At 40.6% G+C, this 271,748-nt stretch overlaps 3 protein-coding genes and 1 long non-coding RNA gene across 9 annotated transcripts; 2 read left to right on the top strand and 2 right to left on the bottom strand.

Annotated features, from left to right (window-relative positions):
* Window positions 1-8,782: 8,782 nt before the first annotated feature.
* LOC146763504 (uncharacterized) lies at window positions 8,783-32,253 on the bottom strand. Its single transcript, XR_014951767.1, has 3 exons — window positions 32,075-32,253; window positions 30,844-31,031; window positions 8,783-30,287 (listed from the first exon to the last, which is right to left on the bottom strand). It is a non-coding gene; the product is annotated as an uncharacterized LOC146763504 (long non-coding RNA).
* Window positions 32,254-107,403: 75,150 nt separating this feature from the next.
* On the bottom strand, window positions 107,404-116,298 carry CCDC71L (coiled-coil domain containing 71 like). Its single transcript, XM_077783635.2, has one exon. It carries the CDS (start codon window positions 116,125-116,127, stop codon window positions 115,279-115,281), a length of 849 nt encoding a protein of 282 aa, XP_077639761.1. The 5' UTR covers window positions 116,128-116,298; the 3' UTR covers window positions 107,404-115,278.
* A 22,080-nt stretch (window positions 116,299-138,378) lies between these two features.
* PIK3CG (phosphatidylinositol-4,5-bisphosphate 3-kinase catalytic subunit gamma) lies at window positions 138,379-171,418 on the top strand. Of its 6 annotated transcripts, XM_085569762.1 has the most exons (12): window positions 138,646-138,743; window positions 143,008-143,246; window positions 144,420-146,435; window positions 150,595-150,660; window positions 150,766-150,991; window positions 154,884-154,987; window positions 157,138-157,284; window positions 158,501-158,591; window positions 161,719-161,849; window positions 162,456-162,567; window positions 164,395-164,552; window positions 169,190-171,418. In XM_085569762.1, the coding sequence occupies exons 3-12, from the start codon at window positions 144,432-144,434 to the stop codon at window positions 169,469-169,471; spliced, it is 3,321 nt and encodes a 1,106-aa protein (XP_085425888.1). In that variant the 5' UTR covers window positions 138,646-138,743; window positions 143,008-143,246; window positions 144,420-144,431; the 3' UTR covers window positions 169,472-171,418. The 6 variants fall into 6 exon arrangements, with proteins under 6 accessions (XP_085425891.1, XP_021390343.2, XP_085425888.1 ...); XM_085569765.1 differs by lacking the exons at window positions 138,646-138,743; window positions 143,008-143,246 and adding an exon at window positions 138,379-138,501; XM_021534668.3 differs by lacking the exon at window positions 143,008-143,246 and having other exon boundaries at window positions 138,588-138,743.
* A 21,837-nt stretch (window positions 171,419-193,255) lies between these two features.
* PRKAR2B (protein kinase cAMP-dependent type II regulatory subunit beta) lies at window positions 193,256-267,886 on the top strand. The gene is made up of 11 exons (XM_021539143.3): window positions 193,256-193,750; window positions 223,270-223,305; window positions 250,188-250,240; window positions 251,323-251,406; window positions 259,783-259,889; window positions 261,148-261,301; window positions 262,489-262,590; window positions 263,175-263,249; window positions 264,002-264,067; window positions 264,199-264,337; window positions 265,665-267,886. The coding sequence occupies exons 1-11, from the start codon at window positions 193,423-193,425 to the stop codon at window positions 265,796-265,798; spliced, it is 1,278 nt and encodes a 425-aa protein (XP_021394818.1). The 5' UTR covers window positions 193,256-193,422; the 3' UTR covers window positions 265,799-267,886.
* Window positions 267,887-271,748: the final 3,862 nt, after the last annotated feature.

Below are 271,748 nucleotides of genomic sequence, written 5' to 3'. Positions count from 1 at the left end.
GGCTCGGTGACGTCACCGCGCGGCCGGCGAGCGCCCTCTGGCTGCGGCCGGGGCGCGCGCTCGGCTGAACGGGCGGCGGGGCCGAGCGGGCGGGGGCGGTGCGCGCGGTGCGCGCGTGCGCGGAGGGGCCGCGGTTTCGGTTCTCGGCGGCCGCGGCTCCGGGAAAGGGGCGGTGGCGCCGGCACAGCCCGACCGCATTCCCGTAACCCAGTCCCGGCCGGACCGAGCTCAGGGCAGCCGCTGAGGTCCCTCTTGCCGGGGCCTGGGGCTGATGCCCGTCGGGAAAGGACCTCCCGGCGTTCCCGAGCACCCACATCTCCATCCACCCCCGCTGCCGACCTACGGCACCGGCTGCCTCCGTGGAAGAACGTGACACTCTGACAGAAAATACTTCTAGCATTCCTTGAATTGCTGTTGATCAGGGATTACATATAAAGTTACACCTGCGTTCCAAAAGCTTTGTTTTATACTCATTGTAACTTTAACCGGTATTCTAATTGGAGTAAATACTTGCGGTTTCCGAACCGTATTTAAAATCTGGTATTTATCGACTGGAGGAGGCAGAGGGGGCTCGGGTGATTCGTCTCTCCACCGGCACCTGACGGGCGGTGTAGCCGGGTGGGCGCCGAGTTCTTCTCGCAGGGCATGGGGGAAAAGTGCGCGGCATCGAGCTGCACGGGGCGGGATCAGGTCGGGCACTGGGGAGGATTCTCCACAGAAACGGGATTAAACATCGGAACGGGCTGCCCAGGGAGGTGGTGGAGTCACCGTCCCTGGAGGAGCTCGAGGACAGACCGGGTGTGGCACTCGGTGCCACGGTCTGGTCGGCACGGTGGCGTTCGGTCAGAGGCTGGGCTTGGTATCTCAAAGGTCTTTTCCAGCCTGATGGGTTCTTTGAGTCCGTGAATTGTTCCGAGGCGAGAGAACACTCTTTTGGTGCAAGTAGTAAATACAGTTCCTGTCACAGCCATGGCTCGTCCACAGCTGGAAGATGGTTGTCTCGCTCTCTGCTAATCAGGCATATGGAAAAATAACTATTAACAGTGCTACTCTAGTGCATTTAAAAAAAAAAAAAAGAAAAAGAAAAAAAAGAAAAAGCTGCTCAGTTAGGCTTTTCTGTAAAACCACTGGTGAATTAAAACTTGAGTTGTTGTTTGATCATATACAAACCCAAAAATTTTATAAACACTGTTTATTAACATGATTCAGGCACACTTGGTTTCACCAGTCAGATTTTAATAGAAATAAGAATGTCCAAAAAAAATTGCAAAGAGTAAGGCTAGGAATGAGATCTAGGTATTTCTGACATCATTCTATATAGATTCTGGTGTATCCATAGCATCCCTGTGAGCCACATTAATTTGATTAACCTTGTGAGTCCCTGTTAACCTCAGCATGCTCTGGTTTTATGCCATTCCATGAGAGAAAAGCACCATTTTTATATATCTAAATATATATACCTTGCCCAGAGAGGCTGTGGGGATTCCCTTGCTGGAGAGATTCAGGAACCATCCAGCCACAATCCTTTGCCATGAGCTCTAGGCTGATCTTGCATGAGCAGGGAGGTTGGACCAGACACCCACTGTGATCCCTTCCAGCTCTACCCATTCTGTGATTCTGGGAAACTACTTTCGTTAGATTTCTCAGGAGGAAAAGGGAACTGGAAAAGGTCTGTGAAGAAGTTGGAAACATTAAGAGACTCCATATATCACGAGTTTCCTGTATGCTTCCCTCTGGCCATCTTGTTTGAGTGCTGGTTTTCAACAAAATCTGCAAATAGCAATGGTAATTGCTGTTATTGCTATTAGCCACAATGAACTTGTACCTAATTATTGTCTTAGACGTTCCATTTGCTTTTCTTCAGTCTCATGGACACAAAGTTATCTTATTATCATAACTTCCTCATCAGAGCAAAAAAAAATTGAAATTTCCATTTTCTTTCTAAGGTTTCTCTGTAACTCTTCCCATTTTTATCTCTGTCTTGTTTGTTGCTGCATAGACAACCCAGTCTGCTCTCTTCCACTGGCAAGACTTATCTAAAAGTGCTTGCTAGTTTAGAAAGCTGCTCTGCTTTTTCCAGATCTCCCTTAAATAAAAAAATATTTTTCTGCAATTTTACAGACTTAACTCTTTTGTAGTTCTTTTTGAGGATTCCTTTTGTGGAGTGTCCCATCAATATGACAACATGATCATGGGATAATTTGAAATTATCTTTATATGCAAATCTCCCCAGTTTTGTCACAAAACTTTCTTCTGTGGTGTCACATCAGAACTTTGCCCCTTAACACATCCTTTATCTGTGTTATTTGTCTTTATCTTTTTCATGGTGAAATCTCTCTGCTGCAAGGGACAAAGCCTAATTTTTTTAAATTCTGCTTCAATATAAAGCTGATTAGTAAAAAGCAAAAGTTATTTTATCAGATCAGTCTTTTATCTAAACTATAGCAAGAAATTGGAAAAGTCAGAAAACTACTACAGGTTTTTTGTTTTGTTTTTGAAGGGCATTTCTCACTACAGAGTTCTGCTGATATATCTTCAAGCCTTCAACAGAATAATTAATGATGATTTGCTTAGACAGAATTTTTGTCAGCATCTTGTTCCTCCTCCTGCTGACTCTTTCTGGCACCTTACATTGTTCCAGATCTTGAATAATGGTTTAATTTAGCTCATATGAACATATCTTAAGCTGTATCTTTACAATAATGAAATATTGTAAAGTTAGGGCATTTCAGAGTATTAATAGAAAATGTTACTATGCTAAAAAGACTACATTAAATCACTATTGGCTAGTGAGGAGAAGATATTTTAATTTGGAAAAAATTAAATACATTTCTTGCTGCTGTAGATGGTGGGAGCACTGTCCCAGTGTTGAAAGAGAAATAATCCTGGGAAACTCAAATGATTTCTGTGCTGTATCTGTCCTCTATTATCTGTAAAACTGACTTTGGACTGTTCAACTGGCTTATTGAAATCAGAATTTTTAATGTGTATGGGGCTTAACTTCTCCCTCCAGAAGGAACCACACCAAGAAATAATGTCCTTCAATTTAAATGCAAGCTCAGCTAAATTGTTTCTCATACCATTTGCCTACAGACAGAGGTGAGGTTCTTCAACGCTTGTCTTCCAGCATTTTTCTTTGGCATGTGAGAGATTTTTAGAGGTACTTGTTTAGATATTTTTAATAAAAAATAAATTCATATTAATCCAGGGACATATTTTGTTCCCCAGGGATTTCTGATAATAAATTATGCTCTGTGTAGCAGAATTCTGCAGTCAGCATTTTATGTATACAAAGTCCATAATGTGGTCCTGTATCTGGAGGAGAACTATCCTGTAAATATGTCCTCAGGTTGATGTCTTAGGAAGTATGCAAGGACAGTCAAATTAAGATGGATATTACACTATATCTTTTCTTCAGTCACTACTGCAAGACTTGTTATTTATTTTTTCTATCTGTGAGAGTCCTGTCACCATTGCACAAGGGATTGCTGTGACTGGAATTTCTGCCCACACCATGATTATGTATAGGGCATTTTCCTCTCTCGTGTTTCTGGTTGTTTTGGTTGTTACTTCTGAGCCTGAACAAATCCCCTGTGCTCCCTTTATCTGGGTGATAATTCCAAGGCATATTGACAGATTCAATGTCAACATTGTTTCTTAATACTGTTGGTTTTCTTTTCAGATATGCTATGCTGGCAAAAGGGCAGAATTTTAAATGTGCTTCTTTGTGCTTTAGGTATTTGTGGTAGTGTTTAAGCTTAAAATTTTTGCAACAGTTCACTTAGTGCCTGATGGCCAGGCTGGTTCAGATGGAGTTTATCAGATATCTGTCACTTGCCACCTTGCTGCGGACAGTTCTTTGCTGTGAAGCTGTAAGGAAAAGAGAGTGGGCCTGTGGACTCTTTCTTCCTCCAAGGCTAAACTCCTTTTATCCTAAAGCTTCTCATCCTACACCATTCTGCAACATCTAGTTGTGTTCTCATAGCATTCCTTCACCTTGGATACCTGTCTGGGACTCCCAAACGAATCAGTGCATAATTGGTTCAAATAATCTCAGCAGATTGAATGTGCTTGAGAATTTCATTCTCATTGCTAAACCATATCCATCAATGTCCTGTTAAATAGTATCCCAATCACAAGGAATCACAAAGAAGTAGATTATTTTTAATAGAAGTGAATAAATAATTCTGGCCTTCACATGTTTGTCAGTTTTTGTGCTTCTGAGCGTGACTCACAGCAAGTCAGCTTTTTTTTGTACCTGCTTAAGAACTACATCTGGCCACTAGGTCTTACCTTTGGAAACCAATGCCTATGTTTCTGCTGGCACCTGGGTTGGTAGACTTCCAGACATGCTGTGAGACTTCTTGCCTTGACTTTTGGAAGAGGTGAATTTTAGATTACGGTGATGGCTTTGTATCACACCACATAAATTGTTATTTCTTGGTATGCATTGCATAACCAGTAATGAGGTGTTTGCATGTTCTTCAAAGAGTAACAGAAGTTCAGTCACTTCATTGCTCAGAGTATTGTAAAGTTGAGATAGCTTGAAATTGCTGTCACACAGATGGGTGAAATGCCACAGGACACCCTGAGGATTCCTGTTACAAATATGCCTTACTGGTTCTGAATTGGCACTGTGGATCCAGCAGTTTACCAGTTTTGGGTGTACTGAGGTGCCCTCTACCAAGAGACACTCAGGTGGACCTGCTGTCTCTTTTTTCCATGCTGGGGTTTCCTCAGGAGTTGGGTGACAAGTAAATGTTGCTCATGGGTATTCGAGTGCATCTGTCTAGCATCAGCTTGGATCAAGAAGCACCCTCCTGAGCAGGAGCTTGCCAAATCACATGTGGCTTTATAAAGTTAACGGTGCAAGTCTTGCATTTCTGGCTGGTTTTTGTTGGTTCAGATATACAGCTGTAAGGCTTGGGTTAGTAAAGATGGTTCTTTATGTCCCAGGTCATATAAAAATGGCAAAACTGCTTCCTGGACTGACACCAGCGACTTGTGGTTTGTGCAGCACTGTACCTGAGCCAGTGAACTTTGTAATTGTAACCTCTGAGCTATACTGAGTGTGTCCCTGACATAATGTGCAACTAAAATAAGCCTCTGCAGCTGGTCAAGTGATGGCTGTGGAGTGTGGGATGCAGTGCAGGAAGGGAGCTGACAGGAATATTAGACTCAGTCACCTGTACTTTGTCCACACACTGAGATTCCCAAACATCCAAACAGCTGAGCTTCTTTTCCTTTTGGATCAAATCAGCACAAAGTATTTTCTCTTCCTCCCAAACCAACTCTCCTCCACTTCATTACAGTGATGAGTATCAGTTTGGTCAAATAGAGTTCATCATAATTAATTCCTCTGGCTTTTATAGGAAAAATAATGAAATATTTCCAATACATTTATTTCAGAATTCAGATATACTTCTAAATTGTTTCTCCAGCAGTGTTTGGCCAATGCAGAACTTGTAATGTTCGTCACAGTGTGAAGATTTTACTGCTGTTCATCTAGAGTTAAGTTTATAATTGAATCCATGTTTACTGCTCTGGAGTAAATGCTGAGTCCTCTGGAGCTGAGACCATTTCTAGTTCTTTGTTTATCACCTGATGTGTGGGCTAATTCCAACCAGAATCCCTGCACTAACACAGTTACAACAGCAACCACAGTGTCTGCAGGGCATAACTGAGCTTCACGTGATGGAGGGATCAGAGACCTGGAGCTAAACTGATCGACTTTTGTTTTGTATTTCACAATACACAGGGTGTATTAGACACGTGAGACAGACACACAGTTGTGTGTCCAGGTGAAAATACAGGGTTTCAACACTTCTGCAGTACATGTAAAGTTCAACCAAGCTGCCACAGTTGTGTTTGAGGATCAAATGCCGCCTGTCCAGTTTATAAATACAGAAGATGACTTTCTAATGATTCAGGCCTCCATTTTCATTCTAGCAAACTGAAGGTTCTATTTTCTTCATTTGATTTGTGAAGAAGAAAAAAACCAACAAAAAATGGAACACCCTAGAAACACCAATTACCCCGAGTTTCTTTTTTTGATGAGTAGACAGCATGGAAGATTATACATATTTACTGATTGCCCAGTTTCTGTAATATTCATGTTGGCTTTTCAGGAGAATACCTGAAGCAAAACAAGATAAATCAACACATTTGTAAAAAGCTCTAGAGGGACAGACTGTGGGCATTTTGCTACAACCCATGAGTTAGAGAAGTTACAGTTTTAAAGTTTATGACATCAACCACTGTCCTCACATGAACTTCACCCTTGAACTGTTTTTTTCCTCTGGGCTTGTGTTAACATGCTCAAACACTTTCTAGTTCAGCCTGATCCTGTAAAATGCAGTGGTACTCTAGTGAGCTGCAACTGAGTTTAGTACACTCAGGATCTTGTGCACTGTGTGTTTAAAGAGAAGGGGGAAAAGAATCTGAATAATTCATTTATGCTCACCAGAAGAATTGAATGGAGGACAAGCTCTACTATACAGACAGTGTTCTGGCCAAAAAAATAACACAAGATTATAAAATTTATATAATTTAAAGAAATGTGATTATTTTCCCCCTGCATCCTTCCTTAAAGGGAACAGTGAGGTTTATCAGGAAAATACCTTGCTCCTGTTGTTCCTGAGGAGAGTGAATATAAATTGAAGAGGATTGGACAGAGCCCCAAGCATTGTCCATTCTCATAACAGTGCACCACAGATTATAGTTTGACTCACAGATAAATCAAGACCATTTCAGTCAACAGGGGTGTTTGTAACGTGTCTGGGGCTGTGATGCTGCATAAGGATGCAGTGCTGTTCTGCTAAGTCATCCCAGCTGCAGGTGAGGAGTCCCAGCACACAGATGCATGATCATTTCTGCTCCTTCAGAGCTGGGGTGTGCAAATTGCTGCTGGACCGAGCCACTCCTTGGGCTCCTTCTGTGCAGAGGGTGAAACACAGTTGTCTAGCAGAGCACTTTTAAAAACAGGGACATCCTCAAGGAAATCTATAGGTTTATATATATATATATATATATATATATATATATATATATATATATATATATATATATATAGTTCCTTATAGCTCCTTAAGGTAAAAATGAAGGGAAAAGGTTTGTCTTTAGAATATTAGCTTAAGCTGATAACAGGCAAAAACTGCCTTGGGTGCTTAAATTTAGGATGTTAGCTGTCTGTTGAATTGAGCAGGATTAAAATTGGTGTGTTTGGTGAGTAATTGCAAAAATGACGAAGTTGTGTCTAAGTAAACTCATTTTCAGAGCTGGAGTCTTTCTCTTTAATGTCTCAAACAAAATTAATCTCTGAAAAAATGTTGCTGGGTTTTTGTAAAGTGGCCTTACACAATATTTGCACTGCGCAGGTCGCTGTGGCTCCCAAGATCTCTGTGGACTGATTTACAGGAAAAGCAGAGTCACTGGAGCAGCGGGCAGTCTCCTAGAGCACTGCCCTGCAATCCTTACGGTGTATGGGGTGTAGGTTTCTTCTCGGCCCCCTTGCAGACCCCCCCACCCTCACGCTCCCCGCAGAGCACGGGCAGCGGGCTGGCAGCAGGGCTGGAGCCCCTCACCGCCCTTTGCTCTGGGGCTGCTGCTCACACACGTGGGCAATTTTCTGCTCCCACTGTCCGCAGGGGGAAAGATTGCAGCTGCATTTTGTGAAGAGCTTAATCCCATTAGTGTGCAAGGAGCGTGGCCTAGGAAAGTGCTCTGGGTGTAAGCAAAGGAACGGGCTGAGGGGAGGCAGGCGCTGGAGCGGCCGGGCTGCGGCCCACACCGAAACAAACGGAGAGGCATCGAGGGCTCCTGGGCTGAACTAACTGGCACCTGAAATGCTGTACAGTTTTCTAGGAATGGCACTTTTGGATTTAGCTCTTTTTCTTTCCATTAAATTCTGGGGCTAAACAAACTGGCTAAACAAACTGGCGCCTGAAATGCGATACAGTGTTTGACTAGCTACGAGAACAATCATATCTATCTATCCTCTGCAACAATACAGTTTTCTAGGAATGGCACTTTTGGATTTAGCTCTTTTTCTTTCCCTTAAATTCGACTTTATGTTGGAATGCATGGAATAGAAACTTCTCTGAGTCCCTCAGAGAGAGAAAGGAATGCAGGGTTTGAATTGGAACCTCTAGAGAAGATTAAATATATTAAGCCACACAGATATGAAATAGAAGTGTAAGTTTTAGTTTTAAGTAAGTAGAAATATATCTTAAGTGCCTTAAGAGACTGTGTTAGCTAGTAAAAGGCCCTAAAACCTAGTTTAAAGGCCAGTAGTGTTATAGATACACATTATAATATTGGCTTTTGCAAATATTAAAATGGATTTTATATGTGTAGTGTTAAAGTAACTTTGTTATAAAAATATAGTTTTTATTTCTGTTGTTGATTAAGCTTAGATGTAGTAGTGAAATAGCTGATATAAGTATGCTTGTGTTAAAATGCCTGCTTGGATGGGATAACATCCAGTGAACATAGGATGAGGACACCTGTACAGATATGCCAACTATCAGCACTCACTGTCTGAAGACAGTGTGGACCAAGGTCCAAAAACTGGAGGTGATAAGAATGGACTAAAACCACAACCAAGGAATAGGCACGCCCTAAAAAGGTAGATCCAAGGAGGAGCCATGCTAAACAATTTTTGGAACTTGTAAACTAGTTTGGGGAAAAGTTTATTATGCATAAAGCTCTATGAATATGCAACAGGCTGATGTAAGGCAAAAGATATTTAAGGGGTATCTCCAAAGGTAACAGTGTGCTCTTGGCTGAGTGCCAAGATGCACCCAGCTGTAATAACCTTTGCATTATGGTCCTTGTCTCCTATTGTCCTTTATTAAACTTTTAACATTTTCTCAGGAGAGTGAACATGTTTCTCACTTTAGCATTGCCTTTCACAAAATTAGCTCCAGACATAACAAAAACATAGCAGAACACTGCTTGCATTTCTAGATAGAGCAGGTAGAACCACTTGTGTAAATAGATAAAATTAGATGTGTAGATTTTCTGTAAGAACTGACATTACTTTTGCACATTAGAATCAAGCCAGGATAGGTTTAGGAAGAATGCTTTAGAATCATGTTTTCAGGTGACTGGCTGATTTATGAATAAAATCTCTGAATTGGGATGCAGAAAAGAAGAAGAGGAAAGAAGAATAAAAAGGTGTGGAAGATACTGCTGGTGCTGCTACTTCTGCTCGGGACTTTGTGCCAGAAAGCTTTAAGTACAGAATTTAATACTCTGAACTCCTTGCCTTCGAGACTGATGTATTCATGCAATAAACAGTTTAGTACAACCAACAACTGCTCTTGTCTCTTTAAAGACCCAAGGCCCATGAAAAACTACAACTTTACTCAAATTTGTCCTAATTTTTATTTAATTCTTTCTAATTAAACATGAAATGGAAACCGTAGATTGGAGCCTACTGTGGCAGGATGAGACAGAGATGAAATTTATACCTCAATTTCAATACAGACAAGACTGATGCATAAATTTAAAAAAAACCCACATTATCTTAAATTATGAGGTTGAAGAGTAGAAAGAAGAGATGCCTGTGCCTATTAGGAGAGAGAGGGCAGCATTCTATGTGACAGCTTGTGCTGCATCAGGAATCAACCTGGCATCCCAGTTTGAGCTATTTGATTTGGATTGCACCTACCTGACAGATACTTGTAGGGTCTGGCTTTGCCCTTTCACTTTGGTGACATTTGGAGAATTTGCTGATATGATAAGTTGCAAATGAACTGAATTACAGCATGGCCCCTGCCCACAGTGTTTCCTCTTTCCCTCACTGATTTACCAAGCTCTCTGACTTCAGTTCCTGCCTGTAGTCTCATTTCTTCAGGATTCTCTTCTCATTTCTCAGCATACTCGAGAAATGAACCAAGTATTGGGACACACCCCTGAAACTCACAGCTGCTTTTAGCTTGTGCTTTCTCTGGATTGTTAGCAGGGTATCTTTTATATTTCTCTCTCTGAAATTTTATGCTGAGATCTCAAAGCTAGGGGAAACAGAAGTGAGATTTTTAGATGGCTTATTTTTAAATGTATAATATTTGTGTCATAACAGCACTAAAACTGGGATAAAACAATAGTCATAGCTAAGTATTACTTCTTAAACAGGAATATGAGATAATCTTCAAGGAAAAAAAAAAGCTGGTATTTATCTTATCAGGTAGCAATTAATAGTCATTCCACAAATATTTGGGGAAATCTGTGGGCCAGTGAACTCATTGAGATAAATAGGTTGTGTCAAATCCTTAGTGTCAGATAAAACATGAACTTTCCATAGCTCTTGTTTATTTTACTATATTGAACCAGGGCCTTCCTTACATTTTAATTTTCCATTCATTTTGTCTTTCTGTTTAATGCATCTATTTTACTGCTGCTGGCAGGAGTTTCTTTCTTCTTGCTGGGGAATCAGACATTATCTGATTTATTTTTCCTGTATATTGGAGGAGATACCTTCTCCAATATTTTACATAGTAATGTTTCCTCTCTATATAAACAGATCATAGTAGTGAAAATTAATGCATATTCCTGTTAAGAGGATTTGTTTCTGTGTCCCTTTATTAGTGTCGATGTATTATCCAGTCACCTAACCTATAATGTCACAAAGAACTGCTATTTTATACCAATTAAAATATTTAAATGTAGAAGACTTTTGAAATTTAAAAAATAATAACTGATAAATATTGTGCAATATTTACTACTCCCAAAAGTCTTTTTTACAGAGAGACTGGAAATCCAACACTGGAAATTTGAGGGGGAAATGTCTGAGTGTATAGTTAAAGCAACAGTGTTCTATTTGATACTGAAATACTGACGAGCCAAACCTTTTCCTCACAAAGGGAAATATTCAGAGGACAATGAGGGTCAACTAACTAGCATGGAGCAATGGAAAAGAGTGGGAGAGAAATGAAAGACTGAAATTTTCCTGAAGACAACAGCAGGGATGTATATGTAGAAGAAATAGTCAGACATCCTTGTTTGTGCAAACGGGGCTGGAGTCATCTTCTGTGCCCTTCCTGTGAGTCACGGCTACAGGCAGGTTTTATGGGGTTCCACTAGATCAGGAAACCCACAGAGGAACTGTGTCCTAATTTATGTGTTGAGGCACACCGTGGCACAGTGGTGTCCTGGCTGTGTTACCCCATTCAGCATCTCTTCTATCACATCAGCTTCCCAATATGACGTGCAAGGCAAGGTTAGGGCAAGGAGAACACCTATGAAGTTCCATATATCCACATCACTCTGAGAGCTCCAGATGCAGTCCGGAGGTGGTATGGCTCCAGATTCAGACTGGGGAATCAGAGGATATTCCTTGAAAGAATGATAGTCTCTAAAAACATAATATTATTTTTAGCTGGTGCACCAGGAAGGGGAAAAGGTGAGCTGAGGTCTTGCAAATCCTGAGTTGATTTATTTTCCAACCATTTCCTGTTGGATCTCAGGTCACTTAAACCATATGTAAACTTATGTAAGAGGCCGGGGGCTAACATAGCAATTTCCATGCAAAATTTGTAATTTACTAATAGAACTTTTTGAGTTTTTGCAGACCCTTTAACTTTTGTTGTTCCTGTCAACCATTTATGGATCTTGGGTACTCCCTTCCTCTTAAGGGTGGGACATCACAAAATTGTTGGAAGGTTTTGCTAAAGGCATAAATGTAGTAAGGTTTTGAAAACATTTTTCTTTAATGAAGACTGATTACATAGATAGATTCCTTGGTAAATGCCTTTTTATGTACTTCACACAGAGTTTTAAAATAGGTTATTATTCCTAGAACTGAAATTTTACATTTTAATATCTCCTATTGTATCCAGATCAGAATTCCAGAGGGAATTGAGATGAAAAGAATTTCTACTCTGTAAGGGTTTTTTATTGTGTTTTTACTATCTTACCAAGCCTTACAGTTTGGGGATTTTTTAAAAAGTAACCATTTTAATCCAGCATTCTGAATAAATTTCCCATCTCTTTATCATAATTGGAACAAAGGTCTTCAGATTATTTTCCACATGTAGTCAAACACTGCTGTATGGCTTTGAAAAATCAATTCAGGCACAATTTCCAAGCATATGAGAAATTTTGATCAATAAGATGGTAATCAAAAAGAATATGTTTTGTACTTCTGTATCTGCCTACCCTCCTAAGATCTTAGAGCTCTTTGAACACTGAAGGAATGAAGAATATAAAATATATTGAGTAGGTAACATTATTTTAATTTAAAAAATTGGGAAGTCAAAGCGTACAAATTTGTAACCATTTTTTAAATGTCCTCTGTGGTTTTTTTAGTCAACAGCTTTGTCCAAGGCTCTGATTCAGAGCAGTTTATAGCCTTTAATTTTGTTTAACCCTTGAATGTTCACGTCCATGTAGTCATCTGGAAGAGTTACTATTTTTTGTTGCTGTGTGTTCCTCATTCTGAGACCCCTCCACTTCGTGTTTCTCCCTGACCTGTGTCATAGCTCAGACAAGGCCCCCAGTCAGCAAGTTTCCTCCAGGGCCCATTGCCATGGGTCCTGCATTTTGCTACTATTTTCTATTATTCTTCCAGGGTGTTTTTGCTATCCTTATTCCTGTTCTTTATCTAGTTTAAGTTTAGGGGATTACTTTTTGTTCTTCCTTATTTTCGAAAAGAGATGTCCCAGACTTCATCCTCCTACAGGAGGAAGATACGGGATTTAGAATTGACATGGTTTATGTGAGGCTGTGCTGAAAGAGGGTCAGGTTTTGCTGCAGTAGTGCTTGAAGGGGGTGCTTGTTAGCAGCATGTTTGTTCAAGATATGGGATACTAAGTCTATGGCTAAGGACTTGTCAGAAATTATCTCACTTCAAATAATCTAGATAAAAGATTTGATCACGAGTTCATGATGGTGCCACAGGTAGTCTGACCTACATGCAAGGCTTGTCATGGTAGAGGGAACCTTGGACTAAGGCTTGGTGTTCCCATCCAAGGTCAAGAACTGTGCTTTAGGTGAAGTCCATCCAATGGAATCAGGAAACTTATTTCTTCCTGCCACCAGCACCCTGCCCTCATGCCATGGTCCTTGGCCACCCAGAAGCCTAACAGTGGTGATTATTTTGCCTTGTGTAGTTGCTTCAACTCTAAGAGAAGGGAGAAGGGGCATGAGTGCAACACTGTGAATGTAAGCATTTCCCAAAGCTGTCCCAGCCACTGTTCCTGCTGTAGGGCAATTACAGGCAGTGGAGTGGGCTAGATTTGTTTAAAGTGGTGTTTCCCTTGTTTGACATCAGCTGGAGAAGACTCCTGCAGAGAAACCAGCTACATCACATCAGTCATTCTGGTTAAGACCATGTTGCAATAATTGTGTTGTGTAGATTATGGTTTCAGTTCTGCAGAAAAGAGCTTGCTCTGAACAGCACCCGCTTTCATTTCCTGTCCCTGGTGTGCTTGGCATCATATTGTTACTGTCAGTGTTATTGCCACTGCATTTATTCTCTGTACATGGGAAAAAACAATACAGCACTGTCTTCCACGTGCTCTTTTTCCTTTTCTAGAGCCTTCTGGGATATAGTGTCCCTTCTCTGTCTTTCACTAACCTTTCCAGGTCACATTGTCATTCTCAAGAGTCCAAGCACTCATCAGCAGAACCTTTCTAAGGGTATGCTGAAAAAAGGGAGAAAGGCTGGAAGAAATAGGTAAAACAAAGCAAGATAGGACCCTCTTAATTCTACACATGAATGAGTTATAGCATGCACAGACAGTTTTAAGTCATCATGAGAGCAGTGTGTGCTGGAGATAACTTCCACTAAAAGCCATTACGACTTACTTTTCCCATCCCTACCAAAACACAGAATCCAAGCGGTGTCACCAGGTCCACGGCGAATGAGGAACAAACTGCAACAGCAATGAGAACTCCACAAAATTTTTATAATTGTAGAATAATTCAGGTTAGAAGGGACCTCAGGAGGACTCAGAGTCATCTATGGGATCAGACTGTGTCCCTCAGGGCTGTATCCAGTTGGGTCTTGAAATCCTCAGAGGACAGAGGCTCCACAACTTCTCTGGACAATCTGTTCTAATGCTTGATTGTTGAGAATTTCTTCATGGTGAAGAAATTTTATCAATGTTCAGACTGATACACCTTTTTAAATTTTAATTTGAGCCCCTTACTTTTTGCTCTTCTGCCATGGATCATTTATACTCTTCTCTTCTCCAGGGAATAGAATCTCAGCCTCTCTAAATGGACCATGAGCAGCAGCTCCTTGATCCTCCTGAACCTACTCCTCATAAGACAATAAGTAAAATCTGCACCAGATCTTTTTCAGCACGTGCCTTGTAACAGGAATACAATCAATCTGGACTCCTTCTACTCCTCAGGTACTAAACAGAGAAGTATTTACACAAGGTTGGACACTCAATCTCATAAAGATTCATTGGGAATGATGGAGATAAGGCTCCATCTGCACTAGTGCTAATTGTTCTTTTATAGCAGGATATTTCTTGCGTGCAGCCATGACAATGCTTTGCTTCCTCTGTGAATGCAGAGGTTCAGGTCCCCTGAAGATGTGGTATGACAGCCTTGTCAGGTAGCAGTCCACAGCTCACAGCTTCTTAACTCACTCCAGGAAAATGCAGTCTCAGACAGATTAAACAGACAGCTGCAGCCCCTCACAAGTTGCACTAACACATTGCCCTTTGCTGCTTCCAAGGCTTTCCAGAAGAATATAATAATTCACATGGACTTTAGCCTAGTCTGTAGGCATACAGTGAAACTAAACAACCCTTCAGTTTCCAGGTTTTATATAAATAATTATGTGCAATGAAGATGTGATTGGGGACTTTAAAGCCAAAAGAAGGTTTAAGGAAAATAAGAAAAAAAGGGAGTGCACAGGGAATGAAGAAGACAGTGTCTATTTAAAATGATCCTTGTGCCATTTTATCTATCAACTTTTGCACAGGAATGCTGAATCAGATTAGATTTTATACAACTACTCCCAAAATAGTTGGATATATGGCAGGTATTTATTGTGTGCCAAAACTCCTGCCAGCCAGTTGTCAGATGTCCTCAAGGAATCTCCACTACCCTGGCCTTGGGACAAGTTGTGCAGCAAAACTTAGCTGTTAAATGTCTGAATTCTGCTTTCATCTGGTGTTTGAGAGGGATGGTTAAAAGCTGAGCATCTTTAAAGGAATTTGAAAAAACAGACATTCATCACTTGGCAGACTGTATCTCAATTTAATGTATCTGACAGACAAATATATCAGCCTGTATCTCAATCTAAAGTATCTGACACACATGGTGTGATAGTAGTTACCCTGGGGTAAACACCAGTAATCTGTGAGTCCCTATGAAAAATCTTTGTGGTGTGATTGTAGAAGTTTGTAACTATCTCGAGTGATGAAATACATATACTATATGTATAAAATATATTTTAAATGCAGTTTTTAAAAAATAAACATATATTGATTCACCTCTCTGTGCCTGAAATAAATTACACATAGGAATTCAGTGGAGCTACTATTGCCATAATAGTAAAAAAGAATGCAGTATGTGGCAAGTTAACTGACCTCTCTATTTTATTTCTGCCTGATGAGGGGGCACAACTTGTGCTAATGATGACATTTTCACAGTCTTCAGCATCTAATATTACAGTAAAATGTATCTATGACTCAAACCCTCTGGCACAGTATATAACTTCCGTTTAACATGAAATGTTTGCCAATGTTTCACTTTCACATTGATATTTATTCTTTTTCCAGGGATGTATCACTCAGATATCCTATGTGTGTGATTAAGGGGATCTTTGGCCATCACATCTGCTGACAGCAGAACTTACTGCCTTAGCAATTGTGTAATAGTACCAGTTTATTTCCACTTTTGATTTACTCAAAGTAGGATTATGGATCAGCATTAAAACAAGTGCCTGGCTACTGTAAACAGTATTCCCTGAGAAGCTGCCATGATTTTCTTCATTTAAAAGCATATTCTGAAAAAAATGTTTTGATTTCGCAGTGCACTTGCTCTGGACAGCAATATCTGAAGGTATTTGAGGGCTTTATAACTGCTACCAGGGTTGACATAATTCTTTATAAATTTAGAGAAATGCAAAAAAAGTTGTCAGAAATTATTTAGATGAATAAATGAGTGAAATGATTTAATTATAGCAATCATTGTGCCTTCATATACATTTGCATTAGTGTGAAAAAAAATTAGGCGTGAGAACTCTCAAGTCAGCCACCAGAAGGAAGAAGGATGGAATACACTCAAATATCCCAGTTTTGCAGGCTGTCCTTACTCACTTAAACCTCTCTTAATCCTCACCCAAAATGGACACAGCTGGTGCAGGCCTTGACAGCTCTTACATGATACAAGGAGATTGCTGTCCCAGCTCAGAGTGTCTCTACACAGAGAAGTTGCTTGAGAAACTTTATGTAGGCTTCGGTGGTCCCAGATTTCTGTTTAAAGAGAGTTGCAGCTACATCAGTCTGACTGTGGGCAGGGCTTTGATATCCATTTGCAATTCTGGCAGATTCCCTGTTACACACACACACACACACACACACACAGCCACACCAGCACTGCAGCACTGAAACTCATCTTAAAGTAAGAATGCTCCTCCACAGGCAGCAAGCTGGCAGGTTTCCTCCTTTGCAATGCTCCCTGAGAGATGGACAGACACACAGCCTCTTTTTAGATCCCCTTCATTTGTCAGAATAAACAAGAAAATGATCTCTGATTATATTTGCCTCTACTTTTGAAGATGCTTGCTACAGTTTCTAAGTGAAGTGAGCCTGCTGCTGCTGGGCAGTTAACCCTCATGTCCATGCTTTTGGGCATGTTCTGTGCTGCTGAGCTGTGCACCTTTCGGATGGAGAGCTATAAAGGTATTTTAGTAACCTTTTCTCATGCAGGCCAATGTTGCAGAGATACTCATTGAGAGAAAGCTTGTTTAAAGTAAAACTTGCAGTCCTGTGCCAACAGGAGTCCCCCACAGAAGTGGCTGTACGAGTCGTGCCACTGTCCTGGTGACCATCCATCCTTGCCACCGTACTGCTGCACTGGGCAGGTGTCACCAGGCTTCATGTGTCACCAATTTGCAGTGTTGGCTTCTCTGGGGTGAGCCCATGCCTTGCTGCCTGCCAAAAATTATTCCAGCCTGCCCTGAAGGAAACCATAGGGTGAGCAAACACACCCGTGAGTGAGCTGTGCCAGAGCAGGGCCATGGGGGGAGAGCAACAAAGGCCATGGCGTGCAGTGGGGTGGAATTGCTCAGGGTGTCAGGAATGACAAGGGCAGCACAGCAGAAACAGAAATGTGGGCTGTCACATGCTCTGCTTCCACCCTCTCACACCACCCATCCCATTGCATGGACTTTTGATGGAACAATTGTGACTGCAGAAAATATGAAGAAGGTGAAACTGGGAAGGAGGAAGGGTGGAGTTTCATATTAAGTGTCTAGATGTTTGTGCTCCTTTTTCTCTTAATATCCAAATCAAGTATCAGAAGCTTGTGTGGTCTGGGAATGATTTAAGTAAAATATCCCAATTCTGGACTGTTTTGTCTGTGACAACTACATACAAAACTGGTTTAAATATCTTAACTGTGTACAAAACACTGTCCTACATGAGTATTTTTTGCATCTGCAGGAACAGTTTGTACTGACTATTTGAGAATGCCATATCTATGTACAACCTGATCACTTCTGCAACCACTAAAGCAGCAGAATCGCATGAGAATGCCAGGGACAATCCACCCGGGATGTTAATCATCACTTACACATTTAGATATAAAAAGGAGATGAGCTGCAGCAGGAGCTACCTGGGGGAATATGTAGAACTGTCAAAAATTCCTATCTGGAGAAGTCCTGAGTGTTGATTACTTAATTATAAAGATGTGTTGAGGAGTTCAGACCTGTTTTCAAGGAAATCTCTTGTCTCAAACCAGCTTTGCTATCTCATCTGTGCTGATGACAAGCTGGGATGTTCCTGGAACACCCAGGGAATTCATTAATTCAGTGTACAGGGTGTGCAGAGGGGCAGAGCCCTGATACCCACCTCTGCCACACTTATAGCTATGGGACAGACTTGAGTTTCACACTTAGAACTTACTCCTGCCACTTCAAGATGTTGTCCTGGTTGTAGGATTTGGAAATCTCTGTTCTTGAATTACTAATTGAAATATTTTTTTCAAATTGAGCACACTTCCAATTCATTCTGGATCATACAACTTCCCCTGAAATATTGCAATATTTTCCAAAGAAATAAATCAATGTTAGCTATTATGTTTTATTTATCCAAACCTATGAATCAGTTCTACTATTTTAGGGGAATAACTAGCCTCTGTCACATTTGTAGCCAGACAGCCTTGTAATGAGTTGTAATTAGGTGTAAATTATTATGGCAACTGTTACATTAACTTTAGGCTTTTCTTCATCTAAGTATTAGTAGATTTCACTGTTTGTATGCAAAATCAGCCAAAGCTGAAAGGGAAAGCAAAGTGGCCTTGCAAAGCCTCTGGATATCACAGTCTGCTAATTTCTTTTGCAAAGGTAAATGATTATTGCCTCGTGACTCTGTTTCTTCTGCTCTCCATGTTCCTAGAGACACTTTATCTTTCCAAAGTGCTGTTTTGCTCCATCCCTAAGAATTGTGCAGGCCTGCCCCAGACCTGCCACATGGTACACTGAGCTGCAGAGGTCCTCCAAACTCTGCTAGACTGTAGTGTTCAGAATCAATAGTTTAAATACAGACCTTGAGAAAGACAGTGGACCTGCCAATATTGCTTCAGGGAGGTGTTTCTGTTACCACACTGCCTTGTGCAGTCTCCCTTTCCTGCAATAAGGAAGAAAAGACTGCCCAAGGGATGAACTCCATGACGGTATCCACAGCAAGTTTAGCCTATGTTTTACTAAATAAACAGCTCTCAAATTGATGCAGGAGGGCTGAATTGGATGATAATGTGACAGGGCATGTTTTAGTACAGAAAAGAGAAGTACAGCCACTCCCAGCAACCCCAACAGTAGAGCTGCAGCAGCTCAGAGGTGCCCTGAAGGGTTGTCCTGCTAGCCAGTGGGTCAGCAGCTGCTGCAATACCTCATCTGGTCTCCTCGAGTTAGGCAGGGAGAAAGAGGAAACCATAGTACTGAGAAAAGGGGTGTGAAACAGTAAGAGAAGTATTTGGTAAAAGCCTGAGGTCAGGGCATCAGTGGGGTTTTCACTTCTGGTTTGAGTTTCTAGGAGCGAAGGTCCGTAACACCCTCTGTGTGTAAGTGAATAGTGCCCAGCTGAGTGTGGCTTCACTCCCAATGAACTCCTGTGAAATACTGATGGATAAATGATATCCAGTTTAATAGCTGGCTGGGAGAATGGAGTGCAGCACTGTTTTGTTTCAACCAGCAATAACCCTGAGCAAATCAGTACCATCTGCTCTCAGCTCAGAGCTTTCCTGATCAGCATAAAATAAAATAAATGCTAAAGTTTCAGAAAATAACAGCTACCCCCAGAATTGTCAGGCTGGCACCATATGTCAGTCTTCCCTTCTAGCAATGCCCCCAGAGCTATGCCCATCATTACTCAGAAGTGACAAGGTCTGGATCTCAGGCCTGAAATGTTCTCACTCACAGCTTTGGTGTTCCAGCAAAAACAGAACAAGAATTTTGTCATGCTATTAAATTATGTTCGGCCTTGCTAACCTCCAGTGATAAATGGCTCCATCTGAATATAATGCTGCCAGCCTCTTTGCATCTATATGAAAAATAGTTATAACATGTCTTAAGGACCTGTCAGGGAAAGAGCTACAGCATTTTTATGCAGGATAACTCCCTGAAGAAGCAGGATGAAATAGAACCACCTCAAAGCTTACAGCAGGAAAAAGCATTAGAGACAGTCCAGTGGAAGATGGGTCCCAGAAGGGCTCAGGGACCCACAGCAAACAAAGAGACTTTGTTTCTGTCACACAGCCATGCCTGCTGAGGGGTGACAAGCCCGTGGAACTGAATCAGGAGCAGGAACAATGAAATGGCATGGAAGAAACCAATTTCTTATTTTTTAAATAGTAACACCCTCTCTCCTACAAGTAAACAGGAGTTGGAGCCAGCCCATGCTGCAGCCACACAGAAACTTGGTGGCGGTGCTGTATTGGGCTTGTGGTCAGTGGGAAGGGGCACCATGGAGCTCAGCATGGGCTGACCTGTCCTGGTAGGAGGCAGGATCATGGAAGCACCTGGGAACCACATGAACTCAGTGGCTGCTGGTTAGACTGACCACAAGCTGTGTCCTCTCCTGGAGCCCTGGGAAATCACAGTCAGAGTTAAGAGTCCATAAGGGTTACACACAAGTTTTTGGGCCTTGAGTCCCTAAGATAGGAATAAATTAAATATTGTTTGAATTCACCAAGAGACACTTCATACTTTTCCTTTACAACAACTCATGGTTTCTCAACACCCTGTTGAGGTTTGTGCTCCACCTGCTCACTTAGGTGATTTGAACATAAAATGGGGCATCTCTTCTTAAAACATATCCTTGCACAAAAGCAAGCTCCAGGCTTGTTCCCTGCCTCTCCCAGAATCTGTCTGCTGGCTGATACTGCTCCTGCCACCAGCTGGGAAACAGAGGGATGTGAGCTGCCATCTCCACATGTGCTTCTGGCTGGCTAGAGCCTGCCCTGGCTGCGTGGACCACGTGCCCACAGGTCTCCCAGCCAGCACAGCCTTTCCCACATTGTCATTCCTGGTGTCCTTCACCAAGCCAGGATGATGCATATTCCAACTGGGAAGGGAGGAGGAATCTGGAGTGTAAAAGAGTGTTCTTTAATGTGCAACCCTACTCAGACACAGTGAGCTGTGTTCAAAGAGGGTATGACATGCTTGTTATTGCAGAATAAATATAATGCTAAGAGGGATTTTCCCCCCAGTAGTCCAATTTTAGATTTTTTTCCTGCACTGTAGGCAGACAACTTTTAAGTGAGAATGATTATTTGTCTCCATGTGATATGGGAAAAAAAGTTGATTTAATCTTGATATAATCCCAGTTCCTTGTCAGGGATCAGTTTCAATCACAAGCACTGGGTTTAGCTGCATGGAGTTTCTGAGTGCCTTCTGATATTCAATAAATCCCCTCATACTGAGCTCAGCACATCAGCAGGAATCCAGTTGGGTTTTACTTCACATCCCAAGAGCACATCCCTTTAAAAGTACACCTTCTCAAAGATGAACTTCTCATTCAGCATTCTACTGTTTCAGTGATCTGAACCCTAAAGTTACATATAATCTTGACATGTCACACTCAGAATCTATTACAATCTGCCAGAGTCTGCCAGTCAGATCTGGGCTGTGTGGTAGCTGGGAGAAGGTGCAGAGGCAGAGATGGCAGAAGGAGGAGCAGCAGCAGAGGTTTGACAGATGATGTGAGGAAAGTCACTGCCTTGCAGCTATGCAAGATTCTCTTCTATGGGAATGAAGGTACTTGTCTCAAAGCAATCCTGAACATAAAACCTGGGTATGCAAAATTAATTGTTGAGGTTTTGGGAGGGTATTTAGACTGCCTTGACTCAATCCTGCAATAAAGTTGCAAAGAATAAGGTCATACTGTCGCTATAGGACACAAGAAAGCACGATGCGAGTAACCTGCTATTTGCAAGGTAAAGAAGAAAGTTTATTTTCTGACTCTAACTTTTATACTTTTCCAAAGGTGACATTGGACTGGAGAGTGAATGGGCCACCTCTCCAAAGACATTGGATAAACTACTAATACATCAAGTTTCTTTACTCCCATAAAGGAATGTAAAACAATATGTTGTGGGAAAGTTTTTTAACAGAATGTAAACTTAGAAAGCTTTAAAAAATCTTAAGAATTAGAGCAACAGTCATACCATATCCATTGCACTTTACTGAAGATATTCTTTTGTGTTTCTTGTTTCTGAGAGTCTGTAGACAATACTTAACACTTTTCTAATGCTGAGGCTACATTTATGCTAGTAGGAAAACCACTGTTCTCTGGCCTGGAGCCCTCCTGGCATGTCCATACAGCCAAACTCCCCACTTGCCAAATCAGAGGCTGCACCCAAACAACCTGCAAGGACCCAGGCTCCTGCCAGCCCGTGCTTTGCTGGGCACATTACAGCCTGTCCAGAGCTCTCCCATGCAGGGGTCTTCCTGATGATTTAGTTGCTGGTGCTCAGGCCTCAGTTCTGGCTCCATTTTTCTCTGGGCTTTAGACTAAAGCCCCAGGTGTTGCATGGAGAAGGCTGCTCTGGTTTGAAAGGAGGTGGTGAGTGGTGGGGTGCCGTGGGGTGGGCTGCCCCCTCTGTGCTCTGCTGTGCTGGCTGCAGCGTGGCCCCTGCTGCCCAGCTGGACTGACAGGCAGGGGAAAGCTGCCTTTGGAGCACCATCACTGCCCCTAAACCACAGCAGGGATGGCAGAGCTTTCCTGGCATAAATGTGTGCAGAGGGAAAATGATTTATGTTAGGAATGGTTTTCCAGGGAGGAAGAGGAAGGATGTGCTGGAGCTGAATGCTTTCTCAATAAAGGCAGAATTGCCCTGAGCTGGACTTCTTACAGGAATTTAGGGAATCATAAGAGAACATGTGGGCATGATGGTGGCAGTATCCCAGCTCAAGTGACTGCACAGACTTGCTCCTTCAGATGGGACAGAGCAGCCACAGACTCCAGTGGCTGGGAGGGAGGAAGGAGAAAGAGAAACCCGTGCAAGGGACTAGATTGTGCAAGGTATTGAAGGTGTCTGTAAAGGAGTATGGAGCAGGACAGGATGGTATGAGGCAGTGTCAGGTTTCAGGAAAGGCAAAAGAAGAGGGTAGATCAAAGGTAATTACTATTTCATCCCCCAACAAAGCTGTATGGTGCTTGGCTCCTTATCTCTGAGTCAAGCCCTACTTCTCCCCTCCCTGTCCTGCCCACTGCTGTCTCCCATTTTTGACTTTTCCTCATCTTCCTCCTCCCCTCATCCAGTCCCTATGCACTGTCTCTATATGTGTTGAGCATTTACTGAATGTGCCAGGCAGTGGCAGCCTGGGGATACCTTGGCAAGAGTGGGGTCTGTAGCCTTCACTAGAGACCACCCAAGCCTTATTTCACTATTGGGCTAATCGTGGTCAGTGTGTGTGCCACGGCATGACACCAGTGCCCTGGAGGAGGATACATAGAATTGGAAGGTCACTGTGCCTGTGCAATGGCCCCCAGCTGGGATTTCCCAGAGTGCCTTCAAGCTTGCAGAGACAAGTGTTTGGCAACTTGTGCTGAGCATGAAAAGGAGCAGGCAGGAGTCAGTTGCAAGGTCTTGACACTTTGGATGTCCTGTGGAGTAATTTGTGAGAGAAGTGGTGGGAATCCATTGTTTAACCATATGCTTCAGACCTCCACTGGGTTTGAGCAAAGCAGCTTTTTTGAAACGGCATAAACTAAAGAGCAATGTCAAAACAAATGGGAACTGTTGAGCATTTTGCAAAGCACTTCCACCAGTGTCATCACCCTTGCTGAGTTCCTTTAGCAGCCACATGCACCCAGTCCTTGCTCTCCCAACTTCTCAGAAAGACCTTACTGATTTTAGAGGTACATGGATGGAAGCCTGCCAAGAGGGTCTTTTTGCCTCATTTTGCAAACCCAGCTTTCAAAATTAGTGGCAGCCACCTTTTAGAGTGTAGAGAAGCTGTGATTAGTTCTCCAACCAGTCAGAGGCTCAGATGAGGGAAGGAAAGCCTTGGGGCCAAGGGGGGCCCATGAATGAACGTATTTCCCAAAATGCATCAAGTTTTGTTTTATCACAGCAAGATTGTGAATTGACATATTTCCCCTCCCAGCACAGAGATGTCTCAAAGGCACACAAAAGGTTTGTGGCAGAAAGTGTTTCTGCTTGGCCATCTGGGCTCCAGTGCCTGAGAGGGGATTTGGCTAACCCTGAGCATGATGCCATCTGCCAGAGCCATCCATTTCTCCTTTGCTATCTGTGTTATACTCTTTTTATGTACCCACAGCAAATGGCAGACCACCTGTGTGTTATATCTTTTTAAAAGAGCCCCCAACTTGTCTGGCTGTGAAATGCAGGATTAGTTGAGAAAAGTTTTCTTCTGGGCAGTGTTATTTTTTAATGACCAAAGCTGAAGTCATACACAGACCCACACCTGTATTTAAATTATGCTGAGGGCATGAACAACTCATACAAGAGCACATGTGACTGATTGTGTATTTTTTTGTAAGCTCAATGTCTGTTTTACTGCAGTACCAAAAACCCACAGTTGAGTTTAGGATGCAATTGTGCTAGGTACTGTATGGATGTGATGAGGGAAAGCTGTTTTACATTGAATACAGCTTGAAAACTGAGGACTGTCTGTAGCTAGAAGTGCCAGTGATTATTCCACTTGGTTCAAATGATTTTGCCTCTCTTTTGAGAATATCTCTCTTTATATTGCAGTGCCAGTCTCATCTCAGCTATCCCAGGCTCCAGAGGGAGATGAAGTGTGTTATTTGTCATGCTGAAGGGAACATAAACTGCATTTCAGCCAAAAGGGCTATTCGAGGGAAATGACACCACCAATAATACACTCTTAGCTGCAGAACAAGCAAACTCACATTGGTACTTGAAATTAAGAGTGAAGCATCTCAAATCACCCAGACTCCTAAGATGGGAGAAACAGCCAAGTCCTGGTTTCTTGCACATGTTTTGCCTGTATCTGTGAGTGAGGACTATCTTTTAGAGTGTTTCCTCTAGAGATAGACAGTTTTGTTTGAAAAAAAAATCAGTGCTTCCAGACATAAATCTTACGTTCATCACAGCTATTGACTGATTCACTTGGTGTGATCGATGGGATAGCAAATGGTGAATGTTTAATGGAGAGCACTCCACAATTGGTCAAGGTGACTGCAAAATATTTAATGTTCTATTGCAATCAAAGTGTTTGGGAACATCCCTTCTTTTGCCCTTGTATTTGTTTTTTCTCCCATCCCTTGCGGTGTGTGTCATAAGAATCTCTATCTGGGCCTTGACCATGGCTTTGGCAGCTCTGATTGTAGTACAGCTTCTCCAGCTATGGGCTTGAATGACAGTAGAATACATATACATTTGGGATTTTTTTCAAGGGAAGGAAAGAAACTAATGATAGTTACTATTGTAATTCAATGTTCCTAGTAACTGGTGCAAAACCATTTTATTCTGTGTCTCTTTAAATGGTAGTAATTGTACTTGTGCAGATGGACTATTTGTATTTATTAAAATGACCCTATCAGAAGAGCAGCTTAAGCACACTTCAGCCATGTGAGCAGAACCATCAAGGTCATGATGAGGCTGTCTTCGGGGAAATACTTCAACCATTCAGAGAAGTCTGCCAAGGAACTTTCACAGCTCTGGAATTGTTTGCCAGCTGCTCATCTGCCTACTCATGTTGTCTTCCTCTCCAGGCCATTGCCCCATACTATCACTTTGTGTCCCTGCCTGCCCAGTGCTTTCCAGAAGTCAGACAACTTCACAGAGAGGGAAGACTCTGTGCCTGCAAGGGAATGGCAGCACTGAGCAAGCCCCAGTGAGTAGTTAGGATATTGTGCAGTCAAGGAGTTGAACTGCCTCTGCCTGCTGAGGAGATGTTATGATATGACATAATTCCCCTCGCCTTGCTGCTTACTTATTAAGCTGTGTTTTGAATCCTGTGGTTTAGACCAGAGACCATATTTTCTAGAGACAGCTGGCTTAGCAAGTAACAAGAAGGTTGGCAAGCTACCATGAGAAGTTGAACAAAAAGGTGATTTTCATTCTCCAAAGGCTGCTGAGCTCACTGCTGATAAGGTGCCAAGCACTTCCTAGCTCATAGATCTGAACTCCAAATTCACAGGCCTCCTGAGGAATTTAGGAGCCACTGTTAAGCCTATTAAATCCCCCTGATGTTTCTAACAACAGCTTAGATTTTACCACTAATAAAATAAAACTCACAGTTCTTCTGGAATTAGTCCATCTTATCTCAACAGCTGAAAGAGAGCTTGGCTAAAAGGATAAAGTCTTTTTTTTCCTCATTCTATCAATGTATTAAGCTATTCTCCTTGCTTCAGTCCAAAATCAGAGTGCTCTGAGGTACTCTTGAGTTCCTGTTTTGGAGTGATTCAGAGAGTTACTGCTGTGGCACTGTGGAACTCATGTCCCAGAGCAGGGGCAGCAGAACTTGTGCAGTGAGGTGCTCGGCCACCCTCTGGGTGTGTTCATGTGAGTGCTGCCACTGGCTCAGGTTAACTGATGAGGGGACAGGGCTCAGGTTAACTGATGAGGGGACAGGCTCCTCTTCAGCTGTTCCCTAGCTGGGAGCTGAGGATTAGAGCAGGCACCTACAAGAGATGTCATAGGAGCGCAGAGTCACAGTATGGATGAGGTTTGAAGGTGCCTCTGAGATAAGTTGGTTCAGCCCTCCTGTTCAGCTCCAGCTGGCATCCCCAAGTCCTTTTCTGTAAAGATACCTTCCAGACAGTTGATCCTCAGCCTGCTCTGCTGCCTAAAGATACTCCTGCTGTGGTGATGGACTTGGTGTCTCATGAAGTTCCTGTCCACCTATTTCTCCAGCCTATGCAGGTCCCTCTGTGTTACAGTGAGCTCATGGGCACTCTATTTCCCCTTCCCCGGGACCCTGTGACTCTGATCAAGATAACCCTGGACCCCTCCTTCCTGCCCCAACGGCGTTGGCAGAGAGCCAGAGAAGCTCCCCCTGTCCAAAGTCTATATAGACCCCTGACATTTCCTGTTCGTCCTCTTTTGCCCCACTCTCCACATGGACATCACAGAATAAAGAGAGCTGAACCAACATATATCGGGGTAAGAGCCTCTTTTGGAAATCTTTGCCTTCTCCTGATATTCCTCCCCTCAAAGCCTCGGATCTCTGGGCTAGCCTGATAATTCAGGGGGCTGAGGGGGGAGAATGTCACCTCTGAATATCAGCAAAATGTCCTGGAGCATCATCCACTTTTCCCAGACTGCTGACAGTGCACTCTTTCCCAACATCCAGGGCATTAATGAAGATATTTGGCAGAATTGACCTCTGGGGTAATCAGCTAGTGAATAGCCTAAGATGGGACTTTGTGCCACTGATCCACACCTCACTGTGCATTTATCTGTCCATACTTCACTGGTTTGTCTAGAAGAGCTTTGGGAGACAGCATCTAAAACCTTGGTAGCATCAAGAAAAACAATGTCCACTTTGCCTTGTTCTTTACTGATGAGATTTGCCATCAAGAACCACAGGCACCAGAGACTTGTGGCAAACACTCTTCCTGACCTGGCAGACACCAATCACAGCATTGCTCACATTGGTCAGCCCTCTAATCCTCACCCATAAACTCTCAGCTGGCTCATTGTACACCCCAGACACAGCTCTATTCAGTGTCCCTGCTCTTTCCCATGAAGGGCAAGACCCCTCCCTGCTTTTCCAGCCTGTCCTTCCTGGAGAGCCAATATCCATCCATGGCAGCACTTCAGGTGGTGAGCTGTCACCATGTCTCACAAATCCTCCTGTGTTATTCCTCCTGTGTGCTCCCCATGCTGTGTGTGCCGGTGTACAGGCACCTCAGAAAGGCAGCCAGTCCTGCTGGTTTCCCAGAAAAGGTGGGAGGTAAATTCCCATAATGCTGCCCTCTCAGTGCTCCCTTATTTCTCTGCATCACTTGTATTACATACTGTATTCCCTGCAGGTTATATGCTGCTGATTGTGAGGTGAGGTCTAGGACTCTTTAAAGACAGCCAGATTTCCTCAGGCTCAAGATTAAATTTCACATTCCCTGGCCCTTAGTCACAGAGGCTGGAGTGGAAGGAGGCTGTGGCATAAGCCATGGGTCTCATCCCAGTGCCATCTTCTGCTGGGGACTGCTCTGCCTGCAGACCATGTTTGCAAAGGCCTGGAGTTATTTCTGACTATGTGTGGTTTCACTGTAATAAACTTCTGTAATGTGATCATATCTGATTGATGCTCTTAGATTGCCTGCCTCATTCTTGGAAGAAATTTTGGCACACTGGTATAGGGGTACCTGAAACTGTCTGAAATTTTGTGACATGTACAGAATGAGGGATGCTCCTGCTGGAAACCAAGTCTGATTTTTGGTAGATAGAAGATGGAGGAGCTGGGTTGTTTCACTGCTCTGCCTTTGGCTTCCTGGTCATGACATTCCTTTACAAGATCAGTGGAGGATAGTAGCAACTTCCTGGGCCCCCACATATGTTGTGAAAAAATATTTACTGAAATCATAATGAGGAGCAATGTGGGATAAGAGTCTAAGAGGAAAATAACCTGTTATGGGTTGTTAAAGTGCAGGAAATAGAACCCTCAAGCAAGAGAGGAAGGATGAGTTTCAACAACAATAGGAACCCTGCCTTGAGGTCAGTTTGAGTCAGAAAAAAAAGTGCTCCCTAGCAAGATGGGATGAAGGATAAAAAGAACTGTTTAAATAAAATTATAAAATATATAAAATAATTGTTCTAGAATAATTGCTGAAATGTGTTTTAGAATAACTTTTTAGCTGACAAGACATGGAGCAGAAATTCAAGGGTTGGCATATGAGAATTCTTCTTTCAGGAGAACTCCTTGTAAAAGTTTCAGAGAAAAATGCATAAAATGTAATTCATGGGATTCTCTGAAAAAAAGTTGGTTTTGCATAAGAGGGTTCAGCTTTTATAATTTTATTTTCCCGTGCTTTGAAAGCTCTAAGCAGTGCTCATTGCAGACAGGTCACTGAAGAGATGTGGGATCACAACAATGGGCTCCACAGCCTGCAGCTATTACAATGGGTTTTTCCTTATTTCCATCCCCAGGAAACAAGATGTTTCTGTTCAATTTTTGCTCCCAAGTCAGTGGATCACTTTGAGGGAATTGCTGCTGCAGATCTCCTGAATAGGAATGTATGCTATGAGACAGTGTTTCATGGGAATGTCTTGGATGTGGGTACAAGATGCATTACTGCACATAAACAGTGTGACTTTGAAGTGTATCAGCTGCTTCTGGGTTACTGTTTATGCCTATAGTCAGCAGTAAAAACAGTAAATTTTGAAGAGTTCTCAGACTCGGTGTCCTTGGAAATGTGAAGCATTAATGTATTATGGAAGTCAGCACTTGTCTTGTCAGGTGAAAAACAGAAACTGAAATTCATTTCTGACCTCTTCTGAGCTATCTTACTGGGTGTATGTGGAAAATCACCTTTATTTCATATTGTTTCCCTGTCCATCATCTCATCGAGGCTTACTGCATGTTAACAGCACATCTGCTGAGAAAGGACACAAAGCTGCTTTTGCAGCAACCAGAGTACAAGAACCTGTGTTTGGTGATCAAGGGCCTTCATTCTACATCTGTATTTAAGAGAGGTAAACACAAAGTGAGCAAATTCTTTGGTGTCTGTTCTGTAGAGCAGAATGTTTCACCAACATCTGGTCTGAGACTGATGGATAGTGGGTATCAATACAGTCACTGTAGACCAACAGATGTATTTTTAATCTCCATAATCTGTCAGACAGAAAGCCCAGTTGAGGACAATAAAAAATGACATGATTACATGAAACTGGACGCACATATTTAATGACAGCAGTAATAAAAATTTTTCTTCTGTTCACTTCCATCCCTTCTCCATCCTCTTCCTAAAAATATGCCAAAGCATTGCCAGTTTTCCATGTGAAATGTTTCCACCAGGAAACCAAATACTGGCTGTCACAGTTTATGTGTTACAAGCTCATCTCCACCAGTTGGTTTAACCAGCATGAGAAATGTCCCTGTTCATGTGGCAAAGGGAAAGTTGCAGGGAACATTGTCTCAGGTAAACTTTCCCCAAACCTACTGTAAAATTAATTTGAAAGGGGTGTGTACATTACATTCTGAGCAGAATTTGACCAACATGAAACACAGAAAAAGCCATAACTGATCAAGATGAATCTCAAGAATGGTTTTCAAACAATACACTGTGATCAGATCAATTTATAAAAATGGAAGCAGAACCTTGGGGACTACAGGAGAGTTTTAATCTTGGTATTTACAGATATTTAGTATTTCTTCCCTAGTTAGAAAGCGGAAAAAACACAGTCATAAAGTACAACAGAAAACCACACTTTCTTTTGGGATTTTGTTTTGCTTTTATTTTTAGAAGTTTGACTGACCTCAAATGTTTTAAGCAAAATGTTGACATGAATATTTTAGGAGCACTGCTTTTTGCTACTGTCAAATCCAGTTGTGCTTCAGGAACTGCAAAGTCATAGGCACCTCTTGCTCTGAAGGAGTAGAGCAGGATTTCATTCCTAGTCTGAGGAACTGGATAACTTATTCTAGCAGCAGTTGGGTAAACAACCTAGGTAATACATAAAGATTATCACAGGCAGAAATGACATGTGGTAAGGCTCTACTAGAGTGTTTGATGGATTCCAGTGTTTCCAAGACTGTTACATTTACATATGCATTATACACTTTTGTACCCATGCAATGTATTCACATGCACACACATGTACTTAGAGACACACAACTCTGCTGTGTTTCCTCTATGCAATACAGATATTTACTTTCTTTGTCTCTGTGCTCCTGGGAGAAGCAACTCCTATGAGAGGAGCTGGTGTTGTTACAGGGTGAATATGTGAATTTTTTGTTAATGTCAATGTAGTAGGGAACTTCTTCTAAATTTCCTTTCCTCTGCTGACCTGTCAGCTGGATAGTTTTCTTGAAAGCTGTGATGTAGCAATTTAACCATCAAGTTATTTACACACAATTGCTAGTATTGAACTGATGACCTTTAAAGGACTATCAGGATGCCTATAAAAGCACATGCACTGAAATTCAGTTGATTATGTAAGCTCTCTTGGGAAATCCTTCATGATTAGTATAAACTCAGCTCACTTCTGATAAAGTCTTACCATCATTTTGGTCCTAAGGAGATCACCCAAACCTTCAATGATGCAGAAAGGTTACAGCCAGTGCTACTTGTAGTTTGAGCTGCTGGATGTGGCTGTTTGAGTCTGCAAAATCCAATTATGAGACCAAAAGAGTAGGGTGGCAAGTACCTCATGATGGCTGCATGGCAGTCCGGGTTGACCATTGGATGCTGTAGTTGTACAAAATACAGTTTTGCACAGATTTCAACAGCAAACCCATTTAGAAAATACTTAATTTTCAACTGATGTTACTCTGAAGATGGTTATGAGCACTTTTTTCCATCCCTGTCACTGTCCCATGTGGAATCTTTCCCCCAGCATGAATAGAGCTTTTACCTACAGCAGTAGCAAAAATTGTATGAAAGTGTGTACATGCAGAAGCAGTTCAAGATCCAATTTCCATGAGGGCTCAAGGACTCACTTGCATTAAGCCAGCTTTGGAACAAAGGCCCTGCAAAACTGCCTTGAAGACTATAAACACAGGATTGTTTTACTTCATACACCTACGTAGCCTCTTAAAGCCAAAGGAATTGCACAGGCTTAAGATCACCATATACACACATAATCTGACAGTCTAGGACCATACAGGGGCTGGTAACCTGATTATGTATTCATACTTGATATAAACATTCAGGAAATCAGACACCTTCTGATCAAGGTCATTTTTCCTGGAGTAGAAATGTGTCATACAATCTCTTCCCTGACCTTACAAAACTCAGTATAGCTCAGTACCAAAGGAGTACCAGGCTTCTGACCCTGGTTTTGAGGGCTTCATGAAGCAGGGGCCTGAATGTGGCCCCTGATTTCTAATTCTCAGAAGAGAAATATTTCAAAATACTTTAAAATCAAATTTTGCTACTTTTTTGTTCATGCACACTGAAATAGCTGAGTCCAAAGCCATATACTACAGGCATGCACATATCCCTCATTATGTTTTCAAATAAATGCACATGCATATGGAAAAGCTAGAGAATAATGCATAAGTAATAGTCATTACATAATGATTTAATCCAGTGATACATCATCGATTGTAGCACACATAGCAAAGTGCTTGGGTTTTCAGTTAATATAACTGAGATAAAATACCTAAGAGCAGTGCTCTTGACATTTGATCAGTGCCATGTTTTGAGTTTCTGGAGAAGCCTTAAAGGTTAGTGCTATATTTCATCCTTCCAAGCTCTGCATTTGAAAGCTCAGTCCCACAAAATATTACCTGGTGCCAAGGAAAGGCAGTCATTTTTAAAATCACATTCTGATATAAGCTGTGTAGAATTCTCGGAATCTTCTTTGCAGACAAACTCATTGTCTTCAAGAATGGCATAAATCAGGGAGGAGAGGAGAGGAGAGGAGAGGAGAGGAGAGGAGAGGAGAGGAGAGGAGAGGAGAGGAGAGGAGAGGAGAGGAGAGGAGAGGAGAGGAGAGGAGAGGAGAGGAGAGGAGAGGAGAGGAGAGGAGAGGAGAGGAGAGGAGAGGAGAGGAGAGGAGAGGAGAGGAGAGGAGAGGAGAGGAGAGGAGAGGAGAGGAGAGGAGAGGAGAGGAGAGGAGAGGAGAGGAGAGGAGAGGAGAGGAGAGGAGAGGAGAGGAGAGGAGAGGAGAGGAGAGGAGAGGAGAGGAGAGGAGAGGAGAGGAGAGGAGAGGAGAGGAGAGGAGAGGAGAGGAGAGGAGAGGAGAAGGAATTTATAAGCCCCGGATTAGAACCTGGCCACCAAAAGAGCAAATGGAAAGAAATCCAACCAGGCAGGGCAGAAGGTGCGGTAAAAGATCATAATTTTCAACCCACAATAATATAGGCTGAGAAGTAGAAAACCAAAACCAAAACCAAACCAAAATACAACAAACAAAACACACACACACAAACCCCCAACAAACAACAAATCAAAACAACAAAGAAAAACAAACCCAAAACACCCAAGGAGATTTAGCATCCCCTGGAGGGAACTCATCGGCTGACTCAAAATATCTGGAGGAGACAGGGACTGGAGGAATAATAGCTTATGGATGAAGGGATACCTGGTTTAAGGCAGCTACTGGGCATTGGGCCAGTGAGGAAACCCTCCTCTGGACCTTGTGTGCACTGTCAGGCCAGCTTCAACCTGGCTGCAGAGGGAAAGATGATGGGAAAGCTGTAAGGGATGTACTCCTTCTCCACACCCTGAGCTGGCCTGGGAAGAGAGCTTAGAGAACAGCACCAAAGTGCAAATAAGCAAACCTGGTCTGCATCCTGGGAAGGGCTAAAAAAAAGAGATTGTGGTGAACAACTGTTGCAGCTGTGGGGTGATTCCTGCCCCAAGCTGGAAGAAACATAAGGGAAGCAGAACAAAAATATCACTTTGGTGATACCTCTAACAGGAAGACTGAGTCCCTGGCCCTAAAACTGAACAGAGTCATGTGAAATGACAGTGGGGGGATATGTGTGTTAGCATCATTTCTGGTGAAACACTGGGGCAAATGGTTCACTAATAGCTGAAGTCTGAGCTGCTGAGAACTGATGGCAAGCCATGTGCTGGCTGGAAACAACAAACTGTCCTACAGGCAACTGTTGTGACTCCTTAGATGACACAGTCCTTGTCCTAAAATGCTGTCCTTCGTGGATTAGAAGAGAACAATACATATGTAGAAATACTAAAAATACCTCTGCCTCCCTCATGCCTGCCTGACAAAAGGACATCTCCAGCAGGTGCACCTACGCAGCAGGCACAGGTCTTGCAGAGAAGACTCTGCTTGCACTGTTCATCCTCACACAGCAAGAGACAGTTAAAAATAGCTTGTACTACACAAACCTCTTAAAACAAGTCAAGGAGGACTTACAAAACCATCTCAGGTGCCTTTTTAAAATATGCAGCTGTGTATGCCTTGTGTTTTGGTCTTTAAACAAGTCAAGAAGTGACTGGAGGACATAATTTATAGTGTGGCTATAAGATACAAAACAAAGCATCAGATGAACCCCAAAACCATGATTCTTAACTCTGCTTCCAAGGTGGATTCAGATAAAAGAGTAGAGATTTTTTGTTTTGTTTTTATTTTATTTTATTTATAAACTTTACCAACTTTATTGCCATCATGTAGTCAATAAATCAAGACAAGGTTCTGAGGCAGTTCACATGTTAATAGTTTTGGGATTTTTTCAAACACAATATAAAATCCTTTGAAGAATAACTCCTGGATTCCATAGAATTGCATTGCAGGAGTAGATATTGCACCCTGCTAAAGAAATCCAAAACAAGGAATGGATGAACATATAAATTTATGAAGATTTAATAGCCTGAGCTGGGAAAGGAAATACTGCTGTATTTGAACATAGAGCCGTAATGAAAGAATAAAGAAGCCAGAAGTCTGTAGAAGCAGCTTGCATTCTCACTGAACCAGACTCTTAATGTCTGTGCCCTTTGAAAGAGGAGTTTCAAGCAATACTGATGACATCTGGTTTGTTCTCATTCCTGAAACTTCTTGCCTGTAACAGCACAGAATAATCAGAAATTCCTTGTGCTCTTGGCTGCTTGCTTTTAAATTAGCATTCCAAGTCAAAATAGAGTTAAACACAGTCACACAGACTGGCAGATTTTTAGTTTTTTGCTCTTCAGTCTAAAATTCTTCAAAGCCTTAGTCTTCTCAAAGGAATAATTAAAAAGAAAAAGTGAGCTTGAAGTGCTAGCAGAGATAGTCCTTGCAGAGGAGAGAAGTCCTGTGTCTGGACTGCTTGTGCAAATCTAGTTCCAAGGTTAGTTTTTAGTCCCAGGAAACCTTGGGATCTTACCACACCAGAAATGCTCCATCCGGGTTAAGCTGCTGTGCACAGAAAGGACAGGATCAAGCAGCTCACAGGACTGCTGACAGCTTTGAACTGGGCAGAATGAGAAGCTTTCATGCCTGAGCTATCAGCTGGGTGTCCTTTAGCAGCTCTGGATTCATACCAGGCTGAAGGTGAAATGTGATGGGCAGGTGTGCAGAGGCTGTACCCTCATACTTGTAGACTCCCTCCTCATACTCACATACATATACATGTGTATGCTTATGTTTGTATAAATACATTGCATTTCTTCACAATTACATTGTTTGTTTATACATGTAATATATAGTATATGTAGTCTGCAGTGTACATGCCTTTTATCTACAGCTCTCCCTATGAGCATGAGTGTCTGTATACACACACACACATAAGCACAGCATTATTTAGTTTTCCAGTTGTACTGGAGTTTCCATGGTCTCACAGGAAGGACACAGTAATGCAGCCAGACATTGTGTGTGCTGCGCAGAACTGCACAGAATCTTCTCAAGAAATGCTTGTTTACAATTTGTCAGGTAAATTATTATGTACAAAGCTGCAAGTACCAGCAGACACAGATTTGGCAGCCCAAGGCAGAAGCAGGTGATAATGACACAGCTTTCTCTTAAAGCAACTCCTGACACATGAGATGCTTCAAAGATTAGAGCATCACATTGTTTTTAATGAAATGAAATGGGAGCATGACGCAACCCACACTGACAAGGGATGAAGCAAAAGAGTGGGTGTGTTCCTTGGCTACTGGCAGTGGGGACTGCACTGATGGCTGGTGCCATGTGCTGGAGCTCAGCACACACAGCCAGATTTGCCAGCCAGCCCTGGGTGCTATTGCTGCCTGCTAGATCTGATCTCTGGTGAGATTCCCATCAAAAAATCACAGTTGGCAGAGTTCCTCCAGGTGAGTGGAGATGACCCTCATGCCAGTTTATGGCCTTCAGCAGCGAGGTTCCAGGCAACCCTTCATCCCAGCTCTACAGCACAGGTGGCTGCCTGCAAATTTACCAGTCATTATTCCCTCTGCAATTCCACTACATAGGCTTTGGGGTTACAATAGTGTTCACAAAGACAAATAAGGAATAGGATTCTATAGTTTATATCTGATATGTTTTAAATACACAATAAAAGTCTGTTCTGTTGCTCAGGTACACACTGAGAGCCACTGAGCCAGCAACGGTGACACAGCAGGTGCCACAAGCACTGGATCTCTCCAGGAGGGACAAGGCTGCCCTGCAGTCACTAGCACAGACTGTGCTCCTCCATAACATTCACCAACATGTTGAACATTGTACAGTATGAAAACATACAGAATTCAGACTTTGAATTTCAGACTTGCATACGTCTGGGCTGTATGATTGCCTCTAACCATCAGGAAGAACAATGAAGGTAATTTCCTTGAGTTTTTACCAAATTCCCTCAAATTAGTCTTTGATTCAGTTCCAGTATCTACAGTTGAATTTGAGGATATCCTTCAGAGAAACATTGATTGGAAACTTCTCCAGGAATGGCAAATGTATGACAAACATAACATCAGCTTCATTGGTGAAAATATTATTTCTTTCTTAAACCTATCTATCAACTCTAAAGTTGTTATATCTTTACCAGTAACATCAAAACCCTTATACAGGGTCTTGTAGACCACTTAGAGAAGAAAATATGTAGACATTGGATCTCCTGTAAGAGGTTCTTCTAGCCTTCAGACAGTATTGGTCGATGCAGAAATTCCTCTGATTTTTTTTATATCTCTCTTGGAGTGTGAAGTCCAGGACTGGACAGCACATTCCAGCTGTACCCATGCCAAATGCAGAGGCAGCAAACCTTACAGAGGTCCTGCTCAGTGGCAAGCAGGGGACTGCATTCAAGAACAGCATTGACCTCAACATCATATTACAATTTCATTACAACTGATTATCTATCAGTAAGTCCTGATCTCTTCCAGAATTACTGCTCTGCCAGACAGAGCACCTTCTTAGGCAAACATGACTTGTGGTTTTCCATTCCTAGATATGTTGTATTGTATTTTACCAAACTGGAATACCTAATATTTTCTTGTGCCAGTATTTTTAACCAATTCCCCCAACATTGTCAAGAACAACTGTTTTCCTCTGGAGCTCTCCTGAAAAGACAAAGATCAAGTGTCAATTTTGTCTTATTTTTTATCTCAGTCTGAATATAAATTAAGATTAAGCAAGCTTCCTTACAAAAATCTAAGTGTATTTCACTAACATAATGTTTATCAACAAAACTTCTCAAACTAATCTATAATTATTTGTAAAATTAAAATGTATTATATTTAATAAACCTAGGTTGCACAACACTAATTCTATTACCTTCCTGTAATTATTTATTAGTGGATCACTCCTTCAGTTCTTCCAATATTGTTGGAGACTCACTGGCTGGTAATTAGGGTACCTGATGCACCAAGCATCCAATAAACTAAGCTCTCACCTAAAGCTCAAAGAAGACACTGCTGAGATTTGAGAAGTGGCACAACTCACACCACATGTGTCAATGTTCTGACCAAGAAAAAAAGTGTAAACTTTTAAGGTCTGGCAGAACTTGTCTGATGCAGCAGGGCAGAACCACAAATTCCCTCTGCAGTGGACAGCAGGAAGGCACCATGGGCTCATTCTTACCAACCCACACTGCCCACAACTCAGAATTCTATTCCAGCCCTCCTCACCATGAAATGCAGCTTTATCCTCCCTCCCTTGCAGACCCCCAAGCCAAAGATCCCATGGCCTGAGATTTCCAAAATCACTGGTTGCATCCTACATACCCTAGGGCTTTTTTCACTGTCAGCCATTCTGGCTAGACTACTGGTCAACCTGGTGGTGTGGCCAGCCACAACCACCACAGCCATTCCTTGCTTTCTCCTACATCCCATAGCCCAGCAGCCACCACTGAAGTTGTAGGCAGAAAAGGCTCCTGGCCTTCCACATGGCCCAGCAAAGAGGCCCCCATGTTCCAGCCACATCCTGGTGGCCTCCCCAGCTTGTGAGACCAGACCTCTGGTCTTGCACGTTCAAAGCTCCTACTGACCAGACTGGGCTGCAGGAGGAGGTCATGGTGATATCCTCACTGTAGGCACACTGCTTTGCACATGTCAATGACTGCAGTCAAATGCCAAGAACCCCGGAACAACTGAGATGCTAATTTTGTCTGACATTGCTTGTTCATACCAAGAATGGTATGGAAATAAAGTAGCAATGGTGGGATGTTGATGCCTCCATTCTGTGTGAGAGAAGTGGTCCCATGGTGATGAGAGGCACAGACTGTGGACCAATGCTCCTTCCTGCTCCCAGGGCAAAGAGCACAGGGTTGAGCAAAGCCCCATGTCTGCCCACTCTGGGTCTCCCTGGCAGAGGAGATCCGTGGGCAGGCTCCATCTGCCACCCAGGCTGTGCTGGGCAGCCCAACATATCCGAGGGTGCATGAAGGAGCAGTGCCATGAGCTGAGGCTGCTCCAACATCTGCATCCCGTGAGCAAGGAGGAGCAGCCTTGGTGGCACTGCACATGGGCATGGAGACAGCAGCAGGGAGGCAAGGACATGGCTCAGTGCAGGACCATGCTGATGAAAGGCAATCCCCACCCATTTTGCTGTCTTTCTCTCTCTCTGTAGGCATACATACCTAAAAGTCAATTAAGAAAAACATATATATGTATATATATTTAGACATATTAAAAAATACCCATATTCATACATAAAAAAAAAAGCACACCCATATTCTTCAGAAACATATACACATGTTCTTTCCCAGAATATAATTGAAATTCTGTTTTCAGTTTTCTGGAACTCCCAGAATTAAATCATGCAGTAAGGGGATAGCATAAAGCTGTAGTCAGAAAGTAGTTTACCTTTTCCATTATTCTTTGATAAATTGAGTGGTGTTTGCTTAAAGGTAATTGTCATTGTTTAACCTCAGCTGGCAACTGATCCCACAAAGCCACTCACACAATCCCTCAGGTGAGATGGGGAAGAGAATTGGAAGAGCAAAACTGAGGAAATTCATGGGTTGAGATATAGACAGTTAATAGGTAAAGCAAAGGTCCTGTGCACTCAAACAAAACAGAGCAAGGAATTAATTCACCACTTCCCATGGGCAGGCAGGCGTTCATCCATTCCCATCATGCATTATAGTAATTGGGGAAGGCAAACAGTATCACTCTTAACATGCCCCTTTCCTGCTTCTTCCCCCAGCTCTACGTGCTGAGCATGCTGCCACATAGTCTGGAATATTCCTTGGATCCATTGGGATCAGCTGTCCTGGCTACATCCCATCAAAACCTTTTGTGCATCCCCAGCCTTCTCGCGGGAGTGGGGGACAGAACAGGCCTTGACTCTAAGTGAGCCCTACTCAGCAATAACAAAGACATCCTCAAATTATCAACAATGTTTCAGGACAAATCTGAAATATAATCTCATACCAGCTATTCTGAAGCAAATTAACTCGACCTCACCCAAAATCAGCACAGTAAGGCTACACCTATTTGCCAAAGAACTAGCTGCAGAAGTGTTGTGAAAAGGTAGAGTCAGAGAAGAGAGTAATAGAAAACTCCCCTTTTCATATTGCTGTGATGCCAGGGAGAATGTTTTCTACCCCACTGCCTTTACTCTGCTTTTAAGAAGTTCTTGGAGCTCAAATAATACTTCTGTGATTTGTACTAGTGTATGAAGGCACCTTGAAGTTCTCTTCTTTGGAGGCTTCATGCTTTTAACTGGAGGGGTGTCCAGGTAGAGGGGGTGGATGCTCTTTGAAGGCATCCCTTAGAACTGAGTGTCCTTGGGTCTGCTCTGACCCTGCAACTCCTCCAGGCCTGAAATAGGAATACAGTCACAGTCCAGAGCAAAAGCAGTCAAATTCTGTATAAGCTGCCAAAAAAATTAACTTGTGATTCTTCTGGGATAATGTCTCTTTGGACTAGAGCTCATTTCCTGAAGAAACTGCCTTCCCTGGGGCCTGGCAAGGAGGATGAGGTGACCAGCTAAACCCTTCACCTGCACAGCACAACACAGCACAGCACAGATGATCCTGGAAATGCTGGGAGAGGATGCCATGGTCCTTGCCTGAAAGGTCTAATCAGGCAGATGACAGACCAGAACCTCAGCAGACTCATGCCAGAAGTCAAACTAAGGGATGTCATGTAGAGGCTGTCCACAGTGTTCAGGCATGGTTTTGGCATGGTCATCCCTGGAGCAGGGAAGCTTTTCTGAGAGGTTTGTGATGTTGGAGGTGAGCTACAGGATCGTTCCTAATGAAAGCCACTCCTTGGCCTATGGTGAGAGCAGTGAGGGTTGCATGTGCATTGGAAATAGGCTTTATGTTCACTTTACAGAATGAAATGTTGTGGTCCTTTTGGTTTCCATTTTCTAGATATTTGCCTTGTCCGTGCCTTTCTCTAATATTGTAGGCACCTTTCTCCAGATAAGCTCTGACGTTGCCTGGGAATTTGATGGGGCTGTGCAGCCCCAGGAAAGCCCCTTCTGGCCAATTTTTCCAACAGGTTGCAGTGGATGAGACAGGGCTACCAGCCCACCAGGGACCCTTCCACTACCGCCTGCTCAGTGCCACACAGATCAACCCAAGCTCCTACACATTGCAGCCAGGCTTGGGAAAGCTTGTCCTTTACTCAGCTGCCCCCAGAAAAATGGCCAATTGATTTGGCCAAGATCTCTTCACCCCAATAACCCTCCTGCTTTTTTGTCTGTACTAACAGGTGGCTTTGCTGGATATAATGCTCAGGGTAAAACACAATTGTATGGGAGGGACCTGGGCCACAAGCAGAAGCACCCCCTTGTGCTCTCCCCTCTTTCCATGGGGGAGCTCAGCTGTCTCTCTCCTGTGCTGCCTCCCCTGCATTCAACATTTTGTGGAAGAAACTGTCTCCTTTGATCTGCTGATCCTTGATCATCTTTGATCATCTAATATAACTAAAGATCCTGAATTAATGCTGCTGTCATCTCACAGGGAGCCCAAGTTCCAGATATTCTGTTTGGTGTGCTGTTGAGATCTCTGATAGCAGCATTTTTGTGACCAGTTAAATACCAACTGTATGTGGAGAGCAGGGTTGATGGGAAGGTGACTGTAGTCCTTGTTGCAAGGATTTGGCTAATTATAGAGGAGCAGCTCCTCTGCTAATGTGAATTGTCACAGCCCTGCTGGAAAGCACAAGCCATGAAAATTCACATCAGCTGAAGACACTTCCCATCACCCAAGAATTTGCTGCAGCTTTGTCTTTCTAATATAAATATTTATGTGGATGGATCTGTCTCCATCTTGCAATTTGACAGTCTATGAATACCTACAGCTTCAGGTCCCCTCCTCACCCCTCTGCCTCATTATAGCTCTTACAGATAGTATTATAAACAGACCTATTGCCTGACTCTAAGATTTTTATTTGAATCTTGATTCCACAACAGGCAAATCATATTTCCATGTGCAACAGTTAACATGTTTCTGAATTGCCTTTGTTATCCTAGTGACTTTTTTTTCAGACATTTTCTGAGGAAGTGCTTGTAAGCATGGATGGGACATGGCATTACAGACCAAGTCAACTAGAGGAATACCTTTGCCCAATATCAGGCTGAGACACACAAATATTGGGGTTTAAATTTTTTGGGGCCTCCAACTGCACTCCCAGTATTCACACAATATATCTAGCATGTACCAAAGGCATTGTGTCTCATTAAATGCAGAAATGCCAAACACCAACCTCTTTTACCTAATTCAGACTTGGTAAATTGAATTCCCTCATGTCCCAAAAGAGGATTTGAAAGTCTATCTTCCAGGAGCCATGTGCTGGCATCTTGTGGGTATATCCTTGTGCTGAAGCTGTCTGATAGCATAACAATGGGTATCAGACATCCCAGGGATGTTAGAGAATCAAGGACACAAGTAGCTGGCACTGATCTGGTGGTCATTGTGCTCCCCCAGGCAGAAGATTCCCAATTTCTTTTCTGTATTTCCCAGGCTGTCCCTCCAAGGTAGCCTATCAAGTTTTGGGATAAAGGAGTAAGAATGGGCAGAAGATGTCAACCCCCCTCTCCCTCCTGGGCAAGCATTTGGACTGGGTCTGGCCAGGATAGAATCAGCTTTCCCCAGAGCAGCCTGTACAGTGTTGTGTTTGATCTGCAGCTAAACCAGTGTTGACAGCCCACCAGGGTTTCAGATATTGCTGAAAATGCTTGCACAGCATCAAGGCTTCCTCATTTCTGCACTCTGCTTTCCCTCAGTGAGTAGGCTGGCAGTGGGCAAGGAGCTGGGAGGGAACAGTGCTAGGACAGCTGGTCTGAACTGATCAAAGGGATATTCCATGCTGTGAAACATTATGCCAGAAACAAAACTGAGGAGGAAGAAGGGGATATTTCAGGTTTCTAAAGGTGCTGTTGCACAGTGAGTGGCTTGACATTGGCCTGTTTGTGGGAGATGGTGAGTGATTTGCTTTGCATTACCTGTGGGGATTTTTATCTTGTTCCTTCACTTATTAAATTGCCTTGATTTCAATCCACAAGTTTTATTGCTTTTGTTTTCCATATTGGAAAGGAACATTTTATGCTGGGATCCATGGGATCCATGGAGTAATGATAAATATTTTCAAGCGCAGGAAAGGACACTTCCAAAGAACAGAAGAACTAAGAGAAAGCAAACCAAGGTCTATGGAAATATGATGTGTTACATTCAAAGTACCATCTAAATTTCCTGCAAAAAGAAATGACAGTGTCATGCATTAAATATAAGTCAGCGCAAAGTAGGAGAGAAAAACAGTGTACAATAGTTCAATTCACTGAATAAAAACATGAAGGCTCAATTTTTATTCTTTATTTCAATGTAATTGTAGAAAGAGAAAATTTATTTTCCTGTGAGAGAAAAAACCCAAACACATTAATGATTCCTTCTTTTCAAAAGGAAGCAGGACAATGCAATGTGACAGGCATAAATGTGTGCAGTGTCTAAGGATTCTAACTTGAAAGATTTCAAAGCAGTGACAACTCAAAACTCACAGTAGTAGTAAAATAACATTCCTGAGATGCTGAGAATAATTGGATTCATATTTAGATTTCAATTAAAATATGACACCAGAGAAACCACTCAGTCAAGAATATCAGTACTTGCCAAGGACAACAACTTCTTTGTCTCATGTGAACATTATCATTTTACCTTAACAGGGCAGGGAGGAAGGGGGTGGTCTGGTGCAAAGGGTGCTAGTATGAAATCTAGATTCAATTCGTCAAAGCTATCCTAGGTGCAGAGTTCTCCTTTGTCCAGACAAGCACTTAAGCTGCAGAACCCAAAAAGCATTTTCTTACCTAAGTCCCTCCAGAACTGCAGTGAGGCCCAGGCAGGAGTCGGGTGCTCCTCACCTGGACACTGAGCAGCTGCCTATCCTCACTCCTTGGTGTTTCCACCTTGGCTAAGCTGCTGGGAAGGCCAGTGCCAGGAAAACCAAGTGTACTCTGGACAGCTGTGAGTTAATCTGAGAGGCTCCTGCTGCTGACATGTCCAGCAGCTACAAGAGCCAAACCATCAGCCCTTGGTTAGACAGCAACCCTGGTATCCCAAGTCACTGGTTGCCTCCAGGGGGTTCCAGCAGTGATGGCTCTGATGGAAGAGAACAACTGGAGCCACCACAACTCATGAGATGACAGGTGACAAACAGCTGAGTTTCCTCAGCACAATCACAGCCAGTCACAGAAAACAGGGTGTCAGCATTTTTTTATTAATTCAAATAAAATTATGTAGTACTGGAGCAGATGTCAGGAAATCAGCTGATCCAACCTCCTGCCCAGTTGCCCTTACAGCACTTCTGAGGAAAAGCTACAGAACATTTTCTTAAATAACTTCCACAAAAGTTACTGTAGGAAGCTCAGTGTGGGCAAGGTGTTTAAAGTGTTGCAGAGAGCAAGAGATCAGGAGTGTGGCTAACTCATGCCCAAGGTGAAGGGGAGATCAACCATTTCAGCCCCCAGGGATGTCCCAGTCACTGACCCACAGCGACATGTGACATGTCAGAAGCTCACCAGTGCAGAGGCAAGCTATGGAGGCATAATAAAAAGTCAGGGAACATGTCACACAAGGACATTCTAGAAAAAGACAACAAAAAGCAGAACTGGGTCCTAGTTGCAGTGCTGCCAGTTATTTCTTGTAATCTTGAGCAGCTCATTCCTATGCTTCAGTTTCTACATCTGCAAACCAAGGCAAATAGCCTCTGCCTACATCAACGTGGACATTTGCCATCATACTGCAAAGAGCTAAGAGTAATTTCATGTCATTAATGTTGTTTAATTCTGTGTTATCCTCAATAACTATGGATTGACAAGATGAGCTCGCAGCCAAAAAACTTTTTTTATATGCTGAATGGCCGTATGTAATAGGACCAGGTGAAATAGCAGCATCTGCTTAACTCACCCTCAACCTTCAGAGGGTGTAAGCTGAACTTTCCTTGTGCAGCATTAAATTGTGGTGCAGTACTGACCACCAATCCCTTTGGGAGCAAATACAGGCCCTGCCTCATCTTGTTAATTAAACTTGGAGCATAGAAACAGCTTCACATGACTTTACCTCCTCCTCTTCTTCAGTCGCCAATAAAAATACCTGCCTGACTTTACTGGTAAAACATTTTCTACCACTGCTGGCAGCCACAAAAGGCTTTTCTCCTTGAATTATAATTGTAATGTACTATTCAAGCATTTAAGCAATGGAGAAAGAGCTAGAAACCTGCAAGAAACCAAATAAAGCCCCACACAGAATACACGACTTTTTATTTTTTTCTTCAAAATTATAAAAGAACTGGCCTAGCCAGTTGGGTTGGCCAAATTATAAATCCCTGTGATATTAAATTACATAGCCATGACACAACTGGATTTGCATAATGGCTTTTTACAAATTTTCAAAACATAGATGATTTTTCCAAATGTAAGCCACAGCAATTTTTTTTTCATGACTAAATTCTTACTCCATAGGAAGGTTGTTCCGCCAAAATACTGGATGTTTCACAGGCAAACACACATCTGGGAGGCTATGGACTATTTTATATTTATGTGCCTAGATATTTTCCCCAACAGATGTGGGATCCCCCTGTGACAAATTTAAGCTTTCTGACAATTGACTTCACTTTTTTTTGCTACTTACCTTGTACCAGTGGGATTTAATGGGCTGCAAGTTGAAAGCTGCTGATTTAAATATCAATCAAATTAATTCTGCAGGAGGATTTTTCATATTGTGAGAGAAAGAGCTCAGCCCCTGCAGATGCAGGGAGGAGGGGAGTGGAGGACTGTGTAGTTATAGTGTAGTTATGGGAGGCTTGTTAGCAGGGTTTCTTTTCCAGAGATCTTCTGGGATGCAAGGCTGAGGGATCACAAGACCCCAAGAGTATCAAATGAAGACTGCACCAGGCAGCCCCAGCCCGACAACAAGCACCCTGCATTAAGCCTTCCTCTGTCCAGGGATTACACCTGAGCTCTGTGGCCACAGGTAGAATTCCCATGTCCCCTATAGACCAGCATCATTCTGCCCATGATTGGACACCTCTGCACCTCTCTTGTGGTGTGTCCTCCTCAGTTGCCCTCTCCTTGCCTCTTGTCCTGGGCACTTTTCCCTTGTCAGAGTGTGAGGAGACAGCCCCCGTCTGCATCTCGTCCCAGCTTAACTCTGGCTCCACAAACAAACCTGCAGTTCGAACTTCATCTGGGATGAAAAATGTGATGTATTGAACACCACTCCCCCATACCACCCCCATGATTTTGCAGATTCTTGGTCTGGGCTGTAACTTTGGGGCAAGTACCACATTAGATGCCTGGCTAGGGGCATGCCCTATATGTGAGGTTTCCAGAAATTAGCTAAATCAAATGGCATACTTGTCCCAAAAAGTGGGACCACTGTCCCCCACTACATCTGGATTTATGCTGGGGCTGCCAAGCAGGAGGTGCAACATGAATGTTCAGTGATAGCTCGTGGGTTTTGACACCAGGGTGGAGCATGGGAGCCACTTCAGGAGAGACCTTCCCTGGGCTGCAGGTCAAAACCACATATTACAGGTTAACAGCTTGAGAGGAGGCCAAAGAATTTGTCTATTCTTCTCTCTGTGTCCCTGTTTCTGCAACTTTTTCTTACATGGTATAGTTCTCAGAGTCCTATATTTCATGCCACAAAAATTTGGGACTGCACAGTTACCAGTCTCTGCAAGTGGGAATTGTATCCTAAAAAAAATTGCCCATGGACCCATATCCTACAGACCGTTAGGCAGCTTAGAAAGCACCAGCCTGCTTGTTGTACAAATTCCAGAAAAGCATTTGGTTGTTGCAGGAAATCTGATTGTTGCACAAATTCCAGGAAAGCATTCCATGAACTAGATACCTTTGGGATTAGCCTATTACAAGTCCTTTCATTGAGGCATGTGATATAAGGCCTGATTTTAGGGTCAGAAGCTTTCAGTCTAAGCTGTACATGCAGTGTTGTGCAAGAGGATCTACAAGGGAAAGAAGCAAACTTCATTGTCAGACACTGACAAGTCTTTTGCTGTCCATTTAATCTGGAAGGTTTTACTTCTGGTTTTGGAATTGTTGCTCAGATCATCTCAAAGATTTTACTAATTTTCTGTGAGCTTTGGTCCTGTAAATATAACTGCTGTCAATTTGTTTGATGTGCCTGTTGCTGCTTAAATCTTTACCTAAATAATGCAGTGTGACTTTTGTTTGGGAGGAGTCACTAAGAACCTTTCAGATCATGCATGATATGAATCACAAGTGAAACCAGAAAATGTGTGGCTGGAGTTAGTTGTGTAACAGCAGAGGGATATTACACAAGTGCCCAAACCTTGGCTGAAGTCAAGCTGGGGACTGGTAAATCAGGAGACACCACTAGCAATGATGGGATGGTCAACAGGTTGTTGTCAGACCTTGCTTACTCATTGACTAAAAGGAGTTGCCAAACTGGTGCAATGCTCTTCCCCTCATCTCAGGCCCTGATTCAGCTGTGGTACAAAGACAAGGACAGGGTTCCAGGCTGTTTTGTTCCACTGTTTGCTGAAGGGCAGTGGCTGGCTGTGGGACAGGGCAGCATTCAGCCATATCTCCTCAGGGGAGTGCCACTGAATCACATCCAACATAATCCTTCACCACTGCTGCAAACTCTTCCTGGAGGCTCTGTCAGCTCAGGCTTGTCTAACCCCCAGGAGAGGCTGCTCCTCCTCAGGCACCCCAAGGCAGTGCTCCCTGCTGTTGGCTGTGTCAGGCTCTGGGATCCCACTTGGGGGACAGCCTGCACACCAGTGCACCCTCCCCACCTCACTGCACACCAGGGCCGGGCTGTGGCACTGAGCCCTGCTGCAGGGCACAGGGATGGGTCAGCCCATGCCAGATGTGCTCTGGGCAAATGTCAGGGCTGGAGGCAGAAGCTCCGGGCACAGTAGTGGAAGCACTTGAGAAGCTCCCTGCTCCCACACCAGAGCCCCACTCAGGCTGCAAGCACCACAACCAAAGGTTTCACCTAGCAGCTATGAGAGACAGTTTAAAATATTATTTTCTTTTAGGTCGTGTCAGCACAGGTTTCTGTGACTCCTGAGGCACTCTATGCTTTGCCACGTGCCTAGGGCAGGAGCCCACCCAGCTGCACCTGCAAGATACATGGATACAGCTCCTTTTTGCTGGGGCTGGCACATCTTCTGCTGTGCTTCCCTTGGGATGAATTGCTTGGAGGCTTTCATTTGTCCCTTTTCACCCCTTGCTGTATGATGTTCAGAGTTTCTATTTTAAGCAGAAGCAGTCCAAATGAATATGTCACAGTTAAGGTGACTCACGCCTCAAGAACGCATTCCTCCAGATTTATAATCTGATTTTTGAAGCCTGAGCAGCCCCACTGCACACTCCAGGCGTGCCTGAGTAACTTGTAATAACCCTCTGTGGAGGTTACGGCAACTTTGTTCAAAGGTATTTCTTTCAGAGCGAGAAAAGTAAAATTGCCCTGGCCAAACAGACATGAGAGCACTGATCAAGGAGGGACAATGCTGCTTTCTGCAAGTAGAGACATTACGGAGCACTGAGCTGAGGCATCTGTGTTTTGCAAGTGCCAGCCCATCAAACACAGTGTGCCAGGGTGCTCCTGGCAGCCCCTGCTGCCTGCCAGCCACCCCCACTATGGGTTTGGGTCTCCATGAACTTCTCAATGTCTCCTTCCACACTGCCATCTTCTACCAGCTTGCACTGAAAGGGTGAGAAAAACTCTACAGCATCCACCAGGTGCTCTGGGAGGTCACTGCCTTAGCCCTGCCATGTCTACCACAGCCTGTTGTCAGTGCTGAAATATTGGTCATCAGCAGGAGGGCTCAGCCTGTGTACACCCTGTGCCTGATTGCAGCAGTGCATCCCAAGTGCTGAGGAGCAGGAGGGCTCCTCTTCTGGTTTGGTAGCCTCTTCCACTTTCTTGGCAGAAGCCTGAGCAATGACAGAGTTGGGTGGCATGACAGGGGATCCAGACCCTATTTTCCTACAACAGCTGCAGAATAATAAAAATGCCAGCATGAATCAGCTGGTGCACAAAGACACTCAGGTCATTTGTGTCAATGAAGCATAACTTTACATCATTTAAAGAATGTCGGCCTAGTGACAACATGCAGGAGTTTGACATCACTGAATTGAATTTCAGTTTTTCCCTGCTAAAGGGCTTTTACAGGTGTCTTAAACCTCCCTTGCAATGTTTGCTGAAAGATGTGCTGAGAAGACAGTGATCTCACAACAAGGGCCAGTGGATCAGCCCATATTCCTGAGCCATAACTCCCACCACTGGGAGCCTGGGGTGTGCCTGTAGGATAACTGGCACATAACATCAGGGCATGGAGCAGGTCTGCAGCCCACAGAGCTGCTGCAGATGCCCTTCGGGAACCTCCCATGTGCAGCCCCCCATGTCCCAGACAGGACAGCTTCTATAAGAGATCAGAGTGCAGGGAAGAATCCTTGTAGAGATCCTGACGGAGGAAACACTGAGCTCAGAAGACTTTGTGACCCATAGAGCACATAGCCTGTGTGTGCACTGGGGCATCCTGCAGCCTCAGGGCAAATTGCACCATCAGGTGTAATACTGTCTGTGGGCATCTCCCATTTGGCACCAGCAATTACATCACCAGCATGGCCTTGCCCTTGTCCAAAAGTGCACCACGAAGTTGTGATGTGAACATTCCACTGTTTGACACAGTAGAAATGAGGAGCAGAGTTGCTATCTTGTAAGAAAATCCTGTAACAGTTCAAATCACCCAATTGATGTAATGCTCTGTGTGGAGGATCTGCACAATGTGCTCCACGTGGGTGCACAGCTTGGGCTCCTGCTGTCTGAAGGAATGTAAGATTTTTATAGTGTTTTCTCCATGTTAGGATTTAACCCCAGCTTAGCTGCATGGCAACTAAGGTAGCATGCGTCTGCTTGCTCCACTTCCCCCTTCATACCCACTTCAGTCTGGTGGAATAGGAGAATCAGAAAAAGGTAAAACTAGTGAGATAAAAACAGTTTAATAATTAAAATAAAACCTAATTATAATAGTGATAAAAAGAGAAAGAAAAAAGAGAAGAAAAGAGAGGAATAAAATCCCAGAAAAAGGAGTGATGAATGTAATTATTCACTACTCCAAGAAGTCATCAGCAGCTCCTGACCAACTCCCACCAATTTATTAACTGATGGGACATGATGTTCTATGATATGGAATATCTCTTTGGCCAGTTCAGATCCCCTGTCCTGGCCACACGTCCTCCCAGCCTCTTGTGCACCTACTCATTGACGCACCATGAGATGCTAAAAAGTCCATGCCTTAGGGCAACACTACTGAGCAACATAAAACATCAGTGTTATCAGCATCATTCTCATACTAAATCTGAAACACAACACTGTACCATATACTAGGAGGAAAACTCTATTGCAGTTGAAACCAAGACACTCTAATAAACAGGATTTTAAATGATACCTTACACAGTCTGCATACCCTTCTTATGGGGTCTGCCATGGACCAGCCCATCCTGGTGCAGAACATCAGGCACTGGCTGTCAGGTTGGTAGGAAGCATCTGCTTTCTTAAATGGTGTTTCCTGGAGTGACAGGCTTTTATATGGAAATTTAACCCAGCATCAGTCATTTTTCCAAGCTGGTGTAGCACTTCTGGTAATAACAGTAGTGTCTGGCATATGCTTGAGCACCATGTTCTGCAGAAATGAAATGAAATGCAGAAATGAAAGTGCCTTTTCTGATTTTCAGGATGGATGAATGTCCTATAGTGACACCAGGTTTTTAAAAAAAGAAAGATGTTATGAGAGGTGATCAATAAAGAAACTCCAGCATTTGGCAAACCACCTTGTTCATAAAGTTTCCAGTGTCCATGTTCTCTACCTTAATGCTGGCCAGGTTATTGCTGATCAATCCCTGTGCTGTTGAATCATTTCCATGCAGAGGTGTTTTATTACTCCACTGCCTACAAAACTCAAAATATGATAAAGCTGATAAATAATAGATGAGATCTTTAGCTGTCATTGGTGATCATTCTCTGGAAGCCAGGAAAGCACTCTGCTGAGTGCCCTTGATTTGTAGCACATAAAAGCTTTGGCTTCAAGGATCTTCAACCAAAATCAGAGCAGCAACTGTAATAATTATGCTCTATGGTTGCTACATTTGCTATCAGCTTCAACTGCTATAATGCAAGAAGTAAGAAAAAACATAATAATATAAAAAAACAAAATGGTCCCTTGAGAATTGTCATTGCACTGAGAATTGTCATTGCACTTGAGAATAGTCATTGCACTGAGATGGTGTAAATGAATTCAAAAAGACACTTCTCTCTGTCAGTTAAGGAGCTTTGTTCCTGACCCTCTAACTAGGACATACTACTCATTGTGCTGTTCATGTTTATAATAGGTCGCCACCATATCGTGGCAGGAGGGAAACAAGGCTGTTGAAAAAAATAACATTGCCAAGTGAAAAAAATTGTTTTACTTCTGTCACTTCTTGCCTGTGCAGTTACAAAACAATTACTCAGAAGACTCTTTCCCTCATTCACCTTGTGTATTGATACAGTGTCAGGACTTAGAGACTATTTCCATTTTCTGTCCCTCTGTGCAGTCAGGGAGTCTACAAGTTTTTCTGGTATCTATCCAGTCCTTCCATCTCATGATAAAGGAAACTCTAAATACAGGGCAGTGTGTGTACCACATTTTGGCAGAGGAACTCAGGACCAGTCAGAGGATCTGGAAGTGACTTTCCTCCTTTTCCTTGTTACTGCTACCCTTTCTGGCACATTGCAACTTTAATCCCCTAAATTTTACAGTAAAATTTTACATCACATATACTAATAAATGTGTGGGAACTAAAAAAGAACAAAATCTCTTAAGGCTGTCCACAGTCTTCATTCCAGAAGAGATGTGTAAGATGTTTCTATGCAGGTTTCAAACATACATGTGTTGGTGCAGCTTTTATTAAAATAATGTTGTTGAGTAATTTCTTAAAGTAAATTTATACAGCAGGTAAGTTAACCGATTCTATATTAGGCAATAGTCATAGCTAAAAAGAGTTGAAAATTTTCTAACAGAATGGTGTGCATGGGTAAACACAGTTGTGTTGAAACCCAGATACCCCAGGAAATAGGATTATTTCAGTGACATTTAATAGGAAAATAATGTAAACACCCTTTTGGATAAGGCTAAAAGTTTTCTTTGGGTGCTGCCAGAATAAAATATTTTTATTTCATAGTCTAATTAAGATATTTCAATAAAAGTGCTCATATTCCAAACATTTTAGCATTCAACATGTAAGATTTTAACACATCAAAATATTTTAAATTGTGTTCTCATTTTGCTTATTTTAATTAGGGTCTTTCCTACCCATAAGACCTGAAGATTCTTGCTCCATGTGCTGAGAGTGAGTTGCCTCTTGTTTGTACCACATAGCTCAACACAGTGCCTGGAAAACTAAGCTGACCCTTTAGTGAGGAACATGCACTAAAAGACTTGAGCTGGAAATTAAACACACATTCATGAGCTGCTTTTTAAAAACCTATCACTGCTTGAGGAACTTCATTCTTTTCCCACAGTCCTAGGCAACATTTCTACTGTAATATCAAAGTGTAAACCCTGGATCAGCCTCTACTTTGCAAAGTTTTACCAGGTAGCTGTTTTGGCTGAGAGTGTAGGAGTGTATCTCAGTCAACATTTTAGAAAATTTTTAGGGGAAAAAGTTGTTGTTTTAGCTGTAAAAAAATTAAAATCCCTTCTGACAGAGTACTGCAGGTGTGTCCTTATTGCTGATTTGGCCTGAGGCCAAACACTGGGGCCCCTCCCTGTCTGTGCCTTACATCACTGAGGCTGGATGAGGACACCAGTTTCTGATGAGGAAATAAGCACTTTCCCGAAGTGGGGCAGAATGACCTTTTCCCAAGGAATCTGAGTGGAACAGTGGTGAGCTCAGCTAAAAGTCTTGGGGAAACTGGTGTTACAGCAGCAGCATAAAAACCCTCTGCTCATATCTGCTGGGGTCTTGGAAACCCAGTGCATGTAGCTAAGACCCTGCAGAGCTGGTCAGATGGGATAAGGCTACAGCCCAGACGTGGGTTTCTGGTCAAACCTTTGTAGTATCCTTCCTTATGATCATCTGTTTTCATGTGACCACTTCTCCAGCCCACTTTGTGTTTCTCCAACTTCATCTAATAGCAACCAGACAGTGGACTCTCTTGCTGTCTAAACTCAATGTGACAATACTGAGAACATTGAGCTCACCATTACATGAAAAAAATGTCAAAAATTTGAAGGCACCAGTCCAGGCAACCAGCCTAAAGCCACAGTGCTACAGAGCTGGGGATATATAACCTCTTCTCCAAGCAAGAGAGGCTGTCCCCAGTTCTTGGAGAGCAGCCAGGCTGCAGAAAAACATGGGTTGAGCTTCTGACAACTGAAGTAAAACCAGGTGGATCTGTTCTCCTCAGCAAGCCCCCTTGGCATGCCTTATCCCATCCTGTTGTGTATGGGCAAGAGGGTGCAGAGCTCCCACCTGAAACCAGGCATGAGCAGGGACTGACTCTTAATCTGTCACTGCCTAGTGAATACTTCTCTGGTTACTTCAAGGCTGTTACAGAGAGGCAAATGATCTCCATGACCTTTCTGCTGAGCAGCAAAGGCCCCAGGAACCTGGGCTCATTCTAAAGTAAATAGCAAACATTTCTGATTTCTCAGATGTCTGTGAAAGTGAAACCATCTCTATTTGGGTGTTCCTCATGGGGGTTTCTTCTCCAAGATCTGTTCCTGGTACAAGAATGTCTCTGTGTCTGTGTGGCTACAGCATGCAGCACCAGCATGTCAAAATCAAATGCAGTTAAGACTAAATCCTTCATTGTGCTTTAATTTACATGAACTTAAATGCCAAGGCCATGCTCATTATCTGACAGGGTCAGAGCAGTAGCTGGGTCCCAGGGAAGCACTTATTGGCAGAGTGAAAAAAGCCCCCCAAAAAAGCCAAAAAAGCCAAAAAGCCAGGGTGCCATAGCACTCTGCAGAAGGGAGGGTGAGGACAATGTGCCTGAACTAAGCAGAGGGCAGGAGACAACAATAATTTGAAACAGGCAGTTTGGGCTCCTTTAGCACCATGTCTCTTCACAGTAAATCCAATGCTACCTCAACCTTTTAATGCATCTTACTGCTAATCAAATAGCACAGTATAGGTCCATCACTGCTCCCACACAACAGAGCTATTTACTTTGAACCAGCAGAAACATAGAGAGCCCCAATGCCCAACTGTTACAGCCTGAATCCTTAGACAAAAGGAGAAAATCAGCCAGAAATTACTGAATAACTTGTTTCTTTGGGGTTTGGTTTTCTTTTTTAAAGTGGCTGGATTGCCTTCATCCTTTCGCTCAGTTCTACAGATTCTTCTGAACTGCAGAGCCAAAAGCCAGCCATGCCAGCCCACATACCACAGGAACAAGAGAGCCACCAAGAGGGTTGTTTTGACAGCAAATCCTGAAATTACAAAAGCAAACACATCAGTTTGCTTTGAAAGGCCCTTAGTGGTGTTTATGCTGAAAAATCAAATGTAGTCAAAACAGCAAGTCTTTCTTAAAACTTCTAAATTGTTCCTTCAGTTATAAGTCACTCAAGGCTTGAAGCAGCAGAAGCATGGATGTCTTGACAGTCCTTGGTAGCTGTGCAAGCTGCAGATGGAAACTGTCCTGCCAATACTACCCAAATATTGGATGGGGCAGAAAAATGAAGGCAGGACACCATTTCCAGAGCTAATGGTGAGTCCCTGTAATTCATAATCAAATTAGGGACTGGGTTGTCTTTGCAAGTGATGGAGTGGGAACATGTCCCTGCCCTCATGTTTCACACATCCAACCTATAGCTTTCATGGGTGATTGGTGGTGGTTGTACAAAGGATGCCCAGTGCACAACAAAAGTGACTCTTTGCCTTTCAAAACACTTCTCTGCCTCCCTCTACCTAGGAACCAGGACTCATTACTAGGTAGAACCTGTATCTTCCTGAGTATAGCCAGGGTTATTTACACTTCCACATTTTTTGTAGAAATACCCTTTATTTTTCACATATTTTACCATACCATTCAATTGGTTCACTCACTAAGTTTTCTGTGTCAAATTGAAATATTCCTGCAGGCTGGATGGCTGGTAGAAAATATCGTTCTCTGCCATGATCAAGCAATCCAGAGGACCAGGATTCAGAGGGTTATTTCCAAACTGGTGTATGCCATCAATACACTGGGAGAATTTAAAAGACTTCTGGGTTGTTACTTGCAAAAATCACTGCAGAAACGTATCAAAAGTTCATTGTAGAAGATGAAACCTATTGAAACAAAGATGTGTTTGCGGCCCATCACTACAAATAAGTAGCCTCAATTAGTCATCTGGGTTTGCATGGGATCTTTTTTGGAGTTTGTTCTACTTGAACATTAAAAAGAAACACACACCACAAGAAAAAAAAAAAAACACAAGAAAATTACCAAATGGTTTACTACCAGGCAGAGAAAACAGAGCTGGGTAACAGCTTCAACACTGCAATAGTATAGAGTGATGGTGGCTTTAAAAAATATATCTGACCATAGTTAAAGGTGCAGTCGGGGAACATCTGTGTAAAAACTTTGTTTAAAGCTGAAAAGACAGCAGAAGGTGACTGGTAACTGTTATAAAGGCTCAGACATGGCCCGCCAGGTGGGTGGGTTACTACATCCCTCCTGGTTCGTACCCCAGGAGGTACCTGTGGAGAACCGTGAACTGAAATATTATGTCCCACAATCCCATTTTTTTTTCTTTCCTTTTTAAAGAAAAAAAAAAAATAAAAAACCACAAACATAAAGAAAACATTGAAAAATCCCCCCAACAAACAGACAAATTAGAGAAGCCACAACTAAACAAAACCCCAGCCGAATAATCAGAACAAACAAGACGCCACACAGCGAGGTGCGTTAGAATGCAGTCACTAGAACTGCGGCTGTTGTGCCCGGGCGCCTGAGGCGGCGACGGCCCCTGCGGCCGCAGGGGGAGCCGGGGGAGCCTTTCCGCCGCCCGCTGCCCGTCTGTGCTGCACCTCACATGCCACCTAGCGGCTTCCCGAGCGGACAGCCCCTGGTTAGGCGGGATTTACGGGATTTACGGGATTTACGGGATTTACGGGATTTACGGGTTACAGGCGCGCCGCCCTGCCGCTGCTCGTACGCCGCAAGCTCGCTGCTGAGGGACGCGGCCCCGGCCAGCGCCGCCTGTCACCCGCCCCTCAGGGCACCCTCGCTCCCCCAGAAATCCCCACCGCCCTGGCCTGTGTTTGCAGCTCTCTCCTGGCTTCTGCCGTGTTCAAAACCCTCACGGAGCCTGCGCCCGTTTGGCTGCTCACCTTACCCCTCTGGGCCACCAAATATCTGGTACAACCTCCTCCTCCAGGAGGTTGTACGTTTAACTTTTAAACATTCGGTGATGACAGACACCGCAAAGTTCATGTTAGTTAAAATCCTAGTTTTAACTAACTAGGGAAAAAAAAAAAGGGGGGGGGAATCAGAAATATTTAAAGAGGTCTTCCTCTTTCTCTCTTTCTAACTTCTTGCAAGGGTCAGGGAGGATTTTATTGTTCAGCTCAGCAGCTGCTCTTTGAGTGCCCTACAGCTGTTTTCCTTCAGACAAAAGGTGTTATACTATAGCCCTTTCAGTTAGGCCATTACTCCAAGAAATGCTAAGTTTTGGTTAAGAGCAATGTTTTGCCTCCAAAAGTGGTAATTTGAATAGTCTCGCTCCTTTCTCAAGGTGGCCTAACCCCTGTGTTAGCTGAATGCCTGTGTCAGCCCCAGCAAAGGGAGACGGTGTCTGCAGAGCAGCTCAGCGGACGCCCCTCAAGGACCAGCACCACGGTCCCTCGGGATAAAGCAAGCTCCAGCCAGGATGCCTGTCAGAGGACACACAGCATGCACTTGCTCTGTGAAAGGAAGAACTTCATCATCACAAAATCAGGGCAATGGCTGTCCAAGTTACTCTGGGCAAAGAAAGGAACTGGACCTGACCCGTGTTATCTCCAGCATTTTCTTTAGGCAGAGGCAGCATTAAAAAAGAAGCTACTTTCCCTAAATATTCTTCCCTAAATATTTCTTGGTTTCCATTTCAAATGCTTGGAAGCAGAATACTTCCTCTTGAAAGTACTTGAAAGTTTTCTCTGCAAGAAATTATTTGATTTTTCTAGGGAAAAAACCCAAACCAAAACAGTTAAAGCAACTCTTTCAACATTTATGAAATGATATACCATTTTTTTTTCTTTCAGACCACTGGAGAAATTACTTTCTTTTGTGAAAGGCCAGTGCTAGGCTTTACCAAAGCCAAAAGTCATTGAGCTATGCTGACACCCCTAAAATAATTTCTCCCCTCATCAGTGTGGTTGGTCCTTATCCTATACATAGTTTAAACCTAAGTGCTGACTTTGGGTGCTATGCATCACCAGACTCTGAGGGCTATGAGACATTGTCCTGCCCTTCAAGCATGGGCTCCTCACCATGGCAAAGGCAATGCAGGTGAAATTACGCCACAAACTGCTGCCCTGTGGTTTGGAGAGCCAGCTTTGCTGTGCAAAAGTCACACAGCTGTCCTTTTCAGTTAATTACCATCCGGGTGATTGTGTCCATGCAGAGGAACCGTGTGGCAAGTACAGCTGGAGCCCCTGGGCATGACAAGGACCATCAGAGCTCCAGAAGCATGAGAGGAGGAAGCAAAACTGACTTTCTGCTGGGTGCTCGAGGAAAGTCAAGGAAATGAGAACAAGGTTGCACTCAGCAGCTAGAGGGCAGGCTCATTTTTCCTTTAAAACTTGGGAATCACTTCCTCACAGCTGCAGTGACTGCCAGAGTATCTAATTGAAGTGGCTAAGGGGTAAGTCAGGCTAATTGGAGAAGTCTTCTTTGTATTAACTAGGGGGAGGGGACACCCAAACTAAAAAAAACCCCAAAAGCACAGATGTACAAACTTGACAGTTGTTTCAAAATGCTTAGCTTCAGCCTGGCAGGCTGATTTCTGACGCAGCAGGGGGAGAGAAATCATGTACAAGACAGGAATATTCCACAGGTGTGGTCTGATTGCAAACACCCCACAAAAAGGACACACTGGCCTTCTAGGCTTCCATAACAGGAAAAAAAATAATTGAAAGGATTTACAAATAGCAGTCATCAAAGCATCCCAGAGAAATAACTTCCTTTTTCTTTTTCTTATTCAGAAAAGGAATGTGAAGCAAGCTAAGAAGTCTCTGCAGAGTATGGTCTCAGGTTAGTTATGTACTCCCTAACACAGATTTTTCCTTTACTTTCTGTGGACATAAGATCTGGGAGCTCAGCCCTTTGCAGGAAATGCAGCTTGAGCAGCTGTCCAGGCACACACCCAGTGCTGCTGGTGTGATGCTGCCACTGTTTAGCACCCACTCAGATGAGCAATTTATATCTTCAAAGGCATTTGAAAAGTCACCTGTCACAGTATTACTGTTTGCATTGGAATCTTCCTTACTGAAGCATAAGGGGAGATTATTACACTCCCTGATGTCACTGATGTCTACCTGTTCATACAAATAAGGACTAGGCCATACTACAGGTGATGCCTGAATATTAACATAATTATGGGGCTTCTGCCAGTGGTGAGATGCCAGGCAGTGCCAGCCTGGTGTGGATGGAGGAGGTAACGCTGTGTTGGACCGGAGGAGGATTTGAAAGCTCCTGGTGGACACCAGCTACCTGCCATTTAGCAGGCAGAAGCTTAAAAAGCAAATATATCTGGAAGCATTGCAGATTTCCCCCCATCTTGCAGCAGTGGTTGCACCTCCCAGTCAAAACCTCATGGGCACCCTTGATGGGCAGCAACATGGGAGAAGCCTACCAGAGAAACAAGGCTTGGTCTGAACCTGAGAACTTCTGTCAGCTGAGCAGCAGCCAGAAAACCAGGAAAGTCCACAGAGGTGGAATCCACTGAAAAATACACCACCCTGTGTGTTTTTGTGCCATGGATGGCTCACTGCATTGGTCTGAAGCATGAGAGCATGGCTTAACATAAACACAGCCCTCAGCAGAGTCTGTTACTGACAAAATGTCTCCTTTCACTGCACTTCCTCCCGCCTATCTCCAAATGCCAAATGCCTAGTGGACATCTGGTGCATAATTTCAATAGAGAAAAGCTTGAAAGATATTTGGATTTGGACAATGAAGGTCCTATAAAGGTCTGAAGAGCCTACATCCTTGGGAACAGAGAAAGCCATGAGAAGTGCTTTGGCTGTTCACCAGCCAAAGGCAGAGGTTTCTCTGAAAATGCACTACTGGAACACAGGAGGAGAAAGAGCTATTTACACACGGCTGTGTCCATGCAGCAGGGATTGGGCAGGCAGAGGTGGAGCTGTCAGGAGACAGCCTGGTGGGAGGGCTGCCCACTGCCCTCTTCTGCCTGCCTTTCTCTTCAGGTTATGCTAATAGCCACATTTCAAGTGACGCTATTAAAAAAAACCCAACCCCCGATGGCAGCAGCCACAGCAGCAGGTTGTGATTCCTTGGCAGGGCTGCACTGACATTTTATCTTCCTCTATGTTGGTATGGCTCAAAGTTGCTTTCCGCCGCCCTCCCCCTTGCCCTTTTTTTTTTTTTTTTTTTTTTCTTTTGAGAGTAGAAAACATTTTCCACATGTGTCATGAAAAGAATGGGAACATTTCATCCTGAATTGAGTGGGAGAAAGAGATGCAAAAGCAGAAGCAGGATTAGAGGGCAGATTTTTCTGCCAGCCATGATAGCCAGCACAAAGCCAGACCTCAGATTTAACAAACACTGTCATTATAAATAGCCCTGGTGCAAGACCACCATGCAGAAACACAGGAAAATTGAGCTAAGCCAGTGCTCAATAAACAAACTTCCAAAATTATGAACCAAATTACAAAAAGTATTATTCTTAAAGGGGAGGGGGTGCAGAGGAGGGAAAACAAAGACATATGAGGGGTTATATTGGTGGGAGAACCTGCCTATGATCTCACCTGGACAATCCCAGTGCCAGCACCTCTGCTCATATTGGCTCTGGGACCCACATAGAGTTAAGCTGCCATGAGAGCTGAGTTGCCTCTTGCTTAAGAGAGGAAATGTTGCATCAACTGCTTCCTTTTCACACATTTACCAAAATCTCTCTTGCCTTGAGTATTATACTCCTTCTTTTGCAGCCTCTCTTGCACAAAGAAGCCCTTGCACAGCCTTTCATATCAGGGACACTGAAACAAGGTTCATGGCTGAAATTTCTGCTATACATTCTCCATTTAATGATATAACTCCGTGCTACCAGAAATACCTCTAACATAGCAGGACACCAGTGCACCTTCCTGTTAGTTCCTCTCTTCTGCCTCACCAGATCTCCATGAAACATCCTCCTTGGTGTGGATCCCACCCCAGGACTGTCCCTCCCTGTGCAGTTGGTAGTGGGGAACAAGGGCTGCTGCCTCTTGGGCACAGGGGGGAGGGTGGGGAGCAACACTGGCAGCAGAAATTATCAGCCCAGAGTGACTGTAAAACTACAACAGAAAATGCATTTACTGTAAATGTACAAATCCGGGAGCAGAAGCTGTGTGTGCTGAAATCTGCTGTTTAAAGGCTGGAATGGTACAAGGGAGAAAGGAACGTGTCTTGTCAAAATGCTTTAAAGCAGCTCCCAAAAAGCCAGCTCCTACATGCAAGTTTATTCATGCCTTTACAACCCAATCTGTCCTTCACCTGCACCAGAAGGAGTACCAGAAGTATCCAGCTCTTGGGCCCTAGAAATTGCTGCCTGGGATCTGCTATTTAAAATGGTCTTCTTTTCTCAACAAAGAGCAAATATGGAATAGCTATTTGCAGTATAAAATCCCATGCAAAGACAAGGTCCTGGTTGTAACCTACTGTAGGGCACATCAGCAAGAGGAGCACCTCCTCTCACTTTCCTCAGCCCAAGCTGAAGGAAATACCCTTCCTGTACTCTTTGCAACATCAGAAGGCCTGCATATAAAATAGCTCTTCTCTACAGCAAAGCCATTCTTGGGAGTGATTCTCACAGTTCCCTCCTACAAACCAAGCTGCTGACAAGTATTTATTAGGATTAATCAATTAACCAGGGCAGATTCAGACCACTATTAAAGGAGACACAAGCCCTCCTTATGTCTCCCACAGCATGTCATCCACAATCTCTCAGCATCCCTCAAAAACACATATCAAATGACAAGAGTAAGACACTCATTTTTAGCAAACTTGTCATTGATTAGCAAAACAATCTTCTGTTCCAAAGGCCTTGGTGGGATTATACATGTAGATCCACAGAAGAGGCATGAGAAAGGTGACAGAGCAATTGCCTTATAATTGTCTCCCAGAAGGCTTAGATGCTGGATGTTTTAGCAAGTCACTGCACAGAATTCCTTATAATAAAGAAGAGGAACTGGTGTCTCCCACAGAGAGGCAGAAGAGGGCCCAGTGGCAGACGCTGGAGTAGACCCATGCTCTCAGTAGCACACTTGTGACCCAGCCTGGCAGGACACCACATGAAAGGAGCTACGTCTTTGTAGTCGGGCTCCTGTTAACAAGAAGCTTCAGAGGCAAAGAGTAAGCTGAGTCCAGCTGAACCACAGTGCCCTGAGACTGTTTACTATTTGTTTAAACCACAGCTCCTTTTAATAAGTCTCGGGCATGTCCTTGCAGGTGACAAATCTCCCGTGGTGGCAGCACACACACAGGTGAAGCACCCTTCAAACCCAGTGCTGTGGAGATTGCTGGGGACATGGCCCGTCTTTGGCTGGGACAGCTGCTCTTACTGCTCATTTCCAGCCATCCTTCACAGTGTACACATATTTCCTCTGTGGTAGGGAGCACTGCTGGGTATGATCAATCATACCCCTGTCTGGCAGGTTGTTAAGGCAGGAAGGTTTTCATTAAGTCAACAAGGGTGTTAATTTATAGCATGTTTGCTACTTCTCTCCAAATACTCTTCCAGATGAGAGCTCACTCCCTCATGCTTGCTGCATGCCGAGGGCAAAGATTAACAAGCATTTTGTTTACCTGAGTGCTTGATGCAGTCCTTCACCTCTCTCACCCTCCACTGTGGGCTCCTAGCCTCTGCTTTTGGGTTTAGCTGCTGCTCAAACTGCAGCAGAAGATTTGTCTGGTTGAAATAAAACATACACATGTGGGGATTTCTCCTAAGAGTTGCTATTTATGCATGTAATGTTGCAAGTGACTCCAAGCATTACAAATGAAAAACCAAATTTTGCAAAAACTCCTGTTTTGACAGTGTGTAAATTATTGCATACCAAGAGCTAATCATTAATGGAATCTGAATCTATGAAAGCAGAACTACTTCTCCACTCACAAATACTGAATTTTGTCAGCTTTTTGGTGCCAAAAACTTTTTCTCAGAGTTGAACAACTAAAGATTTATTATTGGATTAAGGACAAAGTAGTGAATGCAATGAAAAATATATGTATAAATTATCAACACTTGTTTTTTTGGAAACTGCAACCATTTAAATCACATATTCTATAGGAAATTTCAATTAATTGCATCTGATAGGCAAGGTCATTAATTTCTAACAAAGTAGATTGTAGCACAGACTCAATACATTACAAGACATGCTGCATTTTCATATTTGCAGCAAGGACCATGAAAATTATCCAATAAAAGGAGTAGTTTAATCGTAACTCCTTGGCCTGTACTAGTTCAAGTTGGTGGTTTTCTTTTGTAGCATGGTGTCTCTTCATTGTTACAAAACATTAAAGAAAAAATGATACCGCTTAGGTCTGAGATGTATCTCGAGGCTTTTGGACCACAAGAGTCAAAGAGCTGCAAGACAGTGGGGATAGCAGACATAAACAACTTCTGCAGAAAGACTGCATTTCTATGGGCAACATCTCCCCCTCTCTCCTGTTCCCATCAGCTTGGGCCTAGCAACAGGGGATGTACTGAAGAACCATTGGAGAAGCTCATGAGCCTTTGGGGATTTAGCAAAATCACCTTTGGGTGATTTGTGCTCACCTCCGGCTGCACAGAAGATCCTGTCTGACACATGGAACACTCTCTCAGCCTGTGTTAACTCCGAGCTTACACATCTGACATATGCAGAAAGCTGCCCAGGTCTCACTGTTGGGCTCTCACATGGAAAAGGGTCTAATGCACCACACTTTCTGAGCATCTCTGTGTAAGGGAGCCTGGGACACTCTCTTCCTGGACAGACAATTGCTCTTTGAGATGCTGAAGGTGAAGACAAGCCTGAGAAGGAGTAATAACCAAAGTTATTAAAGAGAAAGCTCTCAGCAGCTCTCTGTAGCAGCCCACCAAGCTGCCTATGGGTGTTTAACTCTTGTAAACTTGTAAAATGGTAAATTCATAATCCAAATGCTGACATGCACCAGAACAAGGAAGTAGCTGTGCTGCCATGGAAGGTAGCATGCTGTAACATCACTCACACAACTGGATGATTTCTTTGGTTTTGCTCTTTACTCACACCTTAAACTGAAAATATGGCCTCTCATAAAGTGGAGTTTGAGAAGCAGCATCTGTAACAAGAAAAGCAGCACTGTCTCTAGGGTAAAAGCATTTATGCCCTCTGCAGTGAGAATATGCAGCAGAAGGCTGCTGTTAGAAAGCCCTCTCTGCTCTTTCCTCTGAAGCAGAGCAGAGAGCATGTCTTCCTAAGCAGATAGCTCAGAAAAAACCTGGGCATTGAACAAAAAATGCCTGGATTATGGAAGAGATGCTATCCGTCCTGCTGTGCTATGCAGAGATTGGGAATTGCAGTGGCAGTGCCTCTCTGGTCTGTAAGGTTGTGTTTGAGTGTGGCTATGAGCAGTGATGTCGAGCAACATTCTCAAAATGTGAACAGGCTACAGGAGGTTTGCTCAGACCTACATCACCTCAGATGTTCAGAGATGTGTTCCAAACTGTAGTATGGACCAGTCTGAATGCAGGGAGGAAAATCAGACCAGCCCCATGAGAAAAATCAGTGGAAAAGACCAAGAGATGTTTCTGTATGGAGAAGAAGCAAAGGTTTGCAGCCAGGAACTGAAGTCAGTTGTTGCCACATGCATTTTTTAGAATTTCACAGACCTATTGAAAGTTTTTTATGTAGTGCAGAAAAGATGTAGCAAATTCTGAATGTCATTAAAATTAGCTCAGATTTCCAAATGAACTCTTTGTCTCCCTAACCTTTTCATTAGAGACAGTCCACTTACAAACCTTGAAAACAAGAAAAGATGCAATGTATTACTTTCAACTTTTCAACAGGGAAGCTTGGCCAGGAGGTTAATCTCTGAAAGTCTTGAGCCTGTCTAACATTGCATCCATGGTGGAATTCCATGCTGTTATTACAGCAAGGCTTGACTTTGCTAGGACTTCCAGAGAGTTGAGATGTCTATGGTGTGAAGACTGCATGCCCATACTGTGCTTTTCTGGTGAAAGAAAGCAGTGAAAAAAATGAGAGTTTTCAGGCAGATTATTTCTTACTGAAAAATCAACACAACTGGAAGACCACTGGCTCCTTATGAAGTTCCTTCCATCATAAATCATGCTGAAGTTTGTTGGAAACAGAAGATATTGCAGCCTTATTCACTCTCATTAGGCAATAGGGAAGCACTAACTTCCTTTATGGAATAAACTATCTGGAACAATAGGATACACCATCCAAAAGGAAGGCACATGACACAAGTCTTCTGAGGGAGCCGAGCTGCGCTGGCAAAGCGCTTTGCCGAGTGCTGCCGGGTAGCGCAGACTGCAGGCAGCACTCACTGGAAAAGAGCTTGGAGCTGCAAGCAAAGTGTTTCCTCATGTTAAGCAAAGAAAGCAGTGCCTGTTCTTTGTAAATAAACAGCTAGGTTTTGAAACAATCCAAACTTTCGCTAACCACTAAGATCAAAAAAGGCTAATAAATCCTCTTTTTCCTGTTAACAAAACCCACAAATTTATTTTCTATAACTTTCAAAAAATAAAATGACATCATGAGTAATTTTGGAAATTCTTAAATATTATTTCATTTGCCTGGCAGGAGCATCCAGTCCTCTCTCTCTCTCCCCCTTGCAGCAGAGACAATCTCCCTTCAGACACTGGAGGTTTGGTACAGTCCGCTTTGACATGATTTCAAACACGTGGTAAAGTAGAAATTACAAAAAAAGGAGTATGGCTTTTCTGTATTTTAGGCTGCAGACAACAAATGTGGAGGATGATGGGTCCAAGTGAAAAAATCTGAAGGATATTGTGAGTCTTTGGAGAGATGAAAGAAAGGCAAAGGCAGAGATGTGAGCAGGAGTGGGAAGCCAGAGCAGAGAAATGCAATGTGAGATGAGCAGGGACGTAAAAAACTTATAAAGTACAAATACAAAGTTATTTGTAGGGAATACAAGGGCAGATGGTGATGTCCTCAGGAAGATCTTAAGAGAGAGAATGACCAGCCCAAATAATGGTAAATAAAAGTCTGTGTAGGCAGGTGTAAAGCCATGAATACATTTAAGTAGAAGTAGCTCCATATTCACATATAAATGTTTTCCAAGCTTACTACTGCTAGAAAGGAAGCCTTGGTTGAACTACTGTAGATACTTTCTTGAAAATATAAAATCACTGCTCTGCAATAGTCAAAGAACAAATAAATGTTTGGAATTGCTACATAAGGAAAAGCAAATAAAGTAGAAAGATCACTGTGCTGCTGTATAAATCCATCTTGTATCTGCACCTTGAAAGCTCAGTGCAGTTCTGGGCCCCTGAAAAGGAGAAAGGAGAAGAGATGGAAAAGATTCAGCAAGAGTAACATGTTCAAGGTGAGATTCAAGGTGAGCAAAGGTGTGACAAAACTTCTGTACAAGGAACAGTGCAGGAGAGTAGGACTTCTAAAACTGGAAAATATATGAGATGTGAGACACAGCACAGGGAAAGCTATGATATCATCAATGACACAGAGAGATGGATAGGGATGGAGTGTTGGTTGTGTCTCCAGGGCAGTGAGGGACCAGCTCACAAAGCTGGTAGGAGACAAATTCCAAGCAAACAGAAGGAAGGAGTTTTTCATGCAGCAGGCAGTGGATCTGCTGAGGAGGTCCTTTCCAAAGCACCCTGAGGATGCAAGGACTTACTTGCTCTCTCAAGTGTTTGGAGGGGTCCATGCCACAGGCAAGCCACAGCAGGTTCAGGAAATCCTCTGAGCTGAAAATAGTTGGAAGTAGCAATAACTGATTGATACAAATCTGCTTACAGCCCCTGTTGAAGGCAGAGTAGATGAACGGGTTAGATGATCCAAACCAGCAGAGCTGTTCTTACCTGGAGTGAAAATAGATAACATGGACTCAAAAAAATACAGGGATCCCAAAGGGAGCTAAGGTGGCAGCATGCAGCACAGCAGGAGGTAAAGTCAGGGGTTTAGGTGGAACTAGCACAGTTAAACTGTAGTCCAAAGATGCAGATGAGGAGGCAGAAGAAAAGCTGCAGTTTCAACTTCATCCATGCTTTGACTGAGCCCAGACATGTCCCACTATAATCAGGAGCAAAGCTTCCACTGACTTCAGCAGATCAAGCCCTCGAGACATAAAGACAAGCAGTTAAATGAGGAGTTTCAGGGTCAAAGAATATCTCCAAGATAACAGGAGACGTGGCACAGGTGAGTCTGTACAAGCAGAATGTGCAAATTATCTGTGTTACTTATCTATCAGCCAGATCCAAATAATTTCAGTCCTGATTGAAACCAAGAAAATGTTGAATTCAGAGATATCCCTTTGCAGAGTCTCTGTGATATCCTAAATAATAACTACTATGTAGGTATTGCACACAGCCGTTACTTTTTTCCAAGTCTGATATAATCTAGTAGTGAGATGTTACAGAGTCATGGCCCCAAGGCAAGGTGCAAAGCCCCACAAAAGGCCAAAAGTTACAATTTTCCTTAAGGGTACATGGGTTTAAGAAATATCTAAGTGGAAGGAACCACTATTCATTAGTTACTCAAAGCACTATTCCATCAGCAATAATGAGCAAAATAAATCTGTTTCTTCACAGAACTGAAAACTGTTTCATATTCCAGGGCATATTCCTAAATACCACAATTTTTTTCTCATACAGGCAACACTTATTTGGGTAATGACTTTGAAATAAGCCTCTCCTGTTCTGAGGTTGTGTTTTCCTGAAGGACTGATCTTGATTTGTTTGGTTTACAACTCCTACATGAAGTTTCTCAATAAGTACACACAATGTGGTCAGTATTTTGAGAGAAGAGTCTTTTATTCTTTCAGCTGAAGTAGGCTGCTTTCCTGGAGTGCTGAAAAAAAAAAAAAATTAAGAAGCTGATCTGATTAACTGGGTTAAACTAGAAATGTGCCAAATTGCTCTGCAGACATGGCATAGCTGCTGACCTGCACCGAGACTGGAAATCATTCCAGGCTGTGACATGCCATGTCTGCTCACATCAGCTGTGCACTGGGAAATGCACAATCAAGCAACTTGCTGAAAATGTCCTTCAGCTTAGGGCTCAAAAAAGATTCCTGTAAAACATGTTGCTTATGAGGAAACCAGCCTCTCAGACCCAAGAAATGTAATTTCTCACACAATTTATTAGTATTTCTCAGTTTTCTTCTAGTGTGTCCTGGATAGCATGTACAGATGGACACACAGCCCTTCATGAAGAATTTTACAAATATCTCACCCCACCTGGATCTGTCCTTCAGCTTGATGCCACTAGCCCCCAGCTACTCAAGCTGTTTCTTCTTTGCACTATTGAGATTTTAAAAAGCCACAAACTTGCAGTAGTTTGATTCTGACACTGCAGTTTGACATCTGTGTGTCAACCTTTATATTATGTTTGCTCCCCTGCATGCTTCTCAGACACCCAGTTTGCAAAACTGGGCTTCTCCACATAGACCAGTCCTTGATCCCCTCTATTCAAGGATGCATTTTAGCAGCAGGATTTTACCTCTGTGGATCTCAGCCACCTTTTCAGAATCCATCCTCCTGTTTGTCTTATTTATCATGTCTGCTCCTCTTGCTCATATTCAATAGGGAGGGGAAGCTGGCATGTAAAGACAGATGTTGGAAGAAGAGCAGACCTTCCCCAGTGCAAAGCCTCAGGATTGCTGAAGACATTGCCTAACAGAGCTTTTGTTAACCGTTGGAAGGAGGAGCCTCAGCAGTCATTCAGGCTGCAGCTGGTGAGCATTGTTGGAAGAGTCTCTCCCATCTGTGCCTTCAGTCTATTTTTGTGCTGTCTTCATATCATGCCATCACAACTCAACATGCAGCTGCACCATGGACTGGCCCAGGGAACTGATCTGCCTGAAAACTCACCCAGCTGAAAGGAGGAAAAAAAGGGGAAAACATCTTTTCCAGCCAGCTCAGATCTCTGATCTCATTTGCCACACAGCAGCACTAACATTTGTACCACCACCAGGGAGGTAACCTCTTCCCGCAGCTGTGGTGGCTGCTGCCAAGTCTTCCTCAGGCAGCAACCCAAGCCTTTGCCCTATGGACTTGCTCTTTAGGAATTGAGTTTTCTTAATTTACTCCCACTACTAAGGCAATTCTAGCTTCTATAGACAGGCAGTAACACATGGATGCCCAATATGGGATTTGAAGAGGTCTGGTTAGAAAGCTTACATGGGAAAGGATCTGCAAGAGCTCTCTCCTTGTAAATACAAAGGCAGTAACAGAAAATTTTCTTGGTGTCTTCTTGCTTCACTTTGTGATCTTCTATCCCCTTGGGGAATTTAGGTAAATAGTTTATATAGGCAAAATTTTTTGATAGCTTCCCCCCTCTCCTTCCTCTTCATCAGTGGATGAAAGCAGGATTCCCTCCCTTGAGACCTCTGGTCCCAGGAATTGTTTGACACTACAGTACTTCCCTTCTAGCATGAATTAGAGTGGAAACAAGAAGCTGGTAACATGTGACCCGTTTGCCACACACTTCATCTCTGTTAGCAGATGTGACTTTGTGACTAATACAGTGCTGGGAGGTACTGGGAGGTTGCAGTAAATCCCTCCCTCCAGCATAGTTGTTATCCTCATCAACTCATCACCCATCCAAGTGAGGAAGCCGCAGTTTCAAAGCCTGTCAATTCCTGCAAAATACACAAAATGCTGGACTGGGTCCAGAAATCAGCCACAGGAAGCAGGATTAGTATCAGAAGGTGACAGCAGAAGTCAGACCAGTGCTGCACTGTCCTCATGCCTGGAACTAGGTCCCCATGAAGGTGACAGCCCCCCATAGCCCTTACTGTGCATTCAGCCTTCACCTGTGCCAGGCATCCCATGGCTACAAGACACAGAGCTGGCAGCTGCAATTGCACCATCCCAGTGGTCTGCAGAGCCTTTTCCTGACCTCTGCCCACTGCCTGCAGATAACAAGCCCTGGGCTCCAGCACAGGCAGGATGGCTTCCTATTTGTAGTGTGTGTGTGGATGCCAAGAGCCTTGCAACATCTGAAGTGGCAACTCCCAGTGAAGAAAACTTGTTGCAATCCATTGAAACCACTCTGCTGCTGGTCCAGAGGCCAGGAATTTTTTCCCTCAGGTCTCTGGCCTGGGTGATTCTGTTACAGACTCTCCTGTTGGACACCACAGGCCCTTTACCCTTCTTGCCCCCTCAAACCACCACCAACCCACCAAACATTCTCACGCATAACGCCCCACACGAACACTCCACTCACCAGTCTCTCTCCCTGGGCCTCTTGCCCCTTCCCCAAAACCTGTTCTACCCCTGTCATGCCTCAGCACCATGTCCAGTTCGTGATGATGTGCTTAGCTCAGCTGCCTGGTTGTAGCCACTCTTTAGAGCATTTCTGTTTGCTGTGGCCGTGGGCCAGCACCAGGCTGAGGAAGCACTACAGAGCCCACTTAAAGCTATGGCCCAGTGATCCCTAAAGATAGAAGAAACATATTCAATCATACAGGCATGGAAAAATCAGCAGGCAAGAAAATTAGCAGGCTGTAAATACTGAATTTGGAGCATGTTCTGGGAACTGCATGTGCAACTGGCAGAGGACACACAAGCCTGCAGAAAAAAATAGGGAGATAGGGCTGTACCCTTAGCCTTGAACTTCCAGATAATGCTAATAAGACAAATTTGGAGATAGAAGGAAAAATCCCTACAGGAGAAGTGTGCAGGTGACTGCTTCCTGCTGCAGCACCTGGGCCTCTGGCCACACCCAGCACAGGGACAGCACAGGGCTTAGAGCTATTGCCAACAGCAATAAAATTTTGGTGGGGGTGTACTCCTACCATCCTCACAGTAAAATCTGCCAGTCATCCTGTTTGCTTACCTGTCCTTCCTGCATTTCACTCACAGTGAATTCACTGCCCTTCATTGACTTGTGGCTGTTTTACTGTAGATTTCTTCATTCCTTACTCATCATTGTCATCTTGCAACAACTCTCATGTAATTAGAATGAAAAATCTATGGAAAACTGTAGGTGGAAAGCATACAAACCTTTTAGCTGACAGACTCAAAAGTTAAAAGATACTTATAAAAATTTGAGAAATAAAGATTTTGTCTGAGGATCAGCTTTGTGCTTCTTTCCCATGTGCATGAGAGGGGTATTAGTTTTCCAAAGTTACTGGCTTCTGCTCTGCAAATGTAGCACCCCAGAATTACCTCTGTGTGTGTCCTGTGGGCTCAGCTGGGCTTTCTCCATACTCAACCTGTGCTAGTGCTTCTGCTCTGCTAGCACAGCCTCAGAGCAAACCTGTTCAGATGGTTGATCTGGCTGAAAAATATCTACTGGGTTAAAAACAAAACAAAACAAATAAAAAAACCAAAAACAAAAACAAAAAAAAACCAAGGGAAAAAAACTATGAAAACCTAGCTTTTTGCTGAGTTTCATCCTCTCATCTGATTCAGCACATGGAGAGCAGCTACTTTAGCAGAAGAAGAAAATGCAGGAGCAGCAAAGAGTGATGGAGAGGTGGTGGCAGTGGCCTCACCACTGCCTTTTTCATTGTTGCTGGTGAAGGTGAAGCCACAAGATGGCTCTGGCCCTTGTCAATAGCCTGAGAATGCAATCCAGCTCCTCTCCAAAGCATTGCTTCTTTGTCCTTCCCCTTCCATGCACACTCTCTTGTCCTCCAACAAGTAATCATGAACCAGCATGACCTACATAAATGTTCCTCCTTCATGTGCCTCGCAGCACTGCATGGGATCCTGCTCCCTCCCCTGCCCCTGGGACAGAGGGGCTCCCTCACTCTGTCAGCCAGACATGGGGCTGATGGTTGAGATTCTCTTCTGCTCCCATACATGGGCTGAACAAAGTGGTGAGGCAAGCTGATTCCCCCAGCTCTGCAGGTGGGAAAGGCAGAGATTTTGTGAGTTTCTCTCTGCCCCTGTCTCTCTCCATCTGCCTCTGGGGTCCCACTTTGGGCAGCACCCCTGAACTCATACCCAAGGGATGGAGAACAGAGATGACAGGCAGGGGTAGGAGTTTTCTCTCAGGCAGGGTTGCCTTTGCAAGAGATGTGGTGTTACCTTGGGGATTAGCCAGAGGAACTTGTGCTTCACTAAAGACATGACTAAGAACTTCAGTCATCTCTGAACTCTGTTAACCTCTGAACTTCATCCACCTGCATTCCTAAAGAAAATCTCAGGTCCTTGAGTACCACAGGAATAGTGCTGCAGCCTTCAGTAAGGGCTTATTTCAGCCTTGATTTTGTCTCTATGCAAAACAAGCTTGTGCCACTGCTTCAGGTGTATTAATACACACCACAGCTTTAGGTCACAGATCTACAAACTCCAGCTGGAAATGTGATTTTCCTCTAAAATTAAGACTTCAGCTCCTTTTCTCCAAACAATTCTGTGTATAGCTTTTTGGTTTACAATTAAAATCTCCAGGGGATAGAAAGCCAGGTTCCAAAAGTTTTCCTGAACCACAAACGCACATTTGCCTCATGGAATAAATGTCTTATGCTCTGGCACTGCAAAGACCTCAGTTCCCTCCTCCTGCCATTGTGCTCTGTCTGAGCTATGCAGTGCTGGGTGTGCCACAGTGCTCCTCTCCCGGCAGGAGCTGAGGGAGGCTGCGGGCTCAGTCTGACAAATCAGAGGCTCCATGGGTTGGTTGCTACCTGGAAGGCTTAAGGGAAAGATTATACTGCTCAGCCTAGCACAGGGAGTTGAAACAAAGATGATGAGCAAAGAGTGCCACTGCTGTTAATATTAGTGTTTCATTTGCTCCATTGGACTGTAGTCCCAGGAATGGAGAGGAAGCATCATGCAGTTCTCCTTAGATGAAAGTAAATACAGCCACGATTCAAAACAAACTTAGGGGAAACAAAGTATGTAATGACTGGCAGGAATAAACTTGATAAATGAGCTATTAAAATATTTATTTTATGCAAAGGTCTTTGCCATCCTTGAGCCTTCAGGGTAATTTTTGAGATTATTATTTTAAATGCTAGAGATGAACAAAAATTTCTGGTTGGAGTAGTCTCTTTGTATTATATTCATCAGGCTACATGAGAGCATGATAAAACTGGGTGTTGTCCTTAATGCTGAGCTCCTCCTTTTAGTGCCATTGATGGTTCTCATTATTTGAAGACACTGGAATTTTTTTTTTTTTTTTTTTGGTGGCATATTCAAGGCCAAGGTTTTTCTAAGGGAAATTATCTCCAAAAGTTGAATTATTTTACTATCGAAAATCTTAAGAGTGAGGTCATAGAAAGAGATACTGCTAGCATTTGCACTTTTTTACTGCAAGTCCAAACAGCATTAATTTAGGAATATATCTGTCAGAAATATCATTGTTATGAGATGCAATTTGCTTCTGTAACTCCATTTTTAAACACACACTAATATATTTCAGAATCCATTTTTCTACAGTCTTCAAAAAGATACATTGAAGGGTCCCATACAGCACATTTGACTAGTGTGAGCTACTTTTAAAAGCTCCTGAAACAACATTCCTCCATGATGGATGCTCAGATCCCAGATCTGACCAGGGCCATTCCAGGGTCAATATTAGGATCAAACCATGCTGGCATCACTTCTCCATATTTCCCACAGTTGTTGCTGGACCAGCAGCCATATTTTCACCAGCCTCTAATTCAGGGTATAAGGGAATTCTGGTGTGACAGGCGTGGCACACTTAGCAAGACAGGTCTGGCCAAAGACTCAGAGTATCTGGGGGTGGCTGTGGTGTCAGGGGTGTGACATTATGCTGATAGGATGAAATTGAGAGATAGGTATCTTCCAAACACCCATCTGGAAAGAGATAAAACAGGGTCTCTGCTGAGGAGCCCTGGGCCAGGACACTGAGAACAGCTGCACCCACCCTTCTCACAGTCTTCATGTCTGTCAAAAATCCAAGAGCTGGGACAGCATTTTTGCTCTTGATACTAGTAGTAGTTAAAAAATGCAAGGACATTATGTCAAAACTCTGATGACTGTAACTGGACCTTCTGGAGGTGGGTGGCTGGGAGTTCTTTGGGCTTGCACAGGGATGCACCAGCTATAATCCACATATGGAGGAGCTGGTACAATGCAGACTCCTTCCCACCTCCCAGCTGAGCTGCCAGAACTACAAGGGGTGATGCCCACAGCTTATTCAGCATTTTTTTGAGTTCTCAGGGGTAGGAAGTGCTGAGAGATGAGCCTGTGGGCACAGCTGGCATTTGAGGCAACCAGCCATCACTTTCAGCTTGCCATTCATGTTAAGGAACATCCCACAGGAGTGTACAGAGTGTCTCACACTTGGATCTATGCTGTCTGTGCAAGTATGCTTTCACCAGCTCTCCAGACTTCATCAGAGTTTCACAGTGTTTGCTCTTTCCCTTAAATCTAGTTCATAGAACCACCTGGTGAATATAAACTTCATATAAACATTTTCTGTTTGAAGTAACAAAGGTATAACTCACAGCTCCAACAGCTCTAAAAGGTTAACAATCTCTTGGAAGATATTTTCAGTGCTCATCAGTGTTGTGACAGGTAATTATGGATTTGAAGAGATTTGCAATTTTTTTATAAATACAACTTCAAAAACTTTCTACTGAGACATCTTCAACAAACTGGTCAGCTTCATTTTTAGTTAAGAAATCACATTTACACATGAATTTAAAAGTTTCAAGGAATTACAGGAGGGCTGCCACTACTACTTCAAACATTAAATTTGATAATCTTCTGCCTGAGGAAAAAAGAGGAACTTTGAGGGCTCAGCAAACAGAAAGAGCATATATACTGTCACACTGGCTGTGTTTTATCTCATTCTTTTGAAATTCCTGCCACAAATGTGTTGTTAAATATATTTCTGACTGAGTGGGTCCAAGAACTGGTTTGCCAATCCTGACTGTATGTCAGCTTTTTATCTTAAAATATATAGCCCAATAGTAGCTGATTTAATCTTTTGATATTGTAGTCTGTTGCTGACCAATACATTATCTGATTAGAGAACCTAATAGAGTGTATGTGGAGGACATCCAGTTTACACCTTCTCTTTCTTCTTTCTTTTTTTAAGTACAACAGGCTTTTCAAGATGTACATGTGGTATTTCAGCATACACATTGTGAGAAACAGCTCCAAACCCGGTCTGCCAGCAACACATCCCTCTCTCAGTACCAGCTCCCCTCCCTGTGTGTTCAGGGCAGATTTTTATTTTGAGGAGGCCCCTTCCCAGGCTCAAGTGGGTCAGCATCCTGGGAAGCTTCAGCATAAGTCCTTTCAGGTGTTTCCTGTGAAGGGTGCCATTGCTTTGTCATTGTTATACCAGAGTCTGCTATATATGCTGTATCAGGAATACATTTCATGCCCACTAGGTGATGACTGAAGGTGCTTCCCTTATCAAAATCCACATTTTGTACTGCAGGGTGAATTCCTTCCCACATTCCTTCCTTCCAGATCTGATTTTCAAGGTTAGCCTTCTGCAGAAACGTGAGCTCCACCTTTCCATACGTGCAAAAATGCAGATCCCACAATCACTCATGCAACAGCTCCATTACAGATCTGCACAGATGAGACAGCACCCAGCAACCTCACAGTAAACACAGCTTATTAGACATCCCCAGGACAGCCAGTGCCCTTGTGTCAACTCTGCAAAAGGAGTCCAACTTTAAGGATGTCCAGCTGGAGTACTTTGCACAGAGAAACTATTCAAATCCATGAACACACTGTGCCTGCCTCTTTTGGAAAGCTGGGAACACCCTTTCTACATATGCTGGAGCTGGAAACAGGGATGAACCCAGAACTGCACAACAGTTTCCAACTCCATCAAATATTTTTTCTCTCTTGCATATACATTTTTTTGTGCAAGCCCATATTTCTTCTTCCAAGTTCAAAGAACTTGTATATTCTGCCTTGTCCATGACCATGACTGAATATTCTGCCCTTGACCATGCAGCCTGATTTAAGTTACTTTTAAGTTCAAGTATACATGAGTTTGGAAATCTAGCTCAGATCCTTATCTGGTTAGAAAAACTCCTGACATGAACACATAGTAAAAATTATCTCAGTATATAATAATTATTCTGTGGGCAGATGGGCTTTCCCAGCTGTTGTGCCCCAATCACATTGAGGAGTCCTCCAGAGACCACCTCAAATAACACACAACTCCCTAGTAGGAAAAAAACTCCACAAATGAGGTAGAGGAAGCAATCAAAATTTCCACCTGGACCCCAGCAACCTGCAGCACCCTTAGGGCAGTGCATGGCCACCCGGAGAGCAGCATGCACAGCCTTAGCTGTAACCACTCCTTAGCACAGTTCACATCCCACAGAAAAAGTTACATCCAGTTAGAACAAATGCAAGGGAGAAATTTGGATGTTCTGTAAGGGCAAATTTATGGCTTAACATATAGAACAGGGGATGGATGTCCTGTAAGGGCAAATTTATGGCTTAACATATAGAACAGGGGACTAAAGAGGGCAGCTCAGGGACTGCTGGGTGCTGGCCTTCTCCTTTGCTTCATGGTATTGCTCCATCTGGTTGATAAAAATCCTATTACTCTCAATTAAGTTTGGGGGTTTTTTTTTTGTGGTTTTTTTTTTTTTTGTTTGTTTTTTTTTTTTTCTTTCCCAGTTCTAGGGCCAAAGTCCTGGACACCAGAAAAAGAAACTACTTGAGGTTTTAGGAAAAATTTGTGTCTGTAGCTAACAGAACATTTCAGCACTCAATGGCTACAAGGCCATCCACCCCTGAAAGCTCTGTAAATTCAGCAGGTTTTCTTACCTGCCCACCCCACTAAACTCAGCAGTGTGCCACAGCCCATAATTACAGGGGACAGGTGTTTGGAGGTCAAACAGTGGAGAAAGCCCAGCACAGCAGGGCCTGGGCTATTGGCATGACCGCTGTGTGTGGTGAAAGGCCACTCAACAGAGGGCACACACAGAGAGCACAGATATACTTCTCTCTAGCACTTCCAGACTCTGAAGAGTTTAACATCACAACTTTAATAATGTGCTGGGGCCACTGTTTTTAACCTGAGGGTTGGTTCCTAAGTTTTAAAAGGGAAAAAGCTCATCCTGAAGTCCCATAAATATCATCACACAGCTGGTATCAGGGTGTCAGGAACAGCATCCACAGGCAGTGCTTGCAGCCATCTGAACCCTCTAAAGCATACGTGGCTCTGGGGTTTTTTTCTCACTCAGTATTTCAGGGATACACATTTTTTGACTTATTTTTACCAAGCTTTCACTTCAGACTTTGCTCCTTCCAGCTCTTTCCTTTCTTCTGTCCCTTCCACGCCACCTGTTTCTTTTCCCAGTTTGCTCCTCATCTAGGCAATTCTGTATGCTTAAATAAATCTCCAGGACAAACCTAGGGTTTTACCTGGACCAAATGTTTTAAAATAGACACGTTTCTGGCTCTTTTGACTAAGTCCTGTGTATTGGCATATGGTAAACAGATACTTACCCAACTGTAGCTGAGTTATATTGGATTTGCTCCAGTTAAATCCATATTATCATTTGCTCCTTTACCCTTAGTTTTGCAATGTAATGCTATCTCAGGGAACAACTGAAGCCAGCTGTGGCATTGGAAAGCTGTTATCTCCCAGCCTTGAACTTGGACACTTTGTATTTGGCATCTATCCACACTCACAAGCTACATCCTAGTTCAATTTTCTCACTCTCCACATTAGTTCAGCTTCTAAAATGATTTAGTAACACCCCAGTGTGAACAGTTATAAACCAAGTTCAAAGTGGCTGGTATTGAGTCTGCTTTATATGGGAAAGTATGAACCAAAGTCAGTGTGCTTCCTTATGAGAAAATTTTGTTCATTCATGCAATCAATTTATAAACTCAGCTTGTGTAAGGGGTTGCATTTCTATAGAGCTGTCCTCACATTGGAGAGGAAGAAATGTCAGGTTTCAGGGAAGGATCAGCTGCTGGTCAGACCCATCTTTGCAAATGCAAGCAATCCCCAGCTATGTCTCCATGCTCCAGCCTGGCTGGCAGCTGTTGAGGGGCTTCACCCTTCAGCTTCTTCATTGCAAGGCCACATGTGTCTGTTGAGCCTTGAGTCAGATGAAGCTGCCTAAAACCCACATCAGGGAAGCAAAACATCCCTGGGTAAATTGGGCAGGTTTTTCTGATGTCTTCAGTGGCTGCCAGCCCCTTTCCTTGGGCTTACCCCTTGCTGTTGTGGCCCACTGGTAAAGGGCACAGCAGAGTAAACCTCTGTGCTTGGAGAAGCCTGGTCTCCATGGCAGGAAGGGACTATTCAGAGCCCCGACTGCACTGCCCTACACTCAGGCTTGTGTCTTGCTCCTGTTAGTCCTGATGCTCCTCAGAGCTTAAAAGCAGGGTGCCATATGCTTGAAGAAAATCCATGGGCAGCCTGTAGAAGAACACTCCTGCTTCCCATTAGAGCTGCTTCATAGATTCACCACCCGTCTGCACATTAAGGTTTTGGCTAGTTTTGCTTGTTCCTCCCTGTGAAATGTCATCACTTTGTTTAATTGCAGAAGTAAAGCACTATATTCAAGAGATGAATTATCCTACTGCTGCAAGAAAGTTTGACATTTAGTAGCTGGGAAGATATTTATGACCAAAGTATTTGTTATTCTGAATTATAACATTATTTGTAGAAATTCCCTGTTGGGGAAAGAATAAGCAATGGCACATAGAATGTGCTAAAGCCTCACCAAAATATCATCTTAACTGTTCCTTAAAATGGTGACTTGTACACAAATTATGAAAAACAACTCAGAAACTTACCCAGTTTAGTCCTGGAGCAATGTAAGCCTTTAAAGATAGATTTACAGTGCACTGAAAATCTGATTATGTAAACTATCATAAATGGATTCAGTGTGTTAGAGGCCAACACTAAATCTTCATCTGTTTACTAGAAAAAAAGGCAGTAGGGAGCTATACATTAAAATGAAGATTGATTTCAGAAAGAATAGCAGAAATGAAATATGCTGACATAATGAGTAAGCAGAAAGAAAGAAAGCATAAAATTAACAATCGTCAGCTCTTGCTCCAGGATTGGAACTATAAACTAGAGAATGACATTTATTGTAATGCTAGTCCTTGAGAAGAACTGCAAAAGTTTTGATAGACCTTCTTGAAACTTTTCAGGTACCTGGTTCAAAATCTTTGCTGTAATTATGCCTGGTCATTAAAACTAAAGGAGACATTCCTGCAAAATTCTATGCACAAGCTCCTATCCTTCCTGTCAGGATGCAGCCCCTGGAAGGTATAATGTCAGATGTCAGAAATAAAGATCTGGGGCCTTCTGCTCCACTCTGCTCTTACCTGGCACCTTGGCATTTTTCACCCACAGCCTCAGCCAGCCAGAGTACTTTGTCAGTCTCATCACATTGTAAGACATTATTTTGATGCTATTGGACAGTGCATCATTAGCAGGCAGGGCTGCAGCTTTTCCAAGGTGCAGTGGAGTCAGGAGCAGGGAGGGAAACCCTGTCCTTGGGCACCAGCTGGAGCTGGGAACTTCCACTGTCACTGGGAGGCAAACTGTAGTTCATGGATATCCTTCTGAGACTGTATTCAAAGACTGAGGGACACGTATGAAGGTGAACGACAGTGTCAAGAAGGTTGGATTAAAGAACACCTTGTTCTTAAAGGCCTAGAAGGAATAAAGCCTAAATAAATATGCTTATGAAATGCCACTCAAAAAGATTCATCACAAGTATCTATGATGTAAAAGTAGGTTTTCATGTCCTCTTGCTCAAAGCCAGCATGGCCATAAGTTGGTGGTGTGGCATGGTTCAGAAGTGGAGGCCACTGAGCCTGAGTCTGGCAGTTCTCAGCACAGCAGCATCCACTGGGGTTCACTATGCTTGGGGTACTTTGTTTCATAAATCACATTACATGAGGGTTTTTTGGGTATTCCTCAGTAAATACACCTCCTGTTTGGTTTGGTCCAACTTACAGCAAAGTTACTGTGAATGCTTTTTTACCTAACTGTATAGGCTGTACTTTTATAATGGTATTTAAATTGCCATAATCCTTCTTTATAGTTATTTTCACTGAAATTGATTATAACCCTGAAAGGGTTCATATGTGATTTGATAAATGTTTTTGTTAAAATGTTACGGCTTTTTGTTTGTTGCTAGGCTTTTTTTTCTCTCCCTCTTCCTCCCAAAAGCACTTAATGATATAGTTATATTTTAAAAGTAGCCAGTGGGATTAGAGTTGAGATTAGATACTATCCCTTTACAGGATGTATACATCAAAATAAATAATGGAAAAGAAAACCAGGGAAACCATCCAACAGAGCATTTCAGATCTTGAAAAGAACACATTATCCTGCCTCTTTTCAAACTAGGTCGCTAAAGCTACAGCTTGGCAAATTAGCAATTATTTTTTTGAAAGACCAATCAGTGCTGGTGGGCACCCAGGTACATTGCCTGCAGTGCTGGGCTGCTGCACCAAAGGGGGAATCACATCAAATCAAAAGGTCAAATTAGTCTCCAGTTGGTTTACAGGACAATTTCTGAAGGTTTTCTGACACCTGCTTGTGCTACCTCCTGCCACCACAGAGGACAGCAGACCCTGCCATCTGCAGAACGGGTGTTCCATAGCCCGGGGGGTGCCAGCCTTTTCTGTCCTGGCTCTCCCGGGGTTTTCCCATTGCAGCCTCGGCACTGGAGGACCAGCACAGCTGTATCAGCCCAGAGAACCTGTCCAAAGTGACTGGAGGCTGAAGAGTGTACAGCTTATTCTGATACAAGTATAATTTTTTGACTTTATATTACTTTAGACTAGAAGACTCTTGATTTTAGGGTGGAGCAAAGGGAAAGGCTGCCTAGGGCATCTTATCTCAATGAATGAGATGTTCTTTTATGTGGGTATAAAATAATTTAATTTTGTCCTGTATTTGTCATGCCAATTAATCCAGTGATCTGCTCAAATATTATCTATGCAACAAAAATATAGTAAAAGAGACAGCAATAGTCATGTAGAGAGGGGTAGGAAACAATGTCTGGATAGCAGAGCAGGTTATTATATCACATCTCAAAATGCATATTTCTGACTCACCCGGAGTAGGGTGCATCACCCATCACTGCAGCTTTTCTGCAGCGTAGCCGTCAATGCTAGAGCATGCCTGGCAGGCAGTCTCAGGAGTCAGCAAGGAAACCCACACTTTTACAAAAGGAATCACCTCATGCTAATGCTGATTTTAATCTAGTGAAGGTGAATCAGGCCTGATTTCCTTCCAGTGACTAAAGGAGAGCCCAGAGCAGCCAGCTCTGACACAGATGGGTGCACAGTGGCATCTGCAGTGAGGTGAGATCCTTGGACTGAGCCACTTAATCTGCCTTAAAATGTAATAATGGGATTGATTTTCCCAGATTTTTCTGGATGCACAGAGCAAAATTCAAAGAGGAAGGAAAAAGGAGGAACTAGTGTGAAGAATCTGATGTGACCCGGTACCCCAGAGATTACTCACTCCCATCTCTCTCCCATAGCAAGGAAACAGGCAGATGGGTCACATCACTGTCAGCACATAGACACATCCATTACCTGCAGTGACAAAGTCATGAAACCTCCATTTCTGCTGTAGGTGTATAATTATAGTATGTATAGTATGTGTAATTCAGCCTCCCTTCAGGTATGTGATGAATAAGGTATTAATAAGTGGAAGGACTGGTAAATACTGATCACTCTTCAGTACTGATGAATCAGAAAAGGAAGTTTCTTGGATGTGGCATATAGACAATATGTGGTCTGAAAATGTGAGGGGCAGAATACCAGTGCTGGGTCTTTCAGTGTTTTTTGCTGGAAAACAAGCATGTCTCTTATTACATCCCTACACTTTTAACTGGATTCTTCCAGGCATTGCCTGGAGTTGTAGATTTTCTTCTTTTAAATGTATATCAAAATATCTCAGGGCATGGAAGAACCTGCACAACCTTTTCCAGTCGTATAATTGCTTAGTGTACAAATAGAGTTGTAACAGAAGAATTCTAATGTCTGCATAAATCCAGTTTAGAATTAATCTGATACTTAAAAATACTTTAAGGAGGGTATTAAATTTTCTTTCTTACTCCATTGTAATTAGTGGAAAGGCACAGGGTTGTTAATGGAAGGAAGCAGGTTTGTTTAGATACTTTATTTAAATATTTCTCTCTCCTCATACAGTGTTGTGATTTGGTTAAAACTCTTTTGGTGCTTGTTGTAGTTGTGCAGCAACTGCATATTCTGCCAGCCAAGAACCAGGAGCAGTAAAATGACCCTTTATTTGGGAAAGGCTCATCAGAAAATGTTACTGCTGAATCAAGGATCAGCCAGTGCCGAGTAGAATTTGTGCCATCAAGCCACCTCATTTCCTAGGAAGACACCTGCCATGAGGACCACTCAAGCAGTGAAGCTGGTGACATAATCTCTGCATTTTTAGCAAATGCTGGGAAACACCCATAGCTGGGAGAAAGTAAAGCCACAGTCATAGGCAGGGCTGGATAGAAAGAAATTAAATTGTTTCAGTGTGATTTACTCTTGGCCAATCCCTGTGGGCTGCTATTTTGTATCTGAGTTTTCTTTTCCTCATCACAGTCCAACAGGCAATTTTTTATTCAGCCTTTTAATTACTTTGATCTGATCCATACCAGGTCTTTAAATGTTTACCTCTTTTCCAATCTTCTGCAGCTTCACAAACCCTCCAAGATTACATCAGTACCCCACTAGAGCTTCAGGATGCTGAGACAGTCTGGGTGATGGATACAAGGAACCATGCAGGTCTGTGACAGCACAGAACAGAGATGGTCCAAGGCTTTTTACCAACTTAGCTTGGATCCAGTTAGTCTTAGTAGGAAGTCATATTAGGTGTGGGTTTTTAGATGGACCTAACAAGTTTGAAATTACCCAAACCACCTCCTTTGGGCTGTGCCTAAGCCTGTGATGAATTGTGATGATTCTCCAGGAGCTCAGCAGGGAATATAATGTGGGTACAGGTGTACACAGTTAGCTCACATCCAGATGGGTTTTCAGAAAGAAAACTTTAGCTTTGCCCTGAATGGAAGTAGTTGGACTATTTCCAGACACAACCCAACTCTGGAATATGCAATGCTTTGCATATTCCAGAGTTGCATGTGGTGCTGGTGCTAGTGAGCCATGTCAGACACCAGCTATCTGTGGCCCAGATAGTCTGCAAACTGGGTAATTTAACCACAGATGCCTGAGAGCTGGTTTTTAGCTGCAGACACCTTCATGTTTGCTTCAGCCATGTCCCTAAATACTGTAGAGTGATTTTCATTAGACCCAGTCAAGTTGAAAAAATCTAATTGAAGGAGCATTCCTAATCTCCACCTTATATTCTCATTTCAGTTCTTCCCTTTCAACAGTGCTGTTAATTGCATTAAACATCTGACAGCTGTTAATCATTTAGTGAAGGTGAATGCAGGAAAAAAAGTGATCATGGAAGTCCTGTTAGAATAGGGACTTGCTTTCAAAGGGGTGGTTGTATTGGCCAGATTGTCCAGTCTTACACAGGCAAAAGAAACTGATGTTTGCCTTGAAAACCCTCTGCCTTCTGAATGATTCCTTCTTGGAAAGAGGAAATTTAAACACTGCTCTGCTAAAGCAGTTCAGGACCACGGGACTATCTGTACAAACCATCACTGAAGTCTGAGAAGGAAGGAGGGTACAAAGAAAACAAGAAATGGAACAGCTGTTAAAGCCTGAGCTCACTATTTCCTCAAATTATGCTTTCACCCACAGGTGGAGCAGGAAGCAAAAGCAGCAGACACTAGAAAGAGAAAGCAACTATAAACTCAATGCAAGCTCAATATTTGGTACCTTCCCTGCCTCCCATTCTCTGTCTTTTGTGTCCTGTCTGCTGGTCTTCAGCCCACTCAGCTGTGACAGCACAACAGTTTATAGGACTCTATTTTGAAATAGATTAGGGACCTGATAGAATTTTTAAAAATCCTGCCAAGCAATGTCAGTTGTGTGATGGAAATGAGTGATTGTGAGAAAAACTGAAATGAGCATTGTCCCTGACCACGTGATTTTAAGAAACTGCAGCTCAGCTCCATGACTTGCCAGCTCCACATTGTTCAGATTTACAAAAAGAGCTGCCATTAGAAGCAGGGAATCATCTTTCCTAGGATTTGGTTTTTTAAAATTTGGGTTTTTTAAAATAACTAAGCATAACAACAAATATTGTGGCTATCTTATTCAGTGTTTATGTTTGCCATTTATTGTCATGAAAATGTAATTCAAAGATGGAAAAGGGCTGAGAGGTGAAGGTGCATACATATCAGCAGTTACAGAGTGTAGAACAATAAGGAAGCAAATCACAGCAAAACAAAGCTTTATAAACCAAACAAAGTCATAGGAAAAGCTATACTTTAACAAAAAATAAAAAGCTGCTCTCTGGCAATATACAAAGCTGTACTCCAGAGGAGGTGAGTGCCCGCCCATGTACACGGGCTGTGACTCATGCTAGCAAGACTTTCGGGGCAAATTACACATCTTACGTGTCCTCATGCTCCCAGCCAGGAACCTAAAATGGTGGCACTGCTCCTATTCTTTCTTTTTGTCCGTAGCAGCGGTTGAAATTCTCAGGCTACCTCAATATCACCACCTTTAACAGTACCAAGAACATCCTTCAGCACTCCCTATCCTCCACATCACAAATTTTTAGCACAGACCTTGATGCATTTTGACCAGTGCCAGGTAGCTCTATCCCAACCAGCCTGGGTTGAGTTCAGTACCACTATGGGCCAGGGACTGCTCCCAGAAACAGCTTCCATGTGGCCACCCTATTTTGGAGGGTGAGACAGTTTAATGTTATGGATGCAGGCAGCTCCTTGACAACTGGGCTCAGCATCACCAAATGGCCCCAGGCACATTTAATTTGCTAGTATAGACACAGCTTCAGTTTCTTTGTGCTGCAGTTCCTCTCTCAATCATATTCTAAAACTTTTTTGGTAACATTTTGCTTGTCAGCTGATAGGTATTTTGGACAGCAATTTAAGGACTTAGCAGAATTCCTTGTTGTATTTTCCTAGAATGAGTCCACAGTAAATCTTCAGGTATCCTGAGGCTTTACAGCCACCTCCTACAGAGCTGGAATAGCTACTAGCAACAGACACTCATGCTGAGTATTTTGGTACTGGAAGACACAAATCCTCTGTATTTTTCTTGTCTTGCAAGTACTTGCAAATACTCCTTCTTTTCTTGTACTAAAAGTCCAGAGATTTACCTGAGCTGGCACTTTGATGAAGAAACCAAGCACTTCTTGGCAGCTCAAAGCACAGTGGCAAACCATAATCTTAATTTTCTTATACTCTTCTGTTTTAGGGAGGTGCACTAATGAAACTGTCATTTGGAGACGAGAAACAGGAGTCAGCCCCTAGTGTCCTACAATTTCTGTGTTTATAGGCTCTGCCTGCATTTTGTCCTCAGTGTGTGTATAGCAGTCAGATCTGTTGTATGTTGGAGAGCCAGGCAAATACTAGTGCCCAATTTAACATGCAGCTCATGTGCCTTTAAATAGCAGCGAGAGCCGAGCCAAGCCATCCACTGCAGCAATTTCTGGACATATGTGCAGAGCCCCCCTCCTCCCCTGAGCCCTCCCAGCCTGGAGCTGCGAGCGCACACGAGCTGCGCGGCGAGGCCGGGGATTGGTGCTGCTGCCTGTCACTTCACAGTCACCCCACTGACGTCTCCTCCACACTGTTGACTTGATCCCGTTTCTAGCCAATGTAATTATAACATGGAGAAGCAACAACAGTTAACAATTTAGGTTAAATGTAATTTAATGCCCCGAGATTGCTGCACTTAGATGAGATTTTGCTTCACTTGAACCATGCAGAGAATGTGAAGTGCCTGCATGCTTCTGTTAAAGGAATTCTGGACAAAGGAAAGATTGACACTGCCTTCTTCAGACTCTATTAAATGCTTGAGCGACTTTGGCATGAGTTTCTAATCTGTCATTGCTCTTGGAATTCCACATGTGAGAATGGGACCTGTCTGAAAGCAGAGGTTCCAAATCCATCCTTCTTTGAGGAGGGTGTCCATGTATGTGGATATATTCCCCTTAAAGAAGTAGAGCTCAAAATCCTGTATCATCTCTGAGGGTTTGCTTAGTCCCTTGAAGAGTGTATGCCTAATATTTCACCTGCAGTGCCATTGCATCCATAAACCATGGAAGAGAGCATGAAATATTGCTGTTACAAGGTCTGAAAAATAGTCACATGAGTCTAGAAACTCAAAGAGCCCATCACAGAGTGCTGTTGTGCTACTGGGATGGCTGCCAAGCAAGGCATGCAGATTGCTGTTGCTGAGCTTTTGAAAGATGAGAAAATGACTGTGACTGCTCAGCACAGCAGACGCTCCCCGGAGCACCCAGAGAGGTCAGTCAGCATGGCTGCTACCTTTGGAAGCCAGTTTCTAGGTGAATTGTGCTAGATCCTGGTCTCAGAAGTCAGATCCCCAACATACATTTTAATAGGGATTTCCAGCTCTTTATATCAATCCAAGAGAAGGCTTCCTGACCAGGGATTATAGCTTTAGAGCTCATTTGCCTGCTCTGCAGATGCAGAATGGCCATCATTCTTCCAGCCTTCCAAGCTTCCTCTGCCTGACTAGGAAGTCAAATATTTGTAAGTGAAATTGCCACCTATCCTCTAATTCCTAAGAAACTCAGCAAAAAAATAGCCTCAGCAACCTTTTGTGATTTGGTGACAATGAGCCTTTTGTTAATCTTTAGTACTGAAAGAAAAAGGTTATCATCTGACATGCTCATGTATTTTGATTATTTATGAGCTTGACTTTGTCAGGATCTATTAACTCATATCTCTGTGGTCCTGAGCAGCAGCTTTGATGACAGCACTTGGATATACTGGCGGAAGCTTGTTGGCCTGTTTGCTCACAGCACATTACAAATGGAGAAGCTTCCACCTTCTGGGTCTTAGTGTCAAAAAGTCAGTGCTTACCGTGGTCTCAGTGACTTCTGTAGCTCTCCACGGGCTCAGGAGTAGGTGCATACTGTTTGTAAAGCACTTGGCTCTTGGGTGGCAGGGGACAACTGATTTCCAGGAGCTTGTTGCAAGGGCAGCAGCTCTCCACCATGCTGTCCAAGAGGCTTCAAGACCTGTGGGACTCAGATTCAGTCAAAGAAAGAAACTGAGGATTTCTAGCAGGCAGAGGCCTGGGAAAGAGCTGGAGAAGAATGTAAGTAATTCTTTATCTCTCTTGTTATTCATATTGTTTATAGTTAAGTTCTATCACTGTGTGTCAAGCACTCTGCACCAATGGTTTGAGTTGTTTTCACTTCAGAACCAATGGATTTGGTCCTCACGAAGCTCTGTATAAAAGAGCAGTGTATTGTGAATAAACCGGAGTTTTACTATCAGCAGCCTTCTGGTCAGAGTCTTCTCATTCCCGTCCTGCCTCGACAGTGACAAAGGCCCATTTTTTTGCACCAGCTGGGATCATTACAGTAATTTTCTTGATGGTGTCTTAACAGGAATCTCAGTCTTTGCATGGAGCTTTTTAGCAAAGGGCAGATGCCAGCCTAAGAAACAGCAACTGTAGATGACAATCACAAAAAAGAAGGGTTCTAGCTATAAGTAATAAGTCATGGACTAATCTCACAAAGAAGAAAGCCATTGTGACTGTGACTTAAGGTAAAGATCAGTTTACATGGAGTACTTTCTAGTCTACCCAATCTTTTTTAATTGTCTAGCATTTATAGTCTTCCGAGAGTATCCACAGAAACTTCTCCAGCACTGTCAATAGTTTTCATAGCTCATATAGTTTAATACTTATTAATACTTATCAGTGGGGTTGTACTGCTGTAATATTAGTAAAACCAGAAATGAACATTCAACACTTGGTGATTTACAAATGTCTATCACATTAATACCACTTTTTTTATTCACAGATGTATAAAATTTCATAAACTATATTGTTTGAATGGAGTTCCTGAGTTCATATTTTATGTGTAAAACAGGCAGGTACTTCTGATAGTAGTTCAAAGCAAGAAAGCAAGAAAAATATTACCTTTGAACAAGAGCCTTCTATGTGTCTCTCTGGAAGAACGAGAGTAAACACATTTTATACAATTAGAGCATTTCGTATTTAGATCCATCTCTTTACTCTTAACTGCAGGATTTATAGTGTAGTGACAGATTTAGTGATATAGTTGCACAGATTTAGTGATATGGTTGGATAGGCTATGGAAATGGGTGCTTTTCTGGTTAGAGGTGGTCAGTCAGAGTTGATGGCTCAGTCATGCAATAGGAAGAAAGTATCACAGCACAGCTCCCAACTTCTTCTCTTCAAATGATCTTTCTGTCAAGAAGGACTTGGAATCCCTTTTCAATCACATGGACTAGACCTAGAGACCCATGAGAAACACATTCACGGATATAGCTGAGGATGTGATGGGACTTTCCGAAGAAAGGAAGCAGGAGTGAGTCACTGCAAGCACAAAATCACATAGGGCATAAGGGTAATTCCAACATGGATCATGGACTACTTATATTGTACACTAAATGGATCCCCAGCTGACAAAAGACTGAACCTGGCAATGTAAGGAAGAGAAAAGATCTGGATAATCACATAGGGTGAACTGGACCCTTCCAGCAGCCAGCTACAGTTATAAAGACTCGGCAAGGATAGGAAGTGTACATTCACTCAAGGTGATATAAAGAATGAAACTACAGCAGGGATCAGGGTCTAAAATTCATCTCAAAGGAAAGGAGGAAATCCACCATGACATAATTGCATAAGAAAACACCTGGAGATAAATAATGCTCCTGCGTTATGGAGCTTTGTACAATTATTCTAAACACAAGTCACTAAGTAGATCTGGCTGGTTTCCTTCCCAGAACTTTGTTCATTGGCCATACCTTTATACTACATAATACTAATGAAAAAAAAAAAAATAATAGCAAGTAGTATTACTACACTTCAGTGATTGTAGGAAAGCATTTGACACCAATGGTGTTGTAGCAAGACACCAAAAATTTATGGATTTCTTTGCAAAATTTTTTATATTTTCCAAAACCTTTCTCAGTACACAGATAATCAAATAATTGCTTTGATGTCACTGCCAGCATAGGCAAAGGGACATCATCTCCCTGCAGTGTCTCGTAGTGCTGTGTAACAAATATCTGCACAGAAACTGGAGTCCCAGGGGTGTTTGGCAGTCTTGGTTTGCTGAGGATATCTATTCATCACCAGATGAGATACAACAAAAGACAAACAGCTTAGTCAGAACAGCAAAACAAAAAAGTCTTATAATCAACAGGTCAGAAAACAAAGGCTATGAAAATAAATATGACCTTACGTGGTAGTGCTGTTACAGAAGGAGTAACTGCAAACATTGTTGTCACATTTATTTACGCAGGCATTGTATCTCACAGCCCCTGTGGTGCAGGGCTCAGATGAGCAAGGGAAAGAGTCCTGGTGACAATACAGAGTCTCAATAAATAGTGTTTTCACTGAACTGTAGATGAGGGAGAAGCAAAAGGTTCTTCAAGCACTGTTTGAAAAAATTCCAGTTGGAGATGTATATCAGATGTTCATAATAAAAGCATGGGATAAAGAACAATGACAATTTGAGGTGTTTACAATCACTAGTAGATGACAAAAGTAGAGACAAAGAAGGTAGAATCTGTTGGCTGTATCCTGACCATACTGAACAACAGATTTAGTGATCTGAGGGCCAGGGGAGGCAATGCTGACTTGAGGACAGCTTGCAGGGTGAGAAAGATTAGCAGATGGATAAAATTAAAAGTATTGGTCTATAATAGGATTACTTAGGGGCAACTGACATCTGTGAGGGTTGGATGCTTTGGAGCATCCTTCAGTATGCTGAAGTTTTCTTCATATAGAGACCAAGCATATAGTCTTCCCCCATAGCCAAGACAATGGTTATATTCACAATGTCTACTGTAGGCAACCTGGAGTTTGCTGTTGTGACCAGTTTTTCCTACTTTATGTGCTGCAAGCCTGTAAACCTGCCAATGGTTGCTTTGAATATCTCATTTCCAACCCAACCATGTCTGGTGGTGGGCTGACCCTGGCTGGATGCCAGGTGTCCACCAAGCCAATCAATTACTTTCCCCCTCAGTTGACCAGGGGAGAAAAATAACGAAAGGTTTGTGGGTCAAGATGAGGACAGGGAAAAATCAGTCACTAGTTACTGTCACAGTCAAAACAGACTCAATTTGGCAAATTATTACCAATAAAATCAGAGTAGCATGATGAGAAATAAAACCAGATCTTAAAACATCTTTCCCTTCCATCCCTTCCTTCTTCCTAGGCTTAATTTCTTTCTCAATTTCTCTACCTCCTCTTCCCCCCAGCAGTGCAGGGACAGGGGAAATAGGTGTCAGTACATCACATGTTCTCTCTGTTTTGCTCCTTGTGCTCTTCCCCTGCTCCAGCGTGGGGTCTGTCACATGAGACAATGAGACACAGTCCTGGTCTTTCCCATCGGCTGCAGCTCTTCACGTAGCGCTCCAGCCCTGCGTCCTGTATGGGCTCCTTGTATGGGATGCAGTCCTTCAGGAACAGACTGCTCCAGCAGTTTATGTTTTAGCAACAGAAAAAATTTATTCCTCAAACATTTCAAGGAACTCAGGTCTCTTAGTACTATAACCAAATGGAACCCATTTCCAACAAACAAGAAAGCTTTTTTCTTAACTCATCAAATGTTTACATTGAACTATGTTAAAAGAGTATTCATCATACAAGGATAAAGTCATAGGACAGTAATAGGGATACAGTCACAAGACAGTAATAATTATACCAAGAAGTTTTGCAAGTTCCAGCATGGTTGTTTACATATCTATTTTTAAAAACAAATACCTACTGAAGGTGTGTACATGGTGAGGTATTTATTCCTTCATCTCCTAAGGAATATTAATGTAGACTTTTCTATAGGTACTGTTCAACTCCATTTCAGAGGTGAATCATGGGTCTGGGCCGAAGGCCAATGTACCAGATTCTGTCAGCCTGAGTTCAGTGTGTATTTGCATTTCACCTTTCAGATCTCTATTTCTTGCACTTCCCCAAGAGGAAACATTGTCATTTACATCCCCTCCTACAGCATTTTGGGTCTCTTCTGTTTACTTTGAGCCATGAAAGCAGCCAAATTTTATGATAGCAGAACTTGCCCAGAAGGGGAACTCTGGTCCTGAGGCTCTGATGGATGTGGCCCCTTAGGTTAATACCTTTCTTTTCATTTCACCATGTGTCTGGAAACCTACTGGCACGGGCTGGCCTGCAATAGAGTAGCTATTCTGTGGTTGCTTTTTTGTAATCCCATGGGAATTCAGCAACAGCTTTGTACACTTCCTTTTGGACTACAGATCCGTCCTCATTTACTTTTAGAGATTTCTGCATTGCAATTTGCATATATAATGCACAGTTAATTACTGTTTAAATTAAGCACACAAAAATCAAGATGTGATGATCTGTATTATCAAATCAGGTATAAGATTAACAGCTATTATAAAACAAATAGAATATATAGATAATCTTACCATTCCAGTGGCTCATTTATAGAACCATTAATTCTCTGGGATGCAGAGAACATACGAATGGAGAACAAGTTGCTCATACTAAAAATTCAGTCCTATCCTTTGTCTTCTCTTCCATCAGGCTGCTGCCTAAGCACACTAGAAATTTCCCATTGTTTATGGCAATCTGGTATTTTACACCTAAAATTTTGTCATTTCTTTTGCTTACCTAAATTACTAATAATTTTTAGTAACAATCTTTGCTAGGAAAAAAAATGGGCAAGTCAATAAAAAATTTTAATTTTATTAGCAATTTTTATATTGTTATAGTGTCTGTCTCTCTTTTCTATCCCTGAAGCAAAATAACAGCTAAATAGTACGGTTGTTGTCATATCCTGTCTCCAGCAGGGCTGCAGAAGTCTGTGGTCAGCCCTTTTACATAAATACTTCTCAGGCTGATGCTCAGACCATTCTCTGGGGAAGCAGGGTTTAGGTCCCACATGAAGAAAAGGGGGTTACATGTAAGACTTCTCCTGCCTAAGTAATTACTGATCATAGAGTGTTGTATAAATTGTGGGTACCATCTCTTCAATAAAGAGCCAAAACTACTTGGTACACTTTTCTCATATATACAAATAGTTTGTGAGGAACTAAAACTAAAAGATTTAGGGGCAAATTGGCTATTTGTAGTAAAAAAAGAAAAATTGTGATTTGCAAGCTGCAGCTGTGTCTCGTGTTTTGTATGCCATACTTAGTGATGCATCTGAGAGGAAGTGAAGATATTTTCTAAGAACAAAGTTAATTATTCAGTAGCAGTTCTTAAAGTGATCAAAAAGAAAGGTATAAGAGACTTCAGGGTTTTTTAATACGAAATAGCTGTTCTTTGAGGTACTGATCAAAGTAAAAAGAAAAACAAATTAATTAGGGATTGGTTTCAATACTATGCATAATCTTTTGCTGAGACAGAATGGAATATTTTCCCAAGCAACAGCAGTGCCCATCAAGACAAATTATTTTATTAAAAACAACCCCCATTTGCTTGTTTTAGTATTCAGTATTTTTAAATTTGGGGAAATCCCTAAGTGAATGACCAATTTTTTATCTTTGGGAAGATAAAAACCAAGTGATATCTGAGTGGTTCTTTTATCTAAATGAAATAAGGGTAGGCGCAAGAGTGAAGAAAAAATAAACAAAAAAATAAAGAAAATAATGACAAAAGCAGGAAGCAAGGAAAGGCTTTCAGTAGTATTAATATTATGTGTTTGCTTTGTGTCGACGTTGAAGAGCACAAGCTATGAAGCAATATCCCATTTTATGAGGCACTGTGCAATCACAAAAGAAAAGGATAGGGTGTGCTCCAGGTAACTTACTGTTTAAATATAGAACTGCAGACAACAGGCAAGTATTGAGCAATGGAGGACAAGGACAAGCAGTCCTGCACACCTAATGCCGGATGTGGCTGTACCGAAGGATACTCCAGAGAGACTCAGACAAGGGTTTTGGGGAATTCCCTTGGGCAGTGCTGGCCATGAGCCCACACTAAAAGTTTTTGCTGGAAGATGTGACAAAAGGATGGTGGATAGTGGATGGTGGATGGTGAACATCTTTCAGGCCAGAAGAGAGATGATAAGAAGTGCTGTTTTTGAGGAAGGGCTTGTGAGTGAAGATAAGGTTTATGAAACAGGAAAGGGGGCAATAGAGAGGTCCTAGAAAGGTCATGAGAGCTGGAAACTATTTCTTTGCTCCTGGGTGATGGATGGAGGGCTTACCCAGTTCTGATTCCTTCCTCATGTGAAGGAATATCCATTTTCTTGGGGCGATCAAACAACAAACTTGACATGAAGTTGAAACCTTATTGAAAGGAAGCAAATGGCACAAGAACAGCCATGGATTTTGCTTTCTTGCCAACATATTTGGTCTCTTTCATTCAGCGTAAGACCTGACATTTCCAGTTACCATTCTGTGTATGAACCTGTTACACACAAAGACAGAAATAAAACCAAAATATGGGGCTAACATTGTGCAGCTCCATTTTACATCCAAACAGAAAGAGTTTCCAGGATGAGCTGGCCTCTGGAGCAGTCATCCCATTTGGGATCACTGAGATCCTATTTCTGATCTCCCTCACACCCCACACTGCTCACAGGTCCAGGAATCAGCTCACATGCAAGAGCAGTAGGTTGTCCTTGAGAACTCCTAAAATGAGCACCTCGAAGCTGAAGGCAAGACCTAGCCTGCAGGCTACCTGTTGGGCCTGATTCAGAAGTCCTTTGTGTGGTGTTTTTCCTTCAGAAGGTATTTAGCAAAATTACCTTTACTCTTGTTACATTTATGAAAATGCAGAGGGTGAAAATTTAGGTAATGTGTCCATGTCCACATGGGAATTTCTGGAAGACTTGATAACAGCTCAGTGCTCCCTTGTACCCAGTCCCACCTCTAGAAAATTTCCACAGCAGGTAATCACTTCCAAGAGCAGGAATTGGCTGAACAGCTCTGCTGTCTTGCCTTCAAGTTAGATTTGGATCAACACGGTTATGCCAAAAGAAATTGTTGTCTTTGAAGGCATTCTTTGAAAGGAACATGAAGCAGATGCCTTCATGAAATAGGTCTAATTAATAAAATTATTCAACTGTTTATGTCTGCACATCTCCCTTCAGCTGTGATGGAAAGAAGACCTCAACTGGTAAGTGTTCAGAGTCAATGAGAAGATCAAAGGAGTAGAGGAAAGGTATAACCCCAGGATGGGTCTTCCTACTACCTGTGCTGACATTAATCGTGGTTACGTTTGGCTTTGGCTGGTGCAGTGCTGTCTCCTCTCCCTGTGAGATCTGAGGTGATTGATCTGCTCCTTGGCACTTCAGGTGGGGCAGCCATCCCATGTCCCACCTTGTCAGCTCCCTCTGCAACTGCTAAAGTTTGGAAAGGAAGCATCTGCAGGGCACTGGCATCTCCCTGCTCCAACTCACAAGTAAGTAAACACAAGTGATCAATCCTCCCACTGCTTTAACAGAAAAGGGGTTGCTGCATCTTTCCAGTGCTGGTGTGCAGGAAGACACCAGTTATCTGGTTAAATTGAGCCCAGGGAAGCAGATGGGAAAGAAGGCAGGCAGGAAGGCAGGAAGGCAGGAAGGAAGGCAGGAAGGAAGGCAGGAAGGAAGGCAGGAAGGAAGGAACAGGATATAATTTTGTTTGCAGCCGCCAGGTGGGCTAACTTTAGCTTACATTCATTTTGAGCTATTTTTAGTTGCATATGCATTCTTGGGACAGGGGTGTTCCTAAAACAACTTCACTAAGTATAATAAGAAACCCAGACGGTGAGACACATCAGAGCCCAATGTCTTCTGCTATGTTAGTTCCCTCTCAACCTCTCCCTCTGTCCCCAACCTTCTAAACCCACAACAAAAGCCATTTTTGAGGCTACTCTGCCAGTACTGCAATTTTTCCATGAACAAGGTCACCCTGGTTTATGACTCTGTGTTCGTGTTTCTTTAGACACTGTTCACATGGCATTAACAACCTGGATTTTTTCATGGACTGATAAAAAAAGGTTGAGCCAAGAGCTTCCCTTGGCTGTAGCACCCCTCAGGGTTTGATGCTTGCAGTGAGGCTACATTCTGCATTGCTTTTAAGGTTATCAGAAAATCTCAGGGCTTTCTTCTGCTGTGATTCTTTTAAAGGTTGACAACATTTCCAAGTTTCAGTTGTACAAAAGCCACCCCCCAAGCCAAGGCTGTTGCGAGCGGGCAACATAGCATGTGGAGCGGGTAAAGAAAAGTCTAAGGCAGCATATCAAAGAGCTAATTAAAGGGGACATTGGCCACTAATGAGGTTGTTGTCAAAAGAACAATACATTTATTTGTAGTTTTGTGAAGAATCACCTGTTTAAATTGTTTCATTATAAATGATTATGTACCCCTGTTTACATAGTAATTTTTTTTTCTTAAGACAATCTGCCTTTGAGCAAACAGATAAAACTGTTTTGAGTAATCATAAATCACCCTTCCACCATCCTTCTTTCTCCTATTACAGAGATCCTAACTCTTTCCTCTTTGTTATTAATAGGTTTTTGCTGACTTCTCCCAGTGCCACAGAAATAATAGAGGCATAAAATCCACTGTAAATTACAAAGTCTCTCCCTCGGCCATAAATGGACAATAATCTATTCATGGTAACATCTGTGTAAAGTGGCTTTCAGGAGACTTTTTTTTTTCAGATTCCTCATAATATTTATACATTGAGTGCAGACAAGTATTAAAAAGACCTTGCATCAGCTGTGAGAGTATGCCCTGCTCTAAGCCAGTGCCAGCTGAGTCCCACTGTGGGCAGGCTCAGTGTCAGCCAGGGCAGCAGGAGAGGTGACCCTGAGCTCCACTGATCTGAGAGCCAGGGAGATCAAACCTTCATACCAACAAGTGGAATAACTGGCCAAGAGCTTCTCCCTCTCCAGCCTCCCTGGGTGTGGAGTTTGTAGCTGGGATAAGGGGAGCCTGCAGTAGGTTCAGCAAATGGTGGGAAAGCTTTGGCACTGGGCACATGCACCTAACCCAGGCCAGAAAGGGACAGCAGACACCAAAGCCTCACACATGGTGAGGTGCTTTGCAGGTCTACAGACTCCTGCCCAAAGCAACCCATGGAATGCAACTGTGGGAAATTGTAAAGGTAAGAAGACACTCAAGGGACGTACACCAGCAGTCCTATCCCATTTATGAAAGAGAAAAATAACCATGCCAACACATACACCATGCTTGAAGAGCAATAGCTGTGTTGGGGAACATGGCTGGGTCTTGGAAGGACAGTGCAAGGTCCCTGGTACTGGACAGAGAGACTCCTCAGCAAGCAGGGCTGCTGGTGTGCTCCGTGGGAATTGGAGCCCAGCACCTCTGTGCTGCTGGGAGCCAACAGCCATGGAGAGGAATGAATCCTGTTTCCCTGCTGAGCAGACTGCCTGCTGCCTGTGCAAGGGCTTTCACAGTCTCAGTGCAGAGAGGAAGGCATGGCACAGAGCAAGGTCTAGGATCTCCCTTAATGTCTTCTTTTCTGAAGACCACATTTATACTCAAGCATGTATGTTTGCTGCCCCAAAAGCACCATGAGCTCAGCAAATCACTGACTAATAGAAGTGTTAAGGTTGGAAAAGATCTCTAAGATGATTGACTCCAACTGTTGACCCAGCACCACTAAGTCCACCACTCAACCATGTCCATAAGTGCCATATCTACATGTCTTTTAAATAGCTCCAGCAATGGTGAGTCAACCACTTTTCTGGACAAGGAGAGCTTGACAACCCTTTTGGTGAAGAAATTTTTCCTGCTATCCAATCTAAACTTCCCCTGGCACAACCTGAGGCAGTACCCTCTCATCTTGTCACTTTCTACTTGGGAGAAGAGACCAACACCTACCTTGCTACAACCTCCTTTCTCTTAGTTGTAGAGAGTAATAAGGTCTGCCCTCAGCCTCCTTTTCTCCAGGCAAACACCCCCATCTCCCTGAGCCATTTCTCATCAGACTTGTGCTTTAGAACAAATGAACCAACCCCTGCTGGTAAGAGTTTCTCAGAGGGAGACACCAATCCTCACCAACCAAGTTCTCCCTTAGGCAGTGTCATCTCCTTCAAATATTGCTAACTGCACACTCCAGTCATCTTCCAGCAGCCAGTGGACTTGGTGTGAAAGCTGTGAGGGAGCCCTGTACCTCTCTCATGGTGGCTGCTTATGTTTGATCATCCCAAATAATTAGGCTGCCTTTAAAAAGATCACCCCGTCTAAAATAAACGTCACATGTTTCCCTGGTCTTCAAACTTTACTCCAGTCCTCAGGCCACAAAGCCATTCACCTTATCTCTTTATGCCCCAGCAACTCTTCTGTGGACCACCTTTGGCTATCAGCAGGGAGGGCAGATAACCCCTCATCGCTGCCTGCAGTGTCTGCTTATTTAATTAACAACCACCACCTGCACTGGGCAGCCAGTGGGTGTGAACCTGCCACGTCCCTCCAGAGACAAGAACAGCCCAGGGAGGTGACCCACACCAGTCCCGGGTGATGACACTTTGTGCCTTGTACAAAGAGTGATGGGCAAAGGATTCATCAGCCCAGCCCTTAGGGAGTCACCACGGAGAGGTGGAGTCAAATTCCTGTTGGCAGGAGTGAAATACAGCTCCTTGGAGTGTGGTCTGCGCTCTCCCATGGGGGACAGAGAGAATGCAGTCCTGCTGTAGCAGCAGCAGAAAAAATTCGCCACTTTCTTCCTTGGGCATTCCTTACGAAGACCTGAAATCAGATCTTTTTCTTCACATCAGATGCAGAGAATTTTGTTTCTGCTCTTATTCATTCACCACCAAAGCAAACAGACAAACAAGCAATTTTTTAAAAAGGTAATGGGAAAAGATGAGCTTTGTTTTGGACCACATTGCTTAGGTTTTTTAGGGATTTTTTTAAATTTTGGCCACTGACCCATAAATCAATTTTTCCTATAGCCTCTATATGCTCCTGAGAGCTATGCATCAGCACCCACCCACCACCTGGATAATGAGATCAACTGCTTAATTTAATCAAATTGACAGAAACATGTTCAGACATAACGGGAAGAGGCTTTGTATGAGGATGCATTACCAAACCTCTTTCCTGCTTAATTCCCGCTGCAGTCCACTACTCCAGTTATAATTCTGTAGCTCATGTCCCCACACCCGCCGTGTGCTTCCTCTCAGCTTCTCAGTAACCATTTTTTCCTGGGTTTCTTTCCTTCTCTCTGGGAGCCTAGGAGGAGCTTTAGCAGCCTGCCCAGCTCCACCTCCTTTTCTGCTTGCTGCTTGCTCTCCCTCCTCCCCCTCATCTCCAGGCTTCTCAAAACTCAAGGCTTCTGCTTCCAGTATTTTGATTTCCTTTTCTTCCTCTTATCAGCTTCTCGCTCCATTTGGCATTAAAGCAGCCCCTCCACATCTTTCTTAAGAGCAAGAGTTGCTTTTTCAGTTTTCTCTACTTCTCCCTCACCTTCAACAGCCAAGTGTATCCTTTGCTCAGTGATATTTTCTTCCTGTCTTTTTCCTTTGTCTTCTCCTTTGGTGGAGGTGCTACCCTGCTTCCCTTTTATATCTGCTTATTTACATTCTTTTCTCCAGTTAAAATTATTACATTTGCACCAACAACTGTGAGTGACCAGTCAGACCCACATATTTTCCTTGCTCTCTTCTCCTGCAAGGTCCATGGATATATCAAAAATTAATTAATACTTTTTCCCCTTCCCTTTTTCTTAATGTCTATTAAAATTACTCTAAAATACTTTTCAGTGCCATTTTTAACCATGGTTTTATTTCTGGCTCCTCCACCACCTTGTCTGTCCTCAGACAAAGGCCATTCCATGATTGCAGTAATACTTCTGTAAATTCCTGGTAATTATCATGTTTACTCATCCTCGCTGCTCAGACAGTGTTTCCTTCTTGTTCAGAATAATTGTACATCTTCCTCCCCAACTGCTCGTCTCCCATCTTTGACCACAGCTCTCCTCAGTCAAAATCCTGCCCTGGATTTTGAGTCACTTTCAAGTCATGATCATAGGTGCTGTCCTTGTTTGCAGAGCAGTTCCCACTGCTCTGTGTGCTGCAGCCGCCTGCCAAAGCACTCAGCCCTGGCACAGAGCTGTGCTCAGGGGTCCAAGGATCCCTTTTTGGTATTACAATGCATTTGTAGACAGTCTAGTATAAACACAGGGAAAACTGTGTTTATATTTTCATAAGAAGGTTAAATCTCTCTTTTATCATACCACCTTCTCTTCCATATGTAAATTCAGATAAATGCAGTTTATGGGTTCTTAATTAACACTGAGGTTGAATTTTTATAGTTTTCTCTTTAGGAATTCAGCTGGAAGATAAATCTTCAGATATCAGAGAGGGAGTGTTAGTTTATGTCTCACATCCTTTTATAAACACGGGTTTCACACTGCTTCCTCCAGTTCTCCCAAAGAAGGATACAATACACAGGCTCTGTAACACCAGCAGCCTTAAAGGAGAATGTGTTTTTTTAAACCTTGGATCCCAGAGTCAGACATGCTGCACAGGAGGCAGCACACAGGCAGCAGTACCTCCACTGCTTCAGGGAAAGCTCCTTCCCAGTCTGTGGAGGTGCTCTGGCATTGTCCTGCATCCTTGGGGACCACAGGTTGAAGTGTGAAGGAAGAACTGGTCTTATGCAGCCACAGAACCTGGACCCTTCAGGGGGAGTGAGTTGGCACAATCCACAGCCCAGGCTCCACAAGGGCTCTGGGGAAAGCTGGGGACAAAACTTCCTTAGCTGCCATTTAGACTTGTGAAGAGAAGACAGGAGAAACTGGGAATTACATATAAAAATTAAATTCTAACCTGGAAATACCAAAGCAGAGAGAATTTTTTTCCATTTGTAGCACATGCAGCCAGATATGACAATGTTTTGAGAAGCTAGCTGCCACCTCTGAAAGCCTTGGAAATACTAGTAGTAATTAAAAATGTATTTTAACTATGTCTGTGATTTATAGCTGAATAGCTTCTGAAATGTGGAAAGAACAACAATAAATGTAAGTTTCCCTGCAGGGAAAAGGTCTCTTCATCAAGGGATGATGAGCACATTTGATGTTTAAGCTTCCTTCTTTTAAAATGCCCAGTTGGGAAATTTGCCCAGATTGCTTTGTAAAACCAAAATAGTTCATCCACTTCAGGTAGAATTAATCTAAACACATACTTGAGTATGAGAATAAAATCTAATTTGAAACAAATATATCTCTCTAACCTTTACAGTAATTATAAAGAATGAAAATAGATGGTAATTAATCTTAATAGTTTAGCATGCAAAAACAGAATCATTATGTATCAGAATTTTAAAATATGCATTTTGAAAGCTTACGCATATGCTTACAATAGTACCCACTATCCTCGAGACATTTATTGTCCCCTCCTCCTCTAGAGCTGCCTGGATACTCCGTGTGCCTCGCACCCACTTAACCAGGGTGCCAGTGCTTTTATCTCAACTGGAACAGTATATCAGTGCTCCTCCAGGGACCTCTTACAAGACTGAGGTCTTGATAACTCCCATAACTCTCAATTTACCAGCCTCTCTTTATGCTATTTTACTACCACTTCAGCATAGAAAATGAAGCCTGCTGATATCCTGCGTGAAAGAAACACACTGCTGATCAACACATCAAGAAAGACAAGAGCTACACAGGTGCTTAAGGCAGCCTCTTGGAGTTTAAGTTATGCTGTATTGCTGAAAAAAAAAACCCAAACTAAAATAATCAAAAAATCATGCAAATCTAATCTCATGTGAAATGCAAACCAGTCTTAGATTTTGTACATTTAAATTAGGAGGAGACATCCCACTCCCCTACAATGGATCTTGCATTTGAAAGTACTGCTGGAACACCTGCCTGTGGCACAGTAAGCACTAGAGCCCACAAAACATTGCTGACACCCAGCAGCAAACATACACACTGGAGATGTAGAACCAAAAGCCATAGCCCTAATGAGCCAGAGGAAGTGAGCACAAAGCAGAAAGACATCACCAGCATCCCAAACCCCTGCAATGCTGAACAATGCTCTCTTTGTTATGAGTCTCTGTTTCATCCCTCCTTCCACTCAATTCAGAGGGATTTTCAGTAGGAGAAGAACAGAGTTCTGTGCAGAGCAGAACCAAAATTGTCCTTCTTCTTGCCCAGAGACCACTGCTGTGCTGTGGCTGAGATAACAATTAGAACCTGAAGACAATTAAATACTTGCAAGATGTGCTCAAAACTAGCTCTTGTCCCTAGAAGCAGACAATTTGCTTATGTAGAAGCACAAGAAACCAGGTAGGGGAAAAAACCCAACAAAAAAACAGATCCTGAAAATCTTGTGCTTTATTTAAAGCATATAAAAACTGGAATTGTCTTTTATTTTAAGAGGCTTGAATTCACATACTCTGTGGTTCTAAGGGTTAGGCATGCACTTTCTCGCCTCCCTCTTTTAATGAAACTTGAGTCTCATATAATGATAGAGTTCTTGGTGCTACAATGTGAAAAAAAATACTTTGAGGTGCAAGGTGGTATTATTGGAAGTAGCAACATGACAATCATCTGCACAGAACTGCTCGCTGAAGTTGCTATGTGATTCACTGAAAATGATGAACACCATGTTTTCCTTGGATAACCAGAGTTCCCTGTGATACTTCAAGGAAAGTCTTCCCTCTCTCACCAGTCCCTTGCCACAATTCGGAGTTTGTCAGTATATTACAATTTGAGTTTTGAGTTTCTGTGCTGACCTAATAATAAAAAAAAAAAATATTTTTTACTAAAATGACTAAGAATTTCTCCTGGAATGAAATGCAGGCCCTATTTCCAAGAAATGCACTCTTCTCCAGAAAGAAGAAAGGACCGACTGGGACTTGTTCCAAGAAGTTTTATCCTTTGCACATCCAATTGAAGGATAAAATACCAAAAATACTTCATATTGGAGCCAAATTTGTTTGAAGTATTTTTTTGCCAAAAATACTCAGACTGAGTGCATCCCTTTTATTGTTCTTGGCGCAAAGGGCACTTCCATTCTATTGCTATTGTTATTTGAGCAGTCTGAAGCAAGACATAAAGTAATACCAAGTCTATCTCTGTGTTAATTCTCCTCAGCAATGCTGTTGCCATAGCAAGGTTATACTTGGATTTCAGTGGGCACACAAATGGAAACCTATTGGCTTTTGAAGTCAGTTCAGCATGTTTACAAGTCCTGTGTCTGCCTTCTGCCTTGCAAACTTCAGGAATTTCACAATCTCATCTTCCTCTATAATCAGTGTTTTTCTGATTGTATAAGAAAATAAGATCTTAATTCACTACTTACCTTCTAATAGAGAAAAAAGAGTGAAAATTACAATGTCTAACATCTCGTCAAGTGTGTAAAAAAATCCAAAACCTGATTTTTTTTACCCATTTGTAGCATTAATTTCTTAAAACAGTATGTTATTTTCAGAGACTAGGTACACCATGACTTGTAGTTAGGATATTTGATTAAAGAGGTGCTACAGTCACCACAAATCAAATCTGTCTTTATATACACACATATATCTCTACAGCTATTCATCACCAACTATTTGAGTCAAAACATTTCACACATTACAAGGATTCTACAATGTGTTTTGTTTGTGTGCCGGTATGTGAAGTATATACTTAAGTTTTTAGGCTTTCACTATGTGAAAAATTGCTACTTTTTTGACTTTAAAAATTTTTAGAGAGGGCTTTTTATCCAAATTTTCATGTTTTATAATTAAAAGCTGAAAATATCAAAATAGCAAATGAAAGAATATACATGGTTAGATTTTAGATCATTGTATACTTAAAAAATAAAATCTTGACAAGCTCCTAAAATACTTTTAGGCAATGTGGACTATTAGTGTTTCAACTATAGCAGACTGTGAAAATCTTATTGAAAAAAAAAATTACTAAAAGGTGTTGGGATTTGTAGTCTCTAGTTTATAAATCAAGAAATTCGTTCTTGTTCAACCTTATGTCCAAGCCTCCCACTGCACAATGATTAATTTTCTCTGAAGTTAAGAAAACAGAAGAATTCTCTCATGAACAAAACCAAACATAAATTCTGAAGATAAATCCTATTTCTTTGGAACTTAAGTCTGCAGAGAAAGAACACTATCAATTAGAGGTGAGTGGGAGAGCAATGGCTAGTCCCTTCCTCTCCAAGATTTATGGAGGATATAAACATGGACATGCCATAAATTAAACAAGGTGAGTTTTCACTCCCAGTTCCTGTAATTTTTTTCTTTTAGATTGGAAACCTTTTTCTCATCTTGCTAAGGGATTCCTGAAATGCAGATCACACCACTGTCTGAGTGCCAAATACAATACTGTCTCATAGGATTATCATCATTGGAGCCTGCCTTCCACCACCCTGAGCACTGGCACATACTGTACTGTGGTAGTTGTTTTCCCGTGGATTTTTTTCCCTTGTTCCAAGTTATTGCATCTAAAACCATACTCTTGAAGGGCAGATTTGGCTTTGTCATATCTAGTAATGACTTCCCAGTAAGGCATTACACAGGCAAGGGCCAGTGACCAAGGACACCTTATCTCCAGTGCTCAGGAATTTGGCCTTGAACAGAGGGAGATGATGTGCAGCAGCAGCAGCGGGATCAGACTGCAGAAGTGGACAAGGACTGGGAATCAAAACAGAAAATAATTGTGTTCTTTGACGCCACTATTGCATAAATCCATCATGTGTCTATTTTGTTTAAACTGTTTGAGAAGTGTAGTCAAGTGTTTGGGTGACAGATTATGGGGAAGTACTGCTGTAGCCGTGAACCCTTCCTCACCCCCTCCTTGCCACACCCCCAAACCTCAGAGCTTGTGCAATGGCCACGGTGGCTTCCCCATGTTTAGCTCAGTGATGCAATGAGCACTCAATCAGGTGAACATCTCAATCCTCCTTCCTGAGCCACTGCTACCCCTGGGTGTCACACTGTCATTCGTGTGCAGACAGGAGGCAATGCATCTCACTGAGAGCCCCTAAATTCATTGCAGTTGTGGAAAAGGAAAAGGCACATACAGCACAATATAAGCATGCAAGAAACTGGTACCTACAGTGACAACCAAGGAGGATGCAAGAGCAATGAATCATTCAGTGATACATCTTTTGAAGAATAGTCTTTAGGAGTGTGGCAACACCCAGAAAACCTCCCGAACAAATACCAGTATGAAAGGAGTTTGGCAACTGAAAAACTCAAGACATGGGGACACAAGTGTCAAATCTTGTGGAAACTGATCCACAGGCTCCATTTGATTTTCTCTCTCAGAACCTTTGGAAAGATGGCTCACCAAAACTGCAGTTGCACAGCACGAAATTGAAAACACCAAGATTTTGAATTGTACTGGACAGGATTTTAGGAAAAAAGGAATAGAATGTGGGACATAGTGTCTGTATTGTATTATTCATCCTTCCACCATTGTCCAGATGCAGGGCAGACTAGAGGAAAATATATATCCCAGCAGCTGTTACTAAAATCCCAGGCAATGTAACAGCCTGGAAAAAAGTCTAGGATAGGAGGAAAGCTATTTTTCTGGGAAAGTTCTGTCACCCCAATATAAACATGTTGGTTTTGGATAATATGCAAAGGAATAGCTTTAAGGTGAACCCAAAGGGGACTGGAACTGGCAGTTTAAACCAGGAGGGGCTTTGGAGTGGCCACCATCACATCATCATCTGTGGAGCAGACAGGGATGCTGAGTGACAACCTAATAGTCCAACCTTAATGCAAATTCTGCTCTACACAAGGAAAGCAGAGCAATGACGGAACTGGAGCCTCCAGCTAAGAAGAAAGGATCCCAAGTGAAAGATATCAAGTCACTAAAATGTCCCTTGTTGTTAAGGGTTTGGGATTTAGAGTCACGTTTACTGAATCATTTTGCTTCCAGTCTTGAAGCTAGATGCCATGACTTCAGCTGACACTAGAAGTGAGGTCAGCAAAGATTCAAAATATTTAAGCCTGCTCTTTAAGAAGCAATTTATCCTGTAAAGCTGTCATCCGTGCCATGAGGTGCATCATGTTTGCTTGTCAAGACTAGGGTGGGAGAACATTTGGTTGAGTTCAGAGGGAAAAACCCTCCAAGCATTCTGTGCCCAGCACACTTATATGGGCAGACAGCAGAGGCATGTGGCAATGGAGAAAGAGCTGGGCAAACCTCTGAGCACCTCACCAGACTGAGTCCTCACAGAATTTTTGTAGCAATGTTTTGTACCTTCTGCACAAGACTGAGATGAGCAAAAGTTCATATCCAGCAATCAAAACTTTTATGTATGAGTGCACAATTTTGACAACTAAACTGAATATATCCACAGCTCCCAGTAGCTGACATTGTAGGCTGAAGCAGGAATTATATCACTGCTATGTTTTTAAGTCCTGCTTTAGCTAAGTTTCTCCAGCACTGCTCAGAAACTCAATGTATTCCAACAGCTATCTTTAAAACTTTTGGTTTATTAGAAACAATACCTAAGCAACTGGGCTTCACTTTTCTTGTAGGAGGTATTACGGGAGGCAGGAACTAAAAAGTCTATTGTAGCATGACACCACAGCAGTCTGTGGGAAGCCACACATGAGCATATAATCTCCTCATAACACAGCCTTCCAGCTGTTCTCACGTCACATTAACTGGTGGGTTTTGGTCTTTCTGGACTGTGAACTATAAATGGGACAAAACTTTCTCACAAGATGCCCTATACCCATTGCTTTATGGATGCAAGCCTAGAGGGGTGTGAGTCCTGGGGAAGTACTTGCCTATTTGGACAGAGGCAGAAAAACAACAACAAAAAAGATGGTCAGGAAAAGCCAAAACTGTTGCTCTTTGTTTCTGATAGTTGTATCCACAGACCATCTAGGTATATACAAAGGTAATTGGTTTATCATGGAATTGCACTTCCTTGGTTATTTGTTCTGCTGCTCGGTGCTTTTCTCTTGAGAACATCTCTCTAGGATCTGTCCCTAGAAAACAGCAAGCTATTTTTATCTCTGAGCTAGACAAAATAACTCTGCTGGGGGGAAAAGGGGATGGCTGAGAGGCCACTTAACAGAAGGCAGGAGAGATGGGGCTCACATTGCACATTTGGACAGGCTGTGAGCTCTTCTGTGCTTACAGGAACCAGCTTGGGGAAATGGCAGGTGTCTTGAAAACCCTCTGCACCAGAGGCTGCTGAGGGGATAATTCACTGGCCGTGCTGTGGTCTGCAAAACCAGCAAAGGGGAAAGTGACCTGGGCAGGAATGTAAAGGACACTGGAGCTTCCCAAGCAAACAAGAAACGCTATTTTATCCCTTCCCATTCTTTGAAGAAAAAAAAAAAAATTAGACTAGCAGAAAATGGTTGCCAGTAGTAACAAGGTGTTTTAACGTTCTGGTGGTTTCTGTAGTAGTGAGAGCTGTTGAGCACAGTTTTATGGGGACATATATTCTGTGTGGAATACAGACCTAGCATCAGCCCTGTGGGATTTGTAAAGACAAAGGGAAAGACCATGCCTTTATCACTTTGTGAGACAATTTATATTTATCACCTTCTCCCCCACTGTGAGCTCCATCTCACCAGGAAGGGGAAGGAAGGAAAGGAAGGAGAGGAAGGAAAGGAAGGAAAGGAAGGAAAAGAGAAGCTGAAACAGCAAGGGGTGGATGGTAAAGGAGTGGTGCTGTGGTTGCTCACAGATGTAGAGCATCCAAGAAAGAAGATGACATAGGTGTCTGAGAAGGAACAAAATAGTCACAAAGAACTGAATTCTGGCAGTTGCAAGGAGATCTGAAAATGCAGCAGGTCCCTTGTGCAGCAGGAGACATATTTACAGTATTATGTTACAGTATTGATAACTACACACTGACGTAGGTCACTACACAAACAGCAGCCATTGCCTTTGGGCCCAACTCTGCTATTTGCACTGGCACCAGTGCAGTGAGAGGGTGCAATACAGTGTCAAACCTATCACACCCTCAGATACTGTCTCATCTCCAAGATCAGCCAGCCCTTTCCCTAGGTATGCCTGCACTGTTCATCAGTTCTGGGTCCGAGCTTGTGCTCAGGCCCAGCACCCTCTACCACCCATGCTGGTTTGTGAATGCTGAACTCCAGACCTGCCTGGAATGGTGAATCCTTAAATACTTGCATTATGCTGTCCCATGCTTCCAAATTTTCCTTTACATAGTCTAGACAGACTGACATCAGCTGGATTGAATTAAAGTGGCATGCCATGAGACGTCCTAAAACTTGGGTTTTAGGACAGCCCAGACAATTTATGTCTAAACTGCAGCTACCACGATGAAAAGAAAATGGGTGGCTAATATGGCTGAAACTCTGTAACATGTCCTCAAATTCAAATTACAGATAGTCCCAAAATAATCATTGGTGTATGTGATGGAATTTCTGTGCACAAGAAGCCTAGAGCCAGAAACAGGATGTGCTCTGGGCTTTGCAAACCCATACAATTTAAAATAAATATTTGTAAGCATTCCCAACTTTCATGGAAGTAATAGAAGACTGCTTTGTTACCAAAGGTCATCTCCACTTCCCCACAGGTTCCAACATCTGGGGAATCCTCATCTGACCTAATTTCAATTGCTCAAAACTGTGCATAGAGAAAGGCAAATTGTGTCTTCCTACATTGTCCTGTGTCCTCTCCCTTTCCTATAGCCTTGCTCTTCATCAAAAAAACCCAAAACCCTGACCAAACCACACACCCATTCTCAAACCCTATAACCATGTCAATGAATCCTCTGATATAGATGTTTTTATACATGCAGCAACTCCCTTCCCTCATGTAATTCTATTCTGGGAAGCTGCCTAGCTTTCGTCATGGGATGGGCAAGGTTTGCTGGTTGCAGTTTTGTCAGGAGCCCCCTTTAAATGGAAGCAAGCACCGGTGTTCAGCTCCCATAGCAGCAAAAAGCTGCTTCTCTGCATGACTCTCTCATCTCCTGAGGTGCCTGCTGCCCAGACAGATTCCAGACAACTGTCTCCAGCCTGCTGCTCCTGTTCACAGGCAGGGTCTGGCTCCCTCCCAAGCCTTGTCTTGTCTGACCCATGACTGCCAACTCTGGGATTTTATTGCCAGGATCATGGTATTTGTTGTTTTTCTTACTGTCCATGTTCCTAGACTGAGAAAACTTGTCATTCAAAATTAAAATTAGATTCTGTTATTCCTGAAGGCAAAGAAAATCTTGAAAAGCATGATATTTTATGACTTGTAAAAATTGCAGGTACATATATATATAATTTTTAAATATTTTGATTTTTTGTAAGCCTATCTTGTGATGGTGAAAAGTGAGCAAAATTATTTACACGTTAATTAGCAACACTGCTGACATGAAATACTATGTCCGTGTCTGGCACTCCATTTTGGCAAGGCAGGAGCTGCAATTCTGATGTGGTGGTATTTCACATTCTGTGCCCAAGAAAAAGCTCTACACAATGTAGGAGGGCAACAGCCTTGCAGACCCACATTTCAGGCCACCTTCTCCCAGGGAGGGAGTGCTGTGGGAGAGGGGGAATGCTAAGCATCAGCAGGGAGGATACAGAAATCCTAATATCCTATCATGTGTGCCAGAGTTGTGCCCAACACAAGGACCCTCCTGCCCAACTGACCTGTTCACTTTTCATGATCCCCTTAGGTAGGTACTTAGCCCTGCACTAGACACTACTAGCAAGAAAACCATAGAGATAACAATTAAAAATAAATTATTTCCTGCACTCATTGATATATTGTTCTCCATTTTCAAACACCAAGTTACTCAAATAATGAACAAAAAAGTCTAAGTGGCTTTCACCTCCATTATCTTTTCTGGAATGGAAGCTTTCAAACATTGAGTTTAATGAAGGACTGTTGGCAAAAATAAAAGATGTTTTTATAAAAATGTCAACAAAATAAGTCATGCAAAAACAGGCTGCTTTGTGCTTTCCTTTTAATGGGACATTTTTCATTAAGACAAACTTATTTTTCAAGATCATTTCAGGCAGTTCTCCAGATTCCAGGAGGTTTTGTTTCATTCAAATTGTTTCAAGTAGTCCATGATCCCAGAAATTATGATTTTATTTTTTTAATAGGAAAGGGAGTTTTACATACAGTGAAAATATGGAAGAGAAAGCTGGACGTGAGTTAACAGACAATGATACAAGTGTCAAGTCAAATCAGAAAGGTACAAAAACACCAGAGAATTATTAAGACACCTGGTGTGATAGAAAGGTTTCCACTAGATACTGGACAATGAGGTGAAATTTATGTGCAGATGGAAGTAATTTATGCACATTTGTTACACAAAAGATCATTATTTATTGCTAATAAATGAGCACATTTGATGTATCTAGTCAGCAGTCAAATACTTAATATGTTTTAAGAGCACCTAGGGTATATTCTCTGTAGCACAACTCACTGCACTCAGGAATTCTGTCAAATTACATGGAGCTGCAGTGAAATGTTGGATCATTAAACAAAGGTAGTAGTAAAGTAGATGGAACAATTTTTTTTAAAAATTGACAAAAATTTCCTCTACTTTCTCCTCTACCTCTTTCCACTTGTCCAGAAATCAATATTGGGATGTTTCTGTTCAACATCATTAATTTTATCATACAAGATGAGATGATAAAAAGCTCCAAATGACATTATGGCCACAACGTACAGATTTTACAATATCAAAGATTAGCACCATCTTTTTTTCATTTGGATATCATAGAGTTATAGAATTGCTTGGGTTGGAATGGACCTTAAAGGTCATCTAGTTCAAATCCCCTTGCCATGGAGAGGGACACCTGTCACTAGACCAGGTTGCTCAAAGCCCCATCCAACCTGTCATTGACCACAGCTCTCTGGCTGCATCCATGTGGCCAATTCCTTACTCACCAGTCCACCCCTTCAAATTCACATCTCTCCAATTAAGAGATAAGGATGTCGTGTGGGACTGTGTTGAAAGCATTACAGAATTCTAGGCAGATGCTATTGGTTGGTGTTCCCTTGACCATTGCAGTCACTCCCTCATAGCAGTCACCAGATTGGTCAGGCACGATTTGCCCGTAGTGATCTCTCAGAGCACCTCTCTGTCGTTCGTGCACCTGAACATTGCTTCCATGAGGATCTGCTCCCTGTCCTTTCCAGCCACAGAGAAAAGGCTCACCAGTCTGCAGTTCCTTGGGTCTTCATTTCTCCCCTATTTAAAAATAAGAGTGATGTTTCCTTTCTTCTAGTCTCCAAGAACTTGGCTTGACTGCCATGATTTTTTAAATATGACAGAGTGGTTTGGCAATGCCATCAGCCAGTTCCCTCAGGACCCTGGGATACATTTCCATATGGGAAAATTTGCCCCATTATTGTTTCTAATTAATTCTCTCCCTATTCCTTCTCTTTTTATGAGTAGTTAGGAGGCCTTTAAAACATCTTTTATCTGTGCTTGCTTGTGGAGGATGTTGTTTGACAAAGTTAACCTCTGTAAATCCCTTCCAAGCTGAGTTACTTTGTGTTCCACAGACACAACTTCCTGAGCAATTGATCTGTCTTTGGGAAAAAAAAAATAGGGTGGGCAGCTCTTAAAAGATTTAAACCTTGACTTCTTGAAAGATCTAGGAATGAAAAGAAAATCGGACTATTCCTTAGTATAGCCTAAACTACAAAGTACTGAGAATTTCTATGAAAAACCACACCTGACATTTACAACCACATTAAAGCCAACTCAGAATCAGCACTGCACTGTTTCTGTCTGTTCACAGGATAAGGTGTTCTGTGTTTTTTTCCTGGGAAAAGTACTTAACTGGAAGGCATTTTGTGACTGCACTGTGTGACCCTTCCTGCTGAAGGCCATTCAACAGCAGCAGGAACTGCACTTCAGTATTTCTCCTAAGAAAAAATATTGGGTTTAAGATTTTCTGCCTCTGGTTGCTTCCTCTCTTAAACTATCACTGTGAAAGTAAAAGAAAAATCAGATACCCATTCATCTGGAAGAGCTAAATTTCCCTCACAACCTCACAAGACCACAAGCGCTATGTGAAGATTATACCACAACTTTTTAGTATTAGTGGATTTACCATGAGGCAGAAGTCTACAGAAACCTTACTGGAAAGGGGTTTCTGGATGGGATAACCATTATGAAGTACACAAGGTAAATTCCAGGACAGATTTCTGTGGCCTTGAGAGTTTTGGTGACCCATGAAAATATGGGGCATTTTTAGAATAAATGTGGGACATTTTTAGAAGATATGTTCCAATGGGATTGGACAACTAAAACCTACAAGAGAAGCCTCTGTAGGAGAACTGCTTTGGGGATTGAGTGCATGTGTGCATGAGTACATACATACACTATTATTAATTATAAGCTTCTGTAATTATATGTACTATTTGTAAAATTTAGCCTTTGCTATACATAATTATGTATGTGTAGTTGGGAAGTCATTGCTATCTGGAACCCTACACCAGAGCTTAAGAATGAAGAGTAAGCACAGGATAGAATAGGGGACCATGCCCTAACCCACACTTTCTCCTGTATTTCAAGAAAACTTGCATCACTGGTCCCAAACTGTGGCACTAATTCCCTTTGGCTGAGTAGACACATACCCTTAGAGAGAGAAAATGAATTGTGTCAGCTTTCTATATAATCTGACATGTACAGTTAATTCAGAAATATATGTTCTTTTTTTGCCATTTACCTTACAGAGACATGGGATATGTTCAGTTATAAACTTTAACAGTTCTGGGATGTATAAAGTGGATGGTTGTTATTTCAACCACTCAACTGGAAAGGAAAAAAAAATAATAACATAGTATCTTCATTTTAGAAGTTTTAGGAATTCATGGGGAGATGTAAAGAAACTTCTTTTTTCAACAATACTTTGAAAAGGCATCTTGTATCACACAGACTCAAACCCAGACAAATAAAAGCAGTTCAAGAGAGTGGACTTTGCTATGCCACTATCATCTCATAACTTCAACACTATCAATGCTAATCTTCTATAATCACAAATAAGAGGCTGAAAGAAATACAAAATGGAAGCTTTCTTAAAGCCCAGTCTGTCCCTGTACCACACACTTTTCTGTTTCGCTGCACACCTGTTTGAGTAAAAATGCACAAAAAAAACGTCCACTTCTTCCATCTCCTATAATGTTGAGTACTACTTAGCAGTTTCATGAGGAGTTTTACAGTAAATAAATGGATAAGTAAGACTCTATTCTTGGAATCAACCCTAGAAAACATTTTTTAAATAGTGGCAAGATTTTTTTTGTAATTTTATGAGGATATTTAAGTATTAACACTGATTATGTATATATATGCTTTATTTTTACAGTATGTAAAAATGGCTTTGCCTTGATTAGGGATAAGACATGTTCCAAAATGCTCCTACATAGTCCTACCACCACATATACTGGATGCCTCATTATAGTTGAGGAATAAACCATCAGCAGCACTCCAACATTTGGAGTCACCACCTGAGCAGATTCCCTACCACAGAATACTCTGGGATGGGTTTGCCTCAGTCTTTTTGGTTAAGGCAGTTATGCTCACCTAAAATAAATAGTGGATGAAAAAGCAAGATGCTCCCTAAAAACTGTGATATTCAGTAATCTTTTCTCACTTAGGGAAGTATTTATTGTACAGAGTTAAATGGTCCAAATTCTTATAACATTGTTCTCCATAACACAGAACTTCAAAGTTTACCCTTACAAGTGTGACAAAGGGGGCACTGAAATTTGTGTCTTTGAAGTCTAGGGCTTCTAGGATCTACCTGCTTTCTTGATATGAATTGCCTCATTTCCATGAGGTACTTATATTCACTCTTGTCAATCTAGTCCTTTGCTTCCAGATTGTCTGTGTTTATAGACACAAGCAAAACCTGAGCATTTCAAATCAAACAAAACTCCCTGTTCAAACCCAAATCACTTGTTTTCACTCACACATACAAATCAAAATTTTTGTGTTGGTCCATTGGGCCAAAAGGAAATAGAGATGCTTTCTGTATTACTGGCTTCATAGGCATGCAAACTTTGGGCTTGAAGTACAGCCAACACTTATTACCATAAGTCAACTATTTTAAAGAGCATAAAGAGCCCAGGACTGTGCCCTGCTGAAGAAGCAGTAAGTGAACAATTAGTTGGGATCAATGCTGATATCTTCAAACCAGATTCACTCTGCCTTTTGCTTCTGATAAACAAGGAAATACACATACACACAACATTCCCTACCCCTTCAATGCAAAATCCAAGTAATAGAATTGCCTTCTGCAAATGCAATGATGCTCTGCACAGGGTTTGGGCATATTAAGACTTTTTCTTGTTTAAAGGCCAGCAACAGAGGGTTTCAGAGACCAGTTGTACACTTTGATCCTTTTGATGTGAAGATTTTCATGTAACAATAGAGTTCAGGAGACCTCTTGCACTGCATTCTCCTTTTATTAGCTTAGTCCTGAACAATGTACTTGTGCAATGACTCAGAGGAAGGCACTGCCTCTTGAATGTAAAGACTACACCAGGCAACTTGCTAGACCAGTGGTCATCTCAACTGACATCCAGAGCCATCGTCCAACTCTTTTTGGCACTAAGACATTTTGAAGTTCAGTAAACTTTGAGTGACTGGTTGAAAATCCAGATCTAGTAAAGAAAATAGCCCATATTATATTTTATAAAGGAAGCTCATAAGGGAGGGAACCAGCAACAGAGGCTACCACAAAAACCCTATTTAATATGAGACTACCCATGCTGACTAAAGTAGGATGGGCATTGTACACTGGATTTATTTGGGGCCTGAATTTTGTCAGTCTCAGAATTACCCCCATGTGACAGGATGTTGAAACCACCAAGTTAAATCAAGCATCTCACACTTCTCAGTGTGGGTGCAGGAACAGCTACATGGAGTTAGACCAGAGGTTTGTCTAATCCATTATGCCAACTCCAACACCACACATATATGTAGAGTACAAAAACAGTATCATCCCTTTTCATTTAAAAAAACCTGACTGCTATCGTGTTTAAAATCATCTAACTCAATATTGTGGCAATACTGCACACCCCTTCCCAATCTTCCTCAGATCTGGTCTACAGCTAGAAGACTGAACAGAAGCCAAACCTAAAACTGAAGAATTTTCTGCTTGCTTAGTTTCATCAGGTGAACACAGAGAGGTAGGTGGGAATGGCACCATTGAGAAGGAAAAAGATGGGGGTAAACTAGACCACAGACAATCCTGTCCTGGATTGCTACAAACTGCCATGAATGCAATCATGAAATAAGCTGGTCTAGTTTGCCTGTGACCTGTTGGCTTTCACACCCTGTCCTGTACTCAGAACCTTTGCTGACCTATTTCAGCTCATTACATTGCCAGAAAACCTGACCAAAAATTTCCCATTCTTAACTGACTTCACAAACTGAAATAGCTCAGTTAATAATCTATAAATGCAGCTGTCAGAGGAGCTCAGACATCAGTGAAACTTCAACCCAACATGCTAACGAGGTAACAGCAAAACACATTATACACCCAATAAAGCTCCAACTTCTAAACCAAGAAGTCAAAGCACAACCAAGAGAAAAATAAGCAAGTCTTACTCATAGAGCCCCCAGAGAAAAAGCCACTCAATGGAGTTATAGGTTACTTCACTATATTTTGTTCTTACATAGAACATTTCAGGATATGCCTCCGAACAAGGCAGCACAAATTCAATACTGTGTCTCCCATATCATACCTCTGGCAGCCTTAACTCCCACCCTTGAAATCTGACCTAGTCTGTCCAGGAATTAAGAATCTGCATGAGCCAAATCCTTAATTTTATCATCTTTCTACAGAGCTGAAAATAATACTAAAAAACCCCTCAACCTAACAGTGGGAGCACTGAAATCACCTATACACTTTAAGAACTAGTAACAAAACCCTTGTGTTTCTGCAGTAGAATTCCAAAATTTAAATACCTGGAGCCTCAGCATCTGGTAACTCTGCAGCTTGCCTCAATGGGTTTTAAATCAACCCAATTTTGCTTTTACAGTTAAGCAGGTATTATACCCAGAGGAACAGCACAACAACATGCACCCTTGAACTTTCATTTAATTCACTTCTGAAACGCGACGTGGCACTACTGCAGCCATCAGCAGACGGTCTAACATTATGTAAACAATTTCAAAAGCCAAATGGATGTAGAATAGATTAAGCATTAGTTTGGAAGAATAAGGAGTTTGCAGTTTCACTAAGAAAGAAAAAAACCAACAAAATATACGGGTTTTTAGAAGAAGCTGGCTGCTTTATATTAACACTAGCAAGTTTTTACAAGCATCCCCTACACCATCAAGATGTCTTACTGCCTTTGTTAAAGGCAAGCAACAAGAAGTCAAGAGACATCAGAAATTTTAAATCACCAAATGATTCTATAAGCAAGTTGTGAGGTTGTCCATTCCACCATGAAAACTGGTTAGTCCCATCTGCCAGGATAGTTGGAACATAAGCTGTGTATTACCCAGCATTTCTTAACCCTCTTGCAAACAAAAAAAAATAATGTAAAAAGAGAATAATCAATCACTTTCTCCCTCACACGCACCTTTGCTCCTCACACACCAATTGCAAAGCATAAGAGCTAAAAAAACCTTTAATAAACCAGATTAAGGAGAGACTGCCTATCATATAGAATGACTATGTTATTTTTCAGTCAAAATAAGCTACATAATGACTTTTTCATCAGTCTATTGTGGAACCCATTAAAGGTTTATAAAATTAATTATGTGCAAGTAATTATATTAAGCACGATTATCCATCATTAACCATCTCACAACCAGAGGATGAGTGTTAGTTTGTTATCGAGTGACCAGATATCAAGTCTTACTCTTTCTGCAGAGAGAGGCACTTCAGTGTCGTATCTGAGTCATGGAAGCTGTCAGTACCAATGCTGGATCATAGTTCACCTCCAGACACCTATATATTGCTTTGATAAGCAGTTACATTCTTCTCAAAGCCAGAGCTCACTGACACAGAGCACCTCAGTGGTGGTGTACTCACCAGGAACCCATTCCTGTGCAGTTTCATTGAACTGAAACACCATTTGTTCTTTGACTTTTATTAAGTTCACTTAGGTTGACCAAATGAGCTTCCCTAAAGTAAACAGGGTTATAAAATATCAGGATGATTCTATCTTTAGGTGCTCCATAGAAACAAATACTTAGTTCAACTAGAAAACTTTAAAAATGACTTTAGATACAAAAGTGTAACAATTATACTGCGCGATACATTTTTATATATCACTAAACTCATGAAATTAAAATTTAAAAAGTTTTTGCACCATCAACAACAGCCACAAGTCCTGAACCTCCATTCTTTATGCATCCTTTATCAGAGTAAACTGAAACTTGGGAATGCTTGGGATTCAAAATACCCTGAGCACATACTAGTGCAACACCACAAAGCATACATAATCCATCGGAAAAGGGGAAAGGGGGGGGGAGGGGGAATAAAAAAAGGCAAGAATCAGATGGTGCTTTATTATACAAGCATGAAAGTAAGTTCCTTTGGAAAATAACTTCTTGGGTGGACTTCTGGACCAGTGAGGTAGCCCAATGGGAGAGAAAAAAAAGTGGAAGTGGAACTTGGTCCCCACGCGTGATACCTGTCAGGCGGTCCCAGCCTGGGGCGAGGCCGGGGCCCGGCAGGCCGCCCCCCGTGCGGCGGGGGACCCGGCGCCGCCCGAGCGGGCCGTAAAGTGCAGCAGCAGAACACGATCCAGACAAAAGCAATGTAAACAGGTGACTGATACCGGTCTCTTTGTCCGCACCGCGGCCAAGGTGAGGCGCGGGCAGCGGAGCCCCCGCGGGCTCAGGACGGTGCCACGGGGAAGCGGCGCACCCACACCACGGGGGACAGGTCCACGCCGAGGATCCGCTGCGCCCGCCGCCGCGCCGCCGCCAGGCTCCGCCGGTTCCACATGCTGCCCCGCACACGGATGGTGGGGAACGTGGTGAGCCGAGGGGTAGCCGCCTTCCAGATCTCCTCCAGCGACTTGCCGCCGAACGGCTCCCAGGCGGCCGCCGCCGGGCTGCCCTGCTCGCTGTCCGCCTGCTCGCCCGGCGGCTCCGCCGCCGCCGCCTCGTCCTCCCGGGCGCGGGGGCCACCGGCCGCGGGCCGCTGCCGGCCCCGCTCCCTCCTGCGGCGCCGCCGCCGCCGCCGCCGCTTGGCGCTGCCGCCCGCCGCCCCGGCCCGGCGCTTGGCGTCCGCAGCCGGGAGGCGCCGCTTGCCGGCGCGGCGGCGGGGCCGCTCCGAGGGCGGCGGCGGGTCGGGGACGACGGCGCGGCAGGAGGAGTATCCGTAGACGTCCTTACTGCGGAGGATGACCGGGGAGAACTCGTGCTTGAGGCTGCAGAGGAAGTTCCACAGCTCCGAGTCGGAGCTCATGAACTCCGTGGACTTGGGCATGAAGAGCCTGAGGGCGTCGCCCAGCGCCTTGGTGCCGGCGAAGGAGACCTGCGAGCGCGAGTACACAACTTTCTCCGCCTCCCCCTCCAGCCCCCAGGCGGCGGCCGCCGGTTCGCCGCCGGCTGCCGCTGCCCCTGCTGCCGTCGCCGTCGCCGCCCGGGCTCCCGCGGCCGCCGCCGCGGCGCTCCCCGCCTCTGTGTTCATCTTCCCGGCTCCTCTCTCCAGCGCCGCCTGCTTCCTACAACGGGTCATGGAGGCAGCGGGACGGGGTGGCGGGACAGACGCCGAGAAGGCAGAGCGGAGGCAGCGCCGAAGGCAGGCTCCGGCCGCTGCCGGGCGCCCGCCGGGTGCGAGCGGCGATCGATGTCCTGCGCCCAGCACAAAATGGCGCTTTAAAGTCCCGGGCGGGGCCTGCGCGCGCCCGCCCCCCCTGCGCCGCCCGTTGGCCCGTTCAAAACGCGTCGGGCGGGCCCGGCCCCGCCCCGCCGGAGCCGTGCCGTGAGGGCGGCGGCGGCCGGACCCCTGCCCCCGGAGCCCGCTGCCCCCGGAGCCCCCGGAGGCCCCTGCCCCCGGAGCGTGGTCCGGCGGGCTCCGCCGGCCCGGCCCCCGGCGCCACGCCGAGCCGCGATGCCGCGTCTGCAGCGGGTGCCCCTTCCCTCGGGACGAGGCCCCCGCATGGCGGGGTGAGCGCGTGTCCGCAGCGCGCCTCGCTGAGAGGTGAGGATCCTCACAGGGCGGCTTGTAGTGTGAAATGTCTTGGAGTAAGGATTGGGTTGGGCACTTCGATGGCCAAACTCCCCGAAGGAGCAGCCATGAGAGAACTGAGACAAATAAAAATGGGCCAGCAGATATGATACAGTGAAACGCTTTACATGATATTGAATACATCCATCCTGTTGCAGAGGAATTTTTTAGCATGACCTTGTAGGCTGGTCAGTCAACGACATCATAAGTCATGGAATCACAGAACAGTCGGAGTTAGAATGAACCTCTGAGGTATCTGGCCCAACATGTGTGCTTAATCATAGCCACCTAAACCACGTTACCCAGGACTGTATCTGGATGGATTTTGAATATCTCCAAGGACGGAGGCTCCTCTCTCAGCTGACCACCGATAGTACATGACGAATCAGAATGAATCTGTGCGAGGTGAAGGTCACATTTGATATTAGGAAAAAGTTCTCTGAGAGGGTGATCAGTCACTGAACAGGCTCCCCACTGAAATGGTCACAACACCAACCCTGTCAGAGTTCAACAAGCATCTCAAGGACACTCTTTGTTACATGGTTTAGTTTTAGATATTCCTGTGAGGAGAACAGTTGGACTTGATGATCTTTATGGATGCTTCAAACCTCCCTGGGCAGCCTGTGCCAGTGCTCAGTTACCTTCAGAGTGAAGAGTTTTCTGGTGTTTGGAAGGGACCTCCTGTGCTTCAATTTGTGCCCATTGCCTCTGACTCTGTCAGTGGGCACTTCTGAGAAGAGTCCAGCTCCATCCTCTCTGTGCCCTCCCTTCAGGTACCTGTATAACCTGATGACCCCTGAGCCTCCTCTTCTCCAGGCTGAACAGTCCCAGCTCACTCCGTCTTTCTTTACAGCAGAGGTGCTCCAACCTCTTAATCTTTGCAGCACGTTGTTGGACTCTCTCCAGTGTATCTGGATCATGCTTTCCAATACTTCAGATTGCTGTCACCGGCAGAGTGTCTTGCTATATGTTCCTGGATTGCTGCAATTATACCAGAGCACTTTCCAGCACCCAGAACAAGGTGCCAGCAAGGGCAGAGGTGGTTTAACCTACTGTACAAATCCTATCTGGAGTTTGATTAGACCCCTAACTAATTACTTTCTCTCAGCATGAGTAAAGAGAGAGGAATAACATTTTTCTTCATAGACAGTCTTTGTTCTGTAATTAATCTTTCAGATTAGAATAGGGAAATCTTTTATTCTCAACTCATCAAGAACCTAAATTGAAATGTCTAGAAATCCAGTCAAGTAAGAGGCAGAAATTCTGCATAAGAAATTATTCCTTACTGCCAGTGGAAATGAATTAATTTTCTTCACACAGGATAATTCAACTTGTGTTTGTGAGAAACTCAAGAATATTAATCCAAATAGCCATTTAAAGTGGATATTAACAAAGCTATTTTAAATCTTCATGGGGACAGTCGAGGTGCAGCCATATTCTAAACTAGCTTTGTAAATGACCCATTTTTAAAAAGAAACCTTTCCCAAAATGATGGCATTAGAGCCGTTTTTAATGGGATCCATTTCACAGCGTACTTTAGCATGCAGTTATGTAGCCAGATTGATTTAACTGAAGGAGGTGTCCTATAAAGCAGAGGACTAGAGCCCAGAGCTGGCAGCACCAGGGATAGGCATCTCCTGATCCAGCTGTGTTCATGAAGAGCTGCTGCTGCTGGTCACACTCTGGCTTAGGAGAGGCTCATCACCTGGTGGACCACGGAAGCTGCCCTGGACTCACATTCTCGGTGGAGGCAGCATAATTCAGCAGCTCAGCTGGCAAATGAGCCCTCGTTAATCTGCAGAAACCCAGGTGCCCATTGACCATAATATTTTCCCAAAATTACAAACATTTCTGGCATATGACTCAAAAATCATTGAGGCAGAGGGGAAGAAGCTTCTCAAGAAAGCAGTAAATTAATCACTGCAGCTGCAAGTGAAAAGATCAACACATTTTATCATGTAGTATTTATTAATTATTTTTCTTTTATAGCTTAATGGGTGGACAATACCCTTTTAAGGCATGGGATGTAATCTCACTTTTACAACTTCATTATTAGTTTTCTGCAGCGTAGCACTCTTAATGCCCTAAAAAGTAATCTCCAGAAAACCCATGGTAATTGCCTATCTTTTAGTAATTTCCAATAGCTCAGGACAGTAATAACAATAGTAATAAAATTAATATTACTTTGGAAGTCCATAGCTCTTCATTTCAATCATACTACTTCTTGTAAGTATTAATTATCACTCACAGTAATCTTGAGTTATGTAAGTAAATACTGCCGTTCCTTAATAGATGAATGAAATGAAGGAGTGTATCAAAATGAGTTGACTAAGATGTATAGACTCAATTTTCTGTAGATCTTCTAACAATCATTATTCTAAAAATACAGGAAATGGCCACATTGGAACAAAGAAGAGTAAAAATACCCTGTAATCTTTTTTTCCGGTTATTTGTTGGAATTTCTTTTCTGTATTGAATTCTCAAGAAGGAAGAACAAAGTACCAATTGAGAAAGTGGTACTAATTGCTGCACAATAATGACGCTATTTTCTTTAACGTTGCCTGCCTGGTACCAAAAAACCCCACCGGTAACTGCTAATTATTTTAAATGTTAACAAGCTTATCTGTACAAATGATAACACACTTTTGAGTCTTGTTGGTGAGCCCTTAAGTCCTGGATATTAAGTCACATCACTTCTGCTGACAGGACTTTTCCTTCAACATAGTCAAGCTCATCTACCCAGGTTAGCAAGAGCAGTCTCACTGTCCAATGTCTTCAAAGAGAAATACTCTTTCCTAGTATCTTTACTTTTGCTCTTGAGAGCTTGCATTAACTGGCAAGCTGCTTCAGTTAATTTGGTTCCCAAATGCCTTTAGCATATTTTCATTAAAGTTTGTGTGGCAATGCAAGCATGGCTTCACATTGCATTCACAACTAAACTTCAGATGTTACCCAATAGTCATCAAGTTCTTAGGCCTGAGAAGTGCCCAGACAAATATTGGCAAAATTTCTGAAAATACTTTCAGAGAGAGACAAAAGCAAATAATTTACAATAATTATTTCTCAATCAGTTATAAGGGAGAAAAAAGAATAGTGGAATCACTGTCTGTAGAAATCACAGCTGCAGTAAAAAAGGGAAAGGGTGTTAGGAATCACTATGGAAGGGATAGAAAAAAACCAGAAGACAGCATTCTGCTGAGTGTGATTCCATTGTGCCTCCACAAATCTTAAATACCGTGCATTTCTAGTCTTACCATCTCTAAAAGGAAACATCAATGATACAAAGAAAGGCAACCAGCATGAGCAGAAATATGGAACAGCTTCTCTATGAAAAGAGATTAAATAGGCTAAGACTTTTCATCTTGAAAAAACAGATGGCTGAAGAAGAATATGATAAAGGTTTTAAAAATTGTGATAGTACAAAGAAAGCAGATAAGAAATTTTTATGTCTTAGTTTTCATAATCCAAGAATGACAGGGAAGCACATAAAGCTATAAAACAGAAAACTTTAAATGACCAAAAAGACATGTGTTGGTTTTGGGTTTTTGGTTGGTTTTTTGGGTGTTTTTTTTTTGTTTTGGTTTGGTTTTGGTTTTTTGTTGTTTTTGTTTTTGGTTGGGCTTTTTTTTGGGGGGGGGGTGGTATTTCCCCCTATATGACTCATAATTAGTTTGTGGAGCTCATTTTTCAGCAAAGTTATGGATCTCAAAATGGAAAAATACACCCCCAGTACATTTGCAGTCATTAGAGAACACACTATCCAGAAGTATTAGACATGATTGAAAGAAAATATCCATCAATAGCTCTTGTACGTGAAAACCGTGGGCTCAGAAAGGCTGTAAGCCAAAGGCTAGGAAAGGAAGGAAGGACCAATATAACTGGAGAAGTAAATTATCAGTGTTTGCAAGGTTCTCACACTCTCCCTAACCTTCCTTGGATTCTTGAATATAATTCCAGCATAAGAAATATGTAGCTCAAGAACATGGTTCTCACACATCATAGATCATGTCATTTTGTAGTATTGATTACACTGTTTCCTGAGGCACTCTATTTAAAGTACCATCACTGTTAAAACAAGTGGGAATTTCATTCCCTTGCCTCACACCAGACAATTTTTAAAGCCTACTACCAATTATTTTAAAACCTTATTAATTAAATCTTATTTATTGATATCATGTGGATGAGCGTGTCAATTAATTAATTCTTTTTGTGATACCCTTCAGCCTGTGCTGCCATTTTCCTTCTTACCAGATCTGTGCATTAACAGATGAGCTGACAGGACAAATTCACTCCAGAGCAGAGAGTCACAATTGATTTTTTTTTTTTTTTTTTTTTTTTTTTTTGGGGGGGGGGGTGAACTTGCCACAGGATACAATACAATATTATATTAGAGTCATGTTTTATGCTGGCCTAGGGAGGACACAATACGTGATCCAGTATACCGTCCATGGAGAAAAGTTACCCTTCCAAATGCTTTGAATGAATTAGAGTGAAGGAGTTGATTCTAGCTCAGCTTTGTATGTCATATATGTACGTGGCTTTATACAATAGTTGCAGCAGCTTTACTGTGTCATTGGACTACGTCTTAGTCAGCTTTTTCTTATTTGTTTTCTTTGTCCAAATGAATCTTGCAAAACCTACTGCCCGATGTGTTTGTTTTAATGGAAAGAGACAGAACCAGGGGGATTTTTTTTTTTTTCATGTCGTCTTCGGCACTTTCAGAGGGCAGAGGAGGGAGAGCTTTAGACACTTTAGGTGGAAAAGGTCTTGATCTCTCTGTTTCAGTGAAAGTTGCAAGCAGCCAATTATTATGCAGATTTAGCTGTTAGCATTAACACCTCCTTTTGGATCTCTCTTTTGTTCTCCGAGTTAGGCATGGGCTTCAAACGCCTGGAAGGTTTATCTCCGCCCAGCTCCCTTGCTCCTGGCAAGGGCCCTCTGTCCCCGCCGCCGGGGCTTTGGTGGCCCCTGCGGCTTGGATGCAGCGCTGGGAGCCGGCACAGACCTGGCGTAGGGAGCGGGGAGTCTGCCGCCTTACCTCACATCGCATGAGCTGAGTATCTTTACTACACTGACATCTCGCCCCAAATTACACTTGCTAGAAGTCTGCCATATTAGTTTTAGCGGTGTAATTTTCTTTTCCTTCAAAGTATTTTTTATGTTGTTCAACATAGATTCAATTCAAAACACCTCAAGTGTGATTTATATAAACTTCCCCAAATATTCTAATAATTTATAGTTCCATAGCATTTGGTTCACAGTATTTCTTGTAATAATTTTTAAATTCTTGTGAATTCAGCCAGTACACAATAAATATAAAAACTGGATCATTTGAACACATTAATTATTTTGACCATTTTCGATAACATTATTATAAAGAAAGAATAAAAGTAGATTGATAATACCTTGAGAACTGGGCTTCTAGATTGCACATTTTAAAATCAAAGATTCTCTGTAGCTATAGATACCCTTCATTTTAATACAGGCACAACGACAGATACTAGCTGAGGTTTTGACCCTGCACATGATCTGCATTATTATAAAGGCTCTCTACAAAAGAGGCAAGTTCATTCATCCCCGGTGAACCTGCAATGGCTCCAGGTGGATGAGTAGCTTATTTAGCAGAATTTTAAGGTTATCTTTCAGAAATGCAGTGATGTTTTAATATGTTTGTTTTCACAGAGACATATACAAGCGTTATCAACCAGCAATTGAATTAAATATTTTCCAAAATATACAAGTGACCCAAACTTTCATTTTAAAGTCAAAAAGTAGTCAAAGTTAACTAATCATCTATATTTGATCCCCATTCCCCTCAGCTATCTTTGGAACACTCCTCCAAATAAGAAATAGTAGTGGTTCAATCTTTTACTGACTTAATTAAGCCCATGGTAAGCCCTAGTGTGGTCACTTACTCCAGTTTGTTTGGTTTAGTTTATACAGGCTATTATTCAATTTAAGCTCAGTGAGCCATTGTTGCTCCCATTTAAGAGAATCCACATACGGGTTACTATTGGTTTAATTAAAGCCATATAATTAAACCAGAATTTTCACTGTCTATTAGCATTCTCTTACATCTGCATTTTGAGCCCTAAGCTTTCAACACTGGGAACTCAAAGTTAAAGTCCCAAAGCATTGTCTGGAGGGACCTGTTTAGCGCTCTGCATTTGCAATTCATGGCCTGAGCCATTCATTTTTCCCTTGCAGGCAGTGAGAACTGCAAATGGCCCATCACTTTGGAAAAAAGTGATCATTATTTAGAAGTGTAAATGAAGATGCCAAAGGCTAACCTCAGGTTTTGTCTGAAACAAAGACTGGTGTCTCCGGTCTGTAGCAATGGATTGGACGTGTCATAACAGAGAAATACCACATTTATCCTCCACATTACATGTTACATGCACCAGAATCATCTTCCTTTTAATATTCTTTATATTCTCCATTCCTTTTCTAGCTTCTTCCTAATCCAGATTCTTCCTGGTTGTTCCTTCCTGTCTGAAAGCTGAATCACTGAAATTCCTGTCTGTTTGCTTCCTGCCAAAATGAGATGATATTTCCAAAAGCACCACTTCCTCCCACTGACTAATATAGTACAATATCCTACAATACAGGTTTGCTTTGCTTGCTGTGTGTTCTGTTTTATCCCACAATGTTTGTAGAATTAAACTATTTAGTTACAAAGTGGATAAGATGTAGATCTTGTTATGTACAGGCCACATACAATAGCAAATGAAAAATAAATTAGAAAGCAATAGGGAAAACTGAAAGGCTGAGACTCCAGGACTGATGTAAGAATTATTGATAATAAACCATTGCTGGAGATGGTTGCCAGGCATAATCTCTATTTGCATATAATTTGAACCAACATCAAAATAAAAAGAACAACAACAAAAAAGTCCAGCTCACCAAGGCAGAGATTGTAGAATTACTTTCCCCAGTGACAGGCGTTTCCTAGCAGACTGTTCTTGTGCCAGGAGAGGCATAATCACGTGTAGATGGAGAGATTTCCAGTTTTCCATACAGAAGTGGAAAGATTAGATAGGGATTAAAATATTAAAAGAGTGGATTGCAAGAAAATGCTTCACCTGATGGCAAACTGAATCACATGTATATTAAATCACTGAAGTGTAATGTAGGCTAGCTGTCAGCATAAATATGGGCATTTCACCAATTTATCTCCACTGATTTCAGAAAAATTTTATGCTTAGTTTAGATAGGAATCCTCTTGGAATCCTGATTACAGTGAAATTAAATCTATCACAGTTGTAGATATATTTTCAGACAAAAATTATCATTTCCTTACACCAATCTCTTTTTTAAATTAACCTACTGTTATGTGACATCCAGAACAGAAGTGGGGAGATATGACAAAAACAAATTGGTCATTGTTAAGTCAGTTCAACTCCTATGGGCTATCTTCCAGTACATTAGCTTTCCTATAAGTTACTCACCACTTCATATTTTGAATCAAATCCCTAGTTACTTACACTTCAAACAGCATCTCCAGGTTCTGATCCAAAGATACACCATTTAGTTACTGCTGGTAAAAAGGTATTATTTGCAGCAGTACTTCATGTGCTGATATTAAAGATGAACAAAGCTAGTGAACATAGGTTAAAGAGTTTTCACTGGGAAACCATTTGGCTACAGAGCTACTGGTTATCTGGCACATCCATGGTTGACTTTAACTCTCTCACTATCACTCAACCCACTTGTCTCAAACTATGGCTAATACAATGTAGGATTCCTTTAGTATAATTAATTAACACTACTGCCATCTGTAGAGCTGACTAATCAAGCACTGGTAGAAAAACATCAGCCATAGTCTCCCAAAAGTGTTGTAAGCTGAGCTGTTACTTGCTTTAAATCTATCACCAAAATAACTATATTCTTAAAATTCTGACATCTACATCAATTTTAATTATCAATTTACCAGATAAAGTGTTTTGGAATTTTGAAAATATCTTCAGGAAAAAACCCATCTTTCCTGTCCAGGCTTAGCTGACATAGAGACATACTTCACTAAGCCTAACATTTTCTGCATTTGAAATGCAGAGCTCTGTAAGGTGACAGGAACAATACTGGGAGCAATACAGGCAGGCTGCTCCACCAGGGAAAGCATGGACCACAGGAGCTGAGGGTGACAACACAGGCAGGAGTCCTGCCTCACCCGTGGGTGTCAGGAGGTTGTGTTGGTGAGTCCAGATCAGGAGCAGGTCTGGAGGCAGTGATAAGGGTCAGCCTCAGGCCACTGATCAGCCAGGAGGTCTATCATGATGAATCAGGTCTGAGGCCAAGTCAGAAGTCAAGTCAAACCAGGGTGGCATGGTCCAGGTCAGAAGAAGAAGGTTTGAGAGGAAGTGCAGACTCAGCTTTAACTTAAAAGCAGGTCCCAAGGGAAGGAGAGGCAGGCCTGCTCTCTTCCTTTCCTTTGCAACAGCTTTTACCAGCAGAGAAGCTGAGCTGGACTCAAACAGCCAAAGTTTTTGAGCTGGGAGAAGCACTGAATAAATAGACTGAATAGATTGAAGGTCCATGTGTGATAGTGGCCAGCTGTAGAATTGGCTTCATGCTCTTGGTTTTGCCTTGTAGGCCAGGTACTCTGAATGAACAAGAAGTTGTGCTTCTAGCTGCCTTCTATGTTCTTCTCCTCTAACACTCATGTAAAGAGAGGCAGAAAAAAGAAGAACCAGCACCACTTTGGCAGATTCCATCCCTCTCCCCATCAACAGTGTGAGAATTTACATCAGCAACTTCTAAAGTTTCACTTGATTATTTTTGGGAAGAGACATAGACTGTAACTACTGCTGCACCCAACACCTTAGTACAGCTACCCCCACAAATCATCATCTGAAGAAATTGCTCCCACAATTCTCAAGGGTTGTTGGGGTCATCCTTTTTTCATTATGTGCATCACTACCCTTTTCAGCTATTACTTCTCTCTGTCAAGCTAATGCCTCATTTTTTAACCCAAACAAACCCCATTCATTTTTTATTTCCTCTCCATATAATGTTCCTCTTGCATGCAGTTCCTTCTGATTTCAATCCATTTTCATTTTCTTCTTTGTCCCCTTTTTCACTTTTCTTTCACCTGCCACCAAACCATGTCATTTCTTTCCACCTAGACCTAGAAAAGTTGTGAGTATGAAATTTAACATGGTAAAGAAACAATTTAGCATGGTAAAGAAACAATTTAGCATGGTAAAGAAACAATTCTGTACAAGGATTGAGTGCTTAGACTTCTAGCCTGAGAAAAAACATGCTTATGAGAGGAAAAATGGGGAATGGTTGTCTGCTGTTTCTTGTAATAAAAGATTTAGAAGGCAAAAAATCAAATTCTCAGGTGGCAAGCAAGAGATGATCTTCTATGCAGTGCATAATTGAGCTATGGAAGTAATTACAAGATGCCATAGGTTTCAAAAGCTTACATGATCCAACAAATAATTAGACAAATTCATGGTTAAAAATAATCTAACATGTACTATTAAAAGAAATCCTACCACAGGATCAGGCCTTGGCCTGGATGTGCTAGTGAGAAGCTTGGTTGTCTCCCCAGGATTAAACTTGGAGGATAGCCTGGAGATGCTAATCCTCCTCCAGGTACATAAGTAGCAGTTGCTGTACTTGGGATGATGAAAATAATAATTAACATTACAGGGCTAGATAAAATTATAGTTCTGAAGGATACTTCAACAAGGTGGCCTAGTTTGAGGGTGGGAAGCATGGTGGAGACAGAGGCCCGGAGGTCCCCTCTGGCATGTGAAAACTAAATCCTATAAAGGAACTTGTGATTTTTGTTTACAAACTTTGCATTTATTAATTTTAAGAGGAATAAATACAAAAATACATCTGTCATCACTTATGCAACCCATAAGCAGGCCTCAAAGACTATAATTAGAAAGGGGGGAAAAAGAAGAAAATTAGAATCTTACCATAACCAGTTTCAACAGGGAATATGTTAATATAAGGTGGTACCTGCTGAACAAAGTAGTTTGCCATGAGAAAATAGAAATCTATACAGCTGAGAAATATATCTAATTTGTCCTGTCCTATTGCAGTGAGTGAAGGATGCAATCACATACTATCTAAGTGGGATCTGAAATGCCTATAGAAAATTAATTAATTTCCAGCTAAAGAGAAAAGGGGCATTCTAGTTTCAGATGCTCTGAATTTGTGTTTAAAATACACTAAAGCTGATAGTGTGCATGCTCCAGGATTGCATTCCTGGATTTCTACAGGCACTGACATACATGTGCTCCTCCTCCATTTTCTAAGCATTAAGTGTACTGAGGTGACACAAAGGAATTCTTCTGTATCCACCACAAGCAGAAAAAATATTAAGTGTCAGTAATGAGAGATTAATCACATTTCACCCAAGACAAATGGAGATCACTATCAATATAAAGCAAAGGGAGAACAAGAGACCTACCATTCTGAAGAGGTAGATGTCTGTCACTTCCCTAAAGATTTTTTGACAGAATGTGGGCCAACCATGGGCTGTACAGATGTTCACTCTGGTTACCTGTGGGAAACACAGGAAGATCCTGGAATCAGGCATCCTGTGTGCCAGGACAGGCAGGTGTGTTCCAGACCATTCATCTGTGCACAGTAAACCTCCCTACACTGAGTGTTGCTCTGAAGCTAAGGCTGCTCTTAGGGAAACCATGCTTCACTTAAAGCCAGACAGCTGCAGTGTACATATTTGTATATCACTGTTAGCAGCTGGCTAGCTGTCTGCCTGCAAAGACTCCTGTAATGTCAAGGTTATTTTATTAACACTGAATAACTTAATAAAAGGATTTGGTTATGTGACACGTGGCTGTAGGAGCACATGGAAGGAAGCCAACCCATTGAATACAAACCATAAACAAGCTACCTGTCATAAAACAAACATCACACAAATAGTAATAACACAACTGACTGAAAAGGGATGGGAATATACCTTCTTCATTGCACAGTGCTATATTCCTTCATCATAGTCTAGAAGGTTCTCATCTGAATTCTTATCATTTGTCACCACAAAGCTGTGAGCACAAGATATTCCCTGTCTGTGTTACATCCCTGCCTAGCTCCTGTGAGTCATTTATTTCCTAGATGCCTGTTCTACATCACTAATGCCTTAATCCCAACTCTGTGCATAGATTTCCTCCTTCTCCTGATAGATACTTTGGAGGTCAATGCAAGCATAGCAACAGAGGAGTCATCAGCTTCACTAGTGTAGCAGGCGGAACTCTCCTGCCTTTGGTCCAGCTCTGTGGTCTCCCGTCACTGCAGAGTACAGTAAGACCTGCTGAATACAGTAAGACCTGTTTCCCCACATGGGACAACTCATGTGCCCATGCTGTCCCCATGTCTAGCAGGAGCAGACTGAAGGCAGGAGAATGCCCTTGTGGAAAGTCTGAACATGTCAGCAAGTTACACCACTCCAACCAAACGTCAGATGTTTTCTCTTTCTAAAGGGAAACAACCAGCCTCTCTGTTTTCCTCTCTCTTTCTTTTCTCTAGGAGAAAACAAACTTTACAGCAGACTTTTCTTCACTGTAAGTCCAAGTGAGTGCTGAAGAAACACTTTTCCCAGAAGTTCCTTGTGCTGAGGTTCTTAGTGAGTTCCAGCTCTCCCTGACATAAATAAGTTATTGTGCCCTCAGTGGTATTTGGGGCTTCTTCCTAACCACTGAAGGCCCAAGAGCATCTGCAACTTAGCAAATACAGTCCATCTCCCATGGCCAGTGACTAAGGATGGGAGGCAGGGAGGGCTGTGCCACCACCAGCTTCAAAGGTGAAGAGCTCAGCCTTCTACCTACACACACAAAATTTCTCAAAGACTTTTTATCCAAGGAGGCTTTTTGGGGCATTGGTATTATTCTAAATCTATTTGGAACTTGTTAATAGAGGTCAAACATTTTAAAATTTTATCTTTCAACTTAGAGATAGATGTTCCTTTAAAAATTCAATTCATTCCAGAAAAGCCTAGTATTGAAGGTAACTAGTATTGCTGGCTGCATACCATTTAACTTCATACTATTCATTAGAAACTGTGGCATGTCCTTTTTAAAATATCATTTCCTATAAGTCAGCATGAAATTCTACTGGTATGCTTTTCATTCTTTGTTATGAATATAGTATAACTTGATCATTTTCTCATGTTACTGGAAAAGTATTTATAATGGTTTCATAACAGTTTGATTTTATTTTTTTACTGAACTTCATAATATTTGCTGTATCCCTTTTGCTAATATCTTGACTAGGATCTTTACATCTGAATGTAATAATTTGTCCTAGACTGTGCTTGTCTGTGACAATAAATCCAAGGATAATTATTATCTTATGAGTTTGAATAGAAGCCATCCTGCCAGCAATCTGCTGGTGCTCTGAGGGTGCTGAGTTTTACCATGCTACATGGTGATATTCTGCCAGATAATATTCTGTCATAGATATTCCATTATGTCTAACAACTGAAGTGGCAGTAGATTTCATTTAAGAGTTTTTAAAGACTTTTACCTGAGAAGCTGTGAAGCAAAGGTGGCTGCACAAAAACAGATGGTTTGAAGAAAAAGGCTAGGCTTCCATCTGATGCCCAGCAAGACATATGGCTGGCTCAGTATTCCTGGTATCACTCATGCAGTGTGTGATACCGGTGATGTTTATCTGCTTCACACAGTGGGAGAAATAAAGTTGTTACATTCCTCAAACATAGCCATTGGAGCTGAGAGAAGGGATATTGCAGGGCTTACAGAAAGGTTTGACAAAAGCATGGGTAGTGTCAAGTACAAGGAAACATTTTGCAGAAAATGAAATCAGCAAGATGAAAAAAGTTGAAATTACAAGGGAGTCATCAAGATTCTTATTGCTAGAAGATTATAGAAGCCAGGACATGTGAACCAGCCCCAGCATCAGCAGCCACCCTCTCAAGCAATGCTTATTCCCTCAGGGACAATTTCAGGCCACCCTTGTGTGTAGATGTTAAGTGTCCTGAAGCTGTCAGAAGCTTCATTGGTCCATGTGTCACCCCTGGATAGGTGAGTTTTTCTGGGTACCCCTAACTGTAACCCCCAGCAAGGGCAAGTTTGAAAAGTGTTTGGAGACCCCAGCTCCCATGTGAGCTCCTTAATCCAAGCTGTCTGCTCATCCCTGGCAAAGCCTCAGCTCAAAACCTGGTAGGCAGCTGAGAGGCAGCTCTGGCACAGCACCCTGAGCTCTCTCATGAAGCCTGTCCTCCCTTTCATGTCTTACTCCTCTCTGCCAAGAACTGGATGTCCACAACTGTATTTAGATGTTTACATGACACAACTTACATGGTGAGTTGGTGGGATGTGAAAGCTCTGCTAACACTTGTTTTGGATAAAACACACGTAGTTGAAGCACAGATAAGTCAAAATACAGAAACAAATACAAGACATATCCTAAGGATCTTTAATTGCTTGGCTATTAATGACTGAAACCAGAACTATGCGTTAGGTTAACTATGGGTTAAGGTTACACTGCTGGCTGACGTTTGGGTGACTCTGGTGAGTGACATCATTCTCCACAGCCCATGGGAGAATCAGGGACAGGTGGGGGCAGAAATCCAGAGCCTTGCCCGCTGCGTCGGGACAAAGCCCCGGTGATGCTCCTGCCGGCCCGGCAGGTGTCACCACAGCACCGGGGTCCCCGTGTCCCTGCGCATGACGCAATGCCAGCGCTGCCCGGCGGCCGGTGACGTCACACCCGCGGCCGGTGACGTCACACCCCGGCGGTGACGTCACACCCGCGGGCGGTGACGCAGCCGTGGCCAGCGGGCAGATGCCGCAGGTGGCTCCAGAGAGCGAGAGGTCGGAGGAGCCACTCGGCTTTGTGCCCTTCGGCCCGGCCGCTGCTGCCGTAATTTGCGGCACCGCAGCAGGGCAGCGATGGCGGGGAAGGGTCGGGAACAGGGCACATGCCCAGGAGAGGTCAGCCGCTGAATTGCCCCGGCACAAAACTGGGGGAAAGAGGCATGTCCCTGGCAGGTCAGAGAGGCTAGGTAAAAAAGCTCAGCTACAGTGATGTCATGGAGGGTTGGTGGTCAGCTGAAAGGTCTGGACTCATGCCAGCCAGTGTACTCTCACAGATATACCGCCAAAGGCTGGTCTAAATCCTCCTCCATCGGCTGAATCTGGACTTGTTCTCAGTTTCACTGCCAAAATTTCACGCCAAAAATTGCACATATACTTCTCCAAGCACATAAAATTCAAGACCTTCCCTTCTCCCTGGCCGCAAGGTCTGTGATGGATTTGCATATCTCAAACTCCACAGCGTTTCAATGTACATAATTTGGTTAAATGAGATTATCAGACTAACTCAAACTCAAACAGCTGGTTTCTTCCCTAATCACTAGTGATAAAAATCCTTGCTTTCTTTACTCCTCCTTTCATGGAATTAAAGCTGGAAAACAGGGTAATGCCAAGTTCCTTTGAAGTGACTGCCAACACAAACGCTGCTACCATTGCACATGCACCCTCTGTGCACAAAATCAGATCCTTTCTGGACCGTCAGTGTTCTTGGCTCCACACTTTTCAACCCTTAACTACCTGGAACCCTAAAATATATTTATTCCTTGATGGACCATGCATCATCTAAATAATTCTTTTGTTAAGAATGCATTGCATAGTCATGGGCCTCCATATATTTTATCTACCATGAGTTTCAGTGAGGTTAGTTCATGGTAACTCATGAGGTAAGTTCATTATACCAGAGCATCTCACAAAGTAAATCTGGGATTTCAGATCAATCAGCTTTTGATGTGCTTTCACTCTTAGCAGAGGGACACTCTTCTGAATATCTTGCTGTTTATGCAGGTCAAACTGACTTAATTCAGCCAACACTCTTCTTTCCTGAGCTTTTAACATGCTCAGTCAATTCATGTACTGAACAGTCAAGCCACGGTCTTCTGGGGTGCTCCCCTTCACTAGCAACCTCCTGGGTGCAAACACTTAACTCCAAAACTCCCATCAACATCTTTTCAAATGTCCATTTTATCTACAACCATTGTGATGCCAATTACTTGAAACAGAGGCAAAACCAGGGAAAAGTAAGAATCCAGGTGTGGTTGCCACCTCCAGCGCTCAGCCTGTCAAGACAGCAGAGTCACTAAACTCTTCTGGGCTCCACGTTTTCATAGAAGTCTAAGAAGTCTCATTCACAGGTGTTGGAGCCCAAGGGACCGTGTAGTCCTGTGCCAGCAGGTCACCCTTCCCCAGGATGATCCTCATGAATGATCCTCATTCATAAGGACCAGCTTCCCACCGCATCTGCAGTCACTCCTCAGGGGCAGGTCCTGCAGTGCCTGCAAGACAAATACCAGCAACTTCTCTCCCTAAAACAAGCTCTGCTATGTAGCCTTTTGTAGTCACTGTTCTGAGGGATTTTCAAAATGCAGTCTTTAAAGTCACTCATTCATTTGGGTTTGTTACACATCCCTAATATCAACTATTCCTCTATGGTGTGGTCTTGTCCTCTTCCTCTGGATATAGCAGGACCTTCTACACATTTAATTTTCTTCTCTTTAATGAAATCCAGGAAGAGTCCAAAGCCAATCTGGAGTATTTTAAATCATCTGAGATCAGAAAGGAAATACTATCCTAGGATCCTCCCATGTATCCCTCATCTCTATGCATTTATTTATGGCAATCTACCACACCCTTTTAGGGTATTGTTGCATTTTGGAAAGACTGCAACATTTGTTCTATCCAGGATTAGGCTACTCTCTTCAAGAAGGCAAATCACACCATCTCAGCTAAAACATTTTGTTGTTGGAGACACAATGGGAAAATACTGGGAAAGAACATCAGCTTTCCCAAGAAGAAAAATTGCTCCCTGCTGGGATGAAACACAAGTCTCCTGCATGTCTGCCTCATTATGTGAATTCAGGAAGACTTCCAGTAGCTTCTGAAATGCATCAAAGAAATTCTGAATGTTGTTAATTAAATTATTATCGTGGCCTATGTCTGTTCAGTCGCTGACTGACATCCAGATGAAAAACTATAAAGAGATCCAGCTCAATGCCCTGCCTTTTTTCAGCCACACAGGTGCTGCAGGCAAGCTGGCTTAACTTGACCAACATACTTGGGGTCAGTGTTCTACATGCCCTGGAAAACATGACCTGGCCAATTGACATATTTTAACTTCAGAAATAGGAGATATTAATGGTTCCTTCACACCTAAGTAGTGTAGCAGGTATCCAGCTGATATGTGAGGTAGCGTGACTCCGAGTCATGGTGCAGAGACTGACATTGGTACATTCTCTTTGAGCTTTGAGGTGCAGAACTGCAACCCAAAGTGTAGATCAAGGGAGAATAAGACACATCTTACTTTGTGGAGAGTGTGAAGAGCAGGCTCTGACCTTTGCAGCACTTTGCAGCAGTTACTGCCTTCCACAAATGACTGGGATATGTCCCACCCAAACTGGGCTTAGTTACTATGTCCTCCCCTGCTGAACAGCTCAGGCTTTAAGCTGTGAAATACTGAAGAGACTGGAAAATTTTGCTGGAGATGCCTGGCTTTCCACTGCTAGCAGGAAAATATGCATTTTATAGATAATGCAATATTTGTGACAGTAACTCAGGGAATACTAAAATACATGGGATATCTGGCAATACCACATATTTTATCTGGGCTATGTTTCCATGTTTGTCTTTAACCACCTCTGGCTGACATATAAAATGGACAGCCATCTATACAGACCAGCCTGACACGTGAGGAAGCACTGATCCACAGCATAATGCTGTTCTCATTTTGTGTGTAAGGCTTGACACTTACCATTTGGACGTTTGGTGCACAGCTTTTCTCAGCTTTCTTACTAGGAAGCAAATATACAAAGTTACAGGACTGAAAGTGTCTTTTACTCATCATGGTTGTGCTGGCTGGCCAGGCTTTGATTTGTCTGTAAAGCCAGAAGCTCTATATTCCAATCCAAGGACAGGTATTTATCTAGCAAAGCTACCACTATGATGAGGTACCATCTCCAGTGTATGGAGAGTTGTCACAGATGTGAACCAGCATCCCAACAGGATTCCCAGCTCCCAGACAGGATCCCCATCCTCCTCCTGAAACAGACCTGCCCGCAGGCTTCCTCTACAAGGGATTCAGCAATTTTGAATTAAATCCTGTTATTCAGTCCCCAAAATCACCTCAGATATGGTGATCTGGACACTCTGCTAAGGCCACCTGTTAAAGTTTAAAGCTGTTGGAGAAGATTAAGTGTATGTTTCCAGAAAAGACCAGGCTGGAAAGGAGCTTTCTTTGTAGCTAATTTTGTATTCAGCTAAACTCTGTGGAAAAAATGCATCTCCTTAAATATATTTTCAGTATTCCTGAGTATTATGACAGCTGATCAATTAGCCTATGGGGTGCCTGAAACTCTAGCAAGAAACACATTTCTGTCTAAAGAATATGCTACTTTAATACACAGAGAGAAACAAAGAGGTAATTTAAAGGGAAATAATTTTATATTACTCATTTACGAGAACAAAAATACAGAAATCTTCTAATAAAAATCTAGCTTTACATAACTCCTATGTAATGCAAATATATTTACCTCCTCACAGACTGAAGGTTGCACCAACAAATGAATATACAGCTGAGCAAATGTTTAAAGATTAAGAGCAATAACTATCAGGACAGGAAGATAGCACAGCAACAGAGTTCAGAGAGCTTGTCTAGAGGAACCTCATGATGTATTGGCAAATTAGACTCATTATTTTCTGTGTCAGAAACTTTCAGAGATTGAGGAATTCTTGTCCATACCTTACACTAAAGAGCACTTAACATAATGCTATTAGACTAGAGGCATTGTTGGTATTGGGAACTCCTATTCTTTATTTTTCTATTTCTGACCTCTTTCATTTCCTCTGCCATGTCCCACAAGATGATGCAATATTGCATCACCACCTAATACTGAGACCTCTCTCTGTCAGCAGCCATAAAAACTGGGAGTTTCTCCACCCCTCAAGAATAACCAGTGATCTTAAAGATCTGTTTACACACATTCTGCTACCACAATGACTGCCTCTCTCTCTGACAAACTCATACATGTGTGAAGACAAGAAAAAAAAAAGGATTCAAGCCAGTAAGAGGTATTATGTGAGTTTTACATCTCAGCTGAAGTGTGTATGCATGTGGTACAGAGGAAACAGCTTGCACTCCCACCCCTGTGCTTTAAATACCTATTCTGAAGTATAGCAGCCTAAATCAGTAAAATGGGAGACAAAGTCTTCAGCAGATGTATCTCAGAAGGCTTCTGAACACCTGCTGTTTCCTGTTTGCAAGCTTAAACTGTTTGAAGTGAGGGATTTTGTGCAAAATCTCAATCACCAGGAGCACCAGTCTACTAGGACGAAAGGAAGGATTGGGTATTTCTTGGAGATGGGAAAGAGAGAGGAAAGACTCATCTTTTCCTTGTCAGAGATTTCCTGACTTTGCTCTGCCTATAGAGGTTCACAGCAATCATTTCTGGATCAGGCCACAAAGCTTCTTTCATGCCCAGCAGACCTTAAAAGATTCCTCTGGATCAACTTTCTAGCTGGGAACCAAGTTCACGCAGGAGATATCTCAGAGAGGACTTAACTGCCTACAGAGAGATGCAGAAAGACCCCCTCCTTAATTTGGTCTTCTGGATCCCCCTATTTCCCCAAAGCATTCTCTGGTTTCCCCAAGCACTGACCCAGAACCAGCATTAGTAGAGTTGCCTTTCCCATGACACAAAGCTGTGAATGGAGGACAGATCTGCAGGCAACACTTACCTGTCAGTTACATCCCTTTCACAAACAGTTACCATACCTAGAACATGATGCAAAAGCCAAACTAAAATTCAGCTCACTCCTCCTCTGCTTGTTGGTAAGTTATAGCAGAAGAAAAGTTTATTTTTGATACCAAAGTTACCATGTAATCATGCATATTGACAAATCAATGACAATGATGCTAATACAACTGATCACATATTTGTATCATCCATTTTCACAGCAGAGCTGTAAAATAAAGGTATTCTGTCAATTTATTTTAAATCTTCCCCTGAATGCATCACAAAGAGTTTACAACACAATTAGAAAATTCCAGCTTATTAATTCTCCAAGAAAGGAGAAAGCTCCCTATCATTCCATCAGGATGGACAATGGGGTTTTTTCATTTTCTTTACATAGAGAAGCAATTACAAAACTGAATGTAGCTATTGCTGAATTTAGGCAAGTAGGCTTTGACTTTGTTTTTACAAGACCTACAAAGCTTCTGCGTTTAATTTTTTTTCTCTGCTGGCAATACAGAAAATAAAAACCAACATGAAGTGTTACATACTATTTCCTAAATTGCAATGAATCCAGTTTGTCAATGATAACAGAACATTTACATCCAACATGTGTCAGTATATAAAGTTGTTGCTGAGCATTTAATGTGGCTGTTATTCTTTATTGCTGTTTTTCCACTAAATGACATAAAAACTGATGTTTGACTGCAGTGGATACAAAAGATACCATCTTACATTTTTTCAACCTCCGAATCTCCTATTTAAAATCATGACAGCAATTTCTTGTCATATTTTTATTACAGCTGGTAGATAAAGGAAATAATTGCATTTTGACTGCACCCCACAAGATTATATTAGCAAAATGATTGCTTCTTTGCATGACTAATTTTGATTAAATCAGCTTCATTTAAATATCAAATTGCGTTCTTCACCTTTCTTCATTAAGCTATGGTATTCCTGACTGTTATAAAGTTCTGTTTTTGACATGGTAAAATATGCATTTCAATTTATTGTGCAGGCTGTTCTTGACTAAAAAAAAACAACCAACCAAGAAACCAAATGATAATTTATGGGAAAGGGTTTAAGTCACATATAGAAATGAACAGGAATAAAATAATGTTAAAATGTGTATTTCTAAAGAATATAGAACATTTAAGGAGAGCATTCTCACCCACAGGAAAGTTCATATTACTTGAATTGCCAGAAAAAGCAATAAAGAAAATAAGCTTTATAAAGATGAGCTGAAGATTAACTGCAAAAATGTAATATTTCATTAACATACTAAATCCTGAAGACAGCAAGATTTTCAGTTTACAAACTTCTCTCAAATATAATAATTTATATTATAAATATAATAATTTATTCTTTCATTGCAAATAACACTACATTGACTTATAGCTGTTTTAAATATGTTATACAATTCTGGCTGAAATTAACAAAATACATGTCATTTGCTCTGGCTGTAAAATATCCCCTCTATAATTGTCTTTTGACAAATGACAGTCTTTTTATTGAGCTGCTCAAATCTCCATATGCATCCCCAAATAAAGTCCACGGATCTTAACAGGATTAGTTGCCAAACTGGCTGCACTTGTATTCCTGGAGTGATCCATCTGGGGATCCAGCCAAAAACAACAACAAAAAAGACTTCCTATTTTGATAAAGCTTTTAAATGTCTTTTAAAGCATTCAGAAATGCTGTGCAAAGCTGAACTGCTTTGACAGACATTACCCATTGTACCAGGCAAAACCAAGCATGAAGTGAGTCTTCACTGTGTTTCCCCTATGCTGCACACACATCACATGGAAGTTGTGAAGGTTTTTGCTTTGCTTTCATGTAAAAAGGAACTTGAGGCCTGTACAGTTATTATGATCCCTTACAGACACAGTTCATTGAAATGTATATTCATTTTGAAACAGAAGTTTCTCTTTTCTGCTTCAGGCTGGTATGATTCTTAATACCATGCAAATTATTTTTTTAGTCAAAAGAATCCATCCATACTGTAATAACAATTATCCAACTTTTTATAATAGCATCTGTAAATGTAACATACTAGTTACTTCCTTTTGATATTTTCTTTCTCTGGAGGTTAAGAATGTGTACCTAGAAAAATCATAATAATTTTTAAAGTCTTTGTGGCACCTTATGGTCTTGTGAAGTGTTCCCTGAAGATATAACTGTATGTCAGCATAGCTTTCAGGGCAAGTGTGTGTACTCTGTGCCATACACAGTTCACCTGTTAATCTCATTGCAAGATCTGGGTCAAAAAAAATGTCTCAACATAATCATGGAAAGAGTTTTGCTGTTCAGTCTGAACAAGAGCTGTGGAGACAGAAACGCTCAGCTCCATTCAGAGCCAAACAGACAGCAGCACAAATGGGGAAAGAGTGGTGAGGGGGAGTTGTTTGTTTGTTTGTTTGAATTGAATGGGAATAGTTATGCCTGAGCTGCAGTTGGAGTCTGGCACCGTAAGGCTGATGAATTAATCCTCCTGCTGTGGGCAGCCTTGGCAAGGCCTTAGCTGGAATACTACTATGTCCAGTTTTGAGCAGTGCTTTCTAAAAACAGTGTGGCCCAATTGGCAAGAAACTGGAGGTGAGCTACAGGAATCACAGGAGGAACATGACCTAAAAAGGGAGATCGAGGACTGCCTGTCTGGAGATGGAAAAATAGTAGAAAAACAGTTAACACAGCAAATTCAAAGAAGAAAGTAGCTGGGGGGAGAGGGAGGAAGAAAACCCCCAAACTGAGTAACAGGAATAAGACAAGCAAGGTGCTCCGTCTGTAGGAGAAGAATTTTCATCAGACAGCATGAAAATCTTTGCTAAGCAGAAGACCACCACGCTGGAGTAGGTTGCTATCTCCAGGGTTTTTTAAGGGCAGTTTAAACAAACTAATTTGCCCGTGCCCTGAGGTGTGGGGCCGAAGGAGCTGTCAGGGCTGGCCGGGCAGGCGGGGGTCGCTGCAGGAGTGCCAAGGGCAAGCCGGCTGTGGGGCCCTGGGCAAGGAACACCTCAGGAAGCTGCGCCCAGGGAGGTTCTGCTGCCGGTGCTGACACCAGGACACGTCCCGGTCCCGCGTGCCTTGTGCTGGCGACTAAGCCTCACCGAGTGCCGTCACCCCAGCAGCGGGTCAGTGCGCCCCGGCTGATGCGGCCGGGCCGGGCCCGGCAACCCGCGGCCGCGGCGGGGCCGGGCGGGGCGGGGAGGCCCCGCGGCCGGTTCCCTTTTTGCCCGGCGTGTGATTGGCGGCGGCTCCGGAGCTGCCTCTGCCGCGGGCTATGGAGCCTCCCCGCCGGCCCCCGGCCCGCGCCGCTTCCTGCTGAGGGAAACACCTGTCCGGAGCCGGGGCCGGGGCCGGGGCCGGCGCTGCGGTGAGTAGCTCCGTGCCGGGGGCAGCGGGGTCGCGGCGGATCCCGCCCCGGGCCGGCGCCGCCCGCGGCCCGGGCTCGCAGGTGGCGGCGCGGCTCCGCTCCCCGCCGGCCGCGGGCGGCCCCGGCCCGGCCCCGCGCCCGCCGCAGGGCGCCCCTGGCCCGGCGGGGCGGGCGAGGCTCGGCTCGGCTCGGCTCGCCCCCCGCGGGCGGCGCCGCCGCCATCTCCGGGCCCGGGCGGTGGGCCGGGGGCGGGAGGAAGGAGGGAAGGAGGCGGCCCCGGCCCCGGCCGCTGCTCCCGCCGCCTCCCGTGCGCTGAGCCCCTTCCCGCAGGGGCGTGCGGCTGGCCGGGTCGCCCCGCGGTCCCCGCCGCAGCCGGCACTGCTGAGCCGCCCGTGCTGCCCGGTCTCTCCCGGGCTCGGTCCCGCCTCAGGCATGGCTCGAACAGGAGTAACGAGTTCGGTGCCAAACCCGCTGGGGAAGCTGTTGGAACCTTAAGGATAACAGTAGACAGTTCTCTCGAGTCTTGAGATCAGTGAGTCAGCTCTGCTGCAACGCGGCTTTTAAACAATAAGTAACTATTCCTCATCCAACAAATTTCTTTTGTCTGTCTGATACATGTAGACCATTAAATCTTTCCACACGACAATCCCTCTGAAGTAACAGCTGAGGGCATTCGGGAGTTGGTTGCTGGTGTAGATTAGATCACGCAGTTAACAATTAGTGTTGGAAAACCGGCTCCAAGTTGACAGGCAGTGTCGTGTCTAAGTAGCGAATGTGTCCCGGCAGGAGCTATAGCAGCGATCTCTGGGTTTTAAAACTGCGCGAAGTGTTGGATCCAAGGGGGATTTCTTCGAGATACTGCTAATCTCGAAGAAACCCCAGTTAACTAGAACGTTGCCGAAATTCTTACCTAAATTTATAGAATCGGCTCGATGTTACTGTTTGTTCCAGGAGCCGCAAATAGATAACTCATATAGAATCTAAAGGTGGTGAAGGCAGGGCATCCTGAAAATGCTACAGCTATAATAGCAATCTGATTGACTCCCCAGTCTCCCGACCAAGCTGTATTTGCTGGTTCACATACTTTTGGGTGAGGAATGTGGCTGCATTACCTGTGAAGTTGACTTGCTAATGGGAACCTGCAGTGATTTATTTCCCATTAGAGCTAGTAGCTGTTAGAGGATCTGACAAAGTGATTAAGTCAAGTGGTATTTTGTTGTTGTGCTCACACTCGAAATGTTAGTGTTGTATCTTACCTGTGAAGTTCAGCACTGGATGTAGGTGTAGGGAAGATGTACTCCTGTCCAGCAAGTGTAAAGTCATTTCCTGCTACATAACAGTGTGGGCAAGTAGATGTAGTATGCTGCTTGGAAAACGTTGAGTCTTGTCTTAGTAATTATGTTTTTTAAAATTTATCTTTCAAGTGAACTTTGTCTAAAACTGTGAATGTAAGCTTTAGTGTTGTATTTACATAATGTATGCACAAGGTAATTCTTACTTTGGTAGGGAGTGCTTAGTTTCTTGAAAGTTAAGTTGTCTGGTAATGAGCTCACACTAAAGTGAAAAGAATAAATTTGAAATAAGGTTTTCACACAATGGATTGCAAACAGAAGCAGGAGCTGATATACAATAATAGTAATTGGTAGAATTCTAACATAGTCTTAACAGAGCTGTCAAGATTGACAGCTATCCTAAATTTTTTATAGCCAAATACGTAATAACGTTGTAATACCACATTGTCTTTTTAAAGTACCTTTCAGCCAGTTTTTTCAAATAATTTAACGAATTTACACATTAGTGTATCTCCTAATCCTGCTGTGAATTATGTTACAGTCTCAGTTATACTTAACTGTACTGGCTTCATTCCCTTTCTTTCTCTTCCCTCACTGCCCAGCCACTCCTGTAAGTGTTGAGTCACTAATAAAGGAACTGATCCAGCTGAAAATTAACCAATTTTTTCTTGTTTTGTTATGATCAGATTGCTGGCCTGAGTGATAAGAACACAACTAGAGACAAAGACTGCTTGTCTTAGTTACTTTTACAGGCCCATCTTTTCCTTCTCCATTGGACCCCATCAGGATTTTTAGACCATCATAATACAGTTCTTGTAATACAGGGATATTCAGGGTTGATGAGGCTCATTAGAATTTTAAATAAAACAGAGTGATTTCCCCCCTTTTTTGGGGTGTTGTTGCAGTAGAGTTTGGAGGTGTCAATACTGTAAGTAAAGCTTAGGCATGACAAAGGTTTTAGGAACTTAACATGAAATGATTTTTCAATGTAAACATCAAAGTTCTGTGATTCATGTGTGTGAGGAAATACGGTTTTGCCAACACATGGATTAGCAGGAAATGGATACAATTTGGTGTCACCATAAGAATGGGTCATTGCAGAGACAGATGAGAGACAACTGTCGCTCCCAGAACTGCCTTCTGAAGCTGAGGAAAATGGGTCAGAGCAGAACTGGGGATGGTTATTGGGTTGGAATGGACTAGACACAACAGGTCAGAGCCCAAATGAATGCAGGAGAAAAGACAGCCTTGTATGGGCAAGGCAGCTAGAGAGGTCCCATGCATTTTGTGTTGTGTCTGATGCAGTTTGTGGGGGGATATCTGAACCCACCATAAAGGCATCCACCTGCCTTTATAAGTGGATGAGAGTGTGAAACAATTGCATTAACTGAGATATGTACAGGTTAGTTCTCTGCTGCATGACAGAGAGATGCTGCCTTTGCTTGCTTTGATGGTGTTGATCTATGGAGTAGTGGTAGAAGAGCTGTTGTATGTATATATACAAATATGTTTGAAGAATTAATCCTTAAGTGCATGACTCAAGAAGCAGGTTGAGGACATTTTAAACCAGGAAGCTTTTCTAGATCTGCAGAACCCAATGAAACTGAAATGACTCCAGGTTTAGTTAATGGGGCAGCACAATGACTTTTAGAGGGAGGACTCTACAAAAAATTTATATAGCCTGTTACCATGAAAAAAACCTTCCTGCTAGCTGCTTATGTCTAAATGAAAAGAAATATATGACTACACTGTATTTTAGAATTGAGATGAGAGAGGAGTGCAGTGTATAGTGCTGAGATGCCACAAAGGCTGTGATGAATGTTGACAGGCTGAATGTGGGTGGAGAATGAGTTTTGGAGGTGTCTTGGCCAAGATGGGTAGATTTCATGTCAGTAATAAAATGTTCAGGGTAACTTCACCACTACCTCAAGAAAATTCAAATACCAGCTTTAAAAGACAGAGGCATATGGGACAGAGTGTATTTTCCCCAAACTGACTTCCTGAGAAAAATAGCTGACAAGCAGAATGATGCTAAGAGGGAAGAGGTATGTCAGTGGTGGAGGGTATTTTCTGCTTTTTAATCTTGGCAGAGTGTTAATCAACCTTGGCATGTTGGAGGCAGGTAAGATACTGTCAGTTTTTTTTTCCAATACAGAGGGAGTGGTTGTTTTTAACATTTTTATAAAAATGTGACTTATAAATAGGAAACATGCATATATTAAAATAAAAGGCGCTTCACTGTAGGTAGACAACCTTCCATTTTTTTCATATTTTTTTTCCTCCTTCTTAAGTCGCATCATTTTTACATAATATCTACACCAGTAGGATTTGTACTGCTTGTTGCTCTTTAAAAGATCAGTATTTCACTGGAGAAGTCGTAAGGAAAAAGGATGAAATAGAGGGTTTTCTTTCTGTTTTGGATATGTTTTCCATATTTATTTTTTTTTTCTGTGGGGATTATTTTTTTAGTAAAAGAACAGCACCTTAGGTTGTAGTTAACCACAAGAATTAGGTTTAATTTCTTCCTGAATCTGAAGTCACCATTTCTAGTGTATTTCACTGTGTGTTTGTAATCATAAATGAATGAGTTAAAGATATTTTGGGTAAGGCTGTCCAGTAGTTCTGCTGCTAAGGTTACCATTCAAGATCCTTGGCATATACAATCTCTATGAGATGCCTGTATGGAGACTGGTTTAAAAATCTCTAGTGAATTTAAGTTGGGAGTCCTCAAATGGCTATCACCATCCAAATAAAAATAATGCAACATTGCATATTTAGTTGCATTTTATCTACTATTTGTATTAAATCTTTTGGGAGGTAATCTCTTAAAAATTTGGTTTAAATATCTCATTTGAATTAACTAAATTTATTGCCCAGATTATTCTCTGCTATTTTTAAAAGGTTCTAAACATGTCTTCTATATGCATGTGTTAAATTTATGTACTGTTGGTGTGTTTTTACTGTTGTAACAGGAAAAGCATTCTGACTTCTTTTAAAATGAGCAATCATATGTATAATCAAGTTGGTTAAAACTTCCTTCCTGGTAAGAGCAGCACTTCCTTTGCATCTGGGTATGAGATCAAGCAAGAAAAGCAGAACAGCTTAAACAAAGAAATCTTTTGTATGAATGATCTTCCTTTAAAAAAATAGGAACTACAAAAATTAAACAAATGAATAATCTTCAGCAATTCAGCCTTGGTTTTATAAGCAGGTAATATTTCCTTGTACTTGGTCAATTATGGAGGTGGTGTGTCCACAGTCACTGCTTTCTGTAACTCAGAAGAAGAATTTTAATTAGCATGCTCTGTTGTTTGAATTTAATCTTTTATATTTTTATCTGCTTCTTTTATTATCTGCTAAGGCATCATTACACTGGCTTTACTTTTCTCCAGCAGTTAAGGATTTTGTGTATAGAAAGTGTTGCTTGGAAAAGAAGTTCAGTATGTTGCTGTAACTTGGCTTGTGTGAGTGCACTCAATCAGCACAGAATTTCCACTTCAATATTGGTCAATGGAGATTAACTGAGAAACAATATTTTTTGTTTACTAAATGCTGATAAGGTAGGCTACTCATGTTTAATATTGTTTTACTGGTGTTTTAGGTGTGATTTGATGTATAGGGTAATAAATCAGCATCAACTTGGGAGATTTTTCTTCTGTAACAAACTAATAGTTCATATTGGCAGTGTGTACTTTGAAAATGCATGCATATTGTCAGTCTGGTGAATTGATTTATTTTAAAGAAGAACATCTAAGGACGCTCGCCTTGAATTTAGATGTGTGTTAAATATATCTTCAGAAAGAGCCCCTGACTTTTGCATTCTAAGAGCTTTTTTTTAGGTTGAAGTCCTGATTTCTTATCACTAAAAAGAGAGGCATCGAAAACTGGGAATAGCCTCATGTCTGTCCAGACTGCAAATAAATTTCTTGTTTTGTTACTTTCTGCCATTCCTGGAGCTCAGTAGGATTGCATTCTATTAATATACAGAAGTGTGTCTTTTAATTTTTATGAAAACCCATGTATGTTAACATCAGCAGCATCAAAACAGATGAGGCAACAGAAGAATCAGTACTTGATCAAATAGAAGCAAGAACTAATCAATATGGAGATTGCACATTAAAACTGCTTATCCTCAGTAACATCTGGGCAGGATGTTTAAAACCTGTATTTTAATTACTTAATCACTGGAAAGTTGGTTGGAGGTTTTTTATTTATATTTGGTACTGAATTGAATAGATTACATCTGAAGTGGTTCATGTAAATCAAATATTTGTGACCAGAAATTAAGAAGTGGAAATATAAAAAATGTATCTGAAAAGTTAAAAAGTAAGAGTAAAGATAAATGTAAATAAGAAAGTAATGAAGTAATTGTATGTTTTGTTAGATTTCTTCTGGCATGGAGTTGGGGGATCATGAACAGCCCGTTGTTATGAGAGATGAAAACAAACGAAGGAGAAGAAGAATGAAACCTCATTGTACATCGAGTAGTTTTTCATCAATGGAACTGATATCTATTGAGTTCATTTTACCTACAAGCAATAAACATACTAAAGGCCCAGAGATTATGTTACTTGAAATAGCTGGCAACTGTACAGTTGAGCAAATGAAAGCACAGATTTGGATGCGTGCAATAGAGACAAGTCAAACCACAGACTTCTACCATGCATTCACCCCAGATCAGTTTATTCTGCAGTATCAGAAGAAAGGGCAATGGTATGAAATTTATGATAAACATCAAGTATTGCAGACATTGGACTGCATACTGTACTGGAAGGTGTTACAGAAAAAGGTCGGCAAAATCTATGTTGTCCAGAAACAAAAACCATCCGAAGAAGTTCAGGAATTGCAGCGGCAACTTAATGATTTGATTGGTTATGATGTCACTGATGTAAGCAATGTGCACGATGATGAACTAGAATTTACCCGGCGCAGATTAGTCACTCCACGAATGATAGAGGTAGCCTGCAGAGATCCTAAATTATATGCAATGCACCCATGGACTACATCTAAGCCACTCCCAGAATATTTATTTAAAAAGATCAGTAATAATAATATTTTCATAATCATACATAGAGGAACAACTAGTCAGAAAATTAAAGTGTCAATAGATGACACTCCAGATATGATTCTCCACAGCTTTTTCACAAAAATGGCAAAGAAAAAGTCTTTGATGGACATTCCTGAAGATCACAGCGAATTGGATTTTGTTCTCAGGATTTGTGGCAGAGATGAGTACATTACTGGAGACACACCAATCAAAGATTTTCACTGGATAAGACAGTGCCTTAAGAATGGGGAAGAAATCCACCTTGTCCTTGACAATCCCCCAGACCCGAATGAAGATGAGGTTCAGAAGGAAGAATGGCCCTTGGTGGATGACTGTACAGGAGTTACAGGGTATCATGAACAATTGACAATAGATGGAAAAGATCATGAAAGAGTCTTCACTATCTCTTTGTGGGATTGTAATAGGAAATTTAGAGTGAAAATAATTGGCATTGATATCCCAGTTTTACCAAGAAATACTGATCTCACTGTGTTTGTAGAGGCTAACATTCAACATGGGCAGCAGCTACTTTCACAGAGAAGAACTTCATCAAAGCCGTTTACTGAGGAGGTTCTGTGGAATATTTGGTTGGAATTTGATATAAAAATCAAGGATTTGCCTAAAGGAGCACTTCTCAATCTTCAGATATACTGTGGCAAAGCACAGGGGCCATCTGCAAAGACAAACCTTCAGTCTCATGAATCCTCTAACTCTGATGCAAAATGCAAAACCCAGCTACTATATTATGTAAATCTTTTGTTGATAGATCATCGTTTCTTGCTACGAAGTGGGGAGTATGTACTCCACATGTGGAAAATTCCAGGTAAGGGGGAAGAACAAGGAAGTATAAATGCAGACAAACTCACATCAGCAACTAACCCGGATAAAGAAAACTCAATGGCTATCTCTATTGTGCTGGACAAATATTGTCACCCAATTGCCTTGCCCAAGCACAGGATATCATCAGACCCCCAGGGGGACAGGACTCGAGCTGAAATGCCCAACCAGCTTCGCAAGCAACTTGAAGAGATCATAGCAACTGACCCACTTAATCCACTTTCTCCTGAGGACAAAGAACTGTTATGGCACTTTAGATATGAGAGCATAAAGCACCCCAAGGCATATCCTAAGCTACTTAGCTCTGTGAAATGGGGACAACAAGAAATAGTGGCCAAAACATACCAGTTGCTAGCTAAAAAAGAGGCTTGGGATCAGAGCACTTTAGATGTTGGACTCACAATGCAACTTCTGGACTGTAACTTTTCAGACGAAAATGTCCGAGCAATGGCAGTTCAAAAACTGGAAAGTTTAGATGATGATGATGTTCTTCATTATCTTTTACAGCTTGTGCAGGTAAGGTGTATTTGCATTCTTGAACTCTGCCTTCCAGGAATATATTTGCATTACCCCATAATTTGCATTTCTCATTTTAGTAGGTCTTGTTAATATTCCTTAGTTTTGAAGTCTTCAATGTTTAGTCAAAGCAGTGGTAGTAACCAGATTAATACAAAATACACTTTCCTACATTTTGTCTTTTGCCTTTGTTGATGTTTTTGTGGTACCATTGCCTTGTGTCTTACAATTTGCATCTTGTGTTTACAGTAGTAAGTTTTTCTGAAATTGTTAATGCCAGCACAGCTATGATGGGAGTAAATCCTAACTGTCCTGTCTGTAATCTTGTTCATACTGGGTTGGAATCACATCGCACTGAAGAGTTGTTGACTAACTTTACTGATAGCTTGGAAAGAGTGCAGTAGAAAGAGTGTAGATAGAAAGAAAGTAAATGCAGATGTTGACAGGGGCAAGGCCTGAAGAAATACCTGGAGTTGGGTTTTAGGTCAAGAACACCAGTGTAAACTACACAGTATGTTACAGCAACTTCAGTCTTGCGCTGTTAAGGGAAGCAAATTTATCTAGAACCTCTCTCCCCTAAAATTTTGAAAGTAGCTCAAGAGTTGATAGGACTACATACTAAGATTAAGTAATTCTGGGAACTTGGGTACAAAATTGTGGTTCTAATGACAAGGGATCACTGCTGTATAGATTTGAAGCACTTTGTGTGTGCATCTGCCAGATCAAACATTGGGAAGGTTTATATCAGTTACACAAGAAACTTGGTTTGGTTGCTTTTCTCTCAACTCAATGCCATCAGTTGGCAGTGGCAAAGTCTCACCTGGTGTCAGATGGAAGGTGTAACCTTGTGTTCTTCCTGGTAAATGCAGCCCCTGGAGCCAGGTGGGGCTGCAGGCATCCTATAACTGACAGGGCTCTGTTTTGCATGGAAAGGCTGATATCCTTCAGAGCAGGAAATACTTTTTTCAAAGAATCAGAGGGCAACATTCAAAATTAAAAAAAAAAAACAAACAAAACAACCTGGAACTACTGCAGCTGAGGAAGCGGCTTTTTATTTCTGCAGGTGCAGAGAGAGCTCAGAATCCCAGGAAAATGAAGTTAGTATTTCAGATTTTGCTGCACATTGGTAGTGCTTTAAACAAAGCCTTTCTAGCCTTGTCTTTGCTTGTCTGAAGATTATGCACTTCTGCATTAACCAAAGGAGTCGCTACGGTTACCTCATTGGGCCTCCCACGTAGCTGCTGCTATATATATGCTTGGCTTGTGAGCTTTTGCTGTCTACATGTGGCTCAGCAATTTTATTCACTTTTTCTTTGTATCTAAATTAGGAGTTTTGATGATGATTGGTTGCTATCAAAATGCCTGAGAAAATAGGGGAAATACTGGAGTTGTTTCCATTTTTTAAAAATTGTTTTCAGGAAGTACAAATCTGATGAGTTTTAAAAAGAATAAGCCTTTCTAACAGTTAAATAAAATATTGTAGCACAAAATCATAGTGCCTTAATTTCACTGTGTCATTTTTAGTAAGAGGTGTTGTAAGAAATAACAAGCTTACCATCCTTCAAAGAACATGCTAGATTCCAACTTTTACCTCTCTGCTGCTTTCCTTGTCTTTATTTCTTAGCTAACTATGGAACATAAGCTGTCACGATTCTGCAGCAAAATTTTGGTATGACACTGTATTTAAAATCTATATTTTTCAGAGTATGGATGTTGGCCATTCCTCTGCTCTAGTGGATGCATCTCTTCTGCAAATGGTTGTCACTTTTCAAATGCACACCTTTAGGAAAGCGCTATGGCTTATTTCATTTTGCACTGGATATTCCCATTTTTTCTTCTGTAGAGTTAGAAATCAAGCATTTTATTTCCCCACAGGTTATTTCTAATTGAAGCAGCCACACCATAAATCAACCTATTGAGCTTCCTGTAATGTCTGTTCTTCTGTGTACAGTTGATAAATCATGGATAAGATAGTTACAATGCAACAAAATTCTTTGTAAGATAAACACAGATGGCTGTGCTGCATGTATATGGCAGTGAGCAAAGGCTTCTGAATTGACAAGGAAAAAGTACACACAGGTCAGTACTAGCAGACATTTTTTAATGGCCAGCTTTTATTGTTGCTGTGCAGAAGTTGATATTTGACTTTATGAAGAAAAAAGGGCTGATCTGTTAAAAATAATTATCTAAATCATAAGCTCAATAAGGATAGTCATAATATATTTTTTAATATTGTTTTATGTTAAAATATATTTGCAAGTTCAATAAGGAGGTTTTGTTTTGAAGTGATGGTCGGTTGGCTGTATTTCAGTCTTAACTTGTTTTTCAAGGTTATGTGAACATTAGGCACAGTATATACCAGAGTGAGGTTTTTAATAGGTTTTCTTGGAACTGGAAGAAAATCCATTTGAATTTATGTGATAATTATTGCTTTTGGGCACCTTACTGCAGTGAAAATTAATTTTTATTAAAAACCCCTAAATGCCTCATAATCTCATACACAAAGTAAAAGGATCTATATATTGTTGTATTTGTGAATTCTCATTGTCTTTCCTAAATAAGATGATGTTATTTGGGGATATAAAACAGTACTGCAGAGACAGACAAGACAGTTGTTGCAGAATTATGATACAGGAGAAGGGCAAGTCTGGTGCTTGGCTTTTTTGTCTGTCTGGTGCTTGGCTTTCTTGTCTGTCTGTTAGCCAGAAGCTAGAAAGGATGTGTCTTTCTGATATTTTTATAAGTTGCTTCATTGGAAAGTTGACTTGATTTTTTTTTCTTTTGATTAAATCCACAGTGTGGTTTACATTTCAGAAATTATGTTGATATTTTAATAATAAAAATGCAACTATGTGCCGCAGTACTTGTAAGACTTTATAAAACTATGATTTATCTGATGAATTTAGCAGACCTTTGCTGATGGCTTGGTAGCTTCTTTGCAAGCTGCAGACTGCAGTGATCTTGAAAGAGCCATTATATTCTGTTGAATAACTACTGCTAGAGGTTTGCATACTTTGTTGCTTCTGAAAGCTGAGCATACTACATGCACCCAGTTCTCTGCGCATCCCTTTGTTTTCCTCTAATCTCCCTCCAGGCTGCTTCCTGGCACTCTTATTTCCAGAACCTGAAGCCATTCACCAACCCCCTCAGTCCATGACAAGGATTTTGTGACTGATTCATAGACTGTATGCTTCTTATTTCTCTTTTTTTGCCATGGGATATAAGTGCATACTTTTTGCCACCATTAATCTGAATACAAACTTTCTGTAAGCTTGAATTCCTCAAGCAACATGAAAGAAGCTGCTGGAAAAAATGAGTTGAAGTGAAGAAGTTCCCTGGCACTACCCAGAATCTGGAAGTGTGATGGTTTTCTGGTAGACCAATTCACTTGGTTACTGGGGTGGAGGAGAGAATAAGAGAAAAAAAATTCCAATACAGGCACTTGAAAATAATTATTGACTTTCTCCTCCCACCCCCTTTTTTGGCAGTAGCTTGGAAATGTCTGTGGGCTTGGGTGGAGGGGAACAGCTTTTGAAGGAGAAAAAAATACTTCTGTTTTCGCAGTCAGTAAAAAAAAAGCTCTTGTTAAGTCTTCATCTTAATTGTACTTCATTATTGTAGGATGTATATCAGAGCTTTTTTTCTGTCATTCATTTACAGAATAAAGGCCAGGTAAGTGCTCTGAAAAATTGCTCCTGTATCCTGTTTTTTTGGGGGAACTCACCAGTGAGTCCTTGTGCCCTAGTCTTGAAGTATTGGATGTTAACCAAAACCAGTATTTTATTATTGAAACATTTTTTTAAAGAGCTATTGCAAATACATTATTCCATCTGTCAGTAATCATTTCAAGCATTCTCAGTATCAGTCATACTGCAAACTGGTTTCTGATCTTGCTGATTTTTGCCAAGAATGACATTGCTTTGTGCATATGCTCAGATTGGACCCTCTGGTTAGAGAGTTGTCACATTAATAATAAACCTGAAAAGAACCTGTTGCAAACAAAATGTGCTTCTTGAATCAGACAGAGAACCCTCAAAAAGACCCACTTTGTTACACATTTTCTACTCCTGCAATGATGTATTCTCTAGATGTCACTGGTTAAGTATAAGCAGTGAGATCTTAAATGTGTTAAAATGTCTTTTATGTTTGTATCACTCAGGCTGTGAAATTTGAGCCATATCATGACAGCGCATTAGCCAGATTTTTGCTGAAACGTGGTTTGAGAGTAAGTACTTAAAAATATAGCCAACCTATGCTAAGGTTGCTGGCATTATTAAAACCCTTTGTCAAGAAATGAATGCTAATTTGTAGTGTTTTTCTTTACCTGTAGAACAAAAGAATTGGTCACTTCTTGTTTTGGTTCTTAAGAAGCGAAATTGCCCAGTCCATGCACTACCAACAGAGATTTGCAGTCATCCTTGAAGCGTACCTTAGGGGCTGTGGAAAAGCAATGCTGCACGATTTCATGAAGCAGGTTCAAGTAATTGAATTGCTGCATAAAGTCACAATGGAGATTAAATCAGTTTCTGCAGAAAAGTATGATGTTACTTCTCAAGGTATTTGCTAACAGGCATTTCTTTGTTGTTAATATTTTTTTTCTCTTTGGGTGTGAAAAGCTAGGCAGCAAATTGCACTGTTCATTGAGAAAATTTGTGGATAAATTGTTGTCAAAGGGCATAATTTTTACTTCCTTTAAAATGTGAGTGTAAGTTAATAATGATTGAATCAGTAATAGATTTGTTTACTCATTTCACCCTAAAAGGGCAAGAATATCAATGTTTTAGACACCTAGTATTTTCCTAAGCTTTCACATACCTTCTTGAACCTCATGCCGTGCCAGCTGGGAAACAGATAAGTTCTTGTACAGTAGCTGAATGCCAGTGCTGAAGAAAGACACAAATAACAACTGGAAACTAAAAGTGTCACTTGCCAAGAAATACAGCCTTCCTCTAAACTCTCACTAGAAGATTTTTGGCAGGAAGATCAGGGAGGAGCCCAGTGCAGCCTCTGCTATGCCATGGAAGTTGTTTGTGGATCAGGCGTGAATATACAGGGCATGTCTTTGAGGAGCTCTGTGAGACAGATGTTGTATTGTTATTTCCAGTTCTTGCAAGCACTGCTTTGGAAGCCACAGTAGGGTTATGCAATGCCTCTTTACCTCTGGTTTCTGCCTGCCTTTCCTCCCCACAACTTTCTTAAAATCTTCTTTATCCTCCTTCCTGTTACTTGCTTGGTGTTGGGAATAAGTGTGAGAGGACATATGACAATATTAAAATTCTAAAAGGTGTAGAGAAATCACCTATTCCTGTGTCTTCAGCCTGGTATGCTCCAGGCCAGGAAGTCCTTGGACTGGAAAGCTTTTCCACTCTGGTTATGCAGAAGTGACTGTGGTGGTGTTTCAAAAGAGATTTGAAGGAAATACACATTTGTTCTTCAATATATAGTGTAAAATCCGTTATGTTACCACATAGTGTGAGTTAAGGGACTTACTGAAGTCCCAAATAAAACACTGTTTCTAAACAACTTCCTAATTTTTTCTTTAAATATTCTATAACCAAAATGTATTTGGTCAGAATTGCATATTTTAGAAAGAAACTATACAAACTTGCAGATGTACATGTCTGTAAGAGCAGTGGATTCTATAATACATTATCTTTGGAGGATATGTGGGCAAAGAGAAAAAGCTTCAAGATAAAGCAATCATATTAACACCCACCACATTTTGAAGTTAAAGAATCTTTGGATGTAATGTACAGCAGAACACTGAAAGATGACTTATATAATTGACATTTTCACTGAATAAGGCTTCCTGAAACTGTGGAATCTCCTAATAATGTTATATCTAATGTAATTTATTCTCTGATTATTGAGGACATAATTTTTTTCTACAGGCACCCTCTACTTCTTATATTTTGTAAAATGTATATCCTAAAATTTATTCTGTAGGTTACTACTTCTTTATTGTCCCAACATTTCTAAGTTTATTGTTGTTCATATTTTCAGTCTGAATGTTTTATCCTGTTTAATTTCATTCTGTCATGCAGTCTCATCTTTTTCTTGTATACATGTTTCTCCAGTATTTGTGGATTTTCTGTAAAGAGCAAATTCCATCCTGCTAGGAATTTGTTCCATACTATTTCAGTAGCAGACATGTTGTCAATCTGTTTATTTCACTTTTCACTGTAATCTCTTTGCTTATATTTGAAGATAGTAAGTAATAATAAATAAAATTTTAAGATCATAATATTACATCTTGCATGGGATTATCTGCTTTCATCACCCTCTGAGATAGATTATTTGTTTCCCACGAATGTGTCTATGCAGCTGTTTCATCACTTAAAATGCATAGCACCTTGTTCTTAAGCCAACTTGAAAATTGTTTTAGCAAGTGCCTTTACTTGTGTCTTAAAATCAACTATTCCTAATCTTTTGTAGCTTCATTTGGTTTACTTACAGTTTTCAAATTACACTACATTACGTTACAATGAGGAGACTTACTTAGCTAACAGTAAACTGTAACAGTAAACTGTGAACAGTAACTTTCCTAGATAGTTGTCTAGGAAATCTGTAGTTATAGAAAGCTGTTTCATTATCCAAGTTACTACAACATAGGTGCTTTTGAGGGGACAGGGTGGAATTGTTAGGGTTTGGGTTTTTTTGTTTGATTGATTTGTTTGTTTTAGTGTTATTGTTTGTTTGGGTTTAGGAATCTTGAGGTGGTTTTTTTTGGAAAGTGTCTAATTTTAAAGCCGACTTGTTAGCTCCCCTATATCGCTGCCAGATTTATTTTTTACCAGAAGAGATACCATTTTAGTTACCAGGTACTGCTAGTAGTTATTTTCTAAAACCCTCTAGGACAGATGTAACATTTGTGTTCTGTGAGCTGTCAGCCAATTCTTTTGGCTTGACTTTCTTAATTTGATAGCAGGATTTGAACTGTCCTGATTTTTTGTCTAATGTATGCTAAGATCCCAAAAAGTCTGTGTCCTGGGCTGCATCAAAAATAGCATAGGCAGCAGGTCAAGGGAGATGATTCTGCCCCTCTACACGGCCCCTGTAACACTCCATGTGGAATACTGCATCCAGCTCTGGGCCACTCAGGAGAGGAAGGACATGGCCCTGCTGGAATGAGTCCAGAGGAGATTCACAAAAATGATGACAGGGCTGAAGCACCTCTCCTGTGAGGAAAGGCTGAGAGTGTTGGGATTGTTCAGTCAGGAGAAGGCTCAGAAGACCTAACATCAGCCTTCCAGTGCTTACAGGGAATTTGTAAGAAAGGTGGGGAACAAACTTTTTTGTAGGGCCTGTAGTGATAGGACAAGGGTTAATGGTTTTAAACTAAAGGAGGACAGATTCTGACCACACATAAGGAAGACTTTTTTTTTTTTTTTTTTTTTTTATGATGAGGGTGTTGGCACTGGAACAGTTTGCCTCGGGTGGTAGAAATGCCCCGTGCCTGGAAATATTCAAGGTCAGGTTGGATGAGGTTCTGAACAAGTTGAGTTGAAGATGTCCCTGCTCATTACAGGGGGATTGGACTAGGTAGCCTTTAAAGGTCTTGTCCAACCCAAGCTAATCCATTATTCTGTTTTAAATGTACAGGTCTATGTTTAGCTTTATCAGTATGATTTTTTTTTTCCTCTTTAATTTTTATCTCCAAAATTATTTAACATGTATATACTCCCTCTGCTGTGGAGCTACGGTTTCTTTCAGGACAGTGTACCAGTCTTTGCCCTGATGCAGGGTAATAGCCAGTGTATTGCTTATGCTGCTGACACTACCATCTGAGATGAAAATACATCATGCATTGTATAATCTGTACTATTCTGAGTTGAAGATTCAGGAGCTTGAGGTTTTATTAATTAAGAGATTGCCTTTAGTTATGAACATTAAAATTTTTATTCATATAAATATACAGCAAATTTTCTTCTTACAGGAATGTGAGATTAAGAAGGCTATGTGAATTAAATAATAGTAGTTAAAACTGTGAAACCAGTTTTAGGAGGGTAGGAAATTCAGTGTCTCTGTAGTTTGTCTCCTTATGGTTACAGAGTAATTGATTCCAGGAATTGAAAAGCCACGAGTCTGTCTGCATTTCTTGTCAGTTATGAGTGAAAATATTTTTGGTGTATTCTACTGAGTTTTGTTTTTTAAACAAAAGCTGACATTTTAATGTAAAATCTTACTATGCAGAATTTCTAATACTGCAGAGAAGGCACAAGACTTCTGAGGTGTGTGAAGACTTTACATTTAGGTATCTGAAACAACCCTGGCCATAGAAAGTGCAAGTCAAAGAGTTTTCTTCCATTTCTTGAATCAGGAGATCCAGGAGGAAAGCAATTTAAAATGGCAGCTAAACTGAGCTTTTTAAGCAAGTATAATGCTGAACAAGTTGGATTACCTATAAACTTTTGCCTTCCAATGTGTTTTCTTTGTTTGTAATTATAGTTATTGCACAACTGAGACAAAAGCTTGAAAAATTACAGGGCAGCAAACTTCCAGAAAGTTTTAGAGTTCCATATGATCCTGGACTAAGAGCAGGAGCACTAGTGGTAAGTATATTCTGACTTTCTATAAATAATTTTTTTAAAAAATTATTTGCAATTATGTGTCACTTGGTAAAAAGTTTGTTTATATGTCAAAAAGTCTTATTTTTGTGTGGATACAGCAACATTCCATGGACTCCATAGGTTTTTGTTCCCAGAGCTATTATTATTTTTCTAAATTTAATGACATGCCACCATATGCTAAAAAATTGCAACAACCCATGAAATTCTAGTCATTAAATGGCAATTATATTTTTTCCATTAGTTGAATACAAGATTTAGCCAGGTAGCTGACTCTTTTTTTTGAAATTATATAACTGTATTAAACTTTTATCTGATTCAGGGGCTGTGGGATATTCTTCCAGTTACTTTCTCTGTCTTACCCTGATTCATATCTGTCACTAAGGTTTGGGTCCAGACCTTCATTGTACTGACAAAAATGTCTACCTTAGTTATTTCTGATTTTTCAATATCTCTGTGTTGGTTTTGTTATAAAAGTTCATTATGATTTAATATAATAAGAAACACTTGGGTTTTTCTGTATTGCTGCCTTCAGTTTTGTGGTGAGTTTGCAATTGTGTATGTTGACTCAGAGTTAAAAAAAGATTCATTGACCAGCAGATGTGTAGTGAGAGGAAATTGTATCATGCATCTAAAATGTAATGTGAGGTCTGGGTAAAGAAGCACAGTCAAGATCCTTGGACTCACTTCATGTGCAGCAAGGACCCTACAAGGAAAGAACCCCTTAATTTTCTCCTACTTAAGGACAGACAAACCATCCAGTTTAAGGAGTTGTCAAATGTTCAGGCATTGTCTAGATATGGCCATGTTTCTGTTAAATAAACCTGTGCCCTGGGAGACAGGCTATGAGCTAGTCTGTCTTCAAGATGAGAGAATTAAACACCTCTCAGGTGAGCATGGCTGAAGCACTGTCAGCACAGAAGCCAATTCAGATATTTCTTATTCAGAAAATTTTCTTGTTAGTATTTTGTATATTCTCTTTAGTATATTTTTTTTTGGTACAGAGATCATCAACAGCTTGACAGAAATTAGGTTTTCAAATAAAAAATATTTCTCTGGTTTTCTAGTTTTCCTTCGCTTAGTAAGTATTCAGTACTACCAGGACCTTCCTAGATGAACAAAGCAATAGATTTACAAAGGAAAGTAACTATGTCCAAAAATTGGTGTGTTAGCTTTTCTTTTTCCAAACTATTTATATAAAAATGTTTGGTAAAAAAACTAAGCTTTCATTTAATGTTCATTCTAACAAGTACTATTTGTCCATAATCTTCAAAACCTAAAATTTTTTAAGTCTAAACCAAATATTGAAGCAAAATCAGAGTTTCTAGTAAGTTCAAAGATTTAAAAATTTATTTCATTTTTGAAAATAAGGATGGTAAAAACTATTTTGTTTTAAACTGCAGGTTTTAAACTTTCATCAGTAGATGAAACATGAATATGCTAAAATACTCCTATATCATGAATTCTATCTGCTCTCAAACACTGATTTGCACTTGCTTTTTTGTTTTAATTTTGGATGGCTTTATTGTGCATAGTAATGTTCAACAATGAATCAGGAATTCCAGAATAGAAAGTAAGACATACTACAGTTGTCTTAGCCATAATAACTGAAATAAGCATTTGAAATACTGCAGTTCCAGTTATGAATTTATCAGTATTGGAAATGTAGTAAAACTAAATAGGGAATCTATTGTCTTATGAATTATTACATTAAATTAGTTTCAAAAATGCCATTTCCCCCATGAATTTGAGCAATTTACTAAGGGAATCAAATCAAGCAATCTGGAATGTAGTTGATAGGAGTCAGAAGGGTGTTGTGAAGGCCCATATTTTCCAGTTTTGTCAGAATCTCTATTCCTGTTTTATATTTGTCTGAAGCAGATTTACAAGCTAACTTCAGTTTTGGAGAGTCAAGATACACTTTTTCCTTTTTCATGGACAGTGGTTAAAATTTGTGCAGGTTCAGAAGGCTTTGTGTGGCAACTGAGCTTCATCCTTTACATGCGCTTTCAGTGTGTTGCTTGTGGTATAGCTGAGTGGAGGTTGGTAAACTATTCTGTAGCTGCTGTTAAAAAGGTTTCTTGGGTTGATGCTGGCATACAATGGCTAGCAAGCAGTAAACATGTCTTTCACAGATAGAAAAATGTAAAGTAATGGCATCCAAGAAGAAGCCCCTCTGGCTTGAATTTAAATGTGCAGATCCAACAGCTCTGTCAAATGAAACCATAGGCATCATCTTCAAACATGGAGATGACCTCCGTCAGGACATGCTAATTTTACAGGTATGAGAGCTAAACCTTATAAAGAATAACATTAATATTTTAAAATAATTTTGCTTTTCCAAAGTGTGTATACCCTGTCTTCACTGTCCATATGAAATGCAAGGTTGTCTTTTGTGTTTAAAACTCTCTATGGCAAGGCTGACATCAACACTAGATCATCTTTGTCATAGTACAGCTTCTTAGATTACTGTGTTATGGATCCTGGTGGGATGGAAAAAGAGGAAGAGTAAGAGCAAGAAAACTTGTGTGTTGAGCTAAAGGCTGTTTAATAAGCAAAGGAGAATTGGAAGAACAAAGGAAGAAAGCAAAACAAGTGGTGCTAAGACAGTCACCACATCCCATGGGTGGACCAGTTCCCAGGCAGTTCCTGCACAGAAAATGATTAACCTACATAACCCCTACATAACCCCTTGCTCCCTGGTTTATTGCTGAGCATGACATTGTTCAGCATGGAGTATTTCTTTGGTTGGTTCAGGTCATCTGCCTGGTTGTGTCCCCTCCCAATCTCTTGTGCACCCCAATCTAGTCACAGTGAGGCAGGGTGAGAAACTGGCAGCCTTGGTACTCAGCAGACACTGTTCAGCTGAGACATTGGGACACCAGTACACAGCCCTGCTTTGGTCACCCCCCTAAACCACAGCACAGCACAAGCTGCTCTGAAGAAAAGGAGCTTCATCCCAACCAGACACAGTGCATACTGTTACCCTGGCTTTTCCTGCTGTATGCCATACATATTTCACATTTTGGTATTCTAGAGACAAAATCTTACTTAGTGCATGATGGCCTGTTTCTCTGATTAAGTGATTTTATCATTTATTTATGCAATGGGTGAAGTTAACAAATGAAAAATCAGTTGCTAGTATCACTCTAGTTTCAGACAACTGGCTTGTTAGGGCTTTTAGAAGTATTAATGGGGAAAAGTGGGCATGCTTGTTAACACATTCAATCTCACCTTATGTAGAAATGATGCAATATATTTATTAATACTTTATAGAAGAGTAAAGATTTCCTGGTTGCAGAACAGATGAAGAAGTATAAACACTGATTCCATAACTGATTATCTTGAATGGCTGCACACTTTCTGTATTTATCTCTTAATCAAGTAGCAAAGTAAGTTTAGCCCCATCTTAGAAGTCTGGGTAGTGTTATTTGTACAAGTAATTTGTAATATTCAAATAATTTGAAATAACTTAGCATATTCATTTGTTTTTACTAGATTCTTAGAATTATGGAATCCATTTGGGAAGCAGAATCCTTGGACCTTTGTTTGTTGCCATATGGTTGCATTTCTACAGGGAACAAAATAGGTATGTGATCATAGTTACTGTGATTAGAAATTCAAAATACTGTATTTACAGAAGATGTGTATGGGAGAACTATTCTAGTAAGTGCTGTAGTCCTGAGGTAAATAGCACTTTATTACACTTTTTGTGAGCAGCCTTCAGTTGCATCTTGGCAGTGGTTTTGCCCTTCCTTGAGCTGACCACAGCTGTTTACTGGCTGTGATCCCTGTGCAACGTCTTGGCTTGTGCTGCAAGCTCCTCTTTAATAACAATATTTAGTATGAAACATCAGTGAAAAGGAGTGACTTATTCCAGATGTATTTTAATGTGTTGACAGGAATAAAATAAAGAGTGAAAGATTTATATTTTTTCCTGACCTAAAGCTTCATACCCTATACCACATAGATGCAACAACATTACTTAACAGGATACTCAGGTAATATTTCTCAGTGGGCATTAGTTCTTGCAGCAGAGGTGATCAATTTTTCAGAACTTGTGGTGAAATAAATCAAGTAATAAATCCCAATAAAATTAAGACTCTGTATAACTCTTTAATACACTTATCTAATGTACTTCCTCTCTAAAATCCATTGCCACGTGAAAATTTTTAACATCCTTTTGATTTCAGGATATCTCAGCAATGCAGAAAACCCAATCTCGCTGATAAAATACCTGGTAGCATGACATAAGAGAGTTTATTTTCTCCTAATATAAATGTTTTTAAATTGAATATTTATTGACAGAATTTTAATAATAAATTAAATGGAAAATTGTACATCAAAATGCTAACTAACTATAAATATAAGGAAAGTTAGGGAGTTTCTCTTTTTTAGAGATGTTAAACCTGTTTTTTTAGTGAGCTTTTTAGGATCTTCTGATTTAATTTTGTTCAAAATTATCTCAAGACAATGTAATGTATTGAAAAAACAAAGGAAGAAGGAGAAATTCTGCCAGTGATTCTAGCATGTTCATACTTGAATTACAGATTTCTGTTATTCTTTCATGAATTCTTAATTGAGTCCCCATTCTTCTGTCTCAAGGAAATAATATGTGATTTTCTTATAGGCATGGTAGAGATGTAAGAATTTAGCGTCCTTTTAGCACCACAGTAGGGGCATGGTTGATCATATTAACACTCCTGCTTGGTTTGCTGAGAATACCTGCAGTCTAAATTAGTAATGCCCAATGTGGCACACTTTGATATAGAGCTTATGCTTGTTTGGAACAGAACCAAGGAGTAGTTGCATGCAAATGTTCTTTCACAGTATTGACATGTGGTGGTTTTCTTCCATGCTGCTTCTTCCCTCCCTCTTAATACTTCTATGGAACTTGGGCATTTTCTGTGTATTGAAACAAGGACAGTACCCCACTCTACACTGAGCACAGGGAAACGGGTGGCTTACATCTGGGGCTGGCACCTCCTCCTGCATAGAGCATTCTCATTCTGTTAAAGACATTGCATCCAGTGCAGTTTGTAATTTTGGAAGCATCTGTCCTCTCCATTGCTGCTGCCCAGCAGACCTCTGTAGGATGAACTTTCTCTTCTCTGTATCACTGGTAAAGTCATACCCTGCTCTCAGAGCCATATGTTTCTGGCTCTGTGAGGCAATTATCACTACTTATTGTGCAGCATCACTGCCGAAATTAAGAAGTTCAAGCTGTCTCTTAGAAGAGTCACTACAGAGCCCCAGAAACACATTGCATAGTGCATTTCCTGCTTCATTCCCTCCCAGCTGAATGCAGCCCAGCTGAGAACTGCTATCCTCGTCCCACCTCCTGAGCCAGCTCTGCTCCCCCGCCATCAATGAGCTGTTGGCCGGTAGAGGGAGATTTGTGAGCACAGGCAGGAAAAACTTTTTGAACAGCTGAAATGGGAGCTGGAGTGGGAGCTGGAACTCACGCCCGAGAGTAAAACACCAGCTTGACAAGCAGAGATGAAAATCCAAAGCTTTTTTATTTGGTGGTCTTGGTGGTGGGTTTTGGAGGTCATATTTCCACAAGTTTTATGGCAAACATATCCAGGACATTGTAAAGACAGAAGAAAATACCTCCAGGGGGTATTAAGCCATTAATCCAGTCATGCAGAGAGGGCAGGAAGAGATTGCTGTGTTGTCACTCTATTATGGGAAAATTTGCACATAATTCAGTAATTGCAGAAGGGTAGGATTATGAATATAAAGAAGTGTATCTGGTTCAGACAGAGTTAAATTGAAACCAACTCAGAAGCTGCTTTGAATTGCTTTGGAGAGAAACAAGTATTTTTGTTTACTTGCTTATCTCTGAACTAGAGCTGAAGCTAGAAGACACTATTGAACTTGAACCAGAGGAAAAAAAAAATTCCAATTAGCAAATAAATTTAATTAAAATCTGACTTTCCCTCATATAGTCATGCCCAGTCTGGGCTGGATTTGCTAGTCTTGGCTGCAGTGCAGGGTTGTGTTGCAGCCTCTGTTTCTGCATTTCCCTCTAGCTTCCTCTCTGTCACATGCCATGCTGGCATGAACAGGACAAGGCCCTGTTTCTGCACCATATTGCTGTGATGTGCCAGTGTGCCTTGGCAAGGGTCTGTTCAGTTTAGGGACAGACCCCGTGGCCCTGACAAAACAGAACTTTCCCACTGCAATCACCTTGCAGCACCTTGAGCAATCCCACTGCTGTACCCTTCTGTGCACTGGTATTTCTGAGCTTTCTGTGCACATGCACACTTAAGCTTAAATTGGATTTACTGCAGGAGGGCCAGCTCTATTCCTCTGTCACAGCCTGGCAGCCCTTGCATCCCTAGACTACAGCAAAACAAAAGCTTTTCTTCAGCTCGTCGTATTTATGAACTTGGAGAGAAGCTGAGGAAAATGTGAATTGGGATCAGGACAGGAGTATTTCTTCTCCTTGGGAAAAGCCTTATGCAATGGGTCCCCACTCATCGTGTGATACATCCATTTTAAAAGAGGAGGTATTTTGATGCCAGGCTCTTTATGAACTCTGGCTGGTTTCAGCTGGGAATGAACAGGAACCATTGATCCTTGTCAAATAAATTTCTGCTGACAATCTATGAAGATCTGCAGTTGGTTTTTAAACACAGTTTAAAACTTAATTTTGAGTATTTTTAATATGCTTTGATAAAAATTTAATAACTTCTAACCTTTTCATTAAGGAATGATCGAAATTGTGAAAGATGCTACAACAATTGCCAAAATTCAACAGAGTACAGTTGGGAACACTGGTGCATTTAAGGATGAAATACTAAACCAGTGGCTCAAGGAAAGGTGCATGATTGAAGAGAAGGTGAGTACTCTGAATTTTTAGGTAGTATTTTGAATTGCACCCTACTAATTTAGGAGCACTGAGCCCATATGTTTGTGTTTGTTGCTTGCGGGAGTTTGAAAAATCCATTCATTTTCCCTGCACTCAGCTGCGGGTGTGTGTGAATGAGCCTTTAGCATCCAGCTGGCAGCCAAACTCCTGAGAGACAAGATGCTTCTGAAGTCACTCCTTTATCAATGGAAGTTAGAAGTGATACATGAGGAGCAGGTTGAGAGGACATGTATGAACACTAAAAGGCAATGTGATTTTAGAGGATTCAGGTGCAGCTTTGGGTGCTCACAACTCCTTTGCTTGTCTACATCCACTGACCTACTACAGCTTTCTGCCACATTTTTTTTCTCAGAATGTGTGAGCTGGTCTATGCTGCTTTTCTGTGCTGAGGGATAGAGCCAGCACAGGGGGTGCAGTGCAGAGCTGTGACCTTGATCTCTGCTGTGCAGTGGTGTATTTTGTAAGACAGTTTGCCTGTTGATAGATACATTTCAACAGAAAGGTACATAACTTGGAGAATGATTGCATTTAGTGCCTAGCATTGAAGCATTTAACATATCTAAGATTTATTTTTAGTTTCAGGCAGCTGTGGAAAGATTTGTTTATTCTTGTGCTGGATACTGTGTGGCAACCTTTGTACTTGGAATAGGAGACAGGCACAATGACAACATCATGATTACAGAAACAGGTGGGTTATTTTTTTGAGAATTTCATAGATGTGCAGACATCTATACTTCACTAGATTTATGTTTCATTTTAATAAATAGTGCATTTAACAATCAATGAAGAGACACAAACCAGTTCTGTCAGTGGTGCTTACAAGGTCAAGTCCTCCTGTAGCATTGAAATGTATTTTCACCCCTGTTGTCCCTCATACAGGCTGGAGATTTGTATCATTAATAATGCCCTTATTTTCCAAGGAGCAGTTTGATACAAACTAAGTCATTAGGAATGTAAACCAAATTTTTTTTTACTGTCCACATCTAAGGTCTGAACACCAAAAAACTTTATAAAGCAGGCAGCTGTTCATCTATCTGTTGTGTGGTTGTGGTTCTCACAGTGTTCAGTGCAACTGAATTCTGTCAGAATTCAGACATTGCTGGACTGTTTTCACTTCTGAGGAATGTAATTGCTTTGTGTGCTGTTGTAAAAAATTTTAGGAAATAAGTGTACATGGAGTGTATTTGTTTACCTACTAAAATATGTGGGATGGTTATATCCTCTTGAAGAAACTCACAGTTTTTTTGTACTATAAACTTTGGGAGTTACTTCTGTAGCTGCATTATTTCATCATTAATTTTATTTACCTATGGAAAGAACCCCTGAACAGTCAGTACATAGAGAGGAGTTTTATTTAGTCTAAGGAATTCACTTTTAGTTTCATGATCCTCTCACTTCATAATTAGTCTCTTATCAGAGATGGAAAATAGTTAGAAGGCTAGATATTTATTATTGATTATATGAAAGTTTTATCAGATGAAGGCTAGAGAGAAGTACCCTGAAGGCAGAAATTAGATAATTGAAGACTACAGTAAAAAAGTTCAGCAGAAGCCCTTGAGGAAAAAATTACTAAGAAATGCTTTAATTTCAACATTATATATAATATAATGTGGTGTTATTCCCACTGGCACAATATGAGGCACAGGTCAATAGACAGAGAAACTGAGAAAGAAGTATTGTTCTGTTGTGGTCACGAGCAGATTTGCCTCAGAGTCTTTAACAGGATCTCTCTTGAGCCTCAGGAGCCAGAAGGATCTCAGTCTGAGAGGTCTGCAGAGAGTCAGATTTGGTAGGCTGGGGGAACTTGAAAGATGGTTTAAAATCTGGAACATCTAAGGATATTCCACCTACAGATCACTGTTAAGTATCATCTTACATAATTTGATGTTTTATCTTTTTTTATAATTATGCTACTACTACAAATCTCTGTATTTAAGTAACCATACTCCTGTATCCATTTCCTGAGTGCCAGTGAAAGTAATAAAGTAATGTAGAGTGGGGACTGATGCCTTGCTACTCTCTCAAAGCTATCCAAAGGGTGACAATGCAGACTTCAAACACACAGAGTGGTTTAGAAATCACTAATGAAGGTCTGTGAGGAGAAAGCATGTTCTGGTCAATGACATTTGCCAAGGAGATGAGTACTGCCAGAATCCCATGGGTATTTGAAACAAAACCCTCAAGGCTTTTCCGTGTAGTGATGCTCTGATTGTTACGGGTATGAGGCACAAGCTTTCCTTGGTTGTTTTTTGAAAAGCTGTAAGTGTATATTTGGATAATACAGTAATTCTTACAGACTTTTAACAACTACCAAAAATAAACAAAAAGTAATTTTGCTAAGAGGACAGAATTATGTATTTCCCAAAAAAAGAAAGAAAACAGTCTTTTCCGCTGAACTTAAGAGTGATTAATATATACTGAAAAAAAAGGGGCTGGAGCTACTGTGAATACTCGTAAGTATTCTTAGCAGTTTATTGTATTTGTCTGAATGTGACGACTTCTTCTCTTTATAAAGGTAACCTTTTCCATATTGATTTTGGACATATTCTTGGGAATTATAAAAGCTTCCTTGGAATTAACAAGGAGAGAGTTCCTTTTGTGCTGACTCCAGATTTTCTGTATGTCATGGGAACTTCTGGAAAGAAGACAAGTCTCCATTTCCACAAATTTCAGGTAAAAGGATGGGAATCTAGCTGCAAATCAATTAAGCAATGTTTTTTTTACCCTCTAAAATGGACATTAGTGTCTTGATTTTCAAAGACTTAGGCTCCTGGGTATTATTTTAATAAAATGTGCTGAATTGTAATACAATTACAGGATATTTTAGACCCAACTAAGAGAAAAATTATCTGTAGAATTATGGGAACTAGAATTCAGGCATTCACAAAGGCACATTGAAAAGCTCATTAGCAGCAGACCAGATAAGCAGTTCTTTCTTTGTTTCTTGTCTTGATGGAGAATACTTTGCAGAGAGCTTCAGTGTTTGTGCAATTAGAAGGAACTCATGGCTCTAAGCAGAGCCTCTGTGGAGTATGAGCAGGTGTAAGGCATTCATCAGCTGCCTTGGCCAGTGTTATTCCCTCCTGATTCTGCCCCCAAGTTCTAGGGCTTGGACTGCTGCAGCTGAGTAAAAATCTGTAATGACCCTAAACTATCTCAGATGTTGGTTTGTGAAGTGGATGGATAGATTTAACTCTGAAAGAAATTAAAAATCTATTCTATTGCTTCTATTTAAAATTGCATGCTTTCAAACTAGTTGTGATTGAGCTAGTATAGAACCTGGCCAAAGAGGGAGCTTAGTATGCAGTTCCTGTTTAATGAAATGAATGGGAGTGTGGCTGGTCAACAGTACATGTATGTCTGAGGTCTTCAGAAACTTTGAGTAAAGTGTCTGATTTAGAAAGAAGGTTCCTTATAATTTCAAAAGAAAAATTCTTCTGTAGAGTGAATCAAAGCCAAAGCCTGAATTTCATGTTCCGGATTCCTTGTGGGTGAACTAGTTCCAGTATGGAGTCTGGTTTTCTAGGTACCTAATAAAGGTTCTTCCTGGTGGATGATGACATACATGGAGTTACTTCAGAATTTTGTCTCCATTTGTGGCTGCATCTCAGTGCTTTTACTCACTCATCCAAAAATGAATGTTCCCCATCTTTGAGCTGGGCACATCCTGCAGGCCTCCCTGCCAGGGATGGGGATCCACTTGGATCCTCTTGCAATTCCCACCTTACAGTATTCTCATGTTAGGACAAATCACATGGTCCACAAGAGACAATCAAAAGGGAGAGGACCCATGCAAAGAACCAATGATCTTTGGTTGAAGTCACTGCCCAAATGTCTGAAAATAATTTAAAAACTAGGTGCAATCTTTGAATCTTCATTTTTTCCAGGACTGCTGTTATCACAGTGGAAGTGTTTTGGAGGGGTCTTGCAGATCAAAAGGTGTTAGGGTGGGGTTTGCCATGGGTTAGAACTACTGTGGGAACGGAACTACATGGGAAGGGAATGCTGAACCCATGCTCTCAGGGAAGCCTGTGGGCTGTGCTGTGTACAGCAATGATGCTGTTGCTGCAGCTGTAAGTAATGTGAAGGTGTGGGACTGAAACACCAGTCTGGAGTATGTAATTTCAAAGACCTCCGTTCTGGAAGCAGAAAATAGTTGCAAGTGTGAAAGTGTGCTAATGGAGAATTGAAAAGTGTCTGCAATGAGGTAAAGTTGGTTTCATATATATGGATCATCCAGGTTTTTAGAGAGGATCTGACCTTTACTTCAGCAGCCCAAATACCAAAATCAGTCTGAAGTAAGTTTGGTCACAGCCTCCCTTCAATACATCATGGAGTCCTGGGTTTGACTAAATAAGTTTTTTGTTTCTCTGGTATTAATTTCTAAGTACTGCTGCCATCCCACTAATGCACAGTTTAGGAATGCTGTGATAGCAGCAGTGTCATTTCCATTAGTGTCTTTAGGCAGATAAAAAATGATTAGTGTGCTTTTACTGTTGTGAGCTGTGATGGTGATATGAGACCTGGGCAATTTAAGTGACATGGTTTAGGTACAGACAACAATAAACTGAGAAAAAATGTAAGATATATATATATATATCACTATTACAGTAGTAAATTAAAAGTCTTTTCTGTCTCAAAGACCAAATAAAAAATAAAATACTTCTATGCAAATAAAAGAGTAACACAGAGCAAGATTTGCATCACGTATATTGATATTAAAAAATGTATGTTTTAATTACATGGCCAGAGTTAAAAAAAAATAAAATTGTAGTTTCACTTTTCAGTTAACTTTTTTCATGATATTTCCTGATATTGAGGGATTCATTCAGTCTGCCTGCTGACTCATTAATGTATTAATGGAAAAGTCTCAGCATTTATCCTTCATTAATTTTTAAGAACAACTATCATTATTTTGTACTTCACTACATTAAAACAGTTTGTACTGCAGAAGACTTCTTTGTTTTTTACAGTCTTTGGTGTTTTTATTAACTTAACAATCTAGTTCTATAAAATTTTGTTTCTTTTTTATTCATTGGACATAGTCCATACAGTTGTGTTAGCCAGTGCTCATATTGCATATGCTGGAGAAGGTTAAAGTGACAAATAACTTTGACCAAAGTTCTCTCCAGAGAAGCGAATTTATTTAATTACAAAATCTCATGTATTTGATTGTCAAACAAAGGTGATAGAAAGTAGAAGGGTACCAAATTCATCACTGAGAAATACTTACTTGCAGTATACTGTACATAGGAAGGGATAGCCTGTGTACTTGGCCACTACTTGGACACTTTATACTATAAAAATGCCTGGGTTTTGGGATAATAATAATTAGGACAGTTTCAGGCTTTCAAAATGATAATTCTTTTTTTCCTGTTGGGCAATGGGATTTTGGTTTCTCCTCAGCTCCTCTCATTTTGCCTGTGGCTTTAGATGAGTTAGCAGCTTTCTTCTTAACCCCATGGTAAACAGGTACATACCCTTGATGCATACCTACCTCTGGGCTATCTTTGGTTCTTGCTGCCGCTCTCAGAAGTGTAAAAATTCCTTTGCTTGGAAGATACTAATGCAAAACCACATCCAGTTCCTGTCTGAATAAATAACTGTAACAGGCAGGTGCAGGTTTTTTAAATCTTTTGAATTCCTGAAAGGACTGCCTTTGAGATGCAGTGATACCAGGTTTTTCTTGACTGCATAATTGTTTTTCTGTCTCAGACACCCAAAGCAGTGAGATACATCATCCATACAGAAATGTAAAACCTTCTTTGATATAACTATAAAGACCTTTCATCTCTTTCAAGGGTAACAAAACACAGACTAACTCTTTTGACAAGATTTCTCCGTTTGAAGTTGATAATACATAAGTAAATTTTCTTTTTTTTTTTTTTCTCCTGCTATAATGGAAACTATTCCCTGTGATAAGACAATGGTGTTTTCTATTGTAAATTCTGCTTTGACCATTGCATTTAATCTTTTGCTGTGCTAGAACTAAACCGACACTGGTGTTCATAAGTATGATCTTATTTCAGAACAGAGTTTGTTTGGGAATAGAGTAAAAGATTTAAGTTCCCAGGCAATACTAAAAAAAGAAATTGTACAGACGGATCTTCAATATATCATCTTCCTTCCTTAGTATTTTCCTAACCTGTCTAGTTGGGTGTCCTGGTGTTGCTGATGTAAACAGTGCTAGATGTTAAGATTATTTGTGCACTTCTTCCTGTTTCAGAGGAAGGAAAAAATGCCCTGTGTTCTAGAGGACTGTTGAGATTTGTCGGAAGTTTGCATTAAAATATTTGGACTACCTAAGTATTATTCAAAAGCTTAATATACAGCTGTTGAAAGGTTAAATTGAATATTTTATTGGGTAAAAATCAGCATTGCTTAAGCTGTGGTTTAAATAATAACAACCTTCTTGTAAATATTTTTCATATTTTTACATTACTGCACTGCAGACCTAATTTCTAGTTGATTGATTATTGATGTCTTCGTTGCATGGTTCTTATTTCTGCTAGAAAATTAGTTATAAATTTAATATAAGAAGTAATAATTTCAGTTTATGTATTAATAGCTTAGCAGGAAATAATTATTTTTAAAGCATTGCATGTTTTTTCAAGCTGCAGAAATGTAATTCGTCTAAAAGTTCTATTGTTAAGCACAGATTATTTATACATGGAAATGAAAAGGCTGTAAAAAATGCTTATAGAATCCAGAATGACAGTGCATAGTGATAGAAATCCTCCAGCAAGGCAGTGCCTAAAGACTAGAGCTGACAGCTAGCAAAATTCCTTAGAACACCAAAGCCTGAAAATCTTCCCTGTTAAATAATCCATCACCACTGCACAGTTAATAGACACCTATAGAAAATGAAGAGCAGTCCCCTGGAGGTGCTGCTTTGTTCAGTATCACTTGCCAGCCACAGTCTTTAATGGGAACATCCCAACAGGCAAGGAAGACACTGAATTATTGCTCTCTTTTAACAGCCACAGAAAAAATTTATATGGTAGCGAAATTATTTTGAAATTCTGGTGAGACTAAGGTTTTATGCTTTAGTAATTAATGTAGCATTAGGAGGTGTTAGTTGTACACCCAAACAGTTCTGGTTGCCCCAAGCTGCGATGAATGAAGTTACACTGAGCAGCAGATGCAGAAATTTGCATCATGTTTTGACTCAGTTGAACAGCTTTGTTTGGTCTCCTGTTGCTGACACTTGAGTGATTGAATGGCATTGGTTAATGAGAGTCCTGTGAAATTACTACACCATCCTTCTCAATTCATCTCCTCAATTAACAAAAAACTTTTTTCTCCCACAGGATGTATGTGTGAAGGCTTATTTAGCTCTCCGACACCACACAAACCTGCTGATCATCCTGTTCTCCATGATGCTGATGACTGGAATGCCCCAATTAACCAGCAAAGAAGATATTGAATATATCAGGGATGCACTGACAGTAGGGAAGAGCGAAGAAGATGCCAAAAAGCATTTTCTTGATCAGATAGAGGTTTGCAGAGATAAGGGCTGGACAGTGCAGTTTAACTGGTTTTTGCATCTTGTGCTTGGAATCAAACAAGGAGTAGAAAAGCATTCTGCTTAACATTTTATGTAAATTAACTGTGAGTGTGAATAGGAGGTAAGTGAACCTACATGTGATTTCTGAATTATGAATAAATGAGCAGTCAAAATTGCCTTTACTCTTCTGGCAGCTTAAATGGATCTTGTAAAAAGGCAAGGACTTTACTCTGCCCCTCCAGAAGATCTTCCTGCAGATAAGTTTTTTTTTCCCCATTTCAAATGACACAAAGTTGCTGCATTCTTTTAGTTCCTTTGCTGTTTTGGCTTGGATTTTTTTTTTCTTTCTTTAGCAATAATTTCAGATAAATATGAGGAGGAGGTTGAGTAAGATTATAACCTGCAAACCCCCTATGACCTTAATTGTTCGTGAGGGTCAAGTCCTTCAAAACCAGAAGACCTGATGTAAAATCTATGGTTATAGTGAAATCTCTGTAGACAATCCATATGTGTCTCAGAATGGTTTAGACATGAGTGTTCTTCATCTACGTCCTTCTATTTTGTTCCTTCCTCAGCATTTTGTCCTTTCTGGATTTTTAATGTGTTGTCAGTAGAAAAATGCTGTGGCTCTGCCATTGGAGGAAATTGCCTCACTGTTACTCTAACCTCCTGACACAGACAACCAACTTGACTGCCAGGAGAACTTCAAACTTACTGGGAAGTTCCTCAGACTTGAACATGAACTTCTGAAAGTTTAATTTTGAAAGATTTTTTACTGTACTTTTTAGTGGGTAACATCCATATTATATTACAGATTTATTCTTTGTGTAAAGTTATTAAAATTCCACTATATAGTAAAAGTTTTGTAGAAAAAGCAATGGTACTTCCTTATCCCTCAGAGAAAACTCCTTATCTAAGAGTAATTGACATTTTACCAAATATATGAGAAACCCAAAGTTATTTAGTCCTTGGTGATATATTTTCAGGATATACCTTGAAGGAATTAAATGTAATCTTTGAAGTTGTGTATATTTTGCTATTTATTTTTAAATTCCTGAAGAAACAATACTACTGAAAAGCTATTTATGTAAGAAAAAAACCTCTTGTCTTTAATTTCAATATTTAAACTTAAAATAAAAAAATGGGCAGTGTTAAGTAGAATTTTAACTCTCTACTGTAGATTGCCTGCAAATCAAGTCTGCCTGTGGTAGGAAAGGAAAAAAACATACAGCCTGAATTAGTCTTTGACTTGAATTATTATGGTATGCTTCTTGCTAATTGATTTTTACCAAAGAGAGAAGACGGCTTATGATATTGCTTTTTTGCACTTGTGCCCATGCAATTTCTTCCTTCATTGTATAACATGGGCTTTACATTATATAAAAATGATTAACTGAATTTTAAAATTCTGTTATCATTTGCTTTGATCATTTGACAGAACTGTTATGATTTTAACTATTGTTACTACTGAGTGCATTCTTGAAGGATTTTTAATAAATGTACTGTGATCAGTGTCTCAGTTATGAGATGCAGCCAATCTACTCTTGAAATGTAGATGTTTAATTGTTTACTGTGCACAAATATTTTTGATGTAAATGGTAGACTCCAGTTAAGGAAATCTCTAAGGTTAAAATGTAGACTATTCTGTTATTCTGTTACATTATTATTCTGTGCAAGATAGGCTTTAGATCATACTAAAATATAAACTAAGTGGTGAATATTGTCTGTAAAATGATATTTTTAGATTTCTATTTTATAGATCTGAAATAAATTGATATGTTCTATTAATTTGATTATTATTCATGAATAAGCAGCTTAGCCCAAAATACATGTAAATATTTTATCCAGTTTCTTAAAGAATACCTAATCTCAGTAAGAAATCATATTCAAAGTACCACTCAGAGGAATTGTTTTAGTTCCATATTAATAACTCTGTATGATGTCAGATATATTGAAATTTAATAGTCTATAGTAATAGAATTGCAATTATTGTAATTGTAAAATGTGAATAGAATATTGCCACTTTCAATGAGCACTTTCTCCATTCCTGGTTTGTTCTATGAAGAAAAATCTGAAGATTTTAATAAGTTCCTAGTTTTAAAAAGCAGGTAGATCTAGTGCTAAATTTAACTCTAGCATGAGGAAATAAATGCTAATCACAACTTCAAGGGAAATGGCACTCTTAAAGCAACCTTCATTTGCAGGAAAAGGTCTACAAGAGATCTGCGCCCTGAAGAAAGTAATTTAGTCCTGCTCTAAACTTAGACTGGTGATTTTTATCAGCAGTTTACAATGTGCTATATTGAATTGTGTTTATTGCAGACAGCTGAAACACCTCAGTGCTGAGCAAATTTGCAGACTTTTCAAGGCTTTCCTTGCCTATGTTTGGGCTGGCTGAGCCCTGCTGGGCTGCCTTGTGTCTTCTGGGCCAGCCTGACTCCTGGGAGATCAAAGTAGCTTCCAAATCTCCTCTTTACCTACAGAGTGAGCTGTGGGCACCAGCATCTCCTTACGAACGGCTGCATGATCCTGCAGCTGATTATCGGCTGGATTTTGTGTCCCTCTGGAAACCTCCACCCACCACTGACCTGACTTTGTGGCAAGCCCTGACACAAGGAGAAACAACACAGAGAAATGGTTTGAGGCAGACCAGCCTCGGAGGGGAAAGGAGCTGCTTTTCAGGTGAGGAGGTGCACACAAGGACACATCTGCACGTCCCAGACTGAGCACAGCTGTCCCGTTCTGCAGTGGCATTCCCAAAATTCCCAAGGCCTGCAGAGCTGGAGCTTCAGCACAGATGCCACTGCTGAAGCAGGAGGCTGAACCACAGCTTCCCAAGTCTCCCAGTGCATAAACTCACTGACCCTGCAGAATAACTGTTTTTTAAGGGTTATAAACCAGGAAATGTAAATTAGTCATTTACCACTAACCTTTTTCAGAAGCTCTAACGCAGAATGCAGAAAAAGAAAATGACTAAATTTTCTGAGTGGGTCTCAATTATCATCACTGTCTTAAGATGTCTATTAGTTTTAAGATTCTTTTTTGAAAATTATTTTATGGACTACTTTGTCTTTGAGATTTGTAGTATTTTCTTGGTAGTTTCATTCACGTTATGACTGCACCTAACAGTGGAAATTTGAATCTATTCTTAGAGTCAGTGCCTCAGACTCAGCTGTGACTTGACATCTGCTTTGACCCCAGCAAAGTCATTGAGATGTTGGTTAGCAGTGAGTGTGTCCCCAAGGCCCCATCCTAATTATATTCCAGGACAGGAAGAGAAGTTGAAATGGAGCTCAGGTGTACAGTGTGATTATATTTAGATCTTCATTGAATACACTGGTTGCACTTGAAATAAGTGTTTAATCTATCATTAGCAGAGTATTGAGACTTAACATGTTTAGCAGATTTTTTTTCTAAAATGTTATCAATGATACAGAAATACAGATACGAACAACTTACTTTAGAAAAATATCCATGGAAATTATGATTCTCGCATTTTAATTATAAACCTTTCTCCTGACTACCAGCAGTATTCTGCAAATCCACATGAATCCCAAGGATTATGTAGATTTCAAACTCCATACTAATGACTTTATAATGTAGTTTGCGTAAAGTAGCCTTGAAAATAAAAAATAATTAAAATTTGGGATGCCATCTGCAGGGTCTGGTGGGCTCTTTGAGCATCCCAGGAACACTGAAGTTTCTGCAAAACACTCACAGGTTTTCATGAATCTTCTCGTTGCAACTTACGTTAAAAAATGTGAAAAATAATATTCCAGAAATAATTAATTCTCCTAGAGAGAGGTTAACAGATTCCTGCTGTGCCCATTGCACTCTGCATTTGGAAGCCAGAATTGGCCCAGAAAGGTACCAATATATTTGAAATCTTGTGACACACTGACAGGAAGCAAGATTCATGCTGGAAAAGAAAAAGCAGACAGACGAACTGTTTGTCTGCAGTTACACAAGGAGTGACCAAAGATACAAATGCCATGTGAGGTGTGCACATCTTTATGTCTTTAGAGAAAAGGGACATTGGTGACCCCTTCTAGTCTGCTGGCACAAGGAGACAGGCACAAGGCCATGGCTTCTCCTGACTTTTTGTGCATTACTGGGTCTCATACCCAGCAAGAGAGGCACTGCTGACCTGTCTGTTGATAAAAAACAAGTGGACACTGGGCAGGATCAATTCCTTCCTAGCCCTGGAATGGGGGCTTCTTGTTTCAGAGGGTGCCTGGCAGCACTTGGCACGGCAGGAGCCCTCAGCAGGCTGGGGAAGGCAGCATGTGCCATTGCTCAGGTATTCTCCTGGGGATGCAAAAGAAGAGGCTGTCACTTTGGAAACAGCAGCAGCACTGCCAGGAACACGTGCCAGTTAATTTTAGCTAACAAAAGATTCCTGTGCATGGCAGAAGTGCCATATCTTGTAAGTGCCAGCACATCCCACACCTGGGTGCAGTCACTCTGTTCAGCATTAGCAGTCACCGTGTGCCAGTGCTGGTCACGCTCTCAAAGCTGTCATTGTCCTAGTGCCTATGGTCAGAGTTAGCCACTCTTCCACTTATTAAGTGCTTGAAGAAACAAAAGGAAAATAATACACTGTAGATAACAGCATTTCTTTATAAGATAAACAATGGGTAGATAAAGAAGAAAAGTCTAATGTAACAAAGAATACCCAGAAAAGATCACTCAAAGGAGAAATTGAAAGAAAATAAAAATGTTAATGACCCATAGTACAAAACAGTTTTAAGACTACATCTCTACAGATGTTCCTTTGCCTTTGAATATATCTTTCTTTATCAAAACCAATTCACCCGCAAAAGAGGGCTATGACTGTTTAATAATCTAAGAAATAAACAACCTGAGATTTAAAAAAAAAAAAAAAAAAAAAAAGTAGCCTAGGGCTCCTTCCCCAAATCAACCAGCAAGTGTCTGGGACTGGCAGTAAACTCATCACATGAGGAAGTTATTTCCCATCATGATGGAAATGCATTTTTCTCTGAAGTACTTGGAGCTGGTCCCTGTCAGGGACAGGATACTGGCCTGGACAGACTCTGTCTCTGATGCAAGATGGCAGATCCTCTGCTCAGCTGTCAAATGTCTGCATGAAAAATTCTTGGTGACATAAACAGGTCTCCTCAGGAAATGCTTTCTCTCCAGCAAAGATATTCTTCATTTTGATGACGTTCATGACAGCATCTATGTTTTATAAACCTGTTTCCTTCCCACAGAATATGACGTATTTTCCAAATCTTGTAAAACAGTAATTCTGCCTACCTGGAGAGAAGAAATACCTAGAGATCTCAGTAACTTTAGACACTGAAACCAAAACACTTCAGGCAGGGACCTTTTGATTCAAGGTGATGGTTCATGCAAAGGCAGGCAATTAAAGGGATGTGCTAATTAGCTACACATTAATACTTCAGAAGACAGTCTTTGGGATTCTGTCATTGCAACACCACACCAAAGCGTGGATACACAGTGGTCTCTAACAAGACCAGAGACCTGAAGGTCCTGTGGACATTGATACCAGCTTTGTGGGAAAGAGGTGGCCACTGGGTGCAGCTGCAGCTCCCCCAGGAAAATGGGGACTTAGTGCCAGCAGCTCAGGCAAAAATGGGTGTAGAGTCAGAGTTTAAGTGCCAGGATGAATTGTGTGCTCTGCAGGGTTTAGACCTCAGCAGATAGAGTATGTTACTGAAAGGCCCTTTTATGGGATTCGTGCCACACAGGTAGTGGTGTTATCAGGACTATTCTGTGAGAATAAATAGTTTATAAAACATTTGGTTTACTTTTTTTTTTTTTTAATTGATAGGTAAAACCATAATATGAATTACTGTTTTGCTGTTGCTGCTGCTCCTGCAGCTGCTCAGGATCTTCACATTAATTCCTCATTTCTCTTCTCTTGTTGCTGTTCCTTGGACCTCAGAATCTAAAAGTAGAATAAACTGTCTGCATCTTACAGCCAGGAAATGCATAGCTGAATGTCAGCAAAAGAACCACACGTCAAAAGTACTGGTAGCTGGACATGCTGTCAACACCTGCACTGGGAGAAACTTGCTAAAAATTCTCCTGACTCTGACAAGGAAACAAACAGCAAAATAAATGAGGAAAAGCTGTGTGTATATGCTTCAAGGTGCAAAGCACTTTAAGACTAAGCTTTGCCAGGCTTAATGCTCTATATTCACCCTCCTGACTACTATTATCAATGTCTCAAGGTAGGAAAGGAACTTTATAGTGAATATACATTTGACTGGAAAGTTAAGTGCAACAATAAGAGAAATACAGCCCTTTTTCAGAATATCCAAGACTCAGAATTATTGTGGGACCACTGTCGAGTTGTCCCACCTTGTGTCATGTGTGTATGTTGTCCAACACTGTGATCAGTTTAGCTACTGGCATCAGCAACTGCACTTTCTGAGAAGCAAGTTACTTGCTTTCAGTACTCCCTGTAAAGCTGTGCTTCAGAGAGCACCCTTTGGAATATCATCTTCACAAGGGACAGGCCAATATTCAATGCACCATTTTGTCCAAAAAGGCTTAGAAACCAGAGTATAGCTCATAACAACTTGCCAGGATTTCTTGTAATACAGCAGATGTCACATGGTTCACAGCAAGACCTCCAAAAAAGGACACCACAACCCTTGAAACACAACTTAAACACCATAAGAAGTGAACAACTTTCTGGCACTCTTACAGGGAGAAGCTCCTTGAGTGTAGATGAGGGAACAAACACCCATGGAGCAACATTTCCATTCAAAATGGGAAAATAAATATTTGTAGATGTCAGAAATGTCATGAATCCACAAAGGGAATGATTTAAAAGACATAAAAGTATGGCATGAAAACACAGAAGCCCATAGGGAAAAAATCACAAGAGCTGAAAAAACCCACAGCATTTGCAGAAACCCTAAATCCCCCCAAACTGCTCAGTACCTACTAAAAGATAAAATGAGATCAGGGAGACATTGAATGTTTTAGGACAATCCATCCTTGACGGGGATTTAGTAATTCTGGTTAATTTGTGGAACAACAAAGTATTCTTGGCTACCAAAGAACTGTGGAAGGCAGGAACAGAATTAGCTCTGCACTATGGACTGCAGAAACTGCACCTGGTCATTGCAACCAACACACCTCAATAGCACAGAGAAGGATACCCAGGAGGCCTCTGAGAAGGTACACGCAGGGAGAGTGGGCTGTGCACTTCCCCAGCAAGAAGGGTCAGAAATAGCTACAGACTGCTTTCTTTGTGCAAAAGCACAGAACTGGAACCCGAGGAGCTTGGCAGCAATGCCCAGCACACCCGACAGAGCACAGCAGGAGCTGGAGCTGCTCTTTCTGAACTCAGAGAAACCATTACCTGTGATAGCTGATTGCTATGGTAATTCTTTAAACTCAATCATACAACCTGGGAGCTGGCAATACAGCAAATCAGGCTGTGACAGAGACCCACAAAGCTTGCAGGCTGCGAGGAGAGTGGTGCATAGTGAAGAAACATCAATCTTCAGTGCATTTTCACATCTAGGTATGCCATTTAGACTCTACAAATTGCTAGGAGTTATATGTTTCTCATTAATTTGCCATGTTGTTTTTCCTAATATCTATGGTTTACAAAGCTACATACCCAGCTAAATGGAGGAGTGTGTTTTGCCCTCCAAAATCTACTTTGTGTCTTGCACTTGTCCTAATGTTACTTTATTAGTAGAAAAAGGGCTCTATTGGAAGATGCAAGCAAATATCTCCCTGGCAGATAAATACACTAGAGGGAGTTTATGACCTGAGGAGTGCTCATAGCTGTGAATTACCACATGGCAGTGTTTGCTACCTAAGCGACCTGCAGTGAATTTATTTAATAGTCAACAACAAACATCTGAGGGATTTAACAGGTCTGTACAGGGTGGATGTCCCAGAAATACAAAACCCCCTCTCCAGATTTTTCTTGGCCCAATGGATGGAAAACTGAGAAATATATAAAAATAGTCTACTAAGCACAGCAAATTAGGGTTGTCAAGATCTTCCCCTAGTTTACTTAACTACTGAAAATAAGCAAAAGAGCTGTGATTTGTTTGTAATTCCAAGAATTATTAATCAACATTTGTTCACTGGAAGATAACCTAGAAATTGTAGTATAATAAGAAGTGTCAAATCACTTAAAATTTCCACAAGAAATGTTAGTATTGTGACAAGACTCCTAAGGAGATGATCTGTCCTCACAGTAATTGAATCAGCAAAACAACCTAATTCTTATGCACACAGAAGGGACACACAGGGAAAGAGGATAACACTGTGCTCTTCACTGTGCAATATCCTGCCAGCAATACCAAAACTGCAAATGAAAACACGTGCAGTATTAGCCACACCTGAGAACTTCCTGCATACCACGTAGAAGAGAACAATTCCAGTACAGCCAACCCAAGCCTGGATGATTTTTCATGGTTTGGTTATACTACAACTGCCAAAAGCAACAATTGCTTCAGATGGAAAAGAAGATTTAAATGGCCAAGCAAAGGATTAGGGTACTTTATATGAATATTTTTAAGAATCACTGCAAAATTCCTTTGCTTACAAGAATGTATGTCAAGACATAATTAAATAGTCATATGGATTTTTTAAAGGAGGGGTATGAAATTAGACAATTAGAGTCCTCCTTAATCTTTTTTTCATGTGTCTTGAGCTGAGTTGTGAGCTGAGTTGTGAGCAGAGCATGAGTGTGAAGTATTTTGTTAATAAAAAGACTATTTAGTTTAGTTTATTCCCTATGAATTTCCATTCCTTCACAGAGCCTAAATAAAAGCAATAAAATCACATTTACATTGGGATATTTGCCTTTTTTTTTTTCCTTAAGAGGTAATTTCTTTTACCCTCTTTTTAGCACTGCTATGTATGCAAAGACTAAGTACAGAGTAAATTACCAGTGGAAAATGCAACTTCAGCTTAGTACAAACAGTAGATAACTGAGACCTTCTCGTAGGCATGGCCTTCCAGGAGAATGATCTTCAGGTGTTCTTGTTGAACAGTGAATGCTCCTGTGGCGAATTTGGGGTGTAAATAAGATAAATAAAATGAATAAGTAATAAGATAACCCCATGGTGTTACTCCATTTCTTTAGGAGGTTCCTGATGTTGCTGTTTCACAAGGGAAAGGAACAGAGGAGGTGAAATTCTTGCAGTGAGTGTCAGGGCTCATATTGCCTTCAGTCCCATGAGCTTTTTGAATTGTAGGTAAGCCACGTGCCCAGTGCAGATGAGAGGCACAGAGGGTTCTGTTGGGAACAGCTGCTGCTGCTCTCTGGATCTCTGCTCCCAGCACATCTGGACCACGTTTCCTTTAGGCAGCCAGGACAGCACATGCCACCAGGGGAGCAGGAAGAGCAGCAGCTACAGCCAGGATTCAACAGAACAAGGAGAGCAGAATTTTGGCTACCAAGCTGTATATCTGAATAGCCAGCTTGGTAGGAATTCCACCAATGCCAAGAGTGAATGAACTCAGTTCAAACTGCAACACCACAGGCCTGGGCTTGGGAGCAGGATGTACTGTACCCAGAGAAAATAGAAGCAGCAGGATTCAAAGCTGGAAATTCAAAGCTCACTTCAACCAAGTCTTCTTCAACTCTTGGAAAACAGCCTTGGTAAATCTCTAGTTGTATCATCATGACAATTTTCCCATCTTGTTGGCTAAACAGTACAAGTACTAAATATAGCCCTCTTTGGCATGCCAGCAGGAGCTTGCCAAACATGAAGAAGAGAAATTTGTCCTTCCTGAGAAGACACATGCCACCCTCAGGCATATGGTACCAAGCCAGAAACAATTCACCCCAGAATGGCAAACAGTCCACTACCGGCCTTGGCCTGATGTGTTCCCCCCCTTCCATAGAATCACACTGGATGCTGCAGCATGGAGCAGAACTGGGGCATTCCAGGGCAGTATTTTTCCCACGTAAGAGTCACTGTTGTAACACAACTCACTGAAGTGCAAAGTTAAAAAGTAATACCAGCGTTAAAAAAAAAAACCACAAAAGCAGAGAGTAATCTGATGAATCTTCACACAACGTTTTAAGGTTCTAAACTCACCTATGAGACTGCTCCACCTTCAGCTACTTTTAAGATATAAATTAGTATGTACCAATAGCTCTGTGACAAACATTGTCACAGCTGTCAGAATGAGTCACAAGAAATCAACTGCATTTGAGAGGAAATTGGCTTATCCTTTAAAGAACAGGCCTGCAAATAAACAGTGGTGGGAGACATATTTAATGCAATGTAATACTTAGCTCAGAAAATAATAAGCTAAAAAAGAAAAACCCAACTTATTTGTGGATCTCTTCTGATGGATTATATCCTCATAAAGTCAGACAGACCACTTCCGTTTTTAGTAGGTTAGACACCAACAAGGTCTAAGAACAGCCTTTAAACTGACACAGAAACATGATATTTCCATTTCTTTAGGACCTCTGATCTTTCCCTCCAGAAGGAAACAAATCAGTAGCAGTCCTACACTGGAAATGGGTTATTTATGAAAATGCTTCTGAGCAATAAAATATTAGACCTTCATCCAACAGTGAAAGCTGGCCAAGCACAAAGGTCCATAGGCACACAACTGCTTACAAGATAACAAACAAGAACAACAGAGGAAACACTGAGATCTGGAGAAGGTAATTGCTCTGTTCCTCCAAATTCAACAATTATGCTCAGACACAACCAAAAGTAAGAAAGGAAATTAATTAAAATTAGAACTACCCATACACAGAGTAAAATACTTTCTCCAGAGCTTCCCCTGTAAGAAACTATACTAAATCTGTTCAAATAATCTTTTTTTTTCAAGTTGAAAAGTGTATAAGAAGAAAAATCAAGTGCACTGAAACAACAGAAATGCAACTGTATCACCCATTACATTCTCCATGGGAGAACCACCAAGATATGCTAAGGGCTTTGCACTGGGTAAGTTTTTTCAATTCCAACCTACAGCTGGCGAGTGTCTGCCACAAACAGCAGAGAAGAAAAAGTTAGTAAGTTGTTTAATTACTCATGGGATCATCATCTCTCAGAGGGAAAATCAGAAATATTTTTAAAGGAGCAAAGGGCAACTGAAAAGTTTAAGTGCGTGTTTCCAGGCTGAGAACTACTAGCTTGAATTACATTAGTTGAGATGTTAGAAGAATCAAGAATTATGAACCTTCCACTGTGGTAAATTACTTTTGCTGCAAATGGTTTTGAAACTCCAGGTGTGGCAGAAACCTCCTGCATAGAGGTGCTCAGAATAAGAGAAGGTGGTGGTACAGATAGAAGAGAGCTAGAGAATAGAAGATTTATAGATTTGGGGAATTTTTTCCCCTATACTTGTTGCAATGAAAGAAGAGATAGAGTTCTATGGCCTATTTAATATTCTTTAACTACTCTTGAGCTATGTGAGAAATGTTCCTCTTCAAAACCTTCTTGACATGTACCCTGGTTCTTAACTGAGTGCTCTTTGTGTGGAAAACAGCCATTAGGCACTCACCCTTATGTCAAGAGTCAGACAATCAGTGCTGTGGTGTCATGATGTGTTAATTCTCTTTAGGTTTCATATGAACAAGCTGGATTCCTTGGAATAAAAGTGGCTTTTCTCTCCTGCTGTGTCAGGAAATAAAGACATTTCTAACATATAATACTATTTTTCTAAGGATAAGGTCATCTTACTGGGCCAAGGACACTCTTTTTAAGGCCACAGAATGAAGTAACTCCAAAAATGCACTGATTTTATTTATGTAAACAAATAGTTTTCAAGCTTTCTGTCTAGCCCATGGCATTATTAATATCAACATGAATACATAGTTGGCTTCCAAATAAGCTTGAAATCCATGTAGCTCACCTGCGTTCAATACAAAAACCCTAAAAAAAATCCCAGTTGTTGAAGCATCACTGCAGTCTAACAGCTTAGCAGGAAGTTCTCATCTGTTTTCAAAACTGATTTCCAGTGAGTTTCAGCCCTAGTTGGTTCTTTAAACCTCTCAGTTTTGTACAGCCAGGCTCCTTCTGTTTCATCAGAGAGTGAATAATCTTTTCCTTCTTGGAGTTATTACCATTTTAGTAGCAAAGCTCAGCCTCATTTTGTAATTTCTGCTGGGTGAGTAATTCCTCCTCATCCAAGTAGTGCCATTGAGTTTCCCTGTGAGCAAGAACTTGCAAGATCAGGACCTTTCACCCTCAGCACTGCTCCTTTTTTAGAGCATAACTATTTTTCTTCTCCAGCTTCCAGGCATAGAAATGTTGACATCTAAAATGAAGAATGCCAATGGTTGAGACATAGAAAGAAAATAAAAGCCATCAATTAAATTATTTAGAATGTTTACAAGACATTGCACAATTAAGCAAGTATCTGTTTACACAATGGAGTTATTTTAAAATATCTACATGTTTTAAAAGTCCAAGTCTTGAAATGCTGCACATATTTAAAATCAAATAATGTTTCATGCTTTACTAAGTAGTAGATATTTTAAGATCATGGACATTTCAAAATAAACTCTTAACACTTTTAGTCTGTCTCCAATAAAGTACATCCTTCTATAAACCTTTAGAAGAACTCTTCTTACATCTCTATATACTGATCAGCAGAAATCAAACCCTTCCAGGCACAATATCCTTACCTGTTCCTTTAAGTTGGCTACTGTCACCAGTGACACACCCCAGGGGTCACCCTGTGTTAATGGCTTGGATAATGGGACAGAGGAAAGCCTCAGCAGATTTGCAGAAGGTACAAAACAGGGAGAAGTGGCTGACGCAGGATGTCACTGAGAGCATCTCCATGGCAGAAAGTTCACTACTCTTTGGCTATTAAACATGAAAAATCTCAGTTACTTTGGAACCCCAAATTTCCTTTGCATCTGGGCACATTAGAGCCCAGGACAGGAGTCACTGCAGCTCTGCAGGATGGCCCCTGCTGGGATATGATGCCTTTTTGCCTCGGGAGAGCCACTACGCTGCTGTCTGCTTGCCCTCCTCTGCCCTCCCTCCCTGCTCCTGCCCTCCAGACCTGCCATCCAGCTTGGCCAATGTCAAGCAGGGAACAGTGCTACTGGACCAGATACGTGACACACAGAGGTACAGGCAAAGAAAAGGTCTGCAAGGAGACAGCCCTTCCTCATGGTGTCTTATGGTGCTCCCTTCTCCCTGCATTTGTGTTGAAAGAACAAGAAATGGTGGACATTCACAAAGACCTGTCTCATTTCTGTAAGCACAGAGCAGATTTGCAGAAGTGCTTGATCTGGACATTCCCAGGACAGTCAGGGAGACCAGTGCAACCCCAGCTCGTGTTCCTTCCCTGCCAGCCCAGCTGCAGTGATGACTGGGCTTCTCCATGTATCTTAATCCATGTGAAATTGATGCCATGGAGAGGACCATAAAATTAGGCTAGCACTTTATGGATTAAGTAAAAGATCTCAGCCTGGTGAGTATCACGCTGGAAACTGGCCAGGGAAGTGGTGTGGCACTGATCACATATTGAGAATCTCTCAGTGTTCTCCATAATCATTATCCTATTTTAAAACAAGGATAAGATCAGCTGGGCCTTGCTGCCAGCTCCCACAGGACAATCTGACTCTGTAATGTAAGTAAAGAGTCTATCTGCTGTCTGCATCTTCCTCTTCTATTTCTATTCAGGGTGGAGTATCCATATTGCAGTCTTTCCAGAGAAGAAAAGGATAAAAAGCTGAGGACTTTGAAAGATGACCGGTCCTGTCAGGAAAATGATTGGTCAAGGGGAATTTTCTCACCCAAAGATCCCCACACTTCTGGGTCTGCATTCCTGTTACATTACTTCATCATCACCTTCATAAAAAGAATATCAAAACAAAGACCTAGTTATTACAGATAGCCAGAGGGATGCTTCATGAGTGACTCTTACCTTTCAGAGTGATAGGTCTGGGGCAATTACATTTCCCTTTCTTTCCTATGGGAAGGGCAGATCTGCTGTTTTGAAGTTCTGCCGGTGTTTCTACCCATTAGTGGCCTGTTTCAGGAATACTTCGAATGTTTACAGTGGGGTACCAGAGAAACGTGGATTTTAAACACATGCTCATGAGAAGGCTATTCAGGAAAATGATAAGATATGATTTTGAGAAGCATGCAGATCCATATTGACTTTGTAAGCTGTTCTGTCTGCACAGACCCATATGAGCCCAGGGATCTTAGGATTCCTTATCCAATTGCTCATGACAATCTATAAAAATTGTGAGAAAAAAAAAGAGAATCCAAAACTCATAAATATCTGACAGCCCAGTCATGCTACCAGGGACAAGCCCACAGCCCTTGCATTATTGATTATACTGACTTATTTTTTCTTTTGTTTTTATTTTGGGAGGAAGGATGCATTCTGCAGTTTATGTATAATGTAGATTTATCTTCTTATCAATTGATTTGGTAGATGATCTTCATAAACAATTACTGTGAAGGCTGACGGGAAGGGCAGCAGTGGTGGGAGTCCTTGACCTTTCAGGGAAAGATGCTTTTGTCACAATGAAGTCTGTGGAAGCATCTAGACAGGGAGCTTCTTTTGACACTGCCAGTTTGAGAAGCTCCCCTTCCATGCCACTTCATGGAAATTTGGCCCCTCACAGGTGCCCAATTTCAAAATATTTGTCTCTCCTTCATGAGTTACAGGGCTCTGGAAGGCCTTCTGAGGTTGTCAGAAGGTGACTTTTTGCCAATTAAAAGGCCTAGGCAATGAAAACATTGGAGAACATTTACTAAAGAAAACGTGTAACATTTGTAACCTTGCAGCCTTTCTCCCTGACTCATGGCCACAGCCATGGACCACGGTTTCACGATGCAGCCATGAGCTCAGACCCATGGAGAACCTTCTCACCTTCCTGCGTCTCGGTAGTCCATGTGCCTTGCCAGTTGCTACCAAACCCATCTGCTTCTTGTCCAAGTTCCAGTAGGAGAAAGCTGTGCCACCATCTAGATGGCAGGAGGATGATGAAGAAATCCACAGGGCAGGGAAAGCACCCTGATCCTGGATCCTTGCTATATGTTCACAAGGGGTTACCAACCCTCTCTGCAAGGAGTCAGGCCAAACCTCCAGGAAAAAACTCACATTTGAGCTACCAGGTATAAATTGAGGCAGATATAGCAGAAATAGGAAGGACTACTGACCTCAGTGTCTGACCTCAAGACCACATTTCTTCCTTTCCCTATTTGTTTGAAGTCTATATTGGAGAACACTGTGAGATAAGAGTAGGGCATTTATGCAGATGTTATGGTGCAGGGTCTGTGGTGCTGTACTGAGGATGAGTCAGGGTAGGGGCACATATTAAAGTGTCCTTTAAACAGCACTGCAAGGAAGTTTTGGAGAGGTCTTCTTCTGTGGTGCCCTATTTATATGCAGAAGTGTCTGTGGCACTTTATAAAGGACAGTCCTAGAACTGCAATTGTCTGAACATGACTCCTTGACTAGGTCTTATGGCAATGATCTAATGGGATGGTTTGTAGGGATGTAAAGACATTGTCAAACTGATTTTAACACAAAAAATAGTAAACGAAAGAAAAAACTCTATCAAGTTAAAGTGATCTTAGGACAGGTAATTATACTGACCTGGAAAGCACCATGCAAATTTTAGTGGACATATTGACTAAGGACCACGTCCTTATGGAGGTAAGTTGTCCTTTTGGGGCAGGCTCCATAACCAAATCTATTATCTTGTACATCATCAGCTTGAACCTCTCTGTTGCTCCTTAGGCAATCAGTAGTTGTGTTGTAAATCAGTCTGAAGTTGGATGCATTCTGGCTAGCCCCAGCTCTGCTATGGATTTGGGCAGCCTCCAAATTGTCCTGCCCAAAGAGAGGGATTTCAGCAGGCCATCACCATCTCCACAGCAACCCCTGGGCTCTGATACATGCAGCAGAATCTGAACAAAGCAAGAATTCTGCCCCCAGCTCCCTGCACTCAGGGAGTGAGCATGAATAATGGAAGACCCTGAAACAGGAAGGAGAACCAGCTGTTATGGCCAGTGTGGGGGGCTTTATGTGGCTGCCCTTCCAGCTTCACATATGCAACAATTGTCCTCACCAAATGGGTTCAGTATGAGCAAGGAGTACTTACATGACAAAACATGAAAAACTGCTGTTGCAAAAGCACTTGAATCCAAAAAAAGCGTACTTTGAAATAAATAAGGGGAATTGGGAAATTACATTCTGGCAACTGCACAAAGTGTGTGCATTTCCCATAGAACCGAATAAAAATAGATTGTGTCGAAAACAATGATAAAAAACTCATGGGAATGCATGTCTGGCACAGTTTATATTCCACTCGGGCTAAAGTTGGAATATTGAAAATGTGGTGCAATTAGGAATTTTATTTTAAAAATGTAAATATTTCTGTTTCTTATAAAAGCATAAAAAATAATCACATACTTTCTTTGATGATCCGTAAGTCTACACTAAATAGCCAGTCTTAATTCACTGCAAATCAGCTGTGTTAAGATACTTGCACTGCATTCGTAGACAGATTAATATGATGGGATCTTTAGATTCTGCCAAATTAGAAACAGTAATGTCATATAGAGACAAATGTATGTTTGTTTATTTATACATGCACATACATACACTTATAGAGAGATAAAAATAGTCTTTCTCTTCCAGAATTGGTAAAGGTCATTACATTTTGATTATTTTTTAATCAAATAAAAATCTTGCACATCCACAAGTTTGTATAACCAAATTATCCTGAGACAAATTGGAGGCTTGACACTCCACTGCACAGTTCTGACACATTCACAATTGTCCTTTAAGATCTGTTAGTTTGAATTAAGATTCTTCTCTCAAATGCAGCTGGTCCAACTACAGGCACACGTCTTTCCTTGCATATTAGGCTGTAAGGCACCTGAACCCATCTTGGCTGATGCCTCTGGGACACTAAAGCATCTGTCACACAGTCCAGCAGTACCCACCCAAGCCCAGCTGTGTGTAGGTTGCAGAGACACCCACACTGAGAAACATGTTAGGGTCAGTGTGGTTTTACTCACTAGTGCTATTTTCAGTTTTCAGCAGAACAAAAGTCTGCAGGAACATTACCATTACATTAGGGCTCAAACCAAAGAAAATATTTCAGCTGGTGCCCTCTTTTAACTAATACTTGCATAGAAGCTTTATTCTTCTTGCCAAAAAGAACCAATAATTTCCTCAAGAATATAATGAGTAACAATTAAATCTATCAGAGAAAAAACAAAACAAGACAAAACAACAAAACAGACAAACCAGAACAACACCACACAATAAAATCTAAACCCGCAAAACCAAAAAATAGTCCAAACCAAAAGCCCAACATTTCATGTTCACTGAAAAATGTGCCTCTTCCTTAGAAGATATCACTTCCAGATTCCACAGTTCTGACTCCCTCTTTCTGGAAATTAGGTCCCAAGAAACTGAAGCAAATTCTCTTAATGACTATTTTTAAGAACACTGACAGTTACTGAGAAACTCAAGGCATGGAATTTTAGCATTGCTCTCCATCCAACAGCTATTTCTACTAATTTTCTCATAGTTTTTGCCATAAAGTAGATGATCTGAAGACTTCAGATCTAAGCTCAGGACTAATAGAAGAAGATTTGCAGGGAGGAAGTTCATTTTTCAAAAATTATTGGATTCCCCAGCTCCCTCGAGGAAAATGAAGAAAACTATCCATTCACTATCAATCTTTTTCATTTAAATAAAACCCAAGCATCCATGGCAGTGACCGTAAGTTTTCAAAAACACATATGTATTATGATTTTTTCACTAGTGCTTTGTATTTCAGAACAGCTAAGAATTACTGCATCTTTGGATGTTTGTGTGTTCCTCTAGTGACACGATAGAGTTTGATTTTCCTAGAGAACATGTTGAGCCATCTCTGATAAGCAAGACTGATGTTATTCTTTTCCATAAAGGTGCTACTAGACTATACAGACTCATATCTTTCATCTCTTAGATCATATAAGCCTCTTCTACTGAGCATGGTAACAAGTGGGTAGATAAATGTTGAGAATTCTCCCAGTCTTTTCACCTCAAGATGTTTCCTTCAGCTTGTGGATAATTCCTACGTCTCTTTTCTGCACATCTCCATTTCTCCATATTCTTTTGAATATATGAACACTATATCTGTACTTTTTTTACTGGTCTCAGGAGTGCTTTATTGAGGGAAGATCTCCCACTCCTGTTTTTGATCTCCCTCTTGAAACAAGCAAAAATCTCATTTGTCTACAGAATTACACCAGAAATTGGAGTAAAGCTGTTTTTCCATTCTGATCACTAGACTCTTCTAGAAGCACTGCCTTCCAAGACAGAGTCCTTCTGTTCTGTAGAAATCTCTTTCTTCTGAAGTCAAAGACTTAATAAAGAGCTTGTAGAGTATGATTTTCTTTAAATGGACAAGTCATCCAGATCATCCTATGCTTCCCTGAGCTCAGTGGTATCACTGTTCAACTGGGTTTTGTGTCATCTCGAAGTTACATCAGCAACATTTATACTTGCTCCCATGTGATTGCAGGAGGTGTTGAACAGAAGCAGCCTACAGTCAATTCTTGGGGAACTTCTCCATCTGATGATTATTTTCTGTCATTAGCTACTTGGAGAGATGTCTCTGTTACCCATTTAACAGGTTGTCTTGACAGTGTATAGTGCCATTTTTATAAAAAGTGTAGGGCATCAAACGAAATAAGATCCTCAAAATAGATGAAGTCTACTACATCTACACTTCCATTTTATTTCATTACTCTTAAAATGGGAAGGTTTACTTTTAACGACAAATTCAGTACTCACTATATTGACTTTAGAAACTCTAGGCACATATTTCTGAAATTACAGGTGATTATGAGAGCCCAAACTGAGGCACATCAAAAGGAGCACTTTTCTAAGAGACAGTATCCTGTAGTTTCTGAATATCAAGGATGACAAACAACAGATTTCAATGGCAATCAACAGCTGTTCATTTACTGAATAGTAGCACTTGTAAACAGAACTTGTAACAAATCACAAAGCTCATACTCCCTGGAAAATAGTTTGGGGTTAAAAAGGACTTGGTGAGTGAAAAAGCAAGGGACTTGAGGTTAGAATATGTGATACTCTGCATTTCTTTTGAACATATTATCTCAGTAAATGAGGTGGATGGAACACTTGGATTCAGGACCAACATAAGCCAACTAGAATTTGAATTGCTGATAATGTGATACTCCTCCTCCTGAGCCATGACTTCTGCTCTCTTCTCCCGGAGAGCATGATGATTCATCTCAGCTCTAACAGTCATATAATTTCACTGACTACATAGCACTACAATGCCTAAAAGGTGATACAAGGGAGAGGAAATGAACACTTGTTCCTGGGTTAGCAGGTGACATTTTGTGTGAGAAAACTCCTCAAACTGTGTATGTGGTTAATCTGATTGTGAACTGGTACTGAAAGTGGCAGGGACTCTTTCATTTACACTGCTTTGCTGCTATTCTGTTTCTTCAGGTGGATTCCTTCCACCCAAGTTTCAAACTTGGCCCTTCTGTTTGCTCAGGGAAAACCTTCATTGGCATAAATAGCAATTTTACTTAAGTATGTAAGTGGGTATTGGTTCTTGCCATTCTAGGTTTACAGTAGGCAGTGGAGGAGTTAAGGGGTTTGAATCCACAGAACATAAGCACAGACAGAGTAAAGGGTATGAGATGAAGGAGATTCAATTGAAGGAAGAATCATGGGGAATATGTTAGAACTTGATTCATGCATCACAGGCACTAGTTTCTTATATTGTTTAAAGAACTGAACATTTTTCTGAAAAATGGATTTGGGCTTGGTAATGGATTTTGTAATACAATAATGGTGACATTCGAATGAGAACAGAAAAGTGTGAAACTATGGATCTACACAACTGCAAGTTTTGTTATTGCTGGAAAATTCATTGCTAAGTGATTGCTATTAAAAACAGTTTCAAAATTCTGTGAGCAAGATTTGCCTATTAAGCCAGAAGGACCTGAGAATGAAAAAAAAAAAAAGTCAATACATGTAATATTTTAAAGGTATTTTGGAAGATCAGAAATTGGTACATGATTATTCTTATGAACTGTGGTTGTTGTAAACTCACAAACCAGCTATCGCTCAGTCAAGAGCCAGGAATAAAAAACATTACTGTATAGCTGATGAGATTTTGAAGCAAATATAAAACATGTTGGGATTTGAAGATGCCTTCTGACCAGCAGCTTTTTTGGCATGCAGTATGCAAAGTGTATATTTACTTAAAATTTCAAAAGCCTGGACAAAAGATTTGAGATATCACAAATCAATGATCTTTTAAATATGGGAAATTTAGGGAGTAACATCTCCCAAACACAAACATGAGTCTTTTCCTACTATCCTGCATTAGGCAGAGGGCCTGGCTTTGCCATGTGTTTCTCCAGTACAATATGAACTCTTTCCATGGAGAACCACTGTAGAAATGACTAGATTGCCAAATTGAGAGAGACTGTTACAGATGATGAGATCAGGATCTCTTCTTTCTGGGCTAGCTCTGCAGCAGGTCCAAGGACACAGTAAGAACAATCTCTCTTGCCTGACAGGATGTAACAAAGGGCAGATTTAAAAGCTGGTATTCCACTGGTGTGCTTTCTAAAGTTGCTTTCCTCAGGGGAGAAAGGGCTTTGCCCTGGCTTACACCCTGATGTTAAGTGTACACTTCTGCCCCTCTGAGCACCACCACAGCATCGCAGTTTAGCCAGGGTTCATCGGGAGATGGTTGTTGGAGAGCAGGTCTTGGGAAGCACTGGAGAAAAACATTCTTATCAGGCAAAACATTGAAAGCTGGCAGAAAAAAAAACAGGCTTGTAGTTGGATGCTGGATGGACTTTGTTAGGTCAAGTTTACTAAATTTACTAAATTTGCATCGACCTGGTAAAGACAAAGCCTGAAAGTCTGGCACTCATCTGTTCTGCACTGAGTTAATTGTCCTCCATGTGATCAGAAAATATCTCATCCTCTGAGCTCTGACAAAGTATTCCCAGCCACTGTCTGAAGCATGCTGTCTGGAATTGTCCTGTGGGAGACAACTGCTATTTCTCACCTGTTAGCTCTAATCACCTAGTTTCTCACTGCTGCAAGCCAGGTGAAGGGACAAGAACGACATGCAAAGCAGGTAAGCAGTATGTTATGAAAAGGGCATTTGTTGGCCAGGAGGAAAGGACATAACAAAGTCTTTATGTTATTTCCTTTGGAATTGTGAGGCGAATATTCTGCCTAATCCTTTTTCAGTACAGTAGGATTTCTGTAGGTTGTAAATTCTCTTTCTTTTCAAGAAGATATTTACAGCTGAATGAGATGGCACTCAAAAATTAGTAGTAGCTAATGAAACTCATTGGAGAGGTGTGAACCAATACTCTCACTATCTAACTGTTCACTCTGCTAGACATAACACATATTTTTGGCAGCTGTCTTCCTTACAAGGATTTAAAAGCAATTTAAATATCAATACAAGGTCTTTGGAACAGAAAGCATCTAAGGAAACTAGATGACACCAACTTGAACTACAAAGTTTCCTGCCATCCTTTGAGATACACAAACCTCAAGGTAAGTTTCACTAGACACAAATGTTTTGTGCTGTTTTGAAACCTTTTTTAGAAAGAAGCATTTTTTAGAGTTCTTCCACTTAGGAATCTCTTATTCAAATTATCTGAGTTTTACATAAAAGCATCAAAGGCTGGCTCTTGAGGATGTCTTCAGAGGAGTGATCTCATTTTAAGTCTGGGAGGATGAGAGTCTCTGACAAACTAGGGGAGTCCTTGATTAAATGGCGAAAGACACTATGCTACTGGTAAATTCCTAGAAAAAAAGACTGCCTTGTCTGGGTACAAGAAAACCTCAGGGATGATAACTCTTCTAACCTTGGAAGACTCCATTAAATGGAATATTATATGCTCACAGGACACCTAGTGCTTGGAAGGCACTAATTACTAACACTTCTCTTCCTGGGAGCTTCCTCAAAGCTTAGGTATGTCTCAGCTTGGTCACAAACAGATCAATCCTATCAGTGGTGTGAGAAGGTTTTTAAGCTCCCAAACTTGTGAACGAGGCAATCTGGTATTTCGAGGTAACCCACCCTCCAGACTAAGCTATGCACCTGTACATCATGGACAGGTGCCAGCTCTCCTGCTGCACCTGATTCTCAACCATTTTAATGTGCTACATGCTGCAGCAGCAGGGCTTCCAGCAGGCAGCTGTGGTCAGGGCATGCCAGCACTGCAGCAGGGCATGGAGTGGGGGTGTGCTGGCAGCCCCCTGGACGCTGCAGCAGTTCTTGGAGCCTGACGACAGGGCAAGCTTCTGCAGTCCAGAGAGAACTCGTAGTCTGCCTCCAGACGACTTAGCTTGACTTTGAAGAGGTTCCTCAAGCAGGACGGTGCTAAACAACAGTGAATTTAACTTCAAAAAAGTACTTTATGCCTGCAGTAAATGAAGCCACAAGATGTTGCCTGAAGGTATTCCACAGCTCAACTGGTAGAGATGTCTCCTGCCTGTTACAGGGCAGCAATATCACCCACGCAGGCATGGTTTACTCACTTCACTAATTTACCTGGTCTGTAACACTTTGAAGATCCAATCTGTGAACCAAGCTCCATTTGAAAATACATACACAATCAGAACTGGGTTCCATTTGGAAATTAATTCAACTTAAAACTGGCTTTGATATCCCTGCGTGAAAAGTGTCACAGAGATTACTGTATTTTGCTGTCACCTTATTTTTTCGAGGTCAGGTCTTTCAGTATCTCGCTACTGCAAACTCACACTTGACTGCTTATCTTACCCTAAGCCCTTATGAAGCTCATTGCAAGGCCATTTGAGGAATGCTGAATGTTTAATGAAATCAATTCTCAAACAGCCATGTTGTCACAGCCTTTAGAGGTTTTAGCAGTTAATTTGCTTGATGCATAAAAATAAGACTCTAACAGATCTTTCTGGAACCCCAAAACGTTGGCCAATATTCAGAGGTGATAACAAAGGAGGGGGGGGAATGCAGCTATCAAGCATTCTATGGACTTCACTTTCAAGAAGCAGTTTAGTGAAGCATTGAAAAACATGGCACCCGTAATTGCTACTTACTCTACTTAAAACATTTAAGCTTCCTGGTGATGACAAGCAGCACCCACTTACCACTGTGCTAAGTATCTCTGCAGCATGGCTTGGAAGAGCGTCTATGCTGAGCGTTGGCATTCAGCAGTGTTTAAATTGGACTTCTTCCCCCATTTTTAAACAATTCTTTCTTTTTCCAGCTAAATTTTTCGTGGACCTGAAACAAACAGGATGTTCTTGCTTGCACCACATCACCCCTCCCAAAGTAAATGATACAGATGAATGTAAATCGACAGCACTTGTATGCGTATGAATGATGTGGAGAAGAGCTTTAAGGTGGTGCATGGCCGTGAAAAAGCACAGCAGTGCACTGCGGTCCTTCCCTGAGCGGGGACACGTCCGCTCAGCGGGAATCCCCGCTGGTCGCGGGGCGGATGCCCGGACACCCCCGCAGGGAGACGGCGCTCACGGTTTGGGTCCCCGGCAGCCCGTGGGTGGCGGGGGCCGCGGTGCGCGGCGTGGCCGTGGCCCGGCAGGGCAGCCCGTGCGGGGGCAGAGATGCGGTGCCCTGCCCAGCCCGTGCGGGGGCAGAGATGCGGTGCCCTGCCCTGCCCTGCGCTGCCCGCCGCCCCGCCGGCTCCCGCGGCGGGCGGGCGGGGCGCGGCGGCCGCAGTCCCGGCGGGAGGTTGTCATGGTTTCCCGGGTCACATGCGCGCGGGTTCCCCGGCGCGGGGGGAGGCGCCGCCGCCGAGGCAGCCGGAGCCGCTGCCCCCCGCGGGCCCGCCCCCCGCCCGCTCCCACCTGCGCCGCCGCCCGCCCCTTCCCGCTGCCCACGGGCGAGCTGCCGGGCGCGCCTCGTCCCCCGGGCCGCCGACCCCCGGCCCTGGGCTCTCCCCCCCTCTCCTCCTCCTCCTTCTCCTCCTTCTCCTCTCCCCTTCCCCTCACCCTCCCCCTTCCTGGCCGGGCTGCGCCCCCCCGGCCGGCCCCGGCATGAGCATCTCCATCCCGGCGGGGCTGACGGAGCTGCTGCAGGGCTTCACGGTAGAGGTGCTGCGGAGCCAGCCCGGGGACCTGCTGGAGTTTGCCCTCCAGTACTTCGGGCGCCTCAAGGAGGAGGCGGCGACGGCCAAGGCGGCGGCGGAGAAGGAGCCGAGCGGCCGCCGAGCGGGCACCGGCCATGACAGGGGCACTCAGCCGCCGCGCCGGGGCCCCCCCGACGCCCGCGGGGTCAACTTCGCCGAGGAGCCCATGCAGACCGACTCCGAGAGCGGCGAGGACGAGCAGCCGCCGCCGCCGCCGCCGCCGCAGCAGTTCCCGGGTAAGGCTCCCCCGCCTCGCCGGGCCGGGGGCGGGGGCGCGGGGGGCTCCGCGGCCGCCCGGGCTCGGTGCGCGGCCGCGGGGATGGGCTCGGGGCCGGGCCGCCCGCGGGTGCGGGGCCGCGGGGCCGCGGGGCGCGGGCACGGCAGCGGCGGCACCGCGGGCAGAGACCGCCCGCGCCGACAGCGGAGCCCGCGGGAGGCTCCCCGTATCCCGCGGCAAACTTCAGCCTCCCGGGCTGTCCCCTGGGGCTCGGCGTGCGGGTATCACCGGCTGCGGCGCTGGAAGCGTATGAGCCTGGCATAGTCCAGCGAAGATCTATCCGTGTGTTTCCTTTTTATAGGAGCAGATTAGTGCAAGGGCATGTCTGCCTTAGAAAATACCTCCCGTGGGCATGTTGTTCACGCACTTGATTAAACGTTTTGCGTAGATGTACTTACATGTGTTTTAGAAAGTAGAGCACAATTTAAAACATAATTTCTTCCTGAAAGCCAGAGTTAAATTTTGTGCATTTAGAAGGGCCTGTGGAACAAGTGTTGCTGTGACAGCAAAGGACATTTGCAGTATCTTTGTGTTTGAAGGTAACACCGATCTACACGCAGCTAATGACACCTTATCTTTGTGTGGCTGACAGGTTTTATTTAGGGACTGTGCCAATCCATCTGCTGGTGTGGGTTATGGGACGGGTGGGAGCTGCCTCTGAAGGGTGCACAGTGCTTTGTCTTTGTGTCATGAGCAGGCTGACCGAAGGGACAGTCAGTAAGGTTAGATGGAGAAGAGGAAAGCGTCCGAGCATCTTTATTGTATTTTTTTGAGGATAGCTTGAGGTGTATCTTATCAGATCATCAAAGCAGTCATCCCTCCGAGTCGTGCTGGAGGTAGACTTACTTAGCAGAGTATGGAAGGCAGCTGTTTGCTAGTTGAATTTCAGTGCAGGTTTTGAAATGATGTCTTATGTGCCTTTCATCAGGAAATGTAGATAAACAAGTAGGTGTTTAAGAAATGGGTGAGTTTTCAAAATGCTTTGTGTTACCCCATAAGACAGTCGCCATTCTTCTCATCTGTTCTTTCCAGCTATACCCACATGTATTTAATGAGAAATTGAATCTGTCAATCAAGTTCTGCAATTTTAAACTGTAATGCTGATTCTGTGAGATTGGTAGAAATTTGAAAATTTGCTGTCTTTGAAAACTGAAATAATCATAATGTGGAAGAAAAAAATTATCGCATTTCACTAATACTAGATGTGGCCTTTCAAACATTAATTATTCTAACACCAAATCTCATTGCTAAATGGAAAACTGGAATGTTGTATGGAGGGAAGTACATAAAAGTAGTTTTATTTATTAATATGTATGTGTTACGTACCTGTAACTTTACAGGATGCTCTAAGAAGCTTTCTAAGCTTTTCAAATGAATACCAGTAATTAAGATTCTTTTGACAGTCTTTTTGTTGTGATTGTGAAGAGAAAAAGCTATTATTGCCAATATTCTCATTAAGGGACATGCTAGAATCTCTTAGTTTGACAAATTGATTTACTTGTTTGACAAAAACCCTTTAAAATGCCACATTTTTAAGCCTAATATATTTTGAGCATTTAATTGTATTATGGTTTGTAAATTCTGTCTGTTCAAATAATTGTTAATTAAAAGAAACAAAAAATGAAAATATTTGTGAAGCCATGTGAAGATTAATAAGAAGTAACTCATGGTAAATGATTATTAATAGTGTGCTTGTGTATATGTACATTGTGCAGGAGTGTGTATTTAAAATTCAAATTTTATGTCTGCCCTGAATATATTCTTCTAAGGTAACATAACAATGAATCCATTCAGCCTTTTGTTAATAACTGGAGGCATAAAGGCTTGTACTCAAATATTTGTTTAATGGGTTTAGATACCAATTTCAAAGCATGTTTCTTCTATGCTTTTGCTTTCTGTTTCTAGAAGTAGCAATTTTTAAGAACTGACGCTTGGGAGAAAGTTTTAAATTTTTTTTGCCTTTATGATTTATTAGACGACTTCCGTATAGCAAATTTGCCCTGTTTGCATCCTTAGGAGAGGGCAATAAATTAAAAAAGTGGATAAGCAAATGCAAAATGAAAACCTCTGTTAAGGAGGTCAGGCCTGGTGGTGGTATCTTTCCTTTGCTAAAGCCGTACATTTGAAATCTCAAACTGACAGTGTTCCTTAATTAATTCAATCAGAACATTGTTGAGCTCTCACTGTAAATGCTCCAAACTTTTATTTTCCTACCAAATGTTTTTAAGTACCTACAAGCTCTGCAGTTGAACTCTTTGTCAATATTAGTTTTGTCCTTGAAATGTATTTTGGAAGTGTATCCTGTTTCAGAAATGATGAGCTGAGGCATAAGCTGTGTTAAAAAGAAAAAACCCCTGTACTCAGGATTAAGAGTTATATGTGAACCTTGAATTAAAATCTGTTCAGGTCTTTATTGTGTCCATTACCTCGGCTGCAGAAATCACATAAAGGTAAAAGCAGTTACCTTGTCTGGAGGGAGAACTTTGTTGTATTGGTGTCATAGTTTTGAATTGACACCTGGAGTTAAGGTGACCTCAGAAATGACATTCTTTATGTTCAGAGCATTTAGATTATCCTCTTTGGAACACATGGTTTAATTTGGGAATGTTTTTCAGGTTTTCTAGTTGGTTTGTTTGGTTGGTTTTTTAAAAAAATATTTAATTGTCCTACATGGGTATATTGGCATTAATCAGTTACAACAACTAATTCCTACTCAAATAAATAGCAGACACTAAATTGAACAGGAAATATACATAAAAATGAGCCCTGTTTTAGAAAATATGTCTAACTTTTAGCAGGTCTGAATTGCATATTAAGATTTATTATATTGTGTTAGCAACATTTGAAAATGCTCATTAAATTATTTATTCTTTTTACAGTGACTATACTTTTCTTCTGACTTTACCACTTACATATTGATTTGCAACTTATTTTGATGGGCAATAGCCTATGTAATTTGTAACAGTTGTTTTAAAATGGTTGCCGTAGATAAAAATTTCATCTATCCTTAATATGAATTAGTTGAAGAGTTTTTTGAGGTAACATTGCTGTTCCTTAAAGTCAAAAATTACAGTGCTGCATATATCATTTGGCACACCGTAGCCTCTGTTTACTTGATTTTTCTTTTGTTTTGTTTTACTTCAGTTTGTTTTGGTATCTTTTTCAGATAGTGGTGTATTTTAACAGGAAAATACTACAGCTGTCCCTCTCCTCCCCCGTGTACTTCTGTTGGTGTGTTGGTTGCTTTGGGTTCCTTCTTTGGAAACTTGAGCTAGAAATTGCAAGTCTGTATCTCAGCTTAACCCACTGATTGTGCCTAAATAATATGAGATCACTGTTTAGGTAAAACATACATATTCTACCTTACAATACTAATTTTAAAGGCATGTCTTTATTTTAGTTCATTTATTCAGTCTGAAGTGCTTACAGATGTACTGTTCATAGAAATTTTGAAATAATAGGTAAATTGTAGAAACCAGAAAAAACTTTGCACGCAACTACATTTGTGCCATGTGTACGTAATGGGCAGATCAGAGCAGTGGAAGGGCTCAGGAAGGACAAGGTAGCAATATAAAAATACATACAAGTTATAGTGGGATATCCTTAAATCAGGGGTTGTATAGAAAAGCATGTAATTTTCTTATAAATGTGTATATTCAAACTGAAATCTGTGGTATGATGGATAATGGCTGAAATCACTACCATCTGATATGTACTTAGCCAACATGAGAAATGAAGTTTTAGTAATTTCTACGGTCACTCTTTTGAAATACAGAAAGCAAGCAAGCATTATTTGTATGATTATAAGGACAACCCCAACTGGACCCAGGTTGGGGTGGATGAAATTTAGAAGAGAAGTTTCCAGCCACAGACCAGTCCCTTGGGAGCATGGCATTGTTGGAGCATTCCTTGGCAAGGCTTTGGGCCATATCTCCTTGCAATTTTCTAGACTATGCCTGCTGTCACTCAGAGAATAACGTGTAAATTAAGTGTTCAGGGTGGGTGTTTGAGAAGATGGATTCTGTGAGGGAAAAGAATTCCAGATGCAAAAATTTGGTGCCTTGCTGGTCCAGTGGGCCTTGGTCAGGGGTTGGCTACTGGCTGCTATTCTCTGTTAGTGTACACAGTCACAAAAACATAAAGCTTTCTATCCTTGCTGTAAATCTTAAAAAAAAATTCAGATTTTCAAAATTACAGTTTTCAGTAATTTTGACAGGAGCAAATGAAAATATTTTCTTTCTGCGAACAGTTATTTTAGAGAGTAAACCCAAGCAAATTGGCAGTTGTTTGTGGTTTGTTTGGGTTTTTTTTAATTCCTTAATCTGACACAGGTGTTTTATTCAAGTTGAGAGATTTGTCATCAACAAACTTAGTTTGACAAAATTATAAGCAACTGGAAATGTGAAGTTGTAATATATACCATTTATATACCACTTTTTTGGTAGGATTTTGACTCCCTTTCAGACATGTATCTACTTGTGATTATAGATGAAAGAATGCTTTTGACACAGCCACTTAAAAAACATAGGTATGTTTATATTAATAATTTAGTTGGAATGATAGCAGCCTCCACTCAAAAGTATTTATGCATCCCTGCTCAAAATTAAGCATGCATGAGTGGAAGTGCCTCTGCTGGCTAATATTTTGTTGAAGTTTGGTAAAGTGTATTAAAGAGAAGCAGGAGAAAATTCCAAAGACCTGTGGACAGAAAGGTAGTACAACTATACCAAAAACATTTGAATTTGTCTTCAGCTTCTTTTTCGCTAAAGAATCAACGTGGAGATAATTTTGGCTGACTGTTCAGCTTGGAAAAAGAGAACAGCATTAATTCAGGATGTATAGGAAGACAAAATTTTGCTGGCATGGGTTTGTAGTGATTGCATTATGAATTACAACCTATAAGCAACGTCAGTACTAACATTTGCACAGTGACACTCAATTTCTTGCTTGTATCTGTCCGTTTCAAAGGGAAACTTGTTTCCTCAGGAACTCTCTAGGAATATTGTTTCACTTGCTGACTTCATTTCAGTTTCCCAAAGAAACCTTACATTTTTTGTTCCCTGTGTTTACTCCTGTCTGTGTGTTAAAGTGAATGTAAGAAACCAATTTATTCCCCTGCTTGGTGAAGAGAATAGAGATTAATCTCTGGACATTTAGAGAGTGCATGTTTTTAGAAAGTACTCCTACAGCATAATGACCTAGTGCTTGTAACGTGCACAGAAGTGTTTTGTGCATCTGCCAGGAAGTTAAGCTTGGTTTAATACCTGTATATCTCATATCCCACGTCTGTTATGTAAAAGTATTGCATTATGTTCTCTGGTTCTGTCCAGTTCCCTCAGTCTGCATGAAATGTACCTAAACAGTCAAATCTCTTCAGACTTATTGGCCTTAGGTGCTCCTGTAAATCTGGAACATAGGGTTTGGAAATCACACATTTAGGTCACAAGGTACAGATCAGTCAAGGTACAGGCTGCTGCTGGTTTTCAAATATCAAAGATGACCTCTAGATTGGGAAATTTCATTTGTTGGGACGGTGATGAAAGAAACAAGAAGGCAAGGTGGAAGGCAGGATACGGAGGAAGAAAAGGAGTCAGTGTGTGGTAAGGAAAATACAAAGGTAAAAAACAATGGGGGAGATACAGAACTGAGGTGAGGGGAGAAAGATAAAAGAACAGACAGCACATGTGAGAAGGCACATGAAATTCTCCACCCTTATTTTTCTACCCAGCTATAGCCCTGCTGTCCCAAATTTATGTCCTGAATTTTCTACTGAAATTCTGTTTGGCTTATAAATATGTTTCGGAAGAGCATAAATGTGAGCATAACTAAAATCAGTGGTCAATGCATTGTATGAATGTGAATTTGGTCATCTGATGCTGAGAGATCTATTAAATATTTTGATATGCTCATATCATATTACCATGTCTGTAGCCTCATAACACTTGCATTTTAATGAAAGTTTCAACTCAGGTTTTTTATTGAGGATGCAGATTGGTTTTCAACCATTTTCTGTTTTAAAAAATAATAGTAGTGGTTGTTATGAAGAAGGTCAACAGGCCCATGGGTACAGCTGCCATCTTCATAGCTAAGAGAGCCAAGGTGTCGCTGATGAAGAAATGTTGAACAGTACATAACAGGGTGAAATGTCCCTACTTGTAATGCTTAATACATGTCACAATGGTTATTTCATCAACTATTATTTTAATGGAAATGCCTTAAACTCACGTTGTAGTGTAACTGTTACCAACCTAGGTTTGAACTTCTATTATGAGCTTCAAGTGAATGTAATTATACAGAAGTTCTGTGCTTTAGAAAGGTTAGCAATTTTTAAGAAGTGAACGAAGGAGGGAGAAGAGTTTGAGAAAAAGAGCCATTAAAAATGGCTCAGTGTTCTCTGCTTCTGAAATAGGTCTTGACATACATAAATTGGAAGAAGAAGAGGTGATTCTACCAGGGATGATACATTTATCACACAATTTGTTTGATATTGTTGCTTGTTTTATGGATGTGGGTGCAGAAAAGATGAACTCTGTGTATACATTAATTACTACTTGCTAGATAAACCTGTCAAAAGAAATAAGCTTGTCTATAAGTAGATATTGCCATAAACATCCATCAATTAGGGTATTGTTTGAAAGTATTCCTTTGAGAATTCTAAAGGAAAAATACACTTTTTTCCCCTTTTCTTTGGGACATTGGGTGATGATACTGGTAAGTCTAGATAGCTTTATATTGGGGTTTTATACTGAAACTCCTTATCCTTTCAGGGAACCCTTTTAAGCTAACCCACATGCTGGGTAGGAATGATCACCCATTTACTACATGGAACAGGATGTTTTGACAAGTAATAACAAACTTGGGGTTTAATTAATCTTTTTCTTTATGGAATACATTTTTTGGTCTGTAGGTCAGTTTGCACTCATAGCACTAAACAAGACTTTGCTGGAGAAGGTGAAATTTGGCATTGAGTGTGCTTTGTTTTATCTTCATTTTTCATGTTTCTAATTGACTGTCGTTGTTACACTTTTCCTTGTAGAAAAGCATAATGTTTGTCAATTTGGTTTTTCATTAAAAAATATGAGGAGCTCTGTTTCAATTTTTTGTGCACTTAGTGATAAAAATAGCAGAAGTACTCACAGAGAATTTCTATTTACAGTTTCTAGGCAGTGTACTACACGAATCCAGATTTATATCGATGCAGCAAGTAACACAGAAGACACACAATTTTGGTAAAGATGATGGTAATCAAAAAGATGATGGTAATCAAATGTCCAGTGCCTCATTCAGCATTTCCAGGGATACTATGTCACACAAAAATGTTGTAGCTCTGCAATGAAGGGGGATGGAGACAAGCAAGGGTGCCTGAAGCGCATAGGAGTAAATTGTAGATTGTAGGTACAAGGTATCTTCAGAATGAACTGTACAACAGCTGTATGGCAGTTTGCCATCCTTTCCATAAACGGCATCCTTTTAGCATTGCTGCTCAGAAAAGTAATTTGCGGACCACAGATAAAATAAGGAAATTACAAAGAATAGAACAATAAAAAAGATCCAAATTTTAATTGAATCAGACTTGCCTTATTGTGCTATAACACTCTGGATAATGGAAGGTAGAGTTGTAAAAAGCATGCTGTAACAACAGAAAGTGTTTTTCACTTATGTATTTCACTCTTAAATTGCTTAATGAGATTAAGAAAAAAATCATCAGGGCAAGAACTTGAAGCTGAGAGCTTGAGCAGGTAAAGGCTGATAATGAGAATAGCTGTCTTACACATACAATTTCACTTATGTGACTGAAGTGGTTTCTGTAAAGCTGGGCTAAATGGGACAATTAGTAAATATTATGAAGACTTCCTGAATGGACGGTCTAGAAAATTGCTGTATAAAATAGATTTTTAAAGGAGAAGTAACATGATCTTTCCTGCTCAGTCATTCCAGATACCATCCTGCTTGTATAAAGACTTTTATAACAGTGTCAATTTGTTGTTACATCAATTCCTTCTGAATCCCAGTGATGCAGATGTCAAACATGTTTTTATAAATAGTGGTAGTGTTTTCATATTATACCTTTTTAACAGGACTGTCCATTGTAAAGCATACCAGATATGAAGAAAATAAATCCTTGCCCAACACTGGAAATAAAACATTCCTTGTAAAGCCTCAGCGTAGACTATAAATAAGAGATGTACTGAATTCTTGGTTGGGATGAATACAAGCTGGAACCAAGCATAAGCATTCAGACTTGCCTGCCCAAGCACACAGGCTGAAATTCTTGGTGTGATTTCCCATTTCTGGTTCTGAAAATTCAATGCCATGGGTTGTAAGGGATTTGTAAGTGCTGCAGAATATGGGTTAACTTAAACTCAAGCTGTCCATGACAGCTTTGCTGTGGCCTTTTTTGGATTATCTCACATATGAATATATATGGTCGCTGTACTGATCTGGTTTGTTTGCCATTATTTTTACCCCTGAGTTTGTTTCCCATTATTTCATTATTTTCACCACTGCAATTGTTCCCTTTTAGATCCTCTCTCTGAATCTCTTACACTTTTCATTCATGCTGAAGAACTCCATCTTTGGGCCAGTAATTGCCTTTGCTAAAAAATGCAGACTAATACCACAGGTCCTTGAAACAAGTATTGCTCAATCATTTTTTCTATTTAATATCTTGGAAATTAATATCTAAAATCTAATGAATATGTTTAAGTATTCCTACTGTTTTAACAATGGTTAATATGACAAAAAGTCTGTCTAATAGAGGGCTGGAATTGTCTTGAGATTTCTTGTTCTCTTCCAAAACAATATTTGTGATATTCATCACACTTGCAGTCAGAAACAATTACAATATATACTATAGACGTCTATCAAAATTTTATTAAGACTTCAAATGAAATGTTTTCTAACATTGTAATAAACCCATTTTTTCATCATGAATGAGTTTTGAAAGTTGTATATACTTAATAATTGATGATATTAAAAATAGAGGGAGAGGTTTATTTTTTTGTCCCCAGTTATGCCTAATTTCTACTGAAATTGAGAAATTAGGATCTCGTAGGTTTATCGACCTGTTTTTTCATGAGTCTCTTTAGTACTAGACCCAGTCATCATTTCATCCTTAGTTCTATTTTTGGAGTTTTTATTTTTCAGTTCGGAACGCATAGTGCTTTTTCTTTCCAACCACTTTGTTCAATAACTTTGGATAACATTCAGGCATCTTTCTCTAAAACCCATCTTTTAGCTAATAATTTATCTCTCTTTACTGGTTTTTAATAGGTAGTCTAAACATGAGAAACTTTGATCTAGCCTTAACCACTACAATATTTAAGCATCTGTGAGGTAATTTAAATACGAAGTTAATAGTCTGCCTTCCTTCCTGTTGCTTCAGCCTACAGGAAATATTGTTTAATGACTAATGCACATATTAAAAATTGATTTGAAAGAAGATAGATGGTTATTTATTCTTAGATACTACTAACTTCAATTCGTGTTAAAAATTTTATCTGCAGTATTTTTCTGCATGTCTCCCTTGCTAATGTGTCAGTTTTCCCCTTCTATTGAAATGTAGCTGCTGCTGGCAGTTGAGGTGGGAGTAGATGTAGATTAATTTCCATTATCCACCTTGCGAAAAGAAGTAATTTGTTCTTCTGGTTTTGCCTTCTTAGTATCAGGAATAAAATGGAGTCATTGATTTAAGTGCACCCTAATTTGCTGTCTCTCTGGAATATATTGTCATATGAACATGGCTCATCTGTAATTACTTCAGTTTATGGCCTCAAAAAAATGCAAAAAGAAGAGGAACAATGTCATATTTTCTTCAAGTCCATCCTTCAAATTATTTCATTAAGCATAGATGCAGGGTGTGGGAGGTATAGGGAGACTGGGAAGTCTTGGGAAATCTAATCAAAGAACAGTTTGAGCTTGTAAGAGAAAGCTATTCTTTCCATGCAAATATGTAGGTGTTTGTCCTCTTCTCTGACTTTGTTTTTGGGAATTTGAGGAGCTTCTCAACAAGAACTTCTGTAAATACTGCTAAAAAGACCTGAGTTTCTTGCTACTGCCAAAATTGGATGTCATTGATCCATTTCCACCAAAGAGTTTTCCTGGGAAGGTTATATGGAGCAAAAAGTACAGCACTGTGTTGCAACCTGCTTCTTCCATCTGAATGTTTTTTTGGCTGAAGGATCTTTGTTATGCACTGGAATAAAAAAACAAAAAACCAGTTAACAATGAAAAGAAACAAATGGTAGTAGGAGATGGTAGGAGACAGAAAAATCTCATCCATCTTTTATTGCTGTTAAGAGGATATCAAGTGTTTTGTTTTCTGTTTTCCTTTTGCCATATTTTTTTTTTTTTAGTGAGAGAAATGAAGAACGTTGCTTGGTCTACACTTTATCCAGAAGCTCAGTCAGGGGCTAATATCCATTTCCCTTGTTTTGAGAGAAAATATTATTTACAGTTCTGTTTGAGCATAATGGGAGATAAATCACAGAAATGTGTGTTATCACCCTTCTCAGTTGAAAGGAGGCAGATTAATATTTACAATTGTAGCATGACACTCACTGTCTTCACAGATGTAACACCAGATAATATAAGACCTTCTGGGACTGAACTGATGTTAAGTGCATGTATAGGCCTTTCAGAAGAGGAGACAAGTACTCCTGGATTTCAGATCATTGTAGTCATCTTGGTGTCAGCTTGTACCTCACTAGGTGCTTACTGAAATGTGCTTGTTCATGTTAGAAAAATGTTTTTAGGTCTAACTCTGTAAGAATTCTGCCACTATAGCATCTGGATCCTTGACAGAATTAAAACTAAACATGCAAATGGGCTTCAGAAAGACATCCTCAAGTCCTACAGGTTAAGGAGAGTATTGGTGCTTCTCCCTAATAAAGCAGGCCATTTATTGCCTCTTCTAGCTTGGAGGTGACAGACCCAAGGTCCCTTTTCTGGGAGCTGGCTTGTGGTCCCAGCAGGCACTGCTAAAGGCCCCACTGGCATGGCATCATTCCACTGCCATGGGGTAATTTAACCATTAAGCAAAACTATTTTTGTTCTTATGAGCCCAGAGTTTCCTGTGCTTGTGAAGATGTGTTCAGCTTCTGAGAAAGCAGTTATTATTTGTGGTTGTGGTCAGTATGTTGCCATCTAATGTCTCACCTTTGACATCTATTGCAATGTCTCTTTCTTTTATTTTTTTAAAGTTTTGATATTTAATTTGCTGAAGTTACTATACACATGCTTGTGAAGAGCTAATAACACTGACTACATAGCTTTGAACATACAAACTGGCACAAGCCTTCTTTGTTTCTTTAAATGACAGCATGAATTTATTCCAGCACTGGTTGGCTGGTCTGGTGTCCTGGGGTGACTTTATGGTGCTTGTATCCCCAGTTGTCTCTGTTTATGCTGGATTTTAAGTCCTGCACCTGCAAGGCTGGTTCTGAGAGCGCGGTGGGGAGAAGCAGCGCGCAGTTTGTTTTCAGGAGCTGCACTCGCTCCTCCACGTTCCTGCTCCTGGACTGAGCTGTCTGCAGCACGGACAGACAGCGGGACAGAGCTCTCCTTTGCTTTTAGCCAGGTTTTAGCTGGCTGAGCCAGAGAAGTTCCCTAGGCAGTGGCTTTTGTTTCTGGGACTGTTCAGAGCTGCTCTGGACTGGACACCCAGAAGAGCTCTGGGAGCTCACACCCGGGCCCACCCAGGCCTGGGCTGGGGCATTTCCAGCGCAGGAGGGGCTGAGAAGAGACTGAGTGAGCCAAGCTACAGCCCACGGAAAGGACTCTGAGTTTGCCATCTCTTCAGGACAGTGAGAGGTGTTATTGTTTAATATAATTTCATTTTTTATGCTTGTGAATGCTTTGCTTGTTAAATAAAGAGGTTTTTTTCCACTTTTCTCCAAGGAAGTATTTTCCTGAACCAGTAGGAGGAAGGGCTTGGATTTGATTTCTAGAGGGATTCCATTTGGAGTTTCCTCCCAAATTTTCCCTAAACCAGGACGTACGGGTTCAATTCAGCTGGGGTGAAAACAATCCAGCTTGATGGCCTGAAAGAGGCAGTGGCTATATAGCATGGAGGTGTATAGTACCATTGCAAAGCTGAGTCTGATTCAGGAAGCAGTAAATTCCTAAAGGGCCACTACAGTGTTCAGGTGGAGGAAGCACCTGAGTGTCTGGCTCAGAGCCATCTAGTACCAATATTGATAAAGTCTAGTGTTCATCAGCTGGCCGGCCAAGACTGAATTTATGTGACCTGTCCTTCATGGTAGGTACTAGTTTGGTATCAGATTCTATTTTTCACATATTATTAGAAACTTCTTTTCTTTGAGGCTTTTCTCATTGTTAAGTTCAATTGAAAATGGTAGAGCAAGTTCAGTTTTTTCTTTTGTTAAGGAGTTTGTGTTTCACTTGCAGAATGAAATTGCCCATGCTTGTTTCCAGTGTTTGAATGGCTTCTGCTGAAGCCAATTTAAAATTGACAGGTGAGGTTCTGTGGAACAGCACTCTTTCTTTCTAATTATTAGGAATAGAAATGTAATTGCTGTGACACTTGGAGGAGTTACCTGACTGTGACTGATGCTCAGAAAGTAACAGGAGCCTGGTTATTGCTGAAAATATGTAGATGTGTTGCTGAGATGGTTTTATTTTGTTTTCATTTGGAAAATGTACAAAGGTCAGACTATAAACACATGTGCTGCTTTAAAAATGTAAAGACCGAGCCAATAAGATGTACACATTTATTCCGGAAACCCTACTTTATATTTACTTCTGGCTAGGAACTGACATTGTTTAACTTGTGCACTGCATTCCAGGACAAAACAGTTTATAGAGCTGTAGAACTACTTTTTTTCCAGATGAAGGGATGAATTGAACCTTCCTTTTAGTGATAGCCTTTAATGCAGAACATTTTAGGTATAATTTTTTCCCCTCTAAAGCTAGCCTCATGCCTTCTTGCACAAATTGTTTTAGAGATTGAGCAGTTGCAATGTTTTCTAAGGATAACTTCTTCCTGTGTAGTTATTGTATGTTATTGGTATGGGGTTCTGTGTTCCTAGCATGAGGATCAGATGCATATAACTGATTGTGCTTAAGGGAGTGGAAAGAATTAAGTTTCCTAGTCTGTAGTTGGAAAATTATACAAATTCCAGTCAGTTGAAACTTGGCACTGGATACAAAACTGTCACTATTTTCCTGTTTATATCAAAAGAAATTTTAATCATACTTCTCAGTTTAAAAAAAATACTTTTGGTGATCAGTAGTTTTGATATCTAAGCTAATACATATTGCTTTTATTTGACTGTGTTTTCTGTTGTCAGATCCTACATATTTTATGAAAGTGGTTTGATTTCTAAGTAACTTCTTGTTTTAAAGGCAAAAAGGAGAGCTTTTAACTGGAGTTGTGAAACAAATGAAAGAGGCATGTCTATAGAATTGCTAGCATGTCTTTAAAACTGAATAGTGGTAATCTATAATACTTACAGAAATTTTAAGGTCATGATACAGGAACACCTACTGTGCCTATGAAACTATATGCTATAGGAAGTACATACTTGTCTGTTTTTACTAGACTGGCGTGATGAAACTCTTGTAGTGCATCAAGTTAATGATAAAAACATTTTTAAATTATTATATAGGGTGTAGTATAGTAACTGGGAGTAACTTCCCATATCCTACCAGTCATAAGAGATACTTAAAAATTAGGGGAAAAAATTCATTTTAGTAATCTGTGGGTCTGGATGAAATCCACAAGACAAAGGAATTTGGACTGAAGGCTAACTTTTTGTCTGTTCTAATCTCATCCCTTGATAACTATCCTTTAAGGAAGAAGAATGATCCACAAATTAAAAATAGGGCTCTGAGAGTTAAGACAAATTAGGTTAAATGTTCATATGTGTTACAGACTTGCTGTGTGCCTTTAAGAAGTTTGCACTAGTGCCTGTAAATTGGCAAAATGGAATCATTGCCATTCCCAGCTTGCCAGGATCTTGTAGCAGTATGTATGTGAAGGGCTCACGTGTCATTATTTGCCTACAATACTTAAAGAAATTTCTGTATCACAGAGTCCAGGGTGATGATAGAATTGAAAAAAATTTTATCTGATGTGTCTTTTTTTTTTTCTGGCCAAATATAGGTATTGATGGGTTTATCTTTGATTGAAAGGTGCAGGAAAACTTGAGCAATCAGCAAAGCCCTTGCAAACAGAGGAGACCTGTATTATTTGTTTAGGCTACAAAGATTGCCCTTAAAAGTGTAATAAACCCAAGATTGCATTACTTCATATTCCTAACTCATTTTGTCATTTACCAAATTGTTTATACAAAAGATGCTTGTGGCTGTTAGTATGGGCTCCTGCCATATAACCACTACAGAATCCTACCTTCAACCATGTGCTCTTCAGGTCGCATTTAACATAAAGGTCATGCATTGACTGTGCCTATAAAAGGTGAATAAATCTTTAGTCTTAAGTCACTGTCTTTTCTTAGAAAAAAAAAAAAGTTGTCAATTTTTGTAACTTTATGGTTTTTGGTTTTTTTAAATCCACTATTAGGGCAAAAAGCTTTTTTTTTCTTGCCCAAAATAATTTTAATCTACTTATCTTCTCTTGTAGTAACCTAATATGAATGCTGGGAATGTAACTGAAAAGCAATATTTATCCTGATTTATGAATTGAGTATCCTTTAATTTCAGAAACTTCCTAAATCAGACTCTGTGAGTTTTGGCGCTTTTTTTTTCTTTTTTCTTTTTTTTTTTTTTGAGAAAGCAAGACAGAAATGTTATAAAATTCCAATTTAATTTCCAAAAATGGATTGAGTTTTTTTTTTTTCTGCTGAGGGTTAAATGTAAAGCATGCATCTTCCAGTAAGTTAAAGAAGAAACTCTAGTGTATCTTTGTGGACACTTGAATATCCAGATCACTAGGCCAGTCTGCTTTTTAGTATGCTTGCTTTCACATTGTCTTGACTTCAAGAGAAGAATTTTTAATGCTTGCTCTTGGAATATGGCATAGTCTGGAAAGTAGGGCATTTTTTTTTTTTTTCCAGAGGTGTGGGTTGCTAGTCTGCCATGTACCCAGTCAGGCAGTTTTTTGTTTTCCTTTTTTAATGCACTCTGGACATTTTTTGTTTACCTGCTCTAGAAGAAATAGAATTTCTTGAAAGGCAGTGAAGGTTGTGGGAAGACTATCAGGACAAGTAGCACTTTGTCATACACAGATTAAAGCATTTCTGCCATTTCCCAAAGCAGAGAGTCTGAGCAATATTCTGGATTATCATCATGTGCTAGTCTGCCTTTATTCTGGTTCTGTATATTCCTGTTCAGTACCCAAATCTTAGATCATTTTCCCAGGTAGGTAAGTGTAAATAGACAATGTGAAAATGTGTGTTGGACTTCTTGGATAGGTCTTCAGGAAAGGAGTCTTTGGGTCATGACCCATGACATTTGCTGTGGCTGGTTGTAGCTGTATTTCAGGAAATGGTGTCATGATCACATGTAATTTTTCTATGGAATCTGATACGGAAGCATAGTAGGTTTTGTTTGGGGGTTTTTTTGGGTTTGGTTTTTTTGGGGGGGGTTGTTTTGTTTTGGTTTTTGATTTTGTTTTTGTTTTTTTTTAACCCTCCCTTGGAAGACCAGTATTTTATTCTAAGAATTATTTCGTTGCCTGATGACTAATCAGCGTGTTGGAGAGTTTTGTTGTCAAGAGTCATGGAAAGTTTGGCTCCTGTTGGAAATCTCACAGATAGTTACTGAAGGAAGTCAGGGCAATGTTCTCAAGCATCCCTAGCCAGGGAAAGAGTAAAATGGGTGTGAAAGTGACAGTGATGCTGAAGTTTACTTACAAGAGATGCAACTTTTCAAGTGCTGCCCAAACCATTGAGCAAAATGGAGAAGTGCTGAAAAATCCACTAGTTGCCATTACTAGACATTTCTGAATGTGATCCACAAGAAATGGAGCTGAAAGACATAATGGGATTTAGTTTACATTGTAGAGTGCTTTTAATGTTACTGCAGTACCAAGAAAAGAAATTATAGAAGGTACATCTTTGTACATCAGCTACCCTTTTTCTCAGGGAATGTTGTTCAGGTGCTGCCAGTAATCTCTGTTTCACATGACAGCAGAAGGTACTGAAATAAATTGGTGTCTGTAGTTTCCTTTGCCACTTCTCAGCTCACTTGCATGAGTTGCTTTGTTCAGGACAGAAAAAAACATGTCCTATTAATCTGCCCATAAGGTCTGTTCAGCTGTGGGATCTCTCTGACCTCTCCATTCTCTTGAAAAAATGAGTTATTTGCCCTCAAAGATTCCATAATTGAGGCACAGGTAGGAAGCAGTTTGAGAATAAAGACTAGATATGTAAAGGGGCTCAAGTAGCAATATTTGGCATCATTATGCACAAATTGCACCTTTGGGGCACAAAAATCTACTCACCAAGTCAGGGTATAGTCCTGGGATGTTCTGAGTTGTTACTGTGGAAGAAAAAAACAGTTTAATATGAGTGTAGGCCTGGAAAAAGATGCTAAATGAAGGCATTATGCCATATATGTACTATATTAGCTGCTGTTTGCCTCTTGGCACTGGGACAGTCACAGCAGTTTGGGTCTGGTTTTGATCGTGGTCATATAAATAAATGTATGTATCATGATACAACAAAAATATCATGACTGAGTAAGAGACAGAAACTGGGCTGTGCAACATATTGTGTTGTGAGTTTTGAAACATGTTCTGCATACCTACATTTGTTAGAAGAGAGAGTGAGAACAGGGTAACATGTTTGAAAACTGAGAGCTAACCATTTGAGGGGGAATTTCAGGATCAGGATGGTGTGATCATGGAGATGAAGCCCATGCTCTGTTTGCCCTTTGCTCAGTTGCTAGCCATCACAATGGGCCATCACAAGGGAATGGGTCTAAGTCCTGCCTGCTCACTTGGAAAGTAGCCAACCCAAATTGTCACTATTCTTTACCTGCCCAGTTCAGGGGAGAAAAACTGCTAGCTGTTCAGTTTTGGAAGTGCCATTTGTAAGATCTTCAGTTCATTGTTGGCAGCATGATATATTGATGTGGTGCTCCTTTGTGTCATTCTTTATCAATAGAGAGCACAAAATTTTAAGTTATAGTAGCTCAGTGTTGATGGATTTTTCTTGTTATTTGCAGTCTTTCAGTTGCTCTGGTTGATCTCACAAGTCTTCAGCAACAGCTGATTGCATTGCTGCTGAAGCAATGCCAACAGGCTAGCATGCAGCTAACTCGAGATTAAGCCTGTGAAGATTTGTGGAGTACTTAGGTATCACTGTCACCAGGGATTTTTTGGTGGATTTCTCTGTGCCCTTCCATGGCTCATACAGACATTGATTAAACTCAACCTGAATCACACCTGGGGTCTCTATAATTAGGGCATCATCAGTAGTCTTGTGGGTGTGGATAGTGGTTCTGATTGTTGGAAAGCGAGGTATGTGCTTGTATTATTCAAGTTGAATCTGTATCTCACCTTCTCCTTGGGCTCATGTTGTCCCACACATGTGCAAGGGTAAATGAGAGCAGATACTGCCATGGTACCCAAGGCCTGTGCTGAAGTGAGTGCAGCTGCCAGCACCAGCTGTGCTTCATTCACTTGCCCCTGAGAGCTGTAAAGGCCAAATCACAAAGGGTGCTTTGGCCAGAGGCTTCACTGCAATCCCCAGTAGCTGCTTGCAGTAATGTAGCACTGCATGGATATGGGAAGGGAATGGTGAAATATTTTGGATTTTGTCTTTTCCCTCCTATCTCTTCTAGCTTTGACTCAAACTCTCAGATCTCTACACTAGTTTTTGTAGCCCAGGCTTTTGTTGTTGGTGTTGCCCAGATTGGTAGCCTAAGAGTACAAGCATTAACGAGAAACAGAGAAACAAAACCCAGAAGTATCCCAAACCTGTTCTCAGAAGCCACACTCAGACCTGTGGGATCTGAGCTTTGGGAGCCACCAAGTTAAGTGACTTCAGTAGGTGTGTTCCTAGCTGGTGTGAGGATACTGGGGCTGTTGTCATTTCACTAACTGGTTTGGTTGGCTGGCAGACATTGGACAGTTTGTCTGATGTGGGAATTATGTTGTTTGTAGTCTAACCAGTGGAACATCTGACTAGGAAATGGGTGGTAGGCTCTGCCTGTGGACTGTTAGGTGTTTTGCTGGTCAGCGTACTGGACTCAAGGAAGCCCCATGCTGCCATCAGTATCACTCACAGGCATCCTTTGGGTGGTAGGATTGAGGACAAGATACTTCTTAAGAGCTGCTCTTTTTGGCCATGGCTTTTCTAGTTAGATGCTTATATTTATTTTGTTTGGTTAGGTTTTTTTTTTTTTCAAATTTTTTTTCTGAAACAGCCATTCTTCTCATTGCATTAAAGCAACAACACTTGGGGTTTGGGCTTTTAAATTCTTTTTTTTTTCTTTACAGTCACTGTGCTTTCTGATGAAGTACATCTCTCAGCCTGTCTCTAAAACCAAGTGGAAAATGTGCTTTGCCTCATTATCTGAAAGCTAACAGAATTGTCTATTTTAGATCTGAATAGCTGAGAATGAATTACCATGAATGCAAGAGAAACTCCCTTTAAGTACGTAATGTTCTTAAAATATGCAAACTTTAATATGCATCACATCCAAAATCTTAGATTTCACCAGGAAGTGAATAAGCAGGCAATGCAGATTGCAGATTATACATATTCATATACTTCTTCATCAAGGTATTTTGTACCACACATTTCTGCCAAGGCAGTTCTAGGAACCAAGCAGAGTTTTCGTATAAAATCTTTGCTTTGGAAAGTCTTAATGGTGTTTGCCCATGTAGGATTTGTTGTAATAACCTAATAGCAAAGTGACAAAAACATGAAAAATAGTAGGAAAACCTGAGTCTCAAAATTTTTGAGGCTTTAGATTAAACATGGGTAGTATGAATGTGCATGGGAGAAAGCAGTTATGTTCACCATTGTCAAATGATATAAAATAGATGAGATAATTATAAACTCTACACAAAGGTGCACTCCTTCAGAGAAGAATACTGACATCTTCTCCAGCCCACTTCCATCAGTGAGATTGCAATGTTCTTCCTTTGTAATAAATATATATTGTCAAGAGACAAAAGGCATAGGCCAAAATTTTGTAAAAAATAAACCAATCAAACAAACCAACACCTCCCCCCCCCCAATAAAGGACCTAAAGCACTGTTATGTAATGGCTAAGGGAAGGAAATCAGGAGAACAAGTAATTAATGTAAAATCTTCAGTGTTCTAGTTTTCAGTTTGACAGAAATATTGTTTTGAGGACAGGTACAGATTTTTTATTTTATGAGGTGATGAACCTGAAGCAATTATGCCAATTTGATCCTTTACAGAATCCCAGCTGATCTGGGCATTTCTGGTGGAGCTTTGGCAGAATGATCAGTTTTTGTGTTCTTATAGGGAACATGCATACATTAGTATATATGCTCCAGGCAGCAAAATTAGAAAGCAGAAAAGAACATGAAATGTATTTAAATGCCTATGCAGCACTGTTAGAAAGCAAATAACCACAATATTCTTAAAATAGCTTGTGAAATTTCAAGTGAAAAGAAGCCATTTAGAGATGGTAAGAAGATAAGCATTATTGGCATTTTCTGTCAGATTGGTAGTAACTGTAAGCTATGCTCTGACTATAGCAGAATATCCCTTGGAGATGGTAATAAATTAGCAAAGCAGGATGTTACTGCAAGTGATGTTTGGGATCATGTTAAAAAAAACTCCTTCTAACAAACAAAAAACCCCCAACCCACTCTGCTAGGGCAGAAATAGGCAGTTCAATAAAAACAAAATCTGTGGGTGGTGACCCCTGCTGAAGCAAGGCTGCAGGTCTTGGGTCTTGGCCATTGGGAAGGACTGGGGCTTTTATAGCCCAGGCATTGCCTAGGAAGGCTGACCTCCCTCATACATTTATTCCATTTGTATTTTTAGGCTCAGTTTTGCTTTCAAAAGTTACTGTCTCTGACACTACTACTTTTCATCACATATCCTGAGTAATCCAGGGTTGAGGGCAGCAAGTGCTCCAAACCAAGATCTCCACACATGTACTCATCTTCTGCTTGTACGTAGACAAGTTCTAACACAAATTAACTTTTTTCTCCAGTGGTATTACAGAAGATTAGAAATATTGCTGTAAATTATATATATTTGTTTCCTCTTATCTAGTTCAGATAATGACCAAGTGTACTGGTCACAAGCAATAACAAAGATGAATTTCTAAGGACAAACATGCTAAGTAACAGGATACACATTTAAGAAAGAAAAGCTCATCAACATCTTCACTTTGTTGCTTTAACATAAGAATAGATGTACAAATAAAGAAAAAAAGCCTAAAATCTTGATCAAGCTGTTTGGGTGGGAAAAGATTAGCATTTGATTCCCAATAATGAGCTGTGACAGCCCATTTCACTGTGTTGGGTCATTGGTCTAACATATCAGGCAGCCATTTAATTTTTTTATTTTCAGTGTTTGTAATTACATACAGCATCAATTATTCATAAGAGCTGAAATCTCTTTAACTGATGTAAGTAGGAGAGACTTATTTACATCATTTTCAAGGTTCTGTGTTCTGACAGGTTAAATAAACAACTTGCAGAGTAACTCCAACCAGAGGGTTGGTTTCAGTGGGGACCCAGCTTCACTGTCCCTGTGCAAGCACACGCAGCATGGGGGATAAACAAGAGGAGGCAGAGATGTGCACACACCTGCAGGGCTGTGATCTTGTGTCCTGGGCTGGCTGCTGTGACTGGAGTGCTGGAATGGAAGGACACAGCTCTTTAGCAGGCAGGAGAGATGAGAGGAGGGTGTTACCTGATGCCAGTGAGCAGCTGGAGTGCCTGGAGCAAAGTCTGGGGGGAAAGAGGAGCCAGCGAGAGCTGTGGGTCAGGATTAAAGGGAGGGCAGGGACAGGTGACATTGTAGTGGGGGTCTGCTACAGCTGCCAGGCCATGGAGCACATGGGGTCCCCTATGGGTGTTCTCACGTTCAGAACTCCTGGTGTTCATGAGGGACTTCATCCACCCCAACATCTGCTGGAAGGACAACACAAGGGAGCAAAAGCAATCCAGGAGATTCCTGGCATGCTTTAATGGTAACTCCTCCAAGAGACAGGGGAGCCAACAAGGAGAGGTTCTGTGCTGGCCTTTGTTCTCACTAATAAGTAGGATCTGGGGGGGAATGTGAATCTCCAAAGCAGCCTGGGCTGCAGTGACCATGAAGTGGTGGAGTTTGAGATCCTCAGGGTGGTGATGAGGGTGCACAGCAAGCTCAATACTCTGGACTTCAGCAGAGCAGATTTTGGCCTATTCAGGGATCTGCTTGATAGAGTGCCATGGGACAAAGTCCTGGAGGGAAGAGAAGCCTGAGAAAGGTGGTTAATATTCAAGAATTACCTCCTCCAAACTCAGGAGTGATGTATCCTAACAAAGAGGAAATCAGGTAAAAAGGCTAGGAGGCCTCTATGGATGGACAAAGAGCTCCTGGACAAACTCAAACACAAAAAAGAAGCCTACAGCAGGTGGAAGCAAGGACAGGTAATTAGAGAAGAATACAGAGAGGTTGTCTGAGCAGCCAGGAATCAGGTTAGGAAAGCTAAAGCCCTGAAAGAAGGAAGTCTGATCAGGGATGTCAAGGGCAGCAAGGAAAGCTTCTATAGATATGTTCATGATAAAAGTAAGACCAGGGAAAAGCTGGGCCTTCTCCAGAAGGAAATGGGAGACCTGACTATCTGTATATGAAGAAAGACAAGGTACATAACATTTTTTTGCTTCAATCTTTGCTGGCAAATGCTCCAGCCACAGCACCCAAGTTGCAGAAGACTTCAAGTCCCAGAAGGGACTGAGAGAATGAAGAACCAGCTGCTGTAGGAGGTCAAGTTCAATATATTCTGAGGAACCTGAAAGTGCACAGGTTAATGGGACCTGATGAGATGCATTCATAGATTCCAAGGGAACTGCCCAAGGAAGTGGCTAGGCCACTATCCATCATATTTGAGAAGCCATGGCAGTCAATGAAGTTTCCACTAACTGGAAAAGGGAAAACATAAGCCTGTCTTCTAAAAAGGGGGAAAAAAAGGAAGACCTAGGGAACTACAGGTTAGTCGGTTGTACCTCAGTGTCTGGCAAGATCATGGAGCAGATCCTCCTGGAAATTATGCAAAGGTACATGGAAAGTAAGGAGATGATTGGTGACAGCCACACGGCTTCACTAAAGCCAAATAATTCATGACAAACTTGGTGGTCTTACAACTGGGTTATGGCAGTGGTGGATATGGAAAGAGCAACTGACATCATCCACCTTGATTTGACACTGTCCTGCATCACATCCTTGTCTCTAGACTGGAGAGGCATGGATTTGATTACTTGGTGGATAATGAGTGGATAGATAATAATGGCTGGGTGCACTCAAAGGGCTGTGATCAACAGCTCCATGTCCAAGAGGAGAGCGGTGAGGTTCCTCAGGGGTGGGTGCTGTCTAACACCTCTGTCAGTGACAGGGATGGAGCCCACCCTCGGCATGTTTGCCAACACCACCGAGCTGTGTGGTGCTGTCTCACTGCAGGGAAGGGATCCAGAGGGACCTTGGGAGGCTCAAGAGATGGGTCTGTGAGAACCTTATGGTTCAACACAGCTGAGTGCAAGGTGCTGCACCTGCTTCTGGGCAATCTGAAGCACAAGTACAGGCTGGAAGTGGATAGAAAGCAACCCTGAGAAGGAAGGCTTGGGAGTGTTGGTGTATGAGAAACTCAGCATAACCCCCAGTATGTGCTGGCAGCCCAAAAAGCCAATTGCATTTTAGGACTACAACCTTATGTAAATTTAATTTCTTTTGCATATTAAAAAATTAGGGATAGTGAGATATTCTGGTTTCTGTGTATTTTAATCCTTTATGGATGTATTGATGTCTGCAAAGACAGCAATAATTATGTATGTATTTGTTTTGGTACAGGTGATTTAAAAATCTGTAGATGGCATTTTTAATTTAAAAATAAATAAATTTTAGGACATCCCATGAAATGAAGCCATTTTTTCTTACCAACATCTACTTTTCTCGCAACAGCCGAATTACTGTCTTTTTCTCCCAGTAGCCCATAAATGCTACCACTATAGTGTTGTTTTCTCTCTCATCTTTGGCTTCTCAGTCAAGTCTGCAGGATTCAATGAAAGCCTGTGTTACCTTCATGCCTCCCTACCTGTATTCTGCTCTGTATGTGAATGCCTGTGTCTGTGTGCACTCTATGCCTGGCTATGGAGCAGTCTCAACTCACTTTCTTCTGGAAGTGTGTACTTGCGATGCCTTCCAGCAACACACATCTTTGAGTGGAGCCAGATCCCTCTGTGTGCAGATCCTACCCTCTTAGGAGCTGTGGGTATTCTTCAGCGAGGTTAGTCAGAGTTTTGGAGTGAGCTTCAGACGTTCTTGGGATGTTAAGATTTGTTTTTTGGGAAATTTGATGGCAGTGTTGATGTCTAACCTGTCAGGTTCTTTGGCTGACTGGTACATACAGGAAGCACCTGTGGCTATGATTTACCTTTTTGTGTAAAGGCCAAGCCTATGTGCTGCTGTTCTTTAATTTTGTTTTTAATAAAAAAACCCCAAAATTTCTGAGACTGACGTATTTGGTGAGGGAAATAATATAACATAACTCATGCATTTCATCATTGAAATATTACAATTGCTGTTAAATTTCCAGATTGAAATACAAATATTTTGAAAGCTATGCTTTAACTATTGTATTGCCAGGAGTGTTTGTCTTCCAGATAATAGCTGTGTATTTGCTGTGCTCATCCCTTCTTCTCATGTCTCACAGTTGTCATAGCCTTTCACAGAGAAAAGACAAGAACCATTCTCCATAGACCTGGCAACTTCTTTGTCAGAGTCATTTCTTCAAACTGTCAGTGAGTTTGTCATGCTTTCCTTGAGATTTTGTGAGATTTTATCAGTGTGAAGGTAAATTAACATAAATACATTGTCTTGTGTTGGTCTCAGCCTCTGAAACAATCTTCTACCTGGATTAATCCTGAACTAAAATGAAAGTTTCTTGTGATGGAGGGAAATTAGAAGGGCTCCAAATTACTGCTATTATCTGTGGTGTCCCAGCCTATCATTGTCCTGAGTAATGGGGAGTTAACTCTGTTTCCTCCATTTGGGACATAAAAACATGAATCTAACTAAAGCATGTATTTTAGAGAGGCATTCATTTAGATTTGAATTTGCGTTTGTTCTGATTAGGTCATTCTAATTAATAGTCTGTTTGTGAAAGAAGACAAGTGAATATTAACTAGTGTAATATAGGGATATGATTGCAATAAGCATAATTCAAAATTTTCTGAAAGTTGGGACCCTAGAGAAATAGGTAAGCTTGGAACTGAAAAGGTGGAACATATACTGCCCATGATCCTCATCAGTTAAACTTTAGCCTGGGATTTTGATGTATATAATGAAAGGACCATAGGTAAATCAGGAATAACTCTCCTGAAGACAGTAGAGTTAAATGGAATAAAATCAGTGTCTTGAGAGCAGGTTCTCAGCCTATTGTTTGAATTTGGGCTAGGTTTGACCCACTGACCTTAGTGGTGTCCTTGAGAGCTTTAATACAGTTTTGCCCTCAATAGAATAGAAAAAAAAAGTATTATTTGGATATGACATTTGTTTCCTAAGCTCACCTGGGGCATTTGCACTTTCCATACAAGGAAGACATGCTATGGTGTGGATGTTTGTCTATCCATTAAGCTACATTAGCAGTATTCCTGCTTTGTAAATAAGGATGGGGTTTAGAGTGCTATGGGCTGCCAAACTGAAGAACTTAAACATATAATAGCTTAGTTTAATTTTTGTGGGGTTTTTATTTGTTTATTTTTCTTCTTTTTCAAGGGGGTTTAGTCCTTTGCCATATGAAGAAATTACAGTGGCTAATTGAAAGTGAGGCTTGTGGAAAGTGTTCTAATTTTTACTGACACTGAAGATTAATCACTAATCCCCTGCCAGCCCTTGTCACTTTTAGCAGGCATTTTGGCTTTGTGTGTTTTTCTCTAAAAGAACATTACCTGCAGTTGCTGTAAGTGTGGCAGGAGAGTGAGCAGTGTCCTGTTGGCCTCTGTCCTCCAGAGCAGCTGCAGAGAGTGGGGTGTGCTTGCCCTGGCTTGGGCACACGCAGGGTTTCCTGCACTCTGCAGCACTCCTGGGGATGTGTCTTTGCTGTGGTTTGCAGACCTGCAGGAAGCACCAGTGTACAGGTCTGGTTGTCAGAGAGTGCTCAGGCATGTCCTTAACAGCCCCTGATAGGCAGAGCCTCTTCTTGATCCCAGGCTTACAGTCCCTGACTTCTTAGGAAGGCTGCACATCTAATGTCTGCGATGTCTTCAGCTTCTTGTTCCAGGTGGCATTAATGGCACAAGAATCTCTGGCAGTTTCTGAAGCAAAAACATTTAAATTGTGAGTTTGCAAAAAGAGACATGTCAGGTTATTAGAACAGGCTGACCATCTAGAGGATGCCCAGGTAGGGATCCTTTCATAGCATAATCTTCTTAGGCTTGCTACTCTACAGATCACCCCACAGACTTCCATTTCCTCCTCTACTTACAAAATTATGCTGCTTTTGATCATTTACCAATTATTTATATTTACTTGCTTGATCTGTATTGCCAAGATGTTTTAGAAGCTCTACCTCCATGTGGTTCTCAGAGCAAGGATTTTCAAGCATGAATTTCAGTTGCTAACAAATGACAGATTGTGGAATTCTCTCTTACGTAGTGCTAACAATCAAACTACTGTAACATACCATGTAAGTTTGTGCACTTTCAAATGGTAATTTAATCAAAACTTCATCAGTATACAGACCTCTGTCATTTCTCTCCCACAGACCTACCCCACCCCCTGATAATTTTCACCTATGAAGTTTGTAATAGATTTTGGTTGAAACAAAGTAGAACATGAAGAGTTACATTCAATATTGGAGTGACATCATGCTTGTAAACAAGAGTCTCTGTGCACAGCTGTACATTATGTATTGTGAGGCAGCACTCTTTCTAATACTGAAAAAAATATTAAATGTTGCTGGACATGTTCTGAATTTATCTGTATGTCTGTTTATTTTATTGGGAAAAATCCTCCTTTTGCAATGACGAGGTTTTGCAATCCATGGGTTTTTTTCCTTCTATATTTTGCACAGATTAGTGGGGATGTGTGTAGCACTCGAGTTAGTATTGTGTTTCTAGCAAGTTGAGTTGAATAATTTTGAACAACCAGCCCTTGGCATGATGTCACTATAACCTTTAAGATTAAGTATATTTTTGCTGTAGAGTTAACTTCAATAGCCATGTAGATATTGCCTCATGCCCATTCCCTTCCCACGTTTACTCCTGCTGGAAAACTGGAGCTGTGAACTGGCGCGCATCAGCAGTGTTGCATCTGGCATGGTTTTTGGGATGGGGTAACCCTCCCACAAGGCTGCCTGGGTTTCACATTGGAGGGAGTAGTCCTTGAGCAGCCTGCAGAGCACAAAGCCAGCTGCTGTCTGCTGTGCCTGCAGGCAGGCACTGGGAGTCCTGAGAACCTGTGTGTGGACATGGCAGAGAGGAGAGAGGGGAGCAGAGCGTTGGGTAGCAGCTGGAGCAGCAGTGGGGTGGAAATCACAATGCCTGAGTACCACTTCTACATGTTTGTATCTTGGGGCTGGAAGCTGTGGATTTAAGTACAATATTCCTGTGTCCTGTGAGTGGGATTTCACGGCTGTCCTCATAATTCAACCTGCATGCCAAGATTGTCTCTTGGCATCCCTGTCTCTGTGGGTACCACTTCCACTTGAGCTGTGTGAATCAGGACAGTCATCTCAGTCCAAACCTAAGAGTCAGCCTAACTCAGATCTCAGTAAGGATGGTGGCTAAAAATAGATATCCAGGGAAGGTGGTAATCACAGGCAGAGTAAGTAGTGTTTCTTCCCTGGGAATTTCTCTGCTGTTCCTGATGCTGTGTGGCTCCAGGAGGAGCATTTAATATCCCTCATTGAATATTTCTGCCATTGATTTGTCCACTTGTTTCTGAGCCAAGACTTTCCACTCCTGACACATTTGAAAGATAATTTAGTATTTGTTTTATACCTCAAGGAAAATGCACTATAGGTTTTCTTTTGCCCACCTTACAATGCTTACCCTGCCAGACATGATCTGGTTGACAACTCATCTACTTTGTACTGAAAACACCTAAATTCCTGTAGGGCTGATTATTATCTGAGACTTTCTTGTATGCTTGTATGCTAATGTTTCCACCTTTCTGGACAGCAGAAGTAAATAGTGATTTGCTACCAGAAAAACAGAGAATAGTTCAACTTGCTCCATAGCAAAGAACTGTGGGTTCTGTTTTTAAATCTCCCAGTAACGCATTTGGATGACCTCCATGAAATCCCAGCCTGGGCAGGAAGGCTTTGTGTGGTTGCTGCTGAAACACTGATTATTCACATAAGCTCAAAAATAATTGCTGATCACGGTTCTGACATTCTTGCTATTTTTTTTCTAACAGTAAATAATTTGTAAATTCTGTTGCACAGTAAACTAAGCTGCTTGTAGCCAAATAAATGAGTGAATTTTGAATTATGTAGCTGAAAAATAACTTTTTTCTTTGTTTCAAATTATGTTAGTTTTTTGCTACATGTTCCTTTTTTTTTTTTTAGATGTGCTGAGGTAGCTGTCTAGAGGAGTTAAATCTTCATATCTAGAGATTATATACAGAACTGACAGCCAAAGCCCTCCCTGAGTTTGGGAAAAGCTTCTGAATGGGAGCAAAACATTATTTTATGCTTTCTTGTTAGAAATATGTCAGATTCCGATTTTTTTAAAATACAAGCACATCTGCTGAGACTTGCTGCAAATTTACTTGCTTGAGGAAACAACTCAGCCATCTGATGGTGGCAGTCATGACTGATGTCCTGAAATGAATTTGGCCCAGAACAGTAGTGACAAAATAAACAGTTTTGAGGAATCAAACATCCCCCATATTACAAAACAGCAGTTCCATAAAATATGCTGTCTGTTTTGATAAAAATGTGTCTACATTTTTTTGTCTTTTTATTTAAAGAAAAATTTTTCGGGGGAATTAGAATTCATGTTTCAAGATAACTTGGCTTGTTATGTTATTCTTATGCTCATGTATATATATGTTTGGAGTTTGTAACAGCTTGTTAACCAGAGGTTTCCTTCCTTGTGTCTAGCACTCCAAACCTCTGTAGCTGGGTTTCCCAGTGTATTTTTTTGCCACTTGGACCTGTCACTTCTGTATGTGCTTGTACGAACCACTGTGACTGTGGTTCAGAAATTGTAGCTTTGCTCTGATTTTTTGTCCCCAAAGGAATAAGAAGTCAGTTTGTATCTTAGGCTGTTGTTACTGTCTCTTCTGTTTTCTCAGTAATTTTTTTCTCTTGGCTTAGGTGTTCAAGACATGGTAACGTACATAAATCCCACGTAAAATTTACATAACTCCCATGTAAAATTTAATGGGATAAAATAAAAAGGTTAATATTTCTCATTTTTCAGTTCTGTGTAAACATGAAGAGCAGTTTTTAAAGCTGAATATTAATAAGCGCAGTAAGGGCATACATTTTTAATGTGGCTGCTGCCCACATTTGAAATTAGGTCATTCAGATTTTCTTCTTGCTCTTTATTCCAGCAGTTAATACATCACGTGAAAGTAGAGTTCAATGCCAGTGGTTTTTGCTAATTAGAAATCTGAAGGTTGTATTTGGAAGGCAAAACATAAAACTATTTATCTATTTTATCTCTAGTAACTCTTAAAGAAGCTGCTAAGCCTAGAAATGAAATAGGGGCAAGGCCATGTGTTTTACGTCATATTTTGCAGTCTCTCCCAGTTGGAAACAAGACAGGAGTCTGATTACAAATGTTTGCAGCGTGCAGTTGGAGATGTGCCAGGATGGCACTATAAAACATTTGCACTGGGGTTTTGGTGGGGGTTGGCATTGTTATTGACTTACCTAAGGAGTTTTAAAGGTTAGTCAAAGCAAAAGTTGATCCTTTAATGGGATTACAAATTAATATTTTTCTCTATAGGGCTGTCTTTAGTTACAGATTTCCAATAGGTATATTTTGTAAAAATGAAGTAATTTTTTCACATACCCTGCTTGCATTATTGTTTGCAAGATGCCAATTTCTGTGCACTCAATAAATAAAGAGATGCAGATCTAAATGTTTCACATCCACTCATGAACAGCAGTAAGTAACAGTAACTTTTAGAAAACTGAAAATGGTCTCGAAATCTTTCTAGTTAGAATGTACCATCTCCTGCAAAGCTACTTAAAAGTTAAAGTGAATACGAATGGGTTCCTATAAAGATACAAAAATAATGTTGATCTGGTGTTTGTAGTTGTCACACTTGGAATGAGGTATAACATTGTTATGTTAAAAACAAGTTAGATTACGACAAAAATAATCAAAATGTTGTTTTCTTTCAGCTCCAGCGGTAAACCGATTCACCAGACGTGCATCAGGTAAGCTGAACGAAGTTCCATTTGTCTACATAATAGTTGAAACATTATGCTGACAGTGACTGTCCTGTAAAACGTAATATGATGTTTGTCAGTGTTCTTTAAAGATGCTGGACTTGGGCTAACCTCTAATTTGTTACTTCTTTACTGAAAAAATGTAGCCAAGGTTTCAGGTCATGGAACTTTGCACTAGCCCTTCTTGTTGCTGTGGAATTTATTAAAAACCAAAGCTTTTTTTTAATACACCCCCCCACCACCCTTAAAGAAAATAATTTCAGTTCTAGCAGATCTGAAAGCTGAAAGCAAGAGAAGAATTTAATCTGAAGGTAAGCAGGCTTACCTCGCTTACTTCATAGGCAGCCTGAAACTGCAATTTCGTGATCAGCTATGCATGAAGAAATGTTAAACTGTGCTGGAAACTGTTTTCCAAACCCAGGCTGTTTTGTTTGTTGTGCTGTGCAGAGTTGGCAGATTGGGTCTGGAAGCACTGTTCTCATGCTGGTGGTGGTTGTGTTGGGTGTGCACCTGCCTTGCCTGGTGCTGGTTTGTATATTCTTCAAGTTAACTTAGTTCTTGCTGGCTCAGAGGACTCTTACTTTACTTTATTTAACAGATCCCTCCACATTATGTATCATTAAAAGTTAATATTCTTGGCCTTTCCTTATTGTTCTGCTGTGTCATGTCCTTTAGACTTAATTTTTGAAGACTTTTTTTTAATTGTGAGGCCTAGAATCTGGATCTTATTTGTTTGAAGTACTATGAATCTGAAATGTCATGAGACTCATGGCTGACTTATAAGAGTCAGGCGAGCAGAAGATGTGAGCTATTCCTAGTCATTTTAGTATGCCATATTCAGTATAAAATGCTCTTTGTTTTCAACTTCAGGTCATTTTTAATAAATGTATTTCATAATCCAGTAATTCTATCTAGACTTCTAGTTTTGCTACTTACAACCTCAGTCAGGAAGTCTCTCGTCAATTTAAAAATACTAGTGAAAATCCTCAGGATCACTGAGGAACTGTAGAGAAAAAAGGAAGTTTGCAGGATTGGTGCGTAGCATATAATAGAATCACATAATGGTTTGGGTTGGAAGGAACCTTAAAGATCACCCAGTTCCAACCCCCTGCCACAGGCAGGGACACCTTCCACTATCCCAGGTTCCTCAGAGCCCTGTCCAGCCTGGCCTTGGACACTTCCAGGGATGGGGCATCCACCTCTGGTCTGGGCAACCTGTGCCAGTGCCTGACCACCTTCACATATGCAGCACAAAGTAAGAAAATGTAATTAATTCCAAATATTCTGATGCTTCATGAGGTACTGTAGCTTGAAATGAAAGGAATGATTTGTTAACTAGTGCTCAGCAACAGTGAGCAGGGCTCTATGCAAATCACATTTCATGTTTTAAGGAGAGTTCTACTGTGACTGATTGATAGCTGACAGTAATGAATGCAGTTCTTCTAACAGATGTGTGATAAGCTTTTGCATTCAGAGAGTTTGATTGTTTGAAAAGCTAGTACTTGCACACAAAAAGCCCCCAGTCAGTTATTCTGGATGTTCAAGCTAGAACAAGGAAATGCTGCAGTCCACTATGTGTGCTATTTTATTGTTAGTGGTAGCTTTAATAGTTTTTTTTTCAAAAAGAAAGCCTGTGAGAGGTGATAGTTCTTACTTTTCTTCTTAAATTATGACTGTCAGAGAAGCACAATACATTTAAGAAACTTGATTGTTAAAATATAAAGTTAAAAATATAAATCAGACTATACTGATAATATAAACATTTCACAGGGATGTTTGCAGTCCTAACCGTATTTTTAAATATTGTTTTTTAAATTGAACATTTGTCTGTGTAGATTAAGGCAATCAAGATACCTTGCAAGGGAAAAGCTAGATAGTAGCTGTTGGGTTTGGGGTTTTTTTATGCTTGGTACCTTAACCTTCTGTAGTCAAAGCTGATTCTCATGTTTAGGAAATGCCATATGTATTATGTAGGCAGACCAAATGAAATGTAGGGGTTTTTTTCCTCAAATATGAGCTTCTCCTAATTTTAGGCTGTTTGGCTAAGAGTTATTTTAAAATTTGAAATGTGCAATATTTTAGATTCTTGACTGCTTTTGAAGATTTTCTTCTGGTGAATATTTCTCCAAGCCTAGTGGTGAATATTTGGAGAGTTAGCTGTAGAATGGGGTGTTATGTTACATCTGATTAATGATATTGCAGACTGATTCTGGGAGTGTGTGACTTCAGGGTGCCTTTTGTCATGCCTCTGCCCATAGGTTCTCCCTACTTCTCTTGCACAGACCTAGGGGTTGTGCTGCCTGAGAGTGGATTGATTTAAAATAAAACAGAAATACATGAGATTCTGGTGTGGTGATTTGCATTGGTTTCCAACATTTCCTCACAGAGAACAATAATTCTCTACAGTGGGTATTTTGATGCTTCTTGTAACTCTTTGGGTAATGCCTAGTATTTTCCTTGGTTGCATAAGACATAGTTATTTTTCCTAACTGAGCTAGAAATTAGGCACCCAGAGCTTAATTGCTGAAGCACCTACTGAAAATAATACAGCACAGCATTTATTATTTAACAGCTGTTCCTGTTAACATGCTGAGAATGTATTAATGAACTGTCATTGGTATGTAGAGGAAAAAAACAGAAGTAAGCTGGGATAAATTAGCTGTTCTGGAATTCCAGTTCTTAAAATTTATTGAGCTACCTAATTAGGTATCTCTGATGTGTGTTTATTCATATGTATGTGCATATATGCACTGTGGGCTCTATACATAAAATACACTTACAGTGCTGGTGACAGCTACTCATGGGCTAGCTAATAATGCACTCCATTGTTCTAGGCTATGCACAAAGAATAATAGATATCACACTCTAAAGAGGAGTTTAGTAAGAAGAGGAGATTAAAAATACTTTATAGAGCTAGAATGAACAATGAGACAGCTGCAAGTAGTTAATCCTTTATTTTTCTTTTCAAATCTGATGTCAATAAGATGAAGAGAAAGGAAAACAACTGTTGAGGCGATCAAGAGACTTGCGTGTGGAAAGAAAGGGGAGCATGAAGGACATCCCTTCCTCCTTCAGATAGGATGTGGGAGGTTCTCTGCAGCCTCATACAGGGGAAAATCTGGCACAAGTTTGCCAGAACAATTTATTCTTCTTCGTTGTGTAAGGTGCCGTTAGGAAGAAAGTGACAAAATAAGAGTTTTGGTCTGTAGTATCCTGAGCCCTTGTGTAGACTGGATTAGTCATGCCCATAGTAGCATTTATATTTATTACTTCTGCTTCTCAATTTAATAATTCCTACAGGAAGCATGGCAATGTATTTAAGAAACATGGTGAATTTTACTGCATTTAGACAGGAGTCCTGTTAGTGAAAGGATGGCTAATTGCTTTCTGAAATTACGGAAAAGCATAGGTGATATCAAATTAAATGGTTAAATATAAACGAGTATTTAGGAAGAGCAGATCAACATTGATAGCCAAGAATAGAAAATGTCCCTAGGAACAATATTTCACTTGTGATTTTCAATCAACTCAACTATATTGAGTTTTTCTTAAAAAGATTGGCACCCACTTTCCTGTGGCATATTAAAAATTGTCAGAGAAAGGCAGCATACTTAAATGAAGTGCTATTCCCTTTTATAGAGTAAGGCAGAAGCTGGGGTTGTACCAAAAATAATGGTGTGGAATTAAGTAACTGTAAAGTACCCTTTGAAATGCTCAGGTAGCATGCAGTGTTGTTAGAAGCATATCGAGTGATGAAAGAATGAAGAACTTCATTGATGAACCAGTAATTCCAGTTCTTCAAGAGGGATCACTGGTTCTGCTTCTTGTGAGTGATGAATATTTCCCAAACTGAATTCAAGTGATGTTGGATTCACCTTTGTTCATTGCACATGTGTAGTTAATCCAAAATTTGAAATGTCCAATATGCCACATGTCTGAGATAAGCAAGGACACAGCAGCCATACAGTGGTATCTAATACTAAAACTCAGTTAAGCACTAAGGCTGCCATTGTCATGGTGAGGAAAACCAGGAGAAAATGCTGTCAGAGTTTGAGACAAATCTACATTGCATGAACAGAGTACAGTAAAGAAGGCATATTGTGCCTTGTCAGGGTTCTTATAATTACCATCACTGTAACACCCAAATCCTTTGCTGAATAACAAAAAGGGTGTGGTGCACTGAGCTGTATGCACTTTAAAGCTACTGGATCAGAGAGAGTGCTGTGCTTCAGTCTGGTCCTGGTCCTGCTTAAAACACATATGTTATAGAATATCCTACATTAGCAGGAAAGCACAACTCCTGTCCCACCACAGGACACCCCAAGAGTCACACCATGTGCCCAAGAGCATTGTCCAAATGCTTTTTGAGCTCCATCGGATCTGGTGCCGTGGTCATTTCTCTGGGGAACCTATTCCAGTGCCCAGCCACCCTCTGTGTGAAGAAAGATTTCCTAATGTCCAGCCTGAACCTCCCTGGCACAGCTTCATGCTGTTCTTTGGATCCTATTAATGGTCACCCAAATGAAGAGATCAGTGGCTGCCCCTCCCCTTCCCCTTGTTAGGAAGCTGTAGACAGCTGTGAAGTCTCCTCAGTCTCCTCCAGGCTGAATAAATCAAGTGACCTCATCCACTCCTTGGCTTTCTCCTTCAGACCCTTCACCATCTTCATAGCCCCACCTTTGGAATAATAGCTTTAGATCTTTATTGTGTTGAGGCACCCAAAACTGCACACAGGACTCCAGGAGAGGCCACCCCAGTGCAGAGCAGAGCAGGACAATCCCCTCCCTTGCCCAGCTGGTGTGATGCCCTCAGGACACGCTTGGCCCTCCTTGCTGCCAAGGCACTGCTGACTCTGGCTCTTGGGAATGAAGAACTGCTCTCAGTGATCTGCCTCACAACACTTCTGGGTCTGTGGATAGTTAGTGAAAAAAGCTGTTTCCCATGCAATCCATAATTAATTGATCCAGCTTCCTTTCTTTAGTTCTTCTTGCATAGACTATTTGCTGTGCACTTCCTCTGCAAATGAGGCAGTCACAGAAACGAGTTTAATTTGCTCTTGTTTCCTCTTATATTTTCTGGCAATTTGAGAAAAGTTCCTATAGAAAAATGAAGTATTAATATAGGCCTAGAGATGCTTAAAGAACACACACATTTGCCTCCACTCCTAACCACTGCTTTCATTCAGAATGTTTGATAAATAACATAATGATGTTAAACTGGGGAATGTTTGTTCCTGTCTTGTTGTTACCTTGAGATTTGTTGCTTTTGATGCAGATCTGAAGACAAGCATGTGTGCTTTGAAGCTCTTCTGTCTCCTTCCGGGTTCAGTTGTTTTGGCTGTTCTAGTGACAGATCCTGCCCATGAAACTTTTTCTTCTCTCAGTTGCATTGCGTGTATACAAAAACTATTCTATACTACAGTGTATAATTGGGCTGTAGTAATCTTGTTCAAAAGAAAACAAAATTTAGGCTATTTGCAATACTTAAGGAAGTTTGTAAATGGTCAATATTCAACTTTCATTTATTCCTCTTCCAAAACCTAAAGCATAGATTCTATCAGGTTGTATCAAAGTGTTTTCTTGGATATATGATGAGCAGAGGTTGAATATGAATTTTTCAGAGCCCATTCATGGAGCTGAAATACAGAAATAGGCAAGCTGTTGCAAATCAGTGCAATGCCAGGTTTTAGATACAGCTGTGTTTAAGCTGTTTTTGTCATAACACTGAAGGCTTAATAAAAGAAGAGATTTTGTAGATGCATACTATAAGGCAAAGTTTGAGGTGGTGGAGGAAGGGAGAAAAAAAGGCAAGGAAAGGGAAAGAGGGAGGTGGTAGGAATAAGGATGAGAGCCTTGTGCTCTGTGATAGGTTGCTATAGAGAGGGCTCTCAATATTTGTCCCAAGGAGGTGGCAGGGAATGAAGGAAGTAAACAAACAGCAATTGGCCTAATTTTTACACACACAAATATTTAGGCTATGCCTTGAGCAAAACTCCTGGACTAAATACTTAGTAAAGCAATAGACTAAACTATACAGGAATGTTGCGTTATCTCAGAAGTTTTAAAGAAAAGTAGCACCTTTCTTGAAGGCATAGAGGTGTAATTCATACTGCAGCAGTGTATAGATGATTTTGATAGATGGTTTAGATGATTCATTGAAGTTTCATCTGTATTTCTGTGTTTGTTTAGATGTCTTTGCTATCACATATTTCTTGACTGCATTTATAAACTGACTAAAATATACAGAGCAATCATTTTTAAATTGCACAAGTTAGTAAAGCTAGGTAGCAACTGTTTCTTTAGAAAATAGGGAAATTGTGTTTTGAATTCACAAATTATTGTGTATCCCTTTTCATGGGAAATTGTAGTTTTTCCTGCTGTCCTAGTATAACCTTTGAAAAGCATTCTGCATGTGGTTTTGTATCAATAAAATTAATCCTTGTCGTTTTTTCAGCTATTTGGGCTGGTCTTGTTTCAGACATATGAAACATAAACCAGAGATTGGTCTTGAAATACAAATCAAGTTTGTCTTTAGGGACTGTTGCCCATCCTATTTGAGGAAGAGCTCAGACATCCTAGCAAAGTATCAAATTGTTAGACTGATTGACCAATACCTTTAAACTCATTTTTGTATGTAACTGGTAGATAAAATAGGTATGGGAAAGTGTGTTTATACATCAAGCCCTACCTGCAGCCAGCAGCGTGGCCTCATCCGTACCACTGTTTGGGAATGGTCCTGTTTGGGACTGTGCCAAGGACAGTGCTGGAGCCTGGTCCGGATGAGTGAGTGTGGAGGGATGGGTGTGCTGGCTCCGTTCCAAGTCAGTGCGAGCGCTTGGGGAACACCAGTGCCGAGCCAGAGGGAGCGCTCGGGTAACGCCGGTTCTGAGCCAGAGACAATGGTTGGATAACGCCGGTTCTGGGCCGGAGGGAGCGCTTGGATAACGCCGGTTCTGGGCTGGAGGGAGCGCTTGGATAATGCTGGTTCTGAGCCGGAGGGAGCGCTTGGATAACGCTGGTTCTGGGCTGGAGGGAGCGCTTGGATAATGTTGGTTCTGGGCTGGAGGGAGCTCTTGGATAATGCTGGTTCTGAGCCGGAGGGAGCGCTTGGATAACGCCGGTTCTGGGCTGGGGGGAGTGCTTGGATAACACTGGTTGTGAGCCGGAGGGAGCACTCGGGTAACGCTGGTTCTGAGCTGGCGGCAATGGTCAAGGCAACTGCACGCTGAGTTCCATGCTGAGCACTTTTTGCATGTGATTCACTCCCTCTTTTTCACACACTTCTGTTATTAATATTGTTGTTGTTGTTACTGCTCTTTCCTTATCTTTTTGCTGTCTCCAGTAAATTGCTCTAATCTCAACTCATGATCTTCACTTTTTGTGCCTCTAGTTCTCCTCTCCTGCACGCTGCAGTGGGAAGAGTAATGAGTGAGTGGCACATTGGTTTGGAGAGTCTCAGTGGGAGCACTAAATTCTTAAACCTCAACAGTCATACTGTGTTTTCTGTTTTAACCTGCTTCTAAATTTTCATTCATGATTGATAATGTCAGAGATCCAAGTAACACATGATCAGAGAAGTTGATAATCTTCCAATGCTTTTATCAGGATGCTCATAACTCATGATTTTGAAAGAAATGAAATAATGTTTTTTTTTTTTTTTTTTGAATGAGAATGTATCCAGGTTGCTGAAAGAAAGAGGAAGAATTTTAAAATAAATTTAGAGCAGGTGTGTATTGATAGTCATTATTTAATAGTTCTTATCTTTCTTCTCTAAAATATTTCAGTATGTGTCTATGATAAGCTCCTCGTTGTTTGCTGTGCTGTATTGTTCTACCACCCTTGTATTAGGTTAGGGAGGTATGTTCCCTCCACTCTAATTGATAGAGCATGAATCTGTAGGCTGTTGTATCTGCTTGCCAGTTTTCCAAAACAATTTCATTCCATCTGTGACTTCATGTGGTTTGACCTTCATGCTATAGAAGATTTATTCTGAAGGATAAAAGATGAGTAAGACAAGGCATGTTTTACCTAGCAAGTTGTTCAAAACGGAGTAACAGTATTTGTTGTATTAATGTGAATGCATCCTTAAGAGGTTAAGATGGTGAATAATTCCTTTTCTTGTTCTAATAACAATTTTGTGTGAAAGTGAAAAAGATCGATTTCTGATGTCTTCACAATTATTGTGAAGAATTATAATGAGCATGCCAGAATGAAAAATTTTTGCAATTTTTCTTTGCTACAATGCCATAATCCACTCATGAGGAAAATTGTATGTATTTATTACACAGATTAGGAAACAGAACTCCATGACAACATAAAGAAAAATGAACTTATCAGAGGAAATATTAAATCAAAATGTTAAAGCCTTTAGTTTTCTTGTTAAACCTGAGATTGCATAGAAACACTAACTCTTTCCCCTCTAGATACACAAGAAAATAATGAAAATGTGGATATTCACTTTCAAATAACCAGTCACAGAAGAGGAACCCCCATCAGCCTAAACACAAAGCTTCAGTCAGTCTTTGAAAGCACCTTTCACTCTGAACATCAGCTACACACTGCAACAAAATTGGGAGCTTATATCCTTAACATTGTTTCGTGGGCAGTCTAGTAAGTGATGAGTGCATCTTTTAAGGCATAAATTCAACGCCTACTTGTTAGCCTTTTTCTCTCCTGCTGTCACAGGAGTTTTGGAAATACAGCTTCTGATTGGAGCAGTACTGTAGCAAAACTGTGCTGTCTGAGCTGGGGACTTGGAACACTGAAAGGGGGAAGTCCTAAATAATAATTACTTTCTAGTCTCTCATATTCTTGCCAGTGAGAACAGGAAGAGACATTTTTTTCTGCTAGCATTGATTTGGGGACTACTTTCACCCCTGTTCTCGTTGGAACAGAGCTGAGTACACTTACTCTTTGGTTCACTTATTTTTTTGTCTATCCCATCATGGTAATATATTATGTATAACAATATACCATCATAGTAATATGTTAATATCAAGAACAGTTGTGCAGGACACAATTTAATTTTTTCAGGCATTTTCCTTACTGAGAAGATAAGCACAAATATTATTCTTTATTTTATGCTACTCATTTGGGAGTAAGTTCCTGGGGAATGCCAGCCATCGTGACTTTGGGGTTTAGACTCAAATGGATGAAGTCAAGGAATCAGCCAACAGCAGACAAAATGTGTGTGTATGTATTTATAAAGAACATAGCAGAAATGTCTCCTTGTATAAGGAGACCTACTGTTCTGTAGGATTTTTAGACATATCACAGAATCAATCACATTTTCTCATGGTTCGTGTGAAGGAATGCTTCAAATGCGAAATAGCTAAGGAAGAAAAAGAGAGATACTTACGCCTACTGTGTGGCATAATTACACTGAAAAAGATGAGATCCTAATCTAAAAGATCTTCTTGAGGTGTGCTCCTGGGATCAGTTTGTTCGTGAGTAATTACAGCAGAGAACCTAAATTGTCATTGTGGTTCAGTAGTGCCCAGCGACATGAATATGTTATTATGTTGGTGAAGACTGTACATTTTGTTAATTGAATTTCTTAGCTGTGCAAGTCAAACTGTGTAGGAAGAACCAGTATGGAGTGCCCCATAGTTCATCTTCTTATGTATGAGGCTCATTAGACCAACACAGTTGGCTTCTTTAATATGCCATCCAGGAAACTGGTCTGCTGCAAGAATGAGGAAAGGGAAGTGGTACAGTTTTTATGGGTCAGTTCAAGAAACACAGTCCACTTGCAAAAAAATACCAAAATACTATGGGAGAACTGTGGTTACGCAGCTGTCACAGTAGCAAAGCAGAGGCAGGAGCAACGCAGTGTTACAATAGCTGATGCACTGGGTTAGCAAGGGCCTGGAAGAGAGGAGTAGGAAGCCTATGCTTGATGCAGTCAAAAAGAATAATAAAGTGGGATTTCAAATCCTTTGTGGTACGCCTACCACCAAGTGCCCAGCAGCACTGCTTGCTGGGTGTGAGACACCCTCACTGCCTGCACTGTGCACATTCCCATCTCTGCAGAAAACCTGCCCTGGAAGGGAAGGAAAATTAAAACATGTGATGATACAAAAGCTGTGCTGCATAAAGGAGACAAGGACTGCCTGCTATTAGAGGCTGCTTTGCTGCAGTCTGACACAAATGTTAGCTATGTATATCTCCATGCTAACACTCTGTACCTGCTGATGCAATCGGGCAGCTCATGGTATCCTCACACCTGACTCTGAAGCCAGTTGCTTAAAACCTTCTGCACAGAACTTGACTGTGGAATGGTCAAGAAACTGTAGACTTAAAAGCAACAGGAATACTTTAATTCTTGTAGATGCACTGACCCCCACAACAATGGAATATTACTGTCACCTAACGTAGAACAAAAAGCTATCCTGAGAAATTTACATATAAAGCTCTTAATTGAATGGCACACAACCTTATGGTTTATCTTTTCCAGCTTTTTAAATTAGGTAAATCTAGCAAAATGTAGTGTGTAACTGTTGATGTAGAGAGATGCTTTAAGTGGAACATGATGTTCATGGTTTTGTTAAAAATGGTATTAATTTGGAAAAAATATATGATGGCAGAATCCACTAAGTAATGGTATTTCCTAATGGTATTGCCTAAAAGCCATAAGCCATTTTGTAGCATACTATCTCTCATTTATGTATTCTAACTTTCTAAGTAGAATTTCCTACATGTTTTCTTTCTGAGTAGATGGTGTGCAGACAAAATCTCAGGGGTGTCAACTGGCTTTGTCAGTTGTTGTGATGATTTCCCAAATTATTTTTTAATTTTTATTTTTTATTTTGGTGATCAAGTTAGGGGGAAAAGCAAATGAAATAGTGATGTAGTACACTGACACATGTTTGAAATGCTTGGTTTGAATTGCAAATTTTTCAAGTGTGCCAACTTTTCACAAAAAAAAAAAAATTATCAAGTTACAGAATGTTTTTATTCTATTAAAAAATTCTTTTGTCCTGGCACTGGCAAGGACACACTTGTGTTCAGTTTTGGGCCCCTCACTACAACAAAGACATGGAGGTGCTGGAGTGTGTCCAGAGAAGGGCAACCCAGCTGGGGAAGGGTCTGGAGCACAAGTCTGATGAGGAGCAGCTGAGGGACCTGGGGGTGTCCAGCCTGGAGAAAAGGAGCCCAGGGGAGCCCCTATTGGTTCTACAGCTGCCTGGAGGGAGGCTGTGGCCAGTGCGGGTCAGCATCTTCTCCCAGGTAACAAATGACGAGGAGAAATGACCTTCAGTTACAGCAGGGGAGTTATACATTGGATATTGGGGAAAATGTATTCACCTAAAGAGTGGTGAAGCATTGGAACAGGCTGCCCAGGGAAGGGATGGAGTCCATATCCCTGTAAGTGTTCAAAGAATGGATTGATGTGGGACACTGGTATGTTTAGTGGGTATGGTGGTATTAGGTCAAAGGTTGGACTTGATGGTCTTGGAGGTCTTTTCCGACCTTAATGATTCAATGAATCTCTAGGTACCTGGACTTACATAATTCTGATTACTGAACAATGCCAATAATACCCATAATTCTGGCATATCCATATATTTCTGGCAAATAATTCTTAGGATGTACTATTTTGTGGTTCACCTCTGACCATAATGTCATTTTTATTTGGAATTGGAGAAAGTCTTTTCATTAGCTGTGACATTTTCAAAGCTGAAGCAAAATAATTTTCAGTGTTGAGTGACTTTTAGTTTAAGAACTGTATATGTCACAAAATAGCTTTAAAATTTATCATTAAAAGCTTTGCATAAAGGTTGAATTATTAAGTAGAAAAAACTCCTCTACACCAAAAGTTATAATTGACTGATCATGAGTTACCTTTTCTATAGTGAATGTTTAGACCTTTGTATTTCAGACTAGGCCTTATTTTTTACAAGCACTAAATATGTCCCATCAATTTGAATGAGAAAGGAGGTGCTCAGTTGGCTGGAGGTTGAGGTGGCAAGTGGTTGTACTCTGCAAGGGAGGAAGCAAATTTCAGGGGCATTTCTATTCATTTCACACTTCTCATGCAGGGCTCTTTAATCAAAACACAACATGACTGAGGGATCATTTGCAAAGGCATTATTTATATGAGCAATTGGAATTGTTTCTATTTATAGACTGGCTGCAGTCACATCCAAGGACTGCGTTTCTTAGGGTGTTTATCATACGAGTGGTGCCAACAGGAACTCTGTATTTACTTCCCCATGCTGCCATTTTTAATGAATACTTCTTTTTATGAAACTTCTCTGTTTTTCTTCATGGTGTTTCTTCTTCGTGACTGCAAAGTTAAAACTACCACTGTCCTTCCTTCCTGAGGGTAAAATCAACACACTTTAATGACCGGGTTGTGAAATTGCACAGTGATGCAGGTGGGCACAACGTACGTAAGTGGCTTAATGGAAAGGAATAATGTAACCCTGGGCTGGCTGGATTAATGGACGCAATTTGATACCAGCCATCGGTGATGTGCATGTACACATTTTCTAACAACCAAATTTTTATCATCATAACTTTTGGGGGGTTTTAACCTGCATTTTTATTTTGTGTTCTGCACAAAATGAACTGGGAGTGGCATGACTTCATGTCCTTTTATTTTTGGGGAGGATTGTGTGCAGTGAAGACTTACCATCCTGTTTTCCAGTTGAGTCATTGATCCTTTAGTTGGCACAGACACAGACATGTATTGGGAACTGTCTGTTGTATCTCTTTACCTTCTAACAGAGATACCAGGGGGGGCAGATGCACCAGCATGAGGGAGCAAAGTCTATCTCTGGTATATCTGCCCTTCTCTGTGTCCCACAGGGTACCCATGCTCTCTATACAGTGCTTTTACATGGTGTCTCTAATTCTTTTAGAGTCACATAGTCATTACCAGGCTTCACCCTTATGGGTATATTATGTTAAAAGCATTTAACTTCATGAGAGCTTAAAAATATGCTGGGGGCCTTCTACTGTACTCACTGAAACCTGTTGCAATATTTATGCTTTTTTAGTGAAAGTTTGACTGATTAAAAAAAAATTAGTTTTCAAAGGTGAGTGTATTTTGCTGACAAGTTATTAATGGGTTTATATGATGAGGAAGATCAAAAAATTCAGTGAACTGTTGATGAAATTTTAAATCTTCCCTCTTACACTGAGCATTTTCTTAGGTTTTCAGTGGTAACAGCATAATAAGAAACACTTTATTTTTAACTGTTCTTGAAAAAGAATAAAAGAAAATATGAAAAGCCTGTTTCTTACTAGATGTGTTACAGTAGGAATTCATGCCTGTTTTAGATAGTTTTGTTATCATCAATAAATTATTGTGTTTTTCTGTGGGCAACACTCTGTGACTATTGACAGTGTCTCTATACATGCTCCTCCTTATTTTAGATCACACATTATTTTCCTTTGGCAGTACCTGCAGGGACTCAATACCTGACCCTCTTTCATCCTTGGAGGGAGGAGTGGGTTACAGCACAAGCTGTAACAAGTTCCAAGAGGTGTCAGATCCTGCAGCCACTCTGCAGAGATGAACCACTTTCTGCTTAGGTAGATTTTCTTCTGCATGGTGGATCCTGTTCTTTTTGTTTACAGCAGTAAAGTCTTTATAATTTATGTTTATTGCTGTGAGACTTGAGAATTTTAAATTCCATCTTTGATCCATATGAGAACTATTTTTATTGCTTAGAAAGTGATGCATTCCTGTTGAATGCTCTATTTGCTGTTCTATTGAATTCGGCAAGGGGAGGCATCAAGTGCCTGTGTTGCATGTGAGTGGAGCAGAAAAAGCCACCGAGGCCTCACCTGGTTCAGGTGTCTGAGATTTCAGTGTCCCTCTTGGTCACGGCCAGGGGCAAGCACCACTCTGCACACCTCTGGGACAAAACTGACTGGGATGCTGTTCCTAAGATGACTCCTCAAGTTTTTCCACACTTGTCATGATTAAGACGAGACCAGTGGAGCCCATGGAGCTCCAAGTCTTGTGATGTGGATGAAGCTTCTGTGTTGATACTTTGTAGCACTGGCTTATCAAATCTACACCAAGATATTAAGCATTAAGATATTAAGCAGCTTTCTGTGTTGGGCTCCTCTCTACTCCAGGTGCTGAAGTGTGTCCAGAGAAGGGCAGCGGAGCTGGTGAAGGGTCTGGAGCACAAGTCCTGTGAGGGAGGAGCTGAGGGGGCTGGGGGTGTCCAGCCTGGAGAAAAGGAGGCTCAGGGGAGACCTTATCACTCTTACAACTGCCTGAAAGGAGGCTGTGGCCAGGAAGGGATCAGCCTCTTCTCCCAGGAAGCTAGAAATGAGAAAACAGGACTGTGCCAGTGGGCACAGATTTGTTTGGACATCAGGAGGGATTTATTCACAGAATGAGTTATTAAACACTGGAATGGGCTGCTCAGGGAGGTGGTGGAGTCACCATCCCTGGAGGTGTTCAAGAAAAGAGTGAACAAGGAACTTGGTGCTATGGTCTAGCTGACAAGGTGGTGACCAGTCAGAGGTTAGACTTGATGTTCTCAGAGGTCTTTTCCAACCTAACTGTTTCTGTGAAAATAGTTTCAAATGAGCTACACACAAGTTTTTTTTACCATAAAACAGTAATGAACAGTCCCTCTAATATTGGGGGCATTGGGATGTAAACACCAATAGCATGCTCAGAGCTACAATCAATAGCATTTTTGTCTTTTATGCATCTGGCTCTTTGCAATTCCTGGACCTTTTCCATATTTTGATGATCATTCTTCTGTATATCCCATTATTATCCAGACTTTCCATACTCTTCATATTATTGATTTCTCTTTATGCATGTCTAAGATGGAAAATACTCACCAGACTTGAATCATCTATACACTAGCCATTGTGTACTGTGCAATTTTGAGAGTTTCAACTAGTTGCAAATAACTTTCCCTTTGCTTTAGAGGTTGGCCCACTGAAAGGCCCCTGAGAGTATAAAAAAACCCACACTGATTTTTAAGTGTTTTCATAATTAATTTGTCACAGTATTACAAGCATGATGCTGTTTATTGTCAACACTTGTAGCTTTCAATTTTTATTTCTTTTTATTGTTTTCTATTTCTTTATAATTAGAATAGCTTTATTTAGCATACCAGCAGTGGGTACCTTAACAGCCTGATTCATTCAACTCGTGTGGTTCATTCAGCCAGTATGTTTTTGCTATCTCCTAGCTGGGCTGTTATCTTGGTAACTTTTACACTGAATGATTATTTAATCATTAAAACAGAAATTTGTAGAAGTCTCAAGGGAACTGTATACAAATTAAATCAAGAAGTTCTTTAGCACTGCTGCTTACAGATGGGACGGTTATAAAATAATACAATTTCCTTGGGGTTCTTTCATCTTTCTCTATGGCCTTCATTATTCCCTTAAAGTTTGATCTCTAAATGAACTTTATGTTACAAATAATTATTTTCGCTGAGGAAGCTAGATGCCATTCTGTCTTACACGAAGGGTTCTTTTATTCTTTGATAATTAACAGAGTTGTTGCTGAAAAGCAGCTGTAGGTACTTTTTCTGGGAGAAAAGAACTATAAGCCTGAATTCTAGCACCTGGCAAAGTGCAATGTTAACTCTTTAATTTGTGCTCTAATTCTAGGAGCTTTTGTGAAAAGTGGTTACCTGGGATACAGGATTTCTTAGGATATTAGTTTCAGTAAATGTGAAGTGTTTGGCTCAGGTTAGGATCTTCAGTATTTTGCCCTTTCAAATATAAAGGAATTGTAGCTTACCTCTTTTCTCATGAAGTAAAAACAGAAATAAAAATATTTCCTCCCTTCCATTCAGTAAAAATAATTTCCCGTGTATATTGTGTTCCTGAAAGTGTGGATCTCTTTTGCTTGGACAGCACAGTTTCAAGAGGAAACCAAGTTAGAAGCACATATTTTCTGTTTAGTTTTCAAAATGTCTAGTGCACTTTTTTCAGAGGTTTTCTGATATGGATTCAGTTGCTGAGAAATTTGCTGTATTTGCACTCATGTGCTTTTCCTGTAGTCTTATAGTTTAATTTTCTGGTGAAATGATGTGAGGTTGTGGTTGTGTAGGGGAATGCAAGAGCTGGTTCCAGTGGAGATCCTGCGTATTAAGGCAAGAGACTAGGAATTGAGGTTTGTGTAAGACAAGAAAGTCTGCAGAAAACGGAGACTACTGGAATACAGCAGGAAAATATTTGTGGAGATGTGCTGAGTTTTTTCCAAATAATGTGACATAATTACAAAAATTTCGCTGCAGAAGTCAGTCAGGCTAGTAATGCAATTTAGTAATTTCTTCTTTAGGGGAAAAAGGTCAATCTTTTTTGATCAGCTGCAGGTGGAGAAGGATGCTTTTGTCATCAGTCATTTAGGTGTGGAATAGACTGGGATGTCCAAACCAACTGTTTTGTCAGCCTGATACTGTCTGAGGTCATATTGTCAAGTATTCATCAGTGAACTCCTCCTGCACACATACGTTATTTTCCTGGGATTCATCTTTTCCTCAAGCGCAGAGTGGTTTTAAGTGAATACTGAGAAAATGGAGTTAAGTGATGGTGAACATCATAAAAGAGTAATACACCTTGGAGCATCCTGTGTGTGCTGATGACACCTCACTCAGCATCCTCTTTTAATAGTATCAAACAAGACAGAGGGAAATGACACTGTGGAGATCTGTGAGATCCATAGATAGAAGAAGAAATAAAACTGCTTTCACAATATGCAGGAAAAAGATAGATATGTTTGTATGCTTATCCATTTAGTCTTTTGAAGACAGTCGTATTTAGTTCATAATGGTGCCAAATATGTATGTGTGGGAGGGGTGGAGGGTATTTAGAAAGCTGAAAAAAAAAAAGCCCCTTTTTAAAAAAGTCCTCAGAGTGCACTGTCTGCATTTACTATTGACTAAGGACTTTCTGAGAAATACTAGTTTCAAGTAGTGACAGGTCGTTAGCTGAATGAGTGGAGGCTTGGATTATATTTCTCTCTTAGAAAAAGATTAGTTCTGTGAGATCTTGATGACTTTTTTCTTGTTCTGAGTGGTAAGTAGTCATGCAGCTACAGACAACTTCTGTTATTAAAATATAAGTGTAGTAGTCTGTGTTTTCAAGGTTATTATTGTCCCCATTCTTGGAGTGATAATATTTGTAGCCCATTTTTTTGGCTTGTTTCAGTTGTCTGTCTGGTGTTGCAGATGAAGATGAGCATGTACTGATTGCTATGTGGGACTTGCTTTTTTACCCTGGTGTGTAGTTACCAGTATTATTTCATTACAGCACTTTGTATTTTGACTACAAAAACTTAAAACAGCTTATATATTATTTCATAGTTTTGATTTGTCTTCTGTACTTCCTTTGGCTATTTGAAAAGAATCCTGTCAGCAAAGAGTCTTGACTTTATTTTTTGGAATTGTTGAGAAAACAGATGTTCAAAATCAGCCATTTCAAAACTTGGCAGAAATATTTTCCCTAATGTTTTTTGTCTACCTGTCTTCCTGTTATATCTGGAACCTGTTCAGCAAGTTTGGTTTATCATATTTCTTATAGAGGATTATGTGAGCATCACTTACCCATTCAACCAAAGCCAACATACCTAAAATCAGCATGCTAAATTTCCAGGACACAAGCTCTGTTAGCTTATTCTCATTTCATTTTGCCTAGCAGCCTGGTCCCAGGAGGAATGAGGAGCATCTCATTACAGAGTACTTTGGAATGTAGAATGTAGGGCACTTCTGGAAAATGGGAAAGGTGGGTTTAAGCTTCCTTCCCTTGGTCCCAGAGGGTGAAAACCAAAGGTAACTTTGCTATAGCAACCATTCTTTCAAAAGAACAACTCCATCTCTTTTTTAGGTACCTATTCTCAGCTTGCTGTTTTGAATCCCATATGGCTGAAGGATTTTCTGTGAAGCCTGTTTGAGATTGAATTTTGCACTCCCTTAGCTGCCCAGACCAAATCTTCACTGTCTGTGGGATCACAGGCTTTGACATGTACTTGTGAAGAACTCTTGAATTTATGACTAAGGCATCATTCCAGAGGCTGATAGACATGTTCTAGATTTGGAATTATGTGTACCTTCTCAATTTTGCTGGATGATAGACTGTATTATGTACCATACTATCATACTGCAACACCTACTGTTGGCAGGTTTTTCACCATATCTGTTTAAATAAGTTTTAAATTGGTCAAATCCCCTGGCAGGACACTGAGACAAGCTTGTCAGAGTCAAGTTTTGGCTTTTGTCTCTAGTCTCCCTACAGCCACTCTTTACATGAGTCTTGGAGGTCACCTTCTGTTGTCTCATCTCAATAAAATATTTTTCTGCTTTCTTGAATCTTTTAATATCTTTAAGTCTCCAGTCACCAGTGATTATTTTCTTTGTCACTCCTAACCATTTTCTTCCCGTCACTACATCTTTTTTTAGATACCAAGATCTTGCTTTAGTCTTTAAACACTAGCACATAGAATACCCATAAATGTGTGCTTTCATAGACCAACCATCACCTTTTTGTGTCATTAGTCTTTGTAACTCCTTGCAGATCCTTGACACAGATTTTCTCATGTATTTTCACTCCTGTCTTCCAGTTGCTGTCTACATAGCAGGTTCTTTTCCTTTCTTAAATACGTTTTCTGAGAGGTGCTACCACTGCCCCAGACAGTTTTTGTTTTTAACCTTCTTTAAATGGGCTAACAAAATGGGCAAATATTAGATTGCATTGTTCAGAATGTGTTTTTTTAACAGATGAAATTTATATTTGCTCACATTGTATGTAAGACATGACTCTTCCGGTGGGAAAATAATTTAGTCTTTCTGATATCATCCTAATGACTTCTCAAAAAGAAAAATGTCTGTGATTGAGGTACTAAGTAATCACATTACTGTATGGTTTGATATGAAGTACTAAATATGGCAGGAAGAGCTGGGTGCAATTCTGTTTTCTTTTTCTGTTCTGTAGTATTAGCAAATATAAAGTTGAAATGTATGCAGAGAGCTCTGTGTCTGCTCAGACTTTGTCAAATATTTATGCATATTTTATATATATCCCAAATAACACACTGTAGCATTGTGAACTGCTGGATTTGTATGAGAATGGGAACAGAAGGTTACACAAGTCAACATCAGAGTACAGTATGTTGCTAAATGTTGTGCTGCTCCTTATGCTCTAGTGGGAAAGCTTATGGAGGAAGTACTGTAATGCATGGTATATATTGGCAAACTCTTCTAGTGGAAGTAAATCTACTTTTGTGATGATTTTATTGTTTAATAACTACCTGCAGTGTTCTGGACACTGTAATACATGTTTGTGCTGGTTTTCACTAGCCAGACAGATGAAATCAAGCATTTCCTGAGACACCAAGCAAAACTGTCCCTACCATGAGCCAGAAGCCTGGCTGGGGTCGTTTGTTTCAGCTCCATCATGATAAATTACACAAATATTGAACTGAAATAGGACTGAAAGAGGACTAAGTACTGTGGAAGTCCTTAGGGAAATTCAGTTAAAGCTCCTTTCTGGTGCCCTATTTAAAAATAGAGAATTCTTTCAGCTCCTTGTGCTGAAGTTTGAATAGAGAGTTTCTGGGAAGGAGCCTGCTTAGTGATTCAAACCCCTCTGACTTTAGGGAGTAGTGTGCATCTTTAACCCAGCAATGAGTGTGCTAGCTGTGATCCTGAGTGCTTTGAAACAGAGGAAGGTTCTGTGGTCTAACACATCACGATTATCACTTTTACATACTAGATAATATTAAGACACTTGTGCAAGGGTGTCCACACATTAATAACTCAACTGGAATAAAGTTATCCAAAAATGTCTTCTGGGGGTTCTCATGTTTCTTCAAATGGGCTTTCATAGTGATCAGTAGAATCTTGATGAAACTTTTGCTTCATTGCGAGAATTTTTGAAATATGAATAAACCCCATGTGGACTTTTAAAGAGAATCCTTGGGAGGTTTTATGACTCACTATTGGCATGGACCTCATTCAAGATGCTACATGTTATATTAGATGCTTTTTCAGAAATACTTGAGGAAATAACTTGTCATTCAACACATTAGAAATAGCACTGGTAGCAGATGGCCAAGAGAAAATGCTGTAGAAAATTTGATAGTGTGACACTGATTTCTTGCAAGCGTGTAGAGCAGGCTGAGCAAGGTCTTCCAGCTCTGGCAATATAATGATTTTGCTATTGAGCTGTGTAGCTGAGCACAACCCTGGTATTTGGTAGGTGATCATGACTATGAAGGCAGTGTTTGGAGAACTTGCAGTCTGAGCACTGACAGCAAGAGGAGGAAACTGTCCTTCACGAGCAGCTGATCCTGAAACAGACTGTCTTGGCAGTGCTCCCAAGACTGATTCAGTCAGGTCTTGCCTAATGAACTGAAGACCACCTTCCTGATAATTAAGAAGAAACAAGCTGCCTGGATTTTATCCAGCTTCAGATTTTTATGCTGACATTCTGTGCACTTAGTTATTTGTGCTAGGTGGTTGACTGCTCAAAAGTTGTTATCCCCTAAGTCATGTGGATTGGAAGGGAGATTTCTTTATTTTTGGTTTGTTGCGTATGAGGAAATCTCTACAATATGCATGTCTCTCCGATTGCCAGACCACTTTTTCTGAGTATACATTATTTTATTTCATCTTGGATAGCACCTCTAATGTAAATGTTCTGTGTCTGAAAGAGTAATAACACAGAATTGCAAGGCAATTCTGCAGGCATTCTGTGTATTCACCTAATTATGCCTAGATAACGTTTCAGTTTAGTGACCCCCTCAGGAATAGACACTTCACAGACTTCTTTTTGACAGTATCATGGGAAGTGATAGCCCCAGCAAGCACACTTTGTTCCAAATTAGTTTATATTCAAAGTAATCAAAAATTCTTGAAATAGTTCCAGGGTTTGGCACCAATGGTGGGTCTCAGCAACAGACTTATGTTGGTATTGCCTTATATCATGAGTGGAATTCAGATCAATTTTATCTGTCTAATTTCACTGTATGTTCAGATAGGTGAGAGTTGAGCAACCTTTCTCTGGGCTGTTTTTCAGTTCTTATGTTTACTCACAGCTCTTCAGTGGCATCTTCCATGTGGAAGATCTTTCCAGTCAAAACCACAAAGACAGAAATAATATGGTACTTGATAGCTGTAAGCCTTGAAATTGAGACAGCGCCTGGTTATTTCTCACTGCTATCATCCCCAAAGGGTTGCTTTTATTTGAATAAAAACTACTTATGGAATTAGAGTTTTGGGATGCAGGGCTGTCTTTCTAATCCTTCCTCTAGTGGTAGGAACAGATGAGATGCCAGAAAATAGATTTCCATGTCAGAAACTTTAGAGGTCCAGTAGTATTTGTCTAGTTTAATTTAGAACTACCTGCTCTACAAGGAGTGTCTGTGTACCATATTTCTCATGCAAGAGAAGTAAATCCTGACAAAACAGGAAGAATCTCACACTGTCATTAAGTCACCTTAGCAATTTCCATACAGTTAAACTGGGGAAATGATGTTTTCACTGTATGAGGGAATGGGTATAGCTGCCATAGATAGGGATGTTTATAGGGATGTATGACATGCTGGTGTAGCTACAGCAGCTGGAGATGGTCTGTTTCCATGCTCCAGCCTGATAGTCATACTGGCAAAACTGTAGTCTTGATTTGAATGTGATGAAAAAATGTTTTCACAGCTCTTCATCTCTTGAAAAATTCTTTCTAATACAATTTATGACTTGGGAGTTCTGCAGTTTGGGAAAAATGCACATATATTGATTGGTTTTCCTGCCATGTTTTGAGTAAAATTCATTATTCAGTGACTATATATGAATTTTCACTGATTTCTTTATTGATTGCTTCATTTCCTGATCTGTCACCGGAAAGAGAGAGCATGACTAACATGTTTGCTGATTTTACAATTGCCAAGTGTATGTTGATTTTCATTTTAGAACTTATTTATGACTGGAGTGACTGTACTGCTGATTTTGAATGTAATGCATATTTACCAGGTGAAAACTAGAAAACTGACTTGGAGTGTTGAGTTAGAAATTATCAAAGTTTACCTCTGTCTTGCTGACAAAGCAATCTATCTAGAGTAGTGCACATATTTCAGTGCATGTTTATTTTCATAATACACTGTCTTTTGACAGTTCATTTTTCTTAAAAATACTTGGTCTTGATGTATTTGGATTTGTTGGTGCTTGGATCCATCTTGGGGAACTATATGTGAAACATAACCTCTGCTGGAAAAACAGAAACAAAAAATTAATTTCACTTAGTTGAGCTTGGCAACCAGTGGAGAAGTATGTACCCTGTTTGTACCACTATTTTTTAATGCCACAATTATGTGTGGGTCAAAATATGTCCCTAAGAATAGTAGTAGGACTGCTTTTTGAGCAATGATGTGAATATTGCATTCAGCAGGCACATAGCAAAACATGGCAGGGCATCTGAGCATGGTAAAGCAGCACGTACTGAGTACTGTTGGGATGTGGAATGAGCTAGAGAGGTAAAAAAATAAAATATTGAACACTGTGAGTATTTCAGCCACCAGTGTGCAGTCATTCAGAATAATTAATGTCTGTGGTGGCAGTCATTAGTCATGGTCATGGTGCCTTAGGCAAAAGAGATGGGGGCCACAGACTCTCTCCTTGGAATACATGGAATGAATGCAGAAGGCATGCTATTGCATGAGCAGCCTGTCATCATCATCAGATGATGAATTCCTTTGTTTTCCAGGAAATACATACTAAATGGAGAAGTGGGTGAAACCAATCTTGCAGCTTGTTGTAACTACTAGGACTCATCTCAAAAGGGATAGGAATTGCCTCAACCAATAAACCATCTTTTAAATTAATCTCATTTTAGTCTGGGCATGTAACACAGGTCAGAAGAATCACTTTGTAAAAGTGCCTGTTTCTCTCCACTGACTGTAACTGGAATCCAGATGACTTGTGCAGGTGATGCATGTCTGTGTAAAAGGCATCTCAGTTTTAGATGCTGGGATTCTTGTGTGCCAACCCCCAGTGTTCATGTAATAAAATTCAGAGAACCAGAGTAATGTCAGAACGTTATTTTAAGAACCAAAATAAAATGTGTCAAGTTTTTCCATGAGACATCTAGTGGTATGCACTTAGAAATGAATGTCTTACTGAAACAGGAAATACATTTCATATGTAAAGCAGCAGATTCACAGCACTGGTATTTTCTTTGTGACCCAAATGAAGGTAAAATAAGTACAGATTTGTAAACAGAAGAGTAAATTTCTCATCATAGATGATAAGAATAAATCCATTTGGTGTTCAGGCCTATGGGCACTAGCCAGGAGAAGTTGCAGTTCTTAAATATATTGTCCATAATCACTGATAAACAAGAAATATTTAATGAAGGAACCTGCTGATAGTAGCTGCTGAGACTGACAGAAATGCATTTCTAGCAGAGAAGAGTGATGTGGTGCAGAGACACAAGCTGACCCAGAATAAATACCTCAGGAACATAGTCTCTGGACTGATCCTGCTAAATGAAAGGGATATAAGGTGATTCAGGATGGGCATGGATGAGAAGAATTCAGTTTCTTTTGCGTGTTCTGGAAGACTATTAAATGTTCAGTTAGGCCCTCTGAGACCTGTCAGTTCTGGCATAACAGTATCAAAGCTATTAAATGAAATTCCTGATTTGTTTTAACTCTTTTTACATAGAGGTAAGGACAGGAGGTTCCTGTACCTCAGGTTGAAGCACATTCCATACTCCCAGCAGCACACTGCACTGTAACACAGATTGTTGGCTCCCACCTAAACATACGTGCACTAGGGCACAGCTGAAACAAAATAGAAGTTTACATTATGATGGATTATATAGTGCTTACTTGGCTTGTTATTATTGTTACTCTTTAAAGAAAATCCCCTGAAGTTTATTTCTGAAAAGACTGTAGTAACTGTAGTACCATTAAACAGTCGTTAGGAACGTTTTGTTTATGTAGAATTAAAATATTATAGTTGTTCAAGAGATTGCAGACTTCCTTTTATGGGCATTTGTAATTATTTGGGACCAAATCCAGTTTCCAGTAAACTGGACAGGAATCTCACTCAGTTCCAGAGGGACTTGTGTCAAATTTCTTTAGGTTTTTGAAGATGCCAAGTTTTATAAAATTGAGATTTTAGTTGAGTACTTCATACAGGGGGGATCAAGACTTTGCTTAAGATGTGCAATGATGTACTTTACCATGAAATCTTTTTAATTGGATGTGGTAATGAGGAGGTTGATGGGTCTACCTGGTTACTGGTTCATAAGTTTTTGTATAATAACATAGGAAGTATGGGGAATAAACAAGAGGACACCAAATATTAATTCATGAGCAATACTATGACTGAACTGGCATGGCAAAGATGTGGTGGGAGGACAGGGAGGAGGAAGAGGCTGTTGTATATTTTGGTTCAGATACTTGTTCAGATACAGACCCAGCTGTAGAGGGAGTTGGACATAAAAATGCTCTATGAGTAATAATAATAGGAAAAAGCTCATGGGCTCCAATGTTATGCAGGCATTGCACAGACTAACAAACAGTTGAGGTAGTTGGGGATTTTTTATTGTCAGGGTACAGGTGATGGTGAAAATGAGTGATTTTAATAAACAGTCACCTGCTGGAAGCCAATGAAGGAGAATACCAATGTGCTTTGCCTTGCACTTACGACCAAATTTTGAGGCAGTGGGAAATGTGATCTAAAGGGGAGCTGTTATATTTCATACCAACTCTAAGGGAGAGACTGTTAAATAATTGGGAGAGAAAAGGCAGATTGAATGAGAATTACCCCGCAATGTCAGGCCTTGCTGATTTCAGGAAGGGAAAGATGTAAAAGAATTAGAAAACAGGTTTCAAGGGGATATGAGAGGACAGTGGGCATAACCTCTTTGTAAAAGAGTCTCGACAAAAGAAGTTAAAGAATTGTTTGTTCCCCAAAGAAAAATTATAAAGACAAAAATGCAAATTGAGACAGCACAGGAGAAGGATAAAAAGCATGGTAAAATAAACAAGACTAAAATACAAGAAGCTCATTTATGTCAAGCACAAGAAGGAACCACGTACAAAATTAAAACTAGTTTGGATTATTTAGAACAAATACAAAAGAATAGCAAAAGATGCAGAGAAAAATAAAAAAAGAAACAAAAACACATACAAGAAGCCAAGACTAAAAAATGTGTGTACAAGAAAAGATTGTGTACAGTTAAGTACATGAGAGAGTAAAGAAATGGTTCTGGAAGTATATTTTTGGTAGGAGCATGTTCCAGGAAAGTGTTGCTCCTACTGATTAACAGAAGCACATTGGTCTTCACTAGTGTTATTTTGAGTATATGGAAAAAGGCCTAGAACAGAGAAAGGACAAATCAGACAGTACTTAATGTGTTAGGTGTTCCCAGGTTAGCTGTGCCTCAGATTTGCTATACTTGGAAACTGGAAGAATTTTCTAAATTAGTCTCAGCCCTGTTAGCATTAAGAATCTGAAGAAGTGTGAAAAATAGAAAAACATATCCTTAAAAGCAGGCAGGAGCTATGGATGGAAGAGTCCTGTCACAGATCTGCAGATAATTTTTGCTCCTAGAAAAATTACAGACAAATATTCATTTTGTAAATACCTTGGGAAAAGTAACAAACAGCAATCAACATGGATTTGTTGGAACTACCTAGTAACGTGTAACAAGAGATTAAAATTTGTGGATAAAAGAAAAGGAGCAGATGCCCTACATTTTCATTTTAAGAAACTTCTGAATGCTATTTTACAAGAGTCCCTTATAAACAAGCTAGGGAACATCAAGGAGTATTTATATGTAAATTGCATGGTATATGGTTGCACAACTGGTTGGATAAGGTAAACCCCAAGCAGCTACTGCTGTTTCACTCATGTATTCCACAAGAGTTTATTTTAGACGCTAATATGTTTTTTCAGCAATAATCTGGATTATGTTTTACAGAATATGCTTATTAAATTTGTCACAAAGTTGAGGATGAATTGGAAGGATGCCAGAGAACAAGATTAGAGTTGATGATCTTGAAATGGCTTTGAAAATAAAGTAATATTTAGCAGGTGTCAGGGTATGGTATTATACTTGGGTAGAATAGCTATAGACAGGCACAGGACAGATGGTTAAGCAGTGGGTTTTGAAAATTTTATATGTCATAAATATTACATGAATAGACATAGTCAAGGTATTGTAAAGAAGGCATGAATGGATGAAAAAGATGTAAAACGTAAGGAGTAATTAATCTGATGTACTCAGTAGTCTTCTTGGTTCAAATACTGAGACCAGTTAGAGTATCACATTTCAATAAGGATATAGCTAATTAGAGGGATTTCAGGGAATGGCAATAAAGATAGTTGGGTAAAACTCAGAACTTGTAAGGAAAAAAAATTAAGAACCATAATTATTTAGCCTTGAAAGTAAAGGGTAGGTAGGAATGAAAAGTTTTCAAGTTTGTGAAAAACCCCAACAAAGCACCTTGAGCCACCCAACCAACCATTCAAAGAAACCACCCTAAACCACCTTGAACCTACATAGATGAAGGGAATGATCTAATCTCTGCATCCTGTATGGATAGTTTAAATTGTAAGAGAAAGAATTAATTTAGACATTGAAAAAAAAATCCTGACTGTAAGATGAGAGACTTAGAAAAAATTAGGTGAGAAATTGGTAAGTATATTAGCAGTCTTTCAAAACAGGGTAAGCATATCCAAAAATGATACAAAAGTATAGCTTTGTTTTATCTGCAGTTTGGAGTTGACTTGCTCTGGACCCTCTCAGCAGGATGAATGTGTTACATTACTGTATATTATTGCTGTGCCACACAATGCATTTTCTGTTCTGTAAATCTTGCGAAAAACTACTGTAATTGGAATTAAGATTATCCTTTTTCTTTTATTTCAGTGTGTGCAGAAGCTTACAATCCTGATGAGGAAGAGGATGACGCAGAATCTAGGGTACTTCATGCTTAGAGTCAAATACTTTTTCAGTTCTCAGGCATTAAATTCAGTAGGAAAATTGTAACAGTTTCTTCCCAAAAACATTGTTATTATAATATACCTTAATAATCTCTTGGGAGTTTGTGTTAAGGAACATTTAAAAATTCTCTGTAATAGTCACCCATGTAGGAACTGATATATTATTCTTAATTACCAAACCTATGATACATGGTTAAGGAAACATTTTTGTGCAATTATATTTACCCAGAGAGCACCTGCTTCTAAAAACTCTACTTGGTGTCCTTATAATCTTGCATTAGTTTCCTTTTTCAAAAAAGGAAAGAAAAAAAGCCAGAAAAAAGTTAAACTGTAAAATTGCTAAGATTTTTCAAGGTATAATGTGACAAACAATGAACTACATTTATTTATTTTATTTGTGTCACCACTTAACTTTTAAGATGAAATAGCATGATTTCAAGATAATTTTAATTGTTTATATTCTACCTAATTTTCTGGCTTGTAACACTGTCCAAAAGGTTACCCTGTGGTATTACAGCTATACATAGCATATCTTTTGAAGCATATGAGTTGAACAACTTGATAGATACTGAGATGAACCAGCAGTGGTAATTTAGTAAATCTCAGTGTCAAATCTGTTGTTTACTCTATGAAATTTATGATACAAATTTAACGCAGATACGATTTCACACAATATTCTTTAGGAAGTAGTCATGGCAAATGGCTGAATGTAATAGAGGTGCTTTTTATAAAACATGCATGTTCCAAATATGATTTGAGATGGGTAATGTTTATGTAGCAGTAGTGTGGATAAAGGTGTCCAGAATTGCTTGCAGAAATGAACTGGATTCCACAGGTATAAAGATCTTGTGTGCTTAAATATAGCAGTGTTTCATTTGCTAATGCTGTGGTGACACTATTTTATCATTGAGTGTTTATTGAAATCCTGAAGGTTTTGAAATGAGAGAGTTATGAATCATGGCCAAAATATTGTGTAAAATGCTTAGTTGAATTAGCTCAGTCCTTCAGCTAGTGCTACTGTATGATAATCACTCTAAGAGCTTTTGTATTATATCCCTCAGATTATTCACCCCAAAACAGATGATCAAAGAAACAGACTGCAGGAGGCATGCAAGGACATCCTTCTTTTTAAGAACCTAGACCCGGTAAGAAATTTTTGGTGATGAACAGCATTTAGCAGTGCTGCTAAGAATTGTTTCTTCTGAGCTTTGGAACAGAAATTTACAGATTTTACTTTTGTAACCTCTTACTTATGCTTTCTTCCCCATTCAATAAATTCCAGAAATGTATAGAGTCTTTTGTTTACCATGACAAGTGATAATATTGAAATACATGAATATGGATCTGTACATTAATAAAAATGGATACATTTAATTGTATTAATTATTGTATTTTCTTAAATCATCATTTACACTGATGTCTATAAACACATCAGTTAACTGGAATATTTAATTTTTTCTATTAGTTACTTTTTAGCATCAAAAGGTTCTGAGTGCTCCATCAAAACAGAAGATTACCCCCAAAGCCTTCAGTTTAGCTATGGATGTAATTGAACAAGTGAATTATGAAATAGAGGAAAAGAGAAATGTACCAGTGATGTGTTTATATTATTATTTTGCTTAAAGTATATGGCATAAAAAAGCTTCAGGTAATTTTCTTCCTTGCAAATAATTTCTTTCTGTTTCATATAAACACAACTATGTGTTTTTATACATCTTTACATATCTTTTAAGAAAGCCTAAATGCACTGAATGAATGATCTGGATCAGATAGAAGTGATAATGCTACCAAAAGAGCACACAGGATTGTTTTAGGGAAAAGGTGAGTGTATCAATTAAAACCTGCATACTGAGGTTGGGATGACTCACAGCATCCCAAATGCTTTCTCAGGAGATTTGAGTCAGTGCTGTCAAGGAAGGGAGCATGAGGGGAAGAGAAACAATTATGTAGATTTTTAAGTATGAGAACAGAAAGTTTAAAATTTGATTCAAGGGGGAGCTAATGGAAGGACCAGCCTGCAGCTTTGTTTGGAAGTCAGATGCTATTACAGAAAATGCACATTAATTTGTATTGCAAGTTTCCAGCTCCTGCTTCTGTCTGCACAAAGACTGATCCCTGACCCTGGGTACTGTTCCCTTAGAAGCCCTGAGGAGCAGTGAGCCACAAAGCCTCAGCTTAGCAGAAGCCTGGAGTTGCTGTTGTAGAAGGGCATCAAGTCTCAACATGAGTGCTCATACATGTGTATTCTTGAGACAGTAGGGATCCTGACACAAAAGGTTTCCTTACTCCCTCCCTCATGCTGACTGTTTAATAGGTAGTTAATCAGCTGTTCCACTATACTTGTTTAAGCTAAAGCCATGCACACATCCACCCTTCTGCTCCTGAATTATTTTTCTGAATAGCTTCAGGGAATCAAAGTCATTTGTGGGCATCTGCTCTGGATATGAAACTGCTTTATTATATATTTTCTTTATTGTTGATGTGTCCTGGCTTCCAGTTGGCTGGACTATCATTACATTAGCCTGCCAATGGCATTTTGGCAGACCCCTTTTGGTTAAGCTCTGAGCATTTCTCTCTTATGTGCCCTGCAACATGATGGATTATTGTGTGCTCCTGGAACCTGCTGTGATAGTAATAGTGCTTGCAGCATCAGTCCTCTTATGGGATCTGCTCTACATTACAGCGAGAGCTAGATCTTCTGTCTCAATAGTCATCAGCCACTTGGTCTGCAGGACAGGGGTCTGTTGGCTATATTGTAATGTTATGTAGACATAGAGCATTAAACTGCTCCAGTGTAGGCACTTGATGGACTTTTTCCAAGGATGAATTCTTTCAAAGAATACTGAGGGATTATTTCTTCTGTTTATGAAGCCCTTCTCAGGACTGTGCTTACTGTTTGATACTGGTGTTTTGAGCTATTTTTTTTTAATTCTTCTTTTGAATCACTTACTTGTAATTGCTAATAATTGCCACAATCTGTTCCAAGTATTTAGCAGAAGACTTCTCAGCTGAGTTCTCCCTTTGTGGAGGTCTGCAATCCAAAGCCTTGAAATGTACTCTGGGGATCTCCCAAGTCTTGTTCACTCCCTTTTGCTCCAAATGTCCAGTGGATTAAGAACACTTCCTCCTGCTTGAAATCCTTTACAGGCAGCATTCTGAAAAGTTGAATAAGATAATTTTTGTAAAAGAGTTTTCCATTACAACAATTTTATTAATAAAAGACACTGGAAAGCAACTGAGCTCTGAAGAGAGCAAAAATATTAAAATGTAGCCTTCTTAAGTCTGGCTTGTTCTTTCTGTGGAGCTAGGATCTGTAGTCCCTGGGGAACTTCTCCCGCTCCTTCTTGTTCTGCTTCTGAGCAGCAATTCAAGGGCTCTGCCAGTGTAGTTGCAGTAATTAAATATTCCTATGCCAGCTCTTTTCCTCACCTATGCCTCTCTGTGAGAAACACTGCAGTTTACAGAGTGGTGTATTAGCAAAAACCTTATTAATCTTGAAGAGAGATAATATCTTCTGCTACTAAAGCTCAAGTCTCTGGAACAAAGTCGAGTTTTGTATTGATAGCAGCTTCTGCTACCACTGTTGTGTTTTTTGGTTGTTTTTTTCCTTGTACTGAACTTCACCTTCTTTCTGCTGTAGTTCTGTGTACAAAAGTCACCATTTCAAAGGTCACTTAGAGAGGAGCAGATGTAAAGGGCTTAATGGCTTTTCCCCGATGGCCTTTTAGAGGGTGTCAGATACCATTTTCAAATACAGAATAACATGTTTTACAGTGTGATCAGAACTGCATTCCGTATATGATGCTCAGTGAAGTCCACCTTTTCTTAACACTTTATCCCACCTTAACACACTGTATTTTAATTTGAATGGAAGGATAAGATAAGGCTATCACTAAAGCCAAAGGAGAAGTTGCAGTAGTTGACTGCAGTAGGGAGTAACTTACAGTTCTCTGCTCAGCGTGTTAATTAATGAGACCATTTGAAATTACAAGAGCCATCACATAAAATTAAAACCCAGCAGAAGCATTTGAATGTAAGGCTAAATGAGAGAGGAGAAAAAATAACCTTCAGACTTTGAGACAACTTGGGACTTGCTGCACACACACAACACTCTCGAGCCCTTGTTTAACTATAGTAGTCATTGAATAAGAGATAGGTAAATTTGCACATATATATTTAGAAATGTCAATATTTCACATATTGTCTGTGATTAAAAATATAATGTAAAGAAACACAAGTTCTCATACATTTCCCTGAGCAACATAATTATGTTTTAAAGGCCAGATTTTATAGTCTAACGTCTGTGAAGTTATTGGAATTTTATGGAAATTTCTTTAACTGTGCAGATTGACAAGGATGTGACCAATCAGTGAATATGAGTTTAGCAATGTATTCCTTAGTTAACTCCCTTAAATAAAAAATACTTCTAAAGATTTGACATTTAGAAATTTTTTTTGCCTTTCTGGGGGCTTAATTATTTGCCATCTAGTTGCTGTCACTCAGTATCAGTTTTTCATAGTGTGGTACAGTTTTGGAAAAATTACTCCAAGAGAAGAATATGAATTGAAACATGCATTTGCAACAAGATGAGGGAAGGAGGTTTTGCAGAGTTACTTGGTTACTTTTTAGAGGGCCACATCAGGAAATAATCAGGAGACAGGTCTATTCAGATGTTTGTTTTCTTCTTCCCTTGCTGTATTAGATAAATTCATTCATCTTCTAACGTATCTCTTCTGTTCTTCTTCCCAGGAAAACCTCTTCCTCTTAGAGTATTGTTTACTGTCCTTCTCAGTTGCCTGCCTCCCCATTGCCAGAAACCATAACAGTACAGTTTTGCTCCCAGGATTGTCATGATGTGCCAGACTGGTTACTCTATCTGCACCCTCCTCTGTGCTCCAGGTGCTGGAGGTTACCACAGTGGGCTCTGAAGCTGCTCTCTGTCCCTTCCACTTTCACTTTGTGTAAGCCAGCAAGGAGAAAACAAGATGATGACCAAATGTCTTCAGCCCTTACAGAGAATAAGCCTGAAGTTGCTGTCACTGAAATTTCTCTCTGTTCAGCCTAACAACTGTTTTATCACCAGGAAGAATAGCAGCAGCAGCTCATCTACTGGCCAAGGAAGCATTCTACACTTACTTTTTACAATACAATTCAGAGTTGTTCTTTCGGTTTTGTCTCTTAAGAGGAACATGTGCTGGGGTGATTAACAACAGGCTAATTGGAAATTATGGCCCATAGGGCAGCAGTTAAAAACCCTGATGAACCTTTTATCAGAGCAAGAGGCTGGCTCAGGGGCTGATACCATCAAAGCTGAGCTGTGCCCTTGCACTTATAGTCTGAATCCTTTCTTTGGCAAGAATTCACAAACAGTGTTTGATCATCTATTCTCTTTCAGAGAGGTTTAATATTGGAGAACTTTGCCTTGCTAATGCTTGTACAGAATATATAAAATAGGTCTTGACTCTTTTCTGAAAAGTAATAAGTCATATATATTGTCCACAAATATGTAAAAGCAATTTCTGAGCGTATTGCTACTTATGTACCTGGAGAATTAGTATAAGAGAGCACAAATATTGATTAATCAATTAGAATTTATTAACTTAAGGAAGATGAAGAAGAACATAATATAACTGTTTTATGAATAGTGGAATCTTATACTTAAGGCCAAATCATTCCTTGAAACTACTATCAGAAGGTTCTCATGCTGCTCTCAAGTTCTTAAGAATTCTGGTGAAGAATTAAAACTGCAGATTTTGGAGCAATTAATGAGAATATACACCCTACCCCCCGCACCCATAAATTGTGTATAGTATATATAACTGAGCCCAGAATGCCTGAACATGTTAATACTCTGTCCTCTTAGATGAAACAAAGGTGGTGACATTGAGATGCCCTTCCAGAGAAGGGCAGTGGAGCTGGGGAAGGGTCTGGAGCCTCTGGTCCTTTGAGGAGCAGCTGGGGGAGCTGGGGGTGTTCAGCCTGGAGAAAAAGAGGGCTCAGGGGAGACCTGGTCACTCTTGCACTGCCTGACAGAAGGCTGTGAGCAGGTGGGTGTTCGTCTCTTCTCCCAGGTAACAGGACCAGAGGAAATGGCCTCAAATTGACCCAGGGGAGGTTCAGTTTGGATATTAGGAAAATTTTCTTCACTGAAAGTGTCAAGCTATTGGAAGAGACTGCTCAGGAAAATGTTTGGGTCACCATCCCTGGAGGTATTGAAAAGATGTGCAGTTGTGGCACTTGGGGTAGTTACAAAGTATGAAATGTGTTACTGAGCCTGAGTGATGGGCACATGATATTTGAGAGGCAGAGTACTAATTTATCATGTAACTGTGGATGAAGGTTAAGGTATATTCTCAAGGAAAGTACTATTGCTTAAAAAGATTGATTGTACATTGAAATACAAATTAGAGTCTTTGATGGTGAAGAAATGAATGCCTTCTTATTAGTTTACAAGTGGATATAACACAAGGGAACTAAATATTTTAACTGGATCAATATTGCTGCTAACATTTTTATCAGAGTTTCTCTGGTATATATGTGCATGGTTTTGTTTTGAAAAACAAATGTGGAGAGGTGTAGAGATGAGTTCTGTAATTTATCTTCCTCTACAAGATTCAGAGTTGTTGATTTAAGAAGTGCTTTTCTTCCCATGGTTTCCTTGCCTGTATTTTGCTAATATTTTCTACCTCTGTCCCCCTCCCCACACCCAGCCCCCTTCCTTTTCTGATATTGTTGGCTTCATTGACTTCTTAATATCATGTTGAATATTAATTTGTTGATATTTCAAATTGTACAAAGTGAGGACAAGGTGACCAGCAAGATGCCATTTTAACTGGAGCTCATGTTATGAACTCAGGGACAACAGAAGAACTATGAATTTACTTTGTTCACATGATAATATTCTGATGTTTTTAGAAGTCATATGAGACAGGGAACTACAGGCCAGTCAGTCACGAAGAAAACCCTTCATCCTGATTTTATTTTACATGTATTTTTGAAGGTAGAACTGCTTTAAGGAAGAAGAGCATTTAGACTGCACCATTTTACAAAATACTATAATTAAATCTGTTTATGAAACAGATCTGCTTTTTAATTCTAAAATTACCTATCTTTATATTTTCAAAATAACTTCAGAGGGTGCCATTAAATTGAGCTTCAGTCTGGCAGAGATTCCAGAGGATTCACACAGAGCAAACCGGGCAAGCAAGTTTTGTAATTCTCATGGTAAAAGAAAAAAATATGTTCCTGGTTTGGTTATTGTAGTTCACTTTATCTTAATTTAAAATGGAAAATTTTAGAAAAGGGACCACTTGTTTTTAAGTTAGTTGCAGTTTATTTAGGAAAGTAAAATAAATGTGCAATGCTTCAGCAATTAATACACTACTCTCAGATGTATTAAATATCTTAAAATATTTTAAATATCTTTAAAAGGGAATTACATTTATGAATTCTACTCTGTTGCATTAAAAAATTTGCATATTTACATACTGGAAAAGCTGTGGTTTGATGAGCTTGATTCATAGATATAAGTTGAAAATGTTTTAACCAGAAATCCAAGATGAAGTGCACTGAATAAAGCTTTTAATTATATGTATGACTCCTCCATTACAAGAAATAGCCATCTTTTTGGTTTAATCTTTTTTTTCCTGAGAATTCTTGAAAGTATTTTAAGTTCTGGGGTTTGATACACATATAGTACATTTTTGCATTGCTTGCCCTTAGATGATAACATGTCCTCTAGCCTCCCATGAAGTGGGGAGCATTCTGTGTGTTCTCTTTGAGAGAAACATACATTTTGTATGTTTTCAAAAGGCAGATAAGGATTGTTGGGGAACCACTTTGCCAATTCAGATGTAAAGCCAGAGGAAGGGAAGGTGCTGCTTCAGTTGCCTTAGACAAGCTGATGTTAGGTCAGTTTTGCAGATTCTTTAGGAATTTCTTTTTGTTTACATAGAGAGGACTGAAAAGAATGAAGTAATATTCCCTATTCATTCAAGCATGGAAGTTTTTAAAAGGCAACTCCTGCACATCATTTTCAGTCTCTTCCAATGGCACCCACTCACTCTTTCCTTTCTCTGAAATGAGCTATAACATATTCTCTGATACCTGAAATGATCCATCTTTTTCCAAACACATACCTGTCTATACTAACGAAGGTACTAAGTAGAAACACAGTTAAATGATTCTTTCATGGCCCTGTACTTTACCATCATCAGCTGTACTAAGGATGGATACTGCCATTCTGTTGTTCTTTGTGCCCACACACAGCCAACTCTGAAGGAAAATTTGTATTTAGCTTCCATTTTTCAAAAAGGCTTGGATAACATGGTACTGCTGGTATTTTAAAAAGCTTTCAGGAAGTAAAAAATTCAGCAGCATAAGGATGGAATTCATTACAACTAATTTATCTGTCTAAAAATTGTGTGTAACTGGGAGTTATAGTAGATCTTTCTATTGTCAGAGGAAAGAAAGGGAAATCTCTAGAGAATGGTTCTGAGCTATCTTGTCTATCTTGTGTGGTTATCTCTGTCCATGGGCTGCAGAAGGACTCTACAGGACTGACTTAGACTGGTGTTCCTTGAAAAGGAAAATGCCATCCATCTTTCAGTGGCTGGAAATGCTGTGAATGGAACCACTGCAAAATGCATATTTAGAGGCTTTTTTTACCATGATTTTCACTAGATCTGCTTGTTCCTGTATGATACATACTTAATAAGTTTCAAGAAGTAGAGTATAACATTCTAGGCATATTGCAGGTAAACCAAAAATAAAGTTTAAATTTTTAAGTTAACTTTTTAGGATTCTTAATCCACAATGAGCTGTGTTTGGGTTTTTTTAAATGTGAATAGTCAAATTTATGTCAAATAAGACATATTAAGTAATTAGTGGGTGGTTTTTTTTTTGTTATTTTACAGTCGCAATTCAAATGATCACATTTTGTTAGTCTGTTAACATTTCTCTGTCACCAAAGTAGTTTTGTAGCCATTTGTAAATTCCTTCTTTCCAAAGAATCCAGCATGTGCTTACTCAGCCAAAGAACTGAAGACCTTTATGATTACATCTGGCCCAACATTCTGCAGGCATTGTATAACTTAGACTTTCAATATACCTCACAATCATTTTGAAACTAAATTCTTAAGAAGTTTTAAGGACAAAATCAGATAAATGTATGACTTAGAATAATGGATGTAGGGTTTTTTTTTCAGGAGTATAACATTGCTCAGTTGTGAAGGGTGAAATTCTGTTTTTGGATGGTCATGAGCAATTTATGTTGCAAAGGAGATCTATTTTATCATTTGCAGTGACAAGTGAGAAGCTGTGCTCTGAACACTGGAAAAGCTAACACTGAATACTAAATAGAACTGTCTTTCTTTTATTGATCCACACATTTCTGTAGCATGAATATTTTCCACCATTAACATCTTGTATCTGCATATTGGGAAGCTGGCCAGTTAGTTAATTCAAAGAGTAACATTTTAGAAGCAGATGCTAATTTCTTGGCTTTGTGTTATTTTAAACAGGAACAGATGTCTCAGGTGTTAGATGCAATGTTTGAAAAGATGGTTGAAGGAGGGGAACACGTAATTGATCAAGGGGATGATGGAGACAACTTCTACGTCATTGACAGGTGAATTGCTGTGTCTTATTATAGCACAAAGTGCAAAAGTCCATTGAGAAAAGTCTGTATTCTATGAATTTGTATTTAATGCTGACATTCCAGCTTTTCTTCTGGTATTCAGTGAAAGGATTCATGGGAATGGTTCAAAGCTGTGCCAGTTCAGATTTGACATTAGGAATAATTTCTTTGCCTGAGTGGTCAAGCACTGGACAAGACTTCCTAGAGGCTGATGCCCCAAGCCTGTCTGTGTTTGAGGGTCATTGGGTCAATTCTATTAATAAAATTCTTTCACTTTTGGGCAGCCCTGAAGTGGTCAAGTAGGTGAACAAAATGATTGTTTAGGTCCCTTCTAACTGAACTATTAAATCAGATGATCATAAAAGTGTGTCCAGATTCTGTACTGGAAAGACAATAATTTTTCAGCCTTGTGAGGTTACAGTTTGCCATCTCTTGTCCAAAAGGCTGCAGGGACTTTAAATATTCTGACAGTCTTTTGGATTTTAGGTGCAGGGTATCACCTCTGTGTCCCTTATCAATGAAATAACTGCACAGATTTTTGCTTTACCTTCACATGATTTATCAATGCACACCATAAAAATATTCAGCACACAGGAAAATGATGGCTCACATCAATGGGCTTGGCAAACTTGTGTTTTACAAGATATCAGATTTTACTGCATTCCCAAAGCAAAAAAAAAAGTTATGAAATTATCGATGGAGACAAGAAATGCACAATATATTAGAAAAATGTATGTATTTATTTAATGATTTTACATTGCTTTTCAGATACATTCCTTCTGTCTTCTGCATCTCGGTTGTTTCATTAGAAATTACTCCTTTAAAATGCTTAAAATATTAAATAACTTGTATAATTATTTCAGTGATCCTATCACAGCAATTTTTGCAAAGACTTGACATTTGTGTCTAGTGTGGTTAAAATGAAATTAAGAAACAGATTCTAATCCAAGTAAGATTTTAATTTTTAATAAGTTCTGGTAATAAATAGATCACTGTACATCTTTCTATTTTTATACTGAGTTAATGTAAAACTAATAACCCTATCCTTCCCTTTAAAGAGGGACCACTTTTATTATTTATAGAAGTCATTGAGATGTCTTTACAATGTGTTTAACACCATTTAAGCAAGCAAATATGTATTTCAAATGCTTTATCTTTGGAATTCATGATATAAAAATTATAATGAGAGACTGCTTAGCAAAGGTCAGGGCTGGATTGTACTCACTGTGCTTATGTATTTTATTAACAGAGGTACATATGATATTTATGTAAAATGTGATGGTGTTGGGAGGTGTGTTGGAACCTATGATAACCGAGGATGTTTTGGTGAGTTGGCCTTAATGTACAACACACCCAGAGCAGCTACAATTATAGCAACCTCTCCTGGTTCCATCTGGGGTTTGGTAAGTAGAGTACTTCTTTTAAGCTAGTTTTTTAAAATCTCTATTTTATATAGATTTTACTGGCGTGCTGTATCAGCATTAAAATATTAGATACATAATTTCAGAATGTTTAATTCTAGAAATCCTGAGAAATCCCAGCACAGTGCTATCTTTTACCAGAATCCACAGATAAAAATTGGAGTTTTAATAAAACATTCATTTTTTTTTCTTAAATAATTTTTTAAATTGGAATTTCCCAAATTGAAAATTATTGATAATTGCATATTAACTTTTCCCCACATGCCTTGATTGGAAATGCCTTTGTTTCCAGAGTAAAATTCCAATATGAGGTTATTTACTAGTGTTATAATACCTGGATCTTTGACAAGAGTAATCAAGTTTAACCCAAAAGTAAGCTGAGACGGCCATCATCTTCAGGACATACATATTGATCTAATGACTGATCCCAGGATAGAAATGAAATGTGATTATTCACCAGCTTAATCCATGTGACTTCTGGGATTGTTTAGGATACTGTAAGAATGGCTTTAAATTAAATTGGGTTGTGTTAGCCAGTAAGTCCCCCCTGTGGCAGTGAAGGCTTGCAGTGCATTTTCCCTCTGCTTGTCACCAGGGCACAGCCACACAAAGTTATGAGAAGAAAACACCTCAAGTGTAGTTTTTCCATCTGTCTGGTTCACTTTCATGGCCAAATTTTAAGGATTTTCCAGTTGGCTGTTTAGGGTAGCAGTGAGCCTTGTTCTGCTGAAATAGTAGAAAGTGGACTGTGACCTAAGACCCAGACTCATGATTTTAGTTTTTACAAAACTCTACAAGCCTCTTTGAGTACATACCAATCTGTATGGGACCTCAGCGTAATGAATAAACTTTGTAAATTTAACATTAAATATTGAGGATTTCTTAAATATCCTGAATTGCTCACTCAGTGTTCACTGCTGTAAACTCTGTAGGTGAACTCAGGATGTACCCAGCAGGGATTTTCATGGCGATTTTCAGGGTAACTTTAGGAGCTCCTGATTGACCTGTAGAGGAATCTTTCTCAATTGACAGTATGGAGAGACCAGCTCAGTTGGCAGCTGCACTGAGTGACTAAAATGGAGTAATTTGATCATATACAGCTAGTTCTAAAGTATTTTCTAGCACATATTTTCAGTTAATTAACTGTCTTTTTCTCTTTGTGTTTACAGGATAGGGTAACATTCCGAAGAATCATTGTAAAAAATAATGCCAAAAAGAGAAGAATGTATGAAAGTTTTATTGAGTCATTGCCATTCCTTAAATCTTTAGAAGTAAGATTTCTATTGCATTATTTTAATGGCTGTATTGGAGGTATTGGATAAGATTTTGCTCTTGAAGAATTTAAATTTGGCATTCAAAGTGTCTCCACAATAGAAGTTTGCGTGCTTTTGTTTCAGAGAAAGACTACACTTTAACTTTTTTAAAATTTAGAATAAATTATTATTGTTCATTTTGTGTTTTAAAACTTAAATTAACTTTACTTTCTGTTTCCAAAATCTTAGCTTTACTAGATATTAGCTGACAAAATTAAACTAAATATGACTTGGGAAATCTAAAAGTAGTTTCATTTATCAGCTATATTTTAATATATATTTTTACATTCATGCTTTTCTGAACATAATTTTTGAAGGCTTCTAACAAAAATGGAAACTTATCAGAATAGCTGTTAAAACTGTAATATACCTTCTGGTACACTGTTCAGCAGTTCTTTTTTTAATGGTAATCAAAACAGGAAAATAAAGGTACATTCTTCTTTTGTGCAAAGATTCACAGAAAGAAATATGAAAGGGCTTTCTAAATATGTGCTATCATAATGTTAACCAAATATTTCTTACATTTTCTTTTTTAAATGAAGGTATCTGAGCGTTTAAAAGTGGTTGATGTGATTGGTACCAAAGTGTACAAAGATGGAGAACAAATCATTGCTCAGGTACAGTTTCTTCCTCGTTTTAGTTTTTCTTTCATAATAGGTAACAGTAATCATGTTATTTATAGACAATGCATACTTTTAAACCCTATTTTTCTTTCTCACAGAAACAAAATCAATTAATATTAAATGTAAGAGGGGGTTATTTTATTTCAAAAGCTCACTTTTCACATATGATACTTTCAAGAACAACCCTCTTTGTTGGTATAAATAAAAGAGTCAACATTTTTAGTACACTTTGAAATTCAAACTTGTTAAGTGTGCTTCCAAGGAGGAGCACTGAAGACTCACCTTCATTTTATTGTTAAAATATGGTCAACTTTTTAAGAAGACAAAAGTAAACTCTTCAGGATAGGCAACTGTGATTGCCCCAGGATAATTAGTGGATATCACATAGCCCCTGGAGGCTTTTTATACTGGAAACTTGCTAAGGGAAATAATTTGGGAGGAACATGGAAGTGGATAAATAGTAGTAAGGATCCTAAAAATCTTCCACAACATTGGTTTTCACTGCTTTTTGTGTAAGGCACAGTCAGCTATGTATTTTCATGAAAAGGCCTTGCTGTTAGTTCTGTATAGATATTTTGATTGTTATGTGTCTAGAGTATGGTTTTCAAATTAGAAGTGGTTTCTTTTGCCACAGGTATCAAAAAGAGGAGCTTCAGGTCACTGATTGTAAATATTTTGATGTTACCATGAAACTAAAAGGGAAATTTTACACTTTTTTTACTCACTTTCTTTTTTTTCTTGTGTAGGGTGACTTGGCTGATTCTTTCTTTATTGTGGAATCTGGAGAAGTAAGGATTATAATGACAAGGAAGGTAAACATCCTTAAAACAACAACCTTTTTTTTTTAACCTTTGTGACTAATTTTGCTTATGAAATCCTGAGTTCAGCAAATCTCTTCTCTAATGCTCTTTCTTTATCTCTCTTTCTTTACATGATATTTCAGGGTAAACAAGACCTAGAAGAGAATGGAGCAGTAGAAATAGCTCGATGCTCAAGAGGACAGTATTTTGGTGAACTTGCTCTTGTAACTAACAAACCCCGAGCTGCTTCTGCATTTGCTCTTGGCACTGTCAAATGTTTAGGTATTAGTCAATACCATTCTATATCTAATATAAAATTATATTTAACCTATTTGGTTGTTTCTATTGTGACTGTCTTTCCCCAAAATTTAAAACTGTTTCAGTAATCACCTATTATTGTGCATTACTATTTGCGTTATTTATCTGCAAAAATCACTTAAAATTGATAAATACTATTACACACAATTTCTCCAATATTTCTCTGATTGTATGGGAGTAAAAATTCTTTTAGGACAGTACCGATTATTGCTGCAAACTGCTTATAGCCATCAGATAAATGTCTAATACCCTGCAGAAAGGTGAGATATTTCTTTTCTCAGTAGACTGACTCATCTAAGAAATAATTCTGTTAAAATCCTTTTTATCCCCATGACTTAAGCTCTTAAAAAATTCTTTTGTCTTCACTAGCTGTTAACGTAGTCTCAGGCACAGGAAGAGTGAAGACTGCAGGAGTTGGTGCTCATAGACAAGCCTTTGCATCCATTGTTTTTCATGGTCTGATGTTCAGCTCCTAACTATGGGAAAACTGTAAACTGCAAAGATAGATTTGGCATTCCTGTGTAACCATCCTAACTCAAAATACACAGAGATCATCAGAAAATAGAGATCAAAGATATGACAGATGGGAAAGAAAAACAGGCAGTGGTGAGGAAGAATGTTGTTATCCATTATGGCTGAATAACAAAGCACTGGGACTTCTCAAACAGCAGAGATCTTGAACATTTCTTAGGAGATGAGAGATTACTAGCCAGCAGGTTGGAAGTATATGAAGTTTCCTCCCTGGCCTATTGGTTGAAATTATAGAGGATCACATTACGTGATCAGATAAAGAAAATATTCTGGTTGGCTGTGCACTGACATTGTGTATGAATTGCAGTCTTCAACTTTTTGCACATTTCCTGTGAAAGTAAGTCTTTATTACCATTTTCACTTTGGGTGGAAGCAAGTAAAAAGAGCAAGGCTGTTACAGCCCAAACAGAGCCAACAACTCTTAAGGTTGTGGCTTTTTGAAATCTCATGGGTCTTAAAACTTTATTTTGTGGAGGAATCAGGCCCCTTCAGACTTCTTCACAAGCTCTCAGGTAACATATATCTTAATATGAAAATATTTTCAAAATAAGGAACAGGAAAACTCAAGTTTATTTGTGAAGTTTCAAGACAGCAGTGTGTTGTTTGTTCTTTTGCTAAGGTAAGCAGTTTCCTCCTGTGTGAATAATGTACATGCTTCAGTAGTATTAAAATCTTACACTGGAATATCGTAAATACCAGGGTGAGTGTCTGTTACTGATAAGCACATAATATTCTCTCTTTCTCTCCTTTTTTATCTTAGTTATGGATGTGCAGGCATTTGAAAGGCTTTTGGGACCTTGTATGGAAATTCTGAAAAGAAACATTGCAAACTATGAAGAGCAGCTAGTTGCTCTGTTTGGATCAAATATGGACATTGCCGACACCAGTGCATGAACTAAACATTGGAGCAACAAGATCTGTTATGAGAATATAGCACAGTAGTGGTTAGTCCACTGAAAAATTGTCTCTTTTCCTATAGATGCCAAGCATTTTCTGTGATTTTAAGAATGGGATTGGGTTTTTTTGGTTTGGTTTGCTTTTGGTTGGGTGATTCTTTTGTTTTTGTTTGTTTTGTTGTTTGTTTGTTTTTTTTAATTATGACAGTGGAAATACTAGTAAAGAAAATAACAATTCAATAAATTGAGGGCTTGACTTTTAAAAGTGCTCAGAATTTATGGTTCTCTCTGGTATAAGGATGGTCTGTAGTAGCACAGCACCTTTAAAAAACAAGTCCTTTAAAACAACAGTTACTTAAATAATAGATTTTTAAAAAAACCCTACATGTGATGAACTTGTTAAACCAGCTTCTGTTCTTCGAAAAGGTTACATCTTTTCTGGAAAGACTGTTAGTTTGAATGTGATATGTTGAAAGTATTAGTGCACACAAAGTGTTTATATGTATTACTACAGAAGATATACAGTAGATATTACTTTTTGAGTATTACAGTTGTCATGATTTTATGTTGCATTTATCACAGATGTAGTGAATCACAAGATTAATCATAAGATAAAGCATGACAATGCGTTTTGTGTAACGCACTTGACCCAAATCTGGTTTTTAACATTTCGTAATTGTTTTAAAGTCCTCCTTGTTTAATATGTCATGTTTCAGCACGACATTGTAATATCTTATGCAATTTAGAGGACTTGCATATTTTTGCAATAAACTGCATTTTTTATTAGTTATATGAATTCTGTATATGAGTGAGGACAGCTGACAAATTAACCTTAATGCTTTTAAAGCAAAGGCATGGGTCATTGTCATGTTCTGCCTAATCATACATAGCCTATATTGTTTTCCTTCTCCCTTTATATATGTTTTATATTTATGCATTTTGTCTTTTCTATTTATGCTTGTTCTCTAGTTAATTTTTTTTATATCTCACCTTTTTTATTGTTAAATCTGTTTCAAGTGAAATGATCTCTGTATATCTCTCTTCCTGCAGTCTAATTCAGCTATGAAAGGTTAGAGTCAATTACTGAAATGATTGATATCAAAAGCCATGCTAAACTAAGCTTGTCCTTGAAAAACCTTAACAGGAAGTGCAAAAGCATTTTTGATTTGAACGATCAGTACTTCCAAAGCTTTGCACACATCTGTCATTCTTAAAGCTAACATGTCTTGCTTTCAAGAACCTGTAAGTCATCATGAAATAATATGTTCAGCCATAATAGCCTGGAATACCTTCTGAGACTGAGGAGAGAGAATATCATCTTAATTACGAGCACAGGGCTCATTGCTTACGAGGGTTTGTGCCTGGAAATTTCAGGCACACTCCAATTTCAATCCTGCTTACTGACCTGTCTGCTGATGTTCATGGACAGCCAGTGCATCTGCTGGCAATGGGCAGCTCTGCCAAAATGACACTGCAAGAGTAGTAGGAAGGCCGCTTGTGCCCTGATTCAAACACCTGAATTATACCATCTTTCCTTCTTAGATAATGACTTTTCTAATGCCATATATTTGTGTATGTTGATGTAATCATTATGCTGCAGTTAGTGATATGTTCTGACAATTAATATAATCATACCTGTATATGAAATTATGATTATATAGTGTGATAACAATATATAATTTATATCATATAGTATGGTATAAATTATAAATCAGATTTCTAAAAATATACAATCTGAACAAAATTTACAAATGTATTTTTTTTTTACTTAGAAACATGTTATGAATAATTGCACATATGATAACTTGCCTTTGTACTTTTGATTTATGGGAAAAAGAGAAGCCTGTTATACTAGAAGGAAATATCAGGTAACCAAGATCTACACTCTTGTCATTCTGTATGCTTAATCTCTAAAAGCTACCTATATTTTGCACTGGCTTAATGTGATTAAGAAAAATGCTAGAAATTACTTGTATGGCAGTAAACTACAATCAAGGCCATAAATGCCAGTCATGATATTTTCAATATTGTTGGTTATATTTAAAGTTTCCTTACAATAAACAACACTTTTATATATAAAAATCTGTTTGTTTATATTCTTCTTGTCTTTTAATTCTATTACCATAAAGTTACAAATTACCTATTTATGCTCATTTATTAAAAAACACCTCTCATAATTCTTAACACTTTCATGCTGATTTGCATAAATGACATTATGTGGATGCTCTGTCTACTCAGACAATATTGTTGATGCAGTAATTGTCATAATTACTTTATTTGATGATTTGCTTGTAGTTTATAGCTGGGAAAAAGCTGTGGAGTAACAAATTTAGGATAATCAGAGACTCTGCGTTTTCTGATTCCCAAAATACAGCTTCATGTTGCAGCAGTTTAATTGTGTTGCTCTTGGGCACTGGATGGTTTCTTGAACTTTCTTTGCTGGTAAATTCAGCGGGGCTTAACCAACAGTAACATGTTACCACTTTTTAAGTTTCATCCAAATCATTATATCCTTCATCTATCAGAATTTGGGATTTCTCCTGGATCTCTTCATCTCTTCATAGGTATTTCAAATGTGCCAGGTGTCATGTCATAAATGTGATGAGTGTTAATCCTAAGAATGAAATAATATCAAGTTATTGATTTTTTTTTACAGACCTTTCAATAAAAAGTAGACAATTCTAATAATTTTAAACAACACTGTGTTGGGTTTGCCTTATTAGATTGTGTCCATGCTTAAGTTACCTGATGCTTCTGTTATTAAAGATTTTATTTTTATTGAATTTGCTGAAAATATTCCTCACTTCTCAGAAGAGAGAAAATCCTGAAAGAAATCCTGTGTGAGAGGCATTCATGGACTTACATATTTTACTAACCAGAAGAGAAACCATATAACAGCAAATGGTTTTTATAAATGCCTTAACCATGGGGAAAGTAATCTGATTGCAGCCCTGAAGTTGATCAGAAGACACAAACCCTGAGGCGAGCAAGATTCCTTGATCTTACTGCTGATGCTATCACTTTTTAAATGTCAAATAACATTGTACTACATTAAATTTAATTCATCTGAAATAAACATTCCTGAAATCATTCCCTTCTGGATTTTCTGTTTAAGGTCCAGAAGTGACCAACTGTGGCAATCTTAAGGGAAACCTCTGAAGAGTACTGTGAAACCATTTACAACCTAAACCACTGTCACTCCATTTTTTCCCCTCATGTTGTCTTTTCTCTTCAGTACAGACTATTTTGCTCCTTGCTGGAATGGGGGGTTTAGGTTTTTTATTTTGGTGTTTTGGTTTTGTTTTGCTTGAAATGTTTGGTCCTTCAAGCTTTCTGTAAGGTGACCCTGCAACTGATATGTCATGATTGTACCATCTGGTAGTCCATGGCACACTTGCCATGACAAACATTATTGTTTATTCTGTATCAAGAGTTACCAGATGTGCAAAATCAGTATCTTCTGGTCATCCTCCACAGGCCTGACAATTCTTAGTCTTTTTTTTTTCAGATGCTTACTGCATCTGATAGCATTTGCTTGCTGAAAGTCAATTTGCCACAGCATAGACATTTTTACATGTTCCTGCTAAAGTTTTTATGTTAGTTCAAAGCTCTTTCTGTCCAATCATATATGTGATGATAGGTCTGTATATATATATATATAATTTTTTTTTGTTGTTTCTAAGATACTTTTTCTGTTCTCAACTATTACTCCAGGGAGTAATTGATTCTTTGCATGCTGAGTCCGTACAGATCTGTGCTGTTGACTGTATTAGAAAATTTAGGCTCATTTTCAAATAGTTCTGAGAACTGTATTTCTTCAGTTATATACCAAGGCTTTTTCCAAGTTCTTACTCTACTTTTTGGCTGAGAAAGATGCTTAGCAGGCTGGACAGTCTCACTTCATGGACTGAAAGGAAGCTAAATAATCTTTGTAGGGTATGAAAAGCCCATAGAAAATTAGAGTTTAACATTGTCTCTTCCTCCACACCATTTCTTTCCCTTGAAATGAGCTTTCTCCTGGCAGCCAGGTGAAGAGCCAGTGGCAGTAGGGGGATATAAGGCAAGTGGAGTGACTGGCTGGGTCTGTGCTGGGACACAGTGGCCTGGTTGGCTGGGCAGCCACTCTCCCTTCCTCATCCCCTTTGTCCCACTCCTGCCCTTTCTCTGATGGCAAATCAAAATGAGCTGGAGTGCAGTTCTGGCATTGCCATGGCTGTGTGAATACCCTGTGTTCCTTCCACAGAACTGCTAGATGCCTACAGAGAAAAGACAAAGACCAAACTATTACATAAATGAAGCTGCCCAATCAAGACCATATAAAAACTCTGCCATTAGGTTCTACTAGGTCATTGTGATGGTATCTGCTGATTCAACTTTGTCTTACTGATGTAAAATGAATTAGGATGGTCTAAAAATAACATAATTCATTATATGAATACTTTGTCATGTGTTCTTTGAAGGTATTGTATTATTTCAGCTGAGCAGCTATGAAGTTTTGGGAGAGGATAATGCTCTGTGCAGGTCTCTGGGGATGACTAATTTCCTGGCAGCAGAGTGAGCCTTTGGGACTTGCTCCCTCATATCTCTGACGATGCTGGTAACTCAGTATCTTATCTAGAAAAATCCATCCAACTTACCAAGAAGCTCTGTATTCTTTTGTTGCTTTGTCATTATAGGGTCAGGTGGTGTGCAACCTCAGCTAGACTGTACCATTGTTTTTTTGGCTGCATCTCTATGGCTGTGTCTGTCATAGGAAATTTTTATGTCCCTGAGACTATTTGCTAGTACTGACACACTGAATGGCCAGCATTTTCATCCTGTTTTCCAGGATTTCTCTGGGCTCATTTATAAGCTGTCTAGGAAGCTTTTTTTTTTAGCTTTCCATATGGGGTGGTCATATACAGATGGCCAACTGACAATAGTCCTTGGCCTGTGGTAGTTCCCAAATCGTATATGAAAATTATTAGCTATGGGCCTGTGCAAAATTTGCACAAAGGATATTCTACAATGAATCATATACAGTACACATGATTGTATTCCACTGCCCAAAAACACTTACTGGCATTTTAATATACCAACCAGCATACAGGAAACTTAGAGTTTTTCTGTAATCTTTTCTTGATTTGTTTTTCTGCAAGCTTTGAGCTGGGATGGAGGAGTTTTTTATTTATCCCTCTTCTGGTTTGTTTTGTGATATATGGAACATTTATTTTTTTCCTAATACTATTGCCAGTTTTAGTCTACTTTTATATATAAAAATAGTTTAGCTGAAACTGGAATCTGTGCCATAATGACAGGAAATAAATTTCTCATTGATTCCTGACCTGTCTTGAAAGGGAAAAAATAAAATCCCTGCCCTGTTATTTATTCTGTTTCTCCTCAATTTGAGTCACTTCAGGAGGCAAGTGAAATTTCTAGCACTCAAGAGATAATTTCTTTCCTGGGAACAAGAATGTTTCTTTTCCTTTGCTATTCATTCCCAAGAGCATCTTCTGTGAGGACATGAAATGTGGGATGTCTGTAGGAACGAGGACAGAGCCAACCACCATTGCAGCAAGCCACAAATGGCCACTGGAAGAGGGAATGAGTACAAATAGCTTTAGGAGATGCACAAGTCATTGTGTGAGGAGAAAACCAGACTGAGAGGCAGAATGGCTGCAGAAGAGAGGCTGCCATGTTGGCTGGGAGTAGAAGCTCTGGTGAGTGGAGTTCTGATGTCTGGGGGACTGTTTAGTTAATTACTGACGGTGGATGTCTACACGCTGATGTGAAAGCTCCTGTAGCAGGATTAAAATAATTATATGTTGTATTTCAGAGAGTCAGCAGTAACAGCTGTGTTACAAGGGCAGGACTGACTTGGGGCAGGAGGGATTAAAAGTGGAGATAGGCACAAACCCAATATATAACATATATTTTACTAATACAACTTTTGACTGAGATATTACTAA

This window comes from Lonchura striata, chromosome 1A (assembly GCF_050655825.1).
Source record: "Lonchura striata isolate lonStrDom1 chromosome 1A, ASM5065582v1, whole genome shotgun sequence".
Lineage (NCBI taxonomy): Eukaryota > Metazoa > Chordata > Aves > Passeriformes > Estrildidae > Lonchura > Lonchura striata.
The sequence above is the reverse complement of the archived record's forward strand: the minus strand, read 5'-3'. Positions and strand labels throughout refer to the sequence as shown.

Excerpts from the sequence above, each read along its gene's own strand:
- CCDC71L (XM_077783635.2), bottom strand. The coding sequence starts at position 116,127 with ATGACCCGTTGTAGGAAGCAGGCGGCGCTGGAGAGAGGAGCCGGGAAG.
- PIK3CG (XM_085569765.1), top strand. The coding sequence starts at position 144,432 with ATGGAGTTGGGGGATCATGAACAGCCCGTTGTTATGAGAGATGAAAAC. Across the intron at positions 150,661-150,765 it reads TGCTGAAACGTGGTTTGAGA|AACAAAAGAATTGGTCACTT; the intron begins GTAAGTACTTAA and ends CTTTACCTGTAG. Across the intron at positions 161,850-162,455 it reads GGTGCATGATTGAAGAGAAG|TTTCAGGCAGCTGTGGAAAG; the intron begins GTGAGTACTCTG and ends ATTTATTTTTAG.
- PRKAR2B (XM_021539143.3), top strand. The coding sequence starts at position 193,423 with ATGAGCATCTCCATCCCGGCGGGGCTGACGGAGCTGCTGCAGGGCTTC. Across the intron at positions 250,241-251,322 it reads AGGATGACGCAGAATCTAGG|ATTATTCACCCCAAAACAGA; the intron begins GTACTTCATGCT and ends TATATCCCTCAG. Across the intron at positions 251,407-259,782 it reads TTTTTAAGAACCTAGACCCG|GAACAGATGTCTCAGGTGTT; the intron begins GTAAGAAATTTT and ends TATTTTAAACAG.